This window comes from Bos indicus, chromosome 3 (genome assembly GCF_029378745.1).
Source record: "Bos indicus isolate NIAB-ARS_2022 breed Sahiwal x Tharparkar chromosome 3, NIAB-ARS_B.indTharparkar_mat_pri_1.0, whole genome shotgun sequence".
Taxonomy (NCBI): domain Eukaryota; kingdom Metazoa; phylum Chordata; class Mammalia; order Artiodactyla; family Bovidae; genus Bos; species Bos indicus.
In genome coordinates, this window is record NC_091762.1 from 52,292,367 (window position 1) to 52,560,211 (window position 267,845).

General features: G+C 38.7%; 2 protein-coding genes and 1 pseudogene across 5 annotated transcripts in view; 1 reads left to right on the plus strand and 2 right to left on the minus strand.

The window, feature by feature from the left end:
* The window catches only part of CDC7 (cell division cycle 7), a 25,091-nt gene extending 23,943 nt beyond the window's left edge, over positions 1 to 1,148 (minus strand). Inside the window, exons 1-3 of one of the 4 annotated variants that reach the window (XM_070786131.1) lie at positions 1,025 to 1,148; positions 562 to 649; positions 170 to 347 (exon numbers count right to left, since the gene is read on the minus strand). In XM_070786131.1, the coding sequence (XP_070642232.1) occupies positions 170 to 284 (115 nt within the window). In that variant the 5' untranslated portion in view covers positions 285 to 347; positions 562 to 649; positions 1,025 to 1,148. Of the gene's footprint in view, positions 1 to 169; positions 365 to 449; positions 650 to 1,024 lie in introns of all 4 variants that reach the window. The other 3 variants (XM_070786130.1, XM_019957073.2, XM_019957072.2) reach the window with 3 other exon arrangements.
* A 100,032-nt stretch (positions 1,149 to 101,180) lies between these two features.
* On the plus strand, positions 101,181 to 210,418 carry HFM1 (helicase for meiosis 1). The gene is made up of 36 exons (XM_070786132.1): positions 101,181 to 101,907; positions 108,513 to 108,625; positions 109,821 to 110,130; positions 116,910 to 117,175; positions 117,431 to 117,478; positions 128,690 to 128,760; positions 129,200 to 129,332; positions 130,160 to 130,311; positions 130,855 to 130,932; positions 131,125 to 131,283; positions 133,331 to 133,531; positions 133,615 to 133,703; positions 138,616 to 138,659; positions 138,766 to 138,867; positions 139,264 to 139,409; positions 140,392 to 140,486; positions 141,095 to 141,228; positions 142,054 to 142,101; positions 145,179 to 145,259; positions 153,393 to 153,484; positions 154,910 to 155,016; positions 155,110 to 155,157; positions 161,218 to 161,315; positions 161,403 to 161,531; positions 167,468 to 167,553; positions 167,853 to 167,936; positions 168,061 to 168,218; positions 169,573 to 169,676; positions 170,131 to 170,277; positions 189,627 to 189,707; positions 189,953 to 190,068; positions 193,473 to 193,552; positions 194,550 to 194,653; positions 202,659 to 202,772; positions 204,144 to 204,234; positions 210,183 to 210,418. Exons 1-36 carry the CDS (start codon positions 101,837 to 101,839, stop codon positions 210,337 to 210,339), a joined length of 4,137 nt encoding a protein of 1,378 aa, XP_070642233.1. The 5' UTR covers positions 101,181 to 101,836; the 3' UTR covers positions 210,340 to 210,418.
* Positions 126,659 to 127,403, minus strand: LOC109556068 (LIM domain transcription factor LMO4 pseudogene; annotated as a pseudogene).
* Positions 210,419 to 267,845: the final 57,427 nt, after the last annotated feature.

The following is a 267,845-nucleotide window of genomic DNA, read 5'->3' on the forward strand; positions in this document are numbered from 1 at the left end:
CTACAATCCTTCTAAAATGCAATCCAATCCTAAATCTTACGTTTTACCGATTCGTAAAGTACTCCTATATAAACATACAACTCACTTTAAGATTCAGTGTTTTGGTTGTTTTTTTAATAATGGAAATTACAGAATTGTTTTCTACATGTCTTTGGAAATAAACACATACCTGGTGGTTTAAAATTCTGCTCTTGTTTTTTTAATGAGCCTTCCGCCTGAAACCGGCCACCAAGGGGAGAAAAAGCCATTGGCTCATCCATCTGAATCCCCAAAGCAGGCTCCATCACAAAGCAAGTGGGGTGCAAAATGCCAGTTACAGGGTCATGTCCACAGGGGAACCAAAGCAGCTGTGAAAATCAGAATACTGGAGAAGATGAGAAGTTTAAATCATTTAGTGAACTAAGCACTAAAAATGCTACTGTCCCCAAAGCAAACACTTAAAAACGCACCTTTGTCCAAATCCCCAAAGGAAGGAAAGCCGTGAACCATTTCTAAAGATTCCATGGGCCTCACTTTCACCTCCCAGACATACCGGCAGGGGCTGAAGGGGAAACTGCCTACCGGGGGAGTCTCCGGTAGCAGACGGCGGTGGGAACTGCAGAGGCAGCGAATCCGGTGGGGGAGGCCTTAGTGTGGAGAACGGTTTGACCTGGAGGAAGAGGGTTGGAGGAGAACTTTTGACTACTGAAAGGGAGAGCCGGGAGGTTTGTCCAAGGCCTCGTGCAACGTGGTGAAGAAATAATAACGTCACGTCTTAGGAGCGCCGGGCGGAAGAGAAGGGGGACATAAATGGGATCGCTCCTGGAGGCCGGCCCGCGAGCTCCGCGGGGAAAGACCTAGTCCCTCAGACCCGAGACCGAACTGGATGCTTAGTGCGCAGGCGCAGCACATTCCCGCCGCGGGTCAGTGGGATCCGCAAGGGTTTGGGGTGTTAGTGAGCTGCAACGAGAGGGAAATCACAATCTAGAATTCGTTCCTAATCCCTCACAATCCCGCGCCATGGATCAAACCGTCGGAAACTCACGGTTTAAAGGAATACGACTTCTGGGACTTCCCAGATGCTTGGGTCGCCGCCTCCGAGTCGGCCAAACACGCCTGCGCAACACTTCCCGCCTCGCCGCTTCCAGTTGCACATGCGCACTGTAAAGCCGTCGGGGCTGGGGCATCTGCTTCTGGGAGATTGCGCGAGGGAGTTGGGTTTCTTCCCTAAGGCTCTGGCTGTCTGAAAGAACTGTTACAGATGTAAAGTCCGGGAATAATCCCTTAATAAAGAATAGAATGAAACTTAAGGTTAGGGCTTTAATAGATTTTCAAGAAAGGGGATAATTCAAAAGTCTCAGGTACTGTAGTCCTAACAGTACCTGACTACAGAGACGTTGGGCACTCTGGAAAAAAAGACAACTTTCTTGACTCCCAGATTCACTTCTCTTTGTTGAGTGCCTTAGTTATCCGTTAAAATAAACAAAAAAAGGCAACTGCCAATTGTTTATGGCTGTATTCGAGGAAATGAACCTAGTGACAGTCAATCAGTCAGTATACATTTGAGTCCTTGGCTTTCCTGCCGGTTTCTTTAGGTTGGGCTTGCTGCTGCTGCTGCTGCTAAGTCGCTTCAGTCGTGTCCGACTCTGTGCGACCGCATAGACGGCAGAGGTGAATATATGATGGAAAAAACCTCCATCCCTTAATGAAGTCATATTCCAGTGAGGCAGTGGCAATAAACAAACAAATGCACAACATTATTTTAGATGTTGGCGAGGGCTCCAAAAAAAGGAAAAGTGGAAGGAAGTGATAATCACCAAGAGGGAGGCACCATGATGGGAACCAAATGGGAAAGAGACTACTTGGCAAAGGAGAGAGTAAGTGTTGAGATAGGAATGAGTTTGGTAAGTTAGGAGGGGGGAAATTTCGCAGAACATCAACATCAGACAAGGCCACTCTGACAGTGATGGATCAAGAGCAAGAAAAAGAAAAAGATCACTCTGTAATCATGTCTGAATATAGACTAAATATAACCATTGTCCAAGCCACAAAAAAGAGCAAACATTTCCTTATCCTTGCTGATATGGGTGACTGCTGCTTCTTTGCTAATTATAATTTTAGTCTCTTACCAGTAGCTGATACTCAGTCACTCTGGATAGTACTAACTAAAATACACAATTATAGAATTACTTCTGCTTTCCTACAGCTTCCAATCCAGAGAAAAGTCCCTGTTCCTTGAGCCCTTCCCTGAATCACAATATTTCAGTTCAGTTCAGTTGCTCAGTCGTGTCCAGCTCCCTGCAACCCCATGGACTGAAGCATATCAGGCTTCCGTGTCCATCACCAACTCTCAGAGCTTTCTCAAACTCATGTCCATCGAGTCGGTGATGCCATGTCATACTCTGTTGTCCTCTTCTCCTCTGGCCTTCAATCTTTCCAGCATCAGGGTCTTTTCTAGTGAGTCAGTTCTTTGCATCGGGTGGCCTAAGTATTGGAGTTTCAGCTTCAGCATCAGTCTTTCCAATGAATATTCAGGACTGATATCCTTTAGGATGGACTAGTTGGATCTCCTTGCAGTCCAAGGGACTTTCAAGAGTCTTCTCCAATACCACAGTTCACACAAATCGAAATTTCTAACACCCTGTTACTGAGATGTCATATGATTCTCCATGGTGTACATTCTCATTGAAACAAATAATAAACGTAACTAATTCATTACAGTTGTGTTCCTAGTAATCTTTTGGTGGAGGACATTGATGATAAATCTAAGACACCTTTTAAGGTATCTAAGTGATAATGTCAAGTAAACAAATGAATATATTGATCTGGAATGGAGTCAAGGCTGGAGACATACATATGTCAGTTATGAGTTTATACATTAAACTTCAAATTTTGGGACTAGATGAGGTTATCCAAGCAGCTTATAGATAGAGAACTGGGTTATGGGAATCTCCAACATTTCAAAGTTGTGCAGCAGAGGAAGAAGAACCAGCAAGAGATTGAGAAGGAATAACCTGTGAGGTAAGAAAGTGATGTCATAGTAATCAAGGGGAGAAAGTTTTACAATTGAACAAGAGTGGTTAACTATAGCAAATGCTTCCCAAAAGTTAAGTAGCGAGGACACAGATGACACAGAAGTGACAATGAATTGGCAACATGGCCATCATTAGTTTCTGGCAAGAATAGTTTCAGAGGTATAGTGAGACAGAAAGACTGAAGTGTATGAAGAGCAAAAGATATACAAGTGGACAAGTCTTAAGGTTTTGTTTCTTTGGTTGGTTGGTTGGTTGGTTTTGTTTTTGTTTTTGGAGGGGAAGATGAAAGAAACAGGATGGTGGCTATAGTTGGTCAAATAGAGCAAGGGAAGTTTTTGGTTGTTATATTGGCTGGTAAGTGTTTATATTTTCTGTGGGAATGATGTAGTTTAAAAACATTTGATGTTCAAGGAAAAGAAAATACCTACAGGAATCAACAATCAAGTCTAAGATGACTGTTAACATATCTAAGTGATAATGTCATTATAGAGGAGGATGAAGGAATGGCCCCAAACCATAAGGAGAGGGGATGGACCTTTGAAAAGAACCAAGATTCGCATCCTTTTAATACGAGGGAAAGATAGAAGATTTAATTCAGAAACAACGGTTTGTGTTTGGGTGGGAGAGTAAGATGGCTCTGACCTGATTACGTCAATTTTCTTAGTAAAATGTGAGATGAGGTCTTCATCAAGAAGGGGATATTAGAGGTTAGAAGAGAGAGAAAGTCAGAGGTATCTTCTGAGAGTGAGAAGGTGTACTGTGGAAAGATGATGATACTGCCAGCAGGGTTTTATATTTGTGCTATAAGTTTATTTTATTTTTATATTTGTGTCATAAGTTTAAAGTGAGTTCAGACAGCATAGTTCAATTCAGTTCAGTCACTCAGTCGTGTCTGACTCTTTGTGACCCCATGAACCACAGCACTCCAGGCCTCTCTGTCCATCACCAACTCCCAGAGTCCACCCAAACCCATGTCCATTGAGTCAGTGATGCCATACAACTATATCATCCTCTGTCTTCCCCTTTTGCTGCCCTCAATCTTTCCCAACATCAGGGTCTTTTCAAATGAATCAGCTCTTCACATCAGGTGGCCAAAGTATTGGAGTTTCAGCTTCAACATCAGTCCTTCCAATGAACACCCAGGACTGATCTTCAGGATGGACTGGTTGGATCTCCTTGCAGTCCAAGGGACTCTCAAGAGTCTTCTCCAACACCACAGTTCAAAAGCATCAATTCTTCGACAGCATTTCTCATGATGTACTTTGCATATAAGTTAAATAATCAGCCTTGACATACTCCTTTTCCTTTTTGGAACCAGTCTGTTGTTCCGTGTCCAGTTCTAACTGTTGCTTCATGATCTGCATTCCAGCTTTCTTTATAGTCCAACTCTCACATCCATACATGACTACTTGAAAAACCATAGCCTTGACTAGATGGACCTTTGCTGACAAAGTAACATCTCTGCTTTTTAATATGCTGTCTAGGTTGGTCATAACTTTTTTCCCAAGGAGTAAGTGTCTTTTAATTTCATGGCTGCAATCACCATTTGAAGTGATTTTGGAGCCCCAAAAAATAAAGTCAGTCACTGTTTTCACTGTTTCCCCATCTATTTGCCATGAAGTGATGGGACTGGATGCCATGATCTTAGTTTTCTGAATGTTGAGCGTTAAGTCAACTTTTTCACTCTCCTCTTTCACCTTCATCAAGAGGCTCTTTAGTTCCTCTTCACTTTCTCCCATAAGGGTAGTGTCATCTGCATATCTGAGGTTATTGCTATTTCCTCCAGCAATCTTGATTCCAGCTTGTGCTTCCTCCAGCCAAGCATTTCTCATGATGTACTCTGCGTGTAAGTTAAATAAGCAGGGTGACAATATACAGCCTTGACATACTCCTTTTCCTATTTGGAACCAGTCTGTTGTTCCATGTCTATTCTAACTGTTGCTTCCTGACCTGCATACAGGCTTCTCAAAAGGCAGGTCAGGTGGTCTGGTATTCCCATCTTTTTCAGAATTTTCCGCAGTTTATTGTGATCCACACAGTCAAAGGCTTTGGCATAGTCAATATAGCAGAAATAGATGTTTTTCTGAAACTCTCTTGCTTTTTTCAACAATCCAGCGGATGTTGGCAATTTGATCTCCGGTTCCTTTGCCTTTTCTAAAATCAGCTTAAACATCTGGAAGTCCATGGTTCATGTATTGCTGAAGCCTGGCTTGGAGAATTTGGAGCATTACTTTACTACAGCATAGCATTATGTTTATTTTCTCAAGTAAACTTCAGTCAAGAGAATGCAAATGTGGAAAAGTATAGTTGGATTTAAGTAAGGATGAGTATCACACAGAAAGGAGCAAGGTGTTTATGAGGAAATGATTGTAATGCTGCACAACTAAGTCTTTGGGAGGTGAAAGGGAAAGGTTTTAGGAAGATATCAGATTATGATAAATAGATTGATGGGCCAATCAGTCAATAGATAAATGAGAAGTGCTGGGAACAATGAACTGGAACTCTCTGTAGTGTAAGGGTTGGTATAATGGAGGTATAAGGTTGAGTTAGAAAGACAGAGATAGTATGTGGTGTGTGGAATGGTGAAAACTTGGATTTCAGACATAAGAGCATTCCAGAAGGTAATTAAATTTTCTAGAGGAAAAGTTGTGTTTTGGTGTGAAAAGACCAAATTATCCCTATTCCATACCCATGCTCAGGCTCAGTTATTTTCTCTAATCCAATTTCTCCTCCAATTTCATTACCTCCACCATAATTTGGCCCCAGGGAGGGAACACAGCCCCACCCATAAACAGAAAATTGGTTTGAAAGATTTACTGAGCCCTGCCCATCAGAACAAGATCCAGTTTCACCTCAGTCAGTCTCTCCCATTAGCAAGCACCATAAGCCTCTTATCCAAACAGAATGGATCTTTTGTTGGATAAGATCTTTTGGATCTTATCCAAAATGATCTCTGTTCATTTCCAAGGCAAACCATTCAATATCACAGTAATCCCAAGTCTATGCCCTGAGCAGTAATGCTGAAGAAGCTGAAGTTGAATGGTTCTATGAAGATCTATAAGATCTTTTAGAACTAACACGCAAAGTCCTTTTCATTATAAAAGACTAAGATGTCCTTTTCATTTATAGGGGACTGGAATGCAAAAGTAGGAAGTCAAGAAACACCTGGAGTAACAGGCAAATTTGGCCTTGGAATACAGAATGAAGCAGGGCAAAGACTAAAAGAGTTTTGCCAAGAAAATGCACTGGTCATAGCAAACACCCTCTTCCAACAACACAAGAGAAGACTCTACACATGGACATCACCAGATGGTCAACACCAAAATCAGACTGATTATATTCTTTGCAGCCAAAGATGGAGAAGCTCTATACAGTCAACAAAAACAAGACCAGGAGCTGACTGTGGCTCAGATCATGAACTCCTTATTACCAAATTCAGACTTAAATTGAAGAAGGTAGGGAAAACCTTCTTCTAGACCATTCAGCACATAGGTGCAAGAAAGAAATGCAGAATCTCAGCCCCACCCCATATCTCCTGAATCAGAACCTACAGTGGACTGTAGGGATCCTGGGTGATTTGTGTAATGTTTGAGGCCTCACAATCACGGGTTTATAGCACAGGTTGTCAACTTTAGCTGCACATTAGAATCACCTAAGAAACCGTTAAAAATCTGGAAGCCCAGACCATTTACCTCAGTATTTCTAGGAGTAGGGTCTAAGCATCAGATTCTTTTAAAACTCCCTATTTGATCAGTGTGCAGCAAGGGTGAATAATCTCATTAGTGGGGTTCAAACTTCTTGGACACCAGGCAATCTGTGGTTAAGTTCCAAATGATTATAGACAACTAGCATGGGGGAAAACCAGGCGCCCACCACTTAAGTAGATATTTAATATGAGTTGAGTAGAGTCTCTCACTCTGGGAAGAATGAAGAGCCCTGCATAGTTGTACAGTTGATGCAGAATAATTTCCCAGCACAACTTTCAAATAATTCTGTTCATCATATCTCTGTATGGAGGTACCTACTAATGGAAAAAAAGAAAAGGAAAAAAGAAAGAAAGAAATGCTTAGTGTATAAAAATGAAAAGTTATGGGAAGTTTTATCCTCTCCCCACTTGTTTTCTTGTGTACACTATTAAGCTGAGAAGTTGAGGCACTCTCCTAGAAACTCCTCAAAGATAAACATTGTAGGATGCTAATAAAACAGTTACAATTAACCTTCTAACAACACAGGTTTGAACTGTGTTGTTCAAATCCTGATATTAGTTAGCTCAGCTGGTAAAGAATCTGCCTGCAATGTGGGAGACCTGGGTTCGATCCCTGTTTGGGAAGATCCCCTGGAGGAAGGCATGGCAACCCACACCAATATTCTTGCCTGGATAATTCCCATGGATAGAGGAGCCTGGCGGACTACAGTCCAGGGGGTTGAAAAGAGTCAGATAAGACTGAGTGATTTTACATGCACAGTGCTATAGGATCTGAAGTTGTCTTTTTTTTTTTTTAATATAAATTTATTTATTTTTTAAATTTTATTTTATTTTTAAACTTTACATAATTGTATTAGTTTTGCCAAATATCAAAATGAATCCGCCACAGGTATACATGTGTTGCCCATCCTGAACCCTCCTCCCTCCTCCCTCCCCTGAAGTTGTCTTAATCCTCAGATGTGCTGTGTGCTATGCTCAGATGTAGAACCATGATTATGTAGGAACTGTGGGTACAGAGGGCCTGCTGTAAAGAATTTTGGATTGCACAAAGGGTCAGCACCCCTAACCCTGTGTTGTTCAAAGGTCGACTGTATATAGCTTTTGAATATAAATAAAAACTGTCTCAGGGTAGTTGTTATGGACTGAATGTTTATGCCTCTCTCCCCTTCACATGTTGATACTGAAACCTAATCCCTCAAATTGGCGATATTAGGAGATGGGGCCTTTGGAAAGTGATTAGGCGATGAGGACAGAGCATCATGAGTGGGATTAGGGCTCTTACATAGAAAACCTCAGAGAGCTGCCTCACCTCTTTTGCCAGTGGGGCACAGAGCAATGGTCATAGATATAGATACTGTAGTTCTTGTCTGTGAACTAGGAAGCGTGTTCTCGCCAGACATTCGATCTGTCTGAATCTTGATCTTGGACTTTCCAAGCCTCCAGAACTGTGAGAAATCAATGTTGTTTAAGCCACATAATCTATGATTTTTTTTTTATAGCAGCCTGAGTGGACTAAGAAATAGGTAAATGAAATAAGCCTACATGCTATAAAATAAAATCCTAGATATTCATTGTAAAATACACATAGGACAAAACATTTCGAGTTTCATGGGGAAAAACATGTTTATTTCAAAAATAAAATTATAGGGAATTCCCTGGCAGTTCAGTGGTTAGAGTTTCATGGGGGAAAAAATGTTTATTTCAAAAATAAAATTATAGGGAATTCCCTGGCAGTTCAGTGGTTAGGATTCCACAATTTCACTGCCAAGAGCTAAGGGTCAGTCCCTGATCAGGGAACTAAGATCCTGCAAGCCGCATGATGCAGCCAAAAATAAATAAATAAAATCATAAATTATTTAAAAGTCAAAGAGCTGTTCATGAGTTGACTCTGAAACTGCCATAGAACAGAAAGGAAATTTTGAAACACACAAAGGTCCATGAATGAACTGAAGTTAATTAGTAATTTGGGAGAGAAAAATAACTGCCTTGCAAAATCGTTATATACAGATTAAATAGGTTAGCCTCACACACATGCATCCATAGCATCTTGTATTCATTCTTGTATCACACTGTGTTATAATTGCTTGCTAATGTCAGTCTTCCTCATTAGACTTGTCTCTGTTATGATATGGACAAGGGTTGTCTTGAACATGCTCTCTCACACTGGGCTGACAGGGTGAGCATGGGCAAGTTACTTAACTTTTCTGGGATTTAGTTGCTTCATTTACACAATGACAATAGTAAGAGTATCTATTAATACTTCACAGAGTTGTTGCTCAGGTCAATGAACTAATAAATGTATTATATACAACAGTGCCTGGCATAGTGTGTTAGTATTAGCCAGGATGACGACAATGGTGATGAAATTCCCTAGATAGTACTTGACATGTATTAAGTAGGTCAGTAAATATTTGTCAAAGGTTATTGAATTTGTCAAATAAATGAATGAATAGAATGGAATAAGTGCATAGAGGAAGGAGTTATTAATTCTGAATCAGAAAACTTTTTCCAGGGGGAATTGAAGTCCAAGCTGGGTTTTGAAAATTCGATAGAAGTTCCCCAGTGATGGGGGGAAGAAGAGGCATTCTCTTAGACTAAGAGGACTGTTCAGGAAACTGTAAGTTGTTTGGTATTATTTCAGCACAAATAGAGAAAGATTGGTAGGAGAAAAGCTAAAGAGTAAACAGGAACCTCATCATGAGGTTTCTTGTGTGCTATTCTCAAAATATGGGCAATAGAGAGCTAGTAAAAAAAATGGGCAGGGGTGGGGAGAGAAATAAACGAGTTATATAAGATCACTTAGGAGAGAGTAGAAGATAAACTAAAGGAGGAAAAGGCTATAAGCAATGTGACCTTTTCAGTAAATGTTTAGAGAATGAGTGAGCGAGAGTGAAAACTTGAAATAGGCGATCTAAAATGGTCTTTTTATGGAAAAGTTTCAAAATGAATTTATTCCTACTTGAGGATTTATGCTGCACTCAAGCCCCTTCTATTTTGTTTGTGCTTATTCCTCTTTGAAAGATGTTGAAAGGAGATACACAGCTAGTTTGTTTATAAACTAAAAGTTTACAAGAAAGCAAAAGTAACAGCTCTGCTTTCATCACTGCTGATGTGACCACAAAAATGTTATTTCTAGTGTTGCCAAATGTGGTCTCCTTCACAGGAGAAAAGAGCTGAAGCAGTAATAACTGGGTCAGTGATTTTAGTGTGTGGATATAAGAACAAATTAGCCAGTGAAGAAGGCATCCCTTCTTGTGTAGCCATTTTGGAGGGAAGTGGTTAGTGAGCAGTGGAGCCCTGTGGGGAGAAGGGGTTGGAGAGGGGACAGCCTGAGCCCTGGGCACAGGAGGAAATTACAAAGTATATTCTTCTTGTCTGGGTGTCCGATTGAAACTTGATCTTTTTTTTTTTTTTTTTTTGCTTTTTGCTTTTCCCTGAAGATGAGCATTAGTAGCAGTCAAAGTAACAGTCCAGGAAAGGTCACTTACAAGGGACTTGCCTCCAGACACATCTCTCCTGTGAGAAAACACCTAAAACAAGAGAATATGCTGCTCTGGAGTTCGTGGTGGGAGAATATGAACAAGCAGAGCAGATACTCCCTGTATATAGGTGCTAGATCACAAAAAGGCTGACATGTGGTGGCTTTTTTTTTTTTTTTTTTTGCTTGCTGTGGCTCAAATAAAAATTTGTTTTGAAAAACCTGGTGGATAGTTGAAAGAAAATTGGCATAAATGGTTCCAACACCCCCTCCCCCGACCTGCCGAACTCAGGGTCCAGCTCTAGTTGAGGTAGGTGGATAATGTTTAAGCTTAGTCTTAAACTGGAATGGTGAGAGAGAGAGAGAAGTTGCTCAGTCCTGTCCGACTCTTTGCGACCCCATGGACTGTAGCTGACTAGGCTCCTGCATCCATGGGATTTTCCAGACAAGAATACTGGAGTGGGTTGCCATTTCCTTCTCCAAGGGAGCTTCCTGATCCAGGGATCGAACCCAGGTCTCCCGCACTGCAGGCAGACTCTTTACCATCTGAGCCACCAGGGAAGCCTGAATGTTAAGAGAAATGGGTATTTATAGGTAAAACAACACAGTAGTGGCATCAAGGGATAAATTCTAGCAACTGAACGTGGGGTCTATCCTTTCATCCAGGCATCCTAAATAGAAATTAAGAAAGTTTAATAGCAATTCAATAAGAGAAAACCTCTAAGAATTCCCTTTCAATCTCATTTGATATATGTTTGAATTATTGGTGTAAGAGAAAGGCTATATTGGATAGGGGCTGTCACTAGGCACTCAATCAGGCCCTGTAGTAAGACCTGTATATGTGCTATCTAATTAATTCTTTAACTCCTGAAACTGTTTTTTGGCCTAGGAAAATGAGCTTTAGAAAAGACTAAGTAAACTGCTGACAACAACCAGTTAGTAAGTAGCAGAGCTGGAATTTAAATCTAGGACTGTTTGATTACAAAGGTCTTGGTTTATGTTAGACCTCAACTATATTTAAAACAAAAAATTTTATTGTGGTAAAATACACATAACCTTAAGCATTTTAACCATTTTTAAGCATGCAATTTTTGCCTGGGAAATCCCATGGACAGACGAGCCTGGAGGGCTATAGCCTGTGGGGTCACAAAAGAGTTTGACACAGCTTAGCAACTAAAACAACAACAACAAACAAATTCAGTGGCATTAAGTCCATATCATTGTGCAGCATCACCACTGTCCATTTTCAGAACTCTTTTTTATCTTGCAAAATGGAAACTCTATAACCACCAAATAGTAACTTCCCATTCCTTGTTTCTCTTAACCCCTGGAAACCATCATTCTACTTTCTGTCTCTATGAATTTGACTACTCTAGGTACCATATGGAAGAGGAATCATACAGCATCAGTCTTTTTGTACCTGATATTTCACTAAGCCTAATATCCTTAATGTTCATCCATGTTGTAGAATACGTCAGAATTTCCTTCCTTTTGTGGATGAATAATATTCCATTGTAGGCATACCTTACATTTTGATTATCTATTAATTGATCAGTGGACACTGAAATTTTCCCCACATTTTAGCTATTGTAAATAATGCTGCTATAAACTTGGGTGTACAAATATGTTTTCAAGAACTTTTCATTTCCTTAGGATATTTACCCAGAAGAGAAATTGCTGGCTTATATGGCAATTCTATTTTTAATTATTTGAGTTTTTCATACAGTTTGCCACAGAAGCTGACTCAGGTTCAATCCCTCGGTCAGGATGATCCCCTGGAGGAGGGCATGGTAGCCCACACCAGAATTCTTGCCTGGAGAATCCCATGGACCAAAGAGCCTGGCAGGCTACAGTCTATAGGGTTGCAAAGAGTCTGGTATGACTGAAGCAACTGAGCATGCACATACCATTTTACAATCCCATCAATAGTGCTTCAGTTCAGTTCAGTTGCTCAGTTATGTCTGACTCTTTGTGACCCATGGACTGCAGCACACCAGGCCTCCCTGTCCATCACCAACTCCTGGAGTTTGCTCAAACTCATGTCCATTGAGTTGGTGATGCCATCCAAACATCTCATCCTCTGTCATCCCCTTCTCCTCCTGCCTTCAATCTTTCCCAGCATCAGGATCTTTTCCAATGAGTCAACTTTTCGCATCAGGTGGCCACAGTATTGGAGTTTCAGCTTCAGCATCAGTCCATCCAATGAATATTCAGGACTGATTTCCTTTAGAATGGACTAGTTGGATCTCCTTGCAGTCCCAGGGACTCTCAAGAGTCTTCTCCAACACCACAGCTCAAAAACATCAATTCTTCAGCACTCAGCTTTCTTTATGGTCCAACTCTCACATCCATACATGACCACTGGAAAAACCATAGCCTTGACTAGATGGACCTTTGTTGGCAAAGTAATGTCTCTGCTTCTTAATATGCTGTCTAGGTTGGTCATAGCTTTTCTTCCAAAGAGCAAGCATCTTTCAATTTCATGGCTGCAGTCACCATCTGCAGTGATTTTAGAGCCCCCCCAAAATAGTCTGTCACTGTTTCCCCATCTATTTGCCATGAAGTGATGGGACCAAATTTCATGATCTTAGTTTTCTGAATGTTGAATTTTAAGCCAACTTTTTCACTCTCCTCTTTCACTTTCATTAAGAGGCTCTTTAGTTCTTCTTTGCTTTCTGCCATAAGGGTGGTGTCATCTGCATATCTGAGGTTATTGATATTTCTCCCAGGAATCTTGATTCCAGCTGGTGCTTCATCCAGCCCAATGTTTCTCATGATGTACTCTGCATAGAAGTTAAATAAGCAGGGTGACAATATACAGTGTTGACATTCTCCTTTCCCAATTTGGAACCAGTCTGTTGTTCCATGTCCATTCTAACTGTTGCTTCTTGACCAGCATACAGATTTCTCAGGAGGCAGGTAAGGTGGTCTGGTATTCCCATCTCTTTCAGAATTTTCCACAGTTTATTGTGATCCACAAGTCAAAGGCTTTGGCATAGTCAATAAAGCAGAAGTAGATGTTTTTCTGGAACTCTCTTGCTTTTTCGATGATCCAGCGGTGTTGGCAATTTGATCTCTGGTTCCTCTGCCTTTTCTAAATCCAGCTTGAACATCTGGAAATTCACAGTTCATGTACTGTTGAAGCCTGGCTTGGAGAATTTTACAGTAAGGTAGTAAATTCCTGCCCCTTCCCCAAAGACTAAAATACAATTTAAATGGAAGCATAGGCACAGTTCACTCTGAAACTTTAAGCACAATGATAAACTGTAACTCTCATAAGTTATATTGGAACATCAATGATCTTGGGCCAAATCTAGCTTGCTGCCTGTTTTTTGTACACATAGCAAGCTAAAATGAATTTCACACTTGAAAATTATTAAAAAAAATTTTTTAAAAGAATACTATTTTGTGACATAGGAAAGTTATACAAAAACCAAATTTCAATGCCATAAAGTTCTTTGGGCCATGGCCATGCTCATTTGTTTATGTAATGTCCGTGGCTGTTTTTGCTCTACAATGGCAGGGTTGAATATTTGCCACAAAGATGTGTGGCCCACAAAGTCTAAAATATGTACTATCTGGCTCTTTATGGAAAATGTTTGTCAACTTCTAGAGCATCACAAAAGAAGCTTGCATTTTGGCATGAACTTACAAATTAAACAAATGCCACTAAAGCATGCAGAGGAAATTTTTACCATACAGTAAGTCAACTATTTAATATGGAAAAAGAAAAGACACTCTAGTATTTATTGATTAAAATAGTTAAGAATTGTGATTAGTACTTTCTAATTGTAGTTTCTTTTTGTACTTTCTAATTGTGATTAGTACTTTCTGATTGTAGTTTCTTTTCCTTGATAAGAGTGTCCCTAATCACCCTCTCCATGTTAAAAAAAAAAAATAGAGAAGGCAGAGTGGAAGAAATATTGCATAAATCCATAGCTGGAAGTCTTTGCTAACAATGTGACTCTGGATGGACAAAAACTTTGGTATTTAATTCTGATATGAGGAGAGAGTAGCTAGCAAATACTCAGCGCCTTTTTGAAGTGAAGGCAAAGATCCACTGAACCTTTCCTTCCTGACTTGTATAGCTAGTGATGGGTTGTGATAAAGCCATAAAATTATTTCAGCGTTCTCAATAGCAATGATTCTAATCTTTCTTAACAGTTTGAGTCACACTTATGCTGTTACTAACGTTCTAATACATTCTTTCTCTCTATCCATGTGAAAAAGAGAGAGTAGCATGTGTCTTAAAATTTGGAGCAAATTACAAGTTATGCTCAGCTTCCCAGGTGGCACTAGTGGTAAAGAACCTGCCTGCCAGTGTAAGAGCTAAGGGTTTGAACCCTGGGTTGGGAAGATCCCCTGGGTGAGGGCATGGCAACCCACTCCCGTATTCCTGCCTGGAGAATCCCATGGACAGAGGAGCCTGGTGGGCTACAGTCCATAGGGTTGCAAAGAGTCAGACATGACAAACGATTTAGCAGCAGCAGCATAAGTTACACCATAAATTTTTTTGGAGAATTTTTATAGCACCTCTTTAGAAACCTGAAACTTTCTCAAAAAAGGGTAACTCTAATCTCAGAATATGTTGGAGGGATCTAAAGAGGATCCCTTACCTAGTTCTTACCTACATCCACTTGGATGGAGTGAGCTATCAACTTTAAGAAGGTATAGCCACCATCTCCTCAAGCCATCAAGTAGCTAAGAAAGTGGCTGAGAGTGGCAACTAAAATATAACCGAGAAAGGAAAAAGAGACCCAGAAATGAAAATGCTCAGTGCCTCCTTTCATGTGACACACACATAAAGCATAATAGCAGTCTTACCAAAAATGATAACATTTTAAAAATTCTGTTTTTAGATTCTATAAGATAGACAATTGATTATATAAACACTCATCATAAGAAATCACATCTCCTTAATCTGTGCTCAGCTCTGGGATCTCAATAATTCTGGTCAGATGAAGCACATCTGGAACTTGTCAAAGCAAGTTAACTTTACAGGATAGTTCCTTGTAGCAAGACCCCTGGCCAATGCATTCTTTCCACCACATTTCCACTGCAGTTTACCCATGGATAGTCATCATGAATATTAAAAATGAAGGATAGGTTCCTGTAACTTTACACTTTGCTTGAACAAAGTGAACACTTTATTATAAAAAAATTGGTTTAACAGCCAGCACCTCAAATTTTCCTGTCTTTTTTCTTATTTTTTTAAGTTAATCTTGAGTAGGCAGTTGTAGAAACTAATGCATTCATGGAATATGCCTACTTCTCTCTTCCATGCTTTTTTGTGGTCATCAGTTTACATTTTCTCTTTTTAAACATTTTCTCTTCCTAAACAATTAGGAAGTCCTATGACAAAATTAAGAAAAGAACTAACCGCTCCTCTTAAGGCACTTGAAAAGCACTGGATTCCGTTAGCACCCAGGATTTTTGCATTAAGCAGCTTAGTCCCAGCACTGATAATAACAACTCTTCAAATACTCCAGACATTAATTTATGGAAAATAACAATCGTTAAAACCTAGACATATAAGACGGTGTCTTTGTGTGGGTTCCCCTTAAGGCCAGTAACATTTATTAAACTGTGTGATTCCAGGAAACAGGCAGAAAAGATAGGAAGGAGGAGAAGCCAAGACAAGGATGTGTTAAGGGTCTGGCCACCCCTGTGGATGATCTTGCAGAATTCTTTGAGTGGGCTTGTGAAATGTGCTGTGGAAATTTTCACCCAGATTTAAGAGAAGCCACAAGTATTTATCCACTGTTTTCTGTTCCCCATTGTTTTCTGTTCTCCCTCTTCCATTGCAGGTTGCACATGCCAGAGTGGTCACAAGCAATCTGCTCAAACTTTTCTCTGGTGAAAGACATGATCTTTATTTTACTGGTCAACAAATAAATCTGCCCTCTTCTCCAGAGAGAAATACTATTTCAGTCCTCCAAAGCTTTGCTTTGTGAAGTGAAAGTGTTAGTTGCTCAGTCATGTCTGATTCTTGGTGACCTCACGGACTGTAGCCCACCAGGCTCCTCTGTCCATGGGATTCTCCAGGCAAGAATACTGGAGTGGGTAGCCATTCTCTTCTCCAGGGGATCTTCCCTACCCAGGGATCGAACTCGGGTATCCTGCATTGTAGGTGAATTATTGACCATCTGCCACCAGGGATAGATATCCTTAAAAACTCTACAGTTTTAACTATCAGTGATTCTATCAAAGGATGTGCAAAAAAATGAATAGAAATAGAAAATCATCTTCTGACACGTGTGAGAGGTGTTCAATACAAATGCAGTTTAACAGGTTTAAGTAACAGAAATGTTGAGAGTCTTCTGAGACTGGTCACCTAGTGACCAGTGATCTCTTAAATGAGATCATCTCTGATAAACCTCTTGTTCCTGGGTTGGGAAAATTCACATAGTGAGTTGAGCTAAACTATGAAAAAACTTAGAAGTTGTATGGGTCTCCTTTGACCCTTACCCATTCCCACCCGTTATTGTCATGACCAGTAACTACATGTACTTATGTCATATTGACAACTTGTTCCATGCATACTGTATAAAACTGAGCTTATGTAAATTTATCTTTCACACCGAGGTGGCAAATCTTCATTGTTTCAGTTCAGTTCAGTTCAGTCGTGTCCAACTCTATGCGACCCCATGAATCACAGCATGCCAGGCCTCCCTGTCCATCACCAACTCCCAGAGTTCACTCAGACTCACGTCCATTGAGTCAGTGATGCCATCCAGCCATCTCATCCTCTGTTGTCCCCTTCTCCTCCTGCCCCCAATCCCTCCCAGCATCAGAGTCTTCTCCAATGAGTCAACTCTTCGCATTTGGTGGCCAAAGTACTGGAGTTTCAGCTTTAGCATCATTCCTTCCAAAGAAATCCCAGGGCTGATCTCCTTCAGAATGGACTGGTTGGATCTCCTTGCAGTCCAAGGGACTCTCAAAAGTCTTCTCCAACACCACAGTTCAAAGCATCAATTCTTCATTGTTTAAGTAGCAGTAAGGAGCCTAAGGTATGAAAATTTTAGTAGCATCACATTATTGATGGTTAAAGTATTTGAATAATCTATTTTATACAACTTATAAGCTGTAATTTTCCTTTTAGAGTAACTTGGACAGGAATTATATTTATTTTTAAATCACTATCACTTAGCACAATATCTGGCACATATGAATTATTAAATGAATAAATGAAAAACTAAGGTCACCTAAAAGAAAAGATGGAAGATTGGAAAGAAACATAAGAACCAATATTGAAGTACAGCACCGCTTGACATACTTAAGAGAGTATTTCATTTTATCTCTACTTTAACATTCTTGCCTGTTCAATTATCAAGAAGGTGGAAAATATTTATGAACACTTTTATGGTGAGACTACTTCATACGTTTATGGTTTAAAAAAAAAAAAACAAAAACCTTGTTTTTGTTTTTTTTTTCTTTTTTTTTCAGTGTAACTTTCTCTTTTGATAACCATAATGTATTTGACAGGTAGCATGGGCTTCCCAGGTGGCGCTAGTGGTAAAGACCCCACCTGCCAATGCAGGAGACATAAGAGATGTGGGTTCAATCCCTGGGTTAGGAAGGTCCCCTGGAGGAGGGCATGGCAACCTACTCCAGTATTCTTGCCTAGAGAATCCCATGAACAGAGGAGCCTGGCAGGCTACAGTCTGTGGGGTTTCAAAGAGTTGGACATGACTGAAGAGAGTTAGTGTTTAGCATGGTACGATGGATAGTGTATGAGCTTCATGATCAGATGAAGTTAGATTTAATCTCACCTCATTATTCACTCGGAGAAGGCAATGGCACCCCACTCCAGTACTCTTGCCTGGAAAATCCCATGGACGGAGGAGCCTGGTAGGCTGCAGTCCATGGGGTCGCTAAGAGTAGGACACGACTAAGCATTATTCACTAGCTCTGTAACTGTGGATAAGTTACTTCATCTAAAAATAAGCATTGACTGTAATACTACCTGAGTGTGTTCTTCTGAGGACTAAACAGCACAATGTGTTGGAAGCTCCTATAGGAGTGCTAGCATTCAGTAGTTGCTAGTTCTTGTATCAGTTCCTTTGGCTGCTGTAATTAACAGAAATTATTCTCTTGCAGTTTTGGAGGCCAGACATCTGAAATCAAGGTGTCAGCAGAGCTGCCTTCTCCCTGAAGGCTCTAGACAGGGTCTTTCTTGCCTGGTGCAACTTCTGGGGGCTCAGGTATTCCTTGGTTTGTGGCAGCATAATTCCAATCTCTCCAGGCACCTTTACATGGCCTTGTTTTCTCTCCCTGTTTTTCCTTATATGTCTCATATAAAGCCACTTGTAAATGGATTAAAGCCCTACCCAGATTATCCAGAATGATCTCATCTTGAGATCCTTGGCTTAATTACATCTACAAAGACCCTTTTACTCCCCAGTAAGGTCACATTCACAGATGGGAGACATTTGGAGTTGGACAAATCTTTTGGGGGCACTATTCAACCCATTATAGTTACTTTCCCATTTTCCCTTCCTTCCTTAAATGTACACAACATTTATCATAACTTAAATCAGAGTATGTCAAAAAGGATATTAGCAAATTATACCTGATTGAGTGGGAGCTGAAGTCTCAACAACAGAAAATGAACAAAGCAGTCAAGTAATTAAAAACAATCTATGACTGATGAAAAGAGGTTTTATGTGGATAGTGACATTGAGAGGGGCAGCAGGTGGTATGAAAAAGAAGAAAACTAACCATGCCTATTTAAAAAAAATTATATATCTCTTTGTCTGTGCCGTGTTTTAGTTATGGCACATGGACTCTCCAACTGTTGAGTCCAGGTTCAGTACTTGCAGTATGAAAATTTAGTCACTTTGCAGCATGTGGGATCCTAGCTCCCAAATCAGAAATGGAAACCAAGTTCCCTGCATTGCAAGACAGACTTGTAATCCCTAGATCACTAGGGAAGTCCCAACTTTGCTTATTATGAACCAGGCACTGTGCTGTTTTTTTTTTTTTTTTTTTTCACATTAAATTTTTTAGTGCAATATTTCAATAATCCTGTTGGGCAGGTAGTAAACCAGGTTTTTATTTTTTTTTCAAACAGTGTGATGGTTAATCTTATATGTCAACTTGACTGGGCTAAGGGATGACCAGAGAGCTGGTAAAACATTTTTTTGGGGTGGGGTGGTGTGTCTGAGAAGGTGTTTCCAGATTAGCATTTGAGTCAGTAGAGTGAGTAAAGATTACCCTTACCAGTTCTGGGGGGTATGATCCAATCCATTGAACAAAAAGAGAGTAGGACAAGGACTTTCTCTTGTCCTTACACATGGGTTTTCCTAATCTCAGGTTTTCTGACTCAGTTCAGGACTTCCACCATCACCCCTCCTCCCCTACCTCCCACTCCCAGATTCTCAAGCCTTCAGACTTGGAATGAATTTCACCACCTGTTTTCCCAGCTTGTAGACGGCAGACTGTGGGACTTTTGGCTTCCATAACTACATGAGCCAATTCCTGTAATAAATCCCCCCTCTCTTTCATTCTTTGTCTCCTATCAGTTCTGTTTCTCTGGAGAACCCTGGCTAAAACACACAAATTTACAAAAGTTCAGTTCAGAGAGGTTATGTGTCTTGCCAAGTTCATATAGCTTTCAAGAACAGTGCCAGAACTAAAAAAAAAAAAAAAAAATTGTACTCCATTAGCACAGATTTTAATTAAGTATAATTTTTGGTTTGTGGACATGCTGCTATCACTGGGCCTTGCATCATCTATTATTTATTTATTTATTTTTAATAGTATAATGAATACCTACAAACCTAAGAACTAGAACATTAACAAATTTATATCTGCCTATGTGTTCCCACTCTAGTTCACTCCCCCAAATTCCAAGAGTTTGCTCTTTTCATTACATGAAATCTATATCTGCCTATGTGTTCCCACTCTAGTTCACTCCCCCAAATTCCAAGAGTTTGCTCTTTTCATTACATGAAATCTATATCTGCCTATGTGTTCCCACTCTAGTTCACTCCCCCAAATTCCAAGAGTTTGCTCTTTTCATTACATGAAATCTATAATATCTGACATATTGAAGGAAGTGCGAAAAGCCTTGGTTTGGAATTAGAAAACCCATGTTCACATCTCAAGTCAACCATGCAGGAGGGGTGGCTACATGTCAACACTTATCTGTGTCTGTTCCTTTCAACCTGCTTCAAGAATTAAAGACAAATTATCTGCAGGCTCAGACTCCTTCCCCATCAGTCAACTGAGAGCCCATCTCGGTAGCATATTTAACAATCACAGCACTGTTTATAATAGCCAGGGACATGGAAACAACCTAGATGTCTGTCAGCAGATGAATGGATAAGAAAGCTGTGGTACATATACACAATGGAATATTACTTAGCCATTAAAAAGAATACATTTGAATCAGTTCTAATGAGATGGATGAAGCTAGAGCCTATTATACAGAGTGAAGTAAGCCAAAAAGAAAAACACCAATACAGTATGCTCTGCTAAGTCACTTCAGTCGTGTCCGACTCTGTGCGACCCCACAGACGGCAGCCCACCAGGCTCCCCTGTCCCTGGGATTCTCCAGGCAAGAACACTGGAGTGGGTTGCCATTTCCTTCTCCAATGCATGAAAGTGAAAAAGTGAAAGTGAAGTCGCTCAGTTGTGTCCGACTCTTAGTGACCCCACGGACTGCAGCCTACCAGGCTCCTCCATCCATGGGATTTTCCAGGCAAGAGTAGTGGAGTGGGGTGCCATTGCCTTCTCCACCAATACAGTATACTAACGCATATATATGGAATTTAGAAAGATGGTAAGGATAACCCTGTATGCAAGACAGCAAAAGAGACACAGATGTATAGAACCGTCTTTTGGACTCTGTGGGAGAGGGCGAGGGTGGGATGCTTTGGGAAAATGGCATTGAAACATGTATATTATCATATGTGAAATGGATCGCCAGTCCATGTTCTATGCATGATACAGGGTGCTTGGGGCTGGTGCACTGGGATGACCCAGAGGGATGGGATGAGGAGGGAGGTGGGAGGGGGCTTCAGGATGGGGAACACATGTACACCCATGGCAGATTCATGTCAATGTATGGCAAAACCAATACAATATTGTAAAGTAATTAACCTCCAAAAAAAAAATAAATAAATACATTAATTAAAAAAAAAGAATTCAGTTCATTGCCAATTAAGCATGTCAGAAAGACATCAACTGTGTGAAACACAGAACTCAAGACTCCTGAAGCAATGCACAGAAAAGTATGCCTAATTCAGAGGTATTATCAAAGTTTCTGAAATAGGATTCCACCAATGTTATGTTCAATCACTAAAGTTTTAGTGAATTTCATTTTCAAGGAATTTAAATAAACATTATGTTGGACACGAAAAAAATAAAAAGAATATCCTACCTGATATCAGACCATTCCAGGTGGGCTGTTGTGATTTAATATAAACTGCTTAAAATATTTTCCTAATTTTGTTTAAAAATAAGTAATTATATAACCCTAGTGGCAGAAAGAATACTTTACATCTATATAGCTTCTTTTTTGAAAACAAACACAAACCCCTTTTGAATGCTAACATATTGGTTAGAGTTCTATGTCAGCCTGTAGAAACAAAATAATTAATCTTAAAGAGTAGGGCATAGAAAATAAAGGAACTCTATGATGCTCATGGATCAATGTTCTAGAATTCATTTTTGTAGTAACATACATCTATTGAATATAGTCTTGGAATGAAGAGTAAAAAAGATAGATGGGCCCTTCATTCTTTCTTTATCCTAAGTATAAGATTTTACATAGGAAAATTCAACATAGGCTTTTGTTTTTCTTGAGAAAGAATATTTAAGCATAAGTTATATATGTGTTAGTAATTTAAATTCAAGCTTCATTAATGCTCAGATTTTTACCACAAAAATGTGGTAATAATTTTACCACAAAAAAGTGCTAACCATATGCCTTAAAGTATATGGTCATTTTGTTACAGCTAAGATGACTATATACTTGATCCAAAACTGTTTAAGCTAGGATAATTTTGAGAGTGAAGAGGGGGAATCGTTAATAATTATGATGGGACAACAGACATAAACTGGCATTGTTCCTGGAAAACTGGAACAGATGATCACTCTAGTTATAGCTTGCTTAAACCACTACTTCCTGGTGGCTTAGACGGTAAAGCGCCTGTCTACAATGCGGGAGACTTGGGTTTGACCCCTGGGTCGGGAAGATCCGCTGGAGAAGGAAATGGCAATCCACTCCGGTACTATTGCCTGGAAAATCCCATGGACAGAGGAGCCTGGTAGGCTACAGTCCATGGGGCTGCAAAGAGTCGGACACGACTGGGCACTTTCACTTTCAGTATTCTCAAAGTACATAATTTTAACATGTTTCACTGGTCCCCCAAAACTCTTTAAAACTATGAATAACTTTGTTTCCATTTTTATAATCTTCAATTAACCTCTAACATATGTATACAGCATCAATACTTGAGAAAAAAATTTGTTCATTCATTAAGTTCCATTAACTAAAGCAGTTAATACATAGCTTTGTGGCTGGTCAACACCAAATCAGATCCTCTACTAAAGCACTTGAAGTGCAGGGAGATTGGAAAAAAAAAAAAGAAGTGCAGGGAGATTGGTAAATAAATATATTCTCTGGGATGAGTTTTTATGAAATGAATTATCATATTAATTATAATACATTTTAGAATAAATTTTAAGACATAGTAAATAATATTTATGTTTTATTGAAATCAGTCCTATGGACTAAGAATATGTGTGTGAATTGAGAGTTTTAAACTACAAGATGTATGTAGTATACTCTAATCCTATGCTATCCAAAATAGTAGCCACAAATAGCTATTGAGTACTCAAAATGTGGCTCAGCTGGTAAAGAATCCACCCACAATGCAGGAGACCTGGGTTCAGTTCCTGGGTTGGGAAGATCCCCTGGAAAGGGAAAGATTACCCACTCCAGTATTCTGGCCTGGAGAATTCCATGAACTGTATAGGGTCGCAAAGTGTCAGACACAACTGAGAAACTTTCACTCTCTCAAAATATGGCTAGTTTGAACTGAAGGTGTTCCATAAGGATAAACTACATACTTATTTTTAAAACTTGGTATAAAAAATGCAAAAAACCTCATTTTTTATATTGGTACATGTTTAACATTTTTATATACTTGATTAAAATAGATTATTAAAATAAAATTCACTTATTTACTTTTTAAATGTGGCTGCTAGAACATTTAAAATTGTATGTGTGGCTCATGTTACATCTGCATCAGATTGTTCTGGTCTAATCTGTTTCAAAGCATGGAACTGAAGATGGAACATAAAACAATATGGACACAAGTGACCACATAAGACAAATGAACCAGTTCTTAGTGATCTTAACGTACCATGTGTTTGGCTAATTCTTGTCCAGTCTACCTATGTAGGTTCCTAGAGCCTGGGAAATCCCATTCTACGCTATCCTGATATTTCTGGGTGTACTCAGGGATTCTCCTAAGATTCTCTTATGAATCTTAATTTGTAAGAATTATCAATCTTAATTACCATGTGATTCTTTTCCCCCTTCTGCTTCAGCCCCCCTCCCTTTAAGCATCACCGTGCCTGGTACCATGTGGCTATTTCCGTTGATCTTGCCACTCTGTGACTTCAGAGGAACCCTCGAGGTGCCAAAATATCACCTCATCGTAAATTAGGGAGAATACTGCTCTGAGCCTCTTGTGTTTCAGAGAGAAAGCAGAGATGTACTACTTGGGCTCAACTATCTTTTAGAAAGTTTTAAGTGCAACAGCTTGCTTCATTATTAGTTAATGTGCATGTTCCCTGAAACATTGAGGCAAGAGTCCATGGAGGGCTAAACTGAGAGAAAATTCTGAGCAAGTAAACATTAACCCTCTAGTTTATTATTCAGGTTCTGCTACTAGGCCAAGGTTGCCTGACATCCTTTTCCTCTGTGCAGCAGTTGAAAACTGGTAGGGGTGGAATTCAACCACAGTTTTTTTTTTTTTTTTTTTTAGGGAAAGCACAAGGTTGCTGCTTGAATGCTTGAAGGCAAGGCATGCATGCTCTAGTTCACCACAGTTCCCACTAGTTTCCAACATGACAAGTTTTATCCTCCTGCATCACACATCTGCTATCAGGATGGACCCTGAATTTGCACTCTCTTATAGCCTTGCTATTCAATACGTGCTCCAAAGACCAACAGCATCATCTGGGAACTGCTTAGAGAGTCAGGTTCTTGGCATCACCCCAGGTCTACTCAAATAGAATCCGTAGTTTTAAAAGATTTTACGTGATTTCCATGCACACTGAAGTTTGCGAAACCCTGCCTTACAGCATTTGGCTGTCTACCTGAAGCATAGCCCTCATTGGATAGGTTTTGGTCCAAGTGATTTGCCGATCAAGGTGGTCTTCAGAGGGACTCACTGTTTAGACTGTGCCCACTGCTGCTCCAAGAAAACATCATTTTAAAATAGATATCAAACCTTGGAAAGTAAAGGCATGAACCTGTTTTACAGTGGAAAGCAGTTGCTATCTTTCCTCGGTTGCTCTCCTATTTCCTAATATGGTTTGTTTTCAGGTGGAATGTCCCATCTTTTTCTTTTAGTGGCACCTACCATGTGTTTACATTTTTTAAAGACAAATAGAGAGGACTGCTGTTTTATATTTGTATCCAGTTAGGAAACAAGAGAATGGGAAAGTCTGGATAGCTCTTCAAGAAAATTAGAGATACCAAGGGAATATTTTATGCATAGATGGGCACAATACAGGACAGAAATGGTATGAATCTAGCAGAAGCAGAAGATATCAAGAAGAAGTGGGAAGAATACACAGAAGAACTATACAAAAATGATCATCACAACCCAGATAATCACAACGGTATGATCACTCACCTAGAGGCAGACATCCTGGAATGTGAAGTCAAGAGGGCCTTCGGAAGCATCACTACAAACAAAGCTAGTGGAGGTGATGGAATTCCAGTTGAGCTCTTCCAAATCCTAAAAGATGATGCTGTGAAAGTGCTGCACTCAATATGCCAGCAAATTTGGAAAACTCAGCAGTGGCCACAGGACTGGAAAAGGTCAGTTTTCATTCCAATTCCAAAGGCAATGCCAAAGAATGCTCAAACTACTGCTCATTGCACTCATCTCACTTGCTAGCAAAGAAATGCTCAAAATTCTCCAAGCCAGGCTTCAACAGTATGTGAATCGTGAACTTCCAAATGTTCAAGCTGGATTTAGAAAAGGCAGAGGAACCAGAGGTCAAATTGCCAGCATCCGTTGGATCATTGAAAGAGCAAGAGAGTTCCAGAAAAACATCTACTTCTGCTTTACTGACTATGCCAAAGCCTTTGACTATGTGGATCACAACAAACTGGAAAATTCTTCAAGAGATGGGAATGCCAGACCACCTTACCTGCCTCCTGAGAAATCTGTATGCAGGTCAGGAAGCAACAGTTAGAACTCAACATGGAACAACAGACTGGTTCCAAATCTGGTTCCAAATTGGGAAAGGAGTATGTCAAAGCTGTATATTGTCACCCTGCTTATTTAACTGCTATGTAGAGTACATCATGAGAAATGCTGGACCTAATGAAGCACAAGCTGGAATCAAGATTTCCAGGAGAAATATCAACAACCTCAGATATGCAGATGACACCACCCTTATGGCAGAAAGCAAAGAAGAACTAAAGAGCCTCTTTATGAAAGTGAAAGAGGAGAGTGAAAAAGTTGGCTTAAACCTCAACATTCAGAAAACTAAGATCATGGTATCCAGTCCCATCACTTCATGGCAAATAGATGGGGAAACAATGGAAACAGTGAGAGACTATTTTTCTGGGCTCCAAAATCACTGTAGATGGTGACTGCAGCCATGAAATTAAAAGATGCTTGCTCCTTGGAAGAAAAGCTTTGACCAACCTAGACAGCATATTAAAAAGCAGAGATGTTACTTTGCCAACAATGGTCTGTCTAGTCAAAGCTATGGTTTTTGCAGTAGTCATGTATGGATGTGAGAGCTGGACTATAAAGAAAGCTGAGTGCCGAAGCATTGATGCTTTTGAACTGTGGTTTTGGAGAAGACTCTTGAGAATCCCTTGGACTGCAAGGAGGTCCAACCAGTCCATCCTAAAGGAAATCAGTCTTGAATAGTCATTGGAAGGACTGATGCTGAAGCTGAAACTCCAATACTTCGGCCACTTGATACGAAGAACTGTCTCATGTGAAAAGACCCTGATGTTGGGAAAGATTGAAGGCAGGAGGAGAGGGGATGACAGAGGATGAGATGGTTGGATGGCATCACCGACTCAATCAATGTGAGTTTGAGTAAACTCCTGGAGTTGGTGATGGACAGGGAAGCCTGGCGTGCTGCAATTCATGGGGTCGCAAAGAGTCAGACATGACTGAGCGACTGACCTGAACTGAGAACTATTCTGCTTATGAATTTGGGGAGAGGGTAGAAAACTAGAGAAAGTAATCATCTGAACTTTCTTTTGACTTAAGCCTTTGAAGCTAGCAAGACACTCCTTTAAAAAGCCCTTTCCCATTTGTGACACCAGATGCCTAGCTGCCCTGCCTTTCAGAGAACTTTAGTTTTTCTAAGACAACACCAAACATGTTTGGCAAATGGTGTGGTGATAGGGATAAGACATAAGGCTGTTTCTTAGCAGGTCACAGAAGTCCCTCAGTAAGCATCTGGCAGCGGTATTTTAAGAAAGGAAAACACAAAATTTTATATTGTATTTTTATTTTTTGACTGCACTGCATACAGGACTTAGTTCCTTGATCAGAGATTGAACCTGTGCCCCCACTGCAATGGAAGCATGAAGTCTTAACCATTAAACTTCCAGGGAAGTCCCAGGAAAGGAAAATACAGTTTTCTACGAAAGTATTTCTTTATATTTTCAGAACTGGATTAGAAATTTCAAGCCTCATTCAAAAACTTTTTAAAAAAATCACTAAGGTAATAAACTTTCTAGACTTTTAGCAGTAATACTAGATGCTAAGATACATGGAACTATATCAAAGTTTTGAATGAATATAAATTAGCATTCAAGTGCTAATTAGCATAAATTAGCAATTCAAATAAATTAGCATTCTATTCATATTAAGTCAAACAAGTGGAATCAAAATGTCATAAATTTGGAAAATACAATATTATAAATGGTAGTTCTTTGGAAAGCAATCGAGCAAAAAGTACTGTGTTAGACATTCTCTTTGTTCAATATCCACTTTACTCTGCACCCTGAGAGGCTAATCCCTACTGACTCAACCACATCACCCAGGATCTCTTACCCTCTAGACTGGATGAGGTTGGCTAACCACCGGGGAAGGATGAAGAGGAAAGAGAAGTTGGGGTTTTGTTTTCCCAGCTCTTTCCCTGCTGAGTTCCAAATTGACTAACCATGTTCCCTATCTTGGGCCACAGTAACCCATAACTCCTCTCCCTCAGTTTTCACTCTCACCAGGTCCCAAGAACAGCTCCTCCATTCACCTTAGGTCAGGAAAACGGTGCAGGTTCCCTGTCCCATCGCCCCATCCTTCCTGCTGCTGTTGGTCCCCCCAGCAGTTTCATTAGCTCTTTAATTTTCTTCCCATCTTTATAAATAGTCCTTCACTAAACTCCCCTCAATTACCCCTTTACACTGTGCTTTTCTTTTTTTTTTTTTTTTTTTTTTTTTTTTTTTTTATGAAAACAGGTATTTATTATAGAACCATGTCTAAAAATTAAGTAAAGGCTTAAACAACAAGAAAAAACTTAATTCCACACATTGACATTGACTTTGTAGCATGAAAATACTTAGCCCGAAGAGGCAAGTTTGTTCTTGATGAATTAACATATAATAAATTCTCATGACATGATTCCAAAATATACATATGAACTGACTTGACATGTTTATAAACATAAAGGCAATTTAAACACTGGTATTAGTTTTCACGAGTTCAATTTCAGGTCAGTGACTGGAGAGTTATATTAAAAAAAAAAATCTGAGACAAAATATTCTTTAGGAAGCTACCACATACCTATGTACATTTGAATGTACATACCTATGTACACATTGTACACTGTGCTTTTCTTTTCCTTTCTTTTCCAGGACATTAGCCCTTTAAAACTTTTTTTTTCCCCAAAGTAATTCTCCTTCTAAGATTCTCACAAATATTCAGAGCTGCAAAGATACATGACCCCACCTCCAGTGGTGAACCCAGTTCCCCAAGTTTTTTTCCCTGGCTGTAGTTAATGGAGAGTAGCCACATGACCTAAGCATATTCAGTCAGGGTGAATTTCAGGTCTCAGTCAACTAGCTTGGGAATTCCCTGTCAAATGGGGGATGTCTTGCAGAACAGGAGGCACAGTGGGGAAAGGGAAAGAAACTGAATCTGTGATGACAGTCACAGGTTCCTTTAAAGCCCATGCTACCCCTCCCCTCCCACTTTTTAAGATTTTTGTTGATGTGGATCATTTTTAAGGTCTTTATTGGATTTGTTATAGTATTGTTTCTATTTCACATTTTGGTGTTTTGGCCACAAGGCATATGGGATCTTAGCTCCTTGACCAGAAATTGAACTTGCACCCCCTGCGTTAGAAGGTCTTAACCACTGGACCACCAGGAAGTCCCTACCCTCCCCAACTTTAAAAAAGTTTTATTGAGGTATAATGATATAAAATAAGCCGCACCTATTTAAATTGCATAATTTAATGAGTGTATGTGTATCCTGTATAACCATCATTAGAAACAAGACAGTGAACTTCTCCCTTCAGAAGTTTTCTCTTGTGTCTTTGTAATCACTCACTCCCACCTGCCTCATTCCCCAGGCAACATCTGATACACTTTCTTTCACTATAGACTAGTTGTGTTTTCTGAGTTTTATATAGATAGAATGCACTTTTTATATAAATAAGTGCACTTTTTTTATCTGGCTTCTTTCATTTGGCATAGTTATTTTAAAAATTTGTTCATGTGGTATATATCAAAATTTCATTCCATTTTATTGCTGAGTAGTGTGCTATTGTATGGATATACCACAATTGTTGATCCATGCACCTGTTGATGAACATTTGGGTTGTTTCTAGTTTGGGGCTATGATGAGTAAAATTGCTATGATCACTTCTATGGACATATATTTCCTTTTCTTAAGATAAATACCTAGAAGTAGAAAGGCTTGTATAATGCAGTGAGTATATGTTGAACTTTAAGAAACTGCCAAACCATTTTCCTAAGTGATTGTACCATTTTACATGCTGCCAATAGTTCACAAGAATTCCAGTTCCTCTACATCCTTGCCAGGACTTGGTATGATCAGTCTTTTTCATTTTTGTCATTCTAATCAGTGTATAGTAGTATCTCATTGTCCATTTTCCTGATGACTTATGATGCAGAGCCTATTTTCATATGTTTATATTTGTATGCCAAACATATAACTTTTTCGTAATGTATTCAAACCTTTCATTCATTAAAAACAATTAGGTTGTTTTTTTATTGAGTTTTGAGAGTTCGTCATGTATTTTAGACACATAAGGCTTTTATCAGGTATTTGATTTGCAAATATTTTCTCCCAGCCTGTGGCTAGGCTTTTCATTTACTTGACGTATGAGTTATAGGAGCCAATACATCTTCTTTATTATTTAAGGCAGTTTGAGGCCTAAATTTACAAGTTTATTTATAATACTGAAAATCTGGAAACAACCTATATGTTCAACAGAAAGGCATGGTTAAATAAAGAATGAAACATCAAATGGGTGATTGTACAAACAATGTAAAAAATGAGGAAGAAAGAAGCAGCCCCTAACATACAAGAGCTAGCCTTCTACTGTTGGCGAGGCCATTCTGTTCTCCTGTTCAACATAAGCAATTTCACAAAACAGCAACATCTGAAAGGCCAGTCTGTGACCAGGATGCATCAAGACAAACACAAATTCACTCTATTCTTATGTCTGGACAAAACGTGAATCTTGTCAATATCACAGAAACATTCCCTGGTCCTGGTTAGACTCGTGAATGACAGCTTGACAGAATGACAGCTTCATTCCTGTCCCTCCCCTGCTCTCCCCTTCATCTCACCTCACTTTACCTCATCTCTGCCTCCACCATCACATTTCCTTCTCTGACTCTGAGTCTTCTGCCTCCCTGTTATAAGGACCCTGTGACGACATTGGATCTACCAGGATCAGTTCAGTTCAGTTCAGTTGCTCAGTCATGTCCGACCCTTTGAGACCCCATGAAACGCAGCATGCCAGGCCTCCCTGTCCATAAGCAACTCCCGGAGCCTACCCAAACCCATGTCCATTGAGTCAGTGATGCCATCCAAACATATCATCCTCTGACATCCCCTTCTTCTCCTGCCCTCAATCTTTCCCAGAATCAGGGTCTCTTCAAATGAGTCAGCTCTTTGCATCAGATGGCCAAAGTATTGGAGTTTCTGCTTCAAGATCAGTCCTTCCAATGAACACCCAGGACTGATCTCCTTTAGGATGGACTGGTTAGATCTCCTTGCAGTCCAAGGGACTCTCAAGAGTCTTCTCCAACACCACAGTTCAAAATTCTTTGGCGCTCAGCTTTCTATATAGTCCAACTCTCACATCCATACATGACTACTGGAAAAACCATAGCCTTGACTAGACGGACCTTTGTTAACAAAGTAATGTCTCTGCTTTTTGCTGTCTAGGTTGGTCATAACTTTCCTTCCAAAGAGTAAGAGTCTTTTAATTTCAAGGCTGCAATCACCATCTGAAATGATTTTGGAGCCCTGAAAAATAAAGTCAGCCACTGTTTCCCCATCTATTTGCCATGAAGTGATGATAGACCAGATGCCATGATCTTAGTTTTCTGAATGTTGAGCTTTAAGCCAACTTTTTCACTCTCTTCTTTCACTTTCCTCAAGAGGCTCTTTAGTTCTTTACTTTCTCCCATAAGGGTGGTGTCATCTGCATATCTGAGGTTATTGATATTTCTCCTGGCAATCTTGATTCCAGCTTGTGCTTCCTCCAGCCCAGCATTTCTCATGATGTACTCTGCATAGAAGTTAAATAAGCAGGGTGACGATATACAGCCTTTTCCTATTTGGAACCATTCTGTTGTTCCATGTCCAGTTCTGTTTCTTTCTGACTTGCATACAGGTTTCTCAAAAGGCAGGTAAGGTAGTCTGGTATTCCCATCTCTTTCAAAATTTTCCACAGTTTATTGTGACCCACACAGTCAAAGGCTTTGGCATAGTCAATAAAGCAGAAATAGATGTTTTTCTGGAATTCTCTTGCTTTTCGATGATCCAGCAGATGTTGGCAATTTGATCTCTGGTTCCTCTGCCTTTTCTAAAACCAGCTTGAACATCTGCAAGTTCACGGTTCATGTATTGCTGAAGCCTGGCTTGGAGAATTTTGAGCATTACTTTACTAGTGTGTGAGATGAGTGCAATTGTGGGTAGTTTGCATATTCTTTGGCATTGCCTTTCTTTGGGATTGGAATGAAAACTGACCTTTTCCAGTCCTGTTGCCACTGCTGAGTTTCCCAAATTTGCTGGCATATTGAGTACAGCACAGTCACCCAGCATCATCTTTTAGGATTTGAAATAGCTCAACTGGAATTCCATCACCTCCACTAGCTTTGTTCGTAGTGATGCTTCCTAAGGCCCACCTGACTTCACATTCCAGGATGTCTTGCTCTAGGTGAGTGTGAGTGATCACACCATCGTGATTATCTGGGTTTTGAAGATCTTTTTTGTACAGTTCTTCTGTGTATTCTTGCCACCTCTACTTAGTATCTTCTGCTTCTGTTAGGTCCCTACCATTTCTGTCCTTTATTGAGCCCATCTTTGCATAAAATGTTCCCTTGGTATCTCTAATTTTCTTGAAGAGATCTCTAGTCTTTCCCATTCTTTTGTTTTCCTCTATTCTTTGCATTGATCACTGAGGAAGGCTTTCTTATCTCTCCTTGCTATTCTTTGGAACTCTGCATTCAAATGGGTATATCTTTCCTTTTCTCCTTTGCTTTTCACTTCTTTTCAAAGCTGTTTGTAAGGCCTCCTCAGACACCATTTTGCTTGTTTTTCATTTCTTTTTCTTGGGGATGGTCTTGATCCCTCTCTCCTGTACAATGTTATGAACATCTGTCCATATTTCATCAGGTACTCTGTCTATCAGATCTAGTCCCTTAAATCTATTTTCACTTCCACTGTATAGTCATAAGGGATTTGACTTAGGTCATATCTGAATGGTCTAGTGGTTTTCCCCACTTTCTTCAATTTAAGTCTGTTTGGCAATAAGGAGTTCATGATTTGAGCCACAGTCAGCTCCTGGTCTTATTTTTGCTGACTGTATAGAGCTTCTCCATCTTTGGCTGCAAAGAATATAATCAATCTGATTTCAGTGTTGACCATCTGGTGATGTCCATGTGTAGAGTCTTCTCTTGTGTTATTGGAAGAGGATGTGTGCTATGACCTGTGAGTTCTCTTGGCAGAACTCTTATTAGCCTTTGCCCTGTTTCATTCTGTACTCCAAGGCCAAATTTGCCTGATACTCCAAGTATTTCTAGACTTCCTACTTCTGCATTCCAGTCCCCTATAATGAAAAGGACATCTTTTTTGGGTGTTAGTTCTAAAAGGTCTTGTAGATTTTCATAGAACTGTTCAACTTCAGCTTCTTCAGCATTACTGGTCAGGGCATAGACTTGGATTACCGTGATGTTGAATGGTTTGCCTTGGAAACGAACAGAGATCATTCTGTCGTTTTTGAGGTTGCATCCAAGTACTGCATTTGGGACTCTTTTCTTGACTATGATGGCTACTCCATTTCTTCTAAGGGTTTCTTGCCCACAGTAGTAGATATAATGGTCATCTGAGTTAAATTCACCCATTCCAGTCCATCTTAGTTTGCTGATTCCTAGAATGTCGACGTTCACTCTTGCCATTTCCTGTTTGATCACTTCCAGTTTGCCTTGATTCAGGGACCTAACATTCCAGGTTTTTATGCAATATCTACCAGGATAATCCAGGCTTATTTCCCTATCTCAATATCCTAACATTCCCCGCCCCTCACTGCCCCTGCTGTTTACTAGAATTTTATTTTCTAAAATTTTCTAGACAAAATAGAACAGCAACTTTCAACAAGATGTTCTTTGCTTCTGCAGTTCATTATTTTTTCACATTCAGGAGACTAACTAGTTGAGTGTCATTTCTTTGTGCCAAAGTTTAAGACCTTTAGAGTCAGATGATGAGCTCCTTGAGGGCAGGAACCACATCTTATTTATCGAGATCCTTAACCACATCCACAAAGTTTCACCATTTGAGGCAACATATTCACAGGTTTCTGGGCTTAGGGCGTGGATATCTTTGAGGGAGCCACAGAAGTCTACCACAGCATATACTTATGGAGATTAAAGAAGAGAATATATGTAAAATGTTTAGTCTGATAAAATAATATTAAGCTGATGAATTTGAAGTGCATAAAATAAGAATTTTTATCTATGGCTTGCCATCATCTTTTCTTTGACACGCTCCTTGTATTCTATCTGCCACCTATGTAGAGAGAAGGGTTGAGAGGTAGGAGGAAACATGGAGTAAGAAAATGTTGGTAAATTGCTAAGATTCATCTGTGCAACACCTGCAAACAGTTTCACTGTGGCCCAAATACAACTCATCAGTGTAACTTGTCGGCTTCACTGTTCACTTCCACTCTAATAGATCTTCAAGTTGAGATCCTATTTTCTGAGTGAGTGTGCGGTCTCATCTGGGACCCCCTTTTGTTTTCTTTGTACTCTTCCTCTCTTCCTTTCTTTTTTCCTTAAAATTCCTGGGGAGAAGGCCCAGAAGTGCCAGGAGGGGGAGCATGCCTTCAGGTTAGGAGCATAGTTGGGACTGGCATCCTAAAATTAGAGACTGCTTATTTGGGTTGGGCAGCACCAACCCAATCCCACCCGGCAATGGGAAGCAAATATTTTGTGTTACCCCATGAGCGTTTCCAAGGGCTGGAGAGTGAAACTGAAGGTTGAGGGAGTCTAGCTTGGTTCATCTGAGCAGAGCCAGCTGGTCCTCTCACAGTCCTCCATAGCTGTGCATAGGCAAGGCTGTAACTCATCAACTCTTAAAATGACAAGAAGCGGACAGCGTTCAGTGTCTTAAAGTCAGGAAGGAAATTCTTTTAAAATGCTGGGAAAAATGTAAGAATGTATTCTGCAAAGGAGGATCAGGAGGTCCCCAGAGGAGAGCTGTGTCTCATTTTGTGAAATGATTTCTGGAAGTTAGAAATGTGGACCTTGTGGGAACCAGGGACTAGCCTCAAAGGATCAGAATGAGCACTAAAGAAAGGAAGTCACTTTCTTAGAAGAAAAGGGAGCCATTCATTTTAAATTATGAGCAGATGTGGTATATCTGGACCAGTCCTGACATATAGTTGGGAAACGTTAATCAGTCCTGGCACTTACCATGGATCAATAATTGTAAGGATCACCAGTTATTGAGTTACTGCTATGTTTAGTACTTGTACTTATTTAGGTTATCTTTAATTCTCAAAAAATCCTGCAGAATAACACATTTTATTCTTGTTTTGCTCTATATGCACGTCTCAGTTTCAGTTTTCTTTATCTTTAAAACTGAAATGCTAATGGCTGTCTTATAATCTTGCTGGAAGAATTGAATTTAAAAGTATTTCAAAGTCCCTGACATTTATATTTGTAACATTATTGTTGAATTGAGCAGAACAGATGAGGGTGTGAAAAATATTTTGATCAGTTGTTTCATTTGGCAATTATATTGAGTGCCTGCCAGATTCTGGTCCAATACAAACAGAATTAAATATAATCTGACTTTAGGATGCTCATGGTAATGAAGGGAATATAGACCAAAAATTCACTAATCAGGCAAGAAAGTTATTGATTAGAACTTAACATTATATATATTTAGGTTAAAGTGCTAACCATGTTCTTTGAAAACCAAGATGCAGAGAAGTGAACCCATAAAAGGAGCAAGCGGAAATTGAGGTGTCTGTGTGTAAGACATCCAGTCTATTCATTTGGGTCAGGGAATAACTGCCAGTACTATATGTTAGAAAAAGTCTATGCTGCCAGGAATGGGACTGGACAGGCAGGAGCTGAGTCATATCAGCTTTCTAAGAAGTTTAAATTTTATGGTAAACGTAATGGGGAGCAATTAAGGGGTTTTATAAAAGATGTACTCACTTTAGATTTATGGTTTAGAAAGATTACATCAGTAATAATGTGGAAGAGGGAAGTACACTATTAGATGCAGGCAGAGTTGGGAAACTAAGAGGAAGAAGGATAGAGTAGTCATTTGAAATAGCTCTGGAGACAGACGCCTAGGCCTGGATTTTCCGACTTTCTCGTTTTCTAGCTGTATGGCCATGGACAATTTACTTAGCCTCTTTGTGCCTCAGTCTTCTCATCTGTGAAATGGGGATAAATCTAGTAACTACCTCATAGGATTGATGTGACAATGAAAGAGTTAATATAGAGATACTGCAAACAGCACAATGCCTGCCACTTAAGGAGGCCCCAATAAACATTAGCTTGTTTTGCTATTATTTTTATTATTATTAATATACCACATTAGTGCAAAAGAGAAACAGTGAGTGCTTGGGCTAAAGCAGTGGTATTGGAGATAGAAAGAAGGGGATTGCATCAAGGAAATAACATTGAAAAGACTTATTAAAAGAGTGGGTGAAAGTGCCTTTAAAAGAATGGAGGGGCAGAGGACCTATCCAAACTCACTGTGTAAGTAGAGGAAGTCTGTATTCAATGTTGTTCTGGCTATTCTTCCTCCTTCTTCTTTTGGAGTAGGTCACAGTATGGCTCATTGTCTTGCATGTCCTTATCTATATCTACTGGGCTCAAGTTGTCATCCACAAAAACAAATGAACAAGAAATATAACTGTCTTTCTCTTTTTCCAACTCAACCTAGGTTCTGTTTTGAGACTTTCCTTGGATGGCTGAAACATAGCTTCATTTAAATTGGGGTTTCTCTTCCCTTTTTCCATGGTGGTACTGATGTTCAGAGAGTACCAGGGTGGGAGTTTGGGGTTGGATATTAGTTCATCTGGCCCAGCTGACATCCTCTGGGGCCACTATAACCTCACTGGGTCCTCAGTCCATGCTCCTTGCAGCCTGTCATTGAGTTGGCTCTCAGACTCATTCCTAAAGACCCTTGGGTTTTGGCCCCTCCTCTTGGGCCACAGCACTCACTCTGCTGCTCGATCAGGTACTCTCATGACGAGCTGGGCAGTGAAGACTCTGTAAGATGTCAGGGCATCACCATCTTGGGCACACAGAAGGCATTCCATGGTTTCTGCACCACCTTGGGAGATGAGTGAGGCTGTCTAAGGTGCCAGCTCTTCTCCAGGGTCTCGCCACCTACAAGACTTCCCTCTGTTCTTGGCTCTCCTAAACCTATTCTGAGTTTCTGTAGGCTCTTGCAGGTCTCAATTCAACCTGACAGATGGAGTGAGGAAGTGCAGATGCTCTTTTCTCAAGGACCAAGCTTCTAAGATTTTATTTCTTCCCTTTGACTCTCCTCCTTCCACCCTCCAGGCCTGAAGCCAGGTTCTTTTTTTTGTTTGTTTGTTTCCTTTCTTCTTTTTCTGTTTTTCTAAAAAGTGCCCCGAGTCTGTTCAGGTCCCCTCAGGGCCCAGGTTCTGAAACTTAAAAGCAAGAAAGAGGCTCTTTTAAAATCTACTTTCTTCTATAATACCCCTTCCCTGAGGCAACAAAGGAGGGAGAGTGTTAAAAGATGAGAAAGTGTCAAAGAAAAATAATCTATTAATACTTCATAGATATTATTCCACTACATTTTAAACAGAGTCATCAGGTGATAACCTACAGTCTCTTTTGTCTTTAGTCTTTGAAAATCTTTTATCTTTTATCTAGTTGATGGATATGTTGTACGTAATTTTGATAATCATTTGATTTATTGATGCTGGACATATAGGCAAGTGCTGAATGTTGCTGATGAAGAAATCTCTCAAAGGGAAAATGAAGCCTCTTTGAATTAATGGAGAAATTAGGTTAGGGATGAAAGATGGACTTCTCCCTCCACACTACCATAGTGCCATGGGGGTGGGACAAGGCTGAAACTGGAAATGTTTATTGAAAGTTGAAACAGGAGAAGGGATTTATCTTCAGCTAGACTAGAAGGAACATGCACACCCATTTGCCAGTCCTAATTTATGCCTGCTTTCTTCATGAGCAATCTGGTTAGTGTCCCCTTTCTTTCCCCAAACTGTCACGACTTGAACAATAAATTATGCGATCATCCAATTTCTAGTTTATACACAGGTGTGCATGCTTAGTTGCTCAGTCGTGTCCGACTCTTTGTGACCCTTTGGACTGTAGCCCACCAGACTCCTCGGTCCATGGAATTCTCCAGGCAAGAATACTGGAGTGCATTGCCATTTCCTTCTCCAGGGGATCTTCCAGGCCCAGGAATTGAAGCTGCATCTCCTGTGTCTCTTGCATTGCAGGCAGATTCTTTTTCCTGCTGAGCCATTGGGGAAGCTCTCTAGTTAATATAAGCCTATTAAAATGTTCGAATTTGGAGGTAAGCTAGATATACCCAAAGCCTTAATTACCAAGATTTTTCCTGATGTAATGAAGTCAATGCAATCATTCAAGAGTCTGAGATCAAGAAGGGTTTTTCAAATCTAGATGATGTAAGTCAACAGCTGCTGCTGCTGCTGCTGCTAAGTCGCTTCGGTTGTGTCTGACTCTGTGCGACCCCATAGACGGCAGCCCACTAGGCTCCTCTGTCCCTGGGATTCTCCAGGCAAGAATACTGGAGTGGGTTGCCATTTCCTTCTCCAATGCGTTAAAGTGAAGTCGCTCAGTCGTGCCCGACTCTTAGTTACTTTGATATAAAAATCATACTTTGAATATGTATATAAATAAATGTATACTGTTTAGTCATTTCTCCTTTGTTTCATCATCCACATCTATTGCTGTGGTTTTATAAACCTTCTTTGCCTTTTCAACCTCCAGTGGCAAAAAGAATTTCAAATCATCTGCAATTCTACATTACATACCAATATTCAGAGTTCTTAAATATTTATGAGTAAATAAAAATATATGCTGCCTAGATAAAACACTCCTTTTGAACCACTGTGTGATATTTCACTAAGACAGTTTCTAGTAAAATTACCAAATGTGTATATGTTATCCATAGATAGCATATATATGTTTATTTAATATCCTATGAAGCTGATTAGATTCTGAAGATGAAAATAAGTGGCCTGAAGCCATGATGGTTTCAGTAAACACAGACTCTCTGCTCTAGTCCACTACCTTGATCTTCTGAAGTGTCTCTTGTTTTTTTAGGTGTTATCAAGATCAGGCTGTCAAGAATGGTCAGAAAGTCAGAAAATCAACTAATGGTCCTAGAACCTAATGAACTAACTCTAGAGTTTAGAACAATTCACTGCCTTCTTCAATTTCTTCTTGTTGCTAGAGAATTTTGTTGGTTGTCCTCATTGGAAACATTCAGTTTTGTGTAGGAAAGGCTGTTTTTCAGCTTTATTGTTAGAAAATACAATTCTTTCATTTTTCATTAATAAAGAAACTGTGTGTGTGTGTGTGTGTACATGGCACTACAGTTACTCTATCTTTCTAGTATATTTAAAGGTCAGTTTGATGAAAAAAAAATATTGACTCTATGTCTGCAAATTTATGTATGTCTATTGTTCAAACAATTTTAAAAGACCATATGAATATTATGAAGTAATTTCTTTTTTATAATTTGCAATATTTCAAAAATAAACTTTAATTATCCTTTGCTTTGAGGAACCTTTAGAACATGACAAAGTTGAGAAGTATTTTTTAATTGTGAACAATACTTACATTAAAACTGGACAATGTAATTTGTAATCAAATTATGATGAAGACGAGCATGTAAAATTATATGAGTGGCATTTTTTTTTTTAAAGATGAAGCACACTCCTGCAACTTGTTATCTTTCAGTTATTGAATAAGTTATCAGTCGAGACTATTAGAAACATGAAGGAGCTCTTTTATTCCTTCAGGTCATACATGGAAAAGATAAACCACTCGTTCCTAGTGAAGAGACAGGAAAACTGAATATCCTACTGGGCCCTCCTTAAATGTCTATTGCTAGTGTTTCAAAAACATGAGGGAAATGCTCAGGAGATAGCAGGTTCTGCCTGAAGGGAAAGGAGTGAGAAGTTAGAATAAATGGCGTATTTTCCATTGCAGATAAGACAGAAGGTATGTTGTATAGGCTAAGTGAAGTGAAATCTTTCAAATTGGATTTCTTTGATGCTTTGCAACATTGGGACCCAAGGTGGAGGATGGAATAAAGTAGGAAACGTGGGCAAGTATGCAGAAAAAGACTGGTCTTGTGGTTGAATTTAGAAAGAGATAATCATAGGTAAAGAAAAGGTAAAACATAGTACCTATAAAAAGCAAGTGGAAGGCAGTTAATGTGACGAGGTCTTTGTGATGACTGGCTCTTCTCATCATGATAATAGCAATACATATCATCTTTTGTGAGTACCTATAAAGTGCCTGCAAAGTGCCAGGTTCTCTACTATGCATTATCTTGAATCTTAACAGCTGTCCATGGTAGTATAACCCAAATTTTGCCAGCTTTTGCTCTTACCTATTGCTGCTGCTGCTGCTAAGTCGCTTCAGTCGTGTCAACTCTGTGCGACCCCAGAGACGGCAGCCCACCACTTTCAGGAGTGGGTTGCCATTTCCTTCTCCAATGCATGAAAGTGAAAAGTGAAAGTGAAGTCGCTCAGTCGTGTCCGACTCTTAGCGACCCTATGGACTGCAGCCCACCAGGCTCCCCCGTCCATGGGATTTTCCAGGCAAGAGTACTGGAGTGGGGTGCCATTACCTACTAATGCTTCTCAAAACTCCCTCCTTTCACTAAAATATTTCTGAGAGTCCTCAGATGGAGCCTCATGTGTTCACAGACAAGTTCAGCCAGTGACCATCTTTCTTGGGTACCACTGTGTCCGGCATGCACACGTTGCTGCAGGTTTCCAGGCATTAGTGCTGCTTTCTCTGGGCTTTGTTGGGCATCTGTATGGTCCTTCATTGCTGCTCTTTATTGGTACTATTATTTCTGCTGGGCATCACTATCAACCCCATTGGTTGCCACTGTCAATGGCCTAAAGTCCTGAGGCGTTGTTGTTCTATGAAAAAATGCAAGAGAATGGATCTGCCACACACTGATAGAAGGGTACCAATGTATGATAGCACTTTTTTTTAATACATGTAATAAAATTTTATTTACATGAAATTTCTTTTTTCTCCTTTTTTCTTTTTTAATTTTTACAATGTTGTGTTGGTTTCTTCCATCTGTTCAGTTCAGTTCAGTTCAGTCGCTCAGTCATGTCTGACTCTTTGCGACCCCATGAACTGCAGCACGCCAGGCCTCCCTGTCCATCACCAACTCCTGGAGTTTACCCAAACTCATGTCCATTGAGCATCATCTTTTGGGATTTGAAATAGCTCAACTGGAATTCCATCACCTCCAGTAGCTTTGTTCGTAGTGATGCTTCCTAAGGCCCACTTGGCTTCACATTTCTGGCGTGGTTTCTTCCATACAGCAATGCAAATCAGCCATAATTATACATATATTCCCTCCTTTTTGAGCTTCTCTCCTCTCCCCCCCATCCCTCTAGGTCATCACAGAGTGCTAGAGTGGGGTCCCTGTGTTATACAGCAACTTCTCACCAGCTATCCATTTTACACATGATAGTGTATATATGTTGATGCTATGATACTACTTTCTCCACTCATCCCACTCTCTCCCTCCCTCAGTGTGTCTGCAAGTTCATTCTCTACATTTGTGTCTCTCTTCCCTGCAAATACATTCATCAATACCATCTTTCTAGATTTCCATATTAATGCATTAATACATGATATTTGTTTTTCTCTTTCTGATTTACTTTACTCTGTATAACAGGCTCTAGCTTCATCCACCTCATTAGAACTGACTCAATACATTCTTTTTTATGGCTGAGTAATATTTCATTGTAAATATGTACCACATTTTCTTTATCCATTCATCTGTCAACAGACATCTAGGTTGCTTTCATGTTCTGGCTATTGTAAATAGTGCTTCAATGAACATTCGGGGTACATGTGTCTTTAATTGCAAATGAAACAACTGACAAAGGGTTAATCTCTAGAATAGGTAAGCAGCTCATACAGCTTAATACCAGGAAAACAAAAAGTCCAATCAAACAATGGGCAGAAGATTTAAACAGACAATTCTCCAAAGGAGACATATGATGGCATTTTTAATGAAAATAGTTCTCTTAGTTTTTGGCTTTTTATTTCTACTCATTCCCTTGATACGGTAGCTTTTACTTGACAAATTAAGAAACTGAGTTTCAGAAGACCTAAGTAATGAATTAAGTAACTTGCTAGACTCATATTGGTAATAAATGATGAACTAAGGTTTAGACTTCAGTTTGTGTAAAGCCTGGGCTTTCTCAATCCTCTGCCATCCTTGGTATTTCTAGGGCATTTGATGACTCTGAGTCTCCTTTCTTTGCAACTTGAAACTCTCTTCCTTTTGCCCTGTGACAGTATAGACAAATTCCCCTTAAAGCTGTCCTTTCTTTCCTTTCACTTTTCTCACCCATTAGCTGTTGTTCAGTCCTCTCCCTCTTCACATATTTTTCCTCTTTCGTACTGTGTGGTTTTGCCTATTACTTCTAAGTTAATTTTTTCAGCAGCAGTCACTTAATATTTATTCAGCTCTTACAAGATGCCAGCACTGTGCTAAATAAACAACATGCAAATCTCTCAAGAAGGTTACAGTCTAATGTAGAAAATATACTAATTATTAACTATAGCAGGTATGATAGTTACTATGAAAGAGCAGATATAGGTGTGATGGGGGCAATAAAAGTGAGATTGTAAGAGTTGAAAATTGCAAAGAAGAGGCAAAGAAAGGAGCCTGGGAATCAGGGGAAAGTTAGAGTTGTTTTGAAGGAAAATTGAGGTTAGATATATAAAGGGTAAAGGCAGAATGTTCTAAACAGAGAAAGCAACATTTACAAAGTCACACAGTCTGTAACCTACATGACATTGCAATACTGCCACTTCCTATTAATATAAATAATTCAGTAAAATAAGGGTGTGTGGGAAGAGGTAATAGAGGATGATGTAAGGGTATCCATAGGCCATAAACAAAAATGCTTCCATAAGCTAAGCAGATATGCTGAATGAGTGAAATAGACTAGGTGAAATACAATATGGAGAGAGGAGATGGTAACAAACCAGAGAACACATGCTTTGTCCAAATGGACAACTATTCCTCACTCCAGCCTGATGTTGTCACTATGAATGAAGGCCCCAATATAGCCAGATATCTTTTTGGTTATCTGTCAAGAGATCTAACATACAGATTTTTATGTGAATTTTCCCAAACTTATTAAAATATTGTGTGGCCAAAAAAATGTTTGCAACATTTGGGCCAAGTCAAGATAACCCTTGAATGTTAGAATAAAGACATTGAACTTCCTTCTAAGTGTGTTTAGCAGGAAATCACTAATATTTTAAAGTGGACTTGACATAATCAGATTTGTGTTTTACAAAGATTATAGTTCATTGAAAGAAGTATGGAGGCTAGATTGGAAAGGGGCAAGACTGGAAGATGGGTGATGTGCTAGGTTTCTATAGTAGGAATCCAAATGCAGCAATGAGAACAGAGGCAGCAAAGATGGATGACAGGGGTAAATAACAAGGAAAGATTAGGATCTGCATGGCTTGATGACAGATTAAATGCCAGGGACAAAGAGAGGGAGAGCCAAAGTGATTTTCTTTCCCCGTGGGCCAACAATTTTCTAAAAGCCTAGAAAACTTTCTCGTTTTGCAAAAAGTTCTGCAGCTCATATAAGGAAGAGCAAAATGTTCCAGAATTTTGAGTCAAGGTTTGTGTGATGAATGAAACACCTCATAAGCAAGGTGGGTGCTTATGAGCATTTTATGGACCCCATTGAATGATTCATGGTGCTAGCATCCACCTCCCCCAACCTACCCCCTGCCCAATACTATCACTTCTGCATGATGGCTGGTTATAACTGTGAATTGGATTACTTTCTACTGCACCATTTTCCTTTCAGAAATGACTGTCTTTTTTATAGCAGCAAGTTTAGTTCACATTTTTAGACTCTGATTATTACAATTGTCATCTGATTAGTCTTCCTGATTCTTGGTCTCCACGTTGTCCTCAAGATGTTATCTTTTCCCAGTCAGTCAAGGTTAAACTCCTTTTCCTGACTTTCAAGGTCTTCCACAATCTGGCACCAACTTTCCATTTGAACGGTTTTCCTAACTACAGGCTGATTTGTACCCTCTGCTTTCTGCAAACTGACCTTCTTAAAGCTCATCTTTGACTTCCCAAAACTTCTCTGTCTGAAATGCCCTGCCTTCTCCCTGCTGTACTCAGGAGTTGCTGTTTCCTCCTTGAAGTTCGCTGTCCTTTTTAACCTCATTGTTGCTCATTGTTCCAAGTTCCTCAAGTCGTTTGTGGTTTCTGCTGGATGGGCCACAGAAGAAGTTCTTGAAGTCCTACAATGCCTGCCACACATAGAGAATGGCCAGGTGTTTCCCATGGCTACCGTGACCCCAGCAGAATGCTTTCAGGGAATGCAATTCAGTATCTCAGTTATGGTGGATGGGACTGAACAGGCACTGTGTGTGCCAGAGTCAGCTATTTGGGCTGAGCCATCTCTGAGGACAAGGTGGCTGGAGGGCATCACTGACTCAGTGGTCATGAGTTTAGCGAGCTCCAGAAGTTGGTGACGTGCAGGGAAGCCTGGCGTGATGCAGTCCATGGGGTCACAAAGTGTTGAACATGACTGAACAACTGAACAACAACAACAAATCTCTGAGGACCGTAGCCCACCAGGCTCCTCTGTTCATGGGATTCTCCAGGCAAGAATACTGGAGTAGGTTGCCATGCCCTTCTCCAGTGGATCTTCCTGACCCAGAGACTGAACCTGCGTCTCTTATGTCTCATGCAATGGCAGGTGGGTTCTTTACCACTAATGCCACCTGGGAGGCCCTAATTGTCACAAAATGGACCTCAAAGGCATATTTCATATGGTTGTCAGTCCTCTTTAGGGAGAGAGAAAATGTTAGATGAACAAAGGCATTTATATTCAGGTTGCTATTATGAGAAATACCACATTGTTAATTCTTTGTATAGCCACTCTATTTACCAGTGTAGGAGGAATACCAGATCCAGGCACTCTGAATGGCTGGTGAAGCAACTCCCTCTGCAGAGTGCAGATTCCAGCATATTTTTGCAAATAATCCCCATCAATATAGGAAGTCTGTGCATGTCTTCAACTAAATCAGACATTTCTGTATTTCTTTTTTCAACAAATGTTTCAAGGATTTTAGGCATCTTCCCAAGAAGACCTCAGAGACATTTCAAATGGAAAGCACATGGGTATCTCTAGGCAAGATCAATTGGCCTCCTTTCAAGAGGCCCTACAGAATGGATTATCTTGGTGAATTCACCACAGCCTATGATCTGGCTCTCAGCCCTGTAGATTGAGAAACTGGATTTTATCAACACTTACAACATCGATCTATTTGTCATTAGTGGCTCATATTAATCAGCCCACAAAGACTGATGGAAAAAGCCAGAACATCTATATATTAGAAAGGAGGGAGGAGGGTTCAGGATGGGAAACACGTGTATACCTGTGGCGGATTCATGTTGATATATGGCAAAACCAATACAATATTGTAAAGTTAAAAAATATAAAATAAAAAATAGAAGTTAGATCAGGAAAAAAAAAAAAAAAAAGAAACTGTCCAAAAGACTGGAATACTTGCTCAGAAAATGAAATCTGGGTACAGATCACAGTAAGCAGAGTTCCATGCTTCATACATTTGTGATAGAGAAATGGATGGAGTTGGTGTTAGTGCCAGGAACTGCATATCACCTGCAGTTGATGTTACTGCTGGGGCATCTGGCAGTGAACTACCATCACTGGGGAAGAGTTTGTCACAGATGTGACAGTCTTCCTTTAGTTCCATGTTTGGTAGTAGATAAACCATTAATGAGATATACCCATTCTCAGGGACTAGGATGCTTGCATCTGTGGCCAAAGCCACTCTGTGTTGAATGATAACAATGTAAATTATATCTAAGAACTTAATTGGCTGGACGGGAGGGATGAAGGGGAAGTGGGAGTCAAGCATGAGGCTCGGGTTTATGACTTTATAGCTGGATGAATAATGGAGCCACAAACTAAGGTAAGAAAGACTCATCAATGTGTTCAGTCTTGGAATTACTGAATGACTTGAAGATGTCTTTGAGACATCCATGCCATAATGACTTGCATGTTCCATATTCAGTCAGTTACTCAGAAGTGTGACCTGTGCCAGAGATTTGGGATTTGTTAGTGTATAGACAACTGAAGTTCATGGGAATTGATATTTTCTCAGGGCAAAATATAGACAGCAAAGAGTGGAGGGCCTAGGACAGGATTTTCAGGAACACTGACATTTAATTATTGGGTGCCAGATGTGAAGCTGACATCAGAGACCAAGAAAGAATACCAAAAAATAGAAAGAAAATGAGGGGTGTGCTAACATGGAAACTAAAACCAGAGACCATTTAAAGAAAAGCGCGTAGGTGCTTCCTGGATGGTGATGCAAGTTCCAAGTATGAAATGGCTTGGCACTGCACAGAATTAAGTGTCTTGGATTTAGCAAGATTCCACCTGGTGCAGATACAGTCACTGGCAGAAATATGTCCTGTGGGGACTTTGAGGAGTCTTGGAAAAATCCACTGCATCTAGCCATGGTGGAGGGTGGGAGGCACTTCATTTGGACAAAATTTATGTATGTTTTGCTATATTAAACTGGGGATAAGGAACTTAACTGGATTAGCAACAACAAAAGAACTAAAAGGAGATCTTGGAATGTAGCTATAGAAAGTTTTCTGGTGACCTTAACAAAGCAGTTTTAGCATAGTGATGAGACTGGAATGAGAATGGGATGTGAAACTGAAGGCCTACTCCTAGAAGAGTGTGTGTGTGTAAGACACATATATGTTACTTAACATGAGGGGAAGAACTGGATAGGAGTTTTTGCAAAATACCGTTTAAGCAATTGTATACTCAGCCTTAGAAATTTCACTTTAGCATGCTAGCTGGGTCTTTCTTTTCAAGAGCCATCACTGTCGATTTTAAGAAATTAAGTCTGGAAATGCTCAACTTTTTCTGGGAATATTTGATGCTCAAGGAGTATGGCTTTAAGTACTGACACAAGAGGAATGCTGGTGTCCCTGTTTAAAAGCAAGTAGCTGCATATGCCTGCCCAGATTAAATTAAGGTCAAAGTTCAAAACTGAGAAAAACACACACTTAAAATGACATCTAAAAACTTCAGTCTGCAGGATGGAACTCTGATAAAATGAAGGGGCACATGCTGCACTCAGCCACATACTCAACTCCCACTGCTGTCTAGAAGCATCATTCTTGGCTTAAATCAGCAAACAGGGATCTAAAAGCATGCCATTCCTTTGCACTCCCTCTGGGAACAAATTAACTTTGAAAAATTCCCAGAGATGTCTGATTCCTGCAGTCCCAGGTAAAGAGGAAAATCCAGATGCAGCCATGAGCAGGAGCTGTGAGTATTTTCTCCTTTTGAGGTAGAGAGGGTCAGAGAGAGGGTCTCTTTTTTTCTCCTTCTACAGTCAACCCCACATCCTCATGCTCACACAATTCAAAATAGCTCTCCAAACTTCCCATGCTCTTTCATCTAAACCTCATAAATAAGTGTAATTGTTTTTAACCCACTTTCCAAATGACAAGAGTCTGGTAATCCATGATGTAGCAGCTATTGCAGTGCTCTAACCCTGGAAATGCAGTGGGTTCTGACTCTTTGTCCTGTTGTACAATTTCCACTTACCTCTGGCAAGCAGGCAAATACTAATCTGTACTGAAGGCCCGGAAGATATGCCGAAGCAATCAGCCTCCTTCAAGGCTTCGCCTTTCTGAAATGACCTTCCTCAGGACTATGTTACTAGGGGACCTTGCCCAAATGTTGCAGAGTTGGAAACTGTAGGCTTTGGCATCAGAAATAATTGGTTTTTTAAATCCTGGTCCTGCCATTTGCCAGCTGTATGAGCTTGAGCACACTGCTTTGCTTTTCAATTCCTGATTTCTTATTTGTATAATGGGCACAAATAGGGTTATTGTGAGTCTGTGTGTGTGTGTTAGTTGCTCATTAGTGTCCGACTCTGTGACCCAATGGACTGTAGCCCGCCAGGCGCCTCTGTCCATGGAATTCTCCAGGCAAGAATACTGGAGTGGGTTGCTATTTCCTTGTCCATATTGTGAGTCTAAAGTAAGATAATTCATGTAAAAGCTCCAGCATGGTATCTGACATGGAGTAAGGACTCTGAACAGATGTTAACTATTGTTAGTATTATTAGATATATTTTAAAACCTTGAAAATCCTGTTACACATTTAATGTAATTGGCAATAAGTGAAAAGTTATTGGAATCATAGTTTCATGAGTGAGCCTCATATATAATAAAAATCTTTTTCTAAAATTTAAAGAAAATTTTGAAAGATTTTGATCATGATTTTTTTAAAAGGCAAGGATTGAAAGATCCTTTAATAAGACAGCCGTTTACCTCTGCAAAAGTAGCCCTTGAAAGCTTCATCTAAATATTGTCACAGCATCAATTTTAGGAATTCAGACTGAGACATCATGCCTCCCCTCAACCCCATCTTGCATACATGACAGTTAAAATGTTGAATAAAGTAATCTAAAGGTCACTATGCCAAGACAAAATACATTTTAAAATTCAGTACAGAAGCAGTAATAAGTATACATTAATGTAAACACTGAAAAATCTTAATACCAAATTTTTTTAAATACAATTTTCCTTTTAGAGAAGAAAGGGGGAGAAAGTTATGGAATGAATAAAATAGAATACATTTAATTAACTCTACTAGATATTTTATTTTCTTTAATTACTTTTAAAATTAATTGACCTATACATAACTCCATTTAATGTAGCTGTCATTAACTAGAAATGCGTAATTCTGTCTTTCCATATCATTCATTCATTTAACAAGTATTTATTGATACCTACACTAAAGCTTGGTTTATGTGGTGAGCTAAAACAGGCATAGTCTGTTTAATAGTAAAACATCGCTTTGACAAGAGTATCTTCATACATCTGCAAAAAATGTTTAGGGTTAAATCATTTCTTAGTATTTTGATTCATCGTGACCTTCCAAAAAGGCAGATTTTAGAGACTGAGGGTCAAAGTATTTTGTATCTGTGGCACAAAATAATGTGAGAATGGACTCAAAAGAATTTGACTTGAAGTGATTGCTCTTATACAAAACAGGCTTTGTCTCATTTTACTTGGCTAAGCGTGATAAAAAGGATAAGCAACAGTATTGTCCAGAGGCCAAAAGATCCTAGAGGCAAAAAATTACAGATGGCTTCACAATACAGTCCAAGTTACTGGCATCTAGTGAAGGATGAATTTAGGAATACAGTAAACTTTTGTTTATCTTGGAATTCAAACAACCAGCATACGCAAATAGCTAAGATGTTTTCCTGTCATATTCTGCACTCTATTTTTATGAAGAAAGACAAGTAGGAAATATGCTGCTGTCAGAATTTTGATTTCAAAACCATAACCTGCACATGCCATGGGGTCAGTATAGGTTTGGCGTACATTTTCACATTTTCCATCTAGCTATATTGGGAAAACTGTTTAGAGTCGAATAAATCCAATTATACCAGACCAACATTTACTGTGCATTTATTCATATAGGAAACAAGTATATATTGCTTCCCAGGTGCCAGGTATACAATAGACCTGCAATACAATTCTGTGCAAAGCATTCAGGGAACGTGTGTGGGTTAGAAACTTCATGAAGAAAATAGGGAAAAGGTTGGGAAAATAGCTTGTAGCCTGACTCTGAAAGATATTTGAATATCAGGCTGAAGAATCAGAAGAATTTTTGAGACAAAGAATGACATGATCAAAGATATGTTTTAGGAATACTGTGCTCATCTTTAAGCTATTTGCAGATTCATGCTTTCTCTCCTCCCTCTCATGGGACCACTGCTGAAATGGACAGAGAAGCTGGGAGTGGGGTTCTAAGAGGTTAGGACTATAACAAGACCCTTCATCTTTGATGGCCAGAAGATTTGATAGACTAAGAGAAGTAAGCTGAGTCACAAATTATAAGGAAAGTTGAAGTTTAATGTGCCAAGTGAGTGGTCAAGGGGTGCAAAATCACAGAGACCAAGAGAAGAAATAAAAGCTGGGGTATGAGCCAAGAGTTTAAAACTAAAGAGGTGAAAATGATTCTCAGCATCACTAATCATCAGAGAAATCAAGTCAAAGCCACAATGAGATACCACCTTACACCTGTAAGAATGGATATTCTTAAAAGACAAGAAATAGCAATGCTCACGAGAATGTGGAAAAAATGGAGCCCTTGTGTACTGTGAAAATATAATTGGTGCAGCTACTGTAGAAAAAGTATGGAGACTTCTCAAAAAACTAAAAATAGAGCTACCATATGATACAGCAATTCCACTTCTGGGAATTTATCTAAAGAAAATGGAAAAAAAAAAACACTAATTCAGAAAGACATATGCACCCCAAGTTCATTGCAGCATTATTTACAATAGCCAAGACATGGAAACAACCTAAGTGTCCGTTGATGGATAAGTGGGTAAAGAAAATGTGGTATATATATATATACATACACACACATATACATATACACACAATGGAATACTACTTAGCCATAAAAAAGAATGGAATCTTGCCATTTGTGACTAAATGATGGACTTTGAGGACATTATGCTAAGTGAAATAAATCACAAAGAGAAAGGCAAATACTGTATGTTTTCACTTATATGTGGAATCTAAAAAACGAGCAAAAGAAAACAACCAGTCTCATAGATAAAAAGAACAGATTGGTAGTTGCCAGAGGGGAGGTGGGTAAAAGGAGTGCAGGGGGTCAAAAGGTGCAAATTTCCAGTTATAGATAAGTTATGGGGTTGTAAGGTATAGCATGGTGACTATAGTAAATAATAAGGTATTGCATATTTGAAAGTTCCTAAGAGAGTAAATTGTGAAAATTCTCATCACAAGAAGAAAAAGATTTTGTGACTGTGTATAGTGACAAATGGTAACTAGACTTATTGTGGAGACCATTTTGCAGTTTATACAAATATCAAATCATCATATTGGAACCTGAAGCTAATATAATGTTATATGTCAATTATATATCAATTAAAAAAAAAGTTAAACAACAATGACAAAAATAGGTGAAAGTAAATGAAAAAAGTCAGAGGTGGAAGAGAAAGGAGGAAGGAAGCTTTGGGGTATGTGAATAAGAAGGCCTCCCTTCCCATTGAAGGGCCAGGAATGGTGGCACTGGGAATGGGAAAGAGGGAAAGAATGAGAGACACCATGTAGGTGATACCATTCAGGTCTGAATATCTCTTCTCTGAAAACATGAAAATGGATCCTTGGTTGCCATATTGATATTACCTGAATCTGCCCTTTGTCCATAGCTGACTGGACCAAAGTGGATTACATCTGACCTAAATAGAGCCAATCATATCCTTTCTTGAGAATTTGAAATTTGGATTGAGTCATCTAGTAAGTTTGAAATCTTCCCAAAAGCAAAGATGGTATAAATTTGGAAGCTGTGTTGGCCACATGAAAATAAAAACTGAGGACAGATTTGAAACAAAAATGACATAGATGGGGGTGGGGGTGGGAAGGAGGGTGGTGAGGCTGAGTTTCTTGATGACTTTCTGGCCCCTGGTTCTATTTCTTCCTTGAGGATCTGTTTCAGTTCTTGCCCTTTGAATCTATAAAACAATCACAATTTCTAATTGTGATATTGTGATTTATAGCAAGATGTATGTATTTGGTCTTTATCCTCATTTGTGGCACAGAGCTCCTAAAATTCTTGGAATTTGCCAAGTGATGTGAGCTATAAAGTTTTGTTATGTTAATGAGGTAATTTTGGACTCCACCTGAGGATAAGGGCTGGTTGCCAGAGAACTAACCTTGTGATTAGATGGTTGGAACTTTTATTCCTCACCCCCATCCCCCACTTTTGAGGGACTGAATTAATCTCCCATGGCCAATGATTTAATCAATCATGCCTCCTATGTAATGATGACTCCATAAAAGTCCCTAAGGATGGATTTTGGAGAACTTCCAGGTTGGTGAACACGTGGAGTTTTGGGGAATGTGACATACTTGGAGAGGGCACAGAAGCTCCATGCCATTGTACCTTGCCCTGTATATCTCTTCCACCTGGCTGTTCTTTTTTTTTTTTTTTATCACCTGGCTGTTCTTGAGTTATATCCCTTTATAGTCAAGCAGTAATCTAGTAAGTAAAATGTTTGTCTGAGTTCTTTGAGCTACTCTAGCAAATTAATTGAGTCCAAGAAAGGGGTTATGGGAACCTCTGATGTATTAGCAGTTCAGTCAGAAGCATGAGTGATTACCTGGACTTTTAACTGGTATCTGAAGGCAGGGGTGGGCAGTGCTGTGGGATTGAGCTCCTAACCTATGGGATCTGATACTATGCCCAGGTAGATGGTCTTAGAATTGAATTGAATTATAGGCTGAATTGTGCAGTCAGCTGGTGTAGGAGAACTGCTGGATGGTGCGGGGAACTACACCCACAAACACATATGCATTGGAATTGGAGTCAGAATCATTACCTATAAATTCCTTTAACTGAAGCTAATTTAAAACATGTTTGTTACTTGTATCAGAATCGCTAGAGTCTGGTGCCTAAACTTTCTCTACCGTAAGACAAGGTTCTAGCGAGGGTGAAGGTGGTGTGTTGGGAACTTCTTACCTTTGATGAGATTACAGAAATTGTGACTTGAGGGAAGGCCAAGATTATATCTAGGGCAAATGACTAAAATCAGGGTTACTAATCCATAGGGGTGGCAGAAGAGGTGGAAATCAAGATATGAAAGGAAAATTTAGAGCACAATAACCTTGAGATACCTCTATGTTCTGAGGTACCTACTGAATTATCTAAAATGATATAAATTTGTTAAAAGTACTATAAATAATTCCCCTGGAGCAGAAAATGGCAACCCACTAAAATATTCTTGCCTGGGAAGTCTCATGGACAGACGAGCCTGGTGGGCTACAGTCTATGGGGCTGCAAGAGTCAGACACGGCTTAGCGACTAAACCACCACCACCACTATAAATAATTAAGATGACTGTCATTGCTGAATATATTTTATTATAGTTCAATTTCATGACAGTGATAATCATTTACTGAGCATCTATTAACATGCAAGGCATTGTGTTACATACATTATCCATGTTTGTAGCCCTCTAATAATATTATCTAAGAATATTAATGCCCTCTAATAATTCTGCAAGGCAATTGCTATTATATTCACCTCATATATTTGTGATTGATAGATTAACTGGGAATATTTCAGTAAGTCTGAAGTTTTGTGAATGCTGCCAGAGTAGCCTTAACTTTCCAGGCACTTTTTGTGAAATAATGCAAGCATAAGAATACACAATAAAACAGAGTCTTTACAGAAACACGTGCTACCTGTGTGCTACTTTTCTGGGCTCACAAAATGGAACAATCATGGAAAGCACCAAAGGTCATGCTCAAAAATATGAATGGAGGGAAATTCCAAGAACCTAGACAAGAGATCTTATATTTCTGCTTTTTAAAAGCAGGATTTGCCCCAGTGTTGCTATGCCTGTGGGACCTGGTACATAGAGTTGTGCCAGACATGGCTCATCTTTAATTCTTTTCCATCTTCTTCCTTTCTAAATAAAGGACATGAGGTATTGCAGCATCAGTCATTTATATTCCAGGAGTGCATTTAGAAAAGAACAGAGCTTTTGTTTTCTGTGTCCATCCTGTGCTCAAGGTGCTAATGAGCAGGGAAATAACCTAAAGGCAAGCTGCACTTAAGAGAGGACTAGGGATTTGAGGTCTCTAAATTAGCTTACAGAATTAATGCTCAAGCCTCAAATAATTGCAAGTTCTATGAATGTAAAGGGAGAAAAAATTATATCTCAGGTATTTATTAAAGAATTTTAATACTTTATAAATACCAAACGATTTTATGAAAGGCATGTGATCTTTTTTTAAAGGAAGCCTTCTCATTTTTATTCTTTAATGAAATGCTTTACAGATAATGAGTTTCTTTACAATGATGAAACTATAAGTATGTGGTTTGAAAAGATGTGTGATAATAGGAATTAGACAGTTTATTCCTAATCATTTCCAGAGCAGTATATTCTGAGAATTTTAAAAGGCAAATAGCATATACCATGTGGGAAATGATAAAATATAATAGTAGAAGTGGGAATAATCTTTCAAAAAAATCAGGAAGAGTTAATTAAAGCTCATTCATTACATCGAAAATATTTCAGTCCAGTACCCTTACTTGAACCTAGTTCTCATTATTTATAGACAATTAATACCAGTGTCCAATATTAGACTGCTCTTATTCTTTTCTGAGAGGATCAGGCCATCTAGTGGTGTGTGCTGTGTGCTAATTCTTCATTTGTGTCTGACTCTTTGCAACCCCATGGACTGTAGCCCACCAGGCTCCTCTGTCCATGGGATTCTCCAGGCAAGAATACTGGAGTGCATTGCCATTTCCTTCTCCAGAGGCTCTTTCCGACCCAGGGATTGAACCTGCATCTTTTACATCTCCTGAATTGGCAGGCAGGTTCATTACCACTAGCTCCACCTGAACCCATTTAGTGGAAAGGAGACTTATCTATCACATGTATGCTAAGGCACTTCAGTTGTGTCTGACTCTTTGTGATTCTATAGTCTGTAGCCTGCCAGGCTCCTGTGTCCATGGGATTCTCCAGGTAAGAATACTGGAGTGGGTTGCCATTTCCTCCACCAGGGGATCTTCTGGACCCAGAGATCGAATCTGCATCTCTTAAGTCTCCTGCATTGGCAGATGACCACTATCACCACCTGGGAAGCCCATCACATGGGGCAGTGTAAATTTCAATATGGTTTCAGTTCAGTTCATTTCAGTCACTCAGTCATGTCCAACTCTCTGCAACCCCATGAATTGCAGCACTCCAGGCCTCCCTGTCCATCACCAACTCCCGGAGTTCACCCAAATTCATGTCCATCGAGTTGGTGATGCCAACCAGCCATCTCATCCTCTGTCGTCCCCTTCTCCTCCTGCCCCCAGTCCCTCCCAGCATCAGAGTCCTTTCCGATGGGTCAACTCTTTGCATGAGGTGGCCAAAGTATTGGAGTTTCAGTTTTAGCATCAGGCTTTCAACACCCAGGACTGATCTCTTTTAGAATGGACTGGTTGGATCTCCTTGCAGTCCAAGGGACTCTCAAGAGTCTTCTCCAACACCGCAGTTCAATAGCATCAATTCTTAGGCACTCAGCTTTCTTCACAGTCCAACTCTCACATCCATACATGACCACTGGAAAAACCATAGCCTTGACTAGACGGACCTTTGTTGGCAAAGTAATGTCTCTGCTTTTGAATATGCTATCTAGGTTGGTCATAACTTTCCTTCCAAAGAGTAAGTGTCTTTTAATTTCATGGCTGCAATCACCATCTGCAGGGATTTTGGAGCCCAGAAAAATAAAGTCTGCCACTGTCTCCACTGTTTCCCCATCTATTTCCCATGAAGTGATGGGACCAGATGCCACGATCTTCGTTTTCTGAATGTTGAGCTTTAAGCCAACTTTTTCACTCTCCTCTTTCACTTTCATCAAGAGGCTTTTGAGTTCCTCTTCACTTTCTGCCATAAGGGTGGTGTCATCTGCATATCTGAGGTTATTGATATTTCTCCTGGCAATCTTGATTCCAGCCTGTGCTTCTTCCAGCCCAGCGTTTCTCATGATGTACTCTGCATAGAAGTTAAATAAGCAGGGAGACAATGTACAGTCTTGACGTACTCCTTTTCCTATTTGGAACCAGTCTGTTGTTCCATGTCCAGTTCTAACTCTTGCTTCCTGACCTGCATACAGATTTCTCAAGAGGCAGTTCAGGTGGTCTGGTATTCCCATCTCTTTCAGAATTTTCCACAGTTTATTGTGATCCACACGGTCAAAGGCTTTGGCATAGTCAATAAAGCAGAAATAGATGTTTTTCTGGAACTCTCTTGCTTTCTTGATGATCCAACGGATGTTGGCAATGTGATCTCTGGTTCCTCTGTCTTTTCTAAAACCAGCTTGACCATCTGGAAGTTCACGGTTCACCTATTGCTGGAGCCTGGCTTGGAGAATTTTGAGCATTACTTTACTAGCGTGTGAGATGAGTGCAATTGTGCGGTAGTTTGAGCATTCTTTGGCATTGCCTTTCTTTGGGATTGGAATGAAAACTGACCTTTTCCAGTCCTATGGCCACTGCTGAGTTTTCCAAATTTGCTGGCATATTGAGTGCAGCACTTTCACAGCATCATCTTCCAGGATTTGAAATAGCTCAACTGGAATTCCATCACCTCCACTAGCTTTGTTCATAGTGATGCTTTCTAAGGCCCACTTGACTTCACATTCCAGGATGTCTGGCTCTAAGTGAGTGATCACATCATTGTGATCAATATGGTTTACTTTTTGCTAAATTAGGGTGGGGTAGTTTTTAATGGGTCACTCATCTTTTTATGACAAAGAACTGTCACATATATATAACCTTAGCCCCAGAGAGTATTTCATAAGAGCATATTGTTTCCCCTAATGTAGGAAAAGGGAGAAATTCATCAAAAATAATGAAAAATAACACAAAAATATCTGACTTTATAATAGAAATAAAAATTTTAAATAATTGCTTTTACATTTGAGTGAGTGATAGACTTTGGTAAGTGTTAGTTTCTCAATCATGTCTGGCTCTTTGCAACCCCATGAACTTGGAGCTTGCCAGACTCCTCTGTCCATAGTATTCTCCAGGCAATAATAATAGAGTGGGTAGCCATTCCCTTCTCCAGGGAATCTTCCTGACCCAGGGATCAACCCCAGTCTCTTGTATTGCAGATGAATTCATTTGAAAATCAATTTCATATAATTGAGTTTCTTTGATCAAACTAAATGTTGGAAAATCCAGGCAGCTGCCTAATGGCTAACATTTAGTCCTTACAGATTTTAATTTGCTTTATGTGCTTACATCATCTAAGAATTACAATCCCAAATAATCAGGGGCTATTAATTGATTAATTTAGCAAATAGTTCTTATGCACTGGAGGCTCTGTGTTGAGGGTAGAAATGTAACCAATTTATCTAGCAGTTTGAACTTATTGGGGAATAAATGTTAAGTGATTTTACTTTTCTCCAACCATTGCTCTCTGAATAGAATCTTAGGCAAATACATAATTTCCAGTCACCTTCAGTTATTAAACAATCGATCTGGTCAATTTAAAATCCTGTCATTTTCTTTCCTCCCCAGCCCTGACTGGATTGTGGCTCAAGGGACAGGGACAGGGACACAAGAGCTGCTTTTTCATGCCTTCCTCTCCCTCTTTAAGCTCTCTTGGGCTTGAGGGCAGGGGAGAAAGTTGAAAGGAAAAGTGCATGAGTCTTTTAGGTGAGCCCATTACTGAAACTGAAGTGCATCACTGCTTCTCTGGCTAATGTTGACCAGACATTTGTACCCTCTGTGACAGATGTCTGATTGTTATTTCTGGTGGGGACATTTGTGGGATTCTTCAGAGGACCCACTTCCTTGACACCCTCAAGGATGGTGAACCCCACGGATTGCTTCTTGCTGCTGGAATTATGTCAACTAGCAGAATTCCCATCTAGTTGGAGCACCAGCAAGATGACTAAAACATTGCTACTATCCCAATATTTGACCCAGGGGGAATTCATGAATTCTTACTACGCCTGCTTTCTAAAACCTTTTGTCTGTATGCCACTCCAGTTGCTTTTCCCTGCTTCTGTAGATACAGGACAATCAAAAAGAACACTGCCTAGGAATATGCCCACTTAGAGAATGAGATTCTGGTCTCCTTGTATCATGAGCACCCCAGTCTCTATAGGTTTCAGAGCTAGTAAGTTAGTAACTCTATATATGTTTTGTGTTCCAATCATGACTTGAGGAGTAGGGTATCCTCAGTGGGAGCTTCCAGGTTCCAGCATAGGAATAGGGAATCCAGATGGAGTCTGAAAGAATCCCTGAGTTAAGGAGATAGGACTGAAAGTGTAGGGAATCAGTACAGCTAGAGTTTACAGAAAAGAGAATTACAGAGAAGAGAGATATCAGAGAAAGAACTCCAGAGATCAGTAGAGGATCCTCTCAAGTATTCAGCTTGAGTACTGATAAGCACAACCATGAAAGGAGAAAATCTTACCTTTGGCCAGGAATCATGTGCGTTTGGCTGGGAAAGAACCACCTAATGGATCAGAAGTAACTGTGCTAGAAATAATGCTCATTCCATACCAGTCAGAGAGGAAACCCTTGAAGTTTATGGGGCAGTAAGCAGAGAATATAAATGCTACTGGCATCAACAGAGGAGAACAATTATCTCTAGACCAGACACTACTCTGCTTCTAACAAAAAGCAAAACACAAAAGGACCAAGTTGTTTCCATGTAATTTAACAAAATCCAACAATGTTTATAGACATACAAAAATACGTAGGATACAACAAGTTAAAATTTACAATGGATCCAATTAAAAATTACCAGATATACAGAAAAATAGGAAAATATATTCTGTAATGGAAAGAAAATTAATTAAAAATGACACAGAGTTAGAATTAGTAGATAAGGATATTAAAATGACAGGTATAATTGTGTTTCTATCATCATAAAGTGAGATAGAGATATTGACAATGTAAAGAAACCTAAATCTAACTTCTAGAGATGAAACAATATGTGAGGTAAAGATATACCAGATAGAATTAACAACAGATTAGATATGCAGAAGAAAAAGTTAGTGACCTCACAGATATTAACAGAAATAATCTAAAACAAAACAAAGATAAAAAAGAATTTTAAAATTAAACAGGCAAGCAATTTAATATACCTGTATGGAGTTGCTGAAGGAGAGGAGAGAGGGAGAGGAATAGAAAAAAAAATACTTGAAGAAATCACAGCCAAAACTTTTCCAAATTTGGTAAAAAGCCATCAACCCACAGAGCAAGAAGCTCAGTGAAGCCAAAGAAAACAAAACAAACAAAAATAAATTACAGCATATTCAAACTGCTCAACCATAATGATGAAGAGAAAAATCACAAAAGTAGCCAAAAGGCGGGGGGTTGGGAGTAGAAGGGACATGTTATGATGTACAAGAACAAAGATAAAGATGACAGCAGATTTCTCATTGGGAATAATGCAAGTGAGAAGATGGTGGAGCAACATTGTTAAAGTCTGAAGGGATAAAACTGTCAAACAGAATTCTATGAGCAGTGAAAATATCTTTCAAAGGCAAAATAAATACTTTCTCAGACATACAAAAGATGAGAGAATTCATCAGCAGTAGATTTTCACTGCAAGAAATGCCAAAGGAAGTCCTTCAGGCAGAATGAAAATGACACCAGATGGGAAATATGGTCTGAACAAAATAATGAAGAGCAGCAGAAATGGTATCCACACAAGAAAATACAGGCATGCCTCAGAGATATTGTAGGTTCAGTTCTAGATCATCACAATAAAGCAAAAACATAATAAGTCTAGTCACATGAATTTTTTTGGTTTCCCAGTAAGTATAAAAGTTATGTTTATACTATATTAGAGCATATTAAGGAGAAGGAAATGGCAACCTACTCCAGTACTCTTGCCTGGAAAATCCCATGGACAGAAGAGCCTGGTAGGCTACTGTCCATGGGGTTGCACAGAATCAGACACGACTGAAGCAACTTAGCAGCAGCGGCAACAGAAGAGCATATTAAATGTGCAATAATATTGTGTCTAAAATAACAGTATATATATTTAAATTTAAAACACTTCACTGCTAAAAGTGCTAACCATCATCTGAGCCTTCAGTGACTCATAATATTTTTGCTCGTGAAGAGTCTTGCCTCAATGTTGATGGCGGCTGATTGATTGGGGTTTGTGTGTTAGTCACTCAGTCATGTTTGACTCTTTGTGACCTCATGGACTATAGCCCACCAGGCTCCTCTGTCCATGAAATTCTCTAGGCAAGAATACTGGAGTAGCCTTCTTCAGGGGATCTTACCAAACCAGAGATTGAACCCTGGTCTCCACCACTGCAGGTGGATTCTTTACCATCTCAGCTACCAGGGTGGCTTTACCATCTGAGACTGATCAGGATGGTGGTTGCTACAGGTTAAGGTGGTTGTGGCAATCCCTTAAAATAAGACAACCATGAAGTTTGCATGTTGATAGATCCTCCCTTTCATGAATGATTTCTCTGTAGTGTGTGATACTGTTTGGTAGCATTTTACCTACAGTAGAACTTCTTTCAAAATTGGAGTCAGTCCTCTCAAACCCCACTGCTGTAATGTTCTAAATCTTTTATTGTCATTTCAACAATCTTCACAGTATCTTTACCAGGAGTAGTGTCTATGTCAAGAAATTGCGTTCTTTTCTCCTCCATACAAAACAAGTCTTTATTCATTCTAATTTTATTAAGAGATTGCAGCAATTCAGTGACCTCTTTAGGCTCCAATTCTAATTCTAGTTCTTTTGCTATTTCTGCCACATTTGCAATTACTTCCTTCACTGAAGTCTTGAAGTCACTCATGAAGGTTGGAATCAAGCTCTTTTAAACTCCTGTTAATGTTGATATTTTGACCTTTTTCCATGAATCATGAGTGTTCTTAATGGCATCTGAAATGAGAAATCTTTTCCAGAAGGATTTAAATTTCTTTTGCCCAGATCTATCATAGGAATCACTCTCTGTTGCAGCTATAGCATTATTAAATGTATTTCTTCAGTAATAGGACTTGAGAGTCAAAATTACTCTTTGATTCATGAGCTACAGAATGGATGTTGTGTGAGCAGAGATGAAAAAATATTAATCTCATTATGCATCTCCTTTTGGGGCTTCCCAGGTGGCACTAGTGGTAAAGAACCCACCTGCCAATGCAGCAAAATGTGAGAACCACGGGTTTGATCCCTGGGATGGAAACATCTCCGGGAGTAGAAAATGGCAACCCATTCTAGTATTCTTGCCTGAAGAATTCTAGGAACAGAGGAGCCCAAAGGGCTATAGTCCATAGGATCACAAAGAGTCAGACATGACTGAAGCAACTCAGCATGCATGTACATTTCCTTTAGACCTCTTGGGTGACCATGTGCACTGTTAGTGAGCAGTAATATTTTCACTTATTTATTTGGCTGTGTCCGGTCTTAGTCATGGCATGCAGGATCTTCCTTACCTCACACAAGGTCTTTCGTTGCCGCGAATGCGCTCTCTAGTTGTGGTATGGGCTTAGTTGCTCTGTGGTATGTGGGGTTTTAGTTTCCCCACCAGGCATGTAACCTGCATCCCCTGCATTGCAAGTCAGATTCTCTACCACTGAACCAACAGGGAAGTCCTGAGCAGTAATATTTTGAGAGGAATTTTTTTTCTGAATAATAGATCTCAACCATGGGCTAAAATATTCAGTAAACCATGTTATAAATAGATGTGCTTTCATTCAGACTTTATTTTTATAGAGTACAGGCAGAATAGATTTAGCCTGATCGTTAGGGCCCTAGAATTTTCAGAATGGAAAATGAGCATCATGTGTTCACTGGAGTAGCACTTATAATTTTCTTCTTTTCCTTTGCATTCACAACTTGGCCAAGTGTTTGGCACAAAAGGTCCAGCTTTTCAACATGCCTTCCTCACTAGGCGTAATCATTTCTAGCCTTTGCTTTAAAGTGAGAGATATGCAACACTTCCTTTCACTTGAATACTTAGAGGTCACTGTAGGTTGTCAATTGACCTAATTTCAATACTGTTGTACCTTGGGGAATAGTGAGGCCTGAAGAGAAGGAAGGAGATGGGAGAACAGCAGATTGGTGGAGCAGTCAGAACACATACAACATTTATCAATTAAGTTCACTGTCTTATATGGGCATGGTTTGTGATGTCCCAAGACAATTACAATAGTAATACAAAGATCACTGATTACAGATCACCATAACAAATATAATAATGAAAACTTTGAAACATTGCGAGAATTACTAGAATGTGACACAGGGACATGAAGTGAGCAAAAGCTGCTGGAAAGATAGACTTGCTTAATGCAGGATTGCCACAAACCTACAACTTGTTTTTAAAAATGCAGTATCTGAAGCACAATAAAGGGAAGTGCAATAGAATGAAGTGTGCTTGTATATGCTATGTATTTTGTGAGGAAAGAAGAAGGAAGGATTGAATTAAGCCAGCCTATCTAGGTGAGGAAAAAACTAGAGGAGATTTTAGGGCGATGATGTGCTGGGTTGATGTTAAACAAGATGCTCCAGAGAAAACATGGCAAAAGTTAACAGTAAGGCAGCAGCAAAAGGTACCAGAAGAAAGGGAAGAAATAAGGGTTAAGTTCTGCCTAAAAAAGATTATCTGGGATGGGATAAGTTTAACTACAAGGAATAAAGACAGAGTCAAGAGCCAGTATATTAAAATCACTAGATGATATTATAAGATTAAATGGGGATAATGTTTACCATTGATATCCATGTCTTAGGAAGACTTTTTTTTTTTACTTGTTTTTTGCTTTACTCTTGTTTTTATAATCTTGTAGGCTAATTAATTTCATTTAATTATTAAGTTTATAGAATATCATTAAAACAAAGAGTAATAGGAAGTGTAACATGGCCTTCAATTAGCTCTTTCCAAGAGATAATATATAATTTCTGGTAAACAGTAAAAATCTATTACAGCATAAATTTAAAAGCCAGATGAAAAATTAAACTATTGTTATTCAACTCAGAACCTTAGAAGGATTGAGTGGATATTACATGAAGACTCAGGATTTTTTGTTTTTGCATTTTCCCCTCAGTTTATCCTGGTTCCATATACATGTAAATATATAAAAAATAATTTTTTGATAATTTAGTTGGTAGGATCTAATGCATCAGTATATTCTCCAGAAAATAAGTTTCCTCATGTTCTTCATAGCACATGTAGAAAGTGCTAATTTAGTATAAATATATATATAGGAGACATACTTTTATAAATATTAGAATGGGCTATTTTTATTCTCTGATACTTCAGGTTTTGATAATAATGACAATAATAATAACAATGCTCACAATGTAAATTACTTGGCTAGGCTCTACATGCATAATCTTATGTCTTTACCAACACCTCTTTTTTGGGGAGGCTTTTGTTTTTTAATTTTTATTGAAATTTAGTTGATTTATAATATTGTTAGTTTCCAGTATAAAGTTATTCATATATATATATATTTATATTTATTTATTCTTTTTGCTTTCTCTACCATTATAGTTCATTGGAAAATATTGAATATACTTCTCTGTGCTATATAGTAAATCCTTGTACCATCAACTTTTGAGGTGGGTGTTTTTTCTTCCATTGTATAGGTGAGGAAACAGATGTACAGAGAAGTTCAGTGACTTATCTAGGAGCACTAACCTCCAAAACAGGTCTCAGCAATGCCAAAGCCCACGCTACCAGCGCACACCCTGTGCTGCTCCCGTCTACCTCTTTCCAATGATGGCTTTGAAATTCCAATTTCAGAATATAGCAAGTAGTCAGATGCTTACTGGGGCTCCCCAGGTGGTGCAGTGGTAAAGAATATGCCTACCAATGCAAGAGATAGAGGTTCAATCCCTGAGTCAGGAGGATCCCCTGGAGGAAGAAATGGCAACCCATTCCAGTATTTTTGCCTGGAAAATCCCATGGGCAGAGGAATCTGGCGGGCTATAGTCCGTGGGATCACAAAGAATCGAATGTGACTGGAGCATCCACACATGCAGATACTTATTAAGTATAATTATTCCAAGTCTGTGAGACTGTTAAGGATAACTTTAGCATAATAATAATTCTGTGGATAGAAGAAGGAAGAACCTCCTGATGGTCTCAAAAGAAAGTAATTAACGTGAATTTGTTAAGCACCTACTACATGCCAACCTTGGAAAACACTCTCTCAAGTTAGTTTTTCTATAATACAAACTTTCATTTGTAAGAAACTGAAAGCCATAAACTTTCAGTCACAAAGATTATGGATTTTGAAAGATCTTCTTTTGTACTGCTTAGGTGAAAAGTAAGCTATAATAAGGATTCTGTTTGCTTTTTATTCACTTCCAATAAGAAAAAAAAAAAAGGTTGAGGATTTATAGGAAAATTATTTTAAACCGCAAGGTAGAACAAAGAAGCACATTCAGAGAAAATCTTGCTTGGCCCATAAATCCAACAGCTTGTCAGAAGTGTATAGAAATCTGAGCAACCAAACGTGAAATGTTTTGCCATACCCTGCAGACCATCTACTGAAACTCAGAGACATAAAGCAACTCATCAAAGTAGGAATCATCCAGAGAGAGGAAAATAACCAGTATATCTATCACTTAAGGCATTGGGTTTAAAATATTAAAGATGAGGCAATTCGTTAGAAAGGGCTCTGTGGCTATTGTTAAAATAGAATGTGCTCAGGGACTGTGGTTTAGTGTTCCAAAGTAGCTAGTTCCTTGAAGCTGTTTTTGTCTATCCCCACTCTCCTCCTGTTCCAGGAACACTATGATAAAAATGCCTCAGACTCAGAAAAATTTGGACCCCGTTTATTTCTCCTCACTCTTGAAGTTTTATTTCCAAGGAGCATTATAGTGTACCAAGGCCAGACAGATTTGAAAAAAAAAAAAAAGGAACTTTTGCAGCATTAATGATGCCAATTTTGGTGGTTTTAAATTTTGCACTGAATAAACTAGAAAGTGGTATCATAAAATTCCTAATTTTACCAAATGATGATAATAATTTATCAACACAAATTGTTGTGAAACATTTAGCTGAGTCATATGATTTAGCATGTTTTTCTTTTCTATTTTTTGGCATGGAAATTATGTTTACACTTTCTTCCTAACGATGGTAAGTGCCTGCTTGTTTGCTAAGTTCCTATAGTTGTATCCGACTCTTTGCAACCCTATGGACTGTAGCCTGCCAGGCTCCTCTGTCCATCAGATTCTCCAGGCAGAAATGACTGGAGTGGGTTGTCATGTCCTCCTCCAGGTGGTCTTCCCGACCCAGGGATCAAACCCCCTTCTCTTATGTCTCCTGCTTTCGCAGGAGGGTTCACCACTAGCACCACCTGGGTAAGATTTCATATTAATTGTGGGTTATAAAAATTATAAAGAAGGTGTACATACTTTTCATATTAAAGAAGTTATTGTCTTCTACCAGGAAATATAAACACATTTGTGTAGAAAGATATTCTATTTTTTTTTTTTACATTACTAACAAGTCTTACATTGTAATACACACTGTGGCTCTGGGTCTGGCCAGAAGATTGTTCAGAACTCAGTGTTCAGATTCATCTTCAAAATGGACCGCAGACAACAAAACCCAAGGCAACAGTAATACTCTGAATAAATGATTGAATATAGAGAATGACTCAGAACTTAGCATCCTGTAGATAGCCAATCATGTTTTTAAAGTGGGTGAGAAAGAGAGAGACATCTTTGGAAAAAATGCTAAAAGTTAGGAAGATGTAAAGCATTTTTTTTGTCCTCTTTTAATAACCAAAAATAAAAGGTTTAAACAACTTCTTATTCAGAACCTAACCAAATATTCAATGTCACTATTAAATAATACTTTTCAAATGGAGAGATTGAAGGGAGGAAACTCTATATCTACATTCAGGAAAAGAAATTAACGCTTGCTGTTAATACACCTACCATGGGAAAAACAGCACTTCATTTAAACTGATATTTACCAAAATGAAGGGTACTAAATATTGGTTAAAAGGGATTACCATTTCCTTCTACTAAGAAATAAATATTTGCTATCCAGGCAAATAGATATGAATGCTATCCCTGATGAGTACAGCAAACTGTTAACAGCACAAATATGGCATTTAAATGAACCTTCATGGAACCTCTAAGACACCAAGGAACCCCTTCCTATGAATAACCCTCCAGAGCATGAGAAGGTAGATTCAGAAAAGCCAAAGAATTTGGGCAACTGAAATCCTGGGTCAGGTCAACTGCTTCAGCCTTGGGAAGAATATTCTGCTTCCTGCTTGCTTCTTACTTTGGGCTTTTACACAAGATTATTTTTGAAAACAGATTAGCATAATTAAAATAAAAATCTTGTAAGCTCTCTTTTCAAAAAAATGTATTTTAATTGGGAGCTAATTTATAATATTGTGGTGGTTTTTGCCATACATTGACATGAATCAGCCATGGGTGTACATGTGTTCCCTCATCCTGAACCTCCTTCTCACCTCCCTCCCCATCCCATCCCTCTGGGTTGTCCCAGTGCACCAGCTTTGGGTGCCCTGCTTCATGCATCAAACTTGGACTGGCCATCTATCTCACATATGGTAATATATATGTTTCAATGCTATTCTCTCAAATCATCCCACCCTCACCTTCTCCCACAGAGTCCAGAAGTCTGTTCTTTACATTTGTGTCTCTTTTGCTATCTTGCATACAGGGTTGTCTTTACCATCTTTCTAAATTCTGTATATATGCATTAATATACTGTATCGGTGTTTCTTTCTGACTTACTTCACTGTGTGTAATAGGCTCCAGTTTCATCCACCTCATTAGAACTGACTCAAATGCATTCTTTTTCATAGCTGAGTAATATTCCATTATGTATATGTACCACAGCTTTCTTATCCATTTGTCGGCTGATGGACATCTAGGTTGCTTCCATGCCCTAGCTATTGTAAACAGTGCTGCAGTGAACACTGGGGTACATGTGTCTATTTCAATCCTGGGAAACTCTCTATCTTAAAAACCTTCCAGGGACTTCCCTGGTAGTCTGGCAGTTGAGAATCCAGCTTGCAATGTGGGGGATGCGAGTTCCATCCCTGAGGGGGACCAAGGTCTTACACGCCACAGAGCAATTAAGCCCATGCAGTGCAGCCACTGAGACCAGCACCTCAACTAGAGAGTCCATGAGCTGCAACAAAAGGTCCCGTGTGCTGCCACTGAGGCCTGATGCAGCCAAATAAATAAATGAATAAAATATTTTTTAAAAATAAGAACCTTTCATTATGTGCTGAACAAGAATAAAATGTGAGAAACCTGGTCACCTTTGCCCTCACTCCCAATCAGGGAGTTTGAAGTTGAATTCATAGCTCATACCATTACTCACGTTCAGTAACCCCCATTCTTATCTCTATCTGCATCCGCTTTCATCCTCTTTCTGTCATATCAATAATACATATTTTTTTAAATGTCAGTATACATTAATTTCTTTTCAGACTTTTCAATGACATTTCTGTCTTTCCAATGTTTTGAGTCTTTAGGATTCTCTCCCAATTTCTCAAATAGAACTTTTGAACTTTATTTATTTCTAAAAATAAACAAATTTATTATGTAGTGTGGTTGATTCTGTCATTTTTCACTTTACCCATTTTATAGCATTTTAAGATTGTTTAGTCAATTTATTTTTTGATCCTTCCTTATACTTTCTTACTGATGAAACAAAGTACAAATATTATTTAAGATGTTAAATGCATAGTTAAAACTAGTCATCTTTTCCAGAAATCCTCATTTCCTTTTCACTGGTTGGAATAGAAGGATTTCAAATCTTTTCTGCAAACTGTTATCAACTCAAAATATCAGTGTCCTTTGTTTAGGGCAAAAATTTAACATCTCATCTGTGATAAGATTTTTTAATTTTGTCTGATATTTTTGCTAAACTTTTGAATGTTACTTGCTATTTTTTTAAACTAATTTTACCAATTTCAGTTTTCTGTTATCAATCCTCAAATGGCACGTCAGCCTTTTAAAAACAATTAAATATAAGGGACTTCCCGGTGTTCCAAGAGTCCATTTGCCAATGCAGGAGACATGGACTCAGTCCCTGGTCCAGGAAGATACCACATGCTGCAGAGCGACTAAGCCCATGCACCACAACTACTGAAGCTTGCATGCCTAGAGCCCATGCACCACAACAAAAGAAGCCCCTGTAATGAGCAGCCATCACATGGCAACAAAGACTCAGAACAGCCAAAAATAAGTAAATAACTTAAAAAAATTTATATTTAAATTTCAACTTTTTACCTGTGATGCTAATGTTTTGACTACATCTGAGTTTCTTTGCATCCTTTTGAACATAATTTTCAATGTTAGGCTATTTTTGTTATTCTTCTGTCTAATTCATTGGCATAGTGGTCTATTTCAGAATATAGAAACAGTACCTAGATTGAGACCCAAATTATTGACTTAAACATGGTAGACACTTATTTCTTTATTTCATCTTGTGTAACAGTCTGGTGGTTGGCAGTCCAGGGCTAAAAGGTAGCTTTTTGCTTCAGGAAACCTGGTGAGTATCCAGGAATCTAGGCTGTTTCTTTCTTGTTGCCACAAGATATTTCCCATGTACACATTCCTTAAAACTATTCAGCATCACTTCTACATTTAAGTTAGTACAAAAAGGGGGGGGGGGGGAAACATGGAGGGTAGGCCCTTTCCCTTTTAAGGGTAGATGAAGAGGTGCATACATCACTTCTGCTCAGATTCCACAGACCAGAGTCAGTAATATGACTATACTTAGCTGCAAGGCAGATTGGTAGGTGTAGTTTTTATTCTGAGCAGCTAAAACTCAGTGGTTTCATTACAAAAATAGAGAAAATGGATACTGGATAACAACTAGCAGCCTTGATCCTACAGACTTAATTTTGTGTTTCTAGAAATTGATAACCAGAATATTTCTACTTCCTATTAATGAGATTGCCCTGGATACTTCCTAAGCAATTTCACATTTATGGTGAATATACATTCACCATATGGGAGCTCTTATTTATGTTTAGAGAAAAGAGGAAAAGAATTTGGTTATTGTCCGTGTTTCAGCCAAAGCCAAGTTTCTAAAGGGGCACGAAATCTGGGCATGGTGGTAGTACAAAAGAAACTCAAGGGCCATTGGAACATACCCAGACATTCTGTGGTTTCCATCTGCTCAAATCTTGATGAGATTGGAAAAATGTTTTAATAAGAGGGGCCATTGTTTTCAAAGCTCCCTAAGGATTTCCCTCCCCCTGCCCTTCTCTTTCTTCTCTTTTTTTTTCCTCCTTCTCTCTGTCCTTCTTATTCCCATTCTCGCAGTCACCACTAAAGATGTTGTAAGTAACTCTGCCCTGAAGATCTTTAACAGCACTTTGATTGAGTTGACTTAGACATAGTCGATTTAGTCTAAATATTAACAGAGCCATTTTGGAATGCAAACAAAAGGCTTCCCATCTAAACTCTGGAGATGGTGGTGGCAGGGGAAACTTACCCAAAGAGGAGTCCAGACTACAGCTATTTGTTTAGCTAATGGGAGCAAGATATTCTTTTTTAGAAAGATAGGCTTCCCTCATAGATAAGCATCAGTTTTTCTTCTTAAAAACAAGCAGGGTCAGAGGTCAGAATTCTTTAATAGTGAAAGATTATTTACAAGAGAACTTTCAATTGAATATGGCCCATCTGACTATCTTGTCTGACAATGTTGTTGGTGGGGGGGCAGTGTTTTCCCAGAAGGAACTTTTGAAGGTTGCTGTGTTATTATTTAAATATTTAAATGATGTTTAAGATGTTTAAAATGTTTAAAAACATCTATATATATATACACATTAGTATCCAAAATACAAAATAGAGTATATTCAACATGATACTGCTTTCCAGAAATTCAAATATCTAAATTGGTATTATTGACTGCAGCTAACAAGTAAACAGAAACCAGCAAGTTCTACACATAATAGAAACAAATAGCAAGTTATTTATACACATTTAATGAATAACTCTGAATCTTTGTTGTCTGAAAATAAGCCATAATTTTCTGACTCCCAGTCTGGAGTCAGATATTTTGAGATATTTAGAGTACTTCTTTGCAAGAATTAGCTAACATTTTTAAGACTATGATGTCTTAAAAGATTTGAAAATTAGCTACATTTGTGCAACCTCAATTCCAGGCTTTTTAAGTATTGTATACTACAATATGTTGTAGAACCCAGCAGAATTTCGTTTCTTTTTTTCTGAGAAAATCTTGAAAGGAATTTATAAAATTTTGAACAAGGCATACTTGTTGGAAGTTGCCCTTGATTTTAGGAAATGTAGTATTTACTATTTATAAAAATATGACCAACTTGTGAGCCATGTTTCTAATATGAAAATAAATACAAGGCAAATATCTTTTGAAGGGATTCTGGGCTTAAGTTATCAGATAATTAAGATGACAATATTCTGTGATAGCCTATATGGGAAAAGAATCTGAAAAAGAATGGATAGATGTGTATGTATAAATGAATCACTTTGCTATACACTTGAAACTAACACAATATTGTAAATCAACTATACTCAAATATAAAATAATAATTAAAAAAAGAAGAAAAACACCCTTATAATCAGCATGGACTAATTAAATTTATAAATCAAGCTATTTAAGTAAGTTACATAATCATAACCTAATTTCATGAGCTCAAACAGAAGGCAGTATTCTGAAAGAAAAGAAATTGAAACATACACACATTCAAGAACACCTCCATAAACTTTTGATTAGTCAAAGTTTGGTCTTTAGTTCTTTGATTTACCTGAGTGATTCTTAACTTTTAGACATGGAGACTCGGTTCTTACTTGAAACCAAAAGAGTGGTGGAATTAAAAAATGAAGACTGAAACTTTACAAATAATATGACTCCTATACAGATGTCTCTTTAAATAGAGAGTTCTATATATTTTAGAATAAACAAGAAATGTGGTTGCAAAAGATCAGAAATCATAAGTGCACAGTGGATGACATTAGTTATATTTTAGATTTGCTAGTGATGAATGGCACTGAATGGCACCCCAGTCCAGTACTCTTGCCTGGAATATCCCATGGACGGAGGAGCCCGGTAGGCTGCAGTCCATGGGGTCTTGAAGAGTTGGACACGACTGAGCGACTTCACTTTCACTTTTCACTTTCATGCATCGGAGAAGGAAATGGCAACCCCCTCCAGTGTTCTTGCCTGGAGAATCCCAGGGACGGAGGAGCCTGGTGGGCTGCTGTCTATGGGGTCACACAGAGTCGGACACGACTGAAGCGACTTAGCAGCAGCAGTAGCAGCAGCAGTGATGGTTTTGAGAAAGATTTCTAGTATGAAATTTATCAGTAACATTCTTTTTCCATTTCTGTGAAATTACAGTAAGTGAAGCGAAGTGAAAGTTACTCAGTCGTGTCTGACTATTTGCAACCCCATGGACCATACAGTCCGTGGAATTCTCCAGGCCAGAATACCAGGGTGGGTAGCCTTTCCCTTCTCCAGGGGATCTTCCCAACCCAAGGATCAAACCCAGGTCTCCTGCCTTGTAGGTGTGTTCTTTACCAGCTGAGCCACAAGGGAAGCCCAAAATTGTAATAAAGATTTGATCAATTAAATATTCACTTACTCCTCTCTGTGCCAGGGACTGTACTAGGAATATGACACAATGCCTTCAAAAGACAGATATGTAAGCAAGTAACAGTACAATGCAGGATGCCACAAACTAGTATAGACTGCTACAAGCACAGAATGGGGAAAGATCCCTCACTCAGAGAGCTGGGGTGGAGGGAGGAATACAGAGGCAAAGTAGAGGAAGGCTTTGCAGAAGTGGTGAAAATACTAAAGAGAACAGAACACTGAAGAGAAGTTATTTACCAGTAAAACAACCAGGGAAGTAAAGGGCATTTACCCAGAGAGGATTCAATAATTATGAGAGCTTGGAACCTTCCCTATCAAAGGAAGTATGAGGAGGAACAAGTGATTAGTATGGCTGGGGGACAGAACATCCTTATTCACAGCTACACATATCAAGACCCTTTGTTTCTACCTCAAAAATAACTCTGGAATGTGACTGATACCTCTAATTCCCTCTCCATTGCAAAATTCAAGTCAAGCCACTGTCATCTTTAATCTGAACAATGGCAATAGCTTCCTTAATGAGTGCTTCCTCTGCAACTTTTACTCTCACTAAGAATAATCTTTAAAAAAATAATCAGGGGACTTGCCTGGGGGTCCAGTGGTTAAGACTCCATGCTCTCAATGCGGACAGCATGGGTTTGATTACTGGTCAGGAAAATAAAATCCTGCATGCCTCACAGCCAAAAAAAAAAAAAAATAATAATAATAATAATCAGATGGAGTTATTCCCTAATATGACTCTGTTAAATGTGGCTTCTGTCTCCTGTTCACATTCTTCTTTGCATTTATCTTGACTCTATTAATTAATTGATTTGTTCACTTTTCATTTTCAGTTAGCCTCACTGGACTTTCTAAGGAGAAGCCATGCTTGTTTATATGCCTACTGTTTGGCACAGAGAAGAAAAAACAAAGAAGGAAAGATGGAAAGGAAAGGCAAAGAAAAGGAAAGAGAGAAAAAGAAAGATATAGGATGACTAAATGTAATGTGAATGAGTTTCTGGGACAAAAAACAGGTTAACTAAGGAGATCTGAATAAAGAACGGACTTTAGTTAATAATGTACTAATATTGCTTTATTAACTGTGACAAATGTACCATACTCATGTCAACTAAAAAATGATGTACAACTTGAGAGTTGTGAGTTAAGTTTTATTTGGGGCAAAATGAGGACTGCAGCCTTGGAGGCAGCAATTCAGATAACTCTGAGAGACTGCTCCAAAGTGGCAGTGGGGGAAAGTCAATATATAAAGTTTTGGTGAAGGGGGAGTTCAATACCATGAAGCACTCAATTTACAAATTTTTTTTGTTAGTCATGAGGGTCTGATGTTACCATGAAGGGATACTCTTGCCTGGAAAATCCCATGGACGGAGGAGCCTGGAGGGCTGCAGTCCATGGGGTCCCTGAGGGTCTGACACGACTGAGCAACTTCACTTTCACTTTTCACTTTCATGCATTGGAGAAGGAAATGGCAACCCACTCCAGTGTTCTTGCCTGGAGAATCCCAGGGACGGCAGAGCCTGGTGGGCTGCCGTTTATGGGGTTGCACAGAGTCAGACACAACTGAAGTGACTTAGCAGTAGATATGAGGAGATACAAGAACTGAGATCTTAAAATCTTTTCTAAAAACATCCAACTATCTAAAGACCTGTCCCACCAGATTCCCTGGAGCACAGAGGGCCTCACTCCACCCTGAACTCCCTCAGGGGGTGTTGAAGGTCAACAGCTATAGCAGCGTGGGGTTCAATCTCCATAGAGGCAGATGGCAAATGCCTATGTTGTTCAGTCATTGGCAATGCTCTTGGTAAGTGCCAATTTGTAGTTGACACTCATGTAAAATGTTAATAAGGGAAAACTGGGTTCAGAGTATATGAGAATCCTCTATATTATCTTGGCAATTGTTCTATAAACCTATATGTATTCTGTATGTTTTTGATGTGGACCATTTTTAAAGTCTTTATTGAATTTGTTACAGTATTTCTTCTGCTTCATGTTTTGTTTTTTTTGGCCGTGAGGCATGTGCGATCTTAGCTCCCTGACCAGGGATTGAGCCCACACCCCCTGCATTGAAAGGCGTAGTCTCAACCTCTGGATCACCAGGAAAGTCCCTAAATCTACATATATTCTAAATTAAAGGTTTATTAAAAAAAAGAAAGGAGGAGAAAATAAAGAGAAAAAGTGGGCAATATGAAGCTGGGAAAGTAGGTAGGGTTTAGTTAACAAGCTTCTCATAAACTGTGCTAATAAGTTCGATTTGTATTTTAGAAAAGATAACTCTAAATGCAAGAATTGACAAAACTTATCTTAAAGTACTGGATAGTCAATGTTAGAATTGTGAGGTGGGTTAATTTCCTAGGACTATTGTAAAAAAAATTACCACAACCTGGTGGCTTAAAATATCAATAAATCTTTCTTTTTTTTTTCACAGTTCTGGAGACCTGAAGTCCAAAATAAAGGAGTCAGCAGGACTGCACTCTTTCCAGTGACTCCTGGGGGCGGGGAGATTCTGTTCCTTGTGTCTACTGGTTCCTGGTGACTCTAGACATTCCTTGCCTTCCTTGGCCACATCATTCAATCTCATCCTCACATCACCTACTACTTTGTGTGTGCCTTCGAGGTGTGTCTCTAACAAGGATGCTTATCAGTGACTTTACTGCCCACTTGGATAATCTATGATGTTGTGATCCTTTCTTTAATTACATCTACAAAGATGCTTTCTCCCAAAAAGGTAATATTCACAGGTTCCAGAGATGTGGAAGTGAACACATCAGGTTCAATCCCTGGATTGGGAAGATCTCCTATAAATGAGTGCTCACTCCAGTATTCTTGCCAGGATAAGCCCATGGGCAGAGGACCCTGGAGGGCTACAGTCCACGGGGTCACAAAGAGTCGGATATGACCGAAGCAACTGAACATGCTCACATGCACATCTTTTGGAGGGCCATCATTCAACCCACTGCATGGCTACCTTGAAACTGTTCAGTTCTGCAGCTGTGACACCAAAGCAGCCATAGACAATATGTACATAAATGAATGTGGCTGTGTCCTAATAAAATATTATGGACTGTCATTGTTGGTCCATAAGCCATAGTTTGCTGACCCCTGATGGCAGTGCAAAAGAACTGAAAGGCAACACACAAAGGCAGTTAATTAAGTCAGGAGGGAATTCTAATGGTTGGCATTAAGGATGCTGCTGCTGCTGCTGCTGCTAAGTCGTTTCAGTCATGTCCGACTCTGTGCGACCCCATAGACGGCTTCCCCACCAGGCTTCCCCGTCCCTGGGATTCTCCAGGCAAGAACACTGGAGGGGGTTGCCATTTCCTTCTCCAGTGCATGAAAGTGAAAAGTGAAAGTGAAGTCGCTCAGTCGTGTCCAAGTCTGCCACCCCATGGGCTGCAGCCTATCAGACTCCTCCGTCCATGGGATTTTCTAGGCAAAAGTACTGGAGTGGGGTGCCATTGCCTTCTCCTCATTAAGGATGAGAAAAGTTTAAATAAGACAATGTCAGTAGAGGTTAAGGGGAGAGGAAATTAACTAGTAATTAGGATCAATAGGATTGGGTGATAAGACTACAGGGGAGGGATCCTTAAAGTTAATTACTGGTTAATTCTTTGGCTTTCTTTTTTTGTTAGTTTTTGGCCACTGCCATGAATAACGTGGCATCCTTAGTTCCCTGACCAGGGATTGATACCATGCCTTCTGCAGTGGAAGCACAGAGCCTTAACCAATGGACCACCAGGGACGTCCCCTTCTGGCTTTTCAAAAGAACAACTTGAGACTTTTCTACTTTTATTACTTGAAAATATTGCTTTTACCCTAGATTGACTGAATCCAAAGACTCTTAAAGGCAATTTTGTGTAACCCACACAGATAAGTAGTGAAAAATAGAAAGGATCAAAAGTATTAACAGTTTTACTCTGTAGCCAGAACCACAGTATATGGGAGGTTTTGAAGTCAGAGAAGACAACAGTTAGCCAGTTGGTTTATTTCTTACAAGGAACAAAGCAATGCTAAGAAGGATATCCTTTCCCATTAAACACACAGCATGTAAACAGTCCGTCTCATCATGTAAAGAGTTGGATGGTTGAGATTATTAATTATAATTAATATTTATATACCTGTTCATAGTTTACAAAATTCTGACATGATGCATCATATCATTTGATCCTCATATTTCTAAGGTAGGGAAAGCAGGTATTATTATTACACCTGGAGTGAAGAGCAGTTAACTGACATTTTCAAGATCACACAGACAGCAAATTCTGGTTTCCTGGCTCAAAATTCCCTAACTCTTAGGCGAGTTCCTTTTCAGTGTCTCTGAAGCTGGATCAGAGAGCTGTGACAGTGTGTGACCCCTCTAGCCGGGTGGTCAGCCTGACCAGAAGGATAAAGATGAGATTAATGAGGTTCTTAACTAGGCAGTCAGGGTGGTCTTCCAGCTGTCCTTGGAGGGCAGATGGCTGAAGAAAAAAATGCAGCCTTGAGAGCAAAAGCAGAATATGACATGAGCAGGGATGATGAGAGAAACTGGACCCGGAGCTGTGTTATAAAAATTATGGCATGCAAGAGATAAAGCAGCAGTGTCATGAATGTAATCCAAGGAAGTGAGTGCCAAACTCACCACTGCAACAGTTACTGCAGAGTTTGTTAGCAACATACCATTCCATGTTCCAGTTCAGGAGTCTCCTGATTCAACCACTCTGGGTAGGGGTCCTGAAGGGTCCCCTTCCCACCCCAGGAAATCTGGTAGAGAATGTCCACCAAATAATCCAGGAGATAAAAGCAGCAGAATTATCTAGAGAGATTTGTGATGTTAGGATAGAAAAATGTTGGCAATAACTTCTGTTTTTAAGAAACAGTAGAAGGAGTCTAGGCCTCTTTTAGAGAAAATTTAATAATTTTTTTTGATATCTGCCTTGTGCATGGTACCAGGCCAAATGCCAGGAGTATAACAGTGAGTAAGAAATGAATACAGACTTGGTTCTTATACTCACAGAGCTTACTTTCTGCATGGGAGACTAATGTTGACTATTATTACGTAATTGTATGTAGGTAAGTGCTAAAAAAAAAAAGTACAAGATGTCATAACAAGTGATAGGTAACGAAGGAGCCTTTCTCATTCTGGAGATCAGGCAAAGTTTCCCTGAGGAACTGGCAGATGATTTCAGATCTGAAGGATGAGGTGGGTTGACCAAGAAAAGGCAGAGAGGAGAATAAAAAAGGTATCTTAGTTAGACTATTAATTAACTACTTCAAAACTATTTATTGAGAACATACAATGTGCCAGGTATTATTCTAGGCTCTGTAAGGGGCAATTAAAAAAAAAAAGAATAACATTTCTGCTCTCATGGAACTTATATCCCAATTTATGAGACAAAGAAAATGAAAAATAAACAGGAAACAATCTGATAATAGTAATAGTGCAAGATTTTCAGTTCTCTCGGATAAACCTATTGACAATGCAATGCTAACCAAAATGCCAGCATGATTTTTAGTTTTTTAGAACTTGACAAACTAATTATAAAATTTATATGGAAACACATATAAAGAGAAAGTTTTAAAATATAAAGTTATAAAAACTTTTATTACCAAATACCAAGACTTAAAGCAACAATTAAGACAGTGTGGTATTGTCACAAGGGTAGACAAATAGACCAATCGAACAGGATAGAGTTCAGAGATAAATTCACACTTAATATATATAGCCAAAATGCCACTGCATCTTTGCTGATGTCGTGGGGAAAAGGATATTCTTGTAGTGCCAGGTCAATTGAATATCCATGTAGAAAATCAACACTCAAAAATTAGTTCTTGTGTAAAGCAGAGGAATAATACTCCTAGAAGATAACACAGGAGAATATCTTTATGAACTTGGAGTTGTCCAAGAGTTCTTAAACCAGTCACTAACCAAAAAAGGAAATATTGATAAATTGAACATCACTAAAATTAAGAACTTTTGTTATCAAGAGACACTGTTAAGAGGGTGAAAAGACAAGTTATGGAGTGGGAGAATATTTGTAAGATAAAAGAAAGATGCCCTGAAAGTGAAGTTGCTCAGTCGTGTCTGACTTTTTGCAACCCCATGGACACCAGGCTTCTCCGTCCATGGGATTTTCTAGGCAAGAGTACTGGAGTGGGTTGCCATTTCCTTCTCCAGGGAATCTTCTTGACCCAGGGATTGAACCCAGGTCTCCCACATTGTAGACAGATGCTTTACCATCTGAGCCACCAGGGAAGTCCACTTGCAACATATGTAGCTGACAAAAGACATGCCTGGATTATGTAAAGGATGCCTACAAATCAGTTAAAAAAAAGGGAGGGAGGACTGGCACAGGCATTTCACACACACCAAAAAATAAAAAATAAGATTATATAAAAGGACAATAAGCATAAGAAAAAATGCTCAGACTTCTTAGTAAGAAGAGAAATACAAATTAAAACCATAATAGGATTGTATTGCATACCTACCAGAATGGTTGAGATGTAAAATTTTTAACAATATCAAGAACTAGCTAGAATGTGGAACAATTAGAGGGGGATGTATACTGATACAATTATACTGGTTCAGTTTAGTTCAGTTCAGTTCAGTCGCTGTCGTGTCTGACTCTTTTCGACCCCATGAATCGCAGCACACCAGGCTTCCCTGTCCATCACCAACTCCCGGAGTTCACTCAAACTCACGTCCATCGAGTCAGTGATGCCATCCAGCCATCTCATCCTCTGTCGTCCCCTTTTCCTCCTGCCCCCAATCCCTCCCAGCATCAGAGTCTTTTCCAGTGAGTCAACTCTTCACATGAGGTGGCCAAAGTACTGGAGTTTCAGCTTTAGCACCATTTCTTCCAAAGAACACCCAGGGCTGATCTCCTTCAGAATGGACTGGTTGGATCTCCTTGTGGTCCAAGGGACACTCAAGAGTCTTCTCCAACACCACAGTTCAAAAGCACCAATTCTTAGGTGCTCATGCTGATACAATTATACTGGTAGTGTCTGTTAAAACTTAATGTGTGCATATTGTATATCCCAGAGAGTCTACTTCTTGTTATATCAATATACCAAACAGAAATACATTCTTAAGTGCACAGAGAGACATGTGTATAAATGTTATAGCAACACTACTTGTAACAGACCCCAAATGGAAACAGCCCAAATGTCTATCTTAGTCTATCTGGGCTGCTATAACAAAATACCATTGACAGGTTGGCTTATAAACAACAAACGTTCACTTCTCACAATTCTGGAGACTAGGAAGTCCAAAGTCAAGGTCCTGGCACATTCAGTGTCCAGGGGTACGGGTTGCTTCCTGGTTCAAGGTCCATCAACAGAAGAAAGCGTAAACGAATTTGTCATAGTCTTAGAATAAAACAGTAGACGGCAGTAAAAATCAACAAATCTACTGCATGGATGAATCTCATAAATATAATATTGAGCAAAAGAAGTCAGTCACATTAAAGTACATATATGATTCAGTTTATATGATGTTTGCATGCATGCATGCTCAGTCATTTCAGTCATGTATGAGTCTTTGCAACCTATGGACCAGAGACCACCAGGGTCCTCTGTCCATAGGATTCTCCAGGCAAGCATAATGCAGTGGATTGACATGCTCTCCTCCAGAGGATTTTCCCCACCCAGAGATGAAATCCGAGTCCCCTGCATTGTGGGCTGGTTCTTTGCCACTGATCCAGTGGGGAAGCCCATATGAAGTTTAAGTACAGGCAATACCAATCTATGAAATTTATATTTGGAGGAAGATTATTTTTTTCTTCATCAGGATGTTGATAAAACAGAGTATTCACTTTGTAAAACAAACAAACAAGTAAACATGAAGCTGTATATTTAGAATTTTTCTACTTTTCATATGTATGTATGTATGTTGTTCAGTCGCTCCGTCATGTCCAACTCTTTGCAACCCCATGGACTGCAGCACACCAGCCTCCCTGTACTTCACCATCTCCCAGAGCTTGCTCAAACTCCTGTCCATTGAGTAAGTGATGCCATCCAACCATCTCATCCTCTGTCATCCCCTTCTCCTCCTGCCTTCAATCTTCCCCAGCATCAGCATCTATAATGAGTCAGCTCTTCCCATCAGGTGGCCTCTTCATCAGGTGAAGTATTGGAGCTTCAGCTTCAGCATCAGTCCTTCCAATGAATATTCAGGATTGATTCCCTTTAGGATTGACTGGTTGGATCTCCTTGCAGTCCAAGGGACTCTCAAGAGTCTTCTCCAACACCACATTTCAAAAGCATCAGTTCTTCAGCACTCAGCCTTCTTAATGGTCCAACTCTCACATCCATACATGACTACTGGAAAAACCATAACTTTGACTATATGAACCTTTGTTGGCAAAGTACTGTCTCTGCTTTTTAATATGCTGTCTAGGTTTGTCATAGATTTTCTTCCAAGGAGCAAGCATCTTTTATGTTTCAGTTCAATTAAAACATTTACTTTAAAAAAAGAACTGAAACCATCCTAAGTGGTTTCTCCTTAGTTAGAAGACTGGTGATTATAATCTGAATAGCAACTTACTAAAAAGAATTAGTAGTAGAAATTGGTAAAGTTAAATGTTTCATTGAAAGTGCTTAAAAGTTGTCTTTTATGTGATTGTTTTCACATAATTACTTTTATTTTAAAGTCTCAATTAGAGTATGTTTAGGTATAACTAAGGAAAAATTACTTGCATGTTAAGGTAGGCTAGGCTATGATGTAATAACATTTTTCTCTCTTCCTCCATTCCTCAAATCTCAGTGGCTTAAAATAACAAAAGTTTATTATTTCTTGTTCTCATCAGTCTAATTAGATGTTTGGCAAATGACCTTCCACACAAGGCTTCAGAGACCCAGGCTCCTCCTGTCTTCTGACTCAGCTTTCCTATGGATATTGAGTTCTTCCTGAACCCTCTGCATCTGGCCAGCCAAGAAGCAAAAGCAGAATATGGAGAAGGCATACTTTAAGCTGCCTTGATCCCAAGAGGACACATCTCTTCTAACTGTGTAATGAGATTTAGTCACTTGGTTCTAAAAGATACACTGGGGCTGGGAAAAGTAGTCAACTCTGTGCTGAGGAAGGGGAAACAAGTTTAGTCAGCCTGTAGTCAGCCCTGACATACCTGGAGTCCAAGACACACTGTGTGGTCACTATGGTGCGCACAGAAAGGAGCTGCTGGGCAATAGAAATTCTAACAGGAAGAGTTACAAAATGGTATTTTAATCAAGAAATCTGTCACATTCAAGGGTATAAAAAAGAAATTGGAAAAAGGATAGTCCTTTCATAATTTGAGAGAAAGAGGTTGTTCTGAGGGAGAGAATGAGTAGAAGAAAAATTAAAATGGAGACACTACAGCATTGGAGGAAGAAATGTATCAGGGTTAAATATTTGAAACAGACCACAAAAAGTTAGTCAATTCATGATATATTGTGCAGGTCAGTGAGACTTTAAGGAGAGATAAAACAGGGACACAAAGCAGGTAGGCCTATGGACTATTTTGCATTTTTTCCTTTGGTTGTTTTTAAGAGCAAGTTAAGCTAAGAACTTGGTACCATTGTAATCAAGAAGAGGTAAATTCTCACAGGAAAAGCTGAAACTTACAGCTACTTCCTAACGTCCTTAACATTGGAATCCGTACTTAAATGGTAATAATATGTATTGAATGGTATTTTATTTTAAATTTTGCCTGCACTAGGTCTTTGTCGAAGCGTGCAGGTTTACTTGCCCTGGCATGTGGGATTTTAGTTCCCCAATCCGGGATTGAATTTGGCAATAATGAGTTCATGGTCTGTGCCACAGTCAGCTCCCAGTCTTGTTTTTGCTGACTGTATAGAACTTCTCCATCTTTGGCTGCAAAGAATACAATCAATCTGATTTCAGTATTGACCATCTGGTGATGTCCATGTGTATAGTTTCTCTTGTGTTGTTGGAAGAGGGTGTTTTCTATGACCAGTGGGTTCTCTTGGCAAAACTCTATTAGCCTTTGCCCTGCTTTGTTCTGCACTCCAAGGCCAAATTTGCCTGTTACTCCAGGTATTTCTTGACTTTCTACTTTTGCGTTGCCAAATTCAGCCTTAAATTGAAGAAAGTAGGGAAAACCACGAGACCATTCAGGGATGATCTAAATCAAATCCCTTATGATTATACAGTGGAAGTGACAAATAGATTTAAGGGACTAGATCTGTTAGACAGAGTACCTGAAGAACTATGGACAGAGGTTCGTGACATTGTACAGGAGGCAGGGATCAAGACCATCCCCAAGGAAAAGAAATGCAAAAAGGCAAAATGGTTGTCTGAGGAGGCCTTACAAGTAGCTGTGAATAGATGAGAAGTGAAGGCAAAGGAGAAAAGGAAAGATAAACCCATTTGAATGCAGAGTCCAAAGAATAGCAAGGAGAGACAAGAAAGCCTTCCTCAGTGATCAATGCAAAGAAATAGAGGAAAACAACAGAATGGGAAAGACTAGAGATCTCTTCAAGAAAATCAGAGATACCAAAGGAACATTTCATGCAAAGATGGGCTCGATAAAGGACAGAAATGGTATGGACCTAACAGAAGCAGAAGATATTAAGAAGAGATGGCAAGAATACACAGAAGAACTGTACAAAGAAGATCTTCACGACCCAGATAATCACAATGGTGTGATCACTCACCTAGAGGCAGACATTGTGGCATGTGAAGTCAAATGGGCCTTAGGAAGCATCACTACGAACAAAGCTAGTGGAGGTGATAGAACTCCAGTTGAGCTATTTCAAATCCTGAAAGATGATGCTGTGACAGTGCTGCACTCAATATCCCAGCAAATGTGGAAAACTGAACAGTGGCCACAGGACTGGAAAAGGTTAGTTTTCATTCCAATCCCAAAGAAATGCTATGACAAAAAATGTTCAAACTCCTGCACAATTGCACTCATCTCACACACTAGCAAAGTAATGCTCAAAATTCTCCAAGCCAGGTTTCAATAGTACCTGAACCTTGGACTTCCAGATTTTCAAGCTGGATTTAGAAAAGGCAGAGCAACCAGCGATCAAATTGCCAACATCCATTGGATCATCGAAAAAACGAGAGTTCCAGAAAAATATCTACTTTTGCTTTATTGACTATGCCAAAGCCTTTGACTGTGTGGACCACAACAAACTCTGGAAAATTCTTAAAGAGATGGGAATATCAAACCACCTGACTTGTCTCTTGAGAAATCTGTGTGCTGGTCAGGAAGAAACAGTTAGAACTGGACATGGAACAACAGACTGGTTCCAAATCGGGAAAGGAGTACGTCAAAGCTGTATATTGTCACCCTGTTATTTAACTTCTATGCAGAGTACATCATGCAAAATGCTGGGCTGCGTGAAGCACAAGCTGGAATCAAGATTGCCAGGAAAAATATCAATAACCTCAGATAGGCAGATAACACCACCCTTATGGCAGAAAGTGAAGAAAAACTAAAGAGCCTCTTGATGAAAGTGAAAGAAGAGAGTGAAATAGCTGGCTTAAAACTCAACATTCAGAAAACAAAGATCATGGCATTTTGTCCCATCACTTCATGGCAAATAGATGGGGAAACAGTAGAAACAGTGACAGACTTTATTTTCTTGGGCTCAGAAATCAATACAGATGGTGACTGTAGCCATGAAATTAAAAGATGCTTACTCTTTGGAGCCAAAGATGGAGAAGCTCTATACAGTCAGCAGAAAAAAGACCAGGAGCTGACTGTGGCTCAGACCATGAACTCCTTATTGCCAAATTCAGACTTAAATTGAAGAAAGTAGGGAAAACCACGAGACCATTCAGGTATGACCTAAATCAAATCCCTTATGATTATACAGTGGAAGTGAGAAATAGATTTAAGGGACTAGATCTGATAGATAGAGTGCCTGATGAACCATGGAATGAGGTTCGTGACATTGTACAGGAGACAGGGATCAAGACCATTCCCATGGAAAAGAAATGCAAAAAAGCAAAATGGCTGTCTGGGGAGGCCTTACAAACAGCTGTGAAAGAAGAGAAGCGAAAAGCAAAGGAGAAAAGGAAAGATATAAACATCTGAATGCAGAGTTCCAAAGAATAGCAAGAAGAGATAAGAAAGCCCTTTTCAGTGATCAATGCAAAGAAATAGAGGAAAACAACAGAATGGGAAAGACTAGAGATCTCTTCAAGAAAATCAGAGATACCAAAGGAACATTTCATGCAAAGATGGGCTCGATAAAGGACAGAAATGGTATGGACCTAACAGAAGCAGAAGATATTAAGAAGAGATGGCAAGAATACACAGAAGAACTGTACAAAAAAGATCTTCACGACCCAGATAATCACAATGGTGTGATCACTGACCTAGAGCCAGACATCCTGGAATGTGAAGTCAAGTGGGCCTTAGAAAGCATCACTACGAACAAAGCTAGTGGAGGTGATGGAATTCCAGTTGAGCTATTCCAAATCCTGAAAGATGATGCTGTGAAAGTGCTGCACTCAATATGCCAGCAAATTTGGAAAACTCAGCAGTGGCCACAGGACTGGAAAAAGTCAGTTTTCATTCCAATCACTATGAAAGGCAACGCCAAAAAATGCTCAAACTACTGCATAATTGCACTCATCTCACACGCTAGTAAAGTAATGCTCAAAATTCTCCAAGCCAGGCTTCAGCAACATGTGAACTGTGAATTTCCTGATGTTCAAGCTGGTTTTAGAAAAGGCAGAGGAACCAGAGATCAAATTGCCAACATCTGCTGGATCATGGAAAAAGCAAGAGAGTTCCAGAAAAACATTTATTTCTGCTTTATTGACTATGCCAAAGCTTTTGACTGTGTGGATCACAAAAAACTGTGGAAAATTCTGAAAGAGATGGGAATACCAGACCACCTGACCTGCCTCTTGAGAAACCTATATGCAGGTCAGGAAGCAACAGTTAGAACTGGACATGGAACAACAGACTGGTTCCAAATAGGAAAAGGAGTGTGTCAAGGCTGTATATTGTCACCCTGTTTATTTAACTTATATGCAGAGTACATCATGAGAAACGCTGGGCTGAAAGAAACACAAGCTGGAATCAAGATTGCCGGGAGAAATATCAATCACCTCAGATATGCAGATGACACCACCCTTATGGCAGAAAGTGAAGAGGAACTAAAAAGCCTCTTGGTGAAAGTGAAAGTGGAGAGTTAAAAAGTTGGCTTAAAGCTCAACATTCAGAAAACGAAGATCATGGCATCTGGTCCCATCACTTCATGGGAAATAGATGGGGAAACAGTGGAAACAGTGTCAGACTTTATTTTTCTGGGTTCCAAAATCACTGCAGATGGTGATTGCAGCCATGAAATTAAAAGATGCTTACTCCTTGGAAGAAAAGTTATGACCAACCTAGATAGCATATTCAAAAGCAGAGACATTACTTTGCCAACAAACATTCGTCTAGTCAAGGCTACGGTTTTTCCTGTGGTCATGTATGGATGTGAGAGTTGGACTGTGAAGAAAGCTGAGCACCAAAGCATTGATGCTTTTGAACTGTGGTGTTGGAGAAGACTCTTGAGAGTCCCTTGGACTGCAAGGAGATCCAACCAGTCCATTCTGAAGGAGATCAGCCCTGGGATTTCTTTGGAAGGAATGATGCTAAAGCTGAAACTCCAGTACTTTGGCCACCTCTTGTGAAGAGTTGACTCATTGGAAAAGACTCTGATGCTGGGAGGGATTGGGGGAAAGAGGAGAAGGGGACAACAGAGGATGAGATGGCTGGATGGCATCACTGACTCGATGGATGTGTGTCTCAGTGAACTCCGGGAGTTGGTGATGGACAGGGAGGCCTGGCGTGCTGTGATTCGTGGGGTCACAAAGAGTTGGACACGACTGAGTGACTGATCTGATCTGATCTGCTCTTTGGAAGAAAAGGTATGACCAACCTAGACAGCATATTAAAAAGCAGAGACATTACTTTGCCAACAAAGGTCCATCTAGTCAAAGCTATGGTTTTTCCAGGGATCCTGATGCAGGGATTGAACCCATGTCTTCTGCGTCTCCTACACTGCAGGTGGATTCTTTACTGCTGAGCCACCAGGGAAGTCTGCATGGGGCAGAACAATTGTAGAATCTGCTGCTTACTCTATTCTCCCTATTTGTACCATCACCTTGAAGAACTCAGACCAGAGGCAGGGTGTGTTAATCAGGGTAAGGCTATTCTGCTGAAAGAAACCCAATATTAATTCAGTTTCTTAAAGAAGGTAAAGTTTATTCATCTCTCATGTAATAGTCTACTGTGAGTGTTTCAGGTTGTTAGACAGCCTTTCTGGTTCTGATCGTTTAGGGACTTATGTTCCATCTATCATGCTGTGCTGTTTTCTGGGGCACTACTGCTATTTCCATGATCAAAGCTCATCACTGTTGATTCCAGCTGGGCCTCCTAGGTGGTGCTAGCGGTAAAGAACCCACCTGTGAATGCAAGAGACACGGATTCCATCCCTGGGTCAGCAAGATCCGCTGGAGAAGGAAATGGCACCCCACTCTAGTATTTTTGCCTGGAGAGTCCCATGGACAGAGGAGCCTGCCAGGCTATATATAGTCCATGGGGGTCGCAAAGAGTCAGATATGACTAAAGCGACTTACCATCATGCACATGAGTTCCAGCTAGTGGAAAAGAGTGTATCTTATGGTCTGTGTCAGAAGTGACACACTTCACATGAATCACATTTTATTGGCAGAAATAGAGTCATGTGGCTACACTAACCTGCTAGTGGGAGTCACAAATCTTGTCTCTTGCTGGAGAAGCTCAGTTATAACTTTGTTTGGAAGATAGAAAAAATGAATTTTGGTAATCATCTAGCAGTATCAATTTAGAAAGAATGAAGAGAGTAAAACAGAACAATTGAAATTCTTTTACATATACTATCAAAACAGCATACAGGTGAACTATGTTCCTATCAGAGTTATATATGTATACCTTTTGTCATGAAATTTTCTCAAATTCAGAAAATTATAATTTTTTAAACTACCAAATGTGTGCTAAAATTCCAGTGAAGTTTTAGTCTCAATTCTGACTTTTTAAATTACTAAGATTTCTAAATCTATGTCTTTAAGATTTTCTGTTTCCTCCTTTCAAAGTCAAATCATTGAAGATAAAGAAGCAAACCCTTTAAATGTTAGGAGATATCCCTCGGTGCATAGCAGATTCAAGTTTCACTTTTTGGAAATTTCTGGAATTAAAACAAATATTTTTGATCTACTATTGGTTGAGTTGGTTAAATCTGAGGACATTGAACCATGGATAGGGAGGGCCAAATAACTATTTAAAACATGAAGGTAGAAATTTCTTTTTAAAGTAACTAATGCAGTCATCCTAAAAATTTTGCTTTGAAAGTTTATATTATCATATTGAAAGTGTAGGAGTGTTAGTGTAGAATGTGAGATTTTTGTGATTTAGAGCACACAGAGTAATTACTGAAAAATAATCTTGCTTTCTGGTTTGAGGCTGTTACTAACTATATCCTAATAAAATTTTATACAAATCTTAGCGTGTGCAAGGAAATCACATATTTTGGCCCAATGTTTAGTAATATGCAAGGTTTAAAATGATAAGTCTTGTTTTTGGTATGGAGAAAAGAAGTTGAATATCTTATAAACCAATCCTCCCACAAATAGCAGTGTTATAACTCTAGACAGAATGCAGAAAAACGCAACTACCTGAGGGTTCTGGAGACTGAACAGAGAGAGAGAGAGGTTTTTTGTTTTAAGACAAATTTGGAAGGCAAAATGTGGACTATGTGATTAGAAAAAAAAACATTTATTCCCAGCCTTAATTGACATACAGCATTGTATAATTTAAGGTTACATACATTCATATATTGCAAATGTTTACCACCATAGCATTAGCTAACAGCTCCATCCTGTCATATAATCGCCTTTCTTTTTTTGTGGTGAGGACATTTAAGATCTATTCTCTTTGCAACAAGTATATAATACACTATTATTAGCTATAATCACCACGCCGTACGTTAGATCTCCAGAACTTGTTAATTTTATAACTGGACTAAACATCCCCACTTTTTAAATGTTTTGTTCAGAGGCCCATGTTACAATTCACCCTGTAGTCTCCACCAACAGTGTTTAGGGTATGTGGTCTCATTATTGTTGGCAGTGGTGAAAGTCCTGATTCTCCATTAAGCATATTCTGATATCTTTACAGAAGGGAGGAGGGGTATTGGGGATGCTGGAAATGTTCACTATTTTTTATTAAGATGATGATTTCACAGATGTATACAACTGTCATAACTCACTCAATTGTATGTTTTAAATGGATGCAGTTTTGTACATAAATTATTTATCAATATATTTTATAAGAAAAAAATGAGAAAGCCTTTTTCATATCATTCTCCACAGCTGAAATCTATTTCTCAGTCAGTAACAGCCCTTAACTAATTCTGTCCTGGTTCTGCCCTTCGAAACCATACCTATAAAAGCATAATCAAATTATTTATTCCATTGTAAGAATCTCTCAAATATTTGAAAAGAGGCACCTTACTTAGTCTTTTCTTCTCTATATTAGATACCACCTCTCCCCAATTCCCCACTCTCTGACTCTAAAAAATTAAATTATTTAAGTCCTAAGCTATTTAGCCTTCCTGTTTCCCACCTTTGAATATACTTCAGTTTGTCAACATTAGCTGATAAAAAAGAATCATCCAAAACTAAATGCAATGTGCCATACATTATCTATTTAGATTTGTTCAAGGGAGATAGCATACTTTTAGAAAGATCAGGGAACAGGTATAGCGAAATTTGAGTTCTCTGGTTCTGCCAGTGTGTGACTGGCTTTTTGATCTTAAGCAAATCAATCCCTCAGTATAAAAAAGGAGCTAGAATTATTTATTTGATCCAAGATTCATTTTTAGCATCTGAAAATGAAAGCACAGGTAAGAAACCTCTGAGAAACTTTCTCAATTAGGAAATATAAATCAACAGATGCATTCTGCTTAAAAATGATGTAAGCAAAAAGAAACACCAACATTTTGTGACTTGAAAATAATTTTTTAGTTTTGTATCAGATGTGTGTTTGAAGGGATGTTCATTTTTCCATTTGTGTGGAGATTAATGATCCCTAACTTTGGTTGTTAGGAGATTTTCCAGTCATGTGGTTTGTGACTTGCTATGTAATCTCTATGGATTGGAAAAATTCAAAACATATGGCAGCTCAGATGTTAAGTTGGGTGAAATTAAAAATTAAAAAATTTCAGAGTCGTTTAGAAGATGCTTTGCTGTATATATTTTTTATGTCATTTTTATATATGAATATGTTGAGAAAATGCCACTTGGGAATGAAGTCTAAGGAAAAATATATCTTCTTTATACTTTAAGTCCACTCTAGGTAACAGTGTATGTTTCAAATGAAATAGGACTTTGTTCAAAGTCAGAGATTTTAAAAATAAACTTTTTCGAATTGAATATTTAAACAACAACTGCAACCAAATCAGTGACAACTGCTATTCAAAGGAAATAGTATGGTACGTAGAAAGAGCCAGGCATAGAGAAATTCAGCCAAAATTACTATATTAAAAATCAAATTCTAATTTGTGGAATATTTCTTCATTTGAATACATTTTCAGGTAAGTTGTGTGAATGGTACTTTTTTCAATCCAGGAAAAAAATTCTAATTATCCAGTATTATAGATAATAGCCTACCAAATCATTTATTTCTCTAAAACTTCCCCAAATACCTGAAGCGGGAAATGGCAACCCACTCCAGTATTCTTGCTTGGAGAATTCCATGGGCAGAGGAGCCTGGCAGGCTACAGTCCATGGGGTCACCAAGAATCTGACAGGACTGACACTTGCACATACTTAAAAAAGATGCTGGATTCTTTCTCTTTTTTCTTGAATTAAGGAGATACTTTGTTACAGAAGACAAACACAGACTCCCAATTTTATCTGAACTTTTAGGTCTAATAATCTTAGTGGCCTTTTTTTTTTTTTTTACTTCTAAATATGATTTAGCATATTGCTTAAGCTCTTTATAAGGACAAGTTAAAATCTTAGGGTTTTTTGTTTGTTTAAAACAGGAACATATTTTCAGCAAAATGAATGACTTCAAAACTCAAATTGTTATATTTCAACATTGTTAAGTAGAACATTTTTGTTATTTTTCAAAGATAAGTTTTTTAAGGGAAACTGTTTTGAACAGTTGTGGAAATATTTGTTCATTATGTGACATCACAGGTCCACTTACTGTTTTAACATAAAATTACAGAAATATAGAATACAATGAAATCATCTAGAAAAAAAAAAAAAAAAACAAAGCTTCCCCAAATGATTTCTGATACAAAACATTCTACAAAGAATATTCCTACTGGTTGGTTACTTGCCCATTTCTACAAGTGAGGATGGGATATAAAGTGTGAACACAGCTGTGGGATTTGGTAGGAGTTCTTTTTTGGAGTTAATGGTGTGATTGTTTTCCTAAGATAGAATTGTTCAAGTGTTCTGTTAATTAAGGAACACATAAAATAGGCAAGTACAATTCCTAATGTTCAATAACACCTGAAAGTCTGACAGCTCTTTTTATTCCACAGTTATCTGAAAAAATTCTAACAATACACATTAACTTGCTTCACTTTCACATTAATCATTGTTTTATCTTGTTGTTTCCTGGGCATATAGGGTTTTTATTTCCCTCCCAATCTCCATGTATTTTCTTAAGTCAACACTTTTCACCTTTTGGAATGTGTTCTTGGCCAGAATGGTCTCACCTGGACTTGCTTTAACCCACCCCCCTCTAATTTCTAGTGGAAGGACAACATTCCTTCTACTTAAATACATATATTCTCCATCCATGCTGAATCCACTCTATCCACGCACACAGACAATGCATCTACTGTCTCAGCCCCTCACTCACTATTTGTGTGAATTCTTAGACATTTTCCCCATGCACTGAATGAACAAATGCTTTAAGCTGTAGAGTGTTTTTTTTTTGTGTGTGTGTGTGTGACACTAGTGTTTCATACGTCACTAATTTGAGTTAGATAAAGCAAGGTAACATTGCAAGTGACTTTTTCCCCACCAAAGACAACAAAGCAAGTTATTGCTTTGAAACCATACCTCCTAATTGTCAGAATCCCAGCTCCACTGACACTCCCCACCCAAATGTCCCTCCTGTTTCCCAGCTGGCAACTGGAGGAAGGGCTTCATAAACTCTCCTGGCTTTAGCAATCAGTCCTATCAACTATCACAAATAGCATATACTTTTCATAAGATAGGCACACTTTCCTGGCTGATTCACAGCTCCTACTTACAGCTGCCATTGCAGCCATGGTAACAGTTCTGTTGCTTCATACTGTTGCCTGTGCTCAGGCTATGCACTGTTCCGAGGCCAGCAGAGCTCTATCAAGGCGGGACCTTCCACTCTGGAAGGCTTAGCAGGGCCAGGCCCTGGGAGTGGTCTGTGAGCATAATTTAGTAGCCTCTCCTCCACAGCCTGATCCCTACACCTTCTTTTGCTGCTTCTTGATGAATCTGCTGCTCCCTGAATGCAAATGTCTTTCTCCTGGTGCCTAGAACCAGGGGGTAAGGCGGGGCCTTAACCTCAGCATCCGTTGAGCTACTTTTATGCCTTATGCACTTCATTATACCCACTCTTCCTCCAGAAAGTTATCTCACGTTCCCAGGCCTGAGGGCAGGGCAACAGGGTTGGGGGCGTCAGGGCAGGGGGACGAACAGCTAGAATTTCCAGAGAACGTTTTCAGATTTAGCCCCTTCCGGTCTCTGGTGATTATTCATAGTGACAACCGTTGTGAGAAACAACAGTGGCTCAGACGGTAAAGCATCTGCCTATAATGCGGTAGACCAGGGTTCGATCCCTGGGTCGGGAAGATCCTCTGGAGAAGGAAAAGGTAACCCACTCCAGTACTCTTGCCTGGAAAATCTCATGGATGGAGGAGCCTGGTAGGCTACAGCCCATTGAGGTCACAAAGAGTCGGACATGACTGAGCAACTTCACTTTCACTTCTCTGGTGACTATTCATAGTGACAACTGTTGTGAGAAAACAGACGTGTCTATTTTTCTTTGTGGTGGCTTCAGACTCCAGGCAGACATGGATACAGCACTCCCAGCTTTGTTCCCTGGAACAAAGTGCATGCTATTACATGCACTGTGCTTTCTCAGTGCTTTGGCATATTTAAACATGAGATAACCCATGCTTAAATACATCTTAACTCAATATATATCACAAATGAATAATTACCTGCTAGTTTTAGTAGTATCTCTCACCACTCCCTCTTGCTTCCTGGAAAGGATTCTAGGCAGATGCATTATTCTTTATTCTTCATGGTGTTTCTTATTTCTGTTATTCTGTCCGAACTTCAGTCTGTCCAGTATCTTAACTAGTTACTTGCGTACATGCTAAGTTGCTTCAGTCACATCCAACTCTGTGCAACTCTAGGGACTGCAGCCTACCAGGCTCCTCTGTCCATGGGATTTCCAGACAAGAGTACTGGAGTGGTTTGCCATGACTTCCTCCAGGGGATCATCCCCACCCAGGGATCGAATCTGAATCTCTGATGTCTCCTGCATTGGCAGGCGGGTTCTTTACCACTACCACCACCCGGGAAGCCCAACAGATTACTTGCAAACATTGTAAATCTCTTTATTTGAAATAATGATATAATGTGCATGCATGCTTAGTCGTGTCTGACTCTTTTGCAACCCCATGGACTGTAGCCCTCCAGGTTCCTCCGTTCATGGGATTTCCCCGGCAAGAATGCTGTAGTGGATTGCCATTTCCTCCTCCAGGGGATCTTCCAGACCGAGGGATTGAACTGGCCTCTCTTGGATCTCCTGCATTGACAAGTCGATTATTTACCACTGCACCACCTGGGAAGCCCAATGATATAATGGTGATACAATCACCTCTAGAAAGGATCTTAATTCTAAACAGCATATAAACAATTTAAATTAATCATTAACATATTAATCATAACAATTTGATCATATTACTGTAAGACCTTGCCAATTACTCTGTTATCTTTAGATAAAAACAAAAAAAAGAATGCCTGTTCTTAAAATCTGTTTTATATTCTGATCCCTGATATTTAGAAATCTTTTAAAAATGTCTGTCAGTGGCTTTTTAAAGTCCCCTCAAAGAATCTTTGTAGATACATCCCATGTTTTATGAAGACAGTCTTATATAAAATTCTGGATGCCATTCAGGTAAAGCCTACCTCCTTCAGATACTAATCACCTGAAGGAATGCGTTTATTCCTATCTACCCAAGGACTTTATAATAATGGCAGAAGAATTTACTAAGAATGACTGAACACAGTATACTCTGTAAGGAGAAGTGTGTACAACTTGTTACACAAATCTAAATACAACTACCCATAGAGAATGTGCACTGGTTATCCCTCTCCATTTACTCATTCTGGAGAAATGGGTATAAAATTTTAATCAGGAAATAATTCTATTCCAATGTGGAATACTGTCCCAAAGCCTCTGTTCTGGCATGTTTGCTTACATTTTAGACTCTACTTATGTAATTACAAGGAAAAAAAAAAAAAAACCAGCCATTGAATACTGAGTATTTATCAACCGATTTCTATGGAAGGCTTACATTCTTTGTATTAATACACTCTGGCTAGCTGTGGCTGGGAGATGCTTTAGCTCTGGGTCTAATTGGAGCACCCTATCCAGAGGTCTCATTAAAATCAACATTCTTGGCTTTGGAGAACTGAAAACCAGAAAACAGACATTTTAAATTCATTTTGGCTGAAGACTCAATTTCTGCCTAAAAGCAAGCAAATGGAGCAAATGGATCTCCTAAAATAGGAGTACTAGTTTCTTCTGCATCATTAAACATACTTCTTAGAAACTGGAACTCAAGGAATTACTTCTAATTAACATTTTTTGTTTATTTTCCTGGTTACATAGAGACTACTAAATCTTTCCCTAAACAACAATTAACTTTTGACTATCAACCCTTCATATTTTTTCTATTTAAGCATCTATTAAATGTATAGATAGCATCAGACTCTTCTACACGATTGTGCATAACCTCTGAATTTCTCTTTCCTCCCATGAATCTCATCATACCAGACTTGATTTCTTTCTTTTTCTTTTTATTTCCTTAGATATTAACTGTCCACTTTTCAGAGTCTCCCAAATGGGCTTACCTTTTCTTTTCCAAGTCTGACAATAGCACAACATATTTCTGGCTGTCATACAGAGAAAAATAGTCTTGAAGTTACAACATTTCTTGGTGCTTCCTTATCTACTGCCATCAGCATTAATTTTTCAATTATCAGCTCCTCTTGATCAGAGTTTTAAAAGAATGAACGCCATAAAGTAGAGAAAATTTTTATTATGTTGACTTTATGAGCCAGAACCTAAGGCATCAATTGTATTAGCAGAAATCTATTTGTTTCCTGTGTCATAAACATTTATTTTTTGTTTTTCAAGTTCTTCCAGTCTTTCAAGACACCCCCTCCTTTATTTGAAATAAATAAAACTTGTTGGTCTATGGTATGCCCAAAATGGATCAAAGACCTAAACTTAAGAGCTAAAATTGAAACTCTCAGAAGAACACATTGGAGTAAATCTTCAAGTAATGGAATTTGGGAGTGAATTCACAGTAATGACACCAAAATACAGGTTACAAAAGAAGGAAAAAAAGATAAATTGGACTTCACCTAATTAAAAACTTTTGTGTATCAAAGGATACTATCATGAAAGCAAAAATAAAACCTACTGAATAGGAGAAAATATTTATAAATCATGTTAATATCCAGAATATTTTAAAAATACATAATAAAAGATAATAATAATAAAATAATGATAAACAAATAGCACAAATATTAGCAATGGATGGTTATAGCAAACACCCTCTTCCAACAACACAAGAGAAGACTCTACACATGGATCATCACCAGATGGTCAACACCGAAATCAGTGATTATATTGTTGTTACATTATATTATTGTGTTATATTGTGTTATATTATATTATTGACTATATTCTTTGTAGCCAAAGATGGAGAAGCTCTATACAGTCAGCAAAACAAGACTGGGAACTGACTGTGGCTCAGATCATGAACTCCTTATTGCCAAATTCAGACTTCAGTTGAAGAAAGTAGGGGAAACCACTAGATCATTCAGGTATGACCTAAATCAAATTCCTTAGGATTATACAGTGGAAGTGAGAAATAGATTTAAGGGACTAGATCTGATAGACAGAGTGCCTGATGAACTATGGACGGAGGTTCGTGACATTGTACAGGAGACAGGGATCAAGACCATTCCCATAGAAAAGAAATGCAAAAAAGCAAAATGGCTGTCTGGGGAGGCCTTACAAATAGCTGTGAAAAGAAGAGAAGCTAAAAGCAAAGGAGAAAAGGAAAGATATAAGCATCTGAATGCAGAGTTCCAAAGAATAGCAAGGAGAGACAAGAAAGCCTTCCTCAGTGATCAATGCAAAGAAATAGAGGAAAACAACGGAATGGGAAAGACTAGAGATCTCTTCAAGAAAATTAGAGATTCCAAGGGAACATTTCATGTAAAGATGGGCTCGATAAAGGACAGAAATGGTATGGACAAGCAGAAGATATTAAGAAGAGGTGGCAAGAATACACAGAAGAACTGTAGGGAAAAGATCTTCATGACAAGATAATCACAATGGTGTGATCACTCACCTAGAGGCAGACATCCTGGAATATGAAGTCAGGTGGGCCTTAGAAAGCATCACTACGAACAAAGCTAGTGGAGGTCATGGAATTCCAGTTGAGCTCTTTCAAATCCCAAAGGATGATGCTGTGACAGTGCTGCACTCAATATGCCAGCAAATTTGGAAAATTCAGCAGTGGCCACAGGACTGGAAAAGGTCAGTTTTCATTCCAATCCCAAAGAAAGGCAATTCTGAAGAATGCTCAAACTACTGCACAATTGCACTCATCTCACACACTAGTAAAGTAACGCTCAAAATTCTCCAAGCCATGCCTCAGCAATATGTGAACCGTGAACTTCCAGATGTTCAAGCTGGTTTTAGGAAAGGCAGAAGAACCAGAGATCAAATTGCCAACATCTGCTGGATCATGGAAAAAGGAAGAGAGCTCCAGAAAAACATCTATTTCTGCTTTATTGACTATGCCAAAGCCTTTGACTGTGTGGATCACAATAAACTGTGGAAAATTCTGAAAGAGATGGGAATACCAGACCACCTGAACTGCCTCTTGAGAAATCTGTATGCAGGTCAGGAAGCAAGAGTTAGAACTGGACATGGAACAACAGACTGGTTCCAAATAGGAAAAAGAGTGTGTCAAGGCTGTATATTGGCACCCTGCTTATTTAACTTATATGCAGAGTACATCATGAGAAACGCTGGGCTGGAAGAAGCACAGGCTGGAATCAAGATTGCCTGGAGAAATATCAATAACTTCAGATATGCAGATGACACCACCCTTATGGCAGAAAGTGAAGAGGAACTCAAAAGCCTCTTGATGAAGGTGAAAGTGGAGAGTGAAAAAGTTGGCTTAAAGCTCACATTCAGAAAACGAAGATCATGGCATCTGGTCCCATCACTTCATGGGAAATAGATGGGGAAACAGTGGAAATAGTGTCAGACTTTTTTTTTGGGCTCTAAAATCACTGCAGATGGTGAATGAAATTAAAAGACGCTTACTCCTTGGAAGGAAAGTTATGACCAACCTAGATAGCATATTCAAAAGCAGAGACATTACTTTGCCAACAAAGGTCCATCTAGTCAAGGCTATGGTTTTTCCTGTGGTCATGTATGGATGTGAGAGTTGGACTGTGAAGAAAGCTGAGTGCTGAAGAATTGATGCTTTTGAACTGTGGTGTTGGAGAAGACTTTTGAGAGTCCCTTGGACTGCAAGGAGATCCAACCAGTCCATTCTAAAGGAGATCAGTCCTGGATGTTCTTTGGAAGGACTGATGCTAAAGCTGAAACTCCAATACTTTGGCCACCTCATGCGAAGAGTTGACTCATTGGAAAAGACCCTGATGCTGGGAGGGATTGGGAGCAAGAGGAGAAGGGGACAACAGAGGATGAGATGGCTGGATGGCGTCACTGACTCGATGGACGTGAGTTTGAGTGAAGTCCGGGAGTTGGTGATGGACAGGGAGGCCTGGTGTGCTGCAATTCATGGGGTCACAAAGAGTCGGACATGACTGAGTGACTGAACTGAACTGAATGAATAGACACTTCCCCAAAGAAAATATTTAAAAAGCCATAAGGCACATTAAAAGATGCTCAACATCATTAGTCCTTCAGTTCATTACAGTTCAGCCGCTCAGTTGTGTCCGACTCTTTGTGACCCCATGGACTGCAGCACGCCAGGCTTCCCTGTCCATCACCAACTCCTGGAGCTTACTGAAACTCACATCCATCAAGTCGATGATGCCATCCAACCATCTCATCCTCTGTCGTCCCCTTCTCCCACCTTCAATCTTTCCTAGCATCAAGGTCTTTTCCAATGAGTCAATTCTTCTCATCGGGTGGCCAACGTATTGGAGTTTCAGCTTCAGCACCAGTCCTTCCAATGAATATTCAGGACTAATTTCCTTTAGGATGGACTGGTTGGATCTCCTTGAAGTCCAAGGGACTCTCAAGAGTCTTCTCCAACACCACAGTTCAAAAGCATCAATTCTTCAGCTCTCAGCTTTCTTTATAGTCAAACTCTCACATCCATACATGACCACTGGAAAAACCATAGCCTTGACTAGATGTCCCTTTGTTGGCAAAGTAATGTCTCTGCTTTTTAATATGCTGTCTAGGTTGGTCATAGCTAGCCTTGACTAGATGTCCCTTTGTTGGCAAAGTAATGTCTCTGCTTTTTAATATGCTGTCTAGGTTGGTCATAGCTTTTCTTCCAAGGAGAAAGCGTCTTTTAATTTCATGGCTGCAGTCACCATCTGCAGTGTTTTGGGAGCCCAAGAAAATAAAGTCTGTCACTGTTTCCACTGTTTCTCCATCTATTTGCCATGAAGTAATGGGACTGGATGCCATGATCTTTGTTTTCTGAATGTTGAGCTTTAAGCCAGCTTTTTCACTCTCCTCTTTCACTTTCATCAAGAGATTTTTTGGTTCTTCTTCACTTTCTGCCATAAAAGTGATGTCATTTGCATATCTGAGGTTATTGATATTTATCCTGGCAATCTTGATTCCAGCTTGTGCTTCATCCAACTTATGTGATGTACTCTGCATATAAGTTAAATAAGCAGGGTGACAATATACAGCCTTGATGTACTCCTTTCCCAATTTGGAACCAGTCTGTTGTTCCATGTCCAGTTCTAACTGTTGCTTCTTGACCTGCATACAGATTTCTCAGGAGGCAATTCATGTGGTCTGGTATTCCCATCTCTTTAAGAGTTTTCCACAGTTTGTTGTGATCCACACAGTCAGAGACTTTGGCGTAGTCAGTAAAACAAAAGTAGATTTTCCACTCCTAGGTATATATATAAATAATTGAAAACAGGGACTGAGAACAAGATTATTTTTTTCTGCCTCATGTGCTTTTTATTTATTTAAAAATTTGTTTATTTTATATTGGAGTATAGTATTGTTGATTAACAATGTTGCACTGGTTTTAGGGGTACAGCAAAGTGATTCAGTTATACATGTTTTTCAAATTCTTTTCCCATTTAGTTTGTTATATAATATTGAGCAGAGTTCCCTGCTGCACAGTAGGTGCTTGTTGGTTATCCATTTTAAACATAGCAGTGTGTACATGTCAATCCCCAACTATCCCCCGCCCAACCATAAGTTCCAGAATGGAGTTTTATATACCATTTTTTCATAGCTGCATTATTCACAACAGCCAAAAGGTTGGAAGCAACACAAATGACCATCCATGAATGAATGGGTAAACAAAATGTGGTATATATGTACAAATGGAATTCAGTTTCATAGACTCAGTCTTGTCTGACTCTTTGTGATCCCATGGACACTGCCTGCAGCACGCCAAGCTTCCCTGTCCATCACCAACTCCCGGAGCTTGCTCAAACTCATATCCATCGAGTAGGTAATGCCATTCAACCATCTTATAATCTGTCCTCCCCTTCTCCTCCTGCCTACAATCTTTCCCAGCATCAGGGTCTTTTCCAGTGAGTCAGTTCTTCACATCGGGTGGCCAAAGTATTGGAGCTTCAGCTTCAGCCCTTCCAGTTAATATTTAGGGCTGATTTTCTTTAGGGTTGACTGGTTTGATCTCCTTGAAGTCCAAGGGACTCTCTAGAGTCTTCTCCAATACCACAAATGGAATGCAAGTGAAAGTCACTCAGTCGTGTCTGACTCTTTGCAACCCCATGACTACACAGTCCATGGAATTCTCTAGGCCAGAATACTGGAGTGGGAAACTTTTCCCTTTTCAAGGGCATCTTCTCAACCCAGGGATCAAACCCAGGTCTCCCACATCACAGGCGAATTCTTTACCAGTTGAGCCACAAGGGAAGCCCAAGAGACTTGAGTGGGTAGCCTATCCCTCCTCCAGCAGATCTTCCCCATCTAGGAATTGAACCAGGGTCTCTAAGAGTCGGACACGACTGAGTGACTTCACTTTCACTTTTCACTTTCATACATTGGAGAAGGAAATGGCAAACCACTCCAGTGTTCTTGCCTGGAGAATCCCAGGGACCGGGGAGCCTAATGGGCCGCCATCTATGGGGTCGCACAGAGTCGGACACGACTGAAGCGACTTAGCAGCAGTAGCAGCAGCCCCTGCATGCAGGCGGATTTTTAACCAACCGAGCTATCAGGGAAGCTCACCTTAAAAGGAATAAAACTCTGATACTTGCTACCTCATGGATAAACTCTGAAAACATCATGGTAAATGATATAGGCCAGACATAAGATAAACACCATCTAAATCCATAAATCCACTTATATGAGGTACCTCAGATAGACCAATTCTTAAGGAGGGAAACTAAAATTACCAAGAGCTGAGGGAAGGATTAAGCATTTTATTCAATGAAAATAGGCAACAATATCCGGAAAGCCATAATTTAAAAGGGATTATAAACTTCTGGAGAAAACAGGGAGAGGCGGGAAGGGAGAGGTTGGGGGCTCCGGCGATCCATTGCTTAGAGCTCGGCTTAGCCAGGCTGGGGGTCCTCCGGGCCGGTGAATAGGCGCTCGGCTCCCAGGGCCGGCGAAGAGGTGAGTTTGGCGGAACCTGGACGCCCGTTGGGGAAGGTGGGGACTGGGACGCGGGGCTCTCACAGGAAGGAAAAGATGGGAGAACAGGGACCCAGCGGGGAGGGAGGCCAGGTTGGCTGCTGGGAAGTGGTCGATTTTCCAAAGCAAGAGTCGAGCGGCAGGAGACGGGCGCGGGGAGGTGTATGTAGTACGGCCGGCAGGACCCCGTCCCCGCCCCAGCCCGCGCGGTTCCTCAGCCGCCTTCCAGTCAGAAGGTGCGAGGCGAGGCCTGAGGAGGCTCCGGCTTGTGAGGGACGGGTTGGAAGGCCGCCGGCCCACAACGCTAGCGGAATCGTGCGTTGCTTTGGCGGTTCCCGGAGTCCCGCGTGTTTATTCCGAAGTGTGTTTCACGCCCGGGGCGGAGCTGGAGGGCGGCGCGAATGTAGCCGTGAGTCCGCAGCGACGCGACCCTAGATTCCCGGGCCCAGTGGCGGCGCTCGCGCCCGCGTCGTGGTCACTCGCCCGGCTTGAAGACTTCCGCCGCGCGCCCGGGAGTCTGGGGTGGGCTTGCTCGGATTTAGGGTACATCAGGGGGGTGTTTTTACCTCAGACCCCAATTCGGTTCCTGCTGTAGTTTTTCGGCCCCCTGCGTCTCACCGGGCAGGTGGTGGAGATCAGGCCTCCGACTGTACAGACCTCTCCCTGGCTGAGACTCAGGGTGGTAATTTGTTCCCACGTTCATTCTCTTTGCCAACTTACTTCCCTGCAGTCATTTGTGACGGTTGGTTTTTCCAGTGAATGTTGGTCTGTCTTCACTGACTACCGATTTCTGGCAAATCCGTATTTATTATCTAGGTTCTGCACTTTTGAAATGTGTATTTCTGAGGGTAAAAGTTTTAAGAGATAACTAATGGATCTGAACATTTTATACAATAAGGATTGTAGAAGGTAAAATCGGAGAAGGCAATGGCACCCCACTCCAGTACTCTTGCCTGGAAAATCCCATGGACGGAGGACCTTGGTGGGCCGCTGTCCATGGGGTTGCTAAGAGTCAGACATGACTGAGCGACTTCACTTTCACTTCTCACTTTCATGCATTGGAGAAAAAAATGGCAACCCACTCCAGTGTTCTTGCCTGGAGAATCCCGGGGACTGGAGAGCCTGGCGGACTGCCGTCTATGGGGTTGCACAGAGTTGGACACTGCTGAAGCGACTTAGCAGCAAATGATTAATAAATTGAGAAAAATGAAGAGGGCAACTATGCTAAACAGATGGAAAGGAGAAAAGCCCAATAACTAAACAAATGAAAACCCCCACAATATTCTGATAAAGTAAGAACAGTTCTAATGTAATCAGATTTAGCCCTTTGTTAGTAGCATTTTGTAAAGGGATACATATGGAAACATTTTTCTCTACATACTTCCTGATGTAATAATGTGTCTCTTCATCACATCAGGGAGGGCTCAAAATTGAAGGGACTTGCTCTGACTTGGTCGGAGAAGGCAATGCACCCCACTGCAGTACTCTTGCCTGGAAAATCCCATGGACAGCGGAGCCTGGTGCGCTGCCGTCCATGGGGTCGCTAAGAGTCGGACACGACTGAGCGACTTCACTTTCACTTTTCACTTTCATGCATTGGAGAAGGAAATGACAACCCACTCCAGTGTTCTTGCCTGGAGAATCCCAGGGACGGGGGAGCCTGATGGGCTGCCGACTATGGGGTCGCACAGACTTGGACACGACTGAAGCGACTTAACAGCCGTAGCAGCGGTAGCTCTGACTTGGTAATGTGGATTTCTCCACGAGATGGCGCTCATATAGTGTCTTTGATTTTAGTTTCCATCCTAAGGAACGATTTTCAGTATATTAACTATCACAGAATAAATAGAAATGTGGCTTATATTTTATGATATGTGCATCTGATTTCGTGTTTTATCGTGTAGAGTTTTATGTTTCAGAAATTAGAAAAAAATTGAGATGTAGTGTTGATGTGCAGGGGGAAGAATTGTATGTATCCATAGACATGGTTCTATTTGTGTGTGCGAGTGTGTCCAACTTTTTGCAACTCCATGGACTGGAGCTCACCAGGCTCCTCTGTCCATGAGATTTTCCAGACAAGAACACTGGAGTGGTTTGCCATTTCCTCCTCCAGGGAATCTTCTCTACCCTCGGATCGAACCTGAGTCTCTTGTGTCTCCTGCATTGGCAGGTGGATTCTTTATCATTGCACCACCTGGGAAGCCCAGATTTTTGTTATTTTTTCAGGTAGCCAATACTGAATGTTTTTATACTTTACATTTAGATAACACCACTGAATGTAAAAATTATCTTTTTAAGCATATATATATGTGTGTGTTATATAATATGAATATAAATATATATGTGTTAAACTTGTTAATTTTTTTATTTTGAAAAATTCAAACATATATAAAAATAGACAGCATTCTAAGGAACTCCACGTACCTATTATGTAGCATTAGCAATTACTAACTCATTGCCAATTTTTTTCATCAGTATTCCTTAACATTTTCCTATTTATTTAGAAGTAAGTCTGCTCTGTTCCTTGATTTTGAAGGAAATCCCTGCATATGTACACAGTATATTTTTAGAAACACACACATTCACAATAAAATGTACTGTCTTATACAATATCACAGTAAAATGCACTATACTCAAAAATAATGGTATGAACAAAGTATTTTAAGAGCCCAAAAGGAGTCACTAATTTTGTTTTCCATAAGAGGCAAATTCAGAGAAGCCTTTGAAGAAGAAATGACATTGACCTGTTCCACGAAGTATGGGTAGGAATATGTCAGGTGGAGAGTGGAAGAAAACACATTTTAAGCATTTGTGCAGCATGAAGAGAGGCATACATGTGTGACTATGTGTGAATGAGTGGATAACAGTGTAATGTATTTGAATATTTAAGCACTTAGGAGGAAATTGCAGAAGAAAACCTGTGATTATTTTAGGAAATTAATAATTATAGTTTATGGATCTAGAAAAATTTTTTCTACATCTTTGTAAATGGGCTATAAATGGATTTTGGTATTTTTTAGATTTATGACAAAGTCCAGCTTTTAACAATGTTGAAATCAAATGACTCCGTGTTTTCCTTGGATAATTTGTTTTTTGAAAAAACAGATGAAGCTGAAAAGTAAGTCTGCTTTAAAAAATAGCAGTCTGTTTTTGGTTTGTTATTTTTACAGCATTTTAGTTTTATCTTTGGTAAATTTATAAATAAAAAATAAGGGATCAACAGAATGACATTTCAGATATATACTTGGTAAACATGGAATTCAGGTATAAGGGAATAGCTGAAGTTTGACATATTTTAATTTAAAAAATAGAATAGATTCTTGCCTATTTGGCTTTCATTTATTTGCATTTCTGGTTTGTTCAAGTTACTTTTGGCTAAAGTAAAGACTGAAAGTAATGGTCAAAGAGTAGCTCAGGACAAGGAGTGATGATGGCAGCTTTTGGAAACAGAAAGGGCAGTGTGCCAAAGGCCAAGTGTGATAGGCAGGTTCAATAGGCAAGCAGTAATCAGGGGTGGAAATAAAAATGTGACACTAAAGGAAATATGAATTGGGGAATAGGGAGTCTGTTAAATACTGGCTTTTAAGGATTTTCACAAGTGAATCATTTTAATTCTAAGTTTTCTATGTATTCTTTTTTAGTGAATCATTGAGTAAATTATTTATTGCTCACTTATTCTTTTATTTATTCAAATATTGACTGAATAAGACTTTTAAAGACTTTAAAGACTTTTACTTTAAAAAACTTAAAGTCAGCTTGAGGTTCAACACATATATGGAAGAATCATTCATAAATAATGTGACCATGTAATTCAGACTGGAACACTTTTGAGAGTGAAAGAATGCATCCAAATAGAATGACAGTTGTTAATCAGGACTGGCATCAGCAAATTTGGAACATATGGTTGCTCTTCTAACAATACAAAGTATTGTTAGTTCCTTCAGACTTCACCTAACAGTCATGAGTAGGACTGTATTGCTGAGTCCTATGGGACCCTATGGGAAGTCCCTTCCCACCAGGGAATCATTGACCCTGGAGATGATCTTAGAACTCTGTGACATAGTCCTGAATTTCAGTTGTTTTGGTGTATTGTCAGACAATCTGTTAGATATTGTCAGGTAATGTGTTCAGATTTTTTATTTGGAAAATAGAGCTGCAATAGCTATGTTTGAGGTGCTATGAGATGTAGAAAAGTGAAAGACTGGCCTCTTCTGGGAGATAAAACCCTAAACAAAGCAATAAGGAAAAAGATCATCAAATCCTCAGGACTTGGCTTAGACAGTTTATGTGGTGTTCTTCAACTTTATTTTCTGTTTCCCAATGCTTGCTGCTGCTGCTGCTAAGTCACTTCAGTCGTGTCCGACTCTGTGTGGACAGCCCACCAGGCTCCCCCGTCCCTGGGATTCTCCAGGCAAGAACACTGGAGTGGGTTGCCATTTCCTTGTCCAAAGCAGGAAATTGAAAAGTGAAAGTGAAGTCACTCAGTCGTGTCCGACTCTCAGCGACCCCATGGACTGCAGCCTACCAGGCTCCTCCGTCCATGGGATTTTTTCAGGCAAGAGTATTGGAGTGGGGTGCCATTGCCTATCTTTGTTCTAATGAAGGACAAGCCAACTTAGGTTGGAAAGGAAATATTAAAACATTACATGTTAATAGGATCACAGCTGAACAATAGGGCAATAGGCAGATGCCAACAGGGTGACAAAATCTCATCAGTTACTACAGGTTTTCAAACTGATTGTCAATTTCAACTGATTTCTTGGCTTTTCTGTTGTCATAGATGATTTTGGACCAGGAATATTAGGGTTAAGACATTAATTAGTAATAATGTTTTGGTGTCATTTATAGACTTATGACCCATGATTAGTTATCCAGTATATCATCAGTAATTTGTTAACTTGTATTGGTTAAGATGCTAAAGTTTTGGAATGATTTATTACTTTTTTTTTAATATTGGAGCAGATTAAGATCCCTGTTACAGCATTTGAATTGGAGAAAATAAAATGGAATTATAGCCATTATTTAGATAGCATACCTCAGAGCAGTGTCATTAATCCCATGATACACAAGGAAAAAAGATTGAGAATGTATAGGGATATGCTATATGCTGCTCTATAAGGATAAATTGAAGTCATCACAGAAAGGTAGTATATTAAGTTTAAGAGTTTGTAACTGAGTGTTGTTCAGTTGCTCAGTCTTGTCCAACTCTTTGTGACCCTATGGACTGCAGCACACCAGGCTTCCCTGTCCTGGAGTTTGTTCAAACTCATGTTCATTGAGTCGATGAAGCCATCCAACCGTCTCGTCCTCTGTCGTCCCCTTCTCTTCCTGCCTTCAGTCTTTCCCAGAATCAGGATATTTTCCAATGAGTTGGCTCTTCGCATCAGCTGGCCAAAGTATTGAAGCTTCAGCATCTGTCCTTCCAATGAATATTCAGGACTGGATTCCTTTAGGATTGACTGGCTTGATCTCCTGGCTGTCCCAGGGACTCTCAATGAGTCTTCTCTAGCTCCACAATTTGAAAGGATCAATTCTTTGGTACTCAGCCTTCTTAATGGTCCAACTCTCACATCCGTACACAACTACTGCAAAAACCATAGCTTTGACCATATAGACCTTTGTCAGCAAAGTAATGTGTCTGCTTTTTAACACACCATCTAGGTTTGTCATAGCTTTTCTTCCAAGGAGCAAGTGTCTTAATTTCATGGCTGCAGTCACTGCAGGAATTTTGGAGCCAAAGAAAGTAAAGTGTCACTGTTTCCATTTTTTCTCCATTTATTTGCCTTGAAGTGATGGGACCTGCCTCTTGAGAAATCTGTATGCAAATAAGGAAGCAACAGTTAAAACTGGACATGGAACAACAGACTGGTTCCAAATAGGAAAAGGAATACGTCAAGGCTGTATATTGCCACCCTGCTTATTTAACTTATATGCAGAGTACATCCGGAGAAGGCAATGGCACCCCACTCCAGTATTCTTGCCTGGAAAATCCCAATAACAGCAAAGCCTGGTAGTCTGCAGCCCATGGGGTCGCTAAGAGTCATACACAACTGAACGACTTCACTTTCACTTTTCACTTTCATACATTGGAGAAGGAAATGACAACCCACTCCAGTATTCTTGCCTGGAGAATCCCAGAGACAGGGGAGCCTGATGGGCTGCCATCTATGGGGTCACACAGAGTCAGCATGACTGAAGTGACTTAGCAGCAGCAGCAGCAGCATACATCATGAGAAACATTGAGTTGGATGAAGCACAAGCTGGAATCAAGATTGCTGGGAGAAATGTCAATAACCTCAGATATGCAAATGACATCACTTTTATGGCAGAAAGTGAAGAAGAACCAAAGAGCCTCCTGATGAAAGTGAAAGAGAAGAGTGAAAAGCCTGGCTTAAAGCTCAACATTCAGAAAACTAAGATCATAGTATCTGGTCCCATCACTTCATGGCAAATAGATGTGGCAGACTTTATTTTTTGGGGGCTCCAGAATCACTGCAGATGGTGGCTGCAGCCATGAAATTAAAAGATGATTAATCCTTGGAAGGAAAGTTATGACCAACCTAGACAGCATATTAAAAAGCAGAGACATTACTTTACCAACAAAGGTCCGTCTAGTCAAGGCTATGGTTTTTCCAGTAGTCATGTATGGATGTGAGAGTTGGACTATAAAGAAAGCTGAGAGCTGAAGAATTGATGCTTTTGAACTGTGGTGTTGGAGAAGACTCTTGAGAGTCCCTTGGACTTCAAGGAGATCCAACCAGTCCATCCTAAAGGAGATCAGTTCTGAGTGTTCATTGGAAGGACTGATTTTGAAGCTGAAACTCCAATACTTTGGCCACTTGATGCGAAAAGCTAACTCATTTGACCCTGGTGCTGGGAAAGATTGAGAGCAGAAGGAGAGGGCGACAGAGGGTGAGATGGTTGGAATGGCATCACCGACTCAATGGAGATGAGTCTGAGTAAACTCCGGGAGTTGGTGATGGACAGGGAGGCCTGGTGTGCTGCAATTCATGGGGTCGCAAAGAGTCGGACACGACTGAGTGACTGAACTGATGGGACGGGATGCCATGATCTTAGATTTTTGAATGCTGTTGTTTTTTTTTTAATTTATTTTAATTGGAGGCTAATTAATTTACAATACTGTGGTGGTTTTTGCCGTACAGTGACATGAATCAGCCATGGGTGTACATGTTTCCCCCATCCCAAACTCCCCTCCCACTTCCCTCTCCATCCCATCCCTCTGGTTTGTCCCAGTGCACTGGCTTTGAGTGCCCTGTTTCATGCATCATACTTGGACTGGAGATCTATTTCACATATGGTAATATACACGTTTCAGTGCTATTCTCTCAAATCATCCCACCCTCACCTTGTCCCACGGAGTCCAAAAGTCTGTTCTTTATATCTGTGTCTCTTGCTGTCTCACATATAGGGTCATTGTTACCATCTTTCTAAATTCCATATATATGCTTTAATATACTGTATTGGTGTTTTTCTTTCTGACTTATTTCACTCTGTATAATAGGCTTCAGTTTCATCCACCTCATTAGAACTGATTCAAATGTGTTCTTTTTAATTGCTGGGTAATATTCCATTGTGTATATATACCACAACTTTCTTATCCATTCATCTGCCAGTGGACATCTAGGTTGCTTCCATGTCCTAGCTATTGTAAACAGTTCTGTGATAAACATTGGGTACACATATCTGTTTCAGTTCTGGTTTCCTCAGAGTGTATGCACAGCAGTGGGATTGCTGGGTCATATGGCAGTTCTATTTCCAGTTTTTTAAGGAATCTCCACACTGTTCTCCATAGTGGCTGTACTAGTTCACATTCCCACCAACAGTATAAGAGGGTTCCCTTTTCTCCACATCCTCTCCAGCATTTATCGTTCGTAGAGTTTTTGATAGCAGCCCTTCTGATAGACATGAGATGGTACCTCATTGTAGCTTTGATTTGCATTTCTCTGATAATGAGTGATGTTGAGCATCTTTTCATGTGTTTGTTAGCTATCTGTATGTCTTCTTTGGAGAAATGTCTGTTTAGTTCTTTGGCCCATTTTTTGATTAGGTCATTTATTTTTCTGGTATTGAGCTGCTGCTAAGTTGCTTCAATCGTGTCCAACTCTGTGTGACCCCATAGACGGCAGCCCACCAGGCTCCCCTGTCCCTGGGATTCTCCAGGCAAGAACGCTGGAGTGGGTTGCCATTTCCTTCTCCAATGCATGAAAGTAAAAAGTGAAAGTGAAGTTGCTCAGTCATGTCCAACTCTTTGCGACCCTATAGACTGCAGCCTACCAGACTCCTCCGTCCATGGGACTTTCCAGGCCAAGAGTACTGGAGTGGGGTGCCATCACCTTCTCCGGTATTGAGCTACATGAGCTGTTTTTATGTTTTTGAGATTAATTCTTTGTCAGTTCTTCATATGCTATTATTTATCCCACTTTGAAGGCTGTCTTTTCACCTTGCTTGTAGTTTCCTTCATTGTGCAAAAGCTTTTAAGTTTAATTAGATTCCATGTGTTTATTTTTGCTTTTATTTCCATTGCTCTGGGAGGTGAATCATAGAGGATCTTGCTGTGATTTATGTCAGAGTGTTTTGCCTATGTTTTCCTCTAGGAGTTTTATAGTTTCTGGTCTTACATTTAGATCTTTAATCCATTTTATTTTTGTGTATGGTGTTAGAAAGTGTTTTAGTTTCATTCTTTTACAGGTGGTTGGCCAGTTTTCCCAGCACCACTTGTTAAAGAGATTGTCTTTTCTCCATTGTATATTCTTGCCTCCTTTGTCAAACACAAGGTGTCCATAGGTGCATGAATGTATCTCTGGGCTTTCTACTTCGTTCTATTGATCTATATTTCTGTCTTTGTGCCAGTACCATACTGTCTTGATGACTGTAGCTTTGTAGTATAGTCTGAAGTCAGGCAGGTTGATTCTTCCAGTTCCAATCTTCTTTCTCAAGATTGCTTTGGCTTGAATGTTGAGTTTTAAGCTAGCATTTTCCGTCTCCTCTTTCACCTTCACCAAGGGGGTCTTTAATTTCTCTTTGCTTTCTGCCATAAGGGTGGTGTCATCTGCACATTAAGGTTACTGATATTTCTCCTGGCAATCTTGATTCTACCCTGTAATTCATCCAGCCTGGCATTTCTCATGATGTACTCTGTATATAAGGTAAATAAGCAGAGTGACAGTATACAGCCTTGATGTGCTCCTTTCCCAATTTTGAACCAGTCTGTTGTTCCATGTCCATTTCTAATGATTGCTTCTTGACCTGCATCCAGGTTTCTCAGGAGGCAGGTAGGGTGGTACGGTATTCCCATCTTTTTAAGAATTTTCCAAAGTTTATTGGGATCCACAGTCAAAGGCTTTAGCATAATCAATAAAGCAGAAGTCAGTGTTTTTCTAGGATTTCCTTACTTTTTCTATGATCAAACAGATACTGGCAATTTGATCTCTGGTTCCTCTGCCTTTTCCAAATCCAGCTTATACATCTGGAAGTTCTCAGTTCACATACTGTTGAAGCCTAGCTTGAAGGATTTTAAGTATGACCTTGCTGGCATGTCAAATGACTGCAGTTGTGCAGCAGTTTTTGGCATTGCCCTTCTTTGGGATTGAATGAAAACTGACCTTTTCCAGTCTGTAACTGAGTTATGTTTAGTTAATAAATATGTAGTTTCTGATGTTATATCTTTGTTAACATAAATTCATATTTTTGTATTTTATATAGCCACCTAGACAGTGAAATATCTATGGATTGGTTTCTTCCACCTGCTCCACTGATTTCAGAAATTCCAGATACTCAAGCATTAGAGGAAGAAATAGAAAATCATCAACTGTTAGGTAAACTATCACATATAAGTTGTAAAGTCAAACCCATTCAGCTCATGTCAATGTAAAAAAATCTAATATTGAAATATTCATTTCTTTTATATTAATGGAATAAAATGAAAGTTAGAGACTAATTCAAAATAGTGGTCACCAAACCTTAAAATCTGAAACATTTTCCTTCTCCATGCATACATATGCACACATATGTATATTACAGGCACAAAACATACTATCACACACACCTGTTATATTGTTCTGTGAATTTGTTTTCCTCATCCCATTAAAACTATCACTGCTATTTAGTTTTTGTCTTAGACTTTACTAAAGGTAGGATCCTCTGGTTTAGGAAACCAGATTCATGAAATACACTGAGTGAAAAAAACAAGATGCAAAAACTATATAGTGTGTTATCATCTTTACAAAGTTAGAAAACAAACACACTCAAATAGTATATGTGACCTAATGTGATATTGTTGGTAAAACTGATTTTTAAATTAAGTATTAGGTTCATGCATGTTTAAGTTTCAAAATTTTTATATATTTTATACTCATATATAGAAAATTATATATAGAATGTAGTAATTCTATTGTGTGTTATAATAGAACACACACCCATATATATAATATGTATGTATACTAGTATAGTATAAATGATAAGGCAAATTTAAGGCCTAAAAAGGCCTCCAAATGCCTTCCAGACTTTCAAAGATACTTATAAAGTCTCTGTAAAGACACCTTTAAAGTTCCATCACCTTGATGAAAACATTCTATTATCTTAATTTTTGGGCTTCCCAGATGGTGCAGTGGTAAAGAATCTGCCTGTTAGTGCAGGAGACACAAGAGACATGGGTTCAATCTCTGGGTCTGGAAGAGGAAATGGCAGCCCACTCCAGTATTCTTGCAACCCACTTCCAGTTATGGTTATTTCTGTGGGTCAGAAATTAAACCTATTTTATAATATAGGCTTAAATTTCAAACTTAATTTCAATAATTCTTAACTAATTTCGAGTTATCCTTCACTTATGATGTACCATAAGAGTAACAACTATTGTATTTCAAAATCACATATGGTATTACAGATCATTTTGTTATTTTCATATTCACCTAGTAAGCTCTTTTGAAAAATTTTATTAAATTTTTCTATCATCATTTTTAAATTTTGTTTTCAAGGAGAATGTGTAATAATTCAAGTGTTTCTTCTTTGTAGGTCAGAATAAAAAATCAAAAATGTTACCATCAAATTTAAAGATAACTAATGAAGACATAAATTATGTTTTACAAACTCAAAAATTCCAGTTTGACTTCCCTTCTAATGAATATGAAGAAGATGATCTAAATTTAGGAGGGGCAGGTAACAATGACTTACATGTTGCTGGCAAGCTGACATGTGGTTCTTCTCAGAAATGGAAAAATCACATTGGCACTGAGATAGAACTTGAGAAAAATGTTCCAGATGATACAAAGTTAGTTAATTCTGCACAAGATAAAGGAGTGAGCACGTCAGCCTTCCGCAAAAGGTAATTAGTTAAATGAAATAAATGATATTCAGTGATACAGTTGAATATTTATGTGTATGTCCAGAAGTTTGAAGTATGATAGAATCTGAATGAAAAAAAAAATCAACAACAAATAGAGGTCTACTGTGTACTCAACACTCTTTTAACTGAGTTCTAGCCATAGGTTCTTGTCTTCAGAGAGCTTGCAGTTTATCAAGGGAAAGGCAAGTAATAACTAAAAATAATTAAATACTTTTTGTATGACAATTATTTTGATGAGATATATGGCTAGAGCAGAGGTTCTCAAACTTTTTGTTTTTAGGACCCCTTTCCACTTAAAAATTATTGAGGATTCCCATAGAGCTTTTACTTTTTTGGGTTATATCTATTGATATTTAACCATATTATAAATTAAAGTGATGGGGAAAAAGTGTTATGGAAATTGTTTTGATCCTATGAACTCTCTGAATCTTGACCATCATTTGAGAATGGCTGTTAATATGGGATCCTAATCTGCTGCACAATCAGGGAAGATGTTCCTGAAGAAATGATTTTGTAAGTTTAAGGAAGAATAAAGTCAAGCTGAGTGCAAATAAAGTAGAATGTTGCAGGCAGAAGGAATAGTCTGTGCAAATGGACTAGAGCTTGGCTTATTCTTAGAAATTTTTATAGTTTAAAGTGAGAGAGAATGAGAGCATGCTAAGAGACAAAGTATGGAGGGGCCAAGTCATTCAGAATCTTGTAGGGAGTGAAACATTTTGTACTTTTAAGGTAGTGCTTATTAAATTGTGGCCTGTGAACTCACTGCATCAGAATCACATGGAGTGCTTGTTAAAAAATTTGGATTCCTGGTTCCTTTCTTAGATCTGTTGAATCACACTCTGGATCAAGGTGGGGATGGGACCGAGGAATCTTCATTTTTAACACATTTTTTGAATGATAGTTAGGCACACAAAAGTTTGAGAACTGTTGCCCTAAGGTCCTGGGTTTTGAGCAGAGAGGTAAAATTAGATATTCTTTTTTTATTTAAAGTCCATTTTTGCCCCAGTAGGATAAATTAGAAGAGAACTAGAATACATTGTGAAGGGTCATTTAGATTATTTTATTAGTCTAGATGAGAGAAAATGGTAGCCTGACCTAGGACCTGAATCCTAGATGTCTGGCTTGAACCAGATTGATGAAGGATGATAGTATTCTTTCATGATGTAGAAACTGTGAAGGAAGAATAGAGGAAGGTGATGAGTACAAATTTGTACATGTTGTTTTAAGTACTTACAAAATGTCCAAATAGACAATTGGATATATGGGTTTAGGATTCAGAAGAGATATCATTGATAGTTTTTGATTTTTTTTTAACATAAGAGATGAAGTCATCTGTGGAATTTGAGGGGGAAAGTAGAGGTATTGAGCAAGTATGAGAAGGGTGGAAGAAATTATGGAAAATGGGAAAGCAATCTAATTAGAATAATGGTAGAATTGTTGGACATTGTGAAGGTCCCAGTTGAGGTTGATGTCTGTGAATTTTTAAATAAATTTTATTATGATGTAATTCACATATCATAAAATACATTGTTTTGAAGTGTACAATTTATAGGTTTTAGAACAGTCACAGAGTTGTGCAACCATCACTACTATACAATTTTTGCTGCCCCAGACTAACTCTGTACTCATTAAGTTACTCCCCATTTCTCCATCCCTCACCCAGCCCTGGCATTTACTAATTGTTTTCTGTTTCTGTGGGTTTTCCTATTCTAAATATTTAATATTATAAGTGGAGCCTTTTCTGTCTGGCTTCTGTCTCTTAGCACAACATTTTCAAGGTTCAACCATGTTCTGTCATACATCAGTACTTTATTCTTTTTATGGCCAGTAACATTTCATTGAATGGGTATATCACATTTTGTTTATTGATCTGTCAATTGGTGAACTTTTGATTTGTTTCCACTTTTTGGCTATTATGAATAATGTTGCCATGAAAATTCAGATGTAAGTTTTTGTGTGAATAGGGTGTTGACCTCCTGGGAAGTCAGAAATTGAAATACAACTTTATAGTTGGTTTTCCTTATCTGTAAATCTGCATCAGTGGAGTCAACCAACTCAGATTATATAGTATTGTAGTATTTATTGAAGAAGAAAAAAATCCGAGTATAAGTAGACCAATGCAGTTTAAACTTATGTTGTTCAAGGGTCAAATGTATTTTAATTCTTTTGGATTTATACTTAGAAGTGGAATTGCTGGGTCATATATTAACTCTATATTTATCTTTTTTTGAGAAACTGCCAAATTGTTTTACAAAGTAACTATGCTGCTGCTGCTAAGTCGCTTCAGTCGTATCCGACTCTGTGCGACCCTGTAGACAGCAGCCCACTAGGCTTCTCTGTTCCTGGGATTCTCCAGGCAAGAATACTGGAGTGGGTTGCCATTTCCTTTTCCCAAAGTAACTATACCGCTGAACAATTTCACTAGCAGTATATGGAGTTTCTGAATTCTCCACCTCCTTGCTAGTACTTGTTGTCTGTCTTTTCTATTATAGCCATACAAAATGGGTGTGATGTATGTCTCATTGTGGTTTTGATTCGTGTGTTTCTGCTGACTAAAGGTTTTGGGCAGCTTTCCATGTGACTATAGGCTATTTATATATCTTATTTGGAGTAGTGTCTATTCAAATCCTTGATCTGTTTTTAAAATTGTGTTGTCTTTTTATTGTTGAGTTGTAAGGGTCCTTTACTTATTCGGGTTGAAAATCCCTTATCAGTTATATGAGTAGCAAATATTTTCTTACATTCTGTGTGCTGTGTTTCACTTTTCTGTTCATATCCTTAGCTGGCCAAAAGTTTTTAATTTTGATGAATTCCAATTTTTCTAATTTTTGATTGGATTTTTGGTGTCCTATCTAAGAAACCATTGCCTAATCCAAGGTTGTAAAGACTTACTCCTACATCTTCTTCTAAGATTTCGCTCTTACATTTGGGTCTATCATCCATTTTGAGTTAATTTTTTCAGTATAGTACAAAGTAGAAGCCCAGCTTCATTCTTTTGCACATAGATATCCAGTTGTTCCAGCACCATTTGTTAAAAGCAAAACAAAACTGTTCTTTCCCCATTGAATGACATGACACTTGCACTTATAATCCATTGACCATGAATGGAAAGTCTGGAGTGTTTTCTTACCATCCATTTATCTGACTCTTCAATATCAATTGGTGTGCAACAATACAATTCAATTTTCTTACTAACTCCTAGAGTTAGCATCAGACTGCAAGAGTTAAGTAAGGATTCAGTCCCACAAGACTACCCTACTTCAAATGCCAGCCACAAATAGGGTGACAGGCTACCCAAATTTCTGCCTTGCAGTCTACAAATTTGGGAGTTCCCACTACTGTGCATTTGGTATAACACTTTGCTAGAATTACTCACAGATTTAAAAAAGCATTTTACTAAGGATTACCAATCTGTAAACATGGGATATTTCCACTTATTTAGATTTTCTTTAATTTCTTTCAAATATATTTTGTAGCTTTCAGTGGACAAGTCTTATACTTATTTTGTTACATTTACTCATAAGTACTTATTCTTTTTGATGTTATTTTAAGTGGAATTTCAGATTGTCCATTGAAAATGTATAGAAATACAGTTGATTTTTGTATATTGATTTTGTTTCTTCAGTCTTGGCTGATGTGAATTTGAATTTGAATATTATTCATCTACCTAACAGTTGTGCTTTTTTCAATAGTGTTCTACCACTTGACTGCAATTATGAAAATATAGTAGATAGATTTACATAGAATTTCAGATTTGCAAGATAAGTATGATAAAAGTATAAAAGGGGAGAGGGGTTTAGAATATTGATAAGAGAGTGATTGAAAAGATATGTCATGGTATTAAATGCATTCAAGGTACCTGAGAAAAGTGAAGGGGAAGATGGTTTGGGAGAAAATAAAGAGGTTAATTATAGTAATTTTTTTCTTTGACCTCATTAGTACCTTGAGCAAACAAGCTAAAAGGATAGGAGGTTGTGGTCAGAAAATGATTTTTTAGAATTGTTGTTTTGAGAAGAGGATAATGGTAACATCTAAGGCGGGAGAGTAGGTGACTGAAATCAGATGAGGGAGAAAGCTACTAGAGATAAAAGGCTAAGAAACGTAGAGGGTAGAACTTTGAATGGGTTGTCTATGTAGATGGTAAAGTAACTCAGTTACTCTGGGAGATGGTGAAGGACAGGGAAGCCTGGCGTGCTGCAGTCCACGTGGTCACAAAGAGTCCGACTAGACTGAGCAACTGAACAACAACCACCCAGTTTATGGAAGAGCTTGTAATTAAGAGGAAAAGATTCTAAAGTGAACAGAGGTTGATATAGGATATATGCAATGAGGAGGAATACAATTTTGCATAGCTAGACAGCACAGATACTTTTGTGAGAGAGTAGAAACATAATGGTGTAAATTTGGTGTGGAGAAGAAATGTGAGAGAATTAGCAGTTTGTCCACTTAAGAGTTTTTTTAAGAGCGAGAGTTTTCCAGGGCAAGTAAATATTTTTGTTAAGAGCAGGAAGTAAATATAAAATTCAGTAAAGAAGCACAGGACATAAGAGAGTGTGGCATGGAAGAGCCAAAGGACCTAGGGAGAATATGAAGTTCAGGGAATTTAAATAGTTGTGTGGATAATATTTTTACAGTTGGAAAAATCTATTTCAAACTCTAACTTTAAAGTCATACAGATAGAAAGTGGAGGAGCTTTTGATTTATACCCAGGTTTGTCTGATTCCAAAATCTGTGCTTTTAAGTGATATCACAGCATATAGCACTGTTGGTATCAGTGTTTTCCTTGTTTTCAATACCATTTTAAAATGGGATTCTGTTGTATTATGAAAGATTAACCATCTGCTTTTGCATTTTCTGTCTTCAAAAACAGAACTGCTACCATTGGACGATGCAGCTCTATAGTTTGTTTTAGAATACATGTCTCTAGTTTTTTGAAAGATTCGATTCAGTTCAGTTCAGTCACTCAGTCGTGTCTGACTCTTTGCGACCCCATGGACTGCAGCACGCCAGGCCTCCCTGTCCATCACCAACTCCTGGAGTTAACTCAAACTCATGTTCATTGAGTCAGTGATGCCATCCAACCATCTCATCCTTGTCACCTTCTTCTCCTACCTTCAATCTTTCCCAGCATCAGGGTCTTTTCAGATGAGTCAATTCTTCACATCAGGTGATCAAAGTATTGGAGTTTCAGCTTTGGCATCAGTCCTCCAATGAATATTCAGGACTGATTTCCTTTAGGATGGACTGGTTGGATCTCTTTGCAGTCCAAGGGACTCTCAAGAGTCTTCTCCAACACCACAGTTCAAAAGCATCAATTCTTTGGGGCTCAGCTTTCTTTATAATCCGACTCTCACATCCATACATGACTGTCTCATACAAAAACTTGGGCTTCCCTGGTGGCTCAGATGGTAAAGAATCTCCCTGCAATGCAGGAGATGTAGGTTCAATTTCTAGGTCAGGAAGATCCCCTGGAGAAGGAAATGGCAACCCACTCCAGTATCCTTGCCTGGGAAATCCCATGAACAGAGGAGCCTTGCGGGCTGTAGTCCATGGGGTCGAAAAGAGTTGGATGCAACTGAAGTGACTAACACAAAAAAACCTGTCATTAAGAGTAATAGTGAAAATAACAGAAAATATTTTGTATTCGTATTGTAATTATTTGGGTGTCATTCCTTACAGAATTCTGTAAGACTGATAACCTGCTGTCAGCTCTATTACTTATTCTATAACTTGCTGCTGCTGCTGCTAGTGTTGTATTATTAGGAATCTTATTGATTACTTCTTCCCTTAGGGCTATTAAGGGAATCCATCCATTACTTTGATGGATTGTCTTTGAATCAGTCAACTATAGTAAATTACAATCATAAAGATGGCCTTTCTTTGTTTTACAGAACTTTGCAGAGAGCCATTTCTTACACTCAAGTGATTATTGAACAGTGCTTGGGAAGTTGGTGCTAGTTACTGACAAGAATCTGTCCACATGGGCTGCTCTGTAAGATTGCTTCAGTGTTCTCATGTTATAATGGCTAGGTCCCCTCAGAATGAATGATTTAAGAGACTATGTGGAAGTGACAGTCTTTTATGACCTAGCCTTAGATGTCACATGCTTGTCCTTCCACAGCATTCTGCTAGTCTTATAGGCAAGTCCTGATGCAAAGAAGGTAACTCCAAAAAAGTGAGCACCAGGATACAAGGAGCATCAGAGCTGTCTCAGAGGCTGGCCACCACAGATGGATTTATCTGAGTTTTAAGAAAGTGAAAAGACATAATTAGGTGATAAATTTAGCAAATCATACTTTAGAAGAATGATTAGCTTTTGTGTTCTAATAAGCCATAATTGGTAAATTTAGTAAATCATACGTTCGTAGAAGGAGAAGGCAATGGTAACCCACTCCAGTACTCTTGACTGGAAAATCCCATGGACGGAGGAGCCTGGTAGGTTACAGTCCATGGGGTCGCAAAGAGTCAGACACGACTGAGAGACTTCAGTTTCACACATTGGAGAAGGAAATGGCAACCTACTCTAGTGTTCTTGCCTGGAGAATCCCAGGGATCGGGGAGCCTGGTAGGCTGCCATCTATGGGGTCACACTGAGTCAGACATGACTGAAGTGACTTAGCAGCAGCAGCAGCACTTTAGGAGAATGATTAGCTTTTATGTTCTAATAAGCCATGACCTATAGGTATTTTTAAAGAAACCAATTTTATCCTAGTTTTTTATGTTCTAAGTAATGATTACATATGCAAAATTTTTTGCAGGTTATTTAAAATATCTGATAATATACATGAAGATGGTTATTCCAATGACAGTGCAAACTTGGACTCTAATACTGGCTCAGTGAAAATTGTCCAAACAGAAGTGAACAAAGGGAAATCATGGAAAGATAGCAATAGTAAGCAGAAACCTCAATATTCAGACTGTAACATTTTGACAGCCACTGATACACTTTTTGCTTCTGAAATCAGAGAAGGCATAATCAAAGCACCACTTTTTCCAGTTGCATCCCAGCCTCATACAGTTCAAGGTAATTTCTTGCTTTTTTTTACTTTATTTTATGAGTAGTCTAGTTTGTATTTCTTAGTATAGGTAAGAATACAAAAATAAATTTGAGTAGGTTGTTATTCTATGTGCAATTTATTATATTGCATTTTTTTAACCTGTGATATAATATTGTTTTATCTATTCTTTTAGTAAAAAGTTTATACAAATTCTATTGAAGTAGCTTTTATGGAAAAGTTTAAAAATATCCGTAAGAATGTAGGATTTTTTTTTTCCCTAGGGGTAACAGAAAAAAGTTTAGATTCCTTGAAGGCTGTCACAGAAATTCGTATCCTTTAAAGTTTTTTACTACATTAGCATTATATTTGATGTCATAATTTTAAAGCATTTTATTTTCATTGCATTTCTGTTTGTTTTGGCTGACAGAGCAAAAGAGGGAAATGTGGATCTTTTGGGTCATGTAGGAGTCCCAATATGTGTGATAGTGCTACTGAAAGTGTCATCTGCAGACTGGTGCCAGTTGTGAACTGTTGGTTACCAGTCAGTGGCAAGTACAGATATGAGATTTATATTATGGAATGAACTTTTAGCATATTTACTTACAGATTGATACAGATAATTTCTTATTTTTTAGGTATTGGTATAAACGTGGGTAGGGGAAATGACTGAGAATGGGATATTCTATAGATTGGGGACATTTTTACAAACTGAGTAATTTTTGAAAGAACCTAGTTTGTAGTTTATACTATTTTATATTTCTGGGCATTTCCAATGTAAATATTTTGAGTACGTATGTTTTGAGTACGTATCTGAAGGTAACATTTTTTCTTTGATAGTTTGTGTATGTCTGTCACACTATATTTATTCTATTTTATAATTCATCAGCTGTTTCTGTGACTATTTCCCTTTGACCTATGGACTCCTTGAAGGCAAGGACCAAACCTTGTGTATCTTCTTATGTTTAAATACATTGAAAGCCATATAAAGTAGGGAAGTTGTTCTGGCAAAAAAGTAGCCCTGAGGAAGGGGGAGGATAAGAAAGTATGGAATATGTTTGAAAAGAACAAGAATTCCAGCTTGGGTGAAAAAAGTTATGATTAAAGGGTAATATTCATGTTGATGTATGGCAAAACCAATATAATATTGTAAAGTAATTAGCCTCCAATTAAAATAAATATATTTTAAAAAAGGGTAGTATTAATAGAAAATAATGATGGTTAGGTATATTAGGATTAGATCATTTAATGCCATGAATACCAAGTCAGAAGTTTTTGCTTTTACTTTTTATATATTTATTAAGCCATGAAGAGAAACCATGAAGTATTTTTGAGCAAGTCAAGTTACATTACCAAAACCATGCTTTAGGATTATGGAATTAGTGACTCAAAGCTGGAGAATGTTCTAGAATCCACAAAAATAATGATCTAGTTGGCAAAACAGAAACTGAATTTCAGATATTAGGTAGTTGAGCTGGAGAAATCTAGGGATGAGTGATTCTTATCCTGGGTATCCTGAGGACTGAGATAATTCTGAAGTATAGTTAGAAAACGTTTGCTTGGCCACTTGTGAAAAGTTGCCTTCAATGCAGATAAATGAGTGGGTGGAATGGGAGGAGCAGATTATAGAAGGGTTATAATTGATTATATAATAATGTCACACATGGCTAGCCGTTAGTGCTCCTATTTACCATGGCATCTCAATCTCACTGCATTTCCTTCTGTCTGGTGACCTAAATAAATTCTGGTGTGGGAATGTAGGAAACACGTTAGCAGTAAACAGTTAGTTTCATTATCTGTATGATGGGAAATTCTTATCCCATACCTGAACTGGCCATATTATGACACTTATTTTTGAAGCGTTTTAAAGATTTTCTTGCTATCTTAGCACAGCTGAAGTGGTTCTACTACTTAGGTCTCTTTGTTAGTTAAGACTGCTGCCTACTCTTGTGTCCCTTGTATCATTTTCTGTCAAACTCACTGAACTTACTATACTTTATTGTTTCCAAGTGTGTATTTAAAGTGGAAGACTGTATCCTACTCATGATAATGTGAGACTTTGGGGACTTCTTGGACTTATTTTCTGATTATTTTACAGAATTTTGCTATATTTGAATCCTGAGGACTATAGAAGTTTGATCACATTGATCCTGCCACAGTACTTTGTCATTTTCAGGTCTGCAGACATCCCCTCCCCCCCATACACTATTATAACATATAATTACTGGGAGACTGCTGAGAATTTGTTGGACAAAAGGAAAAATTCGATATCAAATGTTGATAGAGATAGTAAATGATGTACTTAGTAGTTGAGTTTTCTCATAAGCTAGAAAACTGATTTTACATCTACTCTGAATCATAGATTCATTTTTGCAAGTGTAAATTGACGTGGAACTACCTATTGAGAGAAAAACCAGCATGATGACCAACTTGTGGGCTTGTTAAAAATAAATATTTTAAAGGAAGAGATATATTTTGAAGGAAAAAATGAGATTCATTCAAAAGCTGATGGATTGACAAACTTAGTATTACGTTTTTGTTTTGGAATGAGTATTCTGACATAGTATACAACTGAAAGTAAACTAAAGATTTGTGAGTTATCTGCTTGATTTAATATATACAAACCTGCATAAATTGAGTTCTTACTATGTGCCAGGTTTGTGATATGCCAGTTAAGAAAACAGACAGTGAATTCTTACCCTTGAGAAGTTAACATTTTTGAGATGGAGGTGGGGAACAATTGTAACAGTATATAAATAAGTCCTATGGTATTTTAGGAGGTTATAAATAATATGAGAAAAGAAAAATATGGGGCAGAGTAAAGGAGATTAAATTGGGAATGCTGGAATAGACGTTTAGGATTAGAATTAAATAGAAGAATTAGGATAAAGAAAGAAAAGTGAAAGTGAAGTTGTGTCCGACTCTTTGTGACCCAATGGACTATACAGTCCATGGAATTCTCTAGGCCAGAATACTGGAGTGGGTAGACTTTTCCTTCTCCAGGGGATCTTCCCAACCCAGGTCTCCCGCATTGCAGGCGGATTCCTTACCAGCTGAGCCACAAGGGAAGCCCAATAATACTAGAGTGGGTAGTCTATCCCTTCTCCAGTGGATCTTCCCGACCTAGGGATTGAACCAGGGTCTCCTGCATTGCAGGCAGATTCTTTACCAACTGAGCTATCAAGGAAGCCCAGGAATCAGGGTGGGTCTTTAGAAAAAGAAGCTGGAGGAAATGAATCAGAAGCAAGAGTAGTAGACACATGAGGTCAGAAACACAAAGGTGAAGTGGGGAGGCAAGATTATGTAGGGCCTTGTGGCCAATACTTTGAGAGAAATGGGGGAATTTGAGCAGAGCTGTAATGTGCTTTGGTATAACTTTTAACAGGATCACTTACCACAATCTGTCAAATTTTTTATATCTTTATAAAAATGTAATTGCTTAAATAGCTACATACTTGTATTCTGAAATGTATTATCTGTTTTATATCTCCTAATAGATTGTAACAGCCTCAGTTTCTGGAACTCACCTTCTTCTTTATTTACAACTTCCTCAGCTTTCTAAATCTAGTAATGTATTCTGCATAGTGTTTACTAAGTGTAGTTGACAAATGTGACTCAAAACTAATAAGAAAACCATGTAAGTATTAATATCTCCCCAACTGGCAATAGACTCTTAACTTGGAAAGGAGACAGTTTATTCTTTATATCTACTACTATTTTTGAGCGTTCTTAGAGGAAGGCTGATTTAAGTTCCTGTTGAGCCAATATGCTGATAATTGCAATTAAATCCACCACTTAGCACAACTAAATTACCAAAAACAAAGGAATTAAGGGATTAAGTGACCAGCAACAAAATATATCAGCTAATGAAACATAATCAACAGTTAAAAAAAATGAAATTTGGGATTTTAAAAAAGAGATAAAAATCAAGTGGCCTAATCAAGATGAATAAGAAAAAAATATCACTCTGGAAAAGATAAACTTCATGCTTAGTTCTGATATATTTTCACATATATGTTTGCATGTCTTCTGTCAGATCTTATTGTCAAAGTATAAAGGCAATGCCAAAGAATGCTCAAACTACCACACAACTGCACTCATCTCACACGCTAGTAAAGTATGCTCAAAATTCTCCAAGCCAGGCTTTAGCAATATGTGAACTGTGAACTTCCAGACGTTCAAGCTGGTTTTAGAAAAGGCAGAGGAACCAGAGATCAAATTGCCAACATCCACTGTATCATGGAAAAAGCAAGAGAGTTCCAGAAAAACATCTATTTGTGCTTTATTGATGATGCCAAAGCCTTTGACTGTGTGTATCACAATAGACTGTGGAAAATTCTGAAAGAGATGGGAATACCAGACCACCTGAACTGCCTCTTGAGAAACCTATATGCAGGTCAGGAGGCAACAGTTAGAACTGGACATGGAACAACAGACTGGTTCCAAATAGGAAAAGGAGTACGTCAAGGCTGTATATTGTCACCCTGCTTATTATACGCAGAGTACATCATGAGAAATCCTGGGCTGGAGGAAGCACAGGCTGGGATCAAGATTGCCTGGAGAAATATCAATAACCTCAGATATGCAGATGATACCACCCTTATGGCAGAAAGTGAAGAGGAACTAAAAAGCCTCTTGATGAAAGTGAAAGAGGAGAGTGAAAAAGCTGGCTTAAAGCTCAACATTCATAAAACAAAGGTCATGGCATCTGGTCCCATTACTTCATGGGAAATAGATGGGGAAACAGTGGAAACAGTATCAGACTTTATTTTTTTGGGCTCCAGAATCACTGCAGATGGTGACTGCAGCCATGGAATTAAAAGACGCTTACTCCTTGGAAGGAAAGTTATGACCAACCTAGATAACGTATTGAAAAGCAGAGACATTACTTTGCCAACAAAGGTCCATCTAGTCAAGGCTATGGTTTTTCCAGTGGTCATGTATGGATGTGAGAGTTGGACTGTGAAGAAAGCTGAGTGCCAAAGAATTGATGCTTTTGAACTGTGGTGTTGGAGAAGACTCTTGAGAGTTCCTTGGACTGCAAGGAGATCCAACCAGTCCGTTCTAAAGGAGATCAGCCTTGGGTGTTCTTTGGAAGGAAGGATGCGAAAGCTGAAACTCCAGTACTTTGGCCACCTCATGCGAAGAGTTGACTCATTGGAAAAGACTCTGATGTTGGGAGGGATTGGGGGCAGGATGAGAAGGGGACGATAGAGGATGAGATGGCTGGATGGCATCACCGACTCGATGGATGTGAGTCTGAGTGAACTCTGGGAGTTGGTGATGGACAGGGAGACCTGGTGTGCTGTGGTTCATGGGGTCGCAAAGAGTCGGACACAACTGAGCGACTGAACTGAACTGAACTGAACCCTTGGATAGTCTTGTTTCTCTACAAGGACCTTATAAGTTCTTTTCAGAATATGGAATGTGCCTGGGGACTGGAATAATTTAATTCCTCCTCCACCCCAGCTTTATTAAGGTATAATTGACAAATAAAATTATATTTAAAGTGTTCAATATGGTAGTTTGAAAAACATATACATTACAAAAGTTTCCCACCATCAAGTTAGTTAACACATCTGTCACTTCACATATTTACCTTTAAAAAATTTTTTTGGGTGAGAACACAAGTTCAACTCTCTCAGCAAATAATACAGTTATTTTCAACTCTACTCACCGTTTTATACATTAGGTCCTCATATGTTAATCTTCTTATAGCTAAAAATTTGTATTCTTTTACCAGCCTCTGTTTCTCCTGTATCCCCAGCCCCTGGCAACTCATTTTTATGAGTTTGACCTTTTTTTTTTTTAGGATTCCACTTGTAAGTGATACCATGCAGGATTTGTCTTTCTCTGTCTGACTTAGTTCACTTTGTATGATGTTTCATCCATGTTGTCACAAAAGGCAGAATTTCCTTCTTTTTAAAAGCTGAATAATAGTCTGTTGTATATATTTTTTCTTTATCCATTTATTTCTTAATGGTTAGGTTGTTTCCATGGTTTAGCTACCGTAAATAATAACTGCAGTGAAATCAGGTGTACAGACATTTCTTTTTTTTTTTTTTAATTTTATTTTATTTTTAAACTTTACATAATTGTATTAGTTTTGCCAATTATCAAAATGAATCCATCACAGGTATACATGTGCTCCCCATCCTGAACCCTTTGAGATACTGATTTTGTTTCCTTTGGATATAACCCAGGGATTGCTGGATGATATGGTACTTCTGTTTTGAATTTTTTGAGGAAACTCCATACTCTTTTCCATAATGACTGTTTTGATTTATATCCCTACCAGTAGTATGCAAGGATTCCCTTTCATCCATGTCCTTGCCAGTATTTATCTCTTATCTTTTTGATTTGTAAGTGTTAGGTGCTATCTCATGATTTTGACTGGCATTTCCCTAGTGAACAGGGATGATGTGGTGACTTTTTCATGGGATGATAACCTTTTCATGTGCTGTTAGCCATTTGTATGCCTTCTTCGGGAAAATGTCTGTTCAGATCCTTTGCCTATTTTTAAACTGGATTATTTGTTTTTTGAGTTTTGTAAGTTCCTTGTATATTTTGGATATTAACCCTTGGTGGATGTGTGGTGTGCAAATATTTTCTCCCATTCCATTGGTTTCCTTTTCATTTTGTTGATGGTTTCTTCTTTCTACAGTGCAAAAGCTTTTTAGTTTGATATATATTTAAACTCGTTTATTTTTGCATCTGTTGCTTTCACTTTTGGCATCAAATCCAAAAAATCATTGCCAAAACCAGTGTTAAGAAGCATTTCCCCTTTGTTTTTGTTTAGGAGTTTTATGATTTCAAGTCTTCTTTTAAAGTCTTTAATCCATTTTGAGCTTATATTTGCATATGATGTAAGATAGGGGTCCAGTTTCATTCTTTTGCATGTGGATATCCAATTTTCCCATCACCATTTATTGAAGAGATTATCCGTTCCTAGTTCATGGCTCCTTTGATGAAAGTTAATTGACCATATTGGCGTAGGTTTATTTCTGGGCTGGATATTTTGTTCCATTGATCTATATGTCTGTTTTTAATGTCAATATCATACTGTTTTGATTACCATAGCTTTGTAATATAGTTTGAAATCAGGGCATATTATGGAAACAAGGCTGGAGAGCTTTGTTCTTTTTTAGTATTTATTGCTTTGGATGTTTTTTTTTTTTTTTCTTTAGTGGTTTTCTATGAGTTTTTATTTGTTTTTCTATTTCTGTGAAGAATGCAGTTGGAATTTGGATAGAGATTGCATTGAATCTGTAGATCACTTAGAGTAGTGTGGACTTTCAGCAATATTAACTCTTTGAATCCGTGAACATGAAATATCTTTCCATTTATTTTTATCTTCAATTTCTTTCATCAATGTCTTATAATTTTCAACATACAGATCTTTTTACTTAAGTTTATTCTTCAGAATAAATGTATTCTTTATTGACCTTTTCTGTTGTTTTTCTGGTGTTTCTTTTTATTTATTTCTCCTCTAATCTTTGATATTTCCTTTTTCTGCTAACTGTGGACTTATTTCGTTCCTCATTTTTTAGTTTCTTGAGGTGTGAAGTTAGATTGTTTATTTGTGATTTTTTTTTTAATTTTGGTATTTATCACTATAAACTTCCCTCTTAGAACAGCTTTTATTGGATCCTATAAATTTTGGTATGTTATGTTTTCATTTCATTTGTCTCAAGGTATGTTCCCTATTGATTTCTTCTTTAACCCTAATGGTTGTTCAGGAGCTTGTGGTTTAATCTCCATATATTTGTGAATTTTCCAATTTTCTTCTTTTAGTTGGTTTTTAGTTTTGTGTTATTGTGATTGGACAAGGGGCATGATATGATTTCAGTCTTCTTTTAAAACGTTATTAAAACTTGTTTTGTGCCCTAACTTATGATCTATCTTGGAGAATGTTCTATGGGCACATGAGAAGAATGTATATTCTGTTTCTGCTAGAAGGAATGCTCTGTGTATAGTTGTTTGATCCATCTGGTGTAAGGCATAGTTTAAGTCTAGTGTTTCCTTGCTGATTTTCTTTTTGGATGATCTATCCATTGTTGAAAGTGGCATCTTGAAGGTCCCTACTATTATTGTATTGCTGTCTATTTCTCTCTTCAAATCTGTTAATATTTGTTTTATATATTTAGGTGTTCCAATGTTTGGTTTGCATAAGTATTTACAATTGCTCTATCTTCCTTTTGAATTAACTGCTTTATCATTGTATAATGACCTCTTTGTCTCTTATGACAGTTTTTGTCTTTAAGTTTATTTTGCTGATATAAGTAGAGCTACTTTACTATGTGCTGATTTCCATTTGTATAGAATATCTTTTTCCATCCCTTTGCTTTCAAACTATGTGTATCCTTAAAGCTGAAATGAATCTCTTGTAGGTAGCAAATAAGTTAGTCCTGTTTGTTTTTTAAGTCCATTCAGCCACTTTTATGTCTTTTAATTAGAAAATTTATTCCATTTACCTTTAAAGTATTTATTGATAGAGATGGACTTACTATTGCCACTTTAATGTATTTTGACATTTTGTGTTCTGTTGCTTCTTTCTTCTCTTGTTCTTTTCCTTTGTGATTTGATGATTTTCTGTAATGGTGTGTTCTTGCTCTTTTCTATTTATCTTTTGTATCAACTGTAGAGTTTTGTTTTGTAGTTACCTTGAGACTTCCATTAAAAAGTCTTACAGTTTTAACAGTCTCTTTTAAACTGATAAAAAATTTGAACACATACAAAAGCTCTACAATTTTATACTCCCTCACATTTTGTTTCTGATGCCACAATTTATATCTTTTAATATTGTGTATCCAATAATAAATTATTATAGATACAGTACTTTTATCTTCTAACCATTATACTGGAGTTGTAAGTGATTAACTACCTTTACTAATTAGCATCCTTTCATTTCAGCTTGAAGAATTTCCTTTAGCATTTCTTGTAAAACTGGTCTAGTGGTAACCAACACCTTCAGTTTTTTTTGTTTTTTGTTTTCTTTTAAGCTTTTATTATTTAAATACACCATACTAGAGCAAATGTCTCTGAAAATATCACAAATAAAAGATTTTTTTTTTTCATTTAGCAAATTAGAAGTGGGAAATTTCTACATAGTAGCTGCTATGAGCCTGATTTTTTTTCCCATTTTTTTTTTTTTTGTCTTTGCCATGGGAGTAGCAACATTAGGATAAAAACACTTAAATGTATACATACAATGTATTTTACAGAGATACAATAAAAGTGTTTGTGATAGAATATCACAAAAGCCACATCTCTTTCCTTTATCTCATGTTCAGTTTTGATTGAAACACATTTCCTTACAACACTTAAATATACAAAGAGCAAACAGAATGTTGTTAAGGTAAAACACAGGGTACAAACTCTGGCCAGTGCCCTGCTAATTGTTAATGAGGGTAGAAAGCAAATTTGAATGCTTCTTTTAATTAGCTTCATTAGTCATTTCCCTCTTCCCAAGCTCCCTCCCCTCCTCTCCCCCCACCAAAGATATCCTCCAGTGGATCTTTTTTCATTTTCTCTACAGTCTCCCATTAGCTCAAGTTCACAGAGTCCTTAATGTTCATATTCAGTCATTTTAATACACCCATAAATGCGGGAAGAGCAATCAAGACTAAAGAAGGTGCAATGGCATGGAGCTGGCACTGGTGCTAGCTACAAAGGTGACTTGTCTACTGAAGACACATGGGATCCACCTGTGATAAACAAGATCTAAGATGAAGGCACGCATTCTGCATTACTCTGACCTTTTAGCAGACCTTCTGGTCTGGCAGTAGTGGATTGCTCTGAAGTGAATTCAAATGGCCATTGATGAGAGCTGTAGGTCTATCATGTTCACAAAATAAACTGCCATTGATGTAGTGAAACTGATCTCCCGGGACCAGGCGATTCCGGCAGGTAGAGCATGTAAAACACTTTAGATGATACACATTGCCTTGGGTCCTCATGACGAGTTTACTCGCAGGGAATTGACAGTCCACAAGCACTGCAAGTACTATTCCCAAATAACCTAATGTAGTCATTTCTGCAAAGGATCATGCTGCTCTTGGTGTAACAGGACGTGCCGATGTCGCCCAGCTGCGCCTGGCAGCAGGAGCACTTGAGGCACCGGCTATGCCAGTAGCTGTCCATGGCACAGAGCAGAAAGCGGTCTGCAATCTTGCCCCCGCAGCTTGCGCACAGCTTCCAGGAAAGGGAGCTGGCCGTCAGCAGGGGCGGCTGGGAGGTGCTGTCCGGATTCACCATGGTCTGCTTTCCCCCTATCTTGCAATATTGCAAAAGGGGACGGCGGCTGCTTTTTTTTTTTTTAACGCGCAGCTCTGAGGCTGAGTTGGGCAAGGGTCCCACGTAAGTGTCCGGCTGCGGGGAGCAGAAGTGTCAATCTGTTCTCGCCGTTCTTCTCTGGCTCCGCGCGAGCAGCTGCAGAAGCCCTCGGCACGTGCAGCACGGCGCAGCGGCAGCAAGTGCTGCCACACCTTCAGTTTTTTTTTCTAGCAAAACCTCTTCAGAATTGAAGAAAAACTTTGCTACGTAAAACATTATTGGTTGGCAGTTTTTTTCTTTCCACACCCAAAAATTATCATTCCACAATCTGCTCCACCAGGGTTTTGCTGAAATATTCACTCATAGTCTTATGGGAATTTCTTTGTAATGAGTTGCTTTTCCCTTGCTGCTTTTAAGGTTCTCTCTTTGTCTTTTGTTCAGCAAGTGAAAGTGAAAGTTGCTCAGTTGTGTTCAACTCTTTGTGACCCCATGGACTGAATAGTCCCTGGAATTCTCCAGGCCAGAATACTGGAGTGGGTAACGTTTCCTTTCTCCAGGGGATCTTAACCAACTCAGGGATCAAACCTAGGGCTCCTGCATTGCAGGTGGATTGTTTACAAGCTGAGCCACAAGGGAAGCCCAAGAGTACTGGAGCGGGTAGCCTATCCCTTCTCCAGTGGATTTTCCCAACCCAGGAATTGAACCAGAATCTCTTGCATTGTAGACGGATTCTTTACCAACTGAGCTATCAGGGAAGCCCTTTGTCTTTAACTTTTGGCAATTTAATTACTGTGTGTTTCAATATGGGTCTCTTGAGATTCACCTTCTCTGGTAATTTCCGGGATTTTTTTGAATCTGGATGTCTGTTTCCCCATGCTAGGATAGTTTTCATACATTATTTCTTTAAATAAGTTTTATGTCTTTTTCTTCTGGGACCCTTATAATGTGTATATTGGTCCACATGATGTTGTTCCATAAGTCCCTTAAGCTAATTTCACTCTTTGTCAATCTTTTTGGTTTTGCTCCCCTGATTGCATTAACCCCAATGTCCTGTCTTTTAAGTTCACTGATCCTTTCTTTAAGTTGAGCCTCTTGGGGTGCCATCTCCATCCTTCCCTCTGTAGCTGTCTGTTCCTTTCTTATGATGCCAAAATACAAGTATTAAAGCCTCGAAATTAAATATTGTCAGTCAATATTGATTTAATTTTTCAGTTGAGTAACCCGTTTTTAAAATTTTGAAATATTTGACTCCTTAATGTCATTCTCAGCTGCTAAATTTAGAAGTATTTTCAAAGAATTCCCATATTTCAATTATATACAGTCCAAAGCCTTTGATGATGTAAGTATTTTGTTTAATTATTTACCTGTCTACCTTTTCTTACTGGATTGTGTGCTCTCTAAGGACAAGGACCAGATCACATTCACTTTTATGTCCTTAGTGCTATCAGTGATTGGTACATTATAGGGGCTCAAAAAATGTTTGTTAAATGAACACATGCAATTTTCATAGGTGGGTTGTTTAGATTTATAAAAATGTCTCTGAATGCTAAATAAATTATTTACTTCTAGGTCTAGCATATTACTTTGACAAAACTTGATGATAAATTATTAATAGTATTAATTTTTGAGAGTGCAGATGTAAAGCAAGCTTATTTTAGTAAGTTTAGAAGTTAAGATGTTTGAACTATTATTCCATAGACTCTTCCTAAGGCATATTTTCTAACAAACTGAGAATTCAAAAATTCTATCCTATGATTGATTAAATTTTATTTTTTTAGCTTCTTTATACAGATAGGAATTTTGTGATTTGTGCTCCAACTGGTTCTGGGAAAACTGTAGTGTTTGAACTAGCTATAACAAGACTGTTAATGGAAGTACCATTGCCATGGTCAAACATTAAAATTGTTTACAGTAAGTATCTGTATATTGAAAAAGTAATAATTAATCATAATAATGAAAACCCATTGAGGTAAAAGTAAGAAATAAGTTCAAATTCAAGACATAAGAATTATTATTTAGTTTCTCATACTTTTTAAATAAAGACATATCACATTTGGATCTTCCCAACCCAGGGATTGAACCCAGGTCTCCTGCATTGTAGACAGACACTTTACTGTCTGAGCCACCAGGGAAGTCCTATTATTTAGTTTCTCATACTTTTTAAATAAAGCCATATCACATTTGGTCCTGTTACCATTGAATTCAAAACACATTTTCCCAGATTTCAAAACATATTTTCCCAGACATATATATTAAAATTTTTTTCATCAAAAAATATATGTGCTTAGTCATTCTGTCATGTCATGACTCTTTGCAACCCTGTTGACTGTAGTCTGCCAGGCTCCTCTGTCCATGGGGATTCTTCAGGCAAGAAAACTGGAGTGGATTGCCATACCCTCCTCCAAGGGATCTTCCCAACCCAGGTCTCCCATATTGCAGGTGGATTCTTTACTATCTGAGCCATGAGGGAAGCCACCCCAAATTTATACACATGGTTAAAAAAAGACGATGATCATAAATGGTGATAATTTCCTGTCTTACCTTTCTTCACTATTAGTTACAATTTTCCCTTGTTAGTTCTGCTCAGTGATTAACTTTATATATCTGAATATGTTTATGTTATTAACTTTTAATGTATAAATATTAGGTGGCATCTAGATGTGTGCTAACTTTATTAACATTTGTGAAAATAATTTTTAAATTGCACTGACATTCAAAATGGATATCTTATATTGCAGTGGCACCAATAAAAGCCCTGTGTAGTCAGCGTTTTGATGATTGGAAAAAAAAATTTGGACCAATAGGATTAAATTGTAAAGAACTCACTGGAGATACAGTAATGGATGACCTATTTGAGATTCAGCATGCCCATATTATTATGACAACTCCAGTAGGTGTTATTTATATATATTTTTTTGTTTTTTAGAAAATATCTTTCTCTTTACCATGAATGAAAACTAAAAGAAAACACAAAGTAGAAGAATGTATTTGCAATGTGAAGCAAACAAACAAAAAGTACTACTGTTCAGGGTATATAAGGAACACTAACAAGTCAATTAAGTAAAAGATAAACAATTAAAGGGAGTAAATTGGCAAAAGATATGGATAGGCAGTTTGTTATTGTGGACAATTTATAATCATACTTGTTGCTATATTCTTTTATCCAAATGTTATGTATTATAGAGAGAGGACCTTGGCAGAGCTTAAAAAGGGTAATTAGACTATAACTTTGAGTAAAAGTTAAAAATAAATGGGGGTTCAGTTTTTTAAACACAGTATTATCAAAATTCCATAAGTCTCTTTGGATACTTTTAAGACATCAATATTAACTAAAATATTGCCCATCATCTGTAATATCTTAAAATTTTATCAATATCTTAATAATACTTATTACAATTCCTTATATATTAAACCACTTGCATTTTTTTCCTAGGAAAAATGGGATAGCATGACTAGAAAATGGAGAGACAACTCTTTGGTCCATCTGGTTCGATTGTTTCTCATTGATGAGGTAGTGAACACATTATTCACTTTCAGATATAAACATGAAGAGATGATTTGAATGGACAAACTCTATATGTGCTTTATCCCTTCAAGGGGAAAATGCTTATTTTCTTAGGGAAGTGTGTTTAATATTGTTTTACATTTTAGTTGACTAGATAGATTTTTGTTTTTAGCTAATGAGTCTTAATTTTTTTCTCAGGTACATGTTGTAAAAGATGAAAATCGTGGACCAACTCTTGAAGTTGTAGTCAGCAGAATGAAAACTGTGCAGATTTTATCTCCTGCTGTAGAAAATACCAACAGTATTATTCCAATGAGATTTGTGGCTGTATCTGCAACGATTCCAAATGCTGAGGACGTAAGCTAGAATTTTAATCTATCAGTTTTTCTTTTTATGGCTTAGTGAAATATTTGATCTTAGAGAAAAGTGAGGAGTTTTTTTCTGTAAATCACCTAACCAATTTAATTGGAAGGTATGTTGTGGAAGGTTATGGTTAGATCTCATAGCTATGACAGTATTAAGGCCGTGAAATTTGGTTGAGTGGATTTAATAAAGTATGTTTGGTGCAAGTCCATTGTTTATTAGTATCTAAAAGTCATAATTTCATGGATTTTAGACATTTCATAAAAAGCTGGCTAATATGATTGTTGTAACCAGCTGACTCTAGTTGTCTAGCAAATATGATACAGAATAAAAGTAATTAGTATTAGTTGAATGATTGCCACCCACCTCCCCCATTTCTATTTGCCTGGAATTGTCGTAGGCACTCTTAATAGATGCAAAAGTGAAAACATATAGACCCTGCTCTTCAGGAGGATCTCAAAGTTAATAGGGTACGCGAACAGGTAAAGAAATAATTGTGCAATATTATACTTTCTATGACAAATACATGTCCTACTTTTTTCTTCAGTTTTTTGGCAAGCTTGAAAAATAGGACAGTCTCCCTCTGCTTTCTCACTCCTATTTACTTAACAGCCTACTTGTAAGGTGACTTGTTCCCTCAGCTAATTCTTAGAAATTGTTTTCATAAAAGCTGCTATACAGTATTCTCTAATCCAGTGTAAAATTTTGCCTTTACTCTAACACAATTAATCATTTTTATTTTTAAAATGACAACTTCTTTTGCTTATATTCAAAACTAATAGAGAAAATTTTAAAGTATGTATAAACAACAAAAACCAGCATTTGTCCTTCTAGATGTATTGATGAATTCATAATATGCATACTCATTTATGACTTACATGCTACTTTTAAGTGTTTCCATGTCAATAAATGTTATATTCATTTATACTTCTACCATTAGCTATTTATCTGCAGTCTAACACTGGATAATATAATGAAATTATTGTTATTATTACTTATAAATAGTTCTCATTTGTTATTGAAAATGGTACCTTATTTTAAAATTTTGTACTGCTTTGATTACTACTGAAGTAAATATTTTTAATATTTTAGTCAATCACTTTAAGTTCTTTTTGTTTTGCAACTTGTCAGGTCATAGACTTTGTCCTTTTTCACATTGGGATACTAAACTTTTATATTGATTTGTAAGCAATTACTAAATATCAGTACTCTAATTCTTGAAACTGTCTTCCCCTTCGTGATAATCATTACTTCTGTGAACACCATCTGTCTCTTTCTATAAGTCCTGTTCCTCAGTTTTGCCTTTATCCTTGGCCTTCTCAAATTGTAAATTCTTGTTCTCATCCGTACCTATGAGAGCCTTGAAGATGTTTTAATAATTCCTTCCTATGCAGTTAGAAACTCATTAATCTTCCTGTCAAAGAAACTGTTTCAGAGCAGAACATGAAGCCTAACCAGTCTATGTGAAGTTAAGGATTGCTCTCCACAGTTCCAGAAATTAACTAAGGACTCTAGAATTGAGTCTGAAATATGCTTTTGGCATTTCCATCTCACAAGTGTTTATTTGTTCTGTGTTTAGAAAAGTTGTCAACCTTTGCCAGCCTTTGCCAATCATTACTTTGCTACTATTCAGCTAGTATTCAGTATAACACAAAAGAAGTGTCAGCTATATCTGAGCAATATCTGAAATATATATCTGAAATATATCTGAAAAATAGCAAAGAAGTTACAGTGCTACTGAGAAATTAAATTTCTTTGTTGAAATTAGTTTTAATTTAGACTCTATAGAAGGAAACTAAAACAAAATAATAATAATTGAAAGTTTATCATGTTAAAAAGTGGGTGTAATCTTGAAACACTGCTAATTGAAAATATTTACCAATATATCAATTGAATAGTATCTTTAAAATATGTAATGTTGAAAAAGACTACTTGACTAAATATTTTTATACCTTGACTTTAAGGTGATCTGTAATTGGGCATGTTAGCCATAAAACTTTACTAGAAAAAAATTCATTGTGTGTGTTTCTGTCATTTAAAGATTGCAGAATGGCTTTCAGATGGTGAAAGATCTGCTGTATGTCTGAAAATGGATGAGAGACATAGACCAGTGAAACTTCGGAAAGTGGTTCTTGGGTTTCCCAGCAGTGATAACCAAACTGAATTCAAGTTTGATTTAACCCTCAACTACAAAATTGCCAGTATTATACAAACGTACTCTGATCAGAAACCCACACTTGTGGTATGGATTGTTGGTTGATTATTTTTTAATGTAATGTTTAATTTTTAATATGATTAATATAAAAATTATTCATTCGTTTTTAGTTTTGTGCAACAAGGAAAGGTGTGCAACAGGCTGCTTCGGTTCTTGTGAAAGATGCAAAATTTATTATGACTGTGGAACAGAAACAGAGGTATATTTTAAAATATTTTCTTGTATGTAGAAAGACTTTCAGGGATAACGTAAATGAGATGAGAAAACTGGGTTGACCTTTTCAAGTTACTTGACTTTCCCAAGCTTGCTTCCTTATCTGTAAAATAAAGATAATAGTAATTTGGAGGATTAATAAGACAATGAATCTTAGTACAACTGTTGATCCTGTCTTCTTTATTTCATAGCCCTATTTGAAAGATTATTCGTATTTCTTCATTTTTTTACTCACTTCCAATCCATGTTGTATCGTTTACTAAAGCCAATCTTGTCAAGTCATCTCTCAGGAGCCTCTAACACATTTGACCACTCCTACCTTATTTAAAAACACCAGTCTGTGTGTTTTCATGATCACTGTCTACTATGTTTCTTCCTATTTTGCTTTCTACTCCATCTCAGTCCGTTTTCACTTCTTCTACCTAATTATTAAATGTTAACATTCTAGGGGTTCTTTCTATCCAAGATTCTGTTACTAAGGTTTCTAAACTTGTCTAACATACCCAACATTTTGTTTACTTTGGTCTCCATAGATTTTTTAAAAATAGTTTTTCTGTGTATCATGTATTTAAATTTAAGAATTTTTTACATTTTGAAAAAATTTAGTTAACTTCAGGAAGTTAATTGGTAGTATGCTTGTAGTGAAAGTGTTTCCTGAGATTTTGGGGGTTTTCCCTCTTTTTTTGGATGGTTTTATTTATACTTATTCATTTCCTTATTTTTCCCAGTTTTATTGAGATATAATTGACATCTGGCACTGTATAAGTTTAAGGTATAGAAAATAATGATTTGACTTACATATAGAATGAAATGGTTACCACATTAAGTTTAGTGAATATTTGTCATCCATACCTATAGATGCAAAATTAAAGAAATAGAAATGTTTTTCATTTGTGATGAGACTCTTAGGGTTTACTCTCTTAACAACTTCTATATATAACATGAAGCAGTGTTAATTATATTTATCATATTGAACATTACTTTCACTTTTCACTTTCATGCATTGGAGAAGGAAATGGCAACCCACTCCAGTGTTCTTGCCTGGAGAATCCCAGGGACGGGAAGCTTGGTGGGCTGACGTCTATGGGGTTGCACAGAGTCGGACATGACTGAAGCGACTTAGCAGCAGCAGCAGTAACTATTTATCTTCCCCTTCATAGATTACAGCCTTGTCACAGTGAAGGGGGTTGTGTAATTTAATGAAACTATGAGCCATGTCATGCAGGGCCACTCAAGATGGATGGATCATAGGGAAGAGTTGTGACAAAACTTGGTCCACTGGAGGAGGAAATGGCAGCCCACTCCAGTATTTTTGCCTGGAGAACCCCATGGACAGTATGAAAAGTCAAAAAGATATGATACAGAAAGATGAGCCCCCTCAAGGTCATAAAGTATCTAGTATGCTACTGGGGAAGAAAGGAGGGCAATTACTAATAAATAGCTTTAGAAAGAATAAAACGACTGGCCCAAAGTAGAAACAACACTCAGTTGTGGGTGTGTCTGGTGGTGAAAGTAAAGTCCAGTGCTGTAAAGAACAAGGTTGCCTAGGAACCTGGAATACAGGTCCTTGAATCAAAGTAAATTGGACATGGTCAAGCAGAAGATGGCAAGATTAAACATCTTAGGAGTAAGTGAACTAAAATGGATGGGAATTAGCAAATTTAATTTAGATGAGCATTACATGTACTACTGTGGGCAGAAATCACTTAGAAGAAATGGACTAGCCCTCAGAGTCAGCAGAAGAATCCAAAATGCAGTCTTGGGTGCAATCTCAAAACAGACAGAATGATCTCAGTTCATTTCCAAAGCAAACCATTCAACATCACAGTACTCCAAGTCTATGCCCCAACCACTGATACCAAAGAAGCTGAAGTTTAACAGTTCTATGAAGACTTACAACACCTTCTAGACTAACCCCAAGAAAAGACATAGTTTTATCTTAAAGGATTGGAATTCAAAAGAAGTCAAGGGATACCCAGAAGAACAGGCAAGCTTGACCTTAGAGTACAAAATGAAGCAGGACAAAGGCTAATAGAGTTTAGTCAAGAGAACACACTGGTCATAGCAAACACCCTTTCCCAACAACCCAAGAGACAAGTCTGTACATGGATATCACCAAATGATCAATACCAAAATCAGACTGATTATGTTCTTTGTAGCCAAAGATGGAGAAACTCTATAGAGTCAGTAAAAACAAGACCTGGAGCTGACTGTGGCTTAGATCATGAGCTCCTTTATTGTAAAATTTAGGCTTAAATTGAAGAAAGTAGGGAAAACCACTAGGCAATTCAGGTATGAACTAAATCAAATCCCTTATGATTATACAGTAGAGGTGACAAATAGATTCAAGGGATTAAATCTAGTAGACAGAGTGCCTGAAGAACTATGGATGGAGATTCATAACATTGTACAGGAGGCAGTGACCAAAACCATCCCAAAGAAAAAGAAATGCAAGAAGGCAAAATGGTTGTCTGAGGAGGCTTTATGAATAGCTGAGGAAAGAAGAGAAGCAAAAGGCAAGGGAGAAAGGAAAAGATATACCCCCCCCCCAAAAAAAAAAGAAAAGAAAAGATATACCCATCTGAATGCAGAGATGCAGATAATAACAAGGAGAGATCAGAAAGCCTTCTTAAATAATGTGAAGAAATAGAGGAAAACAATAGAATGAGAAAGACAGATCTCAAGAAAATTAGAGATATCAAGGGAACATTTCATGTAAGGATTGGCATGATTAAGGACAGAACTGGTAAGAACCTACCAGAAGCAGAAGAGATTAAGAAGAGATATCAACTACCTCATATATACAGATGATACCACTCTAATGGCAGAAAGTGAAGAGGAACTAAAGAGCCTCTTGATAAGGGTGAAAGAGGAGAGTGAAAAAGCTGGCTTGAAACTCAACATTAAAAAAACCTAAAATTAAGGCATCTGGTTCCATCACTTCATGGCAAATAGACAGGAAAAAGTGAAAGCAGTGACAGATTTTATTTTCTTGAGCTCCCAAATCACTGCTGGTGGTGACTGCAGTCTTGAAATTAAAAGATGCTTGCTCCTTGGAAGGAAAGCTATAACAGACCTAGACAGCATATTAAAAAGCAGAGACATTATTTTGCTGACAAAGGTCCGTATAGTCAAAGCTATCATTTTTCCAGTACTTATGCATGGAAATGAGAGTTGATCCACAAAGGAGGCTGAGCACTAAAGAACTGATGCTTTTGAATTGTGGGGCTGGAGAAGATGCTTGAGAGTCCCCTGTACTGCAAGGAGATCAAACCAGTCAGTCCTGAAGGAAATCAGTCCTGAATATTCATTGGAAGGACTGTTACTGAAGCACAGCTCTGGTACTTTGGCTACCAGATTCAAAGAGCCAGCTCATTGGAAAAGACCCTGATGCTGGGAAAGATTGAAGGCAAAAGGAGAAGGGGATGGCAGAGGATGAGATGGTTATATAGTGTCACCAACTCAATGGACATGAATTTGAGCAATCCAGGAGATAGTGAAGGACAGAGGAAGCTGATGTGCTATAGTCCACGAGTCTCAAAGAGTTGGACATGACTTAATGACTGAAAACAACAACAACCTATTTATCTTATAACTGGAAGTTTGTGCCTTTTGACTACCTTCATCTAGTTCCCCTTCCCCACCATCTTTTTCCATGAATTTGTTTGTTCCTTTTTGAAGTATAATTGACCTTCAACACTGTGGGGTCAGTGTCCCTGTTCTACAACAGAGTGATTTGGTGTTTTCTATACATTTCAAGATTATCGTCATAAGTCTAGTGACGATTGTCATGATCGTCATAATGATCTGTCACTATATAAGGTAATATTGATACATAATTATTGACTGTATTCCCACACTTTACATTTTGTACCCATGACTCATGTTTTGTAACTGTATGTTTGTTCTTTTTAATCTCCCTTACACATTTCTTTGCTTCCCTCTCCCCCGGCAACCACCTGTTTGTTTTGTTTCTATTACTCTATTTTTATTCTGTGTTTGTTCATTTGTTTTGCTTTTTAGGTTCCACATAAGAGGAAAATCATATAATTTTTGCTTTTCTCTATCTGACTTACTTCACTTAGCATAATACCCTCTAAGTTTATCCGTGTGGTTACAAATAAATGGCAAGATTTCATTTCTTTTTTATTACTGAGTAATATTCCACGTGTGTGTGTGTGTGTGTGTGTGTGTGTGTGTGTGTGTGTGTATACCACATCTTATATATCCATTCATCTATTGTTGGACACATTGACTCCATATCTTTGCTATTGTAAATAATGCTGCAATGACCATAGGGATGCGTATATCTTTCTGAACTAAGTGTTTTTATTTTTGTTGAATAAATACCTAGAAATGAAATTGCTGGATCATATGGTAGTTCTATTTTAAAACTTTTGTGAAATCTCCATATTGTTTTCCATAGTGGCTGCATTTGCTATATTCCCACCAACAGTGCACAAGGATTCCCTTCCCTCCACATCCTCACAAGCACTTGTTATTTGTTGTCTTTTTGATGATAGCCATTCTGACAGGTGTGAGGTGATGTCTCATTGTCGTTTTGATTTGCACTTCCCTAATGATTAGTGATGTTGAGTACCTTTTCTTATCCTGTTGTCCATTTGTATGTCATCTTTGAAAAAAAAAGTCTATTCAGGTCCTCTGCCCTTTTAAAAATTGGATTATCTAGGGGTTTCTGTTTTTGTTTTGCCTAGCTGTAAAATTAGGGACTTCTCAGTGTGAAAGTTAGGTAGTCTCTACTTGTTGAAGATGGTTTTTGAAAAATGATGTTATAAACATATTTTGATATCTGTAATCTTCAAAATAATTAAGTAATACACTATCCAAGTTTTTGATGCTAATAGGAAAAACTCAATAATTTTTTGTTTTTTAAATAGGTTACAAAAGTGTGCATATTCCATAAAAGATTCAAAACTGAGAGGTAAGTTTAGAGATAATTTCTAAATCATATTTTCACCTATAGATAAAAGGAGCCAATTACTAATTAACTTTAAAAGTACATGACAGATGACATTTTTCTTTTGTAGATATCTTAATACATGGTGTTGCTTATCATCATGCTGGTATGGAACTGTCAGATAGAAAAGTAGTTGAAGGAGCTTTTACTGTTGGAGATATACCAGTTCTTTGTAAGTAAAACATATTCTTGTGGATATTGTAAGATCTTTTGGAAACTATTTTGAGGGAAAAAAAGAAAAAACTCAGGTATTCTTACTTATTTCTATTTTCTTCCAAGAATCTAAATTGTAACTACCCATACAAATATGTGCTACAGTAAACTCTCTTGCAGTTTTAGTTATTTATTATTTTAGCAAATACTGCAGTTTGAAAAGTAAGAATTAGTTTTTCAGCTTTAAGATATATTATTTTACATAGTGATGTTCTTTTCTTTCTTTTTATTCTGAATTTCCTATATATAAGTTTTTATTGTTATACATTTATAAAAATATTCTTTTATAAGAAAACTTTTACCTGAAACAATAAAGTTATATGACTTAAAAGTAATATTCTTTAATTTGATACAGTTACTACCAGTACCTTAGCCATGGGAGTCAATTTGCCTGCTCACCTAGTGGTTATAAAATCTACAATGCATTATGCTGGAGGAATGTTTGAAGAATACAGTGAAACAGATATTCTACAGATGATTGGTAGAGCTGGTCGACCTCAAGTAAGTGACAGTATTTCACTTTTTTGTAATTCATTTTAAAGACAATGTAAAATGAAAAAAAATAAAATAATAAAGACAGTGTAAAAAGCAAAAAGAAATGTGTATGCTTTGTTAAACAAAAGATTAATATTTCACATTTAAAGTAGGTTTGAAAATAAATGTAACTAAGAAAATCTACTACTTTCATGGAGGAGTAGAAGTAAAACAAGTCTCATCAAAGTCCCACATAACTCCCTTCACAAGTCTCAAGTACTCCCTTCACTCCCTCTAACTCCTACTTGTTGATAAGTGATTGAGTTTGTGAATGTATATGCTGTTACAGGGTTTTGGGGTTGTTGTTGTTTTTTTTTGGCTTTGGGGATTGTTTTGTTTTGTTTTGTTTGCTTTTTATACTGAATGGCATTTTGGATGGGACTGTTTTTCATTCCATAGGACTCGTACATTGCAGAACATGTAGCATCCCTGGATACTATCACAAATGCCAGTAGTGGTCCCCAGATATTGTGACAATTAAAAATCAGCCCATATACATTATAAAACATGGCCTAATCTGACAAATTCCTGAATAAAAAAGTCATTCATATATGGACTAAGGTAAAATTTAGGAGGAATATCTTTTCAGAGAATACCAAAATATTATGTTACACAAATTTATAATTTTTATAGGATAATTTAGATTATATGTGAATTACACTAAATCTTGCAGCTTTTAACCAGTTACCTAAGTTTGTTTTGGTTTTACTATTGCCAAAATTGTTATATTGCAACCAAAGTGGTATTTTTATGTCTATACTGTTGGGAGGATTTTAAGGTAAATTTTCAGTTAACATTCAATTCAGAAGCATTTTTAAGGTCTTTTTGACCTGTTGTTTAAGACAGGGAATTGTTTAATATAAAATGAAAATCTTGAGTTATTGAAGAAAACTGGTATGAACATATACTTTTCTTTATTAAATTTCTCTCTCTTTTTCTTTTCTTCCAGTTTGACACTACAGCCACTGCAGTTATTATGACTCGGTTAAGCACAAAAGAGAAGTATATTCAGATGCTTGCTTGCAGTGACACTATAGAAAGCAGGTAATATGTAAAATATTCCAAAAAATAATGTTAATATATCCTGTATTTTTCCTTTTAATAGATTAGGGATTTTCTAAGGCCATTTTCTTGGAATTTTTCAATAACCTAGTTAGAAAGTTTATTCTTTTAAGAAATTAATAGTTAGAAAAAGACAGTGTAATAGTTGTTTAGCATTGTTTATCAGCATGCAGTTGCATGTATTCTTGTTATAAAAGGCCAAATTAGTAATGAGAGGAATATAATTTTCACATCTTTAAATTTGCATAATAATAGAAGACAGGAACCCTGAGACCTTGTAGTAAAGTGTTTGATTATAATACTCTTTGGGAAAATAGGATGTAATCTATTCCCCAGCCTTTTTTTTTTTAAGCAATATTGTTTTCTAGAGTCATGGAGTAGAAAGAAATCTGTAACTTTTGAAAAGTTAAACTGACATTAAGGTTTACTCATATTTTTGAAAATTAAGTTAACTTTCCTGAATTATTAAAGTAGCAATAGTATTCAGTTATAGTCAACTATATCATTAAATTATCAAATATTATTCTAAACAATGAGTTTTATGACATTGAAATGCATAATACTAATGAAAAGTTTTTTTCCCCCATTAGTTTGCACAGACATCTTATTGAGCATTTAAATGCAGAGATAGTATTGCATACCATCACAAACGTGAATATTGCTTTGGAATGGATACGATCAACCTTGCTTTATATCAGAGCCTTGAAAAATCCATCTCATTATGGTTTGTTACTTTGATTTTGAAGAGTAATAATTTTATCAAGCCATTTGGGCCTATTTTTTACTAATAGGTCACAGAATAGATTATAGAAGTTAAAAGGTAGCAGAAATAAAAGTAACAACTATAACAAATACATTTAGAGGCAAGATTAGACAAACATGAGAAATCTTTATCTGTTTTACTTCTAGTCTTTTAATAAGGCTTGAAATCAACACCGTTAAATATAGACCTTTTAGAAAAAAATTGTCTCCAGTAAAAATTTTTTAAATGCTTAGAATTATTTAAAATAAGTTAAAGGGCTTCCCTGGTGGCTAAAATCAAAAACAATTTTTGAATTTTGTCCAAACTGGTGTTCAAACCAAAATATATGATAATATTGTTGCTGTTGGAATTTTCATCTTCCTTCTAAAGCTAACATTTATGGTTATGTTGCTTCTAGAGGGTTCTTTCATGTGGTAAAGATTATAAAGTAAAAATACTTGGAATTGCAGAATATAAAATTAAAACCTGACTTGCTATAATACCATTCTAATTCCACAGGTTCAAAAGTTTCAGATCTGTAAGAGGAAAAAATACATATAGTATTCCTGGTCACTGTTATACAGTAAAATTAACAAAAGAAAGCCATTTGATATTGAAAGGATTTCACAACAATAGTTATTTTCTATAGATGTTTAAGCCTTTTTTTAACTTTAAGGTACTTTTTTCTTCTATTTAAGATTTAGTTAGACTACTCTTTTCTAGTTAACTGGGGTATCAAAGTAAGCCTCTAAGGATGAATAAATCTCATTCTATTTTATTTTTAATAAATTTTCATAACTTAAATAGGTTTTGCATCTGGATTGAACAAAGATGGAATTGAATCAAAATTACAAGGTTAGATGCATTTCCTTCTAAAAAATTATATTCTATAAATTTTAATGAAAAGGTCTAGTTGTTGTAAAACTAGGAATAGTCTAGTAAAATATTTTTTAAAATTACTTTATTTGCAGAAAAAATATATGGATTTCTTTTTTCACAGGTAAATAAAGCTTTACACATATACTTTTTTTTCTGAATTAATCTATTAATTTTATCAGACTATCTTCCTTTGTATGACATTAATTAATTTGTTTTTAAAAATGATCCTGGCCTTTGGAAATGTTGACTATAGATATACAATTTTATTATTTATTTTCCTTTTCTAGTTTAATTTTAATTGAAAATATAAGCTTAGCTTGACTGTGGGCTTCTTATCCCAGTCTGTGCTAATAAAGTATTCCTGTCAAACCTCAGTTTTAGTTTTCAGTTAATTTCATTATCTCATTTTTGAAATGAGTATTTTCATTCCTTCATTTCTGAACTCAGTATTTCATTACATATCTTTGAAAATAACAGATTGTTGAGCATTTATTAGGAGTAGAAATTGCTGCCTCTACATTGTACTGAGACTGTCTTCCAGTAAAAGAAAAAATGTTAGACCCCTAAAAATATTTAGCCAATTTTAATTTATTCTCTACTTGGATATATACATATGGCAAATAAAAATTCAGAGATAAGGATGAAGAAGTAAAATTATCATTCTTAAAGAATAAATATTTCGTTAAAAATGCTGATAAGCGATAGCTTAAATTAATAATGCTGCTGTTGAGAAACAGATCTGTAAAATAGTTGTATTATCCTTTCTGTATTGACCAAATTTGAAATGGAGTTTTAAAAGCTTACTTTTCCTCACACACACACAAAAAAATAAAGGCGTACTTTCTTTAAATCAAAATGAGCAAATACACATGAAATGAGAAATAATTCATGAAATATTACCAAGAAATATCTTGCTATATTCTGGTAGCTGTAATGATTTAACTTTTCTAAACTGTTCTTAACAGTTTGTATTTGTCTTATTTTCAGTTATTATAGAGTGGCTAATTTTCCCCTATAACGAATAGCTGAATTTATTATGTAACTGGATAGAATGTTTTGGTTTCCTTAGAGTTCTGCCTTAAATTTCTTAGGAAGGATCCTTAGCATAGATTATGCTGTTTCCTAAATTTGGTTATATTTTCTTGCTCTGTATCCTCCAGTAGCTTTACCAATGTGTGTGTTTGCTAAACACTTTAGTCGTGTCTGACTCTTTGTGACCCTATGGACTGTAGCCAGCTGGGATCCTCTGTCTTTGGGATTCTCCAGGCAAGAATACTGGACTGGGTTGCCGTGGCCTCCTCCAGGGGATCTTCCTGACCCAGGATCGAACCCATATCTCAGGTCCCCCGCACTGGCAGGAGGGTTCATTACCACTAGCGCCACCTGGGAAGCAGCCTTACCATCACACTTAGAATAAAATGCAAATCTTCACCACAAAGTCCTGTTTGATATCCCTGTGCCTGTTTGTTTCTCTGACTTCATTTCTTGTCACTTTCCCCTCCTTTTTTCCACTCTGTCCAAATTGGCTATCTTGCTGTTCCTTAACCACATCAAGCTGTTCCCACTTCAGGTCCTTGCAGTCTCTTTATTCTTGGAACATATCTCACATGTTTTACATAGCCTTTTAAAAAGCAAGAGAGTTCCAGAAAAACATCTATTTCTGCTTTATTGACGATGCCAAAGCCTTTGACTGTGTGGACCACAATAAACTGTGGAAAATTCTTCAAGTGATGGGAATATCAGACCACCTGACCTGCCTCCTGAGAAACCTATATGCAGGTCAGGAAGCAACAGTTAGAACTGGACATGGAACAACAGACTGGTTCCAAATAGGAAAAGGAGTACGTCAAGGCTGTATATTGTCACCCTGCTTATTTAACTTATATGCAGAGTACATCATGAGAAATGCTGGGCTGGAAGAAGCACAAGCTGGAATCAAGATTGCCGGGAGAAATATCAATCACCTCAGATATGCAGATGACACCACCCTTATGGCAGAAAGTGAAGAGGAACTCAAAAGCCTCTTGATGAAAGTGAAAGTGGAGAGTGAAAAAGTTGGCTTAAAGCTCAACATTCAGAAAACGATGGCATCTGGTCCCATCACTTCATGGGAAATAGATGGGGAAACAGTGGCAGACCTTTATTTTTGGGGGCTCCAAAATCACTGCAGATGGTGATTGCAGCCATGGAATTAAAAGACGCTTACTCCTTGGAAGGAAAGTTATGACCAACCTAGATAGCATATTGAAAAGCAGAGACATTACTTTGCCAACAAAGGTCCGTCTAGTCAAGGCTATGGTTTTTCCAGTGGTCAGTATGGATGTGAGAGTTGGACTGTGAAGAAAGCTGAGTGCCGAAGAATTGATGCTTTTGAACTGTGGTGTTGGAGAATTCTTGAGAGTCCCTTGGACTGCAAGGAGATCCAACCAGTCCACCCTAAAGGAGATCAGTCCTGGGTGTTCTTTGGAAGGACTGATGCTGAAGCTGAAACTCCAATACTTTGGCTACCTCATGTGAAAAGTTGACTCATCGGAAAAGACCCTGATGCTGGGAGGGATTGGGGGCAAGAGAAGAAGGGGACGACAGAGGATAAGATGGCTGGATGGCATCACCAATGCGATGCACATGAGTCTGAGTGAACTCCTGGAGTTGGTGATGGACAGGGAGGCCTGGCGTGCTATGATTCATGGGGTTGCAAAGAGTCGGACACAACTGAGCAACTGAACTGAACTGAAAGCTTCAATTTCATTCAGGTCTTTTTGAGGATTAAATGAGATAATACAGATGTATCATTTTAAGTTGTAAATGTTATCACTTGAGTGTTATTTTTATTACTTTTACTGTTATAAAAATTTTTTCAGCATATTAGGTGGCTCTTTTGTTTAAATGAGATTTTTTTCATTTGTTTTGTTTTTACCACTTAAGTAGGAATTACAGTTCTTCCCAGAAAAATTACACAGAAACACGACTTCAGAATATTTAATAATATATTCTGTTTTTTTATTGCCTTTTTATTTTACTAAAGTTAAAATATGTTTTTTATATTTGAACAGAATTGTGTTTGAAGAATCTGAATGATTTGTCATCTCTGAACCTGATAAAAATGGATGAAGATATTAATTTCAAACCAACTGGTAATTTTTTCATTGTTAGTAAATTTAACAATTAAGACTAAATTTAAACATTTGTTCCACTAAAATTTAGATGATGGTAAAATTAAATTGGGGTTTCAATTCTCAACAGGGTATCATCATTATTAGCATGAAAAATTTATATGATTCCTATTTATAAGATTATAGAGCTGCCTTTTTGACAGGCATTAAATTTCTGTTCACTAACTTTGGTGACTTATGTGGCAACATGATGGAAAACTTGAAAATGAGGGGGAAAACATAATCTCAGTATCCTAAAAGAACCATTCAGTTAATAATTTTGGATTTGCTTCCAATGTTTTCCCTATTTTTTTTACAATTGCAATCCTAATATGTATACGATTTTGTATCCTGTGTATTTCTCTTAGTGTATGTCATAAACACTTTTTCACATTGCTTGTTTTTGAAATCATTTTAACATCCATTTCAGTATTTCATGGAGGAAGTGTACCTATCATTTATTTAGTCATGTACATGTTTGAATTTTTTTTTAAGTTACATATAACAGAGAAGGCTATGGCAACCCACTTCAGTACTCTTGCCTGGAAAATCCCATGGGCGGAGGAGCCTGGTAGGCTGCAGTCCATGGGGTCGCAGAGTGGGACACGACTGAGCAACCTCACTTTCACTTTTCACTTTCATGCATTGGAGAAGGAAATGGCAACCCACTCCAGTGTTCTTGACTGGAGGATCCCAGGGACAGGGGAGCCTGGTGGGCTGCTGTCTATGGGGTCACACAGAGTTGGACATGACTGAGGCGACTTAGCAGCAGCAGCAGAGGATTGAAAAGTTCAAATCTTTGGGTTGCTTCAGTGACATTGTAACTCTTGTAGCTAACATTTTACCAATTCTTACTTCTTCAAACAAGGCTTATGAAGATGGTTAGTTAGGTGCCTTCTCTTTCTCTCTCTGTCTCTGCCTCTCTCTTTTTGATTCTATATAGGGTATAATAGAAGCAAGAAAGAGTGTTTTGTAGTTTTTAGCACACATGATTAGAAGTTTCTTGGGGAAAAATATCGACTTCATTGTACTTTGCCTAATAAAATTGGGAAGCATAGAAAAGTTTGAAAAAATCAATATATGACTATCTAACTTTGCATGTATCCTTCTATTTTTAAATGCGTTTTTATGTACTTGCAACCATACCATAGCAATGTATGATTTTGTGTCATGCTCCCTAACTCTCAGCCACAGATTTATAACATTTTTTTCCTTCTCCCGTGGTCTTCATTTTGGTAAATCTGTTTGTGAGAATTACCTTCTTTGTATTCTAGGATGTCTCACTGAGGAGGCATGAGAATCACTAATATAACTTCTTCCTTTTTTATTTTTAACCCTGTCATTTTATTTAAAAAAAATTTTATTGGCATATAGTTGCTTTACAATGTTATATTTCAGTTTCTACTGTACAGCAAAGTGAATCAGCTATACATATACATATTAATATATTCCCTCTTTTTTGGATTTCTTTCCCATTTAGGTCACCACAGAGTATTGAGTAGAGTTCCCTGTGCTATACAATAGGAGGGAAAACTAATATAACTTCATCATCTATTCTTTATATACTTTAATTCTCAAGAATCTTATTCCCACTGTCATTCTTTCCCTGTGGAACTTCTCGAATCCACTGATACCATTTCTTCTGCCTTTAAACATACCTAATAAATGATATATATATATATACTATTTGCTGTCTTTCTCCATCATCAGTGAATACTACTTGATTAATTTTATTCTTTTTAACTTGCTTTTGATTCTATTTTTTCTGCTTCTTTAATGAATTTCTGTTTGCTGACTTTTTTTGCCTTACTATGGGCTTCTTAAACATGCAGATGTTGGACCTTTATTCTCAGTTTATGATAATTTCTTTGAAAACATAATTTACTTTCACAGGTTAAGCTATAGTCATTATGTAATTGTGGTTTTGATCTAGGTCTTTTACCTTTACTATAACATTTGACCATTAATTTTCTATTGGAAATCTTTTCTTACATATGTGACATGAAATTTGACACTTGGAAGCATATAACCGTTAATTTGACCTGGAATATTGTACAATGATATGAACATAAAATCTTTGTTTCAAATACCTGGATTTCAGTTCCATTTCTGCCACTATGCTAGCTGGGACCTTAAACTCACTGAGCCTTAGTACTAATATATATCTGCAAAATAAGAATATATATTACAAGAATATATAATATATATATTTACCTTATTAGGTTGTTATGATGATCAAATGGGATAATGAACATTTATAGGAAAAAAAATTCTGAAAACGTGAGTTGTTGCTCTCTTTTGTCCAAGGTTAGGAAAATATCTCTACTTGCCCCTCCTTCTCAATAGCCTAACCAGTTTGTTAAGCCTGAAATTATAAAATGTTTGATGTCTTTGGTTTCTCTTTCATTCCTCACTCATTGCATGACTAGGCAGGATGTGTCCAAAAGGACAATCCAGTCTTGGAGCTGAAAATATTCCCTATCACATAGCAGGGTAATGTTTCCTAAGTCTGGTTGGGTTAACTACTTACTCTCAAAATCATCTAAGAGTGCTGTTATGTTAAAAATGAAACTAATGAGCCCTACTCCAGACTTAAAATCCTCAACTTCTAGGAGTAACACCTGGTAATTTAGATTTTAAGCTTGAACCCTGGATGCATTTTTTGCACATAAAATTGAGAACTACTGCCCTGGGAGTGATATTTCAATAAATAGTATAGTGAAAATCTATTCAGATCTTTGTGTCATACTCACAGTTTATCTCAATGTGTATTCTGAAGGTGTGGGGAAGAGATTCCAAACTGAAATAGAGAATGCAGTTTTACTCTAAACTATCTTCTTTAGGAAAATCATGGGGTTCAATGACATATTAAATGTGCTAAGAAGAAAGGCAGTAAGAAAGAGCCAAAATTAGTTAGCCTAGGGTTTTTACATTTTTATTTGCCCAGAGAAATCTTTTAAATGGAATATCCATTAATATTGCAAAGAACACTAATGTTCTATCAGTGTATAGTGTATCAATTCAATGTTAATGTTATCCAGAAACATCCTTACAAACACACCCAGCATAATATTTGACGAAGTATCTGGGCAGCTTATGGCCCAGTTAAGTTGACACATAAAATTTAGCATCACAGCAGCTTAACATAAAATATACTTTCTAGCTGAATGCAGCTGAATTCTCAGAAGAATTATTGTGCATGATGCCCTTTTACATACTCCTCTGTGCTGAGGTTGGTCATATATTCTGCTTTGAAAACATATATTATGCAATTCCCAATCATTGGATATTTTGTCCTTTGTGTTTATTAACTCAGCATCCTCAACTCTTGTTACACCCTAAACCATTAAGTTAGTTTAAACACACACACAGTGTTATATATACATTAATGTACGTATTTCTTTATGAGGAATTTAACATGTATTTTTAACTGTGCTAGTATTTTTATTAGGATTATTTAGGTTAGTTCTTTTGATACAATGTTGTATGAATTTGTTGTTTGCCTCAATACTTTTTTTCCATAAGCATTGTTATTTTTCTATGCAGTTTTATATGAGAATTTATAGGAATGCATATACTATGTATTTATAGGAAATAAAGGTTTACATAAAAATATAGGAATACTATGTATTTAAGGACAAGAATTTTTATTAACTGGTTTGTAATAGTTTTGTTATCAATCAGTTTGTTTATTTTCTAATTTCCACTATTTCTTCTTTGACTTATGGATTATTTGGAAATCTGGTTTGTAACTTCTGTACATCTGATGGTTTTCTAATTATTTTTCTTTTCTAGTTTCATTGTTACTCCAGTACTTTTGCCTAAAAAATCCCATGGACAGAGGAGCCTGGTAGGCTGCAGTCCATGGGGTTGCTAGAGTCGGACACAACTGAGCAACTTCACTTTCACTTTTCACTTTCATGCATTGGAGAAGGAAATGGCAACCCACTCCAGTGTTCTTGCCTGGAGGATCCCAGGGACAGGGAAGCCTGGTGGGCTGCTGTCTATGGGGTCGCACAGAGTCGGACAGGACTGGAGAGACTTAGCAGCAGCAGTTTCATTGTTACTGTTCTTGACATGTGATGCAGTTGCTTTGTATCAGATAATGGTCTCTGTATGATTTCAGTCTTTTGAGATTTGTTGAGACTTGTTTTATGGACCGGTATGTGGTCAGTTTTTATAAATTTTGAGTGTGCTTATTCTTTTGGTCTTAAGTTCCCTCCCAGATAAATATCATGTTAGTTCTTTGATGATTAGTAAAAGATATTTCATGTATTTCATTTTTCTGATTTGGTTGCCTTCAGCAGAGGGATTGGTTCATAATTACTTTGTTGTTGTTGTTCAGTTCCTCAGTCATGTCTGACTCTTCATGCCTCCATGAACTGCAGCATGCCAGGCTTCCTGGCACCTAACGAACTGGGGAGTTAATCTTTCAATGTCATATCTTTTTGCCTTTTCATACTGTTCATGGAGTTCTCAAGGCAAGAATGCTGAAGTGGTTTTGCCATCATGATTACTAAGCCTACTATTAATGTGGGTGGATGCTCTTTACATATTATTTCTAATTAATTCTTTTTTATGACTTCATGATCCTTTGCTATTATTTTCTTTTATCTCTTTGAGTATTTTTTAAATTAAATTTTAGTCTATATGTTCCAGTAATTCTACTTCTTGCTTTTGCCTTTTTAATTTGTAATCATAATACTCAAGTATCTAGGTATTTTTATCTGTATGCTTGTGTTCTTGTCTGGGTTTTTAGCTCTTCTGCCTGCTAATGTATATGGAAGAAGGGCTCAAAAGACCAAGTCTTATTTTGTGCAAATTTAAGGATTAACAACCTAATGAAAATGGACAGTAACTGCAAAAAGCACAGAAAGTCATTCAACTGGGATGCAAATCTTACCTCTATGAAGGAGAGAGAAGGAAGGAAGGAGGAAAGGAAGGAAAGATAAAAGGAAGGAGAATTTTGTCCTGCAATGCAGTCCTAAGACCATTCGGCAAAGTTGATGGGGAATCTTCAATTCAAAGTTGCCCATCCAAGGAGTCCCATTAAGGTCTACCTTAATATTCCTGCCATGCCCGGTCATTTGTTTGGAGCATCTCATGAGAAGTGTAATCTTGGTGTGTACATAGTGATAGATTCAGAACACAGCAGCTGGGACCATCCATCAGAGCACTTCTTGCAGTAGGAGATATGAGAGGTGTATTCTCATCACCTCTAGTTCCCTTCCCTCACTCCAACTCTATGACTTTTATTTTGAAATACCCTATATTTGCTACTATGAAAATATTTATCATTCAAAAACTATATTGATAGCGAGTTGTCTCTTTATTTTCTCTCTTCACTTGCAATTCTTTTAAAATTCTTTCCATTCTGTCTCCCTTGACTCATTTTCTTCATAGTTTCATTTCTAGGTTATTTATATACCTTAGCTAGGTAACTTTCATTCTTACTAATCAGCCAGCAAATATAAGCCTTTTCTCAAAAACTTTCATTTTCTCCAGAAGGGAGATCAGATCAGATCAGATCAGATCAGTCGCCCAGTCGTGTCTGACTCTTTGCGACCCCATGAATCACAGCACACCAGGCCTCCCTGTCCATCACCAACTCCCGGAGTTCACTCAGACTCATGTCCATCGAGTCAGTGATGCCATCCAGCCATCTCATCCTCTGTCGTCCCCTTCTCCTCTTGCCCCCAATCCCTCCTAGCATCAGAGTCTTTTCCAATGAGTCAACTCTTCGCATGAGGTGGCCAAAGTACTGGAGTTTCAGCTTCAGCATCATTCCTTCCAAAGAAATCCCAGGGCTGATCTCCTTCAGAATGTACTGGTTGGATCTCTTTGCAGTCCAAGGGACTCTCAAGAGTCTTCTCCAACACCACAGTTCAAAAGCATCAATTCTTTGGCGCTCAGCCTTCTTCACAGTCCAACTCTCACATCCATGCATGACCACAGGAAAAACCATAGCCTTGACTAGACGAACCTTTGTTGGCAAAGTAATGTCTCTGCTTTTGAATATGCTATCTAGGTTGGTCATAACTTTCCTTCCAAGGAGTAAGCGTCTTTTAATTTCATGGCTTCAGTCACCATCTGCAGTGATTTTGGAGCCCAAAAAAATAAAGTCTGACACTGTTTCCACTGTTTTCCCATCTATTTCCCATGAAGTGATGGGACCAGATGCCATGATCTTCGTTTTCTGAATGTTGAGCTTTAAGCCAACTTTTTCACTCTCCACTTTCACTTTCATCAAGAGGCTTTTGAGTTCCTCTTTACTTTCTGCCATAAGGGTGGTGTCATCTGCATATCTGAGGTTATTGATATTTCTCCAGGCAATCTTGATTCCAGCTTGTGTTTCTTCCAGTCCAGCAGTTCTCATGATGTACTATGCATAGAAGTTAAATAAACAGGGTGACAATATACAGCCTTGACGAACTCCTTTTCCTATTTGGAACCAGTCTGTTGTTCCATGTCCAGTTCTAACTGTTGCTTCCTGACCTGCATACAAATTTCTCAAGAGGCAGATCAGGTGGGGAGATACCCTATAGTAATTTATAAACATCTAGGCTAAGAAGGGGCTTCCCAGGTGACTCGTGGTGAACCCGCCTGCCAATGCAGGAGACATAAGAGACACGGGTTCGATCCCTAGGTCAGGAAGATCCCCTGGAGGAGGGCATGGCAACCCACTCCAGTACTCTTTGCCTGGAGAATCCCATGGACAGAGAAGCCTGGTGGGTTGCAGTTCATAGGGTCACACAGAGTCAGACATGACTGAAGCAACTTAGCACAACACAGCACAGGATAAGAGGAGCATGGCTCAGGTGGTAAAGAATCCGCCTGCAATGCAGGAGACCTGGGTTGAGAAGATCCCCTGGAGAAGGGAATGGCTTCTCACTCCAGTATTCTGGCCTGGAGAATGCCATGGACTGTATGGTCCGTGGGATCACAAAGAGTCGGACAAGACTGAGCAACTTTCACTTTCAAATATAATGTATACTAGTTCCCTTGGTAGTCATATTCTCACTGTCTCACATACAGCTCTTAGAATCTCACTTTTATGAACCACTACATTACTCATGTTTTGGCTGAACATGTTCACTAGACTCCTGAGAAAGTGGCTATTCCTGAGTCTAAGTTCTGTCCACTGTACCTTGTTCTTGATGGCTCTAAGTGATGGAATGTCACATTCTTTATTCTTCAGCAAAACCTGTAGCACATAGGTAAATAATAGACCTTACCTTGAGAAGCAGAATACCATTTTCCTCTTCTCAGCTGTTTTCTGTGTGTTCACAAGACTTGAAATTCTTTGTGCTGTTTTTGACAACTTATAATTGAAGCCAGTAACCTTTTAAATGAATTCCATTTCATCAATTACTTATCCTCACTCTGCCCATCCTCCTACCCTCAGCCAACCTAATGTTTTATTTCTAAAACAATTTAGTTTCAAATTCCAATTTCATTAAAATAATGCTGAAGAATTTTAAGTGGTGTCTTTTGTACCTGATGCTATTAAAGGCACAGTTCAGTTCAGTCGCTCAGTCGTGTCCGACTCTTTGTGACCCCATGAATTGCAGCATGCCAGGCCTCCCTGTCCATCACCAACTCCCAGAGTTCACTCAGACTCACGTCCATCGAGTCAGTGATGCCATCCAGCCATCTCATCCTCTGTCGTCCCTTTCTCCTCCTGCCCCCAATCCCTCCCAGCATCAGAGTCTTTTCCAATGAGTCAACTCTTCACAGGAGGTGGCCAAAGTACTGGAGTTTCAGCTTCAGCATCATTCCTTCCAAAGAAATCCCAGGGCTGATCTCCTTCAGAATGGACTAGTTAGATCTCTTTGCAGTCCAAGGGACTCTCAAGAGTCTTCTCCAACACCAAAGTTCAAAAGCATCAATTCTTTGGCGCTCAGCCTTCTTCACAGTCCAACTCTCACATCCATACATGACTACTGGAAAAACCATAGCCTTGACTAGACAGACCTTTGTTGGCAAAGTAATGTCTCTGCTTTTGAATATGCTATCTAGGTTGGTCATAAGCTAAAGAAATGTGTGTTAAACTGATGAAAATGCAAGTTGTATCAGCTGATTTGGAATGTTTATTTTTTCCATCTCTCTCTACAGAGGCAGGAAGATTGATGGCTTGGTATTATATTACATTTGAGACAGTGAAGAAATTTTGTACAATGAGTGGAAAAGAAACTTTATCAGATCTGGTAAATTAATTTTCACAAGAAAATAAGTATACTGTGATATAGTATAAAATAGTATTGGGGGAAACAACTTATTTGTATATCTCCTGCAATTTAAGAATAAATGAGCAGAAAAGAAAGCATTTCTAGTAGTGCATATATTTTCCTCTTTATTTGCCTTTAATTGTAAAATATGGAATATTACTCCTTAGAATATATTTCCAACAGCATCTTTGTATTAAGGCTAAGAAAATTTATATACATACCCGAAGAAAGGATAGCAGCTACCTTTCAACTTATGTGATAATTCTGATTACCTTGGTAGTGGCTACCAAATATAGTATGTTGAGAAAGATTCCAAGATGGTGTGGCATGATATATTAGGAAAGTCTGCCATGAATGAAAGACACATGCCTCTTACTTGCAACTCTTCCCTAAATCCTTTGCATCAGGATAACAATAACTGTAGAAAGAGAATAGTATTGGTGATAGGCCAGAAAAAATAACTAATTTTGGAGAAAATGGGAATTAAAAACAGGCTATCCTAAAATATTGCCAGTGGGGTACCTTTGTAGCTACAGCAGTGAATAAAAGCATAGTCATATTTTTGGCACCTGTAACTATATTGCTCCTTCCTTCCTTAACTGGGAATATGAACATGAAACATGACTTTTATATTTATTCTCAAATTTAAACTATTTAAAATATCTAAGTTGATTATTGCAATAAGATCATTATATTGATACTAAAAATTGTACAAAAGTTGATGAGTAGAAGGCTTGTATTTTCATGTAAATACTCTTCTAATTTACTTTTTATTGAAGTATAGTTGATTTACAGTGTTGTGTTGAATATTATTCTTAACTGAGAAGAAATCAAGAGTTAACATTAACCCATCTGATTTTGAGTTCTGTAAGTGTAAAAGAGAATTAGAATTAGAAAAGGTGCTAGTTTCATTTTACAGGTGTGAGAACTCAAAGCAGAGTGCTTTGCTCAAAATCATCTGGGAGAATTAGGTAGGTTCTTGAATACAAATTTCTTTATACCAACATCATTCTTTTTCATTAAAAAATTATCCTCAGTAAGTATAACCATTTGCAAACTATAGAAGCCTGAACAATAATATAACAGTAGTAATAGTGGTAGTAATGAAATCTTCATTTATTAAGTGCTTATCATATGGTACATGCTAGGCTGAATATTTTAAATTTCATCTTGTTAATCTTTACAATCTTATTGGTATAGAGCCAGTGTGTAGCAGAGTGTCTGGCATATATAACAGGTGTTTGTAAATATTTGTCAGTGAATGAATGAATCCTTAAAGAGGCAAAATGTGCTAAATGTGATGTCCCAAAGCAGCATTAAAAATAAATAAGTACAGAAAAATAAATGAGAGAAAAGAAGTAAAGAATGGACATAACCAAATGAACAAATGCTGAAATTTTATAGGTCACAATGATAGCCAGCTGCAAGGAATTTCTAGATGTACAATTAAGAATAAATGAAAAGAAAGCATTGAATACTTTGAACAAAGATCCAAATCGGACAACTATCAGGTACAGAAATTAAATGTTTTAAATAATTTTTAAAAAGGTTTCATTCAGCTACAATAAGTAATAATAATAAAAGTTTGCCTTGTTTATTTCCAGATTTCCAATGGAAGGAAGGATTAAAACAAGAGAAATGAAAGTAAATTGGTAAAGAAAATTAATTGTTAAATGTCTTAAAATATTGATTACTTGTCCATGATTCATATTTATGAAGGTATTTTATAAGTTTAAAACATTTTAAATTTGTTTCCTTAATACAAAGAAAGAACATTTACATAAGAATGAGGAGTCAGCATGCAGATGTAAAATTAATTTCTCCAAACTCCCAAGTCTTTAATTTAAAAAGATAACTTGTGAATTTTTAAATCAACAAACACTGAGAGTGTGATCTGTTGAGGCATGGTAGACAATAGAAAGAAGATGTGCTTCTCATCTACAAGAACTTTCAAGTTGGCTTGAATGAGAACCATGTGTATAAAAATAATTGACGGTATGAAAACACATATAGTAAGTGTCTGTAGAACATTAATGATATTCTTCTGCTGCTGCTGCTAAGTCGCTTCAGTCGTGTCCGACTCTGTGCGACCCCAGAGACGGCAGCCCACCAGGCTCCCCCGTCCCTGGGATTCTCCAGGCAAGAACACTGGAGTGGGTTGCCATTTCCTTCTCCAATGTATGAAAGTGAAAAGTGAAAGTGAAGTCGCTCAGTCGTGTCTGACTCTTAGTGACCCCATGGACTGCAGCCCACCAGGCTCCCCCGTCCATGGGATTTTCCAGGCAAGAGTACTGGAGTGGGGTGCCATTGCCTTGGAAAGACATATTAAAAGAAATAACCTGAGTGAAGGAATGCATATGTGATAATGGGGTGACTGTTATGCCAGCAATGGGAAGTCTGTATAGAGGAGAGTAATTGGAAGAGTAAACTAAAATTACATTGTAGCTTTTAATGACTTTACTGGGTTTGCAGTCACACAGGCAATGATACTTTTTCTAGATGCCAAGTGCTTGGTTTTCTAAGTAGCTATATCTTAGTGTTAATCAACTTGATTTAGATCACGTGAGTTCAAGTAAAAATGATTTTTTTTCATGGGGCTCAATAAAACCAGTTGGCCAAAGAATTTCCTTTTGTCTCCTTAGCTAAAGGAAGTCACTCTTTCTCTAGGATACTTCCTAAAGTCTTATTAAACTTTATCTCCCAAATACCTTGACATCTCAGAAACAAACTTCTCACTGTTGTATACTTATTCCTCAGGCAGATCTATAGCTTGGAGGGCAGAAGTTAGTGTTCTGTTTTTTAGCCATATTTCTCTAGAAATTTAAATATCCCTAGAGATCATACAGAACTTAGAGATCATGTACCCAAATCCTCTCATTTTACAAATGAAGTAAGTGATGCCTAGGTAAGTTCTGACTTGCTTGAGGTTATGGTGCTATACTGAGGACAGCTGTAGAATTAGAATCTAGGTCTCTTGAGTGTCACAATGGATTTCTCAATATACCCTGTTGCATTAACTACTGAGTCAAATTAAATCAAGGTATTTTTGCACAAGCATCTTGTTGGGAACACTATATTTGCAATTTTAATGCTTTCACTTACACCTTGCCTTAGATTGGATCATGCATTCTTTTGATTAGGACTATCAGATTCTTAAAATTCATGACTTTCTAATTATTTCTATATGTATCATAGGGCTTCCCAGGTGGCGCACGTAGTAAAGAACCCACCTGCCAGTGCAGGAGATGTAAGAGACCGGGTTCAATTCCTGAGGGTCAAGAAGATCTCCTGAAGGAGGGCATGGCAGCCCACTCCAGTATTCTTGGCTGGAGAGTCCCATGGACAAAGGAGCCTGGAGGGCTACAGTCCATAAGGTTGCAAAGAGTCGACACAACTGAAGCAACTTGGCACACATGCTCACATATGTATCATAAATTAGCTTCCTTTTGTAATTTTCCACCTTATGTCACTACTTGACTAGGAAGAGTGACTGTCTGGGAGGCATTTTCTTAATCTAAAAGGTACAGTCTTTTGGTGGGTAATGAAGGCTAATATTTACCACTTTCATGTCTCTCTCATATTCTTATTACTTTGCTGAATATCAGATCAGTTCTTTTACAGCCAGGTGTTAATCCTCTTAATTTTAAAATTTTATCCTTCAACTTTCTGCCCTTTATCACTGTTTTTTAATTTTTCATAATTCTGAGGTCTATCTTCTTCAGGATTAGCTCTGTTTCCTTTGGTATTTGTCAATGAACTTATAGGATGTGTTTCCAAATCAGTGATTTCTTTTCATATTTGTTTCTTCTTATATAATTCTTATATAAATCACCTTTATAATAAATAATGCATAGATTCATTTTTAAAGATTCAAAATTAAAATTTATAAAGCAAAAAATCAGGTCTCCTTTGACCCCCAGAAGTAACTATTATCAGTAGTTTTCTGTGGGTCATTCCAATTTCCTTTCTATTTATTTAGTACATATATATTTAATATGTGCTAATAGACATGTTATGTCTGTATATAAAAAGATCTTACTGTAATTATTGCTCTTGTGATATGAAGATTCTATATCAGTACCTACACATGTTAATCTCATTTATTTTAATACCAATGTATATTTTAACAGCAATGTATTCTATAGTATGAACATACTGTAATTTTTAACCATTCCTTTATTGATGAAGAGTTAGATGGCTTATAAATTTTTGCTATTACAAATAAGGCTGAAATGAACTTCTTTATATTTATGCCATATTTTTCAAGAATTTCCAGGTGAAAGGATATACATGAGAAGATTTAATATTTAATGCAAATTGCATTCAAAAAGCTTCTCTTATTTACAGTTGTCATCCACAGTGTAAAAAGAATGATTCCATACATCCTCCCAATACTTGTTTTGTATCTTTGAAGTTTTGTTAATCTAATGAGTGAAAAATTATATTAAAAAATTTTCAAATCTGTATTCCTGTCTTTCTGCCTTGCTTTCCCACACTTTCACACTGAGTACATGGCTAGAGCCAAGTGCAAAGGAGACAGAGAAATGTCTTGTTGTTACTGTGCCTTTATTAAAATTAGGATTCTGCTATTAAGATGGAAATAGAAAATGAGTGTTACGTAGATAAAGCAGTCTGCCACATATCCTAAGATCATAGGACTTTTCCTGTCATCTCTTCTAATACTTTAAAATCATTTGATTTTTATCTAAAGGCTTCTCGTAGGTTTGGAGTTAATTTTTATGTGTGATAAGAATTTAATTATATTTCATCCCTGAAAGACAGTCAGGAGTGTTTAATAAATATGTTGTCTTTCTCTCTTTGCTGATTGATTTGGAATGCCATCTTCACATAAACTAAATTCCTAAGGGTGTGATTCTGGACACTTCCTGTTAGTCTGTTTATTTTGTTGCTATGACAATACTACATTGCTTTACTTACTACCATTTTATTGCATGTTTTGTTATCTGGTAAAGCAAGTCCATTCTTACTGTTCTTTAAAAAACATTTTGAATATTCCTGCATTTTTCCTCCCTATGAACTTTAGAATCAGTTTATCAAGATCTAGGAAAAGGCCTTTTGAAATTGGTTTTATAGATTAGTTTGTGGAAGAATTCTTCTTTCTCGGTACTGAAATCTAAAAGTATGATATCTCTAGCCATCTACTCAGATCTTTCTGTGATATTTTATAACTCATCATTTAGGTTTTATATTTCTTCTTTAATTTTTTTTAATTGGAGGCTCATTACTTTACAATATTGTAGTGATTTTTGCCATACATTGATATGAATCGGACATGGGTGTACATGTGTTCCCCATCCTGAGCCTCCCTCCCACCTCCCTCCCCATCTCATCCCTCAGGGTCATCCCAGTGCACCAGCCCTGAGCACCCTGTCTCATGCATCAAACCTGGACTGGCAATCTCTTTCACATATGATAATATACATGTTTCAGTGCCATTCTCTCAAATTATCTCACCCCCGCCTTCTCCCACAGAGTCCAAAAGTCTGTTCCTTACATCTGTGTCTCTTTTGCCATCTTGCATATAGAGTCATCGTTACCATCTTTCTAAATTCCATATATATGCATTAATATACTCTCTTTGTGCTTTTCTTTCTTACTTCACTCTGTATAATAGGCTCCAGTTTCATCCATCTCATTAGAACTGATTCAAATGTGTTCTTTTTAATCGCTGAGTAATATTCCATTGTGTATATGTACCACAACTTTCTTATCCATTCATCTGCCAATGGACATCTAGGTTGCTTCCATGTCCATAGCTTTGACTATATGGATCTTTGTCGGCAAAGTGATATCTTTGCTTTTTAACACACTGTCTAGGTTTGTCATAGCTTTCCTGCCAGTGCTTTACAATTTTCAGAAGTTTCACACACATGATTTCGTATAATGCCATAATAATTCTATATTCCTCCTACCCTTATATTGCCCTGCCCCCATCTCTCTCCCCACTGGTAATCACCAGTTTGTTCTTTGGATCCATGAATCTGTTTCTTTTTTTTTTTTTTTTGCTTTATTCACTAATTTGTTGTATTTTTTAGATACCACATAAAAGTGATATTATATAATAATTGTCTTTCTCTGTCTGAATTATTTGACTTAGCATGCTGTGCTGTTCTTAGTCGCTCAGTCATGTCCAGCTCTTTGCAACTCCATGGACTGTATCCATCCGTCTATTGATGACTCTTAGGTTGCTTCTGTTTGGGGATTGTAAATAATGCTGCTATGAACACTGGGGTGTATAACCATTTCTAAATAGATGTAACAAAATAATTTTCAGAAGCATATATTGTAGCCAAAAAATAATTAACCTGTTATGTTGTTGTTTAGTCCTGTCTGACTCTTTTGCAACTCCATGGACTGTAGCCTGCTAGGCTTCTCTGTCCATGAGATTTCTGAGGCAGGAATACTGGAGTGGGTTACCATTTCCTTCTCCAGAAGATCTTCCTGACCCAGTGATCAAATCCATGTCTCCTGCATTGGCAGACAAGTCCTTTTTTACTACTGAACCACCAGGGAAGCCCCAATTAGTCTATAGTTTCAGCTATATACATCCATTCTGAGATGTGAGTTAGTTGCTTCTTTCTATTTTCATATATTGTTTACTAAAAGCAAGCCATGAAATATAACTATTCTACCCTTTGTCTTTGTATACCAGTTTTTGATCTTATAAGAGATCCCCCCCCAGAACATACGAGTCTAATGATTTTAGTTAGAATCTTAGGGGGATTTGCATATCAAGGCCTGGTTAGATAAGTAAACAGATAAAAGAGGTAGCAAAGACCTGAGATACAGTAGTTACAATAGATAATAACTCCTTTTCTCCCCTCTTACCACCACTCAAATTTTTATAGCCAAGCAACTGCTTGTTTCTAATAATCAACTAATAAGCTGCTGCTGCATCGCTTCAGTTGTGTCCGACTCTGTGCAACCCCATAGACTGCAGCCCACCAGGCTCCCCCATCCCTGGGATTCACCAGGCAAGAACACTGGAGTGGGTCGCCATTTCCTTCTCCAATGCAGGAAAGTGAAAAGTGAAAGTGAAGTCGCTCAGTCGTGTCTGACTCTTAGCGACCCCATGGACTGCAGCCTAGCAGGCTCCTCTGTCCATGGGATTTTCCAGGCAAGAGTACTGGAGTGGGGTGCCATTGCCTTCTCCGACTAATAAGCTACCAACCTTCAAATGTTGAACAGAATCTTCAGCACCTAACAGGATGCTTTATAAATCAGCAGGCACTTAATAAATATTTGTTGATTATATAAATTGTGTTGTTTTCTATAATACTTATATATAGTAAAGTTCAAAGACAGAGCTGCATTGGAGAAGAATATGGAAACAATTTTAGATGTATTGAGGTGGAAAGAAAAAACAGTCTAAGTGCAAGTGCCCTGTGATCACTTGAAATTTATCAGTCTAGAGATTATAATGAAAGTCTTGAGAAGAAATGAGATTTTTTTTTTGAGAAAAAGAGAGGTTGAGTGAATAAAGAAGAGTAGAGAAATAAGAACTGACTGAGAGGTTGGGAAGAGGAAGTCAACAATGACTTGCAACAATAATGATAAAAGATACAGAGCTGTATAATGTCACAGAAATCAAGGCAGAGAGGAATTTTAAGAAGACAGACTTCAGCCACTGTGTCAAATATTGTGAGATAGTAACTTTTAAAAAGAAATAATGAAATTTCTTCTTTCCCCAGTCTTATTCAGGCTCAGCTAGGATGCATTCCCGTACAAGACTTTGCTTTGACGCAAGATACCGCAAAGATTTTCAGAAATGGCTCACGAATTACAAGATGTATGTTATAGGCTTATTAGATTTTCAGTATTTCCCCAGTAAAATAGTATACTAGATTTAATACTGGAAACTTTTTTTTTTTTTTAGGGTTATCAGATTTTGTGGCTACTCAAGAAAAGTTTGCGGTATTATTGAACAGTTTGATTTTAGCTAAATGTTTTAGATGTAAACTTTGGGAAAACTCTCCACATGTATCCAAACAGCTGGAAAAAATTGGTAGGTAATGGTACAGGTAGGCAGTGTATCAATGTCTGCAATTTATTTTTGTTTTTCACTGTTAGGAAAATTGTTCTATGATGGTAGACCTTTAAGGAAAAGTGTGCCTATGGGCCTAAGTAAGTTACTGTACTTTCCTTCTCTTGAAAATCTGATTTTCATTTTCTTCTGCTTAAAGAATTCATTTGAAATCAAGTTGGAAATCTAACAAAAATGAATACTCTTATTTTAAAAATTGTTTTGAAACCAAGAGTGAAATTTTGTTTTAGTAATTAGGTAACTATATTGTGTTCTTTCTTCTACTTTTATGACTATTTGGTTTTGATCTCAATGACAAGGTACAGAGCTAGCAGTCCTGGTCATTCCTAATTCATTACAAAAAATTATGCCACTTATTTGTATCTTTTCCTCTTTTTTCAGTAACATTTCAATGTTAGTACTGATTTTCATAGAGATACTATAAAATTCTGTAGACAAATTTATTTCCTGTTGGGATCTAGCTCAGAACACGAACTGAAAAACTCTAGAGGGTGCTATTTACAAAGACTGGGATATGCCTCAAACACTTTGGAATTTTCCAGTTTGGTGTCTGGCTTTGTGACCCTACTCCTTCTTAGATAGCTAGGACTCCAAAAAGACTGTTGTTTTTTCATGACTGATAGTCTTATTAACTGTATAACTTTATATGCATCTTGGGGACATTAAAATTTTAGATAATGGGTTGCTAAGGGTTCTCTGATTATTCCTTAGAACAAAGATCTCTAACTATTTTGTGAGGAAGTACTACTTTGTATTTCCTTGACGTTTGAGATCAGTGAGGGAAATCAGTCAGGAGCTGACCAGTCCTGGGAGCTGGGGTGAAGGTGGAGATTGGATCATGTAAGTAAGATCAAAGTAGAAAGTTTCTTGATTAATGGCTCACCTTCCTGTCAGTATATAAGTGGTGGCAAAGCAAATGCCACACCCACTCCACAAATACAAGATTTCTGAATTAGGGAGGAGGTTACATACAACATTTAGGAAATCACAACTTTCAGAAAAATTTGAACTTAGGTAAATGGTTAATAATATTATAGCACTAAAACACTTATCTTAGAAAAGTAGAAAGGTCTCAAAACAGTGATTTCAGTTTCCATGTTATGAGAAAAAGAGCAAATTAAGCCCAAAGTGGGCAGAAAATAAGAAATAATTTTGAAAGAACATAAATAAATTAAAAACAAAAATATAAATGAAACAGAAACATGATTATTTTAAAATCATTAATACTGTAGTCAGACTGATCAAGAAATAAAGAGAAAAGATACAAATTTCCAATAACAAAAATGTGAGATATAACTATAGATCTTATAGATAACAAAATGATAGAAAGAAAATGTTATAAAACACCTTATATCATTAAATTCCTCAACTTTGATGAAATGGGAAAATTCTTTGAAAACACAAATTGACAGAGTCCACTCAAGAAGAAACAGCATGAGTAGGATATATTTATTAAATAAATTTCTGGTTTAAAACTTACAAAGAAAACCCCATGCATAGAAGGCTACACTGGTGAATTCTACTGAACATTTAAATAAGAAGCAGTATTAATTCTAAACACTTTTTCAGAAAATTTAAAGGGTGGGGGGTGATAGTTCCCAACTCATTCTATGAGGCCAGCATTGCCTTGTTATCAAAACCTAATGAAGACATTCAAGAAAAGGACAGACCAGTAGCTCTTAGTAATATAAATGAATTAATTCTTTATAAAATTTTAACAACTTGGACCAGTGATAAATAAAAGGGGGAACATATCATGGCCAAATGTGGTTTATTCCAGCAATACAAGATGAGTTTACCACTTGATGTCAATCAGTGTAATTTATCATATTAACAAACTAAAAAATACCAGATGGTCATCTCAGTAATGTTAAAAAATTTGACAAGATGCAAAATCCATTTCTAATAAAACTCTCAACAAATTTAAAAAGGAAGGAAATTTCTCAAACTGATGAAGAACATCTATGAAAAACCTATAGCTAACATTATATTTAATAGTGAAAGACTGAATGCTTTACCTCTAAGATCAGGAATGAAATTTCTCAAACTGATGAAGAACATCTATGAAAAACCTATAGCTAACATTATATTTAATAGTGAAAGACTGAATGCTTTACCTCTAAGATCAGGAATGAAATAAGGATGCCCACTGTTACTAATTCCAGTAAACATTATACTAGAGGTTCTAACCAGTACAATCAGCCAAGAAAAAGAAATAAAAAGGGTACAGTTTAGAAAAGAAAGAAGTATACATGTTTTTATTAATACATGATCAGATGGTCATCTGTGTAGAAAATTCCATGGAAGGTAGGAGAGGTTCAGCATGGTTGAAGGATACAAGGTCAATGTGTAAAAATTAATTTTATTTCTACATACTAGTAAGAAAAAATCAGAAGCTAAAATTAGAAAAACTATGCTTTATTAGTTTTCTACTGCCATTATAACAAATTACCACAAACTTTGTGACTTAAAGCACCAAAAATTTATTATCTTTAAAGTTCTATAGATTTCTGATGTGGGTCTCACTAGGATAAAATCAAGGTTTGGCAAGGCTGTTTTCCTTAGGGGTGAATCCATTTTCCTGCCTTCAACTTCTAGAGAATACTTGATTCCTTGATCATAGCCCTTTTCCTCCATCTTCAGAGGCAACAAGTGATCTTAGATTTGGCAGAGATATCTTAGATACAGTGCAAAAGCACAAACTATAAAAGAAAAAAAGTGGATTTAATCAAAACTTAAAACTTTGCTTTTCATAAAATACTGTTAAAGAAGGAGGAGGAAGAAGAGAAAATAAGCCACCAGACTGTAAGAAAATATCTGCAGAACATATATGTTATGGAGGACTTGTACTTAGAATATATAAGACAAACCACTGAATAAAACAGTGGGCAAAAGATTGAAACAAACATAATCAAAGAAGATGTGTGTATGGCAAATAAGTACCTGAGAAGATGTTCAACATCATTAGTCATAAGAGAAATGCAAATTAAAATGACAATGTGATACCAATACACATCCACACAATTAAAATTAAATTTGTTAATTTAATTATATTTATCAAAATTTTATTAAATTTATTAATTTAATTTAGCACACTTAAAATTATACAGTACACATAGTACACAATTAAAAATTGACAGAGTGCTGGAGAAAATATGGTTCAACTGGAACTCTCACTGTGGAAATGTAAAATGTTAAAACCACTTTGAAAAACCATTTGATTATTTCTTTAAAAGTTCAGCATAAACCTACCATGCCACGTGGTCCTGTCATGGTTAGGTATCCAAGAGAAATAAAACCATGTAGACACACAATTCTAGTAACAAAGACATTTGAAAACAGCCTAAATATCCATGAACAGGCAAATGGAAATTAGTGTTATATCCCATGGTATGAATATATATACTCAGCAATAAAAAGGCATGAATGTTGACACAAATAACAACATGGATGAATCTTACAATATAATCATACAGAGTAGAAGAAGCCAGACTAATTACATTTAAATGAAAGACTAGAAAATAGAATAGTAATAGAAAGCAGATCAGTGGTTGCTTAGGGACAGTGTGGGAAGGGCAGGACAAATTACAAAGGGGCACAAGAAAACTTTTAGAGGCAATAGTGTTGTTTATTAGCTTGGTTATAGTGATAGTTTTTCATACACAAACACATGAAATCACATGTCAAGTTTATTGTAAATCAGTTATATTCAGTCAATAAAATTGTAAAAATGAAAAAATATTCACTCACCAAATGAGCAAAAACTAAAGTCTTGTGGGGAGATAAAATAAGGTTATGAACATGCTCATGCAGTGTTGGTTGGAACTTAAGTCTAACGGTGTCAATTAATTTGCACAATCTTTTTAAAACAGCTGTTTCACTAACAGTTAAATTTATAGAAATATTTCTACAAAGGTACAAATTATTTACCATTGCATAATCTTAAATGATCATGGCATCTGGTTCCATCACTTCATGGGAAATAGATGGGGCAACAGTGGAAACAGTGGCAGACTTTATTTTTTGGGGCTCCAAAATCAATGCAGATGGTGACTGCAGCCATGAAATTAAAAGACACTTACTCCTTGGAAGGAAAGTTATGACCAACCTAGATAGCATATTCAAAAGCAGAGACATTACTTTGCCAACAAAGATCCGTCTAGTCAAGGCTATGGTTTTTCCTGTGGTCATGTATGGATATGAGAGTTGGACTGTGAAGAAGGCTGAGCGCTGAAGAATTGATGCCTTTGAACTGTGGTGTTGGAGAAGACTCTTGAGAGTCCCTTGGACTGCAAGGAGTCCAACCAGTCCATTCTGAAGATCAGCCCTGGGATTTCTTTGGAAGGAATGATGCTAAAGCTGAAACTCCAGTACTTTGGCCACCTCATGCGAAGAGTTGACTCATTGGAAAGGACTCTGATGCTGGGAGGGATTGGGGGCAGGAGGAGAAGGGGACGACAGAGGATGAGATGGCTGGATGGCATCACTGACTCGATGGACGTGAGTCTGAGTGAACTCCGGGAGTTGGTGATGGACAGGGAGGCCTGGTGTGCTGCGATTCATGGGGTCGAAAAGAGTCGGACACGACTGAGCGACCGAACTGAACTGAATCTTAAATGCTCACCAGGAGCAAAATGATTAAAGTATGAATTATCCATAAAAATGATTATTAATAAAATTTCACTATATTTGAAGTCAGTCTTTCTGACTTTCTAGAATATTGTCAGTCTGGGCATCAGTTGCATTCTATCCCTTCCAAATTGTTGAACACAAACATGTTTTTCACACTTCCTCAGTACAGCTGAACAGAAAGAAACAAATATTGCCCAGCAAAATTCATGCAATAGAGAAGTGAGAGAATCCAAACAAAAAAGTAAATTGAGCATCAGGAAAAAATAATGAATACAAGTTGATTTTCAACAGTGTTTATCAGCTAAAAATTAAAACTCAGGAAAGGTTTTAAGGGAAAATTGAAATTAAAATTAAGGAATTAAGAATACTAGGAGTTGTGTCTTAGGAATGAGTAAGAGAAATTCTCAAAAATAGTCAGCTTTGAGTAAAGAAAGGAGTATCATACCCTGCCCAGTAATATATGTTCCTTAAACAAGCTTGTACTACTTTGGAAATTTATACTTCTGACAATATTTTCTATTTGAGGATTTGGCTAAATTCATTCATGTGAGTATAAGAATTAAAAATTACAGTTTCTTAAATGCATGAAGAAAGAGAAAATGTACAAAGGCAGAAGAGCTCTTTGTGTTTAAGAGTTCTTTCTGTTTAAGGAGCAAAATTAAAGTTGATGTGGCTGCAGTATAGTCAGCAAGAGGGGAATGGCAAGAAATTAAATTGGAGAGGTAGGCTGTGGTCAAGTCACTAGGTAAGAGAGTTTTAAATTGCCACTTTATTCTAAATGCAATGGAAAGACATTGGAAATTTTAGGCAGAAGAGTAAAATTATCTAAATTAGTACAGCAACAGAGAGAGAACTCAATTTCTAAGACAAATGCTCAGAGAGCCATAGCTTCATAAAGTAATATTCCATCCCTGAATCATGTTGCCTTTAAAAAAAAAAAAACACGAGTATAACCATAAATGTTTCTTGGTACTTGCTCTATGGATGACATAAGGTAAAACTAAGGGGTTGAGACATCACGTGAATCAAAGAATTCCTCTTTATTTTATAAAGCATATGCATGTTCTATTTGAGTTTGAAAAAATAAATATGAACAACCAAATAATGTCACAGACCAATCAATCCAATTGAGACTATCTTTTTAAAACTTTAAAAATCATTAGTCTGCTCTCAGATTTTATAGTAATGTAGATGTTAAATATTTAAGTGTAGATTTAGTTTAAAACGTATTGTTTAAAAACTACTGTTTGATTAATTTTCCACAGGTATAACATTATCAAATGCTATGGTAAATGCAGGTTTGACTTCCTTTAAAAAAATAGAAGAAACAGATGCAAGGGAACTTGAGCTGGTATTTAATATTTAATTATTCCTAATGTTACTTGAATTCTGTATACATTTCAAAGCCTGACATTTATATCTTTATTTCTACTAAAAAAATGATTTTCCCCATCATAGTCATTAAAATGCCTGACATTTATATCTTTATTTCTACTAAAAAAATGATTTTCCCCATCATAGTCATTATATATTTTTAATTTAAAATTTTGGGTAATAAGTGTATTAAAACTATTAACTCTAAAAGATATTTTACTAAAAGAGTTTTTAGTGTTATAGTAAGAATATAATGATATAAGTATGTTGTTTTAGATTTTAAATAGACATCCCCCTTTTGGAACTCAGATAAAAGAAACAGTGATGTATCTACCAAAATATGAACTTGAAGTGGAACAGGTAAATATTTTCTATTTTTCATATGTTTTGATTTTCAGGAATAAAGCTACCCATAGCTGATTTGGAACTGAGTATAAGTAGTAAGGTTATTTTTAACACATTTTGTGCCTATCCTTTTTTAAAGATTACAAGATATAGTGATACCATGGCAGAAATATTAGTGACTGTTATATTAAGAAACTTTGAACAGCTACAAACTAAAAGAACAGCATCAAATTCTCACTATGTCACCTTGATCATAGGTGATGCAGATAATCAACTGGTTTTTAAGCACAAAATTATGTAAGTATGAAATTTCTGTTTATTTTATTTTAAAGCATGTATTATAAAAGAAAAATTCTGCTGAAGAAAAGAGTAGTAAAATAATGGTGGGGTCAATTAAATTACATTTTCCTGATTCTATAATGGGACATAGGAAATTGTCTATTAAAGAAGGTATTAATATTAGGTCTGTTTTAGATTATTTAGTACTCAAATTAACGAAGTATAAAGTCATTGGTTTGAAACAAGTAATAGATGACCTTTAGGAGTAGCTCTAATTCAGTATTGCTGAACTTTCTTATTTTGTTGCTTTTCTCCTATAATTCATGACCTTATTACTCTTTGAGTGCAATCTTCAAAATATGTTTTCTATTTCTGTATTAAAATTTAACTGCTAGAGCCACTATAGGATCCAGGCAACCAGATCCAATAGATGAAGGAGATACCTTGCCTTATATTTTGTTCTGTAGCATATCATTCTATAATTTTCACTTCAGCCTTTTTTCTGATACTCTTATATATTTTCTCCCAGGGGTGTCATAAGCAAATTCTGAGGATAATAGTTGTAGCTGCAACTAATACTTTTTGAGCACTTAGTAAGTTCCAGGTATTGAACTGTTTAATCATTATGTAGGTAGTCTATAGCAAAAACTAGATTCGAAGCCCAGCATTCTGAGTCCAGAGTCTATGCTCCTAAGCATATAATATACCTATGAGTTCAGGATGGTACTAACTGAAATGGGAATCTACTAACTGTTGCCAGTGTACTGGAAGATACTTTCCTAAAACACCCCATGCAAGGATCCTAAAGAGATATGCTTTTCACTGATAATTACTCTCCTGCAACTAGCCTTAATACACTTACAGAGAATATATAATTATATAAATCTTTATTCTCTGTGACAAGTAAATCTAATGACTTTGACTATAGAAGGCTAAAATAAGTTCAATCACAGAATTGACTGCTGGTGATATGATGTTATTAGGTACAAACTATTTCATATCATTTAAAAAATACTCAAAGTTCTCACAAATCCATGTAACTTATGTATAGCCATTTAAAAGTGGTAGTGATTTAAGGGCAAGATCATAGGTTATCAAGAACAACTATATGTACAGGTGGGCTTGAAGTGATTGTGTGCAACTTAGAACCAGCTGTTGGGTGAACATATAGTTAAGTAAATTATGGACATGGTAGCTCCATTGAAATTCCATTTTCCCTATCCAAAGAACTTGGGGAAAGTAGTTTTCAGAAACTGACTTAAGTTTACTACCAGATGCGATATACCTTAGTATCAGTTAGCCCTTGACAATTAATTTATTATTTCATTTAACATTCAAGATCACAATTTAAATGACACATTGCTTTTTTCAGGGATTCTGTTTTGCTAAAAGCTGGAAATTGGGCTAAAAAGTTTGATGTGAGGAGAGCTCTTAAATCTGAAAATCTTAGCATAAATCTAATTAGTTCAGAATATGGTAAGTTCATTGAAATAATGAATACATGAATGTAAAAAATATGATAGCACTTAAAAATTTCCTTTATGTAAACAGAAAACATAAGTGATATTGTATAAAAATAATTTAAGTAAAATGAATAATTTTAAAGGAAGTTTCATGTATTTGGGTATGTAAAGATAATGTAGACTAGGATAATAAAACTAAATTTTCGTCTGTTCAGTTATAGACATTTTCTTTTTTAAGGTAAATTTCAATTATTGTAGGAGCATTGATTTTTATTTTTATGAAAGATGTGTACTTTTTCACTTGTTATACTTTTCTAAAGTTTCTTTAAAACATTTTTATTTCCTGAACTTGTTAGACTTTTTAGTTCAACAAAGTATAAAATATAAGAGGTATAAAAATAAATAAATGGTCTCATGCATGAATATATATGACTTAAGCATTTGTATGCTTTTTTTTCTTTTTCCAGTTGGACTTGATATACAGCGCAAATTTACAGTCTTTTACTCAGGACCGAAGAGATTTGGAAATCAAATAATTATACAAAAAAAATCAGAAACAGAGATTTCCCATTCTGAACATTCAGATAGATCTACTGTAGCAGGCCCCAAAAAAGGTAAATAGCTGTGTTTATTCCTGTTTTGCATTAAAGCAAATATAAGGCTGGGGATGGTATCATCAGTATAGTATTGCTTCATTTAGATTGTGGATACTCTGGAATTAGATGTTTCAGTTCAGTTCAGTTCAGTCGCTCAGTTGTGTCCGACTCTTTGCGACCCCATGAATTGCAGCACGCCAGGCCTCCCTGTCCATCACCAACTCCCGGAGTTCACTCAGACTCACGTCCATCGAGTCAGTGATGCCATCCAGCCATCTCATCCTCTGTCGTCCCCTTCTCCTCCTGCCCACAATCCCTCTCAGCATTAGATGTTTAGGCTTTCTAATAATTGCATTAATAATATATAGTAGGAATTCTTATAGTTAGTATTTGTCAAATTGGGGTGATTTTTTATTTCTCCATCAGTTTTGAATGAGATCCTTGCCGGGTACAGTAATCTTGGTTGTAGGTTTTTCCCTTTCAGTTCTTTAAATATATCCTGCCATTCCCTCTGGCCTGCAGAGTTTCTGTTGGAAGATCAGCTGTTAAATGTATGGGGTTTCCCTTGTATGTTACTTGTTGCTTTTCCCTTGCTGCTTTTACTATTCTATCTTTGTTAGTTTGATTGGTATGTGTCTTAGCATGTTTGTCCTTGGTTTTATCCTATATGGGACTCTTTGCCCCTCTTGGACTTGACTGATTATTTTCTTTTCCACGTTGGGGAAATTTTCAACTATAATCTCTTCAAAATTTTCTCATACCCTTTCTTTTTCTCTTCTTCTTCAGGGACCCCTATAATTCGAATAGTGGTGCATTTGATATTGTCCCAGAAGTCTCCGAGACTATCCTCAGTTCTTTTCATTCTTTTTGCTTTATTCTGCTCTTCAGAAGTTATTTCCATCATTTTATCTTCCAGCTCACTGATTCATTCTTCTGCTTCAGGTATTCTGCTATTGATTCCATCTAGAGTATTTAATTTCAGTAATTGTAGTATTTGTCTCTGTATGTTTATTCTTTAATTCTTCTATGTCTTTGTTAATTGATTCTTGCATTTTCTCCATTCTGTTTTTGAGATTTTTGATCATCTTTACTGTCATTATTCTGAATTCTTTTTCAGGTAATTTTTGTATTTCCTCTTTATTTGGACTTCTGTGTTTCTAGTTTGTTCCTTTATTTGTGTAGTATTTCTCTGCCTTTTCAATATTTTTTTTTAATTTATTGTGTTTGAGGTCTCCTTTTCCCAGGCCTCAAGGTTGAATTTTTTCTTCCTTTTGGTTCTGCCCTCCTAAGGTTGATCCAGTGGTTTGTGTAAGCTTTGTATAGGGTGAGATTTGTGCTGAGTTTTTTGTTGTTGTTGTTTTTCCTCTGATGGGCAAGGCTGAGTAAGGTGGTAATCCTGTCTGCTGATGATTGGGTTTGTATTTTTGTTTTGTTTGTTGTTTAAATGAGATGTCCTTCACAGGGTGCTACTGGTGGTTGGGTGATGCCAGGTCTTGTATTCAGGTGGTGTCCTTTGTGTGAGTTCTAACTATTTGATACTCCCTAGGGTTAGTTCTCTGGTAGTCTAGGTCTTGGAGACAGTGCTCCCACTCCAAAGGCTCAGGGCTTGATCTTGAGCTGTAGAGATAACCTTCACCATTCATGGCCACATAGAGGCTGGCCTTCACCCATTGGATGGCCACCACATGCAGGCCCACAGGGATTAGATTGAAGAGGGTGTAGTCGCTGTTTTCATCCTTGGTCCCATCGACAGCACCATCTGGGTACATCCTCAGGAAATATCCCTGCTGGCTGAATACCATCGTCACAATTCCTTTCAGCTGAGGTTCACTTAGCCTGCTGCTGGACCTCAGGCTCCTTACAAAGAGACACTGCAGCATTTGTACTCCTTTCTTCAAAGAAAGCTCAAAAATCTTCTGCGGTGATTTTTGGCGAAAAAAATTGACTAGTTTTTATATATGTTTCCCCTTTTCATACCCACTCCATTCTTATGGCCATGTTAGGGAGATAGTAAGTGATATACAAGAATTAACAGATTTGATAAGACAAAGCAGGTGACAACTTTTTTTTCTTTATTATGGGACATTCAAATAGAGATTCAAATAAACATTCAAATAGAGAGTAGAAAGAAGTGTATATGTACCCATCATCCACCTTAAACAGTTCTCAGCTCAGGGTTCATATTTCCCCTTGTATTTTTTTGAAGAAAATCAGATATTATATTATTTCCTCCATAAATGTTTTAGTATATATTTGTAAGGATTTAAGAAAAAATAACTGTATTACATAAAAAACTGCTGCTGCTGCTAAGTAACTTCAGTCGTGTCCAACTCTGTGCAACCCCATAGATGGCAGCCCACCAGGCTCCGCCATCCCTGGGATTCTCCAAGAGCACTTCAGTTCAGTTCAGTTCAGTTCAGTCGCTCAGTCGTGTCCAACTCTTTGCACTAATGGTAACTAATTATTTTCCAATACTGAGTTAATGTTAAAATTGTTGATTACTCATAAATATCATAGATATATCATCTTGATACCATCTAGATATACCAGATTGGCTCCTGAATCCTTTTGCTATGTCCTTAGTAGTTTTGATCGCTTTCATGCTGTATGGGATGATATGATGTTCTAGGCTTACCTTTTATAATTCCAGCCTCAGACCTGTAATAAGCCTTTTCTCCAAAGATCCCTGGTTTCTTTTCATGATAAATAATTTGTGTGCTTAAGGAGCTCATTGCCATTGAGAGATTATCTCTTACCTTTTTCCATGCACAGAATTATGAAATATGTGATTTTTTGTTTTTAAAGACAAAATACATAATTTATTTATAGTTAAATGTCCAAATAAAATTCAGAGCTATAGTTTTTATCCTTAAAGTCAATGGTCTATACTCAGTGATCTGTATCTCCTTTCTGCCATGCTGAGAAATTTGATTCTCAATGATTACAAAAATGATAGAATGCTACTAATCTTCTTTATTCTATATTATACACACAATTAGTTGTTGTTTATCAAGTTAACAGCACCAAACTGCACTTTTTTTGGCTGCATCACACAGTTTGTGGAATCAGCCATTCACTATGTTTTCCTGACAAAGCAAAAAGCAAACCCTTGCTGGTGGAATATAATGTAGTCCAAAATCTGTAGATATAATGTCTGCCATACAATAAGAACTTACAAAACCTGCAAAGAGGCAGGACCATATGACTCATAATTAACTATATAAGAAAATGAAACAGGCCTGTAGGTGATTCAAATGGTAGAGTTGGCATTTAAAGATTATAAAACAACTGTGATTAATATTTTCAAGAAAATAGGGGGAGGAAATATACAAAATTAATGAAATGATGGAAAGTTTCACCAGAAAATTGGAATTCCTAGAGATTTAAATGAACTTTCTAGAACTGAAAAATGTAGTATCTTAAGTGAAGAACTCATTAGGTAGGTTTAATATTAGTTTGGATATGTTCAAACACAGGATTTATGAACTGTTAGACATATCAATAGAAAATATTCAAATGGAAGCCCAGAGATAAGAGAACAGAAAGAACACAAAACAGTATAATACTCAAAATGATAACATATGCATAAAGTCTGAGTAGAGAAAGAATGGGACAAATGCAGTATTCAAAGAGACAGGCTGAGAACATTCCAAAACAGTGAAAGACATCAATCTACAGATTCAGAATTTCAGCAAGCCCAAGAAGAGATAAATACACAGAAGACCACATAAGACTGAAAATGAAGAGATAAAACATGAATTAACAATATCAAGAATGAAAAAGGTGATATCATTACAGATCGTATAGGCATAAAAAATCTGCTAAGATATTATAAATAACTTTACCAATAAATTTGACATGATTTAGGTAAAAAGGAACAAATACCTTAAGAAGAAATCTTACCAAAACTGACAGAAGAAAGAAAATCTGAGTAGTCTTGACCCTAGTAATAAAACTGAAGAAATTTAAAAAGATCTTTACATAAAGAAATCCTGAGGTTCAGATGACTGCATTTTCTTATATAGTTAATTATGAGTCATATGGTCCTGCCTCTTTGCAGGCTTCATAAGTTCTTATTGTATGGCAGACATTATATCTACAGATTCTGGATTATGTTATATTCCACCATACAAGAGATGTGGCTATGCCCCCTGGATCAGGAAGATCCCTTGGAATAAGAAATAGCAACTCACTACTATTCTTGCCTGGAAAATTCCATGGACAGAGGAGCCTAGTGGGGTACAGTCCATGGGGTCACAAAGAGTCAAACATGACTGAGCACACAGAACAGCACAGCAATGTAAAACTTACCCAAACTTTTTTATAAAAAATGAATATTTTCTAATGTTTTAATTTTCAAAAGCCAGCATGACTTTGACTTCAAAACTTGGCAAGGACATTAAAAGAAAAAGAAATTGTTCAAACTATTAGCAAGTGGAATCTAGCTACATATTTAAAAAGCATAATACAGTACAGTTAAGTATAGCTTATTCTACCTGTGCAAGAAAGCCTTAGCATTTAAAAATGGATCAATATAATTCTTACATTAACAGGGAAAAAAAAAACATGTGATCCTTTTTATGGATGTCAAAAAAAGGTTGACAAAAATCCAGTGTTTTTATTAAAAATATATAGTAAATGTTATACACAATATTGAAATATTTTTTAAACTTTCTTATTTAAATGGAGAATGATGAAATGGTCTTCTCTATTACTACTTCTTTTTAATATTGTGGTAAAAGCCCTAGTCAGGACAACTATTTAGAAAAAGAAATATAAGGGATAAGGATTGGGAAGGAAGAAGTAAACTATCATTACTTGAAAGCAACATGATTATGTACCTAGAAAATATAAAAGACTCTGTGGACACACTATTAAAATTAGTATATAAATTTAGAAACATCACTGGATACAGAGTCAATGTTAAAAACTTCCCATCAAAAAAGAATAAAATGCTTAATAAATTTGACAAAATGTTAAATTTTGTTGACAGTGCAAGATGTGAGCACTGCAAACTATAAAACAGCATTGGAAGAAATTAAAGAAGATGTAAATAGATGGAAAAATATACCATGTTTGTGGATTAGAAGTCTTAATATCACTAAGATATTTAGATATTTAGGCAATATTTCCTAAATTATTTCAAAAAATCAATGCAATCCCTATTCAAAATTCCAGCTTCTTTTGACAGAAATTTACAAGTTGATTCTAAAATTCATACGGAAATGTAACGGACCCAAAATAGCCAAATCAATCTTTAAAAAAAGAACATACATGGAGACTCACAATTCCTGATTTCAAAGCTTACTATAAAACTTAATCAAGGTAGTGTATTTGTGTTATGTTGTTAGTCACTCAGTTGTGTCTGACTCTTTACGACCCCATGGACCCTCTATGCTCCTCTGTTCTTGGGATTCTCTAGGCAACAATACTGGAGTGGGTTGCCATTTCCTTCTCAAGGGGATCTTCCCAACCCAGGGATCGAGCCTGGGTCTCCCATATTGCAGGCAGATTCTTTACCATTTGAGCCATCAGTGATTCCCAAGATAATGTAGTACTGGTATAATAATAGACCAATAGAATATAATTGAAAGTACAGAAATAAATGTACTAAATGTAAATGTAATAAATACATCTATGGTCAATTGATTCTGATCAAAGATGCCAAAACAATTCAGATGGGAAAGAACAGTGTTTCACCAAAAATGGCTAGGCATCTGGATAACCACTTGCATTAGTTTGAACCTCTACTTCATCCTACATATAAAAATTTACTCTGAATGGATCAGTGACCTAAAGATAAGAGTTAAAATGTAAAACCCTTAGAAGAACACATGAGTGTATATTTTCATGACCTTGGATTAGGCAGTAGTTTATTAGATATGACACTCAAAGCTCAGGCAACCAAAGGGGGAAAAAAAAAGCAGATGAATTGAACTTTATCAAGATGGAAAACTTTTGTGCTTCAAATGAAACTATCGAGAAAGTGAAGAAAAAGTATGTGGAAAACAATCCATAGAATGAGAAAATATTTGCAAGTCATATATCTGATAAAAGAGTAGTATCTAGTATATATAAAGAAATCTTACAGCTCAACAAATAAAAAGACAAACAACCCAATTAAAACTGGTCAAAGAATTTAAGTAGATATTTTTCAAAGAAGAACTACAAATGGCCAATATACAACATGAAAAGATGTCCAACATCATTAATCAATACAGAAATTCAAATCAAAACCAGGGTGTTACCACCTAGTAGGATGGCTTTAATAAAAAAGATGGACAATGACAAATGTTGGCAAGGATGCAGAGAAATTGAAACTCTCACACTTTTGGTAGTGGGGATGTGAAATTGTGCAGCTGCTTTGGAAAACATTTTGTCAGTTCCTCAAACAGTTAAACATAGAATTACCATGTGATCTAGGAATTCCTCCTTTAGGTATATGTCCAAATGGATTAAAAAATACTCATAAAAATGTATTTGTGAATGTTTATAGTAGCGTTATTCCTAACAGCCAAAAAATAGAAACAACCCAAATATCTATCAACTAGCAGATAAGGAAAATGTGGCATATTCATTTAGTGGAATGTTACTCAGCCATAAAGAAGAATAAACTACTAATATATGCTACAACATAGATGAACCTTGAAAACATTCTAATTAGAGAAGCCAGACACAAAAGATCAGATACTGTATGATTCCATTTATATGAATCTCTATAATAGACATATACATAATGACAGAAAGTAGATTAGTGATTCCAAGAGAAAGGGGCAAGTAGGTTGTTTGTCTTGTTTATACTACATTCTCTTTGGACCTTTGTTCTGGCCACTATTTTTACGACAGCAAAATTATCAGTAGCTAGCGTAACCTTCTTTTATTCAGGCCAAAGTCCAAATTCCTAGAAGGAAAGAGATACATCCATTTAAGAAAGACAATTTAGAATTAGGATTGCACTGAGAGTATATAAAATCAAGGCTATCGGTAGTGATCCTTTACCATGTACAGAAATTATCAAAGATAGCTGGACTGTGTAAGAGAAGACTAAAGCAAAGGTACAGAAAGAAGCAAAGGTGAGAACGCTAGAGCTGAAGTTCTACTGACTTTCCATTTCTTGGTTTCAGTCCCTCCTGATCCCTAGCTGCCATACTGCTTTTGGATTCTGTGAGATAACAACAACAAAAAAAAGGTGTCCTTTTCATTATAAGACTGGAAGGCAAAAGTAGGAAGTCAAGAGATACCAGGAGTCACAGCAAAGTTTAGCCTTGGAGTATAAAATGAAGCAAACTAACAGAGTTTTGCCAAGAGAATGCACTGGTCATAGCAAACTCCCTCTTCCAGCAACACAAGAGATGACTCTACACATGGACATCAACAGACGGTCGATACTGAAATCAGACTGATTGTATTCTTTGCAGTCAAAGATAGAAAAGCTCTATATAGTCAGCAAAAACAATACCTGGAGCTGACTATAGCTCAGCTCATGAGCTGCTTATTGCAAAAGTAAGACTTAAATTGAAGAAAGTAGGGAAAACCACTAGGCCATTCAGCTATGATCTAAACAAATCCCTTATGATTATATAATGGAAGTGACAAATAGATTTAAAGGAGTAAATCTTGCAGAGTGCCTGAAGAACCAGATAAGAGCAGAGGTTCATAACATTGTACGGGAAGTGGTGACAAGAGCCATCCCCAAGAAAAAGAAATGCAAGAAGGCAAAGTGGTCTGAGGCACGAAGGCAAGAAGGTCTGAGGAGGCCTTACAAATAGCTGAGAAAAGAAGAGAAGTGAAAGGGAAAGATATATCCTACTGAAGCCAAAGTTCCAGAGAATAGCAAGGAGAGATAAGAAAGCCTTCTTAAGTGAACAATCCAAAATGATAGAGGAAAGCAATAGAATGGGAAAGACTAGAGATCTCTTCAAGAAAATGAAGATACCAAGGGGAAATCTCATGCCAACATGAGCACAATAAAGGACAGAAATGGAAAGGACCTAACAGAAGCAGAAGAGATTAAGAATAGGTGGCAAAAATACAGAGAAGAACTATACAAAAAAAGGCCTTCATGATCCAGATAACCATGATGATGTGGTCCCTCACCTAGAGCCAGACATCCTGGAGTGTAAAGTCAAGTGGGCCTTAGGAAGCATTACTACAAATAAAGATAGTGGAGATGATGGAAAGCCAGCTGAGCTGTTTCAAATCCTATGATGCTGTTAAAGTGCTACACTCAATATGCCAGCAAATTTGGAAAACTCAGTAGTGGCCAGAGAACTGGAAAAGGTCAGTTTTCATTCCAATCCCCAAATTAGGCAGTGCTAGAGAATGTTCAGACTACTATACGGTTGTGCTCATTTCACATGCTATCAAGGTAATGCTCAAAATCCTTGAAGCTAGGCTTCAGCAGTACCGGAACCGAGACCTTCCAGATATACAAGCTGGATTTAGAAAAAGCAAAGGAACCAGAGATCAGACTGCCAACATCTGCTGGATCATAAAAAAAATCAAAGGAATTCCAAAAATGACATCTGCTTCATTGACTACACTAAAGCCTTTGATTGTGTGGACCACAACAAACTGTGGAAAATTCTTAAAGATATGGGAATATCAGACCACCTAACCTGTCTCCTGAGAAACCTGTATGCAGGACAAGAAGCAAGTTAGAACTGGACATGGAACAACGGATGGTTCCAAATTGGGAAAGGAGTACATCAAGGCTGTGTATTGTCACCCTGATTATTTAACTTATATGAAGAGTACATCATGCAAAATGCCAGGCTGGAAGACTCAAGCTGGAATCAAAATTGCTGGGAGAAATATTGACAACTTCAGGTATGCAGATAGTACCACTCTAGTGGCAGAAAAATGAGATGAACTAAAGAGCCTTTTGATGATGGTGAAAGAGAAGAGTGAAAAAACTGACTTAAAACTCAATATTCAAAAAACGAAGATCATGGCCTCCAGGCTAATCACTTCATGGCAAATAGATAGAAGAAAAGTGGAAACAGTGACATATTTTATTTTCTTGGGCTCCAAAGATACTGTGGATGGTGAATGCAGCCTCAAAATTAAAAGAGGATTGCCCCTTGGTAGAAAAGCTATGACAAATCTAGACAGCATATTAAAAAGCCAGAGACATCACTTTGCCAGCAAAGGTCCATATAGTCAAAGCTAAGGTTTTTCCACTAATCATGTACAGATGTGAGAGTTGGACCATAAAGAAGGCTGAGCACTGGAGAAGACTCTTGAGAGTCCCTCGGACAGCAAGGAGATCAAACCAGTCAATCCTGAAGGAAATCAACCCTGAATACTCATTGGAAGGACTGATGCTGAAGCTGAAGCTCCAGTACTACTGGAAAAGACTCTACTGGGAAAGATTGAAGGCAGGAGAAGTAGGGTGAGGCAGAGGATGAGATGGTTGGATGGCATCATGGACTCAATGGACATGAGTTTGCACAAATTCCAGGAGATAGTAAAGGACAAGGAAGACTGGCAGTGCTGCAGTTCATGGGATCACAAGGAGTGGGACTCAACTTGTTGGCTGATCAACAATGTAATATATTTCCACCAACCCCACAAGGGGTTTTTTGTTGTAACTTTTTGTTTAAAATAGCTTGAATTGTTTCTGTTGTTTGCAACTGTAGTGGAAATTAGGATGTTTATTATACTTAGTATTAGCATGAGACTTTTTAAGAGCAAAAGTCCCACAGATTTTCAGTATGACCCTGTAGAAAACAGATCAAAGATGCCTCCTATCAGGCAAGTGTTTTATTACACATATACTCCATTCACATACACATATTATATATACAACCATCTCATTATACATTCTGATTTATACAGTCAGATTATATTTGAAATTTACATTATATCTGAATTACATCTGAGTTATACATTCTGGATATAGAATTCAGTTCTTATATACAAAATCAAATATCCCCAAATAAAGATGTGTAATTATCTCTTCATGTATGACATACATACACTACCTGCATTTCCTTTCTCAGTAAAGTTACACAATGACGGAATCATAGATTTACCCTACTGCTACTGCTAAGTAACTTCAGTCATGTCTGACTCTGTGCAACCCCATAGACTGCAGCCCACCAGGCTCCCCCATCCCTGGGATTCTCCAGGCAAGAACACTGGAGTGGGTTGCCATTTCCTTCTCCAATGCATGAAAGTGAAAAGTGAAAGTGAAGTCGCTCAGTCGTGTCCGACTCTTCTCGACCCCATGGACTGCAGCCTACCAGGCTCCTCCGCCCATGGGATTTTCCAGGAAAGAGTACTGGAGTGGGGTGCCATTGCCTTCTCTGATTTACCCTACTAAGGTTGTGAAAATAGCCTTTCAAAACAATACAAATTTCTGTTTTTCTGACCTCTTGTCTGACCATATTATTAAATGTTAAAATATTTAGTTCATAAAATCTAGTTGCTTAAATGATTGTTTCCAAATATGCTTTCGGGTTCAACAAATATTTTAATATTTTATTTTGTCAAATTGTAGGACCATATTTAGACAAAAGTATATACCTTAGAGTACATAATAGAATTTAAAATTCTTATTATGCTTCCTATAACAGTTTGAATAAAGGTTCATCTAGTCAAGGCTATGGTTTTTCCTGTGGTCATGTATGGATGTGAGAGTTGGACTGTGAAGAAGGCTGAGCGCCGAAGAATTGATGCTTTTGAACTGTGGTGTTGGAGAAGACTCTTGAGAGTCCCTTGGACTGCAAGGAGATCCAACCAGTCCATTCTGAAGGAGATCAGTCCTGAGTGTTCTTTGGAAGGAATGATGCTAAAGCTGAAACTCCAGTACTTTGGCCACCTCATGAGAAGAGTTGATTCATTGAAAAAGACCCTGATGCTGGGAGGGATTGGGGGAAAGAGGAGAAGGGGACGACAGAGGATGAGATGGCTGGATGGCATCACTGACTCGATGGATGTGAGTCTGAGTGAACTCCGGGAGTTGGTGATGGACAGGGAGGCCTGGCGTGCTGCGATTCATGAGGTCGCAAAGACTCGGACACGACTGAGCGACTGATCTGATCTGATCTGATAACAGTTTGAAAACATTTTCTAGCTGTAGTTTCTCACAGTCCAATAGATAAAAAATTTTGTAAATTTTAAGGAAAAATATTTTTGCTATTTTTTTAAGATCAGGCAGTGTGAAAATACACATTTTCAGTTGTAAAAATTGTTTTAACTTTTATTTTTAGCATTTAAACTTCTTATCCTTTAAGAAGCACAAGCTGGTTGGATGTCATCACCGACTCAATGGACGTGAGTTTGAGTAATCTCTGGGAGTTGGTGATGGACAGGGAGGCCTGGCATGCTGCAGTCCTTGGGGTTGAAGTATGGGCTTTGTTTCATTTGAAGAAAATTAATTTGCCATTAATAAGTTCATTTGCATTGGCTATGCCTTTTGAGTATGAAAATTTAATGTATTTGAAGAATGCAAGGATAATATCAGTGCCCAAGCACTTTGGAAGTATGTACATTTAAATACTAGTCAAAAGGCAGTCTGCTTTTCTTTATACTTTTCAGTGTATATATTCATTAAATTGCAAATCAAGGACTCCAATTCATCAGTGTTACCCTTTTTTTTTTGATAAATAACAAAATGATAGTATAATATTTGACAAAAATTAAAATGAGGTTTGCCTTCTCATTTAAAAAGTAAAATTATAAAGTACATCAATGCGATTACCATGTATCAGGAACTACAAAATGAAAGTAATATTCTTTTAAACATATTAACTCCAGAAGCTATGAACATCCAAATTATTTGAATTTATAGTTAAGAGGGGGGCTTCTCAGGTGGCGCTAGTGCTAAAGAACTCAACTGCTAATACAGGAGACAGAAGAGCTGTGGGTTCTGTCCCTGGGTTGGGAAGATCCCCTGGAAGAGGGCATGGCAGCTCACTCCAGTATTCTTGCCTGGAGAATCCCATGGACAGAGGAGCCTGGCGAGCTATAGTACATGGGATCACAAAGAGTTCGACATGACTGATGCACACGTGCACACATAGTTAGGATGTGAACCTAAGTATGGCAAGGATGCCTCCTATTTTAATTTGTTTTTTTCTAGATTTTTAAAAAATCTTACCTGACCTTACCCTATTGGTCATTATTGACCGTGTTAAAGTAATTTTATGTATTCACTTCAAATGCATTTCTATTTCACGTTAATGATTTATTTTGCTTTCAGTACTTGGAACTGGAGCTTTAAAAACATATAAATTAATATATTATGTGGCAGAACTAAGAAAATGTATACATTTCAGATTTTGATAATGATGGAGTATGGGATCTGTTAATTTGATCCCTAAATGTATATTTTATGTCAATTTTCTCTCAAAACCTTATTTTTCTAGTTATAAATCTCTGTAAGCTTGTGTTTGTTAATAAGACAAATTCAGACAATTCTCAGAACTTAGGGAGTGGAGTGGGGGATGGAGGAGCACTTATGTTTCTGAAGTATCATTTCTAACAGAAATATAGTAGAAGTTTCTGTCGCTTAGGTAATATCCATATGCTGCTGCTGCTGCTGCTGCTAAGTCGATTCAGTCGTGTCCAACTCTGTGCGACCCCAGAGATGGCAGCCCACCAGGCTCCCCCGTCCCTGGGATTCTCCAGGCAAGAACCCTGGAGTGGGTTGCCATTGCCTTCTCCATTGTGTGAAAGTGAAAAGTGAAAGTGAAATCGCTCAGTCGTTTCCGACTCGTAGCGACCCCATGGACTGCAGCCTACCAGGCTCCTCCATCCATGGGATTTTCCAGGCAAGAGTACTGGAGTGGGGTGCCATTGCCTTCTCCATCCATATGCTAGTATTCTGTAAACAAGCTGAAATAAAGCTCTCATTCCTAGCAAGACTTGTCAATTCTTTCAACTCTGCCTTGAAATTTTGGGGTGTCCCCAGAACCTATATAATTAGACTTTCAGATCCTAGTTATAATTTCTACCACTGGTAACAAATGTGTATAGTCATTGTGCACCATCATGTGGTAATGTTTTTAAGTTCATCTATTAGATGTTGTTGGATAAGGGACAAAGTGACTCCTTATCCGTTACTGCAAAACAACAACCTGCAAGGCATTTCCTCCTATTCTTCCCACCCTATAAACCATGGATTCCTTCCCTAAGTAAATTCAGTTCTGTTCAGTTGCTCAGTCGTGTCCGACTCTTTGCGACCTCATGGACTGCAGCAGGCTAGGTTTCCCTGTCGTCACCAACTCCTGGAGCTTGCTCAAACTCATGTCTGAGTCGGTGATGCTATCCAACCATCTCATCCTCTGTTCTCCCCTTCTCCTGCCTTCAATCTTTCCCAGCATCAGGGTCTTTTCCAATGAGTCAGTTCTTCGCATCAGGTGGCCAAAGTATTGGAGTTTCAGCTTCAGCATCAGTCCTTCCAATGAATATTCAGGACTGATTTTCTCTAGGATGGACTGGTTGGATTTCCTTGCAGTCCAAGGGACTCTTAAGAGTCTTCTCCAACACCACAGTTCAAAAGCATCAATTCTTCAGCACTCAGCTTTCTTTACAGTCCAGCTCTCATATCCATTACACGACTACTGGAAAAACCGTAGCTTTGACTAGATGGACCTTTGTTGGCAAAGTAATGTCTCTGCTTTTTAATATGCTGTCTTGGTTGGTTATAGATTTTCTTCCAAGGAGTAAGCATCTTTTAATTTCATGGCTGCAGTCACCATCTGCAGTGATTTTGGAGCCCAAGAAAATAACGTCTCTCACTGTTTCCACTGTTTCCCCATCTATTTGCCATAAAGTGATGGGACCTGATGTCATAATGCCGTGATCTTAGTTTTCCGAATGTTGAGTTTTAAGCCAGCTTTTCTGCTTTTCTCTTTCACTTTCATCATGTAAGTAATTAATTACTTGATAAAATTTCATCACTAAGTAAATTAAATGCATTATGTGGGGGAGAAGTAAGGCAGCTGCTATAACCAGTAAAGCAGGGTGGTTGAGAGGTCAGCCTCTGAAATTTGATTACCTGAATTAAAATCTGAAATGTGCTACTTATTATTGCACAGTCTTGAACATGTTACTTCACCTCTTTATGAATTAATTTCCTCATCTGTGAAGGTATAATAGAACTGCCGCATAGGCAGACAACCATGGATAAAGAGGCATTCAAAGAAAATTTGGAACATGTGAAAGAAAGCCCCAAATAAGTAAACAGAAAGTGGATAAAATAAAAACAGGATAATTCACAGGTGTAATATAAACAGATTAGTAATCTCAGACAAATTAAAGATTAAATTGCAACTATAAAACAATAGGATACCATGAAAAAAATCAATTAGAAAAGAAGAGTAAGCACAGGGAAGTAAAAACTATGATTCCAAAAAAAAAAAAAAATAGCCTAGTTGGAGGGCCAGAAGATAAAGTCAGTATAATCTGAATGAAAGCAAAACGATAAGAGACAGGAAACATGGGACAGGAGGGCAATCTGTAGCCTGATACCTGACTAATAAGAGTTCCAGAAAGACAGAAAAAACAAATCAGAAGAAATAATTTGAGAAGATTTGCTAGACTTAAAGCGAGGCATAAGTCTGCATATCAAAAGGGTTTACTTAGGGCTTCCTAGATGGCACTACTGGTGAAGAACCCCCCTGTCAATGCAGGAGACATAAGAGACATGCTGGTTCCATCCCCAGATCAGGAGGACCCCGGGGAGGAGGGCATGGCAACCCACTCCAGTATTCTTGCCTGGAGAATCCCATGAACCGAAGAGCCTGGTCCATAACGTCGCACAGAGTCGGACATAACTAAAGCAACTTAGCACAGTGCTAGTTAGGATGAATGAAAGAAGATCTACAAAGAAGAGAACATTTCAGAACATCATGGATAGAGAGAAAATCATAAATGCTTCTAAGGAACAAAAATCGAAATAGTTTAGTGTTTTCATCAGCAATACTGGATGCTAGAAGACAGTGGACTTAAAAGTCCAGGGGAAAAAAATTATTTCCAACCCTGTGTTCTATACCTAGCCAAACTATTAATTAAGTGTGAAAGTAAAGACATCTTAATATATTCAATTATTCAGAAAATTTAACTGTCATGCATCCTTTCTCAGGCAGTTGTTCAAGGATAAGCACAACCAAACCGTTAAACAATAAAGAAAAAGTCAAAAAATCCAGCAATAGTAGATTCAATCCAGGAGCTTAATGAAAGGAAGTTCCAGGATGACAACTATAGTACAGGCCTAGATTGCATTGGGAGGAGGCTGGAGGGCTCTAGAAAAGAGATAACTATTGAGGGGGGAGTCCGGCAAGGTGTTTTCATGTGGTTGTCCTTATCTTTGGAATATTGAATGAACTAATAAGGAAACTTAAGATAGACATAGCTAGACTAAAAGGAAGGCAGTAAAGCTTCAGAGAAAATAAAATATTGCTCAAGGAAAAAAAAAAACACTAACTTGATTCTGCTTGAAAAATACATTTACCTTCTGTATATCTCTTAAATTAGTCCATTCTCTTTGAATCTGCTAATACTACCACTCTGGACTGTTACCATAATTTTCTTTTATCTACTCTGTCTGCTCTCAAATCTATTCTCTTACAGTAACCTCTTAACTAGTTTTCTTGCATCTACTCTGTCCTCTCTCAAATCCATTCTCCATACTATACTCCACAGATTGCTTTTTCAAAATGCAGATTCAGTTATGTTCCCTCTTTGATTAAAACTCTTCAGTGGCTCCCATAGCTCTTAGAATAAAAATACAAATCATTAACATTCTCAACAAGTTTCCATATTATCACATAATCAGTGAGTTCCTAAGTAGCAGTGGGGTGCCAGCTGCTATGTAAGTCTTGCTTCACCTCCAATAGGGTTGACTAGTAAGGACCCAAGAGACCCAAATGTGTTTAGACAGTTTATTACTTACACAGATGGCAAAACAAGATCAGCATGATATCAGCTGCATGTATCCATCATCTCATAGGATGACACTGAACTGGAGGGGCCAGATATCATCAAAGATGAGTTGCTTTGTTTTTGAGGAGTCAACTCTAGGTGATAGCTAAGCAGTTTTATAGCCTATAGGTGTGCTTGAAAGAGGCAAAGTGGACAGTCGTATGCCTGACTAGAACCAGGATACAGATGAGAAAGTGCCTCTTGGCAGCCTTATGCAAAATAGGGAGCCTCCTACAAGCCAAGGAGGCAGATGAGAAATGGCCTACAAACAGTTCCTCGCAAGACCGCATATCTTGACATGTTCCAGGGAAGATCAGAGGGCATTCTGTAACCAGCAGAGCCTTGCCTAGGTGGTGACATGCAATCACCAGAGTGCCATGATAGAGCCATTTCCCTAGGAACATAGACTGATCTTTCTACCAATGTAGTCTCATCTCATGCACTCTCTTATTTACTGAGCATCAGCCACATTGACCTTTTTTTTTGACCTTCTTTTAATTTGTATGCCATGCTTTCCCTTGTCTTAGAGCTTTTTCATATGCTATCCCCTCTGCCTGAAACATTCTTTCTCCTACCCCTTGTAAATGCTGCTCTTTTTTCAGTCCTCAGTCCAATTATTACTTCCTTAGGGAAGCTTTCCAAAACATTCCTAACCAGACCATTCCCCTGTTATATAGCATTGTGCTCCTCTCCTTCATAGCAGTCAAAATAATTCTATACTTACTTGTATAACCTTTAGTTAATGTAATAGTAGAGTTAATACATATACTAATATATTAGTTTATTACTTAATTTTAAAATGCAGTCACATACATAATTTCATTTTATCTTTTTACTTCGTGAGATAACAAAACAGTTTATTTTTAATCCCTGTTTTCTACAGAGAACATCCCATATTGGGACTCACATTATCTTACTCTAGTTTAGGGTGCCCTATATTTCTTTACTGAGTTTTTCATGTAAATACATTAAGTATAAGGCAGCATACAGTTAGTGAGAGGGACAAACAAATGCCATAAGGGCTCAAAGGAGAGAGAAATCACTTCCAATTTAGGTGATCAGAGTGATTTCCTAATGATTAGATCTCCATGATAGAGGTGCTATTTGAGTCGGTCTTGAAAGTTGATAGGCTTCTGATAGACAAAGTCTCTAAGACAAGAGGTAATATCAGAGGTACAGTCATAGAAAGGCTTGGGACTGTTTTAATACTAATGGCAAATATATATATTTTGATGGTAAGGGTTAATGTGGGTCCTAAAAAGGATGATAAGAATTACATCATAGAGGACCTTAAATATGGAATTAATTTTGTTGGCAGCAGGAAGTAACTAATGTTTCTAAGTGAGCAGATGATCTGATCAGAGCTGAATTTTGGGAGGATTAACTAAGCAACAGCATATAAAATAAATTGTAACATGGTAGGACTGGATTCAAGGAAACCAGAGGTCGTGAACTGGGACAAAACTTCTCAACCTGTGGCAAAACTTCTCAAGCTGTGGCACACCTTGTAAAATATAATGTTAAAAACTTTCAGACAAGGGCCACTAGGAGCATACCTGTATTTGAGATGATGATGATGATCAGTCGCTCAGTCATATCCCATCTTTTCAACCCCATGGACTGTAGCCCATCAGGCTCCTCTGTCCATGGTATTTTCCAGGCAAGAATACTAGAGGGGTTTGCCATTTCCTACTCCAGGAGATTTTCCTGACCCAGGGATTGAACCTGCATCTCTTGTGTCTCCTGCATTGGCAGGCAGATTCTTTACCCCTGTGCCACCTGGGAAACCCATATTTGAAGAAAGTTAGGTAGTTTCTAACTGCTGCCTCAAAGGAGAGTATAGCATCTGCAGAACTGTGGGTCATCTCAGGGAATCAGAAGGAGCCTACTATAGGAGTTCAGCTTGTGACAGGCAATTCTTAGAAGGACTTAGGGAAAGCAGAGGTCAATTCTAGATTGGGTGCTGTTGGCAAGTAGGGTATTGGATATTTTGGTATGTCTTGTCTTGGAGATGAACGGATTAAAGAAATGGTAGTCATTTGCATTAGCCAGAAGAGGGAGATGTTTAGTTATTTTTGTGGTTCTTCAGTGTCCTTGTCTCTACTTTCAGAAATAATTATACAGTAGTCTCACATCTGTCTTCCATTATAATCATAGAGTGGCCTTATCTGAGTATTGTTTATATTTTACCAAAATTGTTTATGTTCAATTGGGAACACTGTGGTTTAGCTATCAGCTTCCAGCTGCCCATAATATTTTATTACTTATTCAGTACCCAATATATTGATTTTCTCAGTCTCGTGGCATCTAACTAGTTCCCTCATATGGTGAGCAGCCTTATTCATTTACCCCAGGGTGCTATATAGATATTATCTTTGTTTAGCTATGCCATGCTTTGAAAAAGGTTGATTGAGTAACACACTGAAAATGAAGAGTAAAGGTCCAAGAAAGATTACAGAAGTATTCAAAGCTCTTCACTATCTCCAGCATTTCTAATTCATTTAAAAATCTGTGCTCCAGTGAAAATACACCAATTCTTTTCTCTAGTCTGTGGTTTGCTGCCTTTGGATATTATGCTCTGGCTTGGGACATCTTCCTGTGGTCCCCTTCTCATGTCCAGATCATGTCTGTCCTTCCAGGATCAGTTCAAATGTCTCTCCCTTCCTACATGTTGTTTGGACAGTTGGAATCAAGAAAAAGCCTACTTAAATATAATAAATGAAGAATAAATTATGTATTTAGGTGTATTAATTCTAGCTTACAGGGGTCAAGCTGGAAGCAATCTCTCCTTTCTGTGAATTCATATAGAAAATTATTTATATCCCTAAAGCACTTATTTCTAACATTTATTAAATATGCATAGTGTCCTATCTATTAGCTGCTGTCTCTGGTGCCAACAAAATGCCATGAGGTTTGCTTCTTTCCAGATTTTTCAGGCTTAAGTATAAAGTAGAAAAAAAGTTTCAAAACTCCACCCACATTCTTACCTCATTCAGCAAGAGTTAACTGATATTCTGTGATATTTAATTCTGTTTATATTAGGAGGGATGGTATTGGGAGGGAGGTGGGAGGGGGGTTCAGGATGGGGAACACATGTACACCCGTGGCAGATGCATGTTGATGTATGGCAAAACCAATACAATATTGTAAAGTAAAATAAATAAATAAATATATTAGGGAGGTTAAGAGAAGCTTATAGGTGACTCAGTGCTTCTTGTGAAAAGCTGGGATAGAGCTGATGGTAGGCAGGGACTGAGTGTTATCAGAATATCTTTTGAAAATACATATGAAATGGGTTAATTTTTGAGGAAGTGTGAAAATCATGATCTTTTTGTACCATCAGAAAGGAAAGAGGTGGATAAAAATTAATTATAATTAACAGTTGTGTTAATAGATACAGTGAAAAAGATTTTTTTCCCCTTATATTGATTTAGGAATGACTGCTTGCAAAAAACCTGGGAACCGAGAATGTAATCATCACTGTAAAAATAAACATACATGTGGACATGACTGCTGTGAGTTCCATAAAACAGTTTATTTCAGATTTTAAAAATTAAAAGTTCTTTGAGGAATAGTAATCATACCCTGATTATCTATACATGATATTTATATTATGCAGCTTATAACTCAAATAATTTTTATTCTTTTGTGGACAACATTTTTAAAAAGTAAATATTAGATTAGAAATGTTGCAGAAATTTGGTCTTATTTGAATAATACCTAAAATTGAAGTTAAAGAATCTAGAATTTCCTTTCATAGGTAAAACTGGAGTTGCACAGAAGTCAGAAGGGAAAGAATCAACAATTTCTTCATATTTATCTGATTTAAGAAATAGAAATGCTGTTTCATCTCTTCCTCCAGTTAAACGTCTGAAGGTTAGTTTTAATAACATTTATCCCTTGTTCTATAGTTAAATATATATGCTGCTGCTGCTGCTGCTAAGTCGCTTCAGTCGTGTCTGACTCTGTGCGACCCCATAGATGGCAGCCCACCAGGCTCCCTGTCCCTGGGATTCTCCAGGCAAGAACACTGGAGTAGGTTGCCATTTCCTTCTCCAATGCATGAAAGTGAAAAGTGAAAGGAAAGTCGCTCAGTCGTGTCCGACTCTTAGCGACCCTATGGACTGTAGCCTACCAGGCTGTGTATCAATTAGATAGGTATCCACAGAAGTACTTTCGAGTTACATAAAGGCTTGACTAGGAATATGACTTTTATTCATAATATGGTTTCTATAGGAAAAGTGTGAAGGAAATGTCTGACTCAGTCATGAATAGGTAGCCTATCCCTTTTCCAGCAGATCTTCCCGACCCAGGAATTGAACCGGGGTCTCCTGCATAGCAGGCAGATTCGTTACCAATTGAGCTATCAGGGAAGCCCATAGGGAAAGATACTATAATTTTTAATAATTAATCTATAAATCCATGTTTGGAGCATAGTTATACAAACCTTTCCTTCATTAGCCTTTTTTTTTAATTTTTTAAACTGGAGAGAGGGAAATGGAGAGGGGTATGTAGCTTGCTTTGGTTCAGCAATTGAAACTAGATCCTCTTGCCTTTTCCTGGCTCCATCTGTGGTGGACTGGGCTGGAAAATCTAAATGAAGTGAAGTGAAGTGAAGTGAAGTCGCTCAGTTGTGTCCGACTCTTTGTGACCCCGTGGACTGTAGCCCACCAGACTCCTCTGTCCATGGGATTCACCAGGCAATAATATTGGAGTGGGTTGCCATTTCCTTCTCCAGGGGATCTTCCCAGCCCAGGGATGGAACCCAGGTCTCCCACATTGCAGGCAGATGCTTTAACCTCTGAGCCACCAGAAAATCTAAAGCCGATTTTAATTGTGACTTATGAGAGTGACTCATCATCTCTCTCCTAGATGAGTACTGAGTCTCCCTTTCAAGTGATGAAGGAATGGGAATTCCTTCTGGTTGATAAGTCACTAGCAGACTAACTATAAGCCTTGGTCATCCAGGGCAAAATAATTGATCAAGCTGGTGGCTCAGAGGTTAAAGCGTCTGCCTCCAATGCGGGAGACCTGGGTTCGATCCCTGGGTTGGGAAGGTCCCCTGGAGAAGGAAATGGTAAACCACTCCAGTATTCTTGCCTGGAGAATCCCGTGGATGGAGAATCCCATGGATACAGTCCACGGGGTCGCAGAGAGTCAGACACAACTGAGCAACTTCACCTTCACAGAACAGAACAGAACAGAGCCAAGAAAATGACAGAGCACCTGTTTCTTTTCTGTTGTTGTTCAGCTCTAAGTTGTGTCTTAACTCTTTGAGACCCCATAGACTGCAGCACACCAGGCTTCCCTGTCCTTCACTATCTCCCAGAGTTTGCTCAAACTCTTGTCTGTTGAGTCGGTGATGCCATCCAACCATCTCATCCTCTGTCTCTCCCTTCTCCGTCTGCCCTCACTCTTTCCAACATCAGGGTCTTTTCCAGTGAGTCAGCTCTTCACATCAGGTGGCCAAAGTATTGGAGCTTCAGCTTCAGCGTCAGTTTTGCCAATGAATATTCAGGGTTGATGTCCTACAGGATTGGCTGGTTTCTTTTCTAGGGTTTTTTTTATAAAAAGAAGATTCTGAGTCATCAGGCTAAAATATGGAGACTATTGGAAAACATGGAGCGGTTTGCAGTTTGAAATGGCAACCACCTTTTCTGAGACAATTATTTTTTAGTATCCCAATTTTTTCCTTCTTTTTTTTTCATATTTATTCCACATCATTCCTTCCTTCCTTTTCATATTCATTGAACACCAAGAATGTGCCAAGCACTATAGTAGATGTGGAGGATACAATGATAAGAGAGTTTTAGTCTCAGTCCTCGTAGAGCTTACAGTTGAGTGAAGGATACAAATAAGTAAGTAGGTTTTTTCAACACACTGTGATGAGTGATTCTGTGACCGAAGTGTGAGATAACTTGAACTTATATAGAAAGTACACTCACTCCATTTTCAATAGGCCAGGAAAGGATTCCTGATAAACATGACTAAGACCTGAAGGATATATAGGCATAAGCCAAGTATGGCGAGAGGTGAATACCAGAGTAGTGGTGAAGAGGGTTAGAAAATTATTTCAGATGTAGAGAATATGCAGTGGCCCAGGGCAGAGAAAGAGATACAGATCTTTTTAAAAACTGAAGTAATGCAGTATATCTGGAGTTCATGTACAAGTAGGAGGGTGGAGACAGATAAGGGTGAAGAAATAAGTAGGATCTCGGTCATGAAAACAATTTTGCTATTTTAAAGATTTGGACTTTATCCTGAAAGGGAAATCACTAAAGGACTTTAATCAGTGGCTGTTTTGTAAAGTTCACTCTGGATGCAATGTAGAGAATGGATTAGAGATAATAGAAAAAGAGCATAAGGATTCATTTGGGAGGTTTTACAGTAATCCAGGCAAGACAATGGCCTAGTCTCATGTAGTGGCAGTAGCAATGGAGAGAAGTGGCTGGGTTTAAAATATTTTTCAGAGGTAGAATCAGCTACCTTGGTACTTAATTGCTTATGAGAGGTGAAGTAGAAAGAATTGTTAAAGATGATGCCCAGCTTTCTGGGATTCCCTGGTGACTCAGACAGTAAAGAGTCTGCCTGCAATGTGGGAGACCTGAGTTTGATCCCTGGGTCAGGAAGATGCCCTGGAGAAGGAAATGGCAACCCACTCCAGTATTCTTGCATGGAGAATCCCATGGATGGAGGAGCCAGGTAGGCTACAAAGAGTTGGATACGACTGAGTGACTTCACTTTCACTTTCTGGCTTGAGCAATTGAGGAAAAAGTGGGGCCTCACTAGGGTAAAAACTCTAAAGGGAAAGCAAGTTTGGAGGAATAGAGACATGATAAGTTCATTTGAGAAATACTGAATTTTGAGGCCTACAAGATGTCTAGGTAAAGATGTTCTATCAACAGTTGGATATAGCTGTTTGAAAGTCAGGAGAGAGCTGAACTAGAAAATTAAGAAAGAGAACTGAGCTCAAATCTACAGAGAGCTACAGATTTGAGAGTCATTTATGTGTAGATGGTAACTGAAGCCATGGGAAGAAATGAGATCTTTGAGAATGTGTAGAGTGAAAAGAGAAGATGGCCTAGTGAAGAAGAAGCATGAAGAATATCAGCATTTAAGAAGGGCCTGAGAAGGAGATTTGAATTGAGAATTAGCCTGTGTTTCTTATAATTTGTTGGTTTGGGGACTATATGTGTCAGCAGAAATTTTGCTGTTTGTCTCATTTGTTAAAAGGTATTGATGTGAAATTGATAGTTGAACTTATTATTTTTCATTAATAGATGCAGATGAATAAATCTCCAAGTGTGGACCTTAAGGACTTTGGTTTTGCTCCAAAACCTTCTCTTCCCAGTATAGCAAGGTACAAATATAATGTTAATATCTGAGGTAAACTATTCATCATAAACTGTTTCTCCAAATAATCATTTACTCAGAGAAAGATTGTTACTGGCTACCTTTAAATCATAGTAATTAGTTAGTTCTATAATGCGGTAATGACATCATAAGAGTTTTATCTTTTGTACCCCCAGGTTTTTTTAGAACTCTGTAGTTATAGTATACTTTTAACATAGATCAAATCATCTCTTTCTTGGAAAAACTAGTCATCCTATGTGTCATGCTCTCAGGTTATAAACTTAACAGGTGACAAGAGTATACTTTAAAAGGGGAAATCATGTTAGTGTATAAAGTCCAGTCTTTTCTGTTTAGGGCCCACTCTATATTAATAATATCTCAGATTTATAAAATATTTTATAACTTAAAAATTGAGCTTTTATGCATTATTTCTTTTGACCTTAGCAACAACCTGGCTTATAAATCAAGGTATTTTTATCTCATTATATGGATGAAATAACCAAAACTCATATTCCTAGTAAGCAGAGGGCTCTAGATGAGAACTCAGCATTCTTTTCCTATATTATGATGCCTGAAAAATAACAGTATATGTAATTTCCCTTCCAGATAAGGGTATTCCATATGCTGGGATGACATTTAATATACTTAACAGTCAGTACAGAACAGCCACTGACCAATCAGAATAGATGCCAACAGTATTCAAGAGATCCTAGCTTTTGTTATCTAACTGAAAGAAGCATTAGCAATAAATTTTTAAGGCTACACACAGATATCAGAAATCTATGGGGACATGTGAAGATGACTACATGACCTAAGTAGTTGTCACTTCCATTAAACAGAAATTTTTTTTAACCCTTTACTACTCAAGCTAGCACAGTTAATCATAGAAGTACTGAGTAGATGAACCAATTTTTTTCTCACTTATATGAATAAGTAGTTTTCAAAGTCAGATTAATTGTAATATTGTCTTTAACATTTTCATGGTTTTATTTATCTTTATAAAGGTCAGAATATTTAAACACACCTGAATTGCCTATAATGGAGCAGAGGGATCAGCATGAGATCTATACAAAAAGTCAACAACAACCATCTGCATATCAAGACAAAGGTAAATTACTGTTGATATTGACTTGAGAGAGAATATGATTTATCACTACTTTGGACTGACAAGCAATGTTATTGAAAAACCAGCATCTAAAATTATTATCATTACTAACGTCAACATTTTTCTCTTTAGTTATTGAACCAGTTTCAAATTCTTGGGTCTGTTATTTCAGATGGTCTTTCTGTGTCTGTCACAGATTTTTACAATCTTTTCCTACATAGCATTGACTATTTGATTCATGTCAATGTATGGCAAAAACCATCACAATATTGTAAAGTAATTAGCCTCCAATTAAAATAAATTAATTAATTTAAAAAGATAATATGAGGAAAAGCTGAAATATAAGGGCTCTTTGAACATTTAAAGTATTAAAATACCAAACTCTTACTTTTATGTGTCTTTAGAATTATTTGAAATAATTTTTTTTGTTTATAAAATTAGTTTCATTTTACAAAATAGCTGTGTGACCTTGGTAAAATTATTTAACCTCTTTTGAGCTTAATCTTATCTTTAAAATTAAAGAATAGAAAATTTAGTGACTTTAATATCTCTGTAGATCTTAAAACTATAATTTTTACAGTCTCTATGATAATGTGAGACTATAACCCAGTTTATGGGATATAACTCATTTGTAATATAGATTTGCTTTATATCTGTGTCTGTCATTAAATTAATGAAATAATACATATAAATTCTTCAGTGTTGGGCCTGGTTCCTCCTTAGTCCTTATCCTGCCGTTAATAGTACCATTTCTTTGGGTCATGGTACCAATAGCCAGTCTGTTAAAACATGTAAGAAATAATTCTGGCCATAAAGTTGTTTATTCAAGTACCTATACATAGAAATGGTAAGCTTGGGGTTTTCTGAAAACAATTTCTTATGTGTATTGTTTTTTACTTCTATTGCCACCCTTTCTTTTATTCTTTCACTCTATTGCTGTCATTAGCCATAGTTTAAGATCTGAAGTAGGCAAGGACTTGAGTACCCACCACCCCTTAATGACACTGTGGCACTCGTTAGACCCAATATCAAAAAAAAAAAAAAATCCCCTAACCTCACCTAGAATATCAGAGCATTTATCCAATTTGTTGAAAGCCTGAAAAATATCATTACAACATGGATAGAAAGTGTAAGATTGTTAGCCCTCTTATCTTTATCTCTCTTCAACCTATAGCCCTCTAACTTACTCCTTGTATAGCTACTCTATCCCCTGCCCTTCTCCATGCCAGAGTTTATCCTTCCCTCTGATTACTTTCATGTTGTCTTTAAATAGTTTTTCTACTTTTATTTCTTTCCCACCTGCCATTCCAAATGTTATTTTTATTATGATATAAAAGTCTCATCTAAATACTTTAAACCCCAATAATAACTATACCCATCTTTTACTGAACGCCTCCCCCATTTTTTTAAAAGAAGTTGTATAATATAGTAATTAAACTTGCAGGATATAGAAATAATCTGTCTAGGTTCAAATCCTAGCTCATTTAGTAGTTGAGTGACTTTTCAAAACTTCCCAGTTTGTCTCAATTCCATCATCTGGTTATATATTAGGAATTTTAGGATTAAATGAGATAATGTATGTAAAGCCCTTAATATAGTATCTGGTACTATTATTAATAGTAAATGAGTATATTCATTATACTTTTTACACATTAGTCTTTGGTGGCAAAACATATTTTAAATGTATTCAACTATTGCTCTTAAGACTATTTTAAGAAAAACATGGCATTTTTTATCATCTGTATTCCATGTTCAAGAAGAGAAGAAAAAAAGATTTTAGAAATTTTATGATAAAGCATGTTGAATTGTACAATTTAAATTGTAAGGGACCTTTGTGCAACTCTCATTTTACAGTGAAAGAAGCCAAGACTCAAAGAGATTAAATGACTTGTCCAAAATCACATATCTAATTAATGGCAAGGCTAGAAATAGATTCCATATCTCTTGATTCCCAAGCAATACCATTTCTATAAAATGAAATTGACTTTTAATTATCAGTGGAGAATTGAAAATCAAACCTATGATATATGAACTCTTTCAACTTTCCACCCCACAACTATATATTTTTCTGTTTCTGTACTCATCCTTAACTGTTTTAAAAAAAAGAATTATCTTTTCTTCTATTTAAGGTTTATCCTTTCATCTGTAATCTTAATTTTTCCAGTTCTGCCTCCCCTGGAACTTTGGAGACTAACTGTCTCCCTTCTTTTGCCCTTATTTTCAATATCTTCTTGCTATGGTCTCTTGCTTTCCAGCATACAAATATGCTCAAGTCTCTTCCTTCTTTAGCTGCCAGTCCCCATCAAGCCAGGGATTCTCAGGTAGTAAAGAATCTGCCTGCCAAGCAGGAAAATTGGGTTCGGTCCCTGGGTCAGGAAGATCCCCTGGAAAAGGAAATAGCAGGCAACCCACTCCAGTATTCTTGCCTAGGAAATGCCATGGACAAAGGAGCCTGGTGGGTGACAGTCCATGGAGTCGCAAAAGAATTGGACATATGACTTAGCAACTAAACAGCAGCAGCCCATCTAGCCAGATGGTCCTCTTCTCTATATTTCCATTGCACTTTGTACCTACTTCTCTTTGTACAACATAGATATGTATGTGTTCAGTTCAGTTCAGTTGCTTAGTCATGTCCGACACTTTGCGACCCCATGAATCGCAGCACGCCAGGCCTCCCTGTCCATCACCATCTCCCGAAGTTCACTCAAACTCACATCCATCGAGTCGGTGATGCCATCCAGCCATCTCATCCTCTGTCGTCCCCTTTTCCTCCTGCCCCCAATCTCTCCCAGCATCAGAGTCTTTTCTAATGAATCAACTCTTCGCATGAGGTAGCCAAAGTATTGGAGTTTCAGCTTTAGCATCATTCCCTCCAAAGAAATCCCAGGGCTGATCTCCTTCAGAATGGACTGGTTGGATCTCTTTGCAGTCCAAGGGACTCTCAAGAGTCTTCTCCAACCCCACAGTTCAAAAGCATCAATTCTTTGGCGCTCAGCTTTCTTCACAGTCCAACTCTCGAATCCATACATGACCACTGGAAAAACCATAGCCTTGACTAGATGGACCTTTGTTGTCAAAGTAATGTCTCTGCTTTTGAATATGCTATCTAGGTTGGTCATAACTTTTCTTCCAAGGAGTAAGTATCTTTTAATTTCATGGCTGCAGTCACCATCTGCAGTGATTTTGGAGCCCAAAAATATAAAGTCTGACACTGTTTCCACTGTTTCCTCATCTATTTCCCATGAAGTGATGGGACCAGATGCCATGATCTTCATTTTCTGAATGTTGAGCTTTAAGCCAGCTTTTTCACTCTCCTCTTTCACTTTCATCAAGAGGCTTTTTAGTTCCTCTTCATTTTCTGCCTAAGGGTGGTGTCATCTGCATATCTGAGGTTATTGATATTTCTCTCGTGTTATCAAGGTACAAAAGTAGAATAATGTGAACTGGAGTTGGAGGTAGAGTGAAAGCATAGAGAAAGTTTTGGATAGTGTAGAGGTTATTTAAAGTGAAGAAAAATTTTACTGGAGTGAGCTTATACCAGCTTGTGAGAGTATAAGGGGATTCTTTCAGGCATTATTAAACTTTAATTATATAAAGTTTCAATTAAATAAATTATATTAAAAACTAAGACTATAAATATTAAAAACTAACCATTTCCTCATTATTCTATTTTACTATTTTTTTTACATTTTACTATTATCCGTATTCCTGGTGGCTCAGTGGGTAAAATCTGCCTGCAGTGCAGGAGGACCATGTTCGATCCCTGGCTTGGGAAGATCCCCTGGAGAAGGAAATGGCAACCCACTCCAGTATTCTTGCCTGGAGAATGCCATGGACAGAGGAACATGATGGGCTACAGTCCATGGTGTCACAAAGAGTCAGACACGACTGAGTAACTAACACTAACACATGAAATTTACATCTATATTTGTATTTATACGATGGAAATACTTCATGAAGAGGTGTTATTGTGCATTTCTTCCAACTTTGCATTCAGTTGTGTCACACTGGTAGCTTGAAATCAAGCTACCAGTGTGACACATAGTGGGAATCTTTACATCGTAGAAGTCAGCAAACAATACAAATCATGGCTTGACTTATTGTTTATACTTAAGAAAGTGATGGAGAAAATGTTACAAGTTAGGTTTGTCAGTGTCATGTCTGTAGCCCTTACATTGTGGATAGCATGGAAAATTGAAAGAATATGCTTCTAGCATTGGAAAATTATTATCTAATTCAGCAAAGAAGTTGCTTAAGTCTTTGGTTGAATGAATGAAGTTCCAACATGTCTTTGTTGTTTTACTTTTATTAAAGAAAGAAAGTGAAGTCGCTCAGTCATGTCTGACTCTTTGCAACCCCATGGACTGTAGCCTACCAGGCTTCTCTGTCCATGGGATTTTCCAGGCAAGAATACTGGAGTGGGTTGCCATTTCCTTCTCCAACTTTTATTAAAGTCAACTAAAATATCAACCAACATTTGAATTGACAAATGAATGTGAGAACTACATTTATCAATTGCAACCATATGTTGATACAGAACAAGAGTTTGGCAAAATTCAATAGAAACATTCAGTGATAATCAATTAGATGTGTGGAATTTACAATTGAGCGTGCTATGTATTTTATCATGTGTAAATTGTGTGCTACACATCCTTTCAGTTCGGTTCAGTTCAGTTGCTCAGTCGTGTCTGACTCTTTGCGACCCCATGAACCACAGCACCCCAGGCCTCCCTGTCCATCACCAACTCTCAGAGTCCACACAAACCCATGTCCATTGTATCGGTGATGCCATCTAACCATCTCACCTACTGTTGTCCCCTTCTCTTCCTGCCCTCAATCTTTCCCAGCATCAGAGTCTTTTCAAATGAGTCAGCTCTCCGCATCAGGTGGCCAAAGTATTGGAGTTTCAGCTTCAACATCAGTCCCTCCAATGAACACCCAGGACTGACCTCCTTTAGGATGGACTGGTTGGATCTCCATGCAGTCCAAGGGACTCTCAAGAGTCTTCTCCAACACCACAGTTCAAAAGCATCAATTCTTTGGTGCTCAGCTTTCTTTATAGTCCAACTCTCACATCCATACATGACTACTGGAAAAACCATAGCCTTAACTAGACAGACCTTTGTTGGCAAAGTAATATCTCTGCTTTTCAATACGCCATCTATTTGGTCATAACTTTCCCTCCAAAGAGCAAGCATTTTTTAATTTCATGGCTGCAATCACACATCCTTTACATATAATAAATATATATAATACATATATATGCACAAGATTTTTTGGAGAAACAAATTATTACTATTTATTAACACACTACTGTGGAAAACTGCACAGGTAAAGACATTTAGTTTCCATAATAATCATATGTGTTAGGTACTATTATCCCTGTTCTGCAGAAGAGAAAACTAGGCTCAGAGTTTAAATTACTTGTCTAATATCATCCAACCAGTAAATCAGAGAGGTGGAATTTTCACCTGGGTAGTCTGACTCTAACTCAGGCTACATACAATGGGTAGTCTGGCTCTAAACCCAGGTTATATACAGTGGATAACACTGAGGATATTTTAGCAGGAGAAAAATAAAGATATATTTTCATAGCAATATTCAAAATTAACTGCTTGTAAGGAAAGGAGATGGGATAGGAAGCCCATTTTAGAAGCTATTACAATCCAATCTTGGAATAAGATTATTCTTATGCAGAAATTAAGAGGGAAAATTAATTTTATTTAGAAAAATACCTTGAAAATTAAATTTAGTGTAGTAATCAATCACTACATGTAATGTAAATAAAACTGGTTGACTAAAAAAAAAAAAAAAAAAAACTGGTTGACTATAGTACTCAATAATGCTTGACCCCAGTGCTTTAGAAAACTACTACTCAAGACCTCTGTTTAGTATTAATAGTTGAAAAATGTGTTTCATATGTCAATAGATAATGATGCTTATGGTTTTAAAAGTACCTATACTTACTTACTTCTCTTCTTGAAGAGAGTAAGTACCTATACTTACTCTCTTCAAGAAAATTAGAGATACCAAGGGATTATTTCATGCAAAGATGGGCTCGATAAAGGACAGAAATGGTATGGACCTAACAGAAGCAGAAGATATTAAGAAGAGGTGGCAAGAATACACAGAAGAACTGTACAAAAAAGATCTTCACAACCCAGATAATCATGATGGTGTGATCACTCATCTAGAGCCAGACATTCTGGAATGTGAAGTCAAGTGGGCCTTAGAAAGCATCACTACAAACAAAGCTGGTAGAGGTGATAGAATTCCAATGGAGCTATTCCAAATCCTGAAAGATGATGCTGTGAAAGTGCTGCACTCAATATGCCAGCAAATTTGGAAAACTCAGCAGTGGCCACAGGACTGGAAAAGGTCAGTTTTCATTCCAATCGCAAAGAAAGGCAATGCCAAAGAATGCTCAAACTACCGCACAATTGCACTCATCTCACATGCTAGTAAAGTAATGCTCAAAATTCTCCAAGTGAGGCTTCAATAGTATGTGAACCGTGAACTTCCTGATGTTCAAGCTGGTTTTAGAAAAGGCAGAGGAACCAGAGATCAAATTACCAACATCCCCTGGATCATGGAAAAAGCAAGAGAGTTCCAGAAAAACATCTATTTCTGCTGTATGCCAAAGCCTTTGACTGTGTGGATCACAATAAACTGTGGTAAATTCTGAAAGAGATGGGAATACCAGACCACCTGACCTGCCTCTTGAGAAATCTGTATGCAGGTCAGGAAGCAACAGTTAGAACTGGACATGGAACAACAGACTGGTTCCAAATAGGAAAAGGAGTACGTCAAGGCTGTATATTGTCACCCTCCTTATTTAACTTCTATGCAGAGTACATCATGAGAAACGCTGGACTGGAAGAAACACAAGCTGGAATCAAGATTGCCTGGAGAAATATCAATAACCTCAGATATGCAGATGACACCACCCTTATGGCAGAAAGTGAAGAGGAACTAAAAAGCCTCTTGATGAAAGTGAAAGAGGAGAGTGAAAAAGTTGGCTTAAAGCTCAACATTCAGAAAACGAAGATCATGGCATCTGGTCCCATCACTTCATGGGAAATAGATGGAGAAACAGTGGAAACAGTGTCAGACTTTATTTTTCTGGGATCCAAAATCACTGCAGATGGTGACTGCAGCCATGAAATTAAAAGACACTTGCTCTTTGGAAGGAAAGTTATGACCAACCTAGATAGCATATTCAAAAGCAGAGACATTACTTTGCCAACAAAGGTCCATCTAGTCAAGGCTATGGTTTTTCCTGTGGTCATGTATGAATGTGAGAGTTGGACTGTGAAGAAGGCTGAGCACCAAAGAATTGATGCTTTTGAACTGTGGTGTTGGAGAAGACTCTTGAGAGTCCCTTGGACTGCAAGGAGATCCAACCTGTCCATTTTGAAGGAGATCAGCCCTGGGATTTCTTTGGAAGGAATGATGCTGAAGCTGAAACTCCAGTACTTTGGCCACCTTATGCGAAGAGTTGACTCATTGGGAAAGACTCTGATACTGGGAGGGATTGGGGGCAGGAGGAGAAGGGGACGACAGAGGATGAGATGGCTGGATGGCATCACCAACTCGATGGACGTGAGTCTGAGTGAACTCCGGGAGTTGGTGATGGACAGGGAGGCCTGGCGTGCTGCGATTCATGGGGTTGCAAAGAGTTGGACATGACTGAGCAACTGAACTGAACTGATACTTACTTATGGGAGAAGGCAATGGCAACCCACTCCAATACTCTTGCCTGGAAAATCCCATGGACGGAGGAGCCTGGTAGGCTGCAGTCCATGGGGTTGCACAGAGTTGGACACGACTGAAATGACTTAGCATCAGCAGCATACTTACTTACAAACACATGACAGATTTTTCTTGATGGACCTATTCTATAACTTCAAGTGAAAAAGCCCCTCAACAATTCTGTTCAACAAAAATCTTAATGCATATGTAAACTAGAATTTGACAGATGCGATTAAAAGTAATTTCTCATTTTCAGAAGTTTTGAAAGTGAACTTTGAATTGGGAAATGAAATTTGGGATGACTTTGATGATGAAAACTTAGTAGAAATTACTAGCTTTTCAGCTGAAACTGAGAAGACAAAAACATCAGGTAAATAGCATGAAATATATTTCATTTGTATGTATTTTTGTATATATTTATTGTATGTATTTAATTTTAAATGTATGTATTTTAGAATGAAATAATTCATGAGAAATTCCTCGAATGTTTTTCAGTCAAGTTTTTTAAACTAATTTTATTTGCCTTTTTGGTGCGTGTACTTAATTAGCTTTGATTTATTCAGATTATAGTTTTTAGCAAAACTAAAAATGTGGCCCTCTCACACATAACATTTCCTATCCCTAGCACAGAGGTCAAGGTTATTCCATAATGGTGATATAGCGAATGAGTTTTTTCTATTCTGTTGTCCCTTCTGTTGCTAAAGGCTGTATTAAAATTAAGATTTATTGAATTTTCCCTCATAAAAGAGACTATCCTGCTCTACATTTTAAGATTTACATGGTCTGGTAATGTTTTTGAAAGACAAAAATGTTCCACTTTTTTTAACTTTTTATTTTGCATTGGGGTATAGCTGATTAACAATGTTGTGATAGTTTCAGGTGAACAGTGAAGGGACTCGGCCATACATATACATGTAACCATTCTCCCCCAAACTCCATATATATACATGTAACCATTCTCCACCAAACTCCTGTCCCATCCATGCTGCCACATAACATTGAGCAGCGTTCCATGTGCTATACAGTAGGTCCTTGCTGGTTGCTGGGGTTGGCAGGGGCAGAGAGGAAGATGGGGGGCAGCAATAGTTAGGGAGTTTAGGATGGACATGTAAACAACTGCTATATTTTAAAATATTCCATTTTTTAAAATATTCTTATATGCTAGTAAACAACATAAAATATTATTTCTAGCAGAAATAATACATGAATTGACTTTTCAGGTGTAAATAATTAAGAGGAAACAATTAGTTTCTCCTGTATTAGATATTGTGTTTAAATCATATACAATCCAAAAATAATGGAACTAGGCCTTTGAGTTACTGGCAAATTCAGCCTATTTCACTAAAACAGAGAAGTGAAAACCTTGATAAGTATAAGACAAGATAGCGAGATGGAGAGACTCTGTCCCAGGATGGCTGATGGCAGGAAATCAGCCCTTTGCAGATCACTGAAAATATTGAATAACTTTGACTTGATCATTTACATGGCTTATAAATGAATAAAAGTGGTTTGGGGGCCTTTTAATATAGTGACTAATAAGCTAACCTATGTGTTATGTAGTTTTAATCCATTAACTTCACTCCTTTGTTTTATATATGTACAGTAAATTTAATTGTTGAGAATTTTCATTCTCTCTTTGACCAGATCATGTCTTTTTGGAGAGAGTCCTTGTAGAACTTGTGAAAAGCTTTATTCATCTGTTTCCTGGTATTTTATTTCAAAATGTTATCTCTTTACCTAGGATTTGGAAACACTTTGAGTTCAAGTACTGGGGAAAGTAAGCTACCATTCCAAGAATCAAAAGGCCAGTTCCAAAGAGAATCATCTAAGAGGCAAGTTTTAGAACTTTGGTTTCAAATACTTACGACTTTATATTTTTATGACATGTAAGTAGAGAGGAGGATCATGTCATTAGATGGCAGAGAAGCAGTAGGGTATCAGCCAAGCTAAGCCCTCTTAATCTTAGAGCAGTATTTCTCAAAGTCCTCTTGTCAGACCACACAAATCAAAATTGCCGTGTGTGTGTGTGTGTGTGTGTGTGCGTGCTTAGTCACTCAGTTATGTCCAACTCCTAGGGGAACACATTAAAAATGCACATTCCTGGGCCCCCATGCTAGACTTACTACTGAATCATGGTCTTTGGGGCTGAGGTGAGGAATCCTCACTTTTCACAAGACGTGAAAACTGAATAAGAGTTTGACAGGGAGATGGACTTCCCTGGTGGTTCAGTGGTTAAGAATCTGCCTTCCAGTGTAAGGAACACAGGTTCGATCCCTAGTTAGGGAACTAAGATCCCATTTGCCGTGGGGCAACTAAGCTCACACACTGCAACTTCTGAGCCCACATGCTGTAATGGAAGGATCTCGCCTGCTGCAACATAGATCCCAAAGATCCTGTGTGTTGCATCTAAGATCAGACACAGCCAAAAATAAATAAACATTACAAAAACAAAACCGAGTTTAACAGGTATAAAAGAAAAGACTAATAGCTGAAAAAAGAAGAGACGTGAAAGGCAAAGGAGAAGAGGAAAACTATACCTCTTTGAATGCAGAGTTCCAAAGAGTAGCAAGGAGAGATAAGAAAGCCTTCCTCAGTGATCAATGCAGAGAATTAGAGAAAAACAACAAAATGGGAAAGACTAGAGATCTCTTCAAGAAAATTTGAGATACCAAGGGAACAATTCATGCAAAGATGGGCACAATAAAGGACAGAAATGGTAGGGACCTAACAGAAGCAGAAGATATTAAGAAAAGGTGGCAAGAATACAAAGAAGAACTATACAAAAAAAGGTCTTCATGACCCAGATAACCACGATGGTGTGATCACTCACCTAGAGCCAGGTATCCTGAAATGCAAAGTCAAGTGGGCCTTAGGAAGCATCACTACGAACAAAGCTAGTGGAGGTGATGGAATTCCAGTTGAGCTATTTCAAATCCTACAAGATGATGCTGTTAGAGTGCTGCAGTCAGTATGCCAGCAAATTTGGAAAACTCAGCGGTGGCCACAGGACTGGAAAAGGTCAGTTTTCATTCCAATCCCAAAGAAAGGCAATGCCAAAGAATGCTCAAACTACTGCACAATTGCACTCATCTCACACACTTGCAAAGTAATGCTCAAAATTCTCCAAGCGAGGCTTCAATAGTACGTGAACCGTGAACTTCCAGAGGTTCAAGCTGAATTTAGAAAAGGCAGAGGAACCAGAGATCAAATTGCCAACATCCGGTGGATCAACAAGAAAGCAAGAGAGTTCCAGAAAAACATCTATTTCTGCTGCGTTGACTACGCCAACACCTTTGACTGTCGGGAACACAACAAACTGGAAAATTCTGGGAAAGATGGGAATACCAGACCACCTGACCTGCCTCCTGAGAAAACTGTATGCAGGTCAAGAATCAGCAGTTAGAACTGGACATGGAACAGCAGACTGGTTCCAAATCAGGAAAGGAGTACGTCAAGGCTGTATATTGTCATCCTGCTTATTTAACTTATATGCAGAGTACATCATGAGAAATGCTGGGCTGGGTGAAGCACAAACTGGAATCAAGATTTCTGGGAGAAATATCAATAACCTCAGATATGCAGATGACACCACCCTTATGGCAGAAAGTGAAGAAGAACTAAAGAGCCTCTTGATGAAGGTGAAAGAGGAGAGTGAAAAAGTTGGCTTAAAGCTCAACATTCAGAAAACGAAGATCATGGCATCCAGTCCCATCACTTCATGGCAAATAGATCAGGAAACAATGGAAACAGTGTCAGACTTTATTTTCTTGGGCTCCAAAATCACTGCAGATGGTGACTGCAGCCATGAAATTAAAAGATGGTTGCTTCTTGGAAGAAAAGCTATGACCAACCTAGATAGCACATTAAAAAGCAGAGACATTACTTTGCCAACAAATGTCTATCTAGTCAAGGCTATGGTTTTTCCAGTGGTCACGTATGGATGTGAGAGTTGGACCGTAAAGAAAGCTGAGTGCCAAAGAATTGATGATTTGAACTGTGGTGTTAGAGAAGGCTTTTGAGAGTCCCTTGGACTACAAGGAGATCCAACCAGTCCATCCTAAAGGAAATCAGTCCAAATATTCATTGGAAGGACTGATGCTGAAGCTGAAACTGCAATACTTTGGCCACCTGATACAAAGAACTGACTCATTGGAAAAGACCCTGATGCTGGGAAAAATTGAAGGCTGGAGGAGAAGGGGATGACAGAGGATGAGATGGTTGGATGGCATCACCGACTCAATGAACATGAGTTTGAATAAACTCCTGGAGTTGGTGATGGACAGGGAGGCCTGGCATGCTACAGTCCATGGGGTCACAAGGAGTCAGACATGACTGAGCAACTGAACTGTATGCATTCCAGGTAGAAGAGTGTATGTAAAGGGATAAGGTTTGAAAAGGCATCTGGTGCTCAAGGGTCAGTAAAGTGGGTCAATGTTGGCACAGAATTAAGGCTGAGATTGCTGAGGTCTGTGAGGGGCCATATTTAGATACCTGTGCTGTATCCAGTACGTCAGAGTTCACAAACTCAAACTGCTTCCAGATCTGATGGGCCAAGGGTAACTGCAGAGTGCCCCCTCTAAAGGAAATAACCACTGCTCAGAGTTAACCAGATGTTGCAGTGCAGGAACTGTAAGTCTAGTGTTGTCAGATTTTCTGATTTTTCAAAAAAGCTAAGAATCTAAAATTTATGTGACATCTCCTGACATTTAAATTTTGACAACTAATTTTTTTAAGTATCTGCAGCACCCCTTATCCAAAAAATAATAATAATGCTTATAGACCCATTGTAGCCTAGCCAGCTCTGGGTTCTGATCTCCACAGTAGGCAGTGAAGAACCATCCAAGATATTTAAGCTATATTTGTATGCAGGTCAGGAAGCAACAGTTAGAACTGGACATGGAACAACAGACTGGTTCCAAATAGGAAAAGGAGTACGTCAAGGCTGTATATTGTCACCCTCCTTATTTAACTTCTATGCAGAGTACATCATGAGAAACGCTGGACTGGAAGAAACACAAGCTGGAATCAAGATTGCCTGGAGAAATATCAATAACCTCAGATATGAAGATGACACCACCCTTATGGCAGAAAGTGAAGAGGAACTAAAAAGCCTCTTGATGAAAGTGAAAGAGGAGAGTGAAAAAGTTGGCTTAAAGCTCAACATTCAGAAAATGAAGATCACGGCATCTGGTCCCATCACTTCATGGGAAATAGATGGGGAAACAGTGGAAACAGTGTCAGACTTTATATTTTTGGGCTCCAAAATCACTGCAGATGGTGACTGCAGCCATGAAATTAAAAGACGCTTGCTCCTTGGAAGAAAAGTTATGACCAACCTGGACAGCATATTGAAAAGCAGAGACATTACTTTGCCAACAAAGGTCCATCTAGTCAAGGCTATGGTTTTTCCAGTGGTCATGTATGGATGTGAGAGTTGGACTGTGAAGAAGGCTGAGCGCCGAAGAATTGATGCTTTTGAACTGTGGTGTTGGAGAAGACTCTTGAGAGTCCCTTGGACTGCAAGGAGATCCAACCAGTCCATTCTAGAGGAGATCAGCCCTGGGATTGCTTTGGAAGGAATGATGCTAAAGCTGAAACTCTAGTACTTTGGCCACCTCATGCGAAGAGTTGGCTCATTGGAAAAGACTCTGATGCTGGGAGGGATTGGGGGCAGGAGAAGAAGGGGACGACAGAGGATGAGATGGCTGGATGGCATCACCAACTCGATGGACGTGAGTTTGAGTGAACTCCGGGAGTTGGTGATGGGCAGGGAGGCCTGGCGTGCTGCAGTTCATGGGGTTGCAAAGAGTTGGACATGACTGAGCGACTGAACTGAACTGAACTGAAGGCTATTTAAGCTTATAACTATTAAAGTTATATAATTCAATCAGAAAAATACCATTCCAGCAGTGATATGTAGAATGAATTGTAGAGGGTAGGACCACCAGGAGCATAGTGGCCAGTGAGAAAGGCAGGCTATGATAAGTCCTCAACTGGGGCAGAGGTGAGAGAAACTGAGAGAGAGAATTGGATTTTTGAGTCATTTCAAGAATAGATTTAGAAATTGATAGAATATTGCAGTAAAGGAACAGGGAAGAATAAATGACAAGTGGGTAGACATAAATATTATTTAAGGATATACAGCATATGAGACATTTGAAAAAAAATATATTAGAAGTGTTCAACGTAAAGTATCTTTGTAGAAATGTAAAATACATTTGTATGTTGTACTTGATTAGAACGTAAGGGAGAGAAGTTATAGCCAGAACCAAAACTTTCCCACAGAGAAGAAATATTGGTAACTTTTTATTCAGGGTTCAGTTTTCTACTAAACAGTTATTTCTCCTACTTTAAAAAATTTTTTTAAGTTTGTAAGTGTCATATGATATTTTTGCTATTATTTAGTCATTTTACTGAACATTAGTATCTACATCACAGAATCATAGATTTCATAGAATTCCAGAGTTGAAAGGAACCATCCAACATTACCGGCAAGTAATCGTGCTGTTTCCACCAAGACAATTCCAGTGACCAGGAGCTTATTCATTCTATAGTGCTTGTTTCATGTTTGGATTTCTCAGGTCATTCACTAGCTTTTAAAATTTGTCTTTTTATCATTTCCATTCATTGGTTCTAACTCTAAGTCATACACAGTAAACAGATTAGACGCATCACAGTGGAACAAAGCCATGGGTATAAAGAAAGTAGGCAAATCAAAGTAGGAAAGTAATAAGGCATATGAATAGTGTTGTGCACCACAACTTTAGAAAAGTACAAATAATTTTGGAAGAGTTTAAAAGTGACCAACAGAAAATAGGTGGGTTTAAAATGGAGTTCTATCAAGAAACCTCTGAGAAACTGGTGCCAAAAGTTGCTGCTGGGAAGGCCTGTGAGCGCTGAGGGTCTATGATGAAAAGGAGACACATGCTCTTCCTTTCATACTCTTTTTACTGTTTTAATTCCTTGCCATTCCTTGCTATAAGAGATAAAAAGATTCTGTCCTAGCAATATGTGTGATTCTTCCCTACACCATCTACTATTTGTGGCTCCTTGCATGACTGTCACATTTTAGCCTGTGTCAGCTTAAATTGTCACCTCCTCAGAGTGGCATCCATGACCGTCTTTTTAAAGGGGGTTTGTGCTCCACACTGTTATCTACTATATTATTACTCAGTTCATTTCCTTCATATCACTTCAGGATCTGTAATTATGTTTACTGTTTGTTTATTGTCTGCACCTCTATAGATGATCACCTCCTAAAGATTTGTTTACTACTTATACTTAGCTCCTAGTGCAATATCTGGCTTATGGTAGTGAATCATGAAATGTTTTTTAATGAATGAATTTAATATAAAAGATTAAAGATGAACACTAATATACAGTTACACATGAGAAGATAACTAGAGATGTCTGTCTACAGTGAGACCAAAATAGGGAAAGGATACTAAAAGTTAAGCAAGTGGGATTTAGAGAAGATTTATGGACTGCTTGATTACAGATGACTAAGACTCAATTCTAATGAAAACTGCTGAATGATTGTTTCTGTAGGCCTTTAAAAGTAGTATTCATATTTAATTTGGAATATACAAATTGCTTTTTTGTCAAAAAGAAAGAAGAGACACCAATTTCACCATGAGTCTAAGAAATAGAGCATCAATTTTATGGGTGATGAATATGATAAGCTAATCATACTTTCCAAAGAATTACTATTGATCTAAATTAGAATGGTTTGTTTCTCTTATATGCCACAATTGACCAAGTAATTCATTTTGATTTTTAGTTTTGTTTCATCACATGAGAAGCCAGATATTTATTTATCAAATTCTGCTGTGTCCAAGTTTGGTGCATCCTCCATGACACAATTACCTCAACAATCTGGAAATGCAAGTATTATAAGAAGAAACACTTCTCTCTTTTTTCTTTTAAATACTGCCTGAATAGTTAAACCTTCAGTGGTTGCTGACTTTTTTAACCTTAAAATATAGGTCCATTTACAAGAAAGAAAACAACAAAGTCTGTCACCAGAGATTGAAAAGCTATGCTTTACTCGCTCTGAAAAAATATCAAACTCTTCAAATTTTAATGATAAAGTGGATTGCTTTATTAGAAATGAATGTAAAAAGGAGATTGATTTCAGGTAAGAACTCTTTAAAAATATTTTAAGACTATACAAGTGAAAGCTTTCTACAAAGAATTTCAGCATTCCTTTTCCCTTGGTTCATTTTAAGGATCAGAACCTAAATGTTTTATTTACTTAAAGATGTAAAAATTTTAGACCTCTGGTTAGCTAAGCTCCCTAAGATAATTCAAAATATCAAATATCTCAATTTTTGAGAACCTATGTATTTGATGCTAGTACTTAAAACACTGTATTACATTGATAAACTTTTTTACTAATTTGAATACAATATGTTGATAATATGAAATATGAGGTCACTTGAGAAATGAGATCAGCTAATTTTTCTAATGTTCTAGTTGTATTTCAGCCACCAGGTTCTGTTATAATTCTACAGGTTCAAAGAAGAAGTCAGGTTAAGTCTAATCAGTGCCCCTACTGCTGATCGTTTTTATGGTTACCTTTAGCAGTTTCCGTTTCCCTCTTGAATAGTCAAGGTTTTGAGACCTGTTGACAGTGATTAAATGGCACTACTTTCCAATATGTCTAAAGAAATATCTATCTAATATACTTGTCTCTACCTTTCATAGTTCATGAATTCTAATTTCCTCCAGACTTCCTATAAGATTATGCCTATTGAAGTTCGTTTGATAAATTACCTCTCAGCAATCTTAAAGTTTATCCATTTTATATATTTAGTACATTATTTATTATAAATCTGTGTTATAAAAATAGTTAACTTTTACATTTGCTTTTTCCCCCAGTAGGTATCATCCTGATGATGAAGCTGACGAAATAAAGTCTTTTCTGGGAATATTTGATGGTATCTTCTAAAACAGACAAAAATGCTTTTTATATTAATAAGACAAATTATAAGGACACCTTACAAAGCATGATTTTTATTTTTAAAAAGCAGTTCATACTTGTTCAGATTTTCTGTTCTTGGATTTGACCAACTTTGTTGACTTTTTTTGCAACAAAATATTTGGACTGATTTTTTCCCCCATAATATTGTAACTTCATGAAAAGCACTTTTACAGAGGCTTTGTTTCATAAGCTGATAATTAAGCTTCATTTAGAAATAACTATTTGGTTATTAATTGGATTTAGACCAGAACCAATTTAATATTATCTTAAGAATAAATTCTGGGAAGGCAAAATGTTTGTAGGTCAGTAAATCTATTTATTGTATCAATTTTTCACCATTAATTTTTTTTACTAAAGATTTTTAAGAATCCAGTGGCTGTCTGAACCTGTTCTTATATCATTTCAAGCAACAATAAAGGAAACATTAATCAGTGTAGACTGTCTTCCTTTAACTTGTTTTTTAATGTGGTGATTTCTAACTTTGTTATGTGGATTTTTAATACAGCAAAAGTTATTTGATATTATTTTCCAGTGAGTTATCTCTCAGATTTCTTTATTAATAAGTAGTATCATAGGCACGCTAAGCAGTGTTTATTATCTAATTTATTTATAGATACAGTGTGAAGTTGAAGCTACTTCAGAAGCTTTAGGAATTTTTCTTCAGATGTAAAAGCCTTAGAGACAAGAGAAGTAGAGAAGAAGATGAGGTTGTTGGCTGTTATTAGTAAACATTTATGAGGCATCATATGTATTAAACTTAGAACAAGTTTAAGACTTTGTCTCTGTTGAAAAGTAAGAGCAACCAGCCCTTATTTTAGTCGTCTTTACAATTGGTGTTTCTGCATCTGAATCAATCATGCTACAACCTTTAAAGGTTATTAAACACCATTAAAATGAAAAATTGGTTCACTGCAGTCTGCTCATCTAGCATACATAGACTTTGACACTAAAGAAATAGCAGTTTAATTTAAGAAGACTTATTGTGATCTGCTAAGTGAAAAGTACTATGCCTGGTAGTGCAAAGGATACAAATGATGAAGACACTACTTTTGCTCTCATGGAGCTTTACATTCTGGCAGAGAAGTTAAGACCTATAATATAACAATAATAAATATAGACTACATTAGAGAAGTGGGCCTCAAGTTTCAGGATGTGTTGGAATATTCTAGAGAGCTTATTTGAAAACAAATTGCTGAGCACCATACCCAGTTTCTGACTCAATAGATCTGACATGGGGCCTAGAATGTGCACTTCTAACACATTCCCAAGTGATGCTGATACTGCTATTCCAGGGACTACACTTTGAGAATCACTGCAATAGAGATTTAAAGAACTATAGGAGTTCTGGAATTCCCTGATGGTACAGTGGAAGGGGTCCACCTGCCAACATAGAGGACACGGGTTCAATATCTGGTCCGGGAAGATTCCACATGCCATGGAGCAGCTAAGCCTGTGTACCACAACTACTGAGTCTGCACTCTAGAGACAGGTCACCCCAATTGCTGAGCCCATGTGCTGCAACTGAAGCCTGTACACCTAGAGCCTGTGCTCCACACCAAGAGAAGCCACCACAGTGAGATGCCCGCACCACAATGAAGAGTAGCCCCTGCTAGCCGCAACTAGAGAAAGCTTGCGTACGCAACGAAGACCCAGCTCAACCAAAGTAAATAAAGAATATTTTTTAAAAATAAAGAACTATAGGAATCTGTAAGAGAGAGAGTATTATCCTGACTATGGGGTCAAGGAAGCCTTTATAGGGGTAAAAATTTGAACTGAGCTTTGAAAGATGAATAAGATTTTGATGGGCAAATACATGAGAGAAGGACATTGTAGGCAGAGGGGAGAGTTTGAGCAAAGCTCCGAGGGAGGAATAATGAATAGATAATTATAAACATAGGTAAATGTTGTAGATGTTTGATCTGTACCTTGAGGTCACTTTGTGGAAGACTTTAGATGTTAAAATAAGAAGCTTGAACTTTACTCACAAACTGATGTTTCCCAAACTTTGCTCATCATAAGAAATGTATGGATAATATAGTAAGTACACAAACTTGGCAGACTTCATCTCAGAGCAACTAATTCAGAATCACCAGTGAACAGAACTAAGAGTTCTATGGTTTTAAGAAGCACTCCAGGTCACTTTCTATCATCAGGGCAATTTTAGAAACACTTGGGTAGATAATTTGCCATTTGAGCAAGTGCTTACCTGGAAAATTATGTGTATGTTAAATATATGTGATTCAAAACCTTGTTATATATACTGACCGCTTAAAGGAGTACAGTCACTGGGTATTCTTTCCATGAAGTGAATAATAACCCTAAGTTTTCCTATTTATTAGCTATGCTATAAATACATTGGGTTAACTTATTCCTATAGAATGAACCATACAACAGAGTTTTCACAAAAATCTTTGTTGGGTTAAATATCCAGAAGTTTTTTTCGATTAAAAATGTCCTTAATTGGCTGTTTGGCAGCTACCTCATAGGTATGGAGTGAGAATTTAGTAAGCCACTACATAGAAAGTTCTTAGTTTAAGTACTGATACATAGTATGTGTTCAATGAATGGTAACTATTTGTACTGAAAAGAAATATTCCTTAACAGCACTTCAAATAACCCATTGGGAAGGGGTGAGATAATACAATATTTAGTTGTCGTGTCTGAGTTGTGTTAAATCATATAGGACTTGAATAATGAACTCTTGATTTCCACAGATTATCATCCATAGAAAAGATTTTAATCTTAGACCTCCCTCCTATATATACTTCCTCATGCTTTCAAATAGGTCCCCTCCATTCCCATTCCCTCCTTGCCAACACTCTTGGTTGGTTTATGGTCAGAGCACACAAATCTATTTTAATATTATGATAAGTAAAATGTAATTATAAATCTTTGGCATATTCTAATACATTCTAAAGCCAAATACAAATGATTGCTGGATTACTCACTTTTCTAGATGTTATCACAGTTTACTCCTTAGTAGATTATGGAATAGTCTCTTTACCAAGACTCCATTTCTAGAAAATGGGAACAACAGGAACTGTAGGGAATATACTGTTCAAGGACCCCTAACCTAGAGGGAGAGCACTGGATACCAGTGCATCCTAGATAATAACAGGTATGTATAGAAAAGGTACCAGTGAGGAGGAAATCAGGGCAAAGAGGAGTAAACTAAGCTAAGCTTAGAATTAAGCTAAGTGAGTAAGCTAAGAATTTAGTGTGAGTTTTGATTAGTTAGTGGAACAAACAAAACAGAAGGGAAAATGCTGCCACTTACTATTGCTTGGTATTTCAACTCCTGGCTGCCGGTAGTTAAAGACCTTGCTACCTAAAGTCTGATCCGAAGACCAGTAACATGGGAGATACCTGGGAGTTGATTAGAAGGTCTTGGGCCTCCCTCCAGACCTTCTGAGTCAGAATCTGCATTTTAACAAGATCCTCAGGTGATTATATGCACATTAAAGCGTAAGACGCACTTGTTTTCACTGGAAAGGAAGAGAAGAGGATGATATCAGAATTTTAAGAGGATCCATTCCAGAAGACAATTATAAAAGAGTAATGATTATTACTTGGTTTTCTGCACATATATTTCCTATTTTAAATGTAGCATGGTGGTATAGCTCTTCTTTAATTACCTCTCAGTATAGGTTGTTTTCTTCACCAACTGTCTAAATTATCTTTATAATTCTCATACATCAACTGGGTATTTTGTTATGTAGCTTTGAGAGGCACTTAGATACCCTGTAGAGTTTTGTTTTATTAGTGTAACGTAAAAGCAATAATTCAGTCTTCCCTGGTGGCTCAGTAATACAGTCCACCTGCCAATGCAGGAGACACGGTTCGATCCCCGATCCGGGAAGATCCCACATGCCTCGCAGCAACTAAGCCTGTGTGCCACAACTGTTGACCCTGTGCTCTAGAGCCCGGGAGCCACAACTACTAAGCCCACCTGCCACACTACTGAAGTCCGCACACCCTAGATCCTGTGCTCCCCAACAAGAGAAGCCACAGCAATGACAAGCCCATGCATCACAACTGGAGAATATCCCTTTTACTGCTACTAGAGAAGAACATGCTCGCAGTGAAGACCCAGCACAGCCCTAAATAAATAAATAAAATTTTTAAAAATTAGGGCAGATAATTCAAAAGAGCAATCTTTGTCTTTCTTTTCACATTTCAATTCAGAAACCTTTCCCTAAACTAACACCTGCCTTAAAAATCCCTACATACTTCAGCAAAACAAAATGAACCCAAACAAATCCAAACAAAATAACCCAAACCCCACATAGCATTCTAAAAGATTTAGAAAAGTGTCCATAAACCTACAGTCATGAATTTTATGTTTAGTTATAAAATGTTTTATTAAAAGAGGAATTAAAATTCAGCTGACATTAACATTTTGCCTGAATTTACCTCCTGTGACAGTAGATGGCTTCAAACCTTTAAAATTATACAAATGACTAAAGTCACCTTTGTTTTTATTATTTCTAAATTGTTAACTTTGGAAACAACTTTTACCAATTAGAACTTTTTTTAAAGCTAAAAGAATTTTGCTACAATTTTTTTTCAAGTTTATTTTAGCAAGACAAATTATTCAGGTTACAGATTATCAAAAGATCAACTCAATTTTAAGTCTCATTAAAAAGAAAAAAAGCCAAAAACCTAAAAACAATGAAAATACAGAAATAAAGGAAATTCATCAACAGGTCTCTAAACTTGAAAATGGAGACAGAAATTAATTTGCACAACTCACTCATCCACTTTTGCCTCCATTTGTCCTAGGGCTTGCTTGATAACATGGTCAAATTTTTATTTTTGTCATGTACATGCTCATTTTCTTGACCATTTGACTTTTGGTTTTCCTTTTCCACTGAGGTTCTGGTCTCATGTTCCTGGTAGGAATCTATTTTCAAGTATAGGAGTATCTCTTCTGAATAGACAATAGACTGGAGTCATGTTCAAATTTTCAGCCTCATTTCACTAGATGCATTTTTCTTTAATTTTTCCTTGTTTGTGTTTTCAGGATTTTTTTCATGTTTCTTTTTTCTTTTTAAAAATTTTCTTCAGAAGCACTTTCAGAATCAGAAGACTGAGACTCTCTTGAACTATCTGAGTCATGGGATGATGGTGAGGATGGTGATGATGACTTATGCCTTTTCTTCTTAATTTTAGTTTGGGAATTAGCTCTCTGCAACTGAATATTTGCACCTCAGTAAATGGCTTTCTAGCTGCATCTGTTTTCTGATTTTTCTCTCTTACACAACTTCTTGACCATATTTCTACTCACTATATCATTAATAGTGATAGATTTGTGCAAGAAGTCTCATTTCTTAATATGATCTATGGAAATCATTGCAATTGCACCAATCTCAGTATAAAAATTAAGATCTGAGTCTCAGATGGATGCTCAAATGTTAAACATGCTTTCTTTTTTTAAAAAAAAACTTCCTAAGTAAGGCCCTCTGGTACATAGAACATAGATGGCATATACCCTTAATCTTTACAATAGCCCTATGAGGTAAATTCTCTTGTTATGTATATATTTTATACATGTGTATGTGCTTTCTGCATCGATTCAGTCATGTCCTACTCTTTGTGACCCCACAGACTGTAGCCTGCCAGGCTCCTCTGTCCATGGGATTTTTCTAGGCAAGAATATGGGAGTGGGTTATCCCCTTTGCAGGTCACCTGTCAACATCAGTAGACATCTCTTCTTCCCATTTGGCACTGAGCCTCAGGTAATTGTTTTTCGGTTTTCACACTTAAGCTTCTGTTCTTTAACCTGCTTTTTGTCCTGCCTCCAGATCCCTGGAGCCTATTTGTTTATCTTTCCTAGGTCAATGACTTCATTTTGAAACCCAATATTTTGAAGAGAGAAAGGAGAGCCTGTGTTCAACAAAATCCTTTTTGTAAAGACAATTTGGTTTTGTCTGTTAGTGTTGTGTCATAAAGCTTTCTGTCTGCTGTATGTGAAAACTACCCTAAAAAAGACAGAGAAGAAACCCAATTATTTGTGACATTTTCCAGCATCATAGGACTTAAGCATTATCTGCTTGAAATATGGCTCTCATCTTGCCACTTTCCCCCATAATAAATAGTTACATGTGATTTTTTTTCTGCATCTATCATCTAGGAATATACTGTTTTGAGGAGAAGTTTGAAAGTTAAACACAAATCTTACTGAGAGTATTTGATATCTATCTTATAAAAATATGATTGTATAAAGTAATTCTTAAAGTTCTATTTTTATCCTTAAAGTTTAAAGAAAGGAAAGGGATTATCAGTTGTTATTAGATTTTTATGTTGAAAATTATGAACTTTCAGTATATAAATTTCAAGTTTTTCCCCATAGGCTTTATTACTTCCTCCAGTTGTCTTTTCATTTTCCTGTGCTGTCCATCAACTACTTCCTATCCTTCTGGGATTCTCCTCAATTTCTGTTTGCATTGCAATGTCATATTTCTTTTATTTTAAATGATTTTAATTTCATTTTTAATATATAGTGAGAACACACTTTATTAAGTTCATTTCACTACTTTCCACTATCAAAATAACTTTGTCTTTTGAAAATTTTGCCTCCTAAAATATTCTCTTTGCTCTTCGAATTTTCTACACTTATGGAAAAAAGTTACATATTCCAAATACATTTCTAAAGTAGAGGTGTTTAGAAAAATAAAATTTTCAGTGTAATAAATAATCCTCCAGTTGGATATTCCATTTACAAAATCATATAATTTATGGTTTTATGCTCTGATGTTAGAAGAAGTCTTTTCAATAAAAAGTTTTGTTGGATTTTTTCTGATTATGAAAATAGCATATGCTTATTTATAGTACTTATACTATGAAAATAATTCAGGCTCTACTACAAAGCCACAGTCATCAAGACAGTATGGTACTGGCACAAAGACAGAAATGTAGATCAATGGAACAAAATAGAAAGCCCAGAGATAAATCCACACACCTATGGACACCTTATCTTTGACAAAGGAGGCAAGAATATACAATGGAGAAAAGACAATCTCTTTAACAAGCGGTGCTGGGAAAACTGGTCAACCACTTGTGAAAGAATGAAACTAGAACACTTTCTAACACCATATACAAAAATAAACTCAAAATGGATTAAAGATCTAAACGTTAAGACCAGAAACTATAAAACTCCTAGAGGAGAACATAGGCAAAACACTCTCTGACATAAACCACAGCAGGATCTTCTATGACCCACCTCCCAGAATATTGGAAATAAAAGCAAAAATAAATGGGACCTAATTAAAATCTTCTGCACAACAAAGGAAACTATAAGCAAGGTGAAAAGACAGCCTTCAGAATGGGAGAAAATAATAGCAAATGAAGCAACTGACAATCTCAAAAATATACAAGCAGCTCAATTCCAGAAAAATAAACGACCCAATCAAAAAATGGGCCAAAGAACTAAACAGACATTTCTCCAAAGAAGACATACAGATGGCTAACAAACACATGAAAAGATGCTCAACATCACTCATTATCAGAGAAATGCAAATCAAAACCACAATGAGGTGCCATTTCATGCCAGTCAGAATGGCTGCAAAAGTCTACAAGCAATAAATGCTGGAGAGGGTGTGGAGAAAAGGGAACCCTCTTACACTGTTGGTGGGAATGCAAACTAGTACAGCCACTATGGAGAACAGTGTGGAGATTCCTTAAAAAACTGGAAAAAGAACTGCCATATGACCCAGCAATCCCACTGCTGGGCATACACACCGAGGAAACCAGAAGGGAAAGAGACACATGTACCCCAATGTTCCATCCCAGGGCATGGAAGCAACCTAGATGTCCATCAGCAGACGAATGGATAAGAAAGCTGTGGTACATATACACAATGGAGTATTACTCAGCCATTAAAAAGAATACATTTGAATCAGTTCTGATGAGGTGGATGAAACCGGAGCCTATTATACAGAGTGAAGTAAGCCAGAAAGAAAAACACCAATACAGTATACTAATGCATATATATGGAATTTACAAAGATGATAATGATAACCCTGTATGCAAGACAGCAAAAGAGACACAGATACATAGAACAGTCTTTTGCACTCTGTGGGAGAGGGTGAGGGTGGGATGATATGGGAGAATGGCATTGAAACATGTATAATATATGTGTCTAGTCCAGGTTCGATGCATGATACAGGATGCTCGGGGCTGGTGCACTGGGATGACCCAGAGGGATGGTATGGGGAGGGAGGTGGGAGTGGGGGTCAGGATGGGGAACAAGTGTACATCCATGGCGGATTCATGTTGATGTATGGCAAAACCAATAAAATATTGTAAAGTACTTAGCCTCCAATTAAAATAAATAAATATATATTTTAAAAAAAGAAAATAATTCAGCAATAGACTAGTACACATAGCAACAGAGGCCTAAAAATCAGTACTAGGTGAAAAATGTTAAGAAATAGAACGTGAAGCTATCTAAGTAAATTTAAAATATCTGTACAAAAAAAAACAAGAAAAAATATTTTGTAGAAATATAGGCAAACTAAAAAATTTATATCATGCATTAGAATTGTTGTCATTGGTGGGTGTGGTTTGAGTGATCTAAATGGGAAATGTGGATAAAAGAAATTTCAGAAAATACAGAAATGCACAAAGAAGTTAAAATCACCTGCCATCCACCACTGGATGGTAATCACAGTTTGCATATTTTGAAGTACAGTCATCCAGATACACACACACACACTTTAAAGTGAAATTATAGTCTTTTTTCTTTATTTTCATTTAGCAATACAATATAAATGTTATACATAATCAGTTTTCATGTATCAACAGAATGAACATGGTGTGCAAAACATTTAATGACTACACTGCTACTGCTACTGCTACTGCTGCTGCTAAGTCACTTCAGTCGTGTCCGACTCTGTGTGACCCCATAGACGGCAGCCCACCAGGCTCTCCCGTCCCTGGGATTCTCCAGGCAAGAACACTGGAGGGGGTTGACATTTCCTTCTCCAGTGCATGAAAGTGAAAAGTGAAAGTGAAGTCACTCAGTCGTGTCTAACCCTCAGCGACCCCATGGATTGCAGCCTACCAGGCTCCTCCATCCATGGGATTTTCCAGGCAGGAGTACTGAAGTGGGGTGCCATTGCCTTCTCCGAATGACTATCCTATTCATATATATTTAGATTGTTTTCAGTTCTTTAATAACTGGTATTGCAATGAGCATTCTTATACATTCATCTTTCACTAGAAATGTACCTTTAAATTATTGAAACAAATTATTGTCAAATTGCCCTCCAGAAACTCCATTTTTACATTCCCAATATGAAAATTTCTGATTCTTCTAGGAACCTAAATCTTTAGGCTTTCGGTTCTAAAACTTAATACACTTGTAGAACAAACCTACAGAAACAAAGTTATCTCTATATTCCAGGAGATCGAATGTCCAGACCTCAGCAATAGAGTAAATTTGCTCAGAGTCCTTTCTGTTCCGTGGGAAATCAAAGACTACAAAACATGATGATGTCAGCGCACAACTGACAATTGAGCACTGCTTTATGATCTAAACATCAGAAATGGAGTGAATTATGGACTTCCCTGCTGGCTCAGCTGGTAAAGAATCCGCCTGCAATGTGGGAGACCAGTGTTCTATCCCTGGGTTGGAAAGATCTCCTGGAGAAAGGAATGTCTACCCACTCTAGTATTCTGCCCTGGAGAATTCCATGAACTTTATAGTCCATGGGGTTGCAAAGAGTCAGACACAAATGAGCGACTTTCACTTTCACTTCATAAAAACAGCAGTAAGGATGCACCTAGAACTATGTCTCATGCCATTTATATGTATTCATTTAAGTAGTACATCAACTTTTTTACACCTGTGTGTGTATCAGACTCCTGAAAAAAAATTAAAACCTTTAATTACTAGGGGTGAAACTTGTGTTCTGAGTAATTGTGAGTTATCTATTTTTCAACCTGGTTCCTAAAATGCCTTTAAACTTTCTTCGAAGATTTGGAGTTCATTAGCAACCTTATGTTGGAGAAGGCAATGGCACCACACTCCAGTACTCTTGCCTGGAAAATCCCATGGACGGAGGAGCCTGGTAGGCTGTGGTCCATGGGGTCGCTAAGAGTCGGACAAGACTGAGCAAATTCACTTTCACTTTTCACTTTCAGGCATTGGAGAAGGAAATGGCAACCCACTCCAGTGTTCTTGCCTGGAGAATCTCAGGGATAGGGGAGCCTGGTGGGCTGCCATCTATGGGGTCGCACAGAGTTGGGCACAACTGAAGTGACTTAGCAGCAGCAGCAACCTTATGTACCAAACAGTCTGGTGAGTTTTCAAACCCAGGTTTGAAAGGGGACAGCAGTTCCAGTACCCCTCTTTCCACTGGAGCAGACTGATGGGGTGGGAGGAGCCATGCTGCAGAGCCAGACAGACCCTGGGCTCCCTGTAAACCCCTGGGCTGCCTGCAACGACCCCTGTCCAGGGCCTGAGCACCTCACTAAGATCCTCTGCCTCAGTTTCCTCAGCTATGATGTGGAGAAAGGATATCCACTTGACTATCTCCAGTATCTAGAGAAAATATTTCAACAAATAGCTGTTAACTCACGGTAACGATTAGGAATAATGAATAACAAATGTGCAATGGGAGACTTCCCTGGTGGCCCAGTGGCTAAGATTCCATACTCCCCATGCAAGGGACCTGTGGTATGATTCCTGGTGAGACAACTAGATCCTACATGCTGCAACTAAATATCCCATGTGTTGCAACTAAGACCCAGGGCAGCAAAATAAATAAATAAATAAATGAAACATTTTAAAAAGTGAAATGTCTGGAACCTAGCAAATACTCATTAAGTGGCAGCTATTGTGGAGAAGGCAATGGCACCCCACTCCAGCACTCTTGCCTGGAAAATCCCATGGATGGAGGAGCCTGGTAGCCTGCAGTCCATGGGGTCGCTGAGGGTCCGACACGACTGAGCGACTTCACTTTCACTTTTCACTTCCATGCATTGGAGAAGGAAATGTCAACCCACTCCAGTGTTCTTGCCTGGAGAATCCCAGGGACGGGGCAGCCTCATGGGCTGCCGTCTATGGGGTCACACAGGGTCGGACACGACTGAAGCGACTTAGCAGCATTGTCGATGTTAACATAAATATGGGAATGTTGTTAAAGGAGAGAAACAGAAAGCAAAAAGTTTCAGATAAATGTGTTGGCTGATGGGAGTCCCATTTTAGGTGCTGGGGTCAGTGACAGTTTAAAAATGTGGGCATTCCTATTGACAGGTTAGAAAAAGAGAGGGAGTTGCTCTGAATTAGGCTCAGCATTCAGAGCTATCAACAGCTTCTCTGAATGGAAAATACCCATGTGGCTTTTAACAATGGTTGAATGTGAATAAGCAACTCATGGAGGTAAAGTCCTTAAGCTTTTCCTACCCAGCATCACTGCTACACCCAAACCACATTGCAGAAAGAACTGCTAAATGCATGTTTCCTTAATGCTACTATATGGCAGGAATTTGATAATCTCTTTTCAAGGCACACCTTTATTAAAAAGGAACTATTCAAAGCCATCTGAGTGGTAATTACTACCTAAAGGCTAATTGACCTAATTAATCTAATATGGGTCAATGGCTTTATAATACCCAAAGAAGAGCATTTTCAAGTGAGGAAAAAAAAAAAAAAAACTCCAAAGGAATTTCTTTAAGTGAACATCCTTAAATTTAGTGAGTCTGATTTATTTCTTGCACACAGATGTTATAGTGCAGCATATTATATTGCAGGAGTGGCTGAGCTGGGATAAAAGAGATAGCCTAATTCTCCGAGGATACTAAGGAATATTCAGTTCATCACTCAGGGGAAGGCACTATATAAATTACATTAAAACAATACTGCTTCTTTCTGATAATGTAGCACTGAAAGAAGAATTCAACATGACAAGAAGTCAAATTTACTGTCATACTGTTTTGATTCTCTTGGTGATGTGAAAGAGTGCATGCTGATATCTGCTTTTTATCTGATTAACTCTGGCTTTTCTGAATGCCAGCTTGTGCCATTTGAAGTATTGACCTAAAATACGGATAATATCTAGGCCCTATGACTGAGGAAAGAATGTGTAATCCATCCCTGAGGTAGACAAAATAAGACCCCCAAAGATGTCCACATTTTAATCCCCAAGTCCGTGAGTATGTCACATACATGCAAAAGGAACTTTGCAGATGTGAAGTTAAGGATTTTGAGATGGGGAGATTATCCTGGATTATCTGGGTGAGCCCAGCCTACTCTCAAGGGTCCTTATAAATGAAAGAGGGAGGCAGGAGAGTCAGAATCAGAGGAGATGTGAGGGTGGAAGCAGAGCTCAGGAGAGAAAGAATTTGAAGATGCCACACTGATGGAGAGTAGTAGTAGTATTAGTTGTTCAGTCGTGTCTGACTCTCTGTGACCCCATGGATTATAGCCTGCCAGGCTCCTTTGTCCATGGAATTTCCCAGGCAAGAATACTGGAGTGGGTAGCCATTCCCTTCCCCAGGAGATCCTAACCTAAGGATTGAACCTGGGTCTCCTGTGTGACAGGCAGATTCTTTACCATCTGAGCCACCTGGGAAGTCCATGATGGAGAAAGGGGTCACACAAGTCAAGAGATTCAGGCAGCCTCTAGAATTTGGAAAAGGCAAGGATATGGATTCTCCCCCTAGATCCTCTGGAGGGAATGGAACCCAGGGTTTTAAAATCAAGTAGCTTTGATTTTATCTCCAGGAGGCCTCTGACCCCCAGAACTGTAAGTGATAAATCTGTGTTATTTTAAGCCACTAAGTCACAGCAGAATCCAATGGGCTTATGGCACAGAACCATACTGATGTCATTTTAATTGAATTTAAATGAATTAAATTCATTGTGCCTGTAATGCAAGACTTGGAGGCCCTGCAACAGAGGCTCACTTTGTTCCTGTTTATTTTCAGGCCTTTTGGGAAATGGACTGTTGGTGAGGGTTCCTAAGTATGGGAAGAAATCAGTCCTTTTGTGAGTTAATATCCCTCTCCCAGGTTTTTAAAACCTAAAAACATTTTCTAAAAAAGTATTTACAACCATGCACAGTGTCTTTTAATCTATTTATCCTCGATTCTGTATGCAAAATTAAGCAAGAGTAAAACACTTGGGACTTGGGGCCTTCCTAGGTGGCTCAGTGGTAACCTTCTTTGATGCCTGGGCTCAGCGGTAACCTTCTTTGATCCCCTGGAGGAGGAAATGGCAACCCATTTAGTTTCAGTAGTGGACACAAAGTTCCAATAGTCTTGCCTGGAGAATTCTGCAGACTCAGACGCTTGACCGGCTCTAGTCCATGGGATCACCAAGAATCATACACAACTGAGAGACTGACCATGCATGCATATAAATTATAAAACTTCTTAAGTATCACTCTTCATGCATGTATGAATTATATGTACAATTTAGCATATAAATAATTTCTGGGGGGCAAATTTCCATTAAAGCTATATCTGTAATATACCTGTCGTATATATATGTGTGACAGGTATTAGAGGAGTTTCTAAATCACTCTGAACTGTAGTTGTAAACATACTTGGCAAATTAGTATCTAATCTATGGTTAAAACATATGTCATTTTGATATTTGGCAAAACTAATACAATTATGTAAAGTTTAAAAATAAAATAAAATTAGAAAAAAAATATGTCATTCCAATATTTTATAATAACCTATAAGGAAAAAGAATCTGAAAAAAATAGATAATATGTATGCAATAACTGAGTGACTTTGCTGTACACTCAAAACTAACACGTTGTAAATCAACTATACTTCAATAAAAATAAAAGAAAATGTCATCCCAAATGTGAAAATTTTCATGATAATATTAGACAATGGTTCTTGTACATCATTGTATTAAAAGTAAACCAGTGTGTACCACCTTATACCCATTAGGATGGCTATTATTTTAAAAAAACAAAAACAAAAAACAGAAAATAAGACTTGTTGAGAACATGGAGAAACTGGAACCCTTGTGCACTGCTGGTGGAAATGTAAACTGGTGCAGACACTGTAAAAAACGGTATGGGAGTTCCTCAAAAGTTAACCATAGAATTACTATGTGGTCCAGCAATTCCACTTCTAGGTATATACCCAAAAGAATTGAAAGCAGGGTCTTAAAGAAACATATTCATACTTAGAATACTCATAAATAGAATATACTTGTATTTTCCTATTCATATAAACTATGACATTATTCACAATAGCCAGAAAGTAGAAGGAACCCAAGTAGTCATCAACAGATAAATGGATAAGCAAGAACAGCTTATATATACAATGAAATATTATTAAGCTAAAAAGGAAGGAAATTCTGACATATGTTGCAACATGAATGAACCTTCAGGACATTGTGCAAAGCGTAATCAGTCAGACACAAAAGGATAAATTCTGTGTGATTCCATTATATTCCTAGAGCAGTCAAATTCATAGAGACAGAAGATAGATGGTGGTTGCCAGGGGCTGGGAGGAGGAGGGAATTGAAGGTTATTGTTTAGTGGACACAAAGTTTCAGTGATGCAAGATGAAAAGAATTCTGGAAATGGATGCTGATAAAGATTGCAGGGGATTTCCCAGGTGCTGCTAGCGATAAAGAACCCTCCTGCAAATGCAGACGTAAGAGACACGGGTTTGATTCCTGGGTCAAGAAGATCCCCTGAAAGAGGAAATGGCAACCCACTCCAGTATTCTTGCCTGGAGAACCCCGTGGACAGAGGAGCCTGGTGGGCTACAGTCCATGGTGTTGCAAAGAGTCAGACATGACTGAGCATATAATACTCATTTTGTATATTTTGTGTTTTTTGTATTTTTTACAACTGTATTATGTATTTTTTACAACTTTGATACTGATAATAATATTGTGAAGTGCACAGGACAGATATGATCTCTATTTTTAAAATTAAAGAAACTGAGGCTCAGAGAGATGAGACTAGAGCCTAGGACTCCTGATTAAAGGACCATGTATCACTTCTTTTCAGCTCTTCCCTGGCTACATTTTGCTCCTAGTGGCTGGATTTGTATGTGTGTATGTATGTGTGTGTGTGTGTGTCTTTTACATTAGCAGTGTGTTTGGATGTTTTCGCAGTTATAAACATCTCTGATAGGTTGATGTGGTAGAGATGTTTGTCTCTTTGCCTAGCTGGTGACAATTTAATGATAGTATTTTCAACCAGTGTATTCAATGATTATACACATTTATCAGACAATGTAATCATCTCTATCATGCCAGTTGCTCACACACCAGAACTGAAACTCCAGGAACACTCTATTACTCTGACAGGGATAATAGGTCATTATTACCAAATCAGCAGCACAGTGCTTTAAAAATAAATGACCTGCTTCCCATCATTATTTATTTTTCATAAGTGCCTCAGGTTTATCTTAGCATCTAACAGCAGGAGACAATTATCCTATAGTATTCTTTTTTTTTTTTTAAAGCATGTCCTAAGTGGTCTTAAATGGTAAATGGAACATTTCTGTTGACCCCAGTGTAGAAGCCTGGGAGGTTTTATGGAGCGTTAATAGAAAATGGAATTCTAGAATTCATATATATGGTATGATATAATAGTAGAATTCATAGTATATGGACACCTAGTGCATATAGTCTTTTCCTTTTCCATCCAATTCTGTTGACAAAGAAGACCAGCTAGGAGTATGGGAGTGGGAGGAGAGAAGGAGAATTTCTATGCACTTATCCCATGAATTAAGCTGAGTTTTTAATGTTCCTTTAACGCTGTTTGATTGAGCCCTCAGAGGGTACAAGCTGTCCCCATACGCTGTCCCTTCCCTGTGTGGAGTGTTTTAAAGGGAAACTCATAACTCATAAAAGGAAAAATTCTCCTCCGCTTGGGGAGGAATTCTCCTCCTCTTTCTCCTTTCAAACAGAACAGCCTGAGGGGGCCTGAGGGGTTTTCCTGGGTCTGGACACCTGCTCATCCCACCTGGCAGGAGGTTCCACTGAGAGTGCAGGCCTCCTTTGTACTAGAGTCTGGATTAAATCACAACCCAGATGCAGACCGGCGATGGCCATGGCTGTGGTGGGAAGAAGGTAGGTACCAAGAAGGATGGAGCATTTGTTTCCCAAGAAGAAAAGGGGCAAGCTGACTGGGTGAGGAGCCCTGTTCCTTTTGGTAACTGAGAACCGTCCTCTTAGAGGTGTCCGCTCACTTTCAAAACAATAAGAAGCTTGTAACTGTAAAAGGCTATGATGGGTTTCCTGCTTCCCCACCCTTTTAGAAGCAAAACCTATTTATGAGGCTTTATTAAGTGCAAATAAGTCCCTTGGCTTCAACCGAGAAGCAGCAGCTGCTGAGGATGTGGTCATTTGCATATAAATGACATGATTTCAGCTTAGAGAAGAATATTGAAAAATATACATGTCGACAATGGAATCCTGATAGATTCACACATATTAAGGTCAGATATTGTAATTTTTAAGGCTGCTGCATGCTGATGACTGCATCCTGTCACATATTCAATTCTGTTTGGGTTAGATGAGTTTTATCTTCTATGAGAAGATTTTTATTGTGAATTAATTAGACTACTTTTTTTTTCCTAAACATGGGAACATTTAGGTCAATAAGCTAAATGCTCTCCAAATGGATAGGCTCTGTGACAGCCAAAGTTACCAACTGCAAACTTGGTTTTCTGTATAGCTAATGAAGAGGGTTGAATGCCCAGGAACCTCCCGGGGAGGAGACAGCAGTGATTTCTCTGCTTTCACTCTGTCCTCTGCAGGGTCAACCTTTTTTGTGAAGAGCCAAAGACTTCCCTGGTGACTCAGGTGGTAAAGAATGTGCCTGCAATGTGGGAGACTCGAGTTCGAACCCTGGGTCAGGAAGATCTCCTAGGGAAAGGAATGGCAATCCACTCCAGTGTTCTGGCCTGGAGAATCTCACAGACAGAGGAGCCTGGTGGGCTACAGTCCATGGGGTCGCAAAGAGTCAGACATGACTGAGCAATTAGTCACTCACTCAAGGGAAGCTCCAGTTTCCGTGTTCTAAAAAGTTTTCCAACAGCTTGACTAAAAGATTATTGGAGAGGGGGACTTCCCTTGTGGTCCAGTGGCTAAGACTCCATGCTCCCAATTCAGGGGGCCCAGGTTCAATCCCTGGTCAAGGAAGAGTGGCCTTGCTTGCTGCAACTAGAGAAAATCTCTGTGCAGCAATGAAGACCCAGTGCAGCTGAAATAAATAAATAAATCATTCTTTTCCTTGCTAGCTTTTTAATTATTTATTAGTCATCTTTAATTATCTCTTTTGAAAGTGTATATATACCAAGGACTTTCATCATTTAAAGATAACACACAGAAAGTTTAAAAATGGCCTGTGGCTTGAGGTTCACAGCTGGGAAGAGACAGACCCTGGAATCATCTGCACTGCTTCCAGACAAGTGTCCCCCATGCCGGCTGGAGGAATTCCTCTGAAATTTGCCTCCAATTTTGGCTGTGCATTGGTTTCATGCTTATTGGCTCCTTCCCCACCTGCAAGATAGAGCTTATTTATCTTGTTGTATATTGTCTGCTGGGAAGGCCAGAGAAATACATACCAGCCCCTTCACCTTGCCAACTAGTCTGCACCTCTTTCAGGAAGAACATTTTCCTGTAAATGATGATCCCTCAAGTGATAACTTTAGATTTTCTTATAGAAAAATAATATCTTGTGATCCTTTAATAACAGACTTTACTCATATCAATTCAGCATTTGATCACCGCATTATTTATTCATTAAATGAGTCAGTTAACTAATCCTCAACATACTTTTAAACCTTCAGTGTTAACATTTACTGGATGATAAAAGTCCTTGGTATATATAAACTTTTAAAAGAGATAATTAAGATGACTAATAAATAATTAAATAGCTAGCAAAGAAAACAAACTATTTGTTTAGGTTGTACTGAGTCAACTGTGGTGTTGGAGAAGACTCTTGAGAGTCCCTTGGACTGCAAGGAGATCCAACCAGTCCATTCTAAAGGAGATCAGCCCTTGGTGTTCTTTGGAAGGAATGATGCTAAAGCTGAAACTCCAGTACTTTGGCCACCTCATGTGAAGAGTTGACTCATTGGAAAGGACTCTGATGCTGGGAGGGATTGGGGCAGGAGGAGAAGGGGACGACAGAGGATGAGATGGCTGGATGGCATCACTGACTCAATGGACGTGAGTCTGAGTGAACTCCGGGAGTTGGTGATGGACAGGGAGGCCTGGTGTGCTGCTATTCATGGGATTGCAAAGAGTCGGACACAACTGAGCAACTGAACTGAACTGAACTGAGTCTTCGTAGCTGTGCACAGGCTTTCTCTAGTTGTGGTGAGCAGGGGCTACTCTTCATTGCAGTGCACAGGCTTTTCATTGTGGTAGCTTCTCTTGTTGTGGAGCACTGGCTCTAGGCTCGCAGGATTCAGTAATTATGGCTCCTGGGCTCTAGAGTGCAGACTCAGAAGTTGTGGTATGTGGGCTTAGTTGCTCCAAGGCATGTGAAATCCTCTTGGGCTCGAACTGTATCCCCTGCATTGGCAGATGGATTCCCATCCACTGTGCTACCAGGGGAGTCTGTAAAAAGAAAAACTGAGAAACTCACCATAAGTAGATGTATTTCACAGAGAACTTTAAAGCTTTTACAGAACTCTGTTATGCTAACCTGAAAAAAGTATCTCAATGTTGATTTGCTGATATATTCTATATATTTTCCATAAAGAGGTATTATATAAAGCTCTAGGTTTAATAAAGATTTTAAAACTATAAATTCTGTAAAGCTTAGTCCTACAATTGATTAGATTATACATAGAAGATGATTATATTACCCCAAATTTGTCATCCGTTTACTGCTGCTGCTGCTGCTGCTAAGTCGCTTCAATCATGTCCGACTCTGTGCGACCCCATAGACCGAAGCCAACCAGGCTCCCCCGTCCCTGGGATTCTTCAGGCAAGAACACTGGAGTGGGTTGCCATTTCCTTCTCCAATGCATGAAAGTTAAAAGTGAAAGTCAAGTCACTCAGTCGTGTCCAACTCTTCGCAACCCCATGGACTGTGGCCCACCAGGCTCCTCCATCCATGGGATTTTCCAGGCAGGAGTACTGGAGTGGGGTGCCATTGCCTTCTCCGCATCCCTTTACTAGAGAAGGGCAATTAACCCATCCAGGGGTAGATCCAGATATTGCGAAGCCTAAAGTTCATTCAATTTGGAAATTTTTGATACAAAATTGAGTACAAAGTGAATATTTACTTAGGTGGAGAGAAAAACACAACAAATTATAAAAAAGAAGCAACACAGCAAGTTATAGGCCTCACAAAAGCCACAAAACTAATGTACTTTGATTAACTGGATACACCTTTATAACACTTTCTCTACAATGGACTACCTGTTCAGTCTACCCTGTAATGTAGTTGATAAAAATTTGTTGCTTATTAATGATAGTTTTTAGAATTTACTTCATCTTTACAATATGTTATATGTAACATCACGTAAAGTTTTAGGATTGTTATCAAATTGGAGAGAGCCTCTAATTCTTTCATACATGAGCTTTGAAATTTCAGGGAATTTCAGATTTTCTTGTGGCTTTGTTGTTTTTAATTGCTAAGTTGTGTCTGACTCTTTTGTGACCCCATGGGCTGTAGCCCACCAGGATCCTCTGTCCATGGGACTTCCCAGGCAAGAATCCTAGAGTGGGTTGCCATTTCTTTCTCCAGGGGATCTTCTTGACCTGGGGGTTAAACCCAAGTGTCTCCTGCTTGATAGGCAGATTCTTTACCACTGAGCCATGTGACTGATCCTAAATACGTTCCCATGTTTCTAGCACCTTAGGCCATAGAACACATTGGTTTTTACTGCAATGTGATCTCAAGCCCTGCACTTTCATGTCCCCAGAATTAATGTTTATAGAAGCTGTCCCCAGATTAGGACAGTTAGCCTTATCTTGACTACATACAGAATTGACTGTAAAACAGGTAATTCCATGTATTTCCAACCCAGCTGACATGGCTGAAGGGAAAGAGTCTTATAAGAAGAGCCCCATGGAAAGCTTTCTGGATCTCTCTGCCTTTGGAGAGTCTGGTGGTTCTTATACACCAGAAAATCATGGCTGATTTTAAAGGCACAGTGTCTGGGATGAGAAGGGGGCTATGAAAGCAGAAGACAGGTGGATAATTTCTTTGTGGCAGTACAAGTCCCTTAAAGTTAAAAAAAATCTATCCCCTAAGTTCACAAAAATAATATTCTGCACCACCCTCCTCCCCACCGACTCCCTCCTACCAGCATTCTCTGTACACCAGTTCAGTTCTGCCAGAGTAGAATTAAAACCAGAAAATGCCACGAGAAATAGGAGAACCAGTGGATGCAGGTCTCTCTGGGGTGTGATTAACTGAACACAACCGATTCTCTAGTGTATCAATGGTCATCATCTTCCGGAAGACCTTTGCTAAAAGCAGAGCCTCACAGCTCTGCTGCCAGAGAGGGGATAGACGCTCTCATCTGCTCTAGACAGAAGATGAACTGGGCAGTTTAGACTGCTGAAAAACAGTTGGAGATAAGCTTGTAGTTCCAAAAAAAATTAATCCATGCCTCTAGATAGCATGTAAGCCTATTGGAAAGCTTTTCCAATTCAAGCAGTTAATAATATATCAAGTCTTGCAGCATAAGGGATACAATTTTCAAAATTATTGTACTGAGGGAATCATAAATCCCACCAAGAGGAAGGTTGTAGTCCAGATATTTTATTTTAGATTTCCATCCAGGGTACACTATGACACTCCACATGAAAGTCAAATCGTCCATGTAAAATGGTTTCCAGGTGATAAGTTTACCCCAAGGGGTCCAGTGAGGTAATACATTCAGAGTTATATCTGACTTTCACAATCTATAAAGACTAGTTATCAATTTTTTGAAAGATTTGATAAGCAGGAACAAAAAAATAGCTTATGGATGCTGACATTTGTCTCATTAATGGGAGCAGTGTAAGAAGTACAAGCCCCTTCTGGATTTGGCTGTAAATACACCACTGACATACATTTTGGAAGGTTGCTGTTTTGTGCTGGTGGGAATGTATTTGTCTAACCTTACACTGACTCTAATAGACGTAAGGAAGCAGTGGTATTACTGTCAGCCACATTCAGCTTTTTAAAACAGGGGCACCCACTCTGCCAGTATCTGTCAGATTCCAGGCCACTACCTATTAAAAATTATGTTCCATCTACACTAGTCTGGACTAGTGGAAGTTTTATTAGGAAATAATTCTCCTGTTGTGTTTGGGGAAGGGAAGGGAAAAAAAATCCCACTTCACCCCACAGGATTCCAAGGAATAATTAATGTTTCTTCCATCCTTGAAATAGGAATGCTGCTGCTTTCTGTAGCATTTCACATGGAAGACACAACCCCGCCTGGCAAGGGCAGAACTAATCAACATTTTAGAAACAGGTAGGAGGCCCAAGTACTAAATAATCGCCAATTTGAGTGTTGTCTGTCATTGTATCATTCTTTGAACTGCAAGGCAATATTTTCATAAGTTATTCCCTTGTCACCAGGGAAAAAGAATTAGATTTTTTTTTTTAGGGAAGATTGGTAGGTTTGCTGAAGATGCTTATTAAAACAATAATAGTAATAACCAAGTGCTGACTTTTGCTTGGTTTCAGTTAAACTCTCTAAAGAGGACAGGTGTATGCTGACTGCCCAAACTGCAGAAGCAATTCTTTGAGCATCATTGCTTGAGCTCATGGGGTGCAATACAGGAAATGGATACACTATTCACCTGTCCAGAACTGAAGACTAAACCCATTCTTCAAAAGCTCACCGTGCACTTAATAGAAGTCTACTGCAGGGACACTTTATCTAGCCAACATCATCAGTAAATGGGTTTGTTTTCCCTCAGTCTTCCTTAAATGATATTTAAATTTTAATCCATTCAGTGTAACCATATTGCATTTTAGCATTTCTACAATAATTGCATATTTCCCTTCCTTTTAGATTTGAGTGAAGACATACGAACTTCTTTGTGAAAATAAATTCTTGTTACCAGTTACCACTCAGTAGTGGCTGCTGGGGCTCTTGGGCTGTGGTTTTCAGGCCCCAGTTTGCCTTGGCTTCCCTGATGGCTCAGACAGTAAAGAATCTGCCTGGAAAGTGGGAGCCGCGGGTTTGATCCCTGGGTTGGGAAGATCCCCTGGAGAAGGGAATGGCAACCCACTCCAGTATTCTTTCCTGGAGAATCCCATACACAGAGGAGCCTGATGGGCTACAGTACATGGGGTCGCAAAGAGTTGGACACAACTGAGTGCCTAACACACACAGCCTGAGCATTTCCTTCTCCTGCGCCCCATGTGCTGCCTTGTAAACTCCCCTCACTGCTTCTAATCAGACAAGGCAGGATTTTGCCTTGAGAGAGGGCAGGATTTTGCCTTGAGAGAGAGCAGGCATTTTGCAGTTCAACATTCTAGGATGAATTCCAGCTCCATCACTTCCTGTGTGAATGTGAACAATTAATTTCCTGAGTTTTCTTGTTTATAAAACAAAGAAGAAATACTTGCCTAGGGTTGTGAGATGGAGGGACGTTGGTACAGAATTTGGCACCGATTTTCGAGGGCCATGGCTTCCACCAGATACACCTAAAAGTGAACTGGTTCTAAGAGAGGACCCTGGGGTATTGTGACAGCTCAGTGGACAGTTCACAGGACTTCATTCATTTGTGCATCCTTTGCTGGTCGCTGGAGGACTGACCTTACCAGCACCTGACCTCCAAAGACATGGACACGCAGACATTGCTGTGCTTGGTAATTTAGATCGTCACATCAGCATCCTCTCTGTGCCTTTTTGTCTATCTCTCTCTAAAAATAAAGTTAGGCTTCTTTTTTCTTGTTTTGTTTTTTTACATGAAAAGGATTGATTGGATTTCACCAGGCTTGGAGGCCTGACTTTGCATAGAGGCTGTACAGAAGGCCAAGTCAGTGGTCCTCAGACTTGAGGACACGGATTCCTGGGCCCCACTCCCAAGCTTGCTGATTCAGTAGGTCTGGGTAGGATTTGAGAGATCTGTGTCTACCCGTTCCAGGTAAAGCTGACGCTGATATGGCTGGTGTGGAGACCACACTATGAGAACCGCCGCCTTAGGTGAACTGAAGTAGAACGGGTGTTGATCCACAATCACCAGCCTCACACACTGCTTATCTTCAGGCTAGAGATCCTCCAGAGGTGGCTGGGAGGCCAGCTTGTCCTCCTAAAGTGAAGCCTGCTCTTAGATGCAAGTGGTTCTTTGCAACTTGATCCCTAAGACATGTACGATTGAAGGGAAGTGCAAGCAGATCTTTGGTAGCTTTAATTCCTTCCCACACCTCATGGCCTAGTGAGTGCAAACAGCTGGGGCACCCCCCTCCAATGCCTGACCTTCTTTTTTTTCCTCCCCTTAATCCACAGTGGCTGATAAAGTCAGGGTTTGAGTGGGACTTTGTGGTTTTGAATTATTGGCTCTTCGGTAAGGTGAGACCCATTTGAATTGTTCTTAATTTTTCCACCACATGTTTGGGTTGAGAAGGAAGCAATTTTGTAACATTTCCAGGTTGGAAATAGTGCTCACAAAATAATAAATTGAGATAATCCAAACCATATTTCCAAATTCACACACAGTTGAAATGGAAACAGCTTTGTAAGACCTGGTCTCAGTGTCCTGACATTGGAGGCGAAGGTGTTTCTGGGAACTCTGCCAGACCCAAAGAAAAGAACTATACATACAGGCCAGGCTTATCCTGTCTGGGTCTGTGTGTGGCCTGAGGAGAAAAGTAGGGCAGTGAGAAACCTCAGGCTGGGGCCAGTCGGGGGCAGTGGTGGTCAGTGTGAGGGAAGACAAGGAACTTTCGGGAACAGGGATAACAAGTTTTCATATTAAATGTCTCATATATTATTGTATAGGGGGCTTCCCTGGTGGCTCAGTTGGTAAAAAATCTGCCTGCAATGTCGGAGACCGGGTTCAATCCTTGGGTTGGGAAGATCCCCTGGAGAAGGAAATGGCAAACCCACTCCAGTATTCTTGGCTGAGAAATCCTATGGACAGAGGAGTCTGGCAGGCTATAGTCTATGGGGTTGCAAAAAGAGTCAGACATGACTTAGTGACTAACCAACAACAACAAAATTGTTGTATAACCCTAATCTTAGAATGAGCCTGCTGCAGATGCTGTATTACCAGGGCTCACAGGGTGCTCTCCATGGGACAAGAGAGGGGAGCAGCCCAAGAACGTGCTGACACACGTCAGGTGGAGTGTTGGCAGGCCCAAGAGGTTAGTGAGAGGGGTGACTGAGAGAGCAGAGGCCCAAGGGTTTACTGAGATATTTGGGGGAAGGTTACTGGACTTCCCATAGCTTGTGCCCCACAAGACTTGAGGTATTTTTATTTAAATATTGAAGAAAAAAGGTGGCCTAACAAGAGGGTACCCAGGTGACAGACTCCTGGGTAACCTGAGGATTTATAGGAAGATGCTAAAATCACAACTCTGATTGGATTTGCCCCATTCCTTTTTCAGATTTCTTCAATCTAAAGAAAGTATGCTCATTGGAAGAATATTTCTGAGCAGCTGCTGGGGCCTAGCCATGTGGCAGATGCTGAGGAAATCATGGGGACCATGAGGCAGGCCCTCATTTCAAGGAGCTTGTCTCCCGGGTTCCCTCCCATGTCTTCTTTTCCTACAAACCATGGTTCCACCACTTGCGCAGTGCAATTCCACCTTCCTTCTTTGTGCTCTCACCAGAGACCCACTCCCAGAGCCTGGGGATTCACCCATTTATTACACAACTGTATGCCAGGCACTATGTGGGGCAAGGAGGACTCAGTAATGAAGAAAAGAGACAAAAATCTCTTGCTTGCCTGAAAGAGACAGAAAATAAATAGATAAAATAAAGCAAAGATACAGTATGTAAAAGATTCGTATGTTAGGCAGTGATAGAGAGTCAAAATAAGGCAGGGAGGGGAATAAAAGGAGTCTGGAGTGGGGTTTATTGGACTGGCCAGGGCAAGGCTTCTCTGAGAAGGTCTGAACTTAGGGAGGAAAGGCAAGTACAAAAGCCTGAGGTAGATGCTCACTGCTGGCACCTGAGCAGGAGTGGGGAGACCTCTGTGGCAGGAGCAGAGGTGGGAGGGAAAAGTAGGAAATGAGGCCAGAATGGGGCAGGGCTGGGGCGAAATCAGCTTTGCCTTGCAGGGCTTGGTAAGGACCTGGCTTTACTCTGCACCATGTGGGGAGTCGTAGGAGGGTTCTGGGCTGAGTGCTGACCCAGCATGTTTTAATTTTAGCAGGGTCATTCTGCCTGCTGTGTGGGGAATGGGCTGAAGGAGAACAAGGAAGAATAATCAGGAAGTTCTGGCAGAATCTAGGCAAAAGATGTGGGTGGCCTGGACCACTATGCGATGGTGGTGATGGTGATAAGTGGTCAAACCAGAGTGTAGTTTTAAGGTAGAGCCAGTAGGGTTTATTGACAGATTATGAGATATGAGAGAAAGGACGGACTCAGAGAACCTCAACAGACATTTTTCAAGAGAGGATGTACAAATGGCCAACGGGTACATGAAAAGGTTCTCAGTATCACTAATCATGAGGGAAATGCAAATCCAAACTATGAGTTAACACTTCACACCTGTCAGGATGGCTGTCATCTAAGTGTCAAGAAGTAACAAGTGTTGGCAAGGATGTGAATAAAAGGGAAACTTGTGCACTGTTGAAGGGACTGTAAATTGGTGCAGCCACTTGAGAAAATTTTGAATATACTTCAAGAAATTAAAAATTGAACTATCATCAGTTCAGTTCAGTTCAGTTGCTCAGTCGTGTCCGACTCTTTGTGACCCCATGAATCGCAGCACACCAGGCCTCCCTGTCCATCACCAACTCCCAGAGTCCACCCAAACCCATGTCCATTGTGTTGGTGATGCCATCCAACCATCTCATCCTCTGTTGTCCCCTTCTCCTCTGGCCTTCAATCTTTCCCAGCATCAGGGTCTTTTCAAATGAGTCAGTTCTTCGCATCAGGTGGCCAAAGTATTGGAGTTTTAGCTTCAACATCAGTCCCTCCAATGAATACCTAGGACTGATTTCCTTTAGGATGGACTGGTTGGATCTCCTTGCAGTCCAAGGGACTCTCAAGAGTCTTCTCCAACACCACAGTTCAAAAGCATCAATTCTTCGGCACTCAGCTTTATTTATAGTCCAACTCTCACATTCATACATGACTACTGGAAAAACCACAGCCTTGACTAGACAGACCTTTGTTGGCAAAGTAATGTCTCTGCTTTTCAATATGCCATCTAGGTTGGTCATAACTTTCCTTCCAAAGAGCAAGTGTGTTTTAATTTCATGGCTGCAGTTACCATCCGCAGTGATTTTGGAGCCCAGAAAAATAAAGTCTGACACTGTTTCCACTGTTTCCCCATCTATTTGCCATGAAGTGATGGGACCAGATGCCATCATCTTGGATTTCTGGATGTTGAGCTTTAAGCCAACTTTTTCACTCTCCTCTTTCACTTTCATCAAGAGGCTTTTTAGTTCCTCTTCACTTTCTGCCATAAGGGTGGTGTCATCTGCATATCTGAGGTTATTGATATTTCTCCCATCAATCTTGATTCCAGCTTGTGCTTTATCCAGCCCAATGTTCCTCATGATGTACTCTGCATAGAAGTTAAATAAGCAGGGAGACAATATACAGCCTTGATGTACTCCTTTTCCTATTTGGAACCAGTCTGTTGTCCCATGTCCAGTTCTAACTGTTGCTTCCTGACCTGCATACAGGTTTCTCAAGAGGCAGTTCAGGTGGTATGGTATTCCCATCTCTTTCAGAATTTTCCACAGTTTGTGATGATCCACACAGTCAAAGGCTTTGGCATAGTCAATAAAGTAGAAATAGATGTTTTTCTGGAACTCTCTTGCTTTTTCCATGATCCAGGGGATGTTGGCAATTTGATCTCTGGTTCCTCTTTTTCTAAAACCAGCTTGAACATCTGGAAGTTCACGGTTCATGTATTGCTGAAGCCTGGCTTGGAGAATTTTGAGCATTACTTTACTAGCTTGTGAGATGAGTGCAATTGTGCAGTAATTTGAGCATTCTTTAGCATTGCCTTTCTTTGGGATTGGAATGAAAAACCTTTTCCAGTCCTGTGGCCACTGCTGAGTTTTCCAAATTTGCTGGCATATTGAGTGCAGCACTTTCACAGCATCATCTTTCAGGATTTGAAATAGTTCAACTGGAATTCCATCATCTCCCCTAGCTTTGTTCGTAGTGATGCTTCCTAAGGCCCACCTGACTTCACATTCCAGGATGTCTGGCTCTAGGTGAGTGTGAGTGGTCACACCTTTGTGATTATCTGGGTTGTGAAGATCTTCTTTGTACAGTTCTTCTGTGTATTCTTGCCACCTCTTCTTAATATCTTCTGCTTCTGTTAGGTCCATACCATTTCTGTGCTTTATTGAGCCCATCTTTGCATGAAATATTCCCTTGGTATCTCTAATTTTCTTGAAGATATCTCTAGTCTTTCCCATTCTATTGTTTTCCTCTATTTCTTTGCATTGATCGCTGAGGAAGGCTTTCTTATCTCTCCTTGCTATTCTTTGGAACTCTGCATTCAAATGGGTATATCTTTCTGTTTCTCCTTTGATTTTCACTTCTCTTCTTTTCACATGACCCAGCAATTCCATTTCTAGGTAGATATCTGAGAGAGTCACTCAGATATCTAGTAGTAATGAAATAGTAATGAGATCACTATCTTGAAAAGATTATCTGTACCCCTATGTTTACTGCAGCATCATTTACAATCACCGAGACATGGAAACAACCTAAACATCCACCCACAGATGAATGGATAAAGGAAATGTGGTATATTTTTACATATAATGGAATATTATCCAGCCATGAGATAGAAGGAAATCCTGCCAGTTGCAACAACATGGATGGAACTTGAAGGCATTCTGTGAAGTGAAACAAGACAAAGACCAGTACCGTATCATCTCAGTTACACATGGAATCTGAAAGAAAAAACAAACTCACAGAAACAGAGAGTAGACTGGTGGTTGCCTGGACGGCAGAGTGGAGGATGTGCAGAAGGCAGTCAAAAGGTACAAACTTCCAGTTACAAAATGAGTAAGTTTTGGGTGTGTTAATATATAGCATGGTGACTATGTTAATAACACTCTATTATATACTTATTATATACTTGAAAGTTGCTAAGAGAGTAGAACCTAAATGTTCTCACCACAAAAGAAGAAGGTAACTAAGTGAGGTGATGGATGAGTAATCATTTCCCCGTGTATACATTTATCAAGTCATCACATAGTACACCTTTAACTTACGCACTGTTACATGTCAATTATATCTCAATAGAAGTGCAAGGAGAAGGACCTAACAGTGGCAAGAAGTGCCTTGACCTGAGCGATTAGAAGAAAGGGTTGCCATTTACTAAAACAGAGGAGACTGCAGGAAGAGCAGATGGGAAAGAGTTTGAGCTTAATTTTGGACAAGTTAGAGCTTGAAAAACCTACTAGTGGAGATGTCAAATAGGCAAGTGGATATCCGACTGTAGCTTAGGGGTGAAGGCCAGGCTTAAATTTGGGAGTGATTCTAATGACCCAACATAGACTTATGAGGGATTTCAGGGTCAGTGAAAGGGGGAAAGATCAGTTAATTTGAAGCTGGGGAGCCACTACCACATAAAGTCACGAGAGAAGCAAAGTCCTCAGAAAAGCAAGTGCCAGTACAAAGTAAGAAGCATTCAGAAAAGCAGAGGATCGAATAGGCATATTGCTGCCAACTGACAGTGAATTCCAGGTAGCACAGCGGAAGAAAATCAGGAGAAAAGAAGAGAGGGGGTCAGAAGATGTGATAGACTGGATTGAATGTGCATAAAATGTCCAGGGTATGAGAAATGATCACTGAGTCTGGGGCCTCTCTTGAGGAACTTGGTAAACAGGGTAAGGATGGGCTGCTGGTCTCAAGGAGAAGGCAATGGCACCCCACTCCAGTACTCTTGCCTGGAAAATCCCATGGATGGAGGAGCCTGGTAGGCTGCAGTCCATGGGGTCGCTAAGAGTCCGAGATGACTGAGCGACTTTACTTTCACTTTTCGCTTTCATGCATTGGAGAAGGAAATGGCAACCCACTCCAGTGTTCTTGCCTGGAGAATCCCAGGGACAGGGGAGCCTGGTGGGCTGCCATCTATGGGGTCACACAGAGTCGGACACGACTGAAGTGACTTAGCAGCAGCAGCAGCTGGTCTCAAGACCCGAGGGTGTGGCATGGCTGGGAGGGCGCATGCGCACAGGGAGGGACGTAGCCCGGATTGTTTTCCTTCATCCTGAGCTCCGCTCACCTTAATTCTCTCCAGCTTTGGCCCAGGGTTGACCAGGTTTTCTTCGTTCTACCTCAGCATCCAGTTGGGGCTCTTTTCCTGCTGGACCGGTTGATTGCAGGCTGCCCTCTCTCTGAGCTGGGGCTCCTCTTTCACCTGCGCTGCTTGGGAAACAAAAACTTTACAAAGATTCCTTCTGATGCTTCACACAGGCGCTGCGCTCTCGCCTTCTTCTAGATTCTAAAGGTAAAGATGTATTTGGAACTCAAGGGATTGCCTGATGTGTACCTGCGCCGAGCTTCTCTTTCATAATCTCTCAGATTTCTATATCCTTTCACTCATATCCACCCCCTTCACCAGCCGTAAAACGATACCAGATATGTTAAGGCAAGTGTTTTGTGTTCCTTATTTTTAATTTTTAAAAAGAGCTGAAGTCAAGTTTCTTCATTGTGGGCTTCTTTTTAATTTTTTTTATAAAATTGGTAACTTCTGTGGTTAAAAAAAAAAAAAAAAAAAAGGACTCCCTTGTCCTCTTCTAGCACCTGGAAGCATTTATTTTCTGACAGTTTTTCTCCTATCTGAGGACAGTGGTCTGCCCACAGCGTTTCAACAGCCTGGGGTTTCTACCCTCTTGCCCACATTTTTGAGCTCATCTTCCTGACCATGGACTTGGCACTGGCTCTGCAGGACCCCATCATCTTTGAGCTATCAGTTCAGTTCAGTTCATTTCAGGCGCTCAGTCGTGTCTGACTCTTTGCAACCCCATGAACTGCAGAACTCCAGGCCTCCCTGTCCATCACCAGCTCCCGGAGTTCACTCAAACTCATGTCCATCAAGTCAGTGATACCATCCAGCCATCTCATCCTCCGTCGTCCCCTTCTCATCCTGCCCCTAATCCCTCCCAGCATCAGAGTCTTTTCCAATGAGTCAACTCTTCGCATGAGGTGGCCAAAGTACTGGAGTTTCAGCTGTAGCATCAGTCCTTCCAAAGAAATCCCAGGGCTGATCTCCTTCAGCATGGACTGGTTGGATCTCCTTGCAGTCCAAGGAACTCTCAGAGTCTTCTCCAACACCACAGTTCAAAAGCATCAATTCTTCGGCGCTCAGCTTTCTTCACAGTCCAACTCTTACATCCATACATGACCACAGGAAAAACCATAGCCTTGACTAGACGGACCTTTGTTGGCAAAGTAATGTCTCTGCTTTTCAATATGCTATCTAGGTTGGTCATAACTTTCCTTCCAAGGAGTAAGCGTCTTTTAATTTCATGGCTGCAGTCACCATCCGCAGTGATTTTGGAGCCCAGAAAAATAAAGTCTGACACTGTTTCCACTGTTTCCCATGAAGTGATGGGACCAGATGCCATGATCTTCGTTTTCTGAATGTTGAGCTTTAAGCCAACTTTTTCACTCTCCTCTTTCACTTTCATCAAGAGGCTTTTTAGTTCCTCTTCACTTTCTGCCATAAGGGTGGTGTCATCTGCATATCTGAGGTTATTGATATTTCTCCCGGCAATCTCGATTCCAGCTTGTGTTTCTTTGAGCTAAATGAGAGGCAAAAAAGTCATCCAGCAGGAGAAAGAAATGAGAAGATGGACTCCTGAGTGACTATGTACCCAAGAATGAGGACGGACAGAAAAGGCCCATTGCACAGGGCACTGTCAGATCAGAAATACGAGGGCAATTAGACGGACAGAGCAAGAGACCCCTTTTGTCGCCTAGGTTATTTTTCCTAGAGATGCAGTCTTTTCTGGTTGTTGTTTGCAGCTCTGCCAACAGTTTTCCTGTCAGATATTCTAGGGTGGAATGAAACTAATCACAACTAAATGTTCATTAGCTGCTACCACAGAGTTGGATCAGAGAAAGTGATTGCTGGGTTCTGGTTTTTAATTTTCTTCCCATAGAAGAACACAGAATTTGGTCATCCTGACCAGCGGGCAGCTGGGCCCACACCCTGCTCTGCAGGGCTCTTCAGAAAGTATTTGTTACAGGATAAAAGGAGGGAAGTCGCTCAGTCATGTCTGACCCTTTGCGACCCCATGGGCTGTAGCCTACCAGGCTCCTCTGTCCATGGAATTTTCCAGGCAAGAGTACTGGAGTGGGTTGCCATTTCCTTCTCCAGGGGATCTTCCCGACCCAGGGATCGAACCCAGGTCTCCCGCATTGCAGGCAGATGCTTTACCATCTGAGCCACCAGGGAAGCCCTGTTATAGGTTAAGGAGGAATATATCTTCCACCGTGCGCTGCACATTAATGGTCTCACCTGGGGGATGTTCCCTTCTTAATTATGATGATGATTTGAAGTTTGAGGAACTTTGGAAAGTTACCCATCTGCCTCTGCAAATGTATGTGTGGTCTCTGAGAAAAGAAAAACCATCCTTTGCATTTTAAGTTATTTTCTTATTACCCTAAGAAAATAACCTGGGCAGTAGGTATGAAAGAGGGTTGTGCGTGCCTGCTAAGTCCCTTCAGTCATGTCTGACTCTTTGTGACCCCACGGACTGTAGCCTGCCAGACTCCTCTGTCCATGGGATTCTCCAGGCAAGAATACTGGAGTGCGTTGCCATGCCCTCCTCCAGGGGATCTTCCTGACCCAGGGATCAAACCCAAGGCTCTTATGTCTCCTGCATTAGCAGATGGGTTCTTTACCACTAACACCACCTGGGAAGCCTGAGAGATGGTGGTACTTAGGGTTTTTTAATGTACAAAATGATATATAGGTATAAAAATAAGTTAATAGAATAAACAAAACAAAAATTTAAATTGCTCTAACTTTTAGTCTACTGGATGTTGTGGGCATTTTATATACAAGAACTTGCTTAAGCTATATAATAGCCCTGAGTAGGTAGGCATTATTAACCCCATTATATATAAGGCAAAACAAACTTGCTAAAGAGTATGCAGTTAATAAAAGACAAAACAGAAATTTGAACCCAACTCTAACTTATTCTGGCTTGCCAGGTAGCACTAATGATAAAGAACCCACGTGCCAATGCAAGAGATGTGAGAGATGTGGGTTTGATCCCTGGGTCAGAAAGATCCCCCGGAGGAGGGCATGGCAACCCTCTCCAGTATTCTTGCCTGGAGAATCCCATGGACAGAGGAGGGTCCATGGGCTACAATCCATAGGGTTGCAAAGAATCAGACACAACTGAAGCGACTTAGCACACACGCATGCACTCTGACTTACTCTGAGATCTATGTTTATTCCCCTACATTATGATGACTTTGAAAGGGACCATATCAAGAAGATGAAAATGTCCCTTGCCTTGAAAATAACCGATACAACTTTATTAAGTACTGGTCGGATGGGAATACTTCACACATTCAAGCAAGACAGAAGATAATTCTCCTAAGTTACATTTGAGTAACAGCCTGGAAAGTGGCATGTCTCCTATTATGTCAAGCTTGCTTCTCAGGTAGAAAGGGATGAAACTGCTAATACTGTTTATCTGAAGGATGCAGAAAAGAAGTAGACATCTTCTAAACCAGAAAAAAGCATACTTATGTTGTATATCTGCTCTGACATTAACTGTAATATTACCTGGAACTCTGTCTTAGTCTCAGCCCAGCAAGACTGCCCTGCTGCTGCTACTGCTGCTAAGTCGCTTCAGTCGTGTCCAACTCTGTGCGACCCCATATACGGCAGCCCACCAGGCTCCCCCTCCCTGGGATTCTCCAGGCAAGAACACTGGAGTGGGTTGCCATTTCCTTCTCCAATGCCTGAAAGTGAAAAGTGAAAGTGAAGTTGCCCAGTCGTGTCTGACCCTCAGCGACCCCATGGACTGCAGCCTACCAGGCTTCTCCATCCATGGGATTTTCCAGGCAAGAGTACTGGAGTGGGGTGCCATCGCCCTCTCCGAGTTGAACTATATTCTGACTGGAACAAAATACACACTCTTTTTCATGCTTTGCCTGCTCCACGCTGGTGCAAAAAAGGAATGGTCAGAAAAGTGCTCCATGGGTCTCTGTTCAGTCCAGTGTCTGGAATTAGTCTCATAAGTTACAGCAGGCTATTCCTGTCCTCTTGCTGACAGTTTGAAAGAACCACCATCACATGTGGGAAAATAGCTTTGCTTTTCTCAGATAAATCTTGCTTAGAATATTTTCCATTCTTGCAGAGTTCTACTAGATTTAAAATAGCCTCAAAACAAAACTGCATATATGTAGAGCAATAGATATATATGTAGGTAATACATATGATATACTGATATGTTAATAACTACATATTAGTTGTACTTATTCCTAGTAATTCGTAATTATTAATTATATAATTTTATAATTTATGATTATGCAACTATATACTTTTAATATAATTTAAAATATATATCTATTATAGATATAGATACACATAGTACAGATATGTAAACATCATATATACTATATCTTTTAGCTATATATGTAGATATAGAACTATATATACATCTATATACATATAACTCTCTCTATGTATAAAGTCAATGCAGAACTATTTCTGGCTTAGGATACTACATCTATATCACTCTACACTGTATAGTATACCTACCTATCTATACCTATATCATATCTATATATTCCTCTCTTAAGAGGCACTAGTCTCCTCTCCTTTTGGCCTTGCTGACGAACACTTGGCTTTCCTATGTTAGGCACATAAGCGGACCACTAAAACCCTACTGTTCATGCTGGGCCCAGACAGGACTGGGGGAAGCCCGGCTGTTTGGTTGCTCCTGGGATCTTGCCAAGGCCACTGAACTACTTTGGGCAGCAATCCCAAGTCTTATCCTGGTTTAAACAACAAGCCAAAAGCAAAGAGGTGCCTCAGAGGCAGGGAAGACATATGCCAGGATGATGGAATTCATCCTGCTGTTGGCTTTCTTTCCTTAAAAGGAGCCACCAGCAATTAAATAGCAAACAAAAGAGAGAGATCAGGCATACACACACTGCACCCTCATCCCAGGTTCTGGAAAAGAGACCCCAAGGGGAAGATAAAATTTAGGAGGTTTGTTGAACCCACTGTAGAGCTGATCCAGAATTTAAATTGATTCCATAATTTATTGCATTTTAATTAGCAATCACAAGAGACCAAGTATTGTTTACTCTCTTGTTAGGAGCTCTAGCTGGAAACAAATACCAGAGAGTCTTAATAAGGATGAGTTATATTTACTGTTTTCCATTTTACAGTCTTGTTATAATCATCACAAGAAGAGATTCATTTAGTGCTCATCTGTTCTTGGTATGACATTTGTTGACCACTAGGGTGACATAAAATCAGAACATACCCCATAAGACGGGAAAGAGCCTCCCCACCTCCAGCCCACTCCTTGTTTACGCCCTCATTGTTTTCAATAATATAATTTAATGTGGAAATACTTCTGGCTCACGTTACATGACTTGAGTTCCCATGTGCCATCGTCACCCAAAATGCATCTAAATGACTGCTGTTGATTATTTATTTAGGGCAGAATAATGCTACAAACAGCAGGCAGCTGTATTTCTACGTGCCAGTCCAACATGGTGACAGCCGCATCAGACAGCCGAGAAGCCGAAGCCGTCAGTCTACGGCCCCGGCATACCCAGAGCCTATTAGGCTCTCATCTGATGGGTTACCACACTTATTTTCTTTCATTCTATTATTTTGGTTAGTTTCTAGAATATCAGTTATTTTTATGACATTTCCCCAGGGTCAGAGCTTGGGGTTTTCTGTTGTTACTCGAGCGGGAGGAACCCTGAGCGCCTCCCTGAGCCTTTCTGCTTGTCGGGGTGGGACCCTGACACACTGTATTTCTTTGAGAGCATTCTGGGTCCTCACTGGGAACATTATAAAGTACTTTTTAAATACCACCGCCTATTATCACAGTGATCCCCATCAGTCAGGCCAGCTCTGCCTCTTGGACCAGGCACCCCAGCAGGTAATGGAGCTCATTATCTCCATTCTGAAGGATATTTCATTAAACAAAGTGGGAGGACTTGATTCCAAAAGCCACCTTCAAAGAAGGCATGTTTTGTGTAATCTGAATACACATACCCTTTTGAGGCCTTTTCATTCGAAATGGACCTGCTTCCCCAAAAGTAGGTGAAGTAACTGCCATTATTTACTCTGCTTTTTCTTTTTTTTTTAACCCAATTTTGCCACCCAGGCACAGAGGTACCAGTCCAGTGCTTGGGTTTTAATTAAATCTTGTTCCCTTTAAAAAGCTCCTATTGTTCCTTTCATTTAAATAGGATTCTTCTTAGATCTTTAACAAGACCACAGAGGAGTAATAAATCTAAGTAATTGTCCTTATTAAGAGGAGATTATTCTCACAAGACTATAACAGTCACCAAAGTAACTAAAGCCATTTCCAGATAGCACTTAGAGAATCCTCCTCCTACCCAAATACAGAGATGCCTCGTTAGTCACTTGCTTTGCAGCTCAAATTAAATTAGATGGCATTCTGTTTATTTTTCATATCTTTTGTTAACAGAAGGAGATTTTCCCTTTGATGATATTAATCAGGAAACCTCAAGTCCAGCTACACAGGAATTCATGGGATGGAGGTGACCTCTCCCTCTCGTAATTGCTTCCTTCCTTCCTTCCTTCCACAGGAAGGATGCCTGGATCCCTGCTATGCCAGGCACTCTTCTAGGCACTAGTGTTTCAAAAATGAAAGACATAGTCCCCTGGATGGAGTATTATCCAGTCATCTAATATTTACCAACCATCTTCCATCTTTATAGTGTAAGACACTGTATTAAGTGCTGAGTTTTCAGGGGGAAAAAGGGACTGTCATACACAGTCCCTGCTTTCTTAGAACCTGAAAGAATACAGACATTAACCCAGTAACTCCATAATTGATTAATTGCAACCAAAACAAAAAGTTATAAGAGGACAGGATGCCATGTGATCATATTCCAGGGAGTTAGAAGCATTTCCTTCAGAATGATCCACTTAGTTTGTTCTTTTACATATGACTGGACATCTGCTTTCCTGCCCCACAAAACTGTCTGAGAAACTTTCTCATTTTCCAAGTTCCTATGAAAGCAGCGGCTCCTGATATTTTCAGTTTTTATTTAAAACCTGTGTCCTAAACTGGCCTCCCTTGGTTATAGAAAGCTAACTTAACACGTGTAAATAGAGTTGTCAAAGAAAAAAATGACAGACTCAAGAACCCATCAAAGCTTTATTTCGGAATTATACACATGTGTGCATGCATGTGTACATGAGAGCCTGCCAAGAAGCACATGCCCTAAAAATGGGGAGGAGGCTTTACACCAAAAAAGAAAGTATTGGTTGTCAACTTTATCAGCCACAGTCTTTGTCTTTGTATCTGGAGGACATAGCTTACATCAGCTCAGCTCTTAAAGTGAGCTGTAAAATACTGTGATTTCTTTTTCAGTTCAATTCAGTTCAGTCGCTTAGTCATGTGCGACTCTTTGCGACCCCATGAATTGCAGCACGCCAGGCCTCCCTGTCCATCACCATCTCCCGGAGTTCACTCAAACTCACGTCCATTGGGTCGGTGATGCCATCCAGCCATCTCATCCTCTGTCGTCCCCTTCTCCTCTTGCCCCTAATCCCTCCCAGCGTCAGTCTTTTCCAATGAGTCAACTCTTGGCATGAGGTGGCCAAAGTACTGGAGTTTCAGCTTTAGCATCATTCCTTCCAAAGAACACCCAGGGCTGATCTCCTTCAGAATGGACTGGTTGGATCTCCTTGCAGTCGGAATTGCTAATAAGAAAAGATAAGTTTCTTGCCTCCAAAATTGCCAGTAACATAGACGTTTGGGGTATTATGTGCAGAATTCATTCCTGGTACACTAAAGAGAAGCAACCTGGAGCTGTGTAGAGGTGGGGACTGATAGCTTACAATTTGAAACAGAAACTATCATATAAAAAAGTAGCCCTCCTTCACTCACCCAACAAGTCAAAAAATTTTCTTGAAGAACAAGATCAGCAGTCCACCTTCAGAGAAGCCTTGACTGGGGCCACCACTACCTTTATGGGTTATCCATGGGCTAGTCTAGATTCAGCCTTGCACATTGAGAACAATCCACCTAAAGCAGACCTATTTTTTAGATAAAGCCACGTTAGCCAAGTAGTGGGGCTTCCCAGGTGGTACAGTGGTAAAGAATCCACCTACCAATGCAGGAGACACAAGTTCAATCCCTGGGTTGGGAAGATCCCCTGGAACAGGAAATGGCAACCAATATTCTTGCCTGAAAAATTACATGGACAGAGGGGCCTGATGGGTTCCAGTCCATAGTGTTGGCAAAGAGTTGGACACGACTGAGCACACACACACACAGAGCCAAGCTCTCTGTGTGAGGCTAAAGAATAAAAGCAATATGCCAGAGTACTAATTGGCAACAAGAATTGACTGTCCTAGGGACCAAAATGCTCAAAAGCCTACATGATCAGTACATTCTTTTCCTGAAGGCAGACACTGCGTCATCATCAGAAGGTTGCTTGGGTTTGGAGGAAGGCTTATGGAATCAGAACAAGCAGAGCTAAATGACTCGGATGTTCAGTGAAACCAAACTAATACAAACTGATGCTTCCATGTAAAACTAACCAAGGCTAGTTGAAACCCTGGAAGTGAACTGGACACAGCCCTTTGTGTTCATCTTCGCATTATAGATACCTTGGCCAAGGGTACCCAATGCCTTAGTTTGCTGGGCTGGACCCACTTTGACATAGATGACTCTTTCCCAAGCAGTACTTTGCTATTTACATGAAAGTAACTAAGATAGCAGCTTCATGAGAGTCTTTTTGAGGTCATAAACATGGGCTACTTTCTCTTTACCAAGGGATAATCCTTTTTTTGTGCCATGCCATGCAGCTTATGAGATCTTAGTTCCCTAACCTGGGGTTGAACCAGGGCCATGGGAGTGAAAGCTCAGAATCCTAAACACTGGACAGCCAGGGAATTCTCACCAAGGGATAATTTTATAGGAAAATAAATCCTCACCTTATATTTGAGCATCTATGATGTACGTTTTTAATTAAGAATCAATAATTAAGTATATTCCAGAATCATGACTTCTATAGGGTAAGATTCCCTTCCATGGTTTCCTATTGCCTCCAAAAAACTTGGTTTTTGGAAAAAAGCAAGATAGTGCAGTATTGGCCATCTGGAGGACGTGGAGGACACTGTTTCTATAACTGTCTCCTATAACTGTTTCTAGGACAGCTTAGCACAACAGGTTTTGAGTAACAAATATTTGCAGATAATGATTAGAAAACTATCAAGTGTTTTAAATGGAACCATATATTCTCTTCCAGTTAGGAAGAGAATGATGTTTTTAAAACTTAAGAATGACCTACCATGCAGGATATGCCACATACTCTGGGCTGATTTATGGGTCCCAGGAAAATAGGATGGGTTTGTCCTTTTAATAGTTTCCTTTATAGAATTCTTGCTGCATATATAGTTGTATTTTTTGTATTATTTTACCCCTTTCTTGAAAAAGCAAAAAGGCTGTTCCCTGTGAACCCCCTGTCCTAACACAGAGGTCTTTCCTGAGACTTGGGCCGGGAAGCGGGCTACTCAGAACATTTGTGTCAAAGGGTCTCTGATTTAATGACTGACTATAGATATAGAAGGAGAAAAGCCTGGTTAAATGGGGAATAAAAATTCTAGGAAAAATGAAAATGACCTTTTAGCTTCAAAATCATCCCCAGTGGAAGTGGCTCCCTTACTGCATATAGCAGATGCACAGGTGTAATGCCATTTGAAGGCCTGGCCCCTAAAGTGCCTCGCAGGCTCTTCCATGGTTCCTGGGTTTGCTAATTCTGTGCCTGGAGCAAAGGATTCTGGGATGTCAGAGCTGCACATGATGTCAGGAGCTGGACCCTTGAGCCTATGACACAGAGTCGCCCAGCCAGTGATATTTACATTGGACTTTGTGTGGATGAAGACTAGCTTTCGTGTGTTAAGCCAGAGATGCTTGTAGTTGTCTGTTAGCCACTCAACCCAGCCTGGCCTGGCTGCAAGAAGCAGGCGGGTCCAGGGAGGAAGATGCTGCCAGCACTCGTGGGTTTCATTCTCAGCTGTGTCTGTTCTCTTTGTTCTGATAAATGAACACAGGATGGACCTACCACTCAGGACATTTGTAAATGAATTTTTTTTAATTTGAAAGTATAAAACAATTTTTTGTTGTAGGTGATATGGTAAAGATGCTGGATAGTTTTAACAAGAATGAGAAAGGATATAAAACTATATTTTAAAAAGTAATTACAATCTTCCATCTTCCTGATCTTATTCCCCTTATCCTCTTAGCTTATTTTAGGTATAGTAAATAATTTTTTAAATCAAATCAATATTCAATATGGAAAAGCACATCAGACCTACTATTGTATGCAGGCTCACCTGGGGCCCCTTCGTTGTAGATCCTGAAGACGGGGTCTGAGCCAAGCTTGAACCCAAGTGTAAGCCAGGGTCTGGCACTCACTGGACTCTCCACTGCAAACATTGATTGGACATCCAGCTCCTGAGTGACAAGCAAGAAATAAAGTCAAGTGTTCGGATCTGGCACAAAATGTAGTGGATCAGGAAAGAGCAGTCTGAGAATGCGGGGTGCTGGCAGGGTCAGGGTTGCCAGCATTAGGGGGAAAGGTTTTATACTGTGCTGAGTTGCCCAAAGGGTCTTTTTAAGCCCAGTTTTAGGTTCACAGCAAAATTAGGCAGAAAACATATGCAGTTTCTTTATACCCAGTGTCTCCACACCTGCATAACTTCTCCCATTATCAACCTGCCCCATCATAGTGATACATTGTTCTAATTGATGAACCCACATTCTGTGTCCTTATCACCCAAAGTCCGTGGTTTACATTGCAGTTCACTCTTGGTGTTGTGCATTCTATATGTTTTGAAAAAAGGAGAGTGGCATGTATTCACCATTATAGTGTCAAACATAGTATTCCACTGCTCTAAAATTCAGAGGTACGTTTTTACAGTGGACACAAATAAACAGCTCCGTCCACAGCTTTCTCTAAGGAGGCATTTTTTCCCAGCTCACAGCCAAAAGACTGCAAGAATTCTTCTGGTATCCATGTGGGAGAGAAAAGCCCATGTAGGAGGCTGGAAGATGTGAATGGAGCTTGTGGGGCCATTCCCAGCATTCCCTGGAGTTTAGCTTGAGAAAATAATAAGAATTCTATAGGATCAGGGATCTCACTCATCTGGACTACGGTAAATCTCTTCTATATTACTGCTCAGCCTCTGAGAATATTGCATTGGGTCTCATTTTATTAAAGAATGCCGTGCATACACAGAAGTCGCTATTTAATTTTTAGCTGCAAGATACAATTTTGAAAAACCATTATCTTGAAAGTGCAATAGAATCCACCTGCAAATGCAGGAGACAAAGGAGACAAGAGTTCGATTCCTGGGCCAGGAGGATCCCCTGAAGGAGGAAATAACAAATCACTCCAGTATTTTTGCCTGAAAAATTTCATGGACAGAGGAGCCTTGTGGGCGACAGTCAATAGGTCACAAAGACGTGACTAAGTACACACACACAGAAAATGCAATAATCAAACAATGTAATCATGAATGTTAAACCTTCTTGGAATATTATTTTAACTGCTTGCCAGCTGGAAGCAAGAGTTGACAAGGAAATGTGTGACTTGGTGGACTTTCAGATTTGTCAAAGCATCTACACTTTCCAACAAGATTTATTTGTTAAAATACGTTGTTTCTCTGCATGATTGTTTTGAAACTATCAACTAGTGCAAAATCCTTAAACAGAGTAGACAGATTTGCATTTCCTATTCGTTCCAGCCTAATATTTAGGATTAAATCACTTTAAGAGACACAATTGAAACATTTCTCAGAGGAGTCAGAAGGCCCACATATATCACCAGTTGCCTCCGAAACTTCTGGCTGCTCTGTGAGATCAGAGTCATAAATTTCATGACATAACAGAAAATGTCAGAAAACCATAGCATGCATTTTCAGAGGGCCCAGAATGGGGGTTCATATTGTCATGAAACATCCCTGGTAATTGTTCCCATCACCTGCCCATGAATCTCTACAGAAAGGGGCACCTGAGTATTTGGTCAGTGGCTGGGAATCTTGGGGGTCATTCAGCGGTTTGATAGGTGTACGCCACCTTCCCCATTCACAGGAGGTCTAGCAGGGCTGTGGGTCACAGTTCAGTGTCCCAGTAAGAACGTCCTCGTTTATGGCTCTGAACTTTGGCCCATGAGACCTCCCCTGTGTAGCATCCTTCTGTCTCAGTGAATCCCCCCTTCTGTTCCCTCATACTTCCTACCTGCCAGCTCCTAGCACTTGTTTCCTTGTGCTGTAACTCACATGTCTGTCTTCACTGTCAAGAAGTCAGACATTGAAATTACAGAGCTACTCAGTCATGTCCGACTCTTTGTGACCACATGGACTGTAGTCCTCCAGGCTCCTCTGCCCATGGAATTTTTCAGGCAAGAATACTGAAGTGTGTTGCCATTTTCTCTTCCAGGGAGTCTCCCCCACCCAGGGATGGAACCCGGGTCTCCTGCATTGGCAGGCAGATTCTCTACCACTGAACCTCCTGGGAAGTCCAGACTTACAGAGACCAGGGCTTAGCCTATTTTCTCTGCATGCCCTGAACTTAGCTGATACTCAAAGAAATGAGTAGATAGATATGCCCACCTGCTTGGGGAGTCGGGCGTAGAGCAGGGATTGATCTTAGCTCCTGGCTTCTCTTATTCGAACTAGCTTCATGTCGCAGGCAAGGACTTAACCTTCGTATGCCTCAGTTTCCTTATCTGTAAAATGGGAATGATAATGGTGCCTACTTCATAAGATTGTGACTATCAAATGATTTATACATATATTAAACTTAAAATGATATCTTGCACTAGTGAGAGCTCAGTGAATCTTAACTAACAAAATGAGCTCTCAAAAAAAAAAAAAAATGTGAGCTGTCCTTCACAGAATTTTGTGAGGATTCAGTGGTGGGCAGTGGTGTTTCCCAAATTTTAGTTATTAATATTCATACACCATATAAGCAATTTTTAAAAACCTATGGGGTATAGTTGTTTTACAATATTGTGCCAGTTTCTGTTGTACAACAAAGTGAATAAGCTCTATGTATACATATATCCTCTTCCTCTTGGATCTCCCCTCCCCCAACCCCTCCATCCATATGAGCAATTTTTAATGTTATACCTGGGTTCCATCTGTATTATTATTTACTTTCTATGTTATAACAAGCAACTCTCCCCCTCCCATTTTTTAACTTACTGCTTCTTTGGTCTTATTTCAAGCAGTAACTTGCAAAAATTTGATGTACCGGATTTATTTTACTATTACATAGTAAAATATATGTAAAACTTTCTCTTTCACACACACAGAATGTGAACTGTCCTTATCGGTCATAATAAAGTTGTTCAGGATGGCCCAACTTTGCTGACTTGCCTCCAACAGTCCAGGTCTCAGTGTGAGTAAGAGAGGGTGATTGGGTTTACTAGGAGGAGTGATTTGCTGGGGGTCTCAGAGACTCCAGTAGAGAGAGATGGCCTTTTTTTTTTTTTTTCCTGGAGTGAGCTTTCCTTAATTATTTGAATGACCAAATGGCAGGCCTTAATCAACATCTACTCTGAGAGGAAGACTAGAAATATGACCTTCATACTTCTCTCCCCCAAGTGCTGGCTCTAAGGGGATTTTGGATGGACCCTGGGAAAGGTGGCAAAGTGCAGGTCTGACCTTGGCCAGCACTCCAGGCTCTAGTGTCCCTGAAATTCCACAGACCCAAGGACTCTGAAGGAATGTGGGGAATGATGGCCCATGAAGTGGGGGAGGGGACACTGGCCACCAGCTGAGATTAGTTAGTGACTCAGAGGCAGACTTCAAACATTTCTAGGCAAAGGGAAAAGGGGATGTTTGGAGGAAAGGAGTGGGCACAGATTGGGAGTGGATGTGGCAAAAGGTCGCCCTAGACATGGAAGCAGGTATCTCTATTGTCAGACCTGCCTGGCCGGCTGGGCAGGGGCTGCAAGGGGGAGAAGCAGCCTAGCTGGGTGTTGTCTGAGGGCAGCAGAGAACAGAGACTAAGAAGAAGCCATTCCAGTGCCGTTTCCACTGGATAACCTCCTGAGATTGGGAGGCCTATGTCCACACGGGAAGAAACTCTGAGTTCACAGACAGGTGCCCCAGAAGCAAGTCCCAGCTCTCTGTCCACTTGTTTGGGGCACTTGAGTGGCCACTTAGCTTGCTGAGCCTCACACTCTCCTCCTGTAAAATGGAGCTAATACACCTCTGTCACAGAGCCACTGTCAGTGTCTAATGAAATAAAGCTTGTGATGTGTTCTGAAGATTGTAATGTGATTGATCTATAGCAGGCATTTTAATTCTCATTATCAGTATTTAGGGTGTTTTAAAGACCTGGAGATGGAGAAGGCAGTGGCACCCCACTCCAGAACTCTTGCCTGGAAAATCCCATGGACAGAGGAGCCTGGTGGGCTGCAGTCCAGGGGGTCGCTAGGAGTCAGACACGACTGAGTGACTTCACTTTCACTTTTCACTTTCATGCATTGGAGAAGGAAATGGCAACCCACTCCAGTGTTCTTGCCTGGAGAATCCCAGGGACGGGGGAGCCTGGTGGGCTGCCGTCTATGGGGTCGCACAGAGTTGGACACGACTGAAGTGACTTAGCAGTAGCGGCAAAGACCTGGAGAAGGTTTCCTTCTCCTTCCTAGAGAAGGAAATGGCAACCTACTCCAGTATTCTTGCCTGGGAAATCCCAAGGACAGGAGAGCCTGGCAGGCTACAGTCTTTCGGGTCACAAAGAATCAGACATGACACAGCGACTGAGCACCCATATGCAAAGACTCCTGGATGGGTCCAACTGAGCCAGGTCGGGTCATTTGAATCCAGCAGCTTGGGTGGCAGCTCAGGGAAGGTCCCACCAGTTTGGATGCCCCTCTCCCTCCTTCATCCTACACAGCCTGGATAAGACTGGCAGTACAGAATGGTGGTTGGGGGTCTGGGGGTCCAGAGTGCTTGCATTTGAATTCTGTCTTGGTCACTGAGTAGCTTCACGGCCTTCGGTAAGCAACTTAACCTTTCTGTACTTCAGTTTTCTCATCTGTAAAATGGGGATAATACTGGTGTGACCTCACAGGATGTTGTAAACATTGAATCACACATGATAATTTACAATGCATTTATATATGTAAAATGATAGGTAGTAAAGTGAGCTTTCAAAAAATGTGAACTTTCCTTAGTAGCCATGGTAATGTCATTCCAAACGGCCCAACTCTGTTGACCTCCCTGCCAATTCATGGAACACTGGGACCTTTCCACCCTAGCAGATCAGCCAGGAAGCTAGGAAGAAAAAAAATTATAAATCTCTGCAAAAATGAAAATGCCTTTTTTGGGGGGAATAAAATGGAGTGATTGCAGACTATGGAAAGCTTGTATGACTTAGATCTTAGTACATCCAAAACCTGGGGCTATTTCCAATGATCCACTCCTGACTTTCTGTAGAAGGAAGCTCAGCTTCTCCACCAACTTGATCAGTGGGACTTTCTGCGGCTCCAGTGCTGTTTCCAGTGATGAATCATATACTTTAAGACTAGAAGGGATCCTAGAAGATCACTCAGGCCAATGGGACGGTTGGGTTCTTGGGGGAAAAAAAAACAGTAGACTGAGGAAGTTCAGTTCTTCAGGGGGGAAAAAAACCACTATCTGCCTCCCAGAGAAGAAAATACCCCGACCCCGTGCTGCTGAGGAGGGTTGAAAATGCCTTCCAGCAGTTCCTTAAACAACTCTTGAGCTCCTGCCTCAGTCCTATGCCATCCAGAATTGCACAGTTAGGGAGAGGGAGGCCCATGCCTAGCAGATCTTTGCAACACTACGTGGTTAAAGCCATGTTGCGGATTTTTACCTGGTGTGGTATTCAGGCCAAGGGCAAGGGCAGCACGCACCCTGGGGGCATCAGTAGAAGACGCTTTGGAGGAAATGGTGACAAATGAGCTAACTTTGGAAGGAGAAAGAGGAGTCAACTCAGGTGAGAAAAATGGAAAGACCCTCCCATCAGAGTGAAGACAGGAACAAGCAGATCAGGGTGGGTGGAGGCTAAAGTGGGTGCTGGGGATAGTAGAGGCTGATGATGAGGCTGGAGAAATTGGGAACTAGAGGGTACAGGGCCTCGTGTGCCATGCTAAAGACGTGAGCTTGGAGAACGGGAGCCATCAGTAGGGTTTGCAGTAGAGAAATGTTCAGTCATATGTGCAGCCTAGAGAAGCCCTTCAGGGGCTAGATGGGTGGAGGGTGGGTTGGAGTGGGCAGGCCTGGAGGAGGTTGTCCGACTTGCTACCTTGAGGTTTGTTCCTATGCCTTTCCCAGGTTACTGGTGATCACTAAGACTCCCCAAGACCTAGGGTACCAGAGTCATGCTGATGGTCCACACGTGGCCACCAAACATCCACCCCTCCTCCCATACTAGCTCTTCTTAGTCATTCAGGTATTTCCCTCACCCCAACATAGTCCATGTACTTCAGGGGAATCTTGGCTGCTTTTGTGGGGCGTGAAACTCGGGCTCCAGTGAATGAACACAGCTCCATCCCCCAATCACTGTGCTTGCTTTCAGAAAGGGCAAGTGATTTGATTCAGGCTCCTGAGATAGATCCAAGGCAGCATTTGGGGGGACAGAGCAAAGGCAGTGGGTGAAAGTTTCATTCTAGAAGGTGAAATGTGCAGATATGAGGGCTTGATCTGCTGTGACCATTTTCCAGCAGAAGGGAAGGCAGTCCTAAGACAAAGCTAGCTGTGGAGAGCAGAAAATATCAGGAAAGCAGACCCAAGGCCCTACTGATAGAATAAAGTCAGATCAAGCCAGACCTGAAGCACATAACCCTGGACTTTTCAATTACATAAGCCAGTAAGTTTCCTGTTTTCTAAACATTTATTTTCTTGTTCTCAAAATCTCAGGGCTCAGGGGCAATAATCTAGGTCATAGTGGCCAGAACAAACCATTTCTCAACATGTAAAAAAAATTACTGGAGGTTTTCCTGACATCGTTTTTTAAAACTTAAAAGAATTTTAAATCCATTTTACGTAGCTCTCTGCTGGCAGAAACTTGCCTCTGCAATCGACGTCGTGTCTGAGTCCCCTTAACGTAGTGGTGTGCTGCCACCTGCTGGTCACAGCGCAGAAGACCGAACCCCAGAACGTAGATTGAGATTGTTAACGATGGAAACGGCCTGAAGACCATCATGGGGAATAAAGGAGAAATTAATTTTCTGCTAATGTGTATTTAAGAGATGTTTAAATTTTGGCTAGCATGCAATATTTTGTAATCAGGAAAAAAATAGGCATTCACTTTGGGAAATATAATATTTCTTATCTTGTCATGTTTATTGTGTTCTCAGTTGCCTCTGACTCTTTGTGACCCCATGGACTGGAGCCCTCCAGGCTCTTCTGTCCATGGAATTTTCCAGGCAAGAATATTGGAGTGGGTAACCATTTCCTCTTCCCAGGGATCTTCCTGACCCAGGGATCGAACTCACATCTCTTGCATCTCCTACAATGGCAGGTGTTTTCTTTACCACTGCAACACCTGTGATTATACTTGGCTATTTACATCAACACCTGCTATTTCCTTGAAAAGCAACAACCACAACAACCACCTCTCAACAAAAACTCCTCTTTTCCAGAGCATCTGGGGGCACGCATACACACACACACACACCACACACCACACATACCACACACACACACACACACACACCCCACACACACACCACATACATCACACATACAACCACACTCACACACCACACACACACATCACACACCTGGGTATACACACACCACACACATCACCCACACCACACACACACACACACACACACACACACACACACACACACACACACTCTTTGCCCCTACTAACTCTGCCTGAAGCAGCAACTACTTATTTTTACTCTCTTTTCCTAGGCAGACAGCCCATTTCATGTGGGTTGGATCTTGTAGGCAGAAATCAGATCCTAGTCCAGTGTCTTTCTGTTCAGGAAACACTGATCAAGCTCTCCAAGCACTCTTCTTGGAGTCTCTCTGTAAGCTTGATGCAAGGAACAGCTACAGACTGCCCCCCCCCCCCCCCCTCCTCCACCAACCTTGTGATGGATGGGACTTGATGGCTGCTCACTATAAAAATTCTCTTTGCAAATCCTTTGTCTTTTCCAAGTGGTTAAGGAATTTGAGTCATTGTCCCTGTTTTTGATACTACTTTAAAATTTCTGCACAGAAAATTTAGCATCTATTGGATTCATACCTTAAACAAAACTGAAATAGTAAGAATTAGATCACAAAGTCCCTTCTGGCCTCTGCTTCAGGTGGTCCTGACTAGAACCAGGAGACTAGCAGCAGCTGCATCCCACCAGCAGGTGGCGCCCAAATCAGCCTTATTGCCAGTGCTCTGCCTAGGGCTGAGCTTGGAGCCGGTGCCCCGACCATCGCCTTTCCCCCAAACCCTCCTCCACTACAACCGCCTTCAGCCCGTCAGTGTTCTCACCTAGCGGTTACCAGAGCTTTGGCTTCTCTTCCCCGCTTAGCCCTGAAATTCACAGAGGCCCTGTTAACCTGCCCGAGATCTTTTCCTGTGTTGCCCCTACCCCCACCCCCTCCCCTCTGGCTGGGGCTGACTCGGCTGGGCACTTCCTAGATGGACTTCTACATTCTGCTCCGCAGAGGAGCACCTTGCATTAATGTGACCACACCCAAGCTTGGATTGCCCAGGTCCGTTTGGACATTGCAACCTGGACGGGTCAACCAAACTCACAGGAGTTCACTCTGTGGCCCAGCTTGTTTTCCCTGGATCCTTCCCAGCTGGTCCAGAAACTTCTTCCTTCCTTGCTTCAGTGCTGAGGCTGCTCCAGTACATGTGCATTTATGGCCTGGAGCCTGCAAGACCCAATATGGTCTGGTCCTCTCCCAACCTCATCTCTTAACCTTTCTCTTCTCACCAACCACATTGACTTCCTCCTTTCCTCAGATATGTTCAAAGCTACAGGAAGCAGCTCACATCTGCCACAGGGCCTTAGTACCACTTTCCCCTCTGCCTTCTGCACCCCAACTCATGGCCACTCCTATCTTACCATTCAGGTCTCAGCTCCAAGTCACCTCCTCAGAGAAGCCTTCCCTAAATGTTCTAGCTAGACTAGTGACCACCATCACTTTCTAGCTCCTCCCCTGTTGTCTTTATATGCTTGTCACTGTCTGAAAATTTCTTATTATATATACTTTTTTAACTTGTGTATTATCCATATAAATAATAAACTCTACCTGCTCTCAGGGAACTCACCTGCCTTGTTCACTGATGTGTCCCCAACACTGAAAAAAGAGCATGGCCTGTAAAAATACTGCATCACTATGCTGAGCACCCGAAATGAACTTAATATTGCCAATCAACTATATTTCAAGAAAACATCTTGATTTAGATATTTTTAAATAAAAATTTAAAAAATAAAGCAGAGCATGGCACTCATGGAACAGACTCAGTATTTATGGAGTGAATGACTTGTGCCTCAGGCCAGCCTGGCTGAGTGTCGTATCCCCTGCATCTACAATTCAGTGCATCTGCCTAAAACAGCGCTGCATCAGCTACACCCAGCTGCATTTCTTAGTCTCCACCCCCTGCATATTGGTAGAACCTCCAGGCGCCCTTGGAAGCCAACCATCCCATTATTTGAAGAGTCTTCAGCTTGAGCCCACTAAACTGCTAGATGGTCCCTGACAACTTCCTCCAGTCCCGTGGTGAGGCGGGGTGTCTGTTGCTAAGGTTGCACCAGCTCCAGACAGGTACCCAGGCCCTGCCACGGCTGCCATCACCCTCAGATGTCTCCCACATTGTGTGAGGTCACCCTTCCCTGTGTCACAGCTGGGTGTTGAGGGCTCCATGGTATGGGCAGCCCCCGCCCCTGCCCTGTGTTAAACTGCTTCTTGTGACCAGCATGTCCTTCCCCATTTTCTCCATCTCTCATTCTTTAGAAATTAGCATTCATGACTGCTATGGACTGAATGTTTGTGTCCCCCAAAATGCATATGCTGAAATCCTGATCCTCAAAGATGATGGTATTGGAAGCTGGGGTGATTAGGTTTTGACGGTAGAGCCTCATGAATGCTATTAGTGCTTGCAGGTGGTGCAGTGGCACAGAATCCTCTGGCCAGTGCAGGAGACACAAGAGACACAGGTGATGCAAGAGACACAGGTTCAATCCCCGGGTCGGGAAGATCCTCTGGAGGAGGAAATGCAACCCACTCCAGTATTCTTGCCTGGAGAATCCCATGGACAGAGGAGCCTGGCGGGCTACAGTCCCCAGGGTCACAAAGGGTCGGACACAACTATTCACGCGTGCTTTTATACAAGAGACCACACCAAGCTCCCTCGTCCCTCCTGCCACTTGAGGACACAAGGAGAGGTCTGTGACCTGGAAGAGGGCCCCCACCTGACCATGCTGGCACCCCGAGCTCAGACTTCCAGCCTCCAGAGCTGTTAGCAGTGCATTTCTGCTGTTTACAAGCAGACTGAGATATGAGCTCTGTGAAACCGCGGTAGACTTGGAGCAGGAGACCCGCAGCACGCTTACCTGTGTCGGGTGTGGTGCTCGCACCTTGGTGCATCTTGCCCAGCCTCCTCAGCACTCTGTCTCCTGAGCCCCATGATCTCTGCTGGCTGGTTACACCAGGCACCTTACGACCCCTCTGCTGTGGGCACTGGAGTCAAGTGTATGTGGGCTCAAACCCTGGCTTCTCCACTCTCTAGCACTGTGTGACTAGGGCAAGAGGCTGACCTCTCTGAGCCTCGGTCACCTCTTTTGTAAAACGAGGTTGATAATAGTATCAGGCCCATAGGGTTGCTCATATGAGGTGCCTATGAAATAGCCAGTGTACACAAAGCCCTTTCTAAAGGGCCTGGCAGGGAGTTATCATCTATCAACTGCAAAACCCTAGGCTGCTTCCAGCATTACTCTCATCTCTGGGTAGAAGCTGCATTTGGAGACAGGAACGAATTTCCTGCAACTTTCTGTTCCTGCACCTAGACTGGTGCTTCATGCACAGTGGCTGCTCAGATATCTGCTGAAGTAAGTATTTGATAGCACTAAATTTTCTCTTCTCATTTAGATTTTATCTTTGTGGAAGATAAAAATTACATTGTTTTATAGCATGACTTTATAGTTGTGAAATATAAATAACATAAAATTCACTATGTTAACGGTTTTTAACTGTACAGTGAGTGGCATTAAAAACAGTCACCTTGTTGTGCAACTGTGTGGTTTATTTTAAACCCTAGCAGCCAGCATGTGACCAGGACTAGAAGCTGAGTCTAAAGTAGATATGGATATAAAGTAGGTACTCAGTGGATATGAATAAAGGAACCTCCACCAGCAAATTGACTCTATTTAAATAGGGACTCTTCCCGTTTGCCTGCACTCAGCAGAGTCCCTGGACATAGTAGGTGCTCAATTAATGTGAAATGAGCCACCAGCAGACATTGCAAACTGGGGGGAAAACAAGACAGGGCCTTCAGACAGCTATTTAAGACCCAGAAAGTTGCTTTTGTTTTCAGTGTGTGTGTTGTTGGTTTTTTTTTTTTTAAATATTTATTTATTTGTCTGTGCTGGGTCTTAGTTGCAGCCCATAAGATCTTTAGTTGTGGCATGTGGGATCTAGTTCCCTGACCAAGGACTGAACCCAGGCCTCCTGTATTGGGAGCAGAGAGTCAGACCCAGGACCACCAAGGAAGTCCTGTTCTTTAGTGTTTATCAAGCATTTTGAATAAGTTGCCATCACACACACACACACACACACACACACACACAAATCCGTATTGTGGAATGAAAAACTGGAAGACTCTGGCAACTTTGGACCTGGATTCTCAGGTGGCAGCACCTCTTTTGCTGAAAGATGCTGCCCTGAGGACAGGCCATGTGCTCTCCGGGCCACTGTTACTGGCCATGATTACTCCCCTGATCCTTTGGGTATCTGAGTTTGAGATCCCTGCATTAGAGTCAGGAGAAAGGGGCTTGAGGCTCACTTCAACTTAAGAGTAAGTCAGTCAGCCCTTTGCACCGCCACGTCTTCATCTGTAAGATGGGAAAGACGGCAGCGTCTTCACCAGGTTTTTCTGAAAGGTATTACAGGATAATGTACAGGAAGTAAGAAAATCCAAAGGCTTCTATATAAACAACAGTCCTCTTTCACGGGCCTACTGTGCCCCAGTCTTGTGTGCTCACACTGAGGAGGTATGGCTTTGCCTGCCGTTTGGCACTGCCGGGTTCTTGCACATCAAATACTCACCGGGGAAGACACAAGCATCCGGAAGAGCTGGGGCGCTCTCTGGTCAGCACACAGCAGCTGACGGCTACCCTTGCCACCTGCAAGTCCTCTCAAGGCCTTCGCCAATGGCCGCCAGGGGAGGGAGGGAGGCAGTTGAGAGCAGGTCATGCAAGCACAGGCCTACTCTCCAGCATCTTCCATCCGAGACCTTTCAACACACCAGGCAGTGGCCAGACCAGGACCTGACCCCATATTACCTGTCAGCGCAGGAATGCACTGCTCATTCACTACATCTTCAAACCAGCTCCTGCAATAGAATTTTGGGCATCAGAGCACCACCAGTTTCCCTCCCTTCCTTTAGAACTGCAACTTGGTTTCTGGGGTGACTTTGCAGCCACAAAAGCTAGAGGAAATAAGAGCACTTCCCCTTTAAGTCCTTTTGACAAACTCCTTTCTCCCCATTCACCTCAAAACTCAGGTCAACTGTGTTTCATTAGGAGCATCTTGATACTGAAAAAGAATTCAAGACAGGCAATAAATAGAAAGGTAAGTCAGGTGATATACAGTTTTGAAATAAAACAAGTTTGCATAGTAACTGGTTCCAGATTGCCTTACAGTCTTGCTTGGCAGGTAGAGATTTATTCCTGATAGTGAACCAGATGTCACACTTGCTTTTCTAAGACGTTTGCTTTTATCTCCAGCAGTTCCTGATGGAATAGATACAAAGGAAAGACTAGAGCCTTGTTTAAGCATCCTGACACCGGAGAGGATCTGATCATCTAAGAGTCTCCAATCTAGGTCTTAACAGCTTTCAAAAATCAAACACGTTAAAACAAAACAAAAGCACTGAGAGGCAATTGAGGATTTCGCCAGCCTCTGTGTAAGGATAAATAAGGGCAAGAACCACCTACAGTAAGAGATGTGTGGTTTAGCTCTTCTAGAAGAAAATCAGGCCTCCAGAAATTGGTTACTGGATTTGGAGAGAAAAGGCAGAGTCATTTGACAACACTTCATTGTAACAATGAACCCGGAAACTCCTCTGAGACCTCTTTTAGCCAGGAGTGGCAGCCTCCTCCCACCGCCCCACATGGACAGCAACATCCTGCCCTGGCCTATTCTGCAGCTCCCTTTCATTCTCTTCCCTTGATGGCTCAGACAGTAACAACTCTCCCCGCAATGCAGGAGACCTGGGTTCAATCCCTGGGTCGGGAAGATCCCCTAGAGAAGGGAACGGCTACTCACTCCAGTATTCTTGCCTGAAGAATTCCACGGACAGAGAAGCCTCGTGGGTTACAGTCCATGGGACTGGACACGACTGAGCAACTAACACTTCCACTTTTTCCACTTCTTCTCTCCAGTGCAGTCTTGGTTGGACTTTCTGGATTAGCAAATGCCAAGTGCTCAGGCTCCTGGCCAGTCATACAAACTCTTTGCAGACTGGTGCATGCAGGGCAGCACGGCGCCAATCCCCTCAGCAGTGCTAACACACCGACCTTCCCTCCGTACCTCTGTTATTAACAGAAACCAGCTCCCAACTCCTGGTCCCAGAGCCTCTGAGCTCAAGATCTCCAGAGAGACTGTCCATCCTGCTTTGTCAGCTCAGGGCAGACAGGAGGATCTCCTCTGACCATGCTCTCTGGTCTCACTCTGAAGTCAGGGGGTGCACAGTGGAGTGGCCGTGGGCTGGGCAGACGCTCTGCCAGGAAGCTGACACTAAACCTGACTTTTTAAAATTGTATTTATTTATTTTTAATTGATGGTTATTTTACAGTATTGGTTTTCTTTCTGTCACACATCAGTATGAATTAGCCATAGACGTACAGATGTGCACTCCCTCTTGAAACTCCCTCCCACTTCCCCGCTTTCCCCACCCCCTAGGTTGTTACAGAGCCCTGGTATGAGTTTCCTGCCTGCCTCAGCTCTGATCAGTTCTGTGGGGGAAGCTCTGTGGAGAGTGACTCCCAGAAGAGAGGCAGCATTTATGGGGGATGGGAGCCTGAGTGGTGAATTTAGGGGCTGTGGTTGGGATGGGGTTGTATTCGTTTTTGATTGCTGTGTAACGAATTACCACAAACCGAGTGGCTGAAAACAGTACAAATGTGTGATCTGTGGGTAGGAAGTCTGACAACAGGTCTCACTGGGCTAAGTCAAGGTGTCGGCTGGGCTGAGGTCTTTCTGCGGGAGAATCTGTTTCCTTGCCTTTTCCAGCCTCTGAGGCCACCGCCATTTCCTGCCTTGTGGCCCCTCCTCCACCTTCAAAGGCAGCTGTGTTGCTTGCTCTTAGCACCCTTCTGTCATCACAACTTTCTTTGCTGACCACAAAAGGAAAGGTTCTCCACTTCTAAGGACTCACTGGGCTCTTCTGGATCATTCGGAGTCATCTCTCCATCTCATCATCCTTAACTTGAGTCCTATCTGCAAAGTACCTTATTGTGGGTTGAATTGTGTCTCCCAGATTCAAAGCTGGAAGTCTTCAACCCCAGAATGTGAACTTATTTGAAAACTGAATCGTAATGTAGTCAGTGAAGATTTTGTCCTGAAGGGCAGGCCTTAATCCAATATGATTGATTTCCTTATTGAAAGGGGAAATTTGGACCCAGACACAGACACACATAAAGGCAAGATGATGCAAAGAAACACAAGGAGAAGGTCCAAGTCCAGGAGGGAGGCCTGGAACAGACAGTCCAGGAGAGAGGCCTGGAACAGACAGAGGCTTTCCTCACAGCCCTCAGAAGGACCCATCTTGAACCTGTAGCCTCCAGAACTGTGAGAAACTAAATTTCTGTGGTTTAAACCACCCAGTTCATGGTACTTTGTTACAGCAGCCCCAGCAAACCAATAGACCCCTTCTGCCATGCAAGATAACATATTCCCAGGCCCTAGGGATTAGGACACGGACGTCTCTGGGATGTCATTATCCTGCTGACCAGAGGTCTCATCAGTGGATCTCAGTCAGTGTTATTCATTTGACTTTGTCTTAGGACTGTGCTCAGTGGCTCTTGTACCATAAATTAAATAACAGACTGGATCATAGGCTTGTTGCTCAGATAAACACCCCTGAAAGCGTGAGAGGAGACTCAAACAGCTGGGCCTTGTATGGGAAGCCCGTCCAGCTGCAGACACTGTACTTTTTGTGAGCTACCTGCAAAGGTGCTGGCATTTACTGCCATTTTGGAGAGGGAGACATTGTGTTTGCGGAATTCAGTGAATTGGACATTATTGGCTATTTTCTCAGAACAAATAAAAACAAATAGCAGCGATGGCAGCAAAATGGTGAGATAGGAGGTTTCTCCTGTATTTCCACCAAAGGGCAGCAGTTATGACAGCCGCCCACAGAGGAGAGTGCCTTTGTCGCCATTCAGGAGTCTGGTGAAGAAGGTCCACACAGCATCGGAGGAAAAACAAATCCAACACCAGACACATTGAGGAGGTAAGAGGAAGAGTTTGGGGCTGTATGGATTCACTCACATGTGGAATCTAAAAAAAGAGAGAGAAAGAAACACTGGAACTCCGGAAACAGTAGAATGGTGGTTACGGGGGGCCAGTGGGGTGGGGAAGGTGGGGAGATGATGGTAATAGGGTACAAGTCTTCAGTGATGGGATGAGGAAGCTCTGGGGAGCTAACATACAGTGTGGTGACTGTAGTTCAAAACACTGTGTTTGTGCTTGGAAGTTGCTAAGAGAGTAAACCTTCAGTGTCACCACACAAGAAAGGTAGCTACGTGTGAGGGGTGGATGTGTTAATGAACCTAATTATGGTAATCACTTCACAGATATGTCAAATCATCATATTGTAGCTTTAAATATATACAGTTTTGTCAATTATACTCCAATATAGCTGAACAAAGGTTATAAGAATCTTGAAATTGCAGAATCCAAATAATTATGAAGATTCACTACTCTCCTCCATATTTCATCTGTTTATGAAAAATATAGTTTTTAAAATGTGTAAACAAGGACTTCTCTGGCTGTCCAATGGTTGAGACCCTGTGCTTCCAACACAGGGGGTGCAAAAGTAAGATCCTACAGGCTGCTACAGTGTAGCCAGAAAAAAAATGTGTAAACATCAAAAAAAGAAACCAAGAAACTGCTATCCACTATGTTACCCTCACTGCACGAGAGAGGTTGCCTCCCCTAGACGACAATGAGTAAGCGTCCTTCTCGGCTCTTTAGAGCCATCCCACCACCCACAGGTGGACCATGAAGAGGTCAGCAGGGACCCTTCGCCCTGCAGGTCCCTGGAGCTGCTTGTGGGTTTAGTTAGGCCAGATGCCAGAGGGCAGAAACTGACATAATATAATAGTATGTGAGATACGAAAACAGTGGATTAACCAGACGAGTAAATCTGTGGCTGATAATACAACAATGGGCTCGCGCTTACTGCAAAAAAAACTGTTCACCTTCTCCATTTCCCCTGCCATTACCTTCAGCACGTCCTTTTCCTCTTTGATTTGGACCTGCAATATTCCTAGGGCTTCTCAGGTGGCTCAGGGGTAAAGAATCCACCTGCCAATGCAGGAGAAACAGGAGACAGGAGTTCGATCCCTGGGTCAGGAAGATCCCCTGGAGAAGGAAATGGCAACCCACTCCAGTATTCCTGCTTGGGAAATCCCATAGACAGAGGAGTCTGGTCCATGGGGTCGCAAGGAGCTGGACACAATTTAGCATGCAACAATATTCCTACTTGTTTCCCTGTTTTGGTCCCTTGCTGCTTTCGTCCTCTAGCTGTTGCATTTAAAATCTGGAAAAAGAAAAGCAAACACAGGCATACACACAGACACACACATCTGATAGTGTCATTCACCTGCTTAGGCTTTTAAATGTCCGGAGTCCCCCATAACCCAGAAAGCCCAAGTTTCTAACTGCAGCGTATGAGGCCCACTCCAAGTGGATTGAGCCTACTTTTCCAA

What these genes read in the sequence shown, in the direction of transcription:
- HFM1 (XM_070786132.1), top strand. Translation starts at nt 101,837, where the DNA reads ATGTTGAAATCAAATGACTCCGTGTTTTCCTTGGATAATTTGTTTTTT. An exon ending in AAAAGATTCAAAACTGAGAG is followed by an intron (nt 138,660 to 138,765) that starts GTAAGTTTAGAG and finishes TTTCTTTTGTAG; the next exon opens with ATATCTTAATACATGGTGTT. An exon ending in TGAGAAGACAAAAACATCAG is followed by an intron (nt 202,773 to 204,143) that starts GTAAATAGCATG and finishes CTCTTTACCTAG; the next exon opens with GATTTGGAAACACTTTGAGT.